The following is a 288,358-nucleotide window of genomic DNA, read 5'->3' on the forward strand; positions in this document are numbered from 1 at the left end:
CAAAAAATTATAGCTTGAGGAAAAATATATATCATATATTGCTGGGGTTTTTTAGAATTCACAATACATGATATAAATGTTAGTTATTGTTAAGAGAGCAGGTAAGTAGGTTCATGTCCTTTAATTTTCAGATGAAGGGACCTTAGAGGATGAATCAGCTTGTATTAACAAATCATTCCAAAACTTAATAACCTCTATACATAGTTTTTTCTTTAGCTCTTGATTCTGTGTGTTAGCACGTCTGGGACAGCTCTTCTGGACACATGCATAAGAACAAGGCAGTTCTAACTCTGGAGATTAGCTGGCCATCCTCTAGGGGCAGAGATAAGGTTTTAGGTATTGGTGGGGGTGGGGGGTACTTTATATCTTTTAGATGTTTATTTCTTTTAAATCCTTGCTCTGTTATGTCCTCTTACTTATTTTCTAGTTCTATTTTTCATTGCACCAAAGAGATGTGTGTGTTTGGGGTGGGGTGGGAGGACACTGAAATATATGTCTCTTTCCACCAAGCAGGTCAGCTAAGACTTGTCATAGCTCTAGGGTAAGGTTCCAAGAAAGAGAGAGAGTAGAAGCATGCAAGACCTTTTGAAGCCAAGGTGTTGAATTGGTACAGAATCACTTCCACTTTTTCTGTTGGCTAAAGCAAGATGCAAAGTCAGTATAGATTCAAGGGCTGGAGTAACAGACTTAGTGGGAGAAGATGCAAAATCACATTACAAAAGGGCATACCTAAGGGAAGGGATGGGAAAACGCAGCCATTTATTAAGACCACTGCAGAGAAATCTTGCTTATGAACATGTTCCTTCCTTAAGGTTAATAATATTTAAATAATCCTCTATTGGATTTTAAAAGAGTTAATTTGTTCAAATGTTAAAATATGACAAGTATGCCATCCGACAGCCACAATGTGGCTTCATGAGATCCCCATTTCTAGTGGGGATGTACTGCTCAGTTTCTGAAGCCTGCTGTGATGCTGACTTAAGGGTACAAAGGAAGGAGCATTTCAGTGGCTTTTCTGCAAGAAGTAATGTCCACACAGTCCTTTGAATTCTTTTTCCACACAAACCAACACAGGAAATCACAACTGTTTTCCCCCCTAGGTTTTCCATTGCTGTCTTTCAGAGATTTGCTTCCCGTCTTCCACCTCCCACTTCTATGGGTCTTTTACAGCAGGATCAGTGGAGTTAGCTGCTGGTGGGGGTGGGGAGGGTGCGGGGTTCTATTTTCTCCTGTCTTATATATGAAGCCTGGACATTTGCTCTAGGATTTTCCTTTCTTATATTGACCAAGAGGAAAAAAAAAAGAGACCATTTCTCATTCATTGTTTCATTTATCAGTTCTCCATTGATAAGGGCATCTTATCCTTTTATCTTCCCATATTCTTGTTTTCAGATTTATCCAAAATCTTCTCTGTTTTCACAGCTATTCTTATGAATCACAAGAAAATTCTGAATTATTCTAAAAGATGATCCTTTTGCCAATGTGATTATTTCCAGAGAAGATTATATAATCTCAGACTGAACTTGATTCATTAGGTCTTTGTCTTTTTCTTTCCCCCATGAGTCCTCTGCACCATTTTTCTCCCTTCTTTTCATTTCCATATAGAGCCTTTATAGTACAGCCTTAACATTACCAAGCTGAAGGCTTTCATTATTGATTCCTGCCATCTGTATGAGTTATCTTTCTGGAAGTCTTGTAATTTAGTATAAATATTTCCTCTATTTAAATCAACAGGAGTAATTTATGTAAAGCATTTTGCACATAGTAAGCTCTCAGTAAATGCTATTATTATAAATGCTGCTGCTAGTATACTTACTATTGCTAATTTATTTTAAAGCAAACCATATACCTTTTTCTCCCTATTGAATTTACACTAAAGCTATATAAGGAACTATCTAGACAATAATGGGAATGCATGTTAGAATTTGAATACAAGTTTTCTTTGTAAATTTCTGACAACCGAATATATTATTACTGTTATTTTAAGAAATGTCTCCATGCCTTTGTAAAACTAGAATCATTACCTCAGTATTTAAGTGTTACCTTTCTTTACAGGTTAGGAAAACAAATTTATACTTTCACAAGGCTAGATAGGTTATTATTACACATTTACTGTCATACTGTTAGTAAATTTCTTACAAATGTATACTTACCATATTTTCTTGCATTAGTTTCCTAGACATCAGTGCCCTTCCAAAGATCTTTCTTCACTTTGTTTGGGTATTTACAGTTTTAACAGGTAGGAATTTTCTTTAGTGAGTTGTTTATAGTTAATTGCCTATCTTGCAGTACTGTATATTGCTAAAACTTTTCCATCAGTAACTCACAACTCTTGCTCTTTCCATGGTGTCTATGTTAGTATCTGTTCTTCGGGCACTTTCTCCTACATACAACCTGGTGTTTCACCTACTCCATGGACTTCAACGTCAATCCTATCAAACTATCTCCATGGACTGTGGTCTCTCTCTTCCAACCTTTTCTTTCTAGAAATATACACAGTCACAGAAACTCACCCTCTATCTGGTGGTGAGGTCTAATATGGGTTGAACTGTGTCTCAAGCTCCCCCTCAAACCTCCCCCCAATCACCACGGCCCCCCAAAAGAGATGTGGGACTCCTAGCCTCCGGTACCTCAGAGTGTCCCTTTCTTTGTGGTTAGAGTCTTTACAGACGTAATTAAGTTAAAATGAAATCATGAAGGTGGGCCCTAATCCAGTATGATTAGTGTTCAAAGGAGAAATCTGTTCACAGAGACAGGCGTGCATAAACGGAAAATGAGGTAGAGACAAAGGACGAAGACAGCCATCTATAAACCGAGGAGAAAGGCTTGGAAGAGGTCCATGCCTCACAGCCCTCAGAAGAAACCAACCCTGACACCACCTTAATTTGGAGCTTTGAGCTTCCAGAACTGGGGGATAATAAATTTCTGCTGTTTAAAAAACCCAGTTCGTGGTACTCTATTATTGACAGCCCTAGCAAACTAATACAGGGCCCAATACAATTTTTATAAAGGGAGAAACCTGCTAATGAGATCACTGCTTTGGTATTTAGATATCTGTAGTTCGTCTTTTTAAGCTTCTGATAAACCTGACTTTTCACTTGCTAGAGCCTTATGCTCCTGGAATAAACTTTTAAAACTTGTTTTGTTTTATATAACCATGATGTGGTGACTGGAGACCTACATCTGACTGAAAAGAGCAAGCCACAGCCATGGATAAGACGCCGGAGACCGGACTCACTTGTCACCTGTAAGTAGAGCTCGCTCCCTCCGGCTGCCATTAAGAAAAACAAAACCAAACCAAAAAACCGCGCTTGGGCTCAGATTTTCGCTCTCACTTGTTGGGAGGGGTGGGGTAGCGGGAAGAGAAAGGGTGTGGAGTGGGGTGTAAACAAGGCGGACAGCCGCTCCAGAGAGGGCGGGGACAGAGGCTCCCTGAAGGAAACGAGCTGAACCTGGTTGGCACAGCCGCGCTTCCCCAGACCCACCCGCCGCCCACCCGCCGCTCTGCGCGCTCCGGGCTCGGGCGCAGAGGCCGGCGGCGAGCGGCGCGGAGGGGCGGCTCCGGCCGTGGCCGCCTGGGGGGCGGAAGGAGACCTGCGGTCCGCGCCGGCGGGAGGGCGGGCTCGCCTGCGGGCGGATGAGCCCCCCGGCCTCGGGTGGGCGGCGCGGCAGCCGCTGCCGGCAGGGTCGCGGCGCGCCGGCGGGGCCCGCCCCGCGCTCCACGGTCCGCCCAGCCCCGCGCGATGCTGCCTCTGGGCGCCGAGGTCGTCGCGGGGCGCGCCCGCCGCTCGCGGAATGAGGGCGGGCGGCGCGGCGCGCGGCCGGCGGGCGCTGTCTCCGCGAGCCCGGCCCCCGGGGCAGCGGCCCAACCACCTGCACCCGGAAGACGCCAACAAGTAGTTTCTCGCTGGCGCGGGGCGGCTGGGCTGGGCGTCGGGACTCAGTCGGGCTGCCCCGAGCCCCTCGTCCGCTCGGACGCCGGAGCAGCAGCACTTTCCTCTCGGTCTCCTTAAGGTAACTAGGGGCGGGAGGGCGAGGGGCGGGTTTGCAGGGAAGGACGGGCAGAGCCCGCGAGGCAGGCATCCCCGCTCCGTTCCGCTCCAGGACTGGAGAGCCGAAGCCCCGGGGAGAGGTGGCTGGGAGGTCGGAAACGGGGACACCGTCACCAGGACTGCCAACTCGGTGGTGCAGGGGGCGTGCCTCCAGCGGCTTTCCCTCGGGGAGCCGCCCCACTCGCCCCTCCTGGGAAGCAGCCCCCGACTCTCCTCCCGAGAGGCGTTTGTTTCTCTTGCGAAGGGGGGATGGGGTGGGATGCGTGGATCACTTCAACTCTCCAAAATGGATTCTAGTGAGTCGTTTCCTCTCCCAAGTAATAATAATTTGCACAGCAATCATGTGAAAAGAAAACTGGATCAGGAAATTAGGCAGAGGTCTCCTGGTGAAAGGCACTAGCAGGGACGTTTGTTTTTGCTCCGACTTCTGCGTTCGGTCTGTTTGCCTGGCCCGGGAGGCAGAGGAGAGGTGAACCGAGAACAGGTCGTGCGGAGGGCAGTCCCCGGGAGCCTGGGAGCGGCGGGCCGCCCAGAGTTCACCGAGGGTAGGCGTTTGAGGGGGGCTCGCCGCCCAGTCCGGGGGTTTCTCGCCCAGCACTGTCAAGTTGCCTGGGCACAGAGAACTCCTTGCCTGAGGGAACTGCCTCCCGGAGAGGGTAGGGGGAAGCGGGTCTCCATGTGAGCGAGGAAAGGGAGCGGGCTGGGGAGAGGATGGGGCGGGAGAGGAAGACGCGGGAGGATCTCGGAGGGGAAAATGAGGGGTTTGGGGAGAGAGCCGGGGAGATGTAGGGACTGCAAACGGGTTCAACTTGAGAGAAGGTGAGGGGTGAGAAGATGCAGGAGACAGAGCTGAGGGAGAAAGGTGTGAGGCTGGGGGAGAGGGGTCGTGAAAGGTCAAGGAAGATGGGGACTGCTGTCTCAGTTCTCTAGAAACCCGGGGAAGGCTCAGTGCTGCTTGAGGCGGGGACGGGGCTGGGCGGCGTACCTCTCCAGGGAGGCCCCGTGGCCCCTCGCCTCCCCGTCCACGCTGCATCTTGGGGTGCTGGGGCTGGGAGTGGGGGCGGGGGACACAGCGCGCCTCCGCCAGCCGCGCTCTTTAACTTGGCGCTGTGTTCGCCTCCCCCCAGTCATGTCTGAGGCAGAGAGATGGGCAAGATCGAGAGCAACGAGAGGGTGATCCTCAATGTCGGGGGCACCCGGCACGAAACCTACCGCAGCACCCTCAAGACCCTGCCCGGGACGCGCCTGGCCCTGCTCGCCGCCTCCGAGCCCCAGGGCGACCCGCTGCAGCCGCCGCCCCCTGCGCGCTCGCCGCCGCCGCGGCCGCCCCCGCGGTCCCCCGGGCCCGGCGGCTGCCTGGAGGGCGGCGCGCGCAACTGCAGCGCCCGCGGCGGCGACCACCCCGCCGGGGGCGGCCGCGAGTTCTTCTTCGACCGGCACCCGGGGGTCTTCGCTTACGTGCTCAACTACTACCGCACCGGCAAGCTGCACTGCCCGGCCGACGTGTGCGGGCCGCTCTTCGAGGAGGAGCTGGCCTTCTGGGGCATCGACGAGACCGACGTGGAGCCCTGCTGCTGGATGACCTACCGGCAGCACCGCGACGCCGAGGAGGCGCTCGACATCTTCGAGGCCCCCGACCTCCTCGGCGGCGACCCCGGCGACGACGAGGACCTGGCGGCCAAGAGGCTGGGCATCGAGGACGCCGCGGGCCTGGGGGGCCCTGACGGCAAGTCTGGCCGCTGGAGGAGGCTGCAGCCCCGCATGTGGGCTCTCTTCGAAGACCCCTACTCGTCCAGAGCCGCCAGGGTAAGGCCAGCGGCGCCCCCTTCCCTGCTGCTCCAGCTTCTCCTAACCCCTCTGCTCTCTCTGCAGAGGGCCTTGGGGAGCAGCCGGGGTGTCCCTAATCGGGAGGTGGGGGGCCCGTCGCTCAGGGCAAACTCAGGGCCCCCCTCCCTCGTTCCCTTTCTACCCGCCCCGATCCCCTCAGCCTCCCCCTCCTCTCCTCCTCAACTCAAAACGAGATTTACTTCCCCAGGTGGGACCAGCAGGGCAAATGTCCACTACTCTGGGCAAGTCTGTTGGAACCTCGTTCTGAAATCGCTACCACGCTTCCTGTGGAATTTCTTTTTCTCTTTTATTCCAACCTTTTCTTGAGTTCCGAGGGTCCTCCAGGCCTTCCGATCATCAGGGTTTGGTTTTTCCAGTGAGGTCTGGCACTCCTGACTCACCCAGAGCAGTGGCCCCACTTAGGAATCTAATCTGAGGACAATAGAGAGGGAAACGGAATATATGTCTGTGGCTGGGCCGGGAGATGAACAGGTTCATCTTGGAAAGAGACCTCCTGAATATCGTTTGGTCCTGCCTCCATCCAAGGGAGAGCAGTGCTGAGTCCGCTTGCCCCAGTGAGCTGACGGGATAGCCCACCTGCGCAGTGAATTTTGGAGTCTCTTGTCTTTCCCCTTGCGCTCTGTGTCTTTTACAGGTTCAATGCTGATTGGACACTTCTGTGACCCTGGTTCAGTGGGAGTCTCTTAATTTAGATTGTAGGCAACTTTATTTTATTCTATAGATTTTGATCCCATACTCAATATTGCTTTTCAGTTTCTAGTTTGAGTGACAGTTTAAATTTAGTCTTTAACACACTGGATTGATTCTTCAAAATCCCAGTGAAGAGATGATAAAAGTAACTAATAATGGTTACTCTAATTCTAAAGGAAATAAAGGAAATATAAATAACCCCAAATTATGCAGCATGTGGATGGTTTTTGATTATATGTGAGAATGGAGTACTGTATTTAGTTAAATCTTTGCAACTGCATGTGTCTAGTTTGCTTCTGACACCCAGAAAAGATCCTCCTTGTGCAAAATGGGAATTCTCCCAGCTTGAGTTTGGCTCCATCCTCATCATTGTGTTCCTCTGCGTGTCAGAAGTCTCTGCAGCTGAGACATTGTGCAGCTGTCTGGTAACATGTCAGAAGATGTGCTTCTGATACCACTTTAGAAGTCCGAGCTTGTATTTTGTTTGCAAGTTGATATAGACTATCAAAGAGACAATTTAAAGCATTTCTACTTTATGGGATCTGGTATTTAAGTGCACACATAAATTCTATTATGTCCATATTCTCATATTTGAATATAGAATTAATAACTTCAACTCTGAGATCTTCCTTTTAAGACCATTCTATGAATTCAGCAAGAGTTGGCATTCAGGGGAAAAAAAGTGCACTTATTTATTTATTTAAATTAAATCACAGACTCATGACCATTATCTCTGTTGTTTTGGATTCCAGCTGTGTGCCATAGTCCAATTGGCGACTAAAAACATAATCTGCATTTGTTTTCAGACTCATCATATAATTTTGTTATTTTATGTGGTATAAAAAACCAGGGTGTTTTATTATTTTTATTCATGATAATAAAATGCACTTTTTGTAGTCTAGGTTGCACAGGAACAGCTTCAAGGTTATTACTGCTATGGAATTTGGTTCTATGAATTAATGGTCCAAGGGTAGCACATTAACTTGAAAACAGTTTTTTAAAAATCTTACTAAGATTTTATTGTAATAATATTAAGAATTTGACCTGCATCCATTTTAGGTGAGGAAAAGAACACAGATAGATTAGAGATTAATTTAAGGTCAAAGAGCCATTAGAAACAGAATCAGCTGAGAATGAGAGACCTGGAAAATTTCGTTGAGGTCACCTCATGAGGAACCTGTAGTTTGCAGATGAGGAAAATGAAGACTGCAGATGCTAAGTGATGGCCAAGGTCGTAGAGCAAGTTATTAGCAAAGCCAAAATGATGCTGAAGGCCTCATGACACCCTCCCCACGCCCTTTCCACTGCAACCACTGATTATAACTGACTATCTGGCTTGTGAAATCTCTGCAGGTAGTGTTGCTCTTGAGATTTAATGCAGCATAGGACAGTCCTTAGTCTTCTAACTTTGAAAGGTCATCTATGACATGTCTGTGTGTGTGTGTGTGTATATATGTGTGTGTGTATATATATATGTGTGTGTGTGTATGCATACATATACATTTTTTCCCCGGTCTTTGGTTGCACTACCCAACATTAGAGTGCAAATATGGGATTCCAGTTTTCTTAAAATGAACCCTGTTCTAACTTTTGATTTTTATTGACCAGTTTATATGTAATGTTTTTCCTTTTTCCCCCCCAGATTGACTAACATTTGTGGGACTTGTCTTCAGAAAAATTCCTTTTCAAATTATTAGAGGTCACTTAAAAAAGAGTACTCAGAAGTCACCATTCTATTTACATGTGATTTAATATTTTTTATGGACACTTATAGTTCAGATGATTGACTGACAATATTATCTGACTACTTTGGTAAATAGAATTACATTGGGAGGTCACTGGATGAAATTATATTTTTCATGGACATGATTTGAGGAGACATAAAATCAATTATCAAGTGGTTTGTTTCAGCTGTGGTCTTACTGATGTCGTTCTTAATAGAAGTATTTAACTTTTATAAACCCTTCTTCATTTTACATTAGTTCATCTTTTATTGATGTACTTGAGATGAACAATTTTAACTGTGCAAATTCTGTTTTCAATTTGTTATACTTGTTTCATCATTGTCCTTATCCTTTCCCAGTATTGAGGAGTGTGACTTGATTATATAGTAGATTTGTTTTACTTCTAACTTGTGTAGTCTAAAGTGGCCCACTGAAACAACAGTGATAGGAACTAGGTAATTGAATTTTACAACATTGTATTTTTGCCTTTCGTTTTGGTTGGCATTTCCCTTCCTCTGTTGCTTTTAATTTATGATGTAAATACATATTTGAGCAGTCTAAATTGTTCAGGTTAACTTGGTAAATAAGTTTATATTTTTTATTTATGAATTGCATCCTTAAAAATATATTAGAAATTTATAAAAATTTAAATATAAGTTGTCATGGAAACCTGTTGTGGAGAAAATGAGATCTGGATAGAAGAGAGATTATCCTGTTGATGGCATTGAATGATATTTACAAACAGTAAAAAGCATTTAAATGGTTTTATTTCCACAGAATTATGAAAGTATACTCCTTAAAATTAAAATTAAAAAAGGACTATCTAGAATTGGATTCAGAATTGCATATATGTAATTTACTTTTTATGGGACATTTTTTCCTCTACCTCAAAGCATAAAACAGGAAAGGAATGATCTTCTAAATAACTATTTTCTAGGTTTAGACATAGCATTTAATTTTTACAAATTATAATATGGTAAGGACAATTTGAGTTATACAATAAGGTTAAAGAAAGAAAATATATTAATTCTTGTTTTGTGAGCCTTGCTCCAGTTAAAAGAAATAATGGCCAAATAAAGCTTGTTTGTAAAATATTGTTAATTATTAAAATTTTAGAATTTTCTTTAGTCAATTAATATTGTTTCTGCAGTCATTGTAGACCAGAAACTATATAAGATACTAGGAGTGTGTGAGCAGATATGGTACTTTTCCCTCAGTAAGCTCACCACTCTATTTATAATGCAATATTTCCTAAAACATTATCTATTCAATTAAAAGTGCAACAAAATAACAACAAGCAAAATTCCAGAGATACTAAAGATGTTTCCCTTAAAAAAAAAACCAAAACTCATGTGGAAATGTTGCTTGAGATGTGCAAGAAACTACTGCATTTAGAAATGATGATCTTGGTAATTCTCTGGTGGTCCACTGGTTAGGAGAAGCTGGGGCTCAATCCCTGATAGGGGAACTAAGATCCTGGAAGCTGTGGGGTGTGGCCAAAAAAAAAAAAGAAAAAGAAACAACGGTTTTATGCTTTTGTTAGTCTTTATTGTATTATGAAAGTGTTAGGCTTTTTCAGCCTTGATTTTTCTGTTTTCAGAATGATGTATAGGCTCTCTCTTTGCAATATTATTGAAGAGTATGAGACAAGCTGTACTTATATCAAACAACTGAATTATTTGCAGAGCAAACAACTAAATTATTTACAGTGTGTTCGAGTGTCTTCATCCCTTCTATTTTAATTAAAAGTTTGTTGTTGTTTGTTCAGTCACTTAAGTTATGTCTGACTCTTTGTGACCCCATGGACTGCAACTCGCCAGGCTTCTCTGTCCTTCACTATCTTCCAGAGTTTGCTCAGTTTCATTTCCTTTGATTCGGTGATGCTATCTGACCATCTTTTTAATCTCACAATTAAAAGTTATGGCCAATCACATGACAATGCAAATCCAAACTTCAGACCCCTGAAAAGAGTCTGCTGTTAAGAGTCTGATGTTTTGCATTTGCTATATAAGCATCTAAGTCTCCCTTGACTTTTTCCGGGCCACTAATTATACAGTTCACAAATATATTTAATTTTATTCATATGTTCTGAGCATTGGATAAGATTAGAGAGTGCCTCATTCAACACATAATTTAAAAAACCAAGTAACTTTACTAGAACTGTATTTTGGTAGTGTATTTGACCCCAAACTAGGTGACCTAATCCGTTGCTGGGGCATTATCATGCCAAAGGTGAATAGTTGGACAGTTTATGTATGGGTTTTTTTTTTTTTTTTCCTGTTCTGTTTTCCCAAGAGCTAATTTGTAGACCCGAATTGACAAAACTAAATGAGAGCCAGAGAAATGTTTCTTCTCTGTCAAGAAGCTTATTTTCAAAGCAACTGAAAACGAGGAAATGTGTAGTTTTATAAAAAATGCAGGTCAACCTTTCCCATTTAGAAATATGTATATTACTATTTATTTTAACTACTGCAAATAAAGTGAATGGAGTTTTCAGATCTCATTTTTATTTTCAAATTCTGAATCATTTACCCTTTTTTTATTATGGCGACCTTTAAAAATATATCTGAATATCACCAGCCCAGGTGGGATGCATGAGACAAGTGCTCCGGCCTGGTGCACTGGGAAGACCCAGAGGAATCGGGTGGAGAGGGAGAGGGGAGGGGGGATCGGGATGGGGAATAAGTGTAAATCTATGGCTGATTCATATCAATGTATGACAAAACCCACTGAAATGTTGTGAAGTAATTAGCCTCCAACTAATAAAAAAATTAAAAAAAAAAAATTATATAAAAAAAAAATATATCTGAATGAAATAGTAAAGAGGGCTAAAGGACTGATATAGTATAAACACAGATCGCTGTAAGGAAATATATAATGGCAAGATAATCTAAACTATAACCATCAGTAGATTATATAAACTTGCTCCAGTTCTTTTTGAAGTATGAAGGGCTTTTCTTTTGGAAAAGCAGTCAAGATTTTTTTATGACAGGATAGCACTGCCTTTTGCTTTTCTTAGAGTTTGAAGGGTGGTGATTAATTTTAATACTGTGTAGTCAATATTTTCACAGAAGGTGACTAAAGTGTGGGTGTTGGGAGGAGAAGGGAGTGGAAGTAGAGAATATATGGAAAGAGCACTGGAAAAATGCCTGAGTTGGAACCCATGAGTCCTAGGCACTAATTCTGACTTCACAGCTAGCTGTGTGACCTTTGAGAATTTACTTTGTCTTTCTAATTCTTGATTTCCTTTGGCTTTATTTTGAAAGAAAAAAATGGGGATGACACATTGGTCTAGATAAGTATTCAAACTTCTTTCCAGCTCCAAGATTTTGAAGTTTAGAGGAAAAAATAAGCATAGTGACTGCTAAAAATCCCTGGGTAGGGGAAAGAGCATGTCTGCACTCATTTTGATTGTCCTCTAGGGACCATCACACTAATAAGGTCATCTAGTATGGATTTCTTTAGTTGTTTGTTTTTTTTGGGTTTTAACTTTCTGCCCTTTTCTTTTCCTACAGCTGTTGGGTAGCTGCTGCTCTGGTTACCATAGAAACAGGTTGGCTCCTAGCTTCCTGTTTCCATTGAAAACAGCTTTCTTTCAACCACATATTGATCTCAGGAAATCATTTTGCTGTGGCTCTGTCATGAAACCCATAAAGATGATCAGCTCTGTCATTTTCTAAGTCTAAGATTCAGTGCAGGTGTATACCCATCCACCCACAAGGGTAACTGATTAGGTAATCTCAGTTTTATTTCCATTTGAAAAGTGCCTTGTCAAAGACACAAGCCTTTTCCCCTTCCCATATCTCATAGAGAAGGGAAAGCCTTATTCACTTGAGGATTTACAGATATGCCTAACACATTTAAGTGTTTACCAAATAGTGTCAAATTATTCAGTTCTAATCTTTTACATAACTCATTCAATCAGGATAAGCATAAGTATGCTGTCTAGCACACTTTGTAAGTTTCTGTTTTAATGTACTCACTAATGAAGAATATTTCAAGGGAAAAATATATATGTATTATATAGTGCACCCTATTTCTCTTTTGAGAAAAAATAGTTTTTCTATTTCAGCCTATACATATTTGCATAAAAAAGATATAGTCACTATCATAATGTAGATACACACTCTGTTTGTATATATTTATAAAATGTTTATATGGATAGTGAAGGAAGAGACTCATGGGAATATGGCTTAAAGTTTTGATTGAGAATATTTGTGTGTGAGCGTATGTGTATTGTATATTATGTGGTATATAATCTTTGAATGCGGCCTCCCTAGTGGCTCAGTGGTAAAGAATCCACCTGTCAATGCAGATGCAGGTTCCGTCCCTGGGTCAGGAAGATCCCCTGGAGGAGCAAATAGCAGCCCACTCCAGTACTCTTGCCTGGGAAATCCCTTGGACAGAGGAGCCTGGCGGGCTATAGTCCATGGTGTCATAAAGAGTCGGACACAACTGAGCATGCACACCACCACACCACACCATCTTTCAATGACATTGGTATGTGTAACAGACTTCTGTTGTTCATGAGACTTAGAATTGGAAGGAAACTGGTGATGGAAGGAAACCGGTCATTGTGTCAGGAAACCTGGAACAGTGACCTTAAATCACAAAAAAGGCAGCTGACTTGTTCATAGCCATGGCTAGTCAGTCATAGTAGCAGGGTTAGAACTTAGACCTTCTGACTCCCGGCACTCTTCCCATCCCATCTCGATTACTTAGTCTTAATTGGATTTAATATCCCAGAAAGTACACAGAAAGTGCACAGAAAGTAACAAGTACTTTAGCTTTCAGAAAGTAACAAGCCTGTTAGAAATAGTTGGGGTAGGGTCTGTCCTCTTCAATGTCCTATTGTTCAACAATAGCAGGGAAATTGTCACTATCAATTCTATTGTCACTATTAATTCTAATTCATGTTATTCTATTTCCAGATACCCTCCAGATGCATCCTTCCATTGCTGCCTTCTCTATGAGTTCTACATCTTAATGTTCTACTGCCTTTAAAACATCAAAACTAATCTGCCTGTTTTTTCACTTACCTCCTATTTTATCCCTTTATCCTTGTGTGTGTGTCTTTTGATATGTTTTTTTGGCTTTATTGCCTTTGGAATTTTTAAATGCAACACTTGTTCAACCTATTGGTGACGGTTAATGTTTTATAGAACATTCTCTTCTCACATGTAACTAACCAGATCATGGTTGGGTTTTAGTTCAGTTCAGTTCAGTCGCTCAGTTGTGTCGGACTCTTTGAGATCCCATGGACTGCAGCACGCCAGGCCTCCCTGTCCATCACCAACACCCGGAGCTTACTCAAACTCATGTCCATTGAGTCGGTGATGCCAATCCAGCCATCTCATCCTCTGTTGTCCCCTTCTCCTCCTGCTTTCAATCTTTCCCAGCATCAGGGTCTTTTCTAGTGAGTCAGTTCTTTGCATTAAGTGGCCAAAGTATTGGAGTTTCCTTCCAATGAATATTCAGGACTGATTTCCTTTAGGATGGACTGGTTGGATCTCCTTGCAGTCCAAGGGACTCTCGAGTCTTCTCCAACACCACAGTTCAAAAGCATCAATTCTTCAGCGCTCGGCTTTCTTTGAGGTCCAACTCTCACATCCATACATGACCACTGGAAAAACCATAGCCTTGACTAGACGGACCTTTGTAGGTAAAGTAATGTCTCTGCTTTTTAATATGCTGTCTAGATTGGTCATAACTTTCCTTCCAAGGAGCAAGTGTCTTAATTTTGTGGCTGCAGTCACCATCTGCAGTGATTTTGGAGCTCCAAATTTTGGTTGGGTTCACACAGGGATAGCTGGTAAATTAGAGTGAAGATGGTCGGAGCTGTTTTTAAGATCTAAAATGAGATTTATGTTTTTGTGAATCAATAAATACAAGACTGAAAAAGTTTTCCTTCAACCTTCTTTAATAGATAGTTAGCCAAAGGTGGTGCTTCCTTCCCTATTGGTGGAATGTAAAGCAGCCCTATAATTTTGTGTGTGTTTGAGAGAAGGCATTTGATAGGAGTCTCAAGTTTCCTATGATTTTGATCACCCGATTAAATTAAGGAACCAGGTGGGAAAAATGTTACAGCTCTGAGGAAGAATAATATTTAACCCAAATTGAATCAAAATCTATATTAAAGAGACTATCTATAAAGTCCATGGAATCCTCCAGGCCAGAATACCCTCCTCCAGGGGATCTTCCCCACGCAAGGATCAAACCCAGGTCTCCCACATTGTAGGTGGATTCTTTACCATCTGAGCCACCAGGGAAGGTCAAGAATATTGGAGTGGGTAGCCTATCCCACTCCAGGGGATCTTCCCAACCTAGGAATTGAACCGGGGTCTCCTGCATTACAGGCGGATTCTTTACCAGCTGAGCTACCAGGGAAGCACCATTAAAGAGACTACTGTTGCTAAAATGACTGTTTTGTTGTTGTTGTTGAGAAAGATTAAGTGTATTCTGAAGGTTAAAACAATGGAACTCAGAAGAGGAGGATATGAAAGTACCCTGAAAGTGATTGTACTGGTTAAAATTCCTTCCCAACTTTTTTTTTAACCTTGTTGCCCAGTGAAGATAAAGTATAAATCAAGTTTGGTCCATTAAGAAGGTATATATATATATCTTTTGATTTCACAAATATTTTTATTTTTTGCCCTAAATGACATTATCTTATCACTTGTAATGGAATATCATTGAATATCTTTTTATATATACATTGTGAATAATTTGTGCTATTTCATTTGTTATAATTAGTTCTACTAGTTTTTTCAGAGTGGTTGCAGTTTTATATCTATTTTGTGATAATCAATGATTCATCCATTTATTCAAAAATATTTTTGTTTGGTGCTCACTGTGCTGGGCACCATGCTAGGTGCTAGTATAGTGATTTTCTTGGGAAAGACTATCAAGGCCTCAGACAAAGGCAATCCCAGTTAGCTTTATGCTTGAAAGAGATTATTTTAATTACTATGGTTTAGTTTTGATCACATTGGTTTCTGGCCTTCAAAAATAGAGGCTACACATAGTAAGTTAATTCCCTGGTGGAGAGAAAACTTTGACCGAAAAAATGTATGTTCTTTTCATTTGGCATCTATCTCAACAGAAGATTGATGGTTTAAAACATCATTTACCTGACTTTTGCAAAGGAAAGCCTTTCTGTTAGTCTTAATATTTGCATTGTATTTGTGAGCAAATCTTTACAAATAGTCATAGCAATGGCTTAAACCAAGTAAGGGAATCTTTAAATGAAGATTGTGTGAACTACATTGCTTCCAAAAATATTGAAACAGATTTTTAATATTTATTTTGGCTGAGTTAAAGACATTTGAACAGATTCTAGCCAGTCACAGACTTATACATTATTTACAACCCATACTTATTACAAAATTATTTGGGAATAAGTTTGATGAGGGAATAAATATTTTTAAAAATATTCGATCAATTCTCCTTCTGCTGATATGGCTTTAAACAGAAAATGCTGTTGTCAAAATAAAAAATCAAATAATTATATTTATCATTTGTGAATTTCAAAATTGTTGTGCTTTGTTTTTTACTTCATTATATTTTCCTAGCAAGTTTAAATGAAATGTATTGTTTGTATGGAAACCATGTAATTTATAGTTATAGAGCATAGGACTTAGACCACATCTCTGGCTCTGCATCCTGGTACCACCACTTTCTAGCTTCTTGATGATTCTGGGAAATCAGCTTCCTTAACTTAGTTTTCTAGTTTGCAAAACAGGGCTGGTGCTCTCATTTGCTGTGTAAGGACTAAACACAATACCTTGCAAAGAGAGAAGTGCATAATAAACAGTCCAATATTGCTCCTTTTTTTAAAAGCGAATTTGTTGCACTATTGCTTCTGTCTTTTTTGTTTTTTTTAAATGTTCTGGTTTCTTAAGCCACAAGGCGCTTGGGATCTTAGCTTCCAGACCAGGGATTGAACCTCTGCTCTCTGATTGAAAGGTGAAGTCTTAATCATAGACCACCAGGGAAGTCCCTCATTATTATTTCTTATCAAATATATTTACCATGTATACCTACTAGACATACACAGAGTAAATATTCAAAATAAGAGATATAAAAATCATTAAAGAATTATTTTCCTCCACTGCTTGATTGATTAGCCCAACATCCACCATGCCTTTCAGTTTTCTCAAGTCACTCATTAAACAAAATAAAAAACTCAACATTCATTTTGTCAGTTTACAGGAGGGGAAATGATGAACAGCAAGAAGAGATTAGCATTTTGGAGACAGGTACTCCAAATCACTTGGATGTGTAGAGCTAGCTGATTTTGGTCTTTTGCAGCCTTATATTATACATTTGTAACAAAGAGTTATCATTCAGATATGGAAGATAAAATGTGGAGATTAAAGCAAAATTGGAAATGATGATTGAGAATTTAAGATAACTTTTTTATGCATTAAAGATTAAAGGCCATCAGTATGTCAGAAAATTTTGAGATACTGTCATATACATAGCCATGATTAAATCCTGCTATAAAATAGGAAGTATCTGAAAAGAAAGAGGATTTTGAAAGTGAAAATAATGAAAAATTATTCAGGAGAGTGCATGATTTAGTAACTAAATCTTTCTCAGTAATACTTTTGAGAAAACGGAAATGCCAAAAATATAGACCTGTAATCACAATGCATCAATTACAACTCAGATTGGTGGGAGAAAGACCTCTCTGCTAAAACAACTCTGGTTATCAGCTTGTGTTTGTTTTTAATTTCATGTGTCTTTACATATGTTAACCTCAAGTTATTATCTTTGTGCAGTTTCTTCACTGTGTCATTCCAGTATTTATCCATAATATTCTTTTCATACATTATGAATGATTCCTAGCTTATAATTATCATTATTTCTAAAGAAGAAAATGTGACTCATCAGAAACTTTTGTTTTCTATTTTTGAGAAAATTTTACGCTTTGTAGTATTTACTACATAAATTTTATGAATGAAAAATTAAAATAAGTGCTACATGATAGTTACTAAATAGAAACAAAAGAAGAAAGAAATACAGATAATAGAGTAAAAATTCACCTATAACCCTATGCCTGCTGATAACCACCATTACTATTTGGGCATACACTGATTTACATTTTTTATATATTCACATATACACGAGTGCATAAACCACACTTTAAAAAAAATTTTTTTTAACCGGAGGACAATTGTTTTACAATATTATGTTGGCTTCTGGCATACAGCATGAATCAGCCGTAAGTACACGTGTGCCCCGTCCCGTTTGAGCCTCCCCCCGCCCCAGCCCTCTAGGTTGTCAGAGTACTACGCTGCGCTCCTGTGTTAGGCGGCAACTCCCCACTGCTCTCTGTTTTACACATGGTAACGCATATGTTTCAGTGCGACTCTCTCAATTCGTCCCACTCTCTCCTTCCCCCACTGTGTCCAGTCTGTTCTCTGTGTCTGCACCACACAGTTTTATTTTGCAAAAATTAAATCATATAATACAGTTTTGTTCTCTTTTTTACTTAACAGTATACATATACTATCATTTCTGCCTAAATATAGATCTACGTGGTAATTTTAATGGTTACATACTATTCATAGAAAGCTGCATTGTATATTTAACAAATTCCCATTTTTGAACATTTATAATATTTTTGAAAGGTAGTAATAGATATGTAATGGTTAAGATCATGGTCCTAAATCTAGATTTCCCTTGTTCAGATGTCAGCTCTGCCACTCATGATGAATAATTTTGCGAAAGTTTTTAAATCATTCTGTTGCTGGGTTTCCTCACAGGTAAAACAGTAATTATAATAGTAATTAACTTACGGTTATGAGCATTTAATAGATTAGTGATAAAAACTATAACATTTATAAAACTAAGATTAACCTTGGACTAGGAAAGCAGAATGAAATCTTGTACACTGTCTCATTGCTGATGAAACAAAATCCTGCTAGAGGGAGAGGCCTGAAATATTCTACAAGTCTCTGCATTAGACATTTAAATCAAAGATGTAGTGAATCATACAGAAAATGCAAAATATCTCTAATCCATCTCAGATCCTTATTGGTTTAAGTATTTAGCCCTTCAAACTATCTGTCTTAACAGTGGAAAGGATGAATGTGCTCTAGGGAAGAGATTTTAAATTTCAGCTTGTAGGTATTTTTTTTTTTAATGCACAATGTTTGACATATAAATGAAAACTTATAAGTAAAATGGAAAGAATATTAAGGGAAAATTTTAGAAGCAGATACACAGATAATTTACATGGTAGGGTTGGCAAACAAAATCTTTAACTACAATGGATATATTTTAAAAAGAAAGGAAATTTGTATTTTAAAAGGATGAAATTTGAAAACTGGAGAATTTAGTATAGACTTTTGAACTATCAATTTCCAGTGAATACTCTGTTAATAATAATTCTAAACTTAAGAGTGTATTAGGTTGGATTAACAACAGACTAGAGGTAGCTGAACATAGGTTTAATGAAATCAAAAAAGCAGATCAATAAAACACATCTGGAACACAGAGGAAAAAGAGAATAGTAAGAACAGAAAAAAGTTAAGAGATATTTGGGGCATAATAAATGGTATAAACATCTGGAAATTAGAGTACTAGAAAGAGGGGAATGAATGAAAGAAGTGAAGTGAAGAAGTGAAGTGAAATGAAGTTGCCCAGTTGTGTCTGACTCTTTGCGACCCTATGGACTGTAGCCTAACAAGATCCTCCGTCCATGGGATTTCCCAGGCAAGAATACTGGAGTGGGTTGCCATTTCCTTCTCCAGGGGATCTTCCCAACCCAGGGATTGAACCTGGGTCTCCCGCATTGTAGGTAGACGCTTTACCATCTGAGCCACCAGGGAAGTCCAAATGAAAGAAATAGTATTTAAATACTTTAAATGCTTTAAATCACTTTAAAGTGATAGTGGCTGAGGCTTTTCCAAAACTGGTAAAATTCAGGTTCAAGAAGTTTAAGGAACCCTCAGTGAGAAAAATTAAACCCGCCTAGGCACACACTGCCCACTCCAGTAGTCTTGCCTGGAGAATCCCATGGACAGAGGAGCCTGGCGGCTACAGTCCATGGGGTCACAAAGAGTCGGACACAACTGAGCAACTTCAGAAGCACATATTATCCAAGTTTCTGATAATTACAGGCAAAAAGAAACTCGGTTTAAGAAATAAAGACCCAACTGTATGTCAGGCACTGTTCTGTGCACTTCTGTAGCATCTAAAAAAAACATCACTCTAGGTCACGGAGATTTATGCCTGTGTTTGAGAGTTTTATAGTTTTATGCTTAGGTCTGTTATCCATTTGGAGTTAATTTTTGTATAGAGTCCAAGTTAAAGAACTAACTTCATTTTTTGCTTGTGGATATTCTGGCACCACATGTTGAAAAGACAATTGTTTCTGCCTTTGTCTTAGCACCCTTGTCAAATATTGATTGACCATAAATTTAAGGGTTTATTTTGAAATGTCAATCCTATTCCATTGATTAATATGTCTGTCTTTATGGTAATACTATACTATCTTGGTTACCATAGTTTTGTAGTAAGTTTTATAACTGAGAAGCATGAATCCTGTAACTTTTGTTCTTTTTCAAAATTATTGTGGCTATTTTAGTTCTTTGAATTTCCAAATTAATTTTAGCATATCAGCTTATCAATGTCTGCAAAAAAAAAAGCAGCTAGCATTTTTTTGAGTCTGTAGATCAACTGGGAAGTATTACCATTTTAGCAGTATTAATTCTTCTATCCATTAACATGACTTATCTTTCCATTTTTTAGAGGTTTTAAGTTTCTTTTAAAATATTTGTAATTATCAATATACAAATCTTATACTTCTTCTATTAAATTTATTCTCAAGTATTTTTGATGCTATTTTAAATGGAATTGCCTCCTGAATTTTATTTTCAGTTTGTTCATTGGTAGTGTGTAGAGATGCAATTGATTCTTACATATTTATCTTGTATCCTGCAAGCTTGCTGAAGTTGTTTATGAGTTATAACATTTTTCAGTGGATTCCTTATCATCATGATCATGTGATCTATACTTCATTTTTCAATACAAATGCCCTTTATTTCTTTTTCTTGCATAATTTTCCTGGTTAGAGCCTCCAATGCAGTATTGGATAGAAGTGGCAAGAGGGAACATTCTTGTCTTGTTCCTGATGTTAGAGTGTTCTTGATCTTAGGTTTCTGCCATTAAGTGTAAGTGTTTTTTTGTACATTCCCTTTATCAAGATGAGCAAGTTCCTTTCTATTTCCAGGTTTTTTTGAGTACTTTTTATCAAGAAAGATTGTTGGATTTTGTCAAATGCCTTTTTCTACATTAGTCAAGATGATCATGTGGCTTTTGTCCTATATTCTATTAATAGAGTGCTATATTCTATGAATAGAATGTTGATTAATTGATTAATCAATGTTGATCACATTGATTAATTTTCAGATTTAATCTAATCTTGAATTGTGGAGATAAATCCACTTGGTCTTGATATATAATCCTTTTTATAATTTACTCAACTCAGTGAACTAGTATTTGTTGAGAATTTTCTGGTGTATATTTATAGGGAACATTGTTGTGTGTGTGTGTGAGAGAGAGAGAGAGAGATCTTTTTGGGCTGTGTGTTAGGACAGTGATGGTCTCACAGAAAGGACTGGACTGTTCCTTTCTCTTCTGTTTCTGAACAGCTTGTGAGGGATTGGCGTTAATTCTCTAAATACTTCATGGAGTTCACTAATGAAACAGTGTAGTTGGTTTTTGTTTGTCTGGTGGGGGGAGCTTTTAAAATTAATTCTTAAATCTCATTACTTGTTTTAGTTCTACTGAGATTTTCTATCTGGTCCACTGATAAAATATGGGAAAATAATCGTTAAAGGGTAGATTTTATAAATACTTTAATTAGATTCAAAGATAACACTGCAGACTTCCTTCTATCAGTTTCCCTTAGAATGTTCACAAATGGGCCCCATGGATTTGGGAGACATTGCCAGGAAAATATCTTGATCACTATCTTGACCTGTACAAATTAAAATCACTAAGAAATGAAATAGGAATTTTAGTATGTGTAGCAGTCATGGCTTGGCCTAAGGATAATGGTTTTAACTGCAGTAGGCTGGTGGATATTTGGGTGGTTAAGTTAGGAAAGCATGTAATTGAAATATTGACAGAGTTTGTTAAATGGGCTTTCAAAATATTAATGAATATCAAACAAACATTTTGATAACTCATGCAGATGAAGATAGTTTTATTTCAGTCATTTCTGGTTTATGAATATAAATAGAAAACTCTGGCACCATACCACTGGCTGTCCTCATAAATAAAAAATAGATTTGGGAGGGGAAACCAAACAACATTTGTTACAGGTGTGTGTTTAAGGGACTCCATTTGACTTATCCAGAGAACATTTATGGTCTCCTTGCAGGTGACTGGTGGGTCCATTAGCCAAGTTCTACCTGGCAACAGTTTAGTCCAGAGGAATGCACTCTAGTTAGGGATCAGTAGTTATGCCCAAATGCATTAAGTGACAGTGGCTACTGGCAAAGGATCAGAAATCTGAGTAGTTTCTAGGAACTAGAATTTTCAAGTGAGGGCACAGTGTGAAGTGTGTTAGAATATGTGTGGGGCTAAGAATATGACCTGTTATACCCCAGGGTATTCATGTAACAACATGACCAGAGTAGTCCCTACAGTGAATGCTGACTTATCATTAAAGATGAAGTGAAAGAAATTTGGATTAGATGGTAGTGCGTTGTGCTGGGCTGAGTGAACATAAGCAGGGCAACACATGCATTAAGTCCAAACTATTTCTCTTCTCATGAAAATATATTTTAAAAACACAATAGGAAATAAGCATGAGGCTAATGATGTTCAGATGCTGGGCCTGCATTCCCCTCAAATGACTGAAGAAAATAAAAGTTAAGGAACAGGAGCTTGAGTCATATATAAAAGGTAATTCTTATGGTAGTTGTGAGAATTCCTGAGTTTCGGTGTCATTCTGTTGCTTTCTTTCATATATTTCTTGCAAATTCCAACCAAGGGAAGTATAATTTTCCCCAATGTAGTTTAAGAATTTCTGAGATTTGCTTCACAGCAGTAGCAACAATCTTTGCAGGAAATCTCATGGCAGTTTTGAAATGAGGTTACAGTTTGGAGAAGTCTGGCAAAAGTATAAGTGTTATAACATCAACACTTAGCATGTCAAATTTTTAGATTTCAGGAAAATAGCTCATCTTTCCTTTTACACAATGTAACCTATATTTTTTGAGTCATTGATGTTACAGTTCTCCAAATGTAGTAGTGTGATTTTCTAAATTACATTCATGATTATGTCACTAGCTTTTTAAAAAAACAAATAGAGTGAAATGGTTGGAATAAGTAAGCAGCAATAGATATTTCTTATATAGGTTACGCATCTATTTCATATTTTTGAAGTTTAACAGTCTATAGAAGTAGGTGTGTGCTGAGTGTCATACTTAATGCTCAGAAATTTTCATCTGTAAGTGGCTGATACTAAAGCAGATTATTAATGTGTAGAAACTAAATACGTTTGTTCCAAATGAGAAGTGTTCTTTTTCACCATCTGTTTGACTTTCAGCTTAGGAATCCCACTTGAGAAAATAGGTTTCTCTCAGCAAGCCTTTGTTTATTCCCCACAGTGATTTCTCAGTAAAATCTCTTTTACCTGGAGATGACCTGTCAGTCCTTCTCCCTTCGGGTTCTTGGTCAAGAAATTATGGACAAAAAGGAAATAAAATATCAGCTTTATTAGTTAATGGAAAAGCACAGGATGACAGCACATCTCACTTGTCTTCCTTCACCTCCTCCTTGGCCCCCACTCCCTCCTTGCTGGGTTTCTCAGGAAAGCTGCAGTATCAGCCTGGCAAATGGAGTATGCCATCTTCCCCTGAACTGAAACTCAAGCTTGCCTGCACAGAGATCTGTAGATCTATAAATCTCCAGGATTTACACCAGTTAAATAGGTCTGCTCTGTGAAGACAAACTGCAAGAGAGATCTTCCTGCCTTTAATTACAGGAAATAAAGAGGAAGTAGGTCATGGCCTTAGATTCTTAAATCTTTAGTAAAATACACCTCCTGTGTGAATGTCTTGAGATGGGGACTGCTGAAGGAGCTGGAAGGGGCTTCCCTGGTGGGAAAGGTAAAGACTCTGCCTGCAATGCTGGAGACCTGGGTTCGATCCTTGGGTTGGGAATATCCTCTGAAGGAGGGCATGGCAACCCACTCTAGTACTCTTGCCTAGAGAATCCCATGGACAGAGGAGCTTGACAGGCTGCAGTCCACAGCGTCGCACAGAGTTGGATATGACTGAAGCGACTAAGCAGCAGCCAAGGAGCTGGAAACGTTGCCTTCCACTAATCTGCAAGTAAGCAGAGGGGGTGCAGTTACCTACTTTGAAAAATGGAGTGGACAGAAAGGGAGAAAGTGAGGTTTTTCTGATGGTGAGTAGGCAACACAGATGTCAGTAAATCTGTCCTTTCTCTTCAAAATCTAACCTTCTACAGGGCAAGCCTCTTTTTGTGGAGTTTTAGTAGGCAGGGTTGTCTGTAAATGTGCTTATCATTTAAGATGGGAAATGAGTGAAGGGAAAAGGACTTAATGGTGTTCAGCAGAGCAAAGTGTAGCCTCTGACAGTGTGACAACAAGAGAAGAAAGAACAAAAGTATAGATGTAATCTAATAATTTGAAAGACAGTGCTACCAGGTGTCATCTTGTGGGCTGGCAAAGAGTCCTATAAACTTGACCAACCCTGATGGCCTCAGGCTGTCTTGGGAAAGAATTATCAGTAGGTTGAGACCAACAGTGCTGATCATTTAGGAAAATTTGAAAAGCAGACCTTGGAGTCCACCTAACCTAAATCTTTCATAAGTGAAGAAACTAAGGTCAAGTATTCTGCCAAAGAAGTTATTTATTTATTTATTTCATTTATTTTTATTAGTTGGAAGCTAATTACTTTACAATATTGTAGTGGTTTTTCCCATACATTGACATGAATCAGCCATGGATTTACATGTGTTCCCCATCCTGATCCCCGCTCCCACCCATCCCTCTGGGTGCTTCCCAGCCCTGAGCACTTGTCTCATGCATCCAACCTGGGCTGGTGATCTGTTTCACCCTTGATAGTATACTTGTTTCAATGCTATTCTCTCAGAACATCCCACCCTCGCCTTCTCCCACAGAGACCCAAAGTCTATTCTGTACATCTGTGTCTCTTTTTCTGTTTTACATATTGGGTTATCATTACCATCTTTTTAAATTCCATATATATGCGTTAGTATACTGTATTGGTCAAAGAAGCTATATTTAATACATTTTATAAAGATATTCATACAGCATTAATTTTTTTTAAAGCAAGATGTTGTGTTTTGTAATGAAGTAAACTGGCTCATTGGAAAACTTGATTATGCAGAAAGACTCAGTGGGGAGGGGGATACCTTAGTCTTTCAGGCTGCTATAACAAACATACTATAGACTTCATGACTCATAAATTACAGAGATGCATTTCTCACAGTTTGGAGCCTAGGAAGTCCAAGATGAAGGTCCTGGCAGAAAGAGATGCCTGATGAGGGCTTGCTTCCTAGTTCATAAGCAGCCATCTTCTCAGTGTCCTTGCATGGGGAAGTGCGCAAGGGAAATCTCTGAGGTCTGTTTTATAAGGGCACTAATTCTATTCATGAGAGCTCCATTCTTATGGCCTAATCGCATCCCAAAGGCCCCATCTCCAGATACCATCCCCCTGGGGTTAGGTTTCAACATGAAGCCTCCAGGAGCACAGGCATTTGGTCTATAATAGAGGATGGGAACATGACGGGAATGTCCTTATTTTCTGTAATCCCTCACAGAACCTCACATAGCTCTCTGTTCATCATGGACCCTGACATTACTGGCTGATGAATGTTGGATGGTGTATGGGTTGGGATTTTAAAAGCACAGAATTCACAACTCTGAAGGGATTTAGTTACTGTAAGATGTCAGTTCTATTGGTATCACTTCCCTTCTTCAGCATGTTTTCATATCTCTCCCTGAGTATTGCTTCTCAATTGCCACTGCCTTCTCCACCCTGAGCCTTCGGGCTTCCCTTGTGTCTGCTGGTAAAGAATTCCGTGGACTGTATAGTCCATGGGGTCACAAAGAGTTGGACACGACTGAGCGACTTTCACTTTTCCACCCTACACTTTAAGTCATAGTAATCTACCATGGGTAGGGGAATAAGACTGTTTTTTCTCAGTAAAAAAATTTAGAGTTAAGATGTATTTCCCAGTTAGAAAGCATTACGTGACTACAGAGGGTTGCAATTCACATTCAAGTCTCTAGAACTGGGTAGCGGCCAACGTGCATGAGTGTATGTGACAGCTCTAGATTGTAAAATTGCCAGAACTATAAATTTGACTAAGGTATTTAGAGTAATCACTTTTCTTTCTTCACACTGCTGGAGGAGAAATGGCAATAGAGTTCTCTACTGAGCAGAAATCAGGATGCCTTAACTTCATGTTCAGATTTTGCAGAACTTTATTCTGTAAAAGACCCTGATATTAGATAAAAATGAAGTTTTCATTTAAAAGATATCACTGTGCTCCATTTGACAGATTATTTTGGTTTCTTTGAACTCTTTGTTTTTGAACTACTGCTTAAAAGTAGCTTCCCATATGGCTTTGGGTAAAATTAGTTGATATCAATTTAAATTCAATGATACTTGAGTAGATGTCATTTACACTTTAAAGGTATATTTGTAGGGTGAATCCATAGATGTTCACAACAATAACTTAGATTACAACTTTGATTTAACTTTGAAAATATAAAGTTCTGAATAATATTATTGTTGCTATCATGCTTTTTTTGAAAGAAAAGAGTCCTGAGTTTATATTTAAAGATATCGAGTGTCTCTTGAAACATGAGATCTAATTTATGAAAGTGCCTACAACCTTTAATGGTACAGGCTGGTTGATATCCAAAGATTAGTATTTGGGCTTCCCCGATTGTGCAGTGATAAAGAATCCACCTATCAATGCAGGAGACATGGATTCTATCCTGGGTTGGGAAGATCTGCTGGAGTAGAAAATGACAACCCACTCCAATATTCTTACCTGGAGAATTTCCATGGACAGAGGAGTCTGGTTGCAGAGAGTCAGACAGAACTGAGCATACACCAATTAAGTGAAAAAGTTGATTTAAAACTCAACAGTCAAAAAACTAAGATCATGGAATCTGGTCCCATCACTTCATGGCAAATAGGTGGGGAAACAATGGAAACAGTGAGAGACTTTACCTTTTCGGGCTTCAAAATCTCTGCAGATGGTGACTGCAGCCATGAAATTTAAAGACACTTGCTTCTTGGAAGAAAAGTTATGATCAACCTAGAGAGCAGAGACATTACTTTGCCAACAAAGGTCCGTCTCATCAAGGCTATGGTTTTTCCAGTGGTCATGTATGGATGTGAGAGTTGGACTATAAAGAAAGCCGAGTGCCCAAGAATTGATGCTTTTGAACTGTGGTGTTGGAGAAGACTCTTGAGAGTCCCTTGGACTGCAAGGAGATCCAACCAGTCCATCCTAAAGGAAGTCAGTCCTGAATATTTGATGCTGAAGCTGAAACACCAATACTTTGGCCACTGGATGCAAAAACTGACTCATTCAAAAAGATCTTGATGCTGGGATATATCGAAGGCAGGAGGAGAAGGGGACGACAGAGGATGAGATGGTTGGATGGCATCACTGACTTGATGGACATGAGTTTTGAGCAAGCTCTGGGAGTTGGTGATGGACAGGGAAGCCCAGTATGCTGAAGTCTGTGGGATTGCAAAGAGTCGGACATGACAGAGCGACTGAACTGAACTGAACCTTACAGAATCTATCATTTGCTTTTCATGGAAGATGCAAACTTTTCAAATCAATAATGAACTTGAAAATTTTGTTACATGTCTTAAAACTGTTTCTCTGTTTCTTGTGGTTATTATCTCCTACCATACATTTCTTCTGTGAAACTATGATAGTGCATTTAACTGAGATGTTAAATGCATGTATTTTTTAAAATCTTAATGAAACCTTGAGTATGTTTATCTGAGTAATTTAGTTGCTAAGTCGTGTCTGACTCTTTGCTACCCCATGGACTGTAGCCCACCAGGCTCCTCTCTCTATGGGATTTCCAGGCAAGAATATTGGAGTGGGTTGCATTTATCTTATGATTTAGCAAATGATGATCTAAAGAGAGAAGATATCAATGTGCATTTGACAAAGATGTTATCTGAAAAGCATGCGGCTTCTAAACAGATCACTTTAGTCTTTTTACAGATTGGATCAATCTTTCGAAGGTGGTTATGATTCTGGATTTGTTAACAGAAAGAGCATGTTCCATGCCATAGTACAGTAGGCAAAGGGTTTGAGTTATAACTGCTAGACCAGTGTTCAAATCCCAGGGTTCTCATAACAAAATACTACAGACTGGGTGACTTAAACAGCAGAACTTTATTTTCTCTCCGTTCTTCAGGATGTAAGTCCAAGATCAAGGTGTCAGCAGGTCTGGTTTCTTCTGAGGCCTGTCTTTCTTGCGGACGAGCCACTTTCTTTCTGTTCCCTCACATACGTCCTATGCTGGCACATCCGCTGTATCTTTCTGTGTGTCCAGCTTTCCTCTTCTTCTAAGGACAATGGCCTTGTTGGATTAGAGCCTACTCAGTTCCATTTTAATGTGATTACCTCTTTAAAGCCCCTGTCTGTAAGTAGTCACATTCTGAGATGCTGAAGGTTAGGGATTCAACATGTACATTTTGAGGGAGTCATAATAGTAACTAGGTGTTTTCATGATCTGTTCAGCCATTTATATATTTTCATTTAGCACTCACTTACAAAGTACCTGGGCTTCCCAGGTGGCTCAGTGGTAAAGATCTGCCTGCCAGTACAGGAGACACAGGAGATAGAGGTTCTATCCCTGAGTTGGGAAGATGCCCTGGAGCAGGAAATGACAACCTATGCCAGCACTGATGCCAGGATAATTCCATGGACAGACTGAGGAGCCTGGTTGGCTACGGTCACTGGGGTCACAGAGGGTCGGACACGGCTGAGCGACTGAGCACACCCATTGTCAAGTGCCTACTCTGGGGCAGATGCTTGTGTTAGGTGCAAGGCATCTGATTGTCACACTTGCCCCTGCCCTCAATTAACTCATAATGTAGTTACAGTGGATTGCAAACTTGACTGCCTAACAGAATGACAGAGTGACCAGAAGGACTTTAAAATATTCAGACTTCTGAATATGTCAGGATCTCCCAGAGTGGGCTGTGAATTATGTAGTTATTAAAAAATTCTCTGGGAGATAATGGGAGTTTGGCTTCCACTGATCAAATGGAAAATAATAACTGAAAATCTAAAAGGTGCTTTGTAAGTGACTGAGTCCTTTTTTGATCATTATGCCTTGTAGTCCTAATGATAAAAATTAAGCTTCAGAGAATCTCCAGTGTTTTGCCCAAGATTGCACATCTAGTTTGAGTAAGAAGTTGGGTTGAACCTTGTTTCTGTGTTTCCCTAACATAAATAGATACTTGATTATTTCATGAGATAATCTTCAGCTGTCAACTTGGGTTCATTAGAGTTTTATATACAGCTGCCAATGATAGTATTTCCAAAGCCATCAGCAAACTATTTCATAAATTTTACTGGACTTAAGGAAGTGTTATTGGGAGAAAACCAAATCAAGACCCATATATATATATGTATGTGTGTATATATGCACATATATATTTGATAATTTACTTTTCAGATACAATTTAAAGATGTTGCACAGATCTTTAGCTGCTCATTCTGCCCCTACTGAGGTCACATTTCCACCTCATACCTCTAAGCCTTTTAAATTAGGAATTTTGTCATTCCTGTTTCATTTCTTGGGTCTGATTAGGACAAGACCAAATTAAATTTTGCTCAGTATTGACTCTATGACTTGATTATATTTAAAGTCTCAGGGGACTAAAATTAAATCTGTAGAAGAAGATAGTCTTGCTGTTAATAAAAAGCTGCTTAGGTGGTCTTTGCCTTTGATGTGTGACTAGTTCCATTTTCAGATAAAGCTTCTCAGAAGGTTTTTGGGCAAAAAAAAAAAAAAAAGCCTCAAAGTAACTTTGTTGGTTGAAGCCTTGTTATGGTTTCCTCATTTCACAAGGCCCTGTTTCCAGTACTTGAAAAGCCAGATTGATTTTTTAAAATAAATGTCATGGGGAATTTCATAACCAAGAAAAAACCTTGGTTTGGATCTCAAAGCGTCAAGCCCTCTTGGTAGGGAAAATCAAGGTAATGTAAAGATGAGAGAATATAGTCTATTACTTTGTTTTTGCTTTAGCTAAAAATGTGTGGCTACTTCCTTTTTTCTCCTTGAAGTATATCTGAAAGTATAATCTTCAGTGATAAAGTGAATGATTTCCAGATATACGTATGGTTTCCTTCTTATTAAAGGTGGGCAGCGAAGTTGTGCCGGTAACCTTTGCCCCCACTTTCAATTAAGGTTAAAAGGTTCTATTAGTTGAAGATTAGAACTACAGTTTTTTGGCAACACTGTTTTGTTTCTGTTCTATTTACATCTTGAGTTTTGGTAGATGACAGACTTATTCAGACAATAAATTGATAAACTAAGAGATTGGTAAAATTTTATATATTCATTACTGAGCCCTGTGAGAAAATATAAATAAGCCTCCCACTGACTTCTGTTGACTTCAAATGTAAATCTTTTAAGTAAAGTTCATAGGATCAGATTAATGACAAAGTTTGGCCAAATACAAACGTAACTTGAATCAGTGACCTTCCTGAGTTATAACTTAAATGGATTTGACATCAATAAAGCCTCCCTGCCATTTAATCTAATCTTTCTAAGAGAGAGAAGTTTCCAGAGGAGTGGGTGAAGCAAAAGTCTTATGAAGTTTGAAGTTTCCATTGAAAATGTCTTGAAGTGATAACTTAATTATATTGCTGGTTTGCTTACAGAGTTCAAGCTCCCAAATCAGAGATCTTGTCAGTTAAGATCACCACTGTCAGTAGTCAGTGGCAGGGAATCTCATTTAAAGTTCATCATCTCAAATTCCTTTTTCCTATTTCTTTATCTTTTTCTTTCACTTTTGATGCTTGGTGCTAGTAAGTTACATAATATTACTCAGGCAAAAATGACAGGAAACTGATTAAAATGACTAAACTGTAGTCTTGATGTTTGGACACCTAGACCCAAATTAGGATACTGATCAAATAGTTCTTTAAGGGTGGATATATTAGTTAAGATTGGATTTGGCTATAAGAAACAGAGAAACCAAAAAATAAATGGAAGGCTTTATTTTTCTGATTTGCCAAGAAGTCTTGAGGTAGAATGCTTCCCAGGTGGCTTAGTGGTAAAGAATTCGCCTGCCAGTGCTGGAGACACAACAGACTTGGGTTCAGTCCCTGGGTCAGGATGATCCCCTGGAGGAGGAAATGGCAACCCAGTCCAGTATTCTTGCCTGGAGAATACCACGGACAGAGGAGCTTGGTGGCCTACTGTCCATGGGGCGGTGGGTGGGTGGGGAGAAATGCGAAGATCGTATACAACTGAGCCACTGAGCTTATCATTTTGTCTCACAATAAACCTTCAAGATGGGTATTATTTACTGATGAAGATATGAGGTTGAAAGAAATTGTGTTTAGCTAGACATTAATCAGGATTTGAATTCAAGACCCAGTGACCCAGAGCAAGGTCAGAAAACTTTCTCTGTAAAGGGCCGGATGGTGAAGATTTTAGATTGCAAGAGTTATAATGCTCACATGTGATAGAATATTAGTTTTGTTCTCATATTTTTCAACCACTTAAGAATGTATAAGCCATTCTTCGCTTGTGGACTGTACAAAAATATGGGCAGGGATGTCAACTTTGGTCCATGGGTCATAGCTTGCTGATCACTGCTCTAAATCCTGTGTATTTGACTTTGCTGCTATGCCTAGCTGCTGTAGATATATCCAACTAGCATTTCCTAGATATCTGTAGTCTCTACCCTCAAAAAGTATGAGGAAGAAATATGTAACCACTGTTCTTGATGATCTGAAATCAGACCATTAGAGCATTTTTTCTAAACTTTGAAGCCAAACTCCGCTTTCTTTAACTACATAGTGCTACATGGTAGGTGTTTATTTTTTGTTTATGCTCCCTAATGACAACATTTTCTCCTTTTTCTTCCTTTTTACTATGCTGTGCTGTCTCTTCAGTCGTGTCTGACTCTTTTGTGACCCTATGGATTAGAGCCCGCCAGGCTCCTCTGTCCATGGGATTCTCCAGGCAAGAATACTGGAGTGGGTTGCCATGCCCTCCTTCAGGGGATCTTCCCAACCCAGGGAATCGACCTGCGCCTCTTTGGTCTTCTGCATTGGCAGGCAGTTTCTTTATCAGTAGCGCCATCTGGGAAGCCCCCTTTTTACTATCAGTTCAGTTCAGTGGCAATCCATTCCAGTACTCTTGCCTGGAAAATTCCATGGATGGAGGAGCCTGGTAGGCTACAGTCCATGGGGTTGCGAAGAGTCGGACACGACTGAGCAACTTCATTTCACAGTTCCGTTCAGTCGCTCAGTCATTTCTGACTGTGACCCCATGGACTGCAGCACGCCAGGCTTCCCTGTCCATCACCAACTCCTGGAGCTTACTCAAACTCATGTCCATTGAGCTGGTGATGCCATCCAACCATCTCATCCTCTATCGTCCCCTTCAATCTTTCCCAGCATCAGGGTCTTTTCAATTGAGTCAGTTCTATGCATCAGGTGGCCAAAGTACTGAAGCTTCAGCTTCAGCATCAGTCCTTCCAATGAATATTCAGGACTGATTTCTTTTAGGATGTACTGGTTGGATTTTTGCAGTCCAAGGGACTCTCAAGAGTCTTCTCCAACACCACAGTTCAAAAGCATCAATTCTTCAGCTCTCAGCTTTCTTTATACTCTTATTTCTTTGGGATTTTACGTTGTCTTCTTCTGTAAATGTTACCTACCTTGAAGTCTTATTGCAAGAAGAACTGGTGAGCTGTGTAAAAAGCCCTTAACCCAGTACTTGAAGCTTCTTAACCTTGTCATTATATAATGGTGCTCTGCTTCTCTTCCGCTGCTTGGCAATGTTTAACTTATTAATTCTTCTCCCGTCCTCTTCCTTGCTATGTACCCTCTCAAGTTAGGATCCCCTGCAGTCTTACAAGCCCTCTCATTTTCTATCATCAGTCGGTAAATGTAGCCTATGAACTCCTATGTCAGGGTTAGATGTAAAGCCTTGCCAACATAAACACAAATTATCTTTTGAAGGAAACCTGCATTAATTGGTTGGAACTCCATCTTTGGGCAGTTGTGCCGGCACTGACTTTGTTCTCTTGAGTGATTGTGAGTTTATTTTCCTTTGTCCTTCTTACCCCTGACGTTCGGATTTGAGACCAGCTCTGCGTGGGGGAGGGAGAGAATTGTTGCCTGCTTAGTTTTTCTTTTTTTTTCGCTTTATTTCACTGCCTCTAAATCAGCCGTTGAAAGAATGCATGAGAGAACATGGCTTCATTATAGGCTCCATGGATCCCTCAGTTTATATAATCAGCCCTAATCCAATCTGTGCATTGATAGTTGTTATGGTAACATTTGAGCCAGCGGCTTGTGCAGACATGATGAAGAAGGGAAATTTTCTGGGAAGAGGGAGTTGGAAGACAGGGCTGAATCTAATGCTAATTGCCCTGAACTTTGAACTCCAAACTGTTTGGTGATAGTTCTGAAGCTCTCTTTATACTTAGCACACAGCATGGCATACCAGTGAAAAAGTGTGTTGGAACTTGAAAGGTACTTCTTGACAATAGAGACTGTAAAAACAGAAAAATTGAAAGAAGCGTATTTTAGTTTCTCAGAATGGTTAAAATGTGAAAGAAATCTCACATAGCAGTTGCTGTGTTGTAACTATTGTAGAAAACCAAAGGCTTTTCTATTATCTATTTATATACTGTATATTTAGCTTTGTAGCACCAGTACCATATGATTTATGAAATGACATCAAATGGAAATAGCTCAGAATTATAAAAGCTCTAAGTGAGTTATCCTCTCTTACTTATTTGGGTGACCAGCTCCCACATTTCATGACTCAAGACACACCGTTGCTAGTCAGATGTCTCTTTTAAAATATGATTGCATTTATCTGTGCAGCGGTAGCTCCAGATGGGATTAGGAAATTTAGTCAGTTTGATTTATTGTCACTTATCTTCCACACACCACAAATGCCGGAGAGGAAGAGTCCTAATGCCTGGCATTTGCTAAGGTGTAAAAGTTGCGTAACATGAGAGCCCCTGAATGTCCGTGAGAGCATCAGGCTGGGAGTCTGGAAATGGACAACCGCGAGGACAAGCGTGATGATACTTGGGCAGGAGATCTCAGCGAAGGCTTCCCAGATCTCAGCTGCTTGGTCCCTAACAGTCAGTTTTGTCTAAAGAAGATGGCCTGTTTAAGATGCCAGTCTTTCAGATGCTCCTGTCTAAATCTTCCACAATTATTTCTCCTGATACAACAAGTGCAGTAGTTGTATGTTTTACCAAATAATTAAATATCAGACTGGACCCCAGGGAGTCATCTACTTCAGGGTGCCCTGTTCTGCCATTTCCCTCATGAAGCTACCCAATGGAATGAAAGTCAGTGACTTTATAAAGAATCCTGACTAGAGACGCAGATGTGGAGAACGGACATGTAGACACAGCAGGGGAAGGCGGGGTGGGATGGGTTGGGAGACAAGGGTTGATGCATATACACTCTGCTGCCCTTAGTCGCTCAGTCGTGTCCAACTCTCTATGGCCCCATGGACTGCAGCCGGCCAGGCTCCTCTGTCCGTGGGATTCTCCAGACAAGAGTACTGGAGTGGGTTGCCATGTCCTCCTCCAGGGGATCTTCCCAACTCAGAGACTGAACCCAGGTCTCCCTCATTGCAGGCGGATTCTTTACCATCTGAGCCACTAGGGAAGCCCAAGAATACTGCAGTAGGTAGCCTATCTCTTTGCGAGGGGATCTTCCCGTCCCAGGAATCGAACCAGGGTCTCTGGCATTGCAGGTGGATTCTTTGCCAGCTGAGCTACCAGGGAAGCTAACATATATACACTACCACATGTGAAATAGCCAGCTAGTGGGCAGCTGCTTGGTTCAGTACAAGAGAGCCCAGCTTGGTGTTCTGTGATGACCTAGAGGGGTGAGATGGGGGTGGGGTGGAAGGGAGGTCCAAGAGTGAGGGGATATATGTATACATGTAGCTGATTCCCTTCATTGTACAGTAGAGTAACACAACATTGTAAAGCGATTATGCTCCAATAAAAAGCTACATCATTCTAATTAGGTTATGTAAAATTATTTGCATACTTCAGGAAAAATGGTAGACATCATTGTCACATCACTGAGACATATTTGTATGCTGGAAACTCTTCGTGACCCCTGTCCCATCACATGCTAGTATATCTCCCTCAAAGTGTCTGTTATTCCAAATCACAGTTCCTTTAAATGTATCTCTAAATAGTATGGTTTAGTAGTAACTTTTTGTGAATGCTAAATGAAATCATAGAGCATTTCTTTTGATTTTGCCATCTACAAAACCATCTACAGCCAACATCACATGTTGTAATTCATGTATGTTGGCTGTAGATGGTTTTCCTGCTCCCCCTTTGCCCCACCCTTGCCCCAGTTTTTCGTGATAAATTGAGTTTTCAAATTTATTTTTCTTATTATATATTTCTCCTTTAATTTTTGCAAGTTGTATGGTCTTTGTTGTTTTTCTAGTGCCTATCTTCCTATATATAACAAGCATAGTTTTCTTGAGGCCTCTAAATTATTATGCCATATCATAACTTTCTTTACAACTAATCAAATACTTTATAATTCTTTACCTTGAACACTCTAGTTTATTATTGGCTCGGTATTTTAATTCTAGCCTATTTACCCTCTACTCCACACCAACATACAATTAACAATTTTTACAGCTAATGTAGACAATCACTGTTTAAATTTACCCAAGTATTTATTATGTTATCTTACCATTCTTTTTTACATCTCAAATCCCACATCTGGGATAACTTTTACAGCTAATGTAGACAGTCACTGTTTAAATTTACCCAAATATTTATTATGTTATCTTACCATTCTTTTTTACATCTCAAATCCCACATCTGGGATAATTCTCCTTTGTCCTGAAGGATATAGATGGAAATTTCTTTCAGTGAGGGTCTTTTGGTACTGTTGTGGTTGGTTGTTGTTTAGTCACCGAGTCGTGTCTGACTCTTTGCAGCCCCATGGACTGCAGCACGCCAGGCCTCCCCGTCCCTCACCATCCCCCAGAGTTTGCCCAAGTTCATGTCCATGCATTGGTAATGCTGTCCGGCCGTCTCATCCTCTGATGCCCTATTCTACCTCAGTCCTTCCCAGAATCAGGGACTTTTCCAGTGAGTCATCTGTTCACATCAGATGACCAAAATACGGGAGCCTCAGCTTCATCATCAGTCCTTGCTAAGCTACCAGGGAAGCTAACATATATACACTACCACATGTAAAATAGCCAGCTAGTGGGCAGCTGCTTGGTTCAGTACACAGAGAGCCCAGCTTGGTGTATTCAGGGTTGATTTCCCTTAAGATTGACTGGTTTGATCTCCTGGCTGTCCAAGGGACTTTCAGGAGTCTTCTCCAGCACCACAGTTCGAAGGCATCAATTCTTTGGCACTTTGCCTTCTTTATGGTCCAGCTCTCACAACCAGACGTGACCACTGAGAAGACCATAGTCTTAACTATACGGACCTTTGTCAGCAGAGTAATGTCTCTGCTTTTCAACACACTGTCTAGGTTTGTCACAGCTTTCCTGCCAAGAAGCAGTCATCTTCTGATTTCATGGCTGCAGTCACCATCCGCAGTGATTTTGGAGCCCAAGAAGAGGAAATCTGTCACTACTTCCACCTTTTCCGCTTCTATTTGCCATGCAGTAATGGGGCGCAGATGCCGTGATCTTAGTTTTTTTTTAATATTTAACCTTAAGCCAGCTCTTTCACTGTCCTCCTTCACCCTCATTAAGGCGCTCTTTAGTTCCTCTTTGCTTTCTGCCATTAGAGTGTTATCATCTGCGTATCTGAAACTCTTGTTTATTACTTGTTTGAATGACTTGAAATCTGCAATACTGGAAATTTTAGAACTGTGTCAACCATTATTTACTCTCAGTAAACCAAGGGATCCATTCTTTTCTGACTGTTGTTCAAAAACCAGCAAATATTTTAATAGTCATTTTTTGAATATTGTTTTTTTACTCTCACTGATATTATGATCTTCCCGTGCATTGGGTAATTTTTATTTTACTGTATTTCTTTTTATTTTTCTGCTTTAGGATTCATTGAGCTTCATGGATATCAGGATTGAATCTTTAACCCTTGTCTTGAAAATGTATTCAGCTGTATCTTTTTACTCCCTTTTCTCTTTATTGGCTACTTATTTGACCTACAATTTTACATAAGACTTGCTTCCACTACCTCCATGTCACATTTTCTCTTTTTCATATTTTTCTTCTCTTTAACCTTTTGCATTATATTCTGAACACTATTTCAGATGTTTATTGTGGTTCACTAATTTTCTCTTAAACTAATGCATTTAGTTGATCTTGCCAATAAGTTTTTAATTCCATTATTATATTTTCCATTTCTCTAAATACTATTTTTTTTCAGGTCTGCTTGATTCTTGGTCATATTATCAAATATTTTTACTATGATTTTAATTGCTTTAAATATATTAAATAGGTATATGATAATTCCAGAATCCATTGTCTGTTTTTATTTGAGTATTATTTATTTTTCTGTATATCTATCTGTCTAATCTACTTTCTCTCTCCTTCTCCCCTTCCCTCTTTCCTTCCCTCATCTACCCATCTATATATTACAATCTGCTGGTTCTTGTTTTGGCACAAGTTGTGAATTTTGACTGTGAGCTATTCACTTCTTTTGGAATTTTTACCTGTAGGGACTCTTTGAGGTCTGGTTTGAAACTGAGTTCTTCCAGAGAGAGTTTATAGTCATCTGGCAGGGCCACCACCCAGGACACCTTGACCTTATCCACATGAGGATCTTGGGTTTAAACAGATAGTGTGAATTCCAACTCCAAACCTGGTTTGAAACTCATCTGTGGCTAGAGATTCTCAGGAGAAATTTTAACTTTTCTCTTCACCCACATCCAGCATCTAGACAGTCATGGGTCTTTCCCAACAGAAGGGTTTATTTCCCCTATGCTTAATCTTCTGTGCAAAGCTTTCTACTAGTTTCGCTGCATTGTGAGAACCTCAGGCTCTACCAGTTTTGTTCTTTGGTGCAGTAATCACAATGGAAGCTCAAAGTCTTTTGGTTTCAGGCAAAAAATGTCCAGGTAAAAATCACCTGTGGTATTTGCTCACTTTCCAGAGCTCTTGCTTCCTCTCTTGTATTTTTGCATGAGTTCAGTGATGTGTTCAGAATAACACGTATTACGCAGACATGCACACTGGCACAGACACTTACTTGAAATTTTAATTCCTCAGTAAGGAGCGTCAAGCAGGGTATATGGAAGTGAAAGTGTTAGTGTCTCAGTTCTGGCCGACTCACTGCAAATCCATGTAGCCTGCTAGGCTCCTTAGTCCATAGGATTCTCCAGCCAAGATTCTAGAGTGGTTGACATTCTCTTCCGCAGGAGATTTTCGTGAACCAGAGACCTGAACCCAGGTCTCTTTCATCACGGGCAGATTCTCTACCATCTGAGGCACTGAAGGTATATAATCCACTGTAAAAATGGAACTAGATATTTTGGGTGTTAAGAACTGCAAGTGCATAAAGATTGATTTTAACACCTAATTTTACTGTAGGGTTTTGAAGGGAATGTTTTACATAGCTGAGGTTTTATTATATAATGTACATTTTTTTCTTGAAACCAAATGAAGACAGATTTGGTGAATGAAGCATTGTTGATATTCAGATGGACATAATTTATTAAAAGTGAATGTATAAATTATTGATGTATTATTTATATTATACATAACTATAAAATCTTTTATTAGAATAATGTGATCATGTAATTTTTTTTGCAGTATTTCATGTGCATATACAAAAATATACTTGGCCAGTAAGCCTTTCCAGACTTTTAAAAATTTCTGTTAAAAATGAAAGAACTGTGAGAATTACACATTTTCATTTGTTTAACTTTAGGAATGATTTGTTTATGGTGTCCGTAAAAAGGCATTATTTCTTTAGTAATAAAAATAGCTAAGTTTGTTGAGCACCTCTATGTGCTAGAGACTGTTCTAAATTTTTAAAACTTCTTTACTCAGCCCTTGTCATGACCCTTTGAGGAAGGTACTTTTTAATACTTGTTTTATATATGAAAAAACTGAGGTCAGAGAGTCTGAGTAGCTCACCCATATTTACACAGTTAGTTGTAGCCATGCCCGATTTAGAACCCAGACAGTACAGCTTCAGAATCCAGTTTTCTTAAATAACAGTGTATTTACTAATTCTAATACATTTACAGTACATATACTCATTCTCTAAGTGACTTGGAATGTTGGGGATATTTATGTAACAATTTATTCCTTCATTTGAAAATTATTTCTTGAATGCTTACTATGTCCCAAGATTTCCCAAAGCACATGGGATGTTCCTGCTTTGATGAAGCTCATAGTTTAGTAAATGGATACCCATGCAATCAAGTAACTAGATACCTCAAAATGCATGTACATATTAATGATGTTTAGAGGAAGGATCCACTCAGTCTGCCTGTGAGAATCAAGGAACTTTTAAGAAGAGTCTTGATATGTAACAGACATTTACCAAGTGAATACATTGGAGACAGTGGTGACAATAGTTTATAAAGGCATAGCATTATATGCAGAGCAGTATAATATAGAACTCTAAGCTTACTATTACTAGAGGGTATATAGTGTGTTATGAGGGTGTAGTGTAAAAGGAAAAAATTGTTAAGCAGAGGTCACTAAAGTTATTTTTTTAATCATCCACATAATTGAAACTGAATGATTTTCTGATTTTTTGAAAGTAGCACAGGCAATAGAACAAAGCCTATGCAGAAATACATATATAGCAGAAGTGAGCTCTAGTAGACTCTGAATGGAGGATCAGTGTGTTGGTTTTTATTTGCGCTTGTTGCAGTCAAGTGCCTTCAGGGGTCAGGCAGGTAACAAGCAGTGGCTTATAGTAAGATATGAGGGTGCTGTGGTCAACCGAGTCTTTGCCCAACCGAACAATATTTAAATTTAGTGTTTCAATAGCACTGTATCTGCTTATTGCATAAAATAGAAATTGTTGCTGAATTATCTCAATGATCTTCAATTGTATCTCTTAGTTAAGATGTCCATGACTTCAGTAAGAAACTGTTGTTTTTTCCTGTCCAAATTTAATAAATAAATGCATGTATTTTGATTTATCTTTCTTTAAAAATATTATTAGGTAATTATTATTAGTAGTAATAATCACGATGGTGTGATCACTCACCTAGAGCCAGACATCCTGGAATATGAATTGAGGTGGGCCTTAGAAGCATCACTACGAACAAAGCTAGTGGAGGTGATGGAATTCCAGTTGAGCTATTTCAAATCCTGAAAGATGATGCTGTGAAAGTGCTGCACTCAGTATGCCAACAAATTTGGAAAACTCAGCAGTGGCCACAGGACTGGAAAAGATCAGTTTTCATTCCAATCCCAAAGAAAGGCAATCCCAAAGAATGCTCAAACTACCGCATAATTGCACTCGTCTCACACACTAGCAAAGTAATGCTCAAAATTCTCCAAGCCAGGCTTCAGCAATACGTGAACCAAGAACTTCCAGATGTTCAAGCTGGATTTAGAAAAGGCAGAGGAACCAGAGATCAAATTGCCAACATTTGCTGGATCATCGAAAAAGCAAGAGAATTCCAGAAAAACATCTATTTCTGCTTTATTGACTACACCAAAGCCTTTGACTGTGTGGATCACAACAAAGTGTGGAAAATTCTGAAAGAGATGGGAATACCAGACCACCTGACCTGACTCTTGAGAAACCTATATGCAGGTCAGGAAGCAACAGTAAGAACTGGACATGGAACAACAGCCTGGTTCCAAAGAGGAAAAGGAGTACATCAAGGTTGTATATTGTCACCCTGCTTATTTAACTTACATGCAGAGTACATCATGAGAAACGTTGGGCTGGAAGAAGCACAAGCTGGAATCAAGATTGCCAGGAGAAATATCAATAACCTCAGATATGCAGATGACACCACCCTTATGGCAGAGAGTGAAGAGGAACTGAAAAGCCTCTTGATGAAAGTGAAAGAGGAGAGTGAAAAAGTTGGCTTAAAGCTTAACATTCAGAAAACTAAGATCATGGCATCTGGTCCCATCAGTTCATGGGAAATAGATGGGGAAACAGTGGAAACTGTGGCTGACTTTATTTTTCTGGGCTCCAAAATCAGTGCAGATGGTGATTGAAGCCATGAAATTGAAAGACGCTTACTCCTTGGAAGAAAAGTTATGACCAACCTAGACAGCATATTAAAAAGCAGAGACATTACTTTGCCAACAAAGGTCCGTCTGGTCAAGGCTATGGTTTTTCCAGTGGTCATGTATGGATGTGAGAGTTGGACTGTGAAGAAAGCTGAGCACCGAAAAATTGATGCTTTTGAACTGTGGTGCTGGAGAAGACTCTTGAGAGTCCCTTGGACTGCAAGGAGATCCAACCAGTCCATCCTAAAGGAGATCAATCCTGGGTGTTAATTGTTGGAAGGACTTATGCTGAAGGTGAAACTCCACAATACTTTGGCCACCTCATGCAAAGAGTTGACTCATTGGAAAAGACCCTGATGCTGGGAGGGATTGGGGGCAGGAGGAGAAGGGGATGACAGAGGATGAGATGGCTGGATGGCATCACCGACTCGATGGGCATGAGTTTGAATAAACTCCGGGAGTTGGTGATGGACAGGGAGGCCTGGTGTGCTGCGATTCATGGGGTTGCAAAGAGTTGGACATGACTGAGTGCCTGAACTGAACTGAACTGAACTTATTATTAGTAGTAATTATACTTAACTTTTTGCTTCTTAGCAGATAATTAAAATGCCTTCCAATATTTTAAATTTTGGGACAGAGGTCAAAACATAAAACAAATATTGGCTGTTTAATTCACAAATGTGGGGCACCAATGAAGATTAAGGGCTTCCCCGATGGCTTGGCGGGTAAAGAATCTGCCTATAATGCAGGAGACACAGGAGATGCAGCTTCAATCCTTGGGTTGGGAAGATCCCCTGGAGGAGAAAATAGCAACCCACTCCAGCATTTTTGTCTTGGAAATCTCAAGGATAGAGCAGCTTGGTGGTTTACAGTCCAAAGTGTCTCAAACAGTCCAAAGGGTCACAAAGAGTCAGACACGACTGAGGGACTAAGCATATATACATAATGAAGATTAAAAGGTGACTAATAGGAGATTTGAGCTAGAATACCTGTGGAAAGACATGCCACAGATAGTGACTGCTTTTTTCATTTGTATGTGTTAGAAGAATGATAAGGAAAACTTCCACAGTGTGGATTGTGTTCACAATTACAGTGGTATAGATGTTTTGGCTTTCACCATATTACAGAATAATTTTTGGAGGGGAGGCAAATATGTGATCTTCAGATGACTAAAAGATAATGAGAAATAGTATGTAGTCTTCATCTGTGAATGAAAATATGTAGATGCAGGATATGCTCATTTTTACACATTAGTAATATAAGGAGTAGAATAAGTGGGGAAACTATAAAATAAAATGCATACTTCACACAAACACACACACACACAGTTCCTCCAGCTTTTCCACATCATTACCTTTTGTAATGACTGGATAAAGGTTTCCTTAAATTGCATCCTTGATTCATTGAGTTATCCAAAATTGGTCATTCTTCACTTGTACTTCACATTTTAATATTCTGGTAGACAGTGACAAGATGGTATCAATTTTCAATTTCCACCAAGAATCTTTTTTTTTCCCCCCAGTTAATCCGTTTTCAAAAAGCTTTTCACGTTCATTGACATCGTGAAATGCCATGAGACATAAGAAGTGGTATAAGCAATAAACCACTTTAAAACATGTTTGCGTTGGCAGATGGGAAATCCTGGAACTGTTGAGGTGAAATTGAGGCAAAAAACTGAATTGGCAATGCTGAAATACTCTTTCTTCCCTAGACAGATGTTAAGGAGAATTAAGGCAAAAAAGGATTTCATTATTCTTTGAAGAATTTGACCAAAGTTTGAGGAGAAATGTAAAAATACAGCAGGGGAAGGAGAGGGTGGGCCAATTGAGAGAGTGGCATTGAAACGTATACATTCCTGTATGTAAGACCCATGGCTGATGGGAAGTTGCCGTGTAACACGGCCATCTCAACCCCTGCTCTCTGACACCCTGGGGTGGGGGCTGGAGAGGTTAAAGGGGGAGCGGACATATGTATACTTATGGCTGACTCATGTTGTTGTGTGGCAGAAACCAACACAACATTGCAAAGCAGTTATCCTCCAATCAAAAATAAATTTTAAAAATATTAAGAAAGCTATAATACAGTTTGCCATTAAGCTTCCACTCTGTTTTTGGTAAAAACAAAGTAAAATCTTTACCTATAAAATACAGCATAAAACATTTAAGAAATCTTTTAATATGCTAAGTGGAAATACTGAAATCATAGTCACTAAGTTAATCTTTTGATTCAATTGACTATTTTTAACCTTAGAAAGATATATCCAGGAGAAAAAAATGGCCAAAACACTTGTTATAAATTACCCATACAACTGAGACCAGGAAGACCTCCTGACCTCTAAGAATGTATAGTTTAAAAGCAAGACAAGGAGGAAGAATATCTCCTGCAAGCTCATTTTAAATGAATAATTGGTACAGATTGTATGTCAGTCATGGAAGAGCTATAAGGTTTTATCCGTGTGGATAGAGGTTATCCTAATTACTTTTTTACTAGCCATGTAAAAGATTGAATTGGGACTTTGTTAAATTTAGGTGTAACAATGAGTCATAGATTTGCATCTTTTTCAGATGTTTGGGGATAACAGCCATGTCTTTCAATATCTTGTATTCCAGAATATTTAGTGCCCTGAGGATATTATGCACTGTGCTTAGTTGCTCAGTCGTGTTTAACTCTTTGTGATCCCATGGATTATAGCCCGCCAGACTTCTCTGTCCATGGGATTCTCCAGGCAAGAATACTAGAGTGGGTTGCCATGCCCTCCTCCAGGGGATCTTCCCAACTCAGGGATAAAACCCAGGTCTCCTGCATTGCAGACAGATTCTTTACCATCTGAGCCAAGCAGGGAATATTGAGATGTGCTAATTAAAAAGCAGATGATATTGAATAATTTTAAAAATAAATAATAGACTCATCAGACAATATATTTGGTGAATCTACCTTTGTACAATAAAACTAATATTGTTTTTTTGTTTCAGTGACAAGTAAAACTATAATAATTATTAATGCAACGTCAGTCATACAAAAATGGGTATTCACCATGAATTGCAATGTTTTCTTAGGCAATTTTTACTCCCACACAATAATTCTTTCTTTACCTTTTGTATCAGTTTTATTATCAGATGAAAAGTATGTCTACATGCATATTAGAAAAAATATTGCTGACACTTTAATTAGTTTTATATGTCTAATTAAATCTCCCATCAAAACATATCGTGCATAATAGGAGTTTTCAAGCTGACTTAACATGAAATTTTATCGAAGGGTTTTGCCACTATTTTTATAAAAAGAAGCAAAAATCAAGATAAAAAATGCAAGAACTCACTGAGTACTTTTGTTAGAGGTAATAACGGAAAGAGTGAGTGAAAGTTGCTCAGTCATGTCTGACTCTTTGCCACCCCGTGGACTGTACAGTCCATGGAATTCTCCAGGCCAGAATACTGGCATAGGCAGCCTTTCCCTTCTCCAGGGGATCTTCCCAACCCAGGGATCGAACCCAGGTCTCCCACACTGCAGGCGGATTCTTTACCAGCTGAGCCACGAGAGAAGCCCTTGTGGTAATGGAAAAAGAAGGGCATAAAATAAACATAAGAACCCAGGACCAAATGACTGGGGAATTCTGAGCCACAAAGTCAGAGATTTTGACTAGAACCTTCTTGGCCATGTGAAAGTCAAGGAGAGCAGGGGGTCAAGGAAAGGTGTGCTAGGTGGAGTTATGCAGACATGAGTCTAAAGATAAATCCCTGACAAGTCAATCTACATAAGGAGTAGGTTGCTAGAACCTTATCCAGATGAGTTACCAAACCTCGGGTCTATCTTTGCAATCAGGTGGGATAGCTGAGGGATAGAGCCACGTGTGATAAAAATCCTGGAAGGCAGGTTTTCCTCTGAGAGGGTGGCAGGAGTAGGTAGTAGGTGCCTGTTCACAGAGGTAGGTTTTCAGAGGCAGGCAAATTCTGTGTCTGGGTGGCCAGTAGGATATGAGGTATAAGACATAACATGTGGGAGAATAGGTAGAAAAAGAGTTACTTTCATCATAAATCTCAGAGGCTTCAGAGGTTGCTTAGACCAACAGTCATTTTATAGATGAGAGAACCAAAGCCTGTAGAGTCCTTCACCATAGGTTGGTGAGACCTCCCAACCCCCATTAGATCTCGGATGGCCTGATTTCCAGGATGAATGTTCTTTGAACAGCGTTATTATTTCTACAGGCCTCCAGGTCTGACTCCTCACAACGCTGCTGGACTGCTTCGGCCTGGCTCTGTATATACTTTGCTAGAGACAGAGCTGATATGAAAATTGAGAATGAGACTACAGTTATTAACCAGGGTTGAAGGACTGGAGCTTTGAGAGTTAAACAAGTGCAGGAGCTTAAGTACTTTATTGCTTTGACACTCTTCCCAAGAGATGGGTGGCCATGTTCCCATCCTGTGAACGTTGGCAGGCAGGCTGACTTGTGATTGCAGCAAAGTGTCCCTGTGTCCCGGGCTAACTCATAACAGAAAACACTGCTTCTACATGGTTATCTGAAGTTGCTCACTTTTGGAAACTAGCTACCATGCCATGAGAGAAGTCATGCAGTCCAGGAAGGGGCTTGATATCCCTGGCTGAGTCCAAGCTGCCAGTCTGCAGAAGCATCTTGAAATAGACTGTCAAGTCCTTGTTCAGATCTCCAACAGCTGATGCTGTGTGGAGCAGAAATGGCATGTTCATCTCAAAACTACAGACCCATGAGTAAAATAAGAAGTGACTGTTGTTGTCAGCCACTAAGTTTTGGGGGTCGTTTGTCACGTGGATACCATGTGCTTGCTTACTTGAGTGAAGGTCCCTATAATCAGGAGAATTTCAAAAACTGTTTAGCGTACAAGTTTCATTGTTTCTATCATTTTCTTTTCAAAGCTTAAAGTTGGACTTGTGTACCCAGATAGCATCACAAGAAATTTATATTTGTGGATTTGTGCTTTCTGGAACCACAGTTTTTACTATCTTTTTGTTGTTGTTTTATCTGAAGCCAAAATGCCCTGGGTTCAGATCTTTAGTCTGCCATTTATGTTGAGATCTTGGGCAAGTTATTTAACTTTTCTTTGTCTCAATGTACTTGACCTATGAAATTGAGCCAATAACTCTCTTACAAGACTTTTTGTGGCAGTTGCACAAAAAGTAAACTTTTGTGGAAGTTTATTTAAGGATTAGACATTCAGCTTCTAGAGTCTGACCTGGATTTATCAGACATTGACACTTAAAAAGTCTGCAGCATTAGCCATGTCACACAGTCCATCTAAGACTGAACTTTCTCATTTATAAATGAGAACAGTGTAAGTACCTAGTACAGCATTATAATTTTGTGAAGATAAAAGAACTAGTTCATGTAAATTGTATAGCACAGTATGTATCATAGTTAATACTCAAAACATGTTAGCTGTTATTTATTATTATTGAAATTAAATGATACGATCCTTCAAAACAAACAGCTGTTTTCTCCTCAGGTGTATAGAAATATCTTCTAAAGAGCATTGTCCTTCTCCCAACTCCTTCTCAGGACCTCATAGCTCACTCAATCCATAATAAAACATTTATATTAGTTTAACAACCTTACTCAGACATGAAAAAGTAAGAAGATTGATTCAAATTCTGAATGACTTTGCTAATTGAATAAACTTTAAACAATGGAATACTCAAATGGGAAATCATTGATTCAGTCTGAATAAAGGTGAAGAAGGGCTAGTAGTTATACTTGCTGAGAAGCTACATATTAGTCAGTAATAAAATACATATTATTAGTAAAAATTGCCAGTACATGAGAAGGTTTAAAATTAATGTGCCAAACAGCTCTTGTCACTGTGACTATTGATATAACAACTGTTTGCTAGCCATATTTATACTGGCTACTATTTAAACTCATTCTAAAATGATTTAATCCTCAAGACAATCTAATATTGGAGAGGTTAACTGCATTATGGTTGCATTTGCTTAATCACAATCTAACATGAAGGAGCCTTATTCTCTTGAGATGAGTGTTAAAATTTTTGAGAGGATTTAGAAGAGCAAAGTGAAATTGATTTAGGGGTTTGAAAATAACACATTTTGAGGAACAGTTTATAAAACTGAAATTTAGTCTATAGAAGGGAAAAAAGAGAGAGACCATTAGAACATCCCTCAGGTGAATGGAGGGTTATGAGGTTGTGTGAAGGAGGTAACCAGTTTTCATGTACATTTCATGCTCAAAGATGGGCAAAGATATTTAGTACACATTTTACCGGGAGTAGCGTAGGTTGGATGCACAAAAAAAACATCTTTCCCTCAATGAGAGGCTACTGAGTGGAGCTAATGGAAGAGTTGGATGAATTTTTTTGTTCACTTTTTAGAAAGTATAGATTTATTTTTTATTTTTGAAGTGGCATTATATAGTGTTCTAGAGGAGGTAAACAATCCGTTAATTTTTTTTCTTATCTTTCTGGGTCTATAACATAAATCACTCCATTTTTAAAACTGATGGATTATATATCTCTACTTCTAACTTTTATTTCACTTGCGTTTGTGACTAGTCATTTGCCTAAGGTTTTTATTTTTCTTTTTTGCTTGTTAAGTAGCAGATATCTCTTTCTGTTGGCCTACCTCTTGGTCTTTCCACTTATTCTTGAGCAGATATATATCTCAAATGTTTCCACTGACATGTAATCCAGACGGGATTTTAAAAAGTGATGAAATTTGAATCAATCAAATTTACTGCATTATAGGAATGATCAAGAGAGGAATGCATTGATAGACTTAGTCCAAATTTACTTTTATTATCTTTTTTTACTATTTTTGTTAATTTTTTTTTATTATTTTACTACTTTTAATGTTATAATTGTTAATGCTAGTATGATTCTTTATAGTTTCCCAAATAATTGTAATACATCTTTGTTAGATTATGATAATGACCGTCCCTGATGAATCACACCCCTGGTGTCTACATCTTTGTACAGTCCCCTCCTGTGACTTCTACGCTTGGCCATGTGACTTGCTTTAACCAACTGTATATTCATCAGTGTGATGCAAGCAGAGTCTTGATGTTTGCTCATCAAGACTTGCTCCCTTGGAACATGCTGGAGAAGTTATACAAAGAACAAAAGTACTCAGAACAGAAGTCCCAGTGAACCACCAGGCATGTGAATGAGTCCACTATGGACCGTCTACACCCACTAGATCCCCTCATGCAAGAACATGGGGGAGGTGATTAGAAGACTCTTCAGCTAAATCCATCCCAAAGAAGAATACAAAGTCAATAGATTGTTTTTGTTTGGATTACTGAATTTCAGGGTGATTTGTTATATAGCAATAGGTGACTAATACACATATTGCTATTTGAAGCATGTGGGTATATCAACCTTGGGAACCCATTAGGGAAGATTTTGTTGTCTCAGTTTTACACATGAGGAGTCTATAGGGTTGCTACTAGGTTTTCTTCTATAATATTTTATTAATTCCTTCAGCACATTTAGAAGAAAAGTCTAATATGTTACCAAAGTTGTTTAGAAATTTTTTAAAATTCTAAGACAGAATATAAGTCATATATTTCCAAAGTCAAAATTATTTTCTTTTATATTTGAAAAAGTAGCTATAATGTATTTCTGCTAAGACATCTTTTTCCTCAGTATGGAGAAGAGTTGTATTAGCCATCATCAGAACATACACTTAGAAAAAAAGAGAGAAAGCCTGAGTGAGGATAGTATTTATGGATGTGGAATAGCAGTTAGAGCTGAACTGAATTTACCCAGAAATTCTTGTTCACATAAGGAAATTTCACCCTCAATAGTGATCTCTTTTTTTAAAAAAGAATTTTGTGTTCTCTCTGTCTGCCAAATTGTATTTCACTTGTGCTGTTTTTAAAGCAGAGCATTGCCTACAATTTTATCAGCTTATTTCTAACCATAATTCACAGCTTCCTTTGAGGAAGAGGTACAATTTTGGTTCATGTTTTATTCTTTTTCATTTCCTTTTCAAGGCATGGCCTTATTATTTTATCTGGGCCAACTTGGATGCTGGAAGCGACTGATTTTGTGCAGCAGAAGGAAGAGAAGTGAATTGGTTATTTTAACTCTAAAGAGAGCAAAGGTAGTCAAGCTGATCTTAAAGAACTAGACAGTAAATAATATGATTTATTAGGTCTCGAGGTCTCTAGGACGCCATGCTAGAATGCCTTCATTGATGTTGGCTTTTTCTCAGGTGAGGAGTGCTAGCAGGAATCTCCTTGAACCTTGTGTAAATGAGATCTCTCTCTTTTTTTAAGTGAAACATTTTTGACAATGTTCTCTTTCAATCCCTCTTTCTGATTTCGTGTTCAGAGTCAACTTAGTAAAAGCAATGAGAAAGTCTTTTTTCAAATTTAGTGTGCATAAACATCACCTGGGAAGTCCACTAAACCATAGACCTTGATTCACTGCAAGTCTTCGGACTGTGTGGATTTCCTGAGAAGCTCCAGGAATATGTTTTTGTTGTGTTTTATTTTTTAAAAAGAATCCAGGTGATTTTGAAATGGCCTAAACCATAGTTTTAAATTTGTATATAATTATATTGTTATTATCTTCTAATTGGTATTGGTAAGTCACATACTTGTATAAAGTTTTTTTAGACCTATGATAAAGACAGTGAGAACATTAAGTGATAGGGTTTTTTGTAGTGGATACAAGACAGTAAAGTGAAGTGTTAGTTACTCAGCTGTGTCTAATCTTTGCGACCCCATGGACTGTAGCCTGCCAGGCTTCTCTGTCCGTGGAATTCTCCAGGCAGGAATACTGAAGTGGTTTGCCGTTCCCTTCTCCAGGGGATCTTTCTGACCCAGGGACTGAACCCAGGTCTCCTACACTGCAGGCAGATTCTTTACCAACTGAGACACTAGCAAGCAAGTGACTAAACAGTGGATTTTTTTCCCTTGACAAAGATGAAATTCAGTGACTAAATATTCAGGTGGTTGCTATGCTTTCATGTCAGGAAACAGATATGCAATCTTCCTAAAATGAGCATTGCTTTAAAAAATGGAATTAGCAGGATTCTGTTTATGTCCATATCAGTGAGTCAGTCCACGTGAGGGCACAGCATGAGTGACTGCCAATTAATGACAACCCATGGTAGCTCAGCTGGTAAAGAATCTGCCTATAATGCAGGAGACCCCTGAGTCAGGAAGATCCCCTGGAGAAGGGATGGGCTACCCGCTCCAGTATTCTTGGGCTTCCCTGATGGCTCAGATGGTAAAGAATCCGCCTGCAATGCAGGAGACCTGGGTTCCATCCCTGAATTGGGAAGATCCCCTGGAGAAGGGAATGGCTACCCAACTCTAGTATTCTGGCCTGGAGGATCCCATGGACAGAGGAGCCTGGTGGGCTGTAGTCCATGGTGCTGCAAAGAGTAGGACAGTGACTGAGTGCTTTTCACTTTCACTTTCATTCTAAACAACCATGCATTCCCACAGTGGGCTTTCAGTCAGGCTCATAATCTTGATGAATTAGATTTTCCTCTTTAGGAGGGAAATAAACTCAACACTGTACTTTCATTTTTGTAGCTATTAAAATAAATGTAAACTGCTCATGAGCATATTTTTGTGTCCCAAGGTTGAATCAGAGGTATTGGTACTCTGTTTCTGCCCAGGCTGAAGAGGTGAGAATATTTGATGGTGATAGATATTTGCTAATGGACATGTGAACTGAGGAAGGGAATTTAATATAACTTTGTCTCCTTTATATCCTTTCTTTAAAGTTCATATTGACTGTAAAGCTTTCTTCATCCAGAAATAAGAGTGATCTATGCAGAATTGTTTCAGCATGAAGATATATACAACAACAGTGTGTTGGGACAAAATATTAATGATAATCCTGCTATTTTTAATGGATTTGACCACATCATCATTTCTTTAATACATTCTCCTTTTTCATAAATGTGATTAGTCCAGTTTTTCCATGGTATTATAACGAATTTAGTTATGACAGATGAACAACAGTAATAAAATACAGAGAGACTATTTGCAACTGTACATAGGATCCTGGGACTTTGGGGAGAAACCAGGATCACAGATGCAGTTGTAAAAATTCTTTTATAGAGGTGGTAGGTAAAACCAGTAGGTTATATGATTTTCCAGGTGGTACATGTAATGTGTGAAAAGAGTTGAGGATGGGATCCTTGAGGAATTAGTATATATGTGACAAAAACGGGGAAAAGCCTACTGTTGTACACTTAAAGGGAATGACCACTAAGGTAGGAAAGATCTAGGTGAGACAGTATTCTGAGGGCCAAAGAGAGAAGAAAATCCCTAAAAGTCCATCAGATTAAGCTGCTAGGTGATCAGACCTTAGTAAAGGCATTTGCGGAAAAACTTACTGTAGTCATTTGAAAGAAAAAAATAAAGGAAGATAGCTAGAGTAAGTTATTTTTGCAAGTTTGGTTGAGAAGGGAAGAGAAAAAGTTGCAGTGGATTGTGGTGGGATCATACAGAGTAAAGTAAAGGTGCCTTTATTTTTAAAAAATAGAAGGAACTTGGGTTTCCCAGCAGGCTGAAGAGAGGGTGAGAGTAAAGAAAGTTGTTATATGTACAAAGAGAGAAAGTTGTTATATGTACAAAGAAATGAGCCCACTCTTCTGTCCATAGAATTCTCCAGGCAAGAATACTAGAGTGGGTTGCCATTCCCTTCTCTGGGGGATCTTCTCAACCCAGGGATCGAACCCACATCTCCTGCTTTTCAGGCAGATTTTTTTACCATCTGAGCCACGTGGAAAACCCCTAGATAATATGGAGATCTCTGAATGCTTAAATTGACAGATTAATCTTAACTGCACGGGCACCTTTCCTCTGAGATTAGAGAAAAGGAGTTGAAGATAAGTTTAATGTGTTTTTTCTCTATAGATCACACACTTGTCAAAGAAGAAACCACATTAAATTAGAAAATAAACATGCTCAGAGTATATGTAGGGTGCAGTTATCCCTTGTGCAGTTAATCATCAAAAACGTGGGGTTATAATGAACCAATTATTTTATTTTAAAGAGCTCAGATGAGTCATTGATTTGAGGAAGTGAGTAGACAGAGGTCATGGCCATTGTGATAGCCACAGTTCTGTGGTGTGTGGAGAAAGAAGGGAAGCTATTTGGCACAGAACAAATGTCGGCTGTCCTTACATTTTCTCCCTCTGATTTTTGGTAATAAGTTCTCATCAAAAGTTCTGCAATTATAAAAGTATTGCAGTAACATCTGTTGTACAGCTTAGTTTATAAATTCTCTCTTGGACTAAAAATAGTTATTTTCAGAATGTTGTCTGAAGTTTGAATTTAAGTATTTATTTGTTTGGACTTCCTGGTGTCTCAGACTGTAAAAAATCCTGCAATGCAGGAGGCCTGGCTTCGATCCTTGGGTTGGGAGGGTGGCTTCCCAGTGGCACAGTGGTAAAGAATCCACCTGCCAATGCAGGAGATGCACAAGATGTGGGTTTGATCCCTGAGTCGGGAAGATCCCCTGGAGTAGGAACAGGAAACCCACTCCAGTATTCTTGCCTGGAAAATTCCATGGATGCAGGAACCTGGTGGGTTACAGTCTGTGGGGTCACAGAGATATGACCGAGCGAGCACACATACACATGCACACATTTATTTGCTTAGCGAACTGTTTATCTCTCTTATTTTCTCTAGAGAGAATTTTAGGAGACTAATAATAGGAAACTGCACATTGGGTTTCCATGCAGTAAACGTCTGAATGTGTGATTGAAATAACACAATCTGCCTGGTAGTAAAGAGGACACATTAATTTGACTACCACCATTATCACATTCCCACAGAACTCTGAGTACATAGTAGTCAGGGATTCAGTGGCATTTTTTTCTTACAATTTTGCCAGAAACAAACCCTGGCATGGTGCCTAATGAACCCAGCTACTCCCCATCTGTTTTCTCCTGGACTCATTCCCATTCACTGTGTCGCTGTGGATAGGGATTCTGAGGAGAACAGATATTTGTGACCCTAGGTCATAAGAATCCATATAATCTTGACTTAGTGACTGGGGCTATGTAACATTTGAGAGAGCAAATAGGAAAATATTTTGTATTTATCTAGAGAAAAATGGCCTGATACTGGTTATGATTAAGTTTACTAGAAACAGTTTTTTTTGTGAGTGTAATTATAATTGTATGAAACCTGATTAATCAGACTAACTGGAGAGAACTCTAGTTTAAATCTGAATTTTAGAACATTGAAAGCAAAGGTGATTTTGTTACTTGCAAATGAGCATTGCATTTAATATTAGATTGAAAGCATTTTCTCAGAGTAGGCTTTAAGAAACTCGCTCTATTATAAAATGATTATAATTGTATCCATTAATTATCTGTGAATTATCAGTCTTTCTAGAAAGACTGATACTACTTTAAAAGAATTTATAATCTTAGTGCCTTGCATAATCCATCCTGAATCTAACTCAAAACATTGGATTGGTCTTTGAAAAGAGAATAACAATGCCGTTTATGGTCTGTGGATGGGTTGGGACTGGCAGTGTTACAAACATGTACAGTACATGTTTGTGTGCATCACAACAGCCTCCAACATGAGCTTAGATGGTGAATCTTTTTTTAAGTCATCACAAAGATAGCTATACCTATTTTTCTGTCATTCTAACATCAAGTTTAAAAAATAATAATTTATGCTAATAGAATTGCATATTCTTGTTTCAGAGACTATAGATGTCACACCTTCTGTGTTATTAAAAAGCATGTGTCTGCATTAATCATATTATTTCATGGTATGAGTAGAAACGTATAATTATACATTTGGAGTATCACAGTACTTTATTCAGCAAGTAATCACTTGATGTTTATTATAGGCAGTTCATTATGCTTTAATTTTAATTACACTATTTTTAGTGGATGATGGCTAGTCTGCCAGGTGACTCTGACAACTGTCCAGACACATTTTGATCACTATTGAAGATAATAATAGATTGTTTTTCATTTGTGTGACAAGTTTCATTTGTTTCAGGCTCTCATACATGTACATTACAGCAAACTTTTGAGGAAATTAGGATAAATATTAATTAATGCCTACTGTTATATGCTGTTGTAATACTCCTATCCTTACACTTCTGAAACCTTTTTCTTTTTTTGTGATTTCTGTTCATTATTGTTATTTTGGTTGTTCATCCCTACTATTCTGTTGAAGGCAAGAACCATATCTTGGTTTATTACTGTCACTGCTGTCTAGCCCAGTTTCTTGCACAGGGCATATGTTTTGTAATATTTGTTGGATGAATGAATTCCCATTTTATCAAAAAATGAATTACAGAGAAATCAAAATGTTTGCTCAGCTTTATAGAGACAGAATCAGAATCTGTTTCTTATATTTCAGAGTCTATCTGTCCCTTCCTCCATTGGGCCTTACTCAATACTGTTTGCCCAAAATGGTAACCAGTTTTACACAGAGTTCAGTGACTGATCTTCAATTGTTGAAGAAGTCTCACCAAAAATAAAAAAAGGGTACTATTAATCATCTCAGCTGAGAAAAAAATGAAGGGAAATGATTCAAATCTAGCATTGGAAGTGTGAAGGGATACATAGGAAGATTTTCCTGGTAGTATCTTAGTGTAAACTTTGAAATTGGTTTGAGTGCATTCTGGAAAGCTTTCCTTTTATGGAAATCATTAATTACAGTTAATGCTCATCTGTCCTAAATGACAGGGACATAACGTCATTGAGCTTCTGAGCTTAACTACAAACCCCTGGCCGAAATGATCCTCAGTCAATATCAATACTGGGTTTATAAACCATTCTTTAACACAAGTTTTGATTTGTGTTATGCTGGTAGCAAAATCTTGAAGATATTTTTAAGCATGAAAGATAATTACTGGACAAAATCCTTTCCTGTCTATAAACTTGTTATAAGTTGTTTTATTTGAAGTTATTGAGTCTTACACATTATTTAAACCTAAAACTATTAATTTAATACTTTTTATTTCTAAAGGTAGATCCAAATAGATATTTGTTCAGTGATGGATGAAATCAGGAGGTCATTTATAACTTTTAACAAATGTTCAAACTTCTCCAGCCAGTAGAAGTTCTAGGGGGAATAAAAGCCAGTCAAATAGAAAACTTAAAAAAAAAAGTCCCTGTTAGATGTCTGTAATACAGTGTTGCTGAAATTCTTATCATTTGTTTTAAAATATCATGATTTATAGATGTATGTCTCCAAGGCTCCAAGGCTTAGACATATTGAAAACCTCTAAAGGAGTCTTGCAGCCAGAAATGAACAGTTGATTAATCAGGGAAAGGTTTTGGCATGCCAGTCTAAATGTTGGTTGAACTCATTTTCCTTTGATAAGAGACAAAAATTTAGATCAGGGCAATTTTGATGAATTATGGTCCTCATTCAATATAGGAGCTAACTTTCAGTGCCTGTTGAATTTAGAAAAGACATTACAGTTTGGGGAATTATCCAACCATCAGCACATATGCTTTATTTTCTTATTTTTATTTTTTTGCCCAGAATATCTTTCAAAATTCTTCTCCTATTGGCAATACAGAAAAGAAGGCTTTATTTTAAAATTCTGTATCAACTTTGCTTTAAGAATCTGCTTAAGTAAGAGACATCTTTTAATTTAGTTTGTTCAAAGGTTTTAATACTCTGTTGAGGTAGCCTGACACTTCTGCCAAAACCTCATAAGTAGACTCAAGGGAGATGAAAGTTGATCCACACTGGTTTCGCAGCAGAATTCTGAAGCATCTAAAATTGAATTGTGCTGCAATTAAAACAGGATGATAAGCAATCGGGCAATTATTTTGATAAAGAAATTACTAATGAATGAAGATTTAAATAAAGCTTATAAGGAATGAAAAGTCACTGTTTACTCAAATTTCAGCCTTTGACCACTGTATAATATAGGATAACCAAATAAAATATGGTAACTACAGATGTCAAAGAGTATCATTTTTGGGTTTTAATACATGTACCTTTGTATCTCATAGAATGCCTAAAACTGTGTGTCCTGATTTTAACTAATTAGCTTCTTCCCCCATAAAAAAAAAAATAAGCACTTCCCTGGTGGCTCAGATGGTAAAGCATCTACCTACAATGTGGGAGACCCGGGTTCAATCCCTGGGTCGGGAAGATCTCCTGGAGAAGGAAATGGCAACCCACTCCAGTATTCTTGCCTAGAAAATCTTGTAGACGGAGGAGCCTGGTAGGCTACAGTCCATGGGGTCGCAAAGAGTTAGACATGATTGAGCGACTTCACTTTCACTTTCCCATAAAAAATATTCCTCCTTTTTTTCATTCATTAATGCTTTCTCTAGAATCATTATCATCAATTTTCTTAAGCTACAAAACCTAGTATGATGATGAATACTTTCATTTGTGTTATTCTCCAGATTCAGTGGTATACCCATCAGAATAAATTTCTATCTAGAGTGATTACAGTCCTTCACCATTTCATCTGTTTTCACCCTGTTTCAGGCCCTCATCATAACTTTTACCCTGTGATTCATCCTTTATACTGTTACTTGGTGATTTTCTCATCATATAATTAACTGATTATGTTCCTTTTGGGGAAAAACAACAGAAAACAATAAAAATAGTAGAGGTAAATTTCTTAGCATAGAATTTATGATTTTATGACTTTCTAAACTCATTTTCCAAGCTTTTGGTTTTTCTCCCAACTATATCCAAGCCACAGAGTAGTGATCCCTGAGACAAGGAAAACAAATAAGGTGATTTCTACCACTGCCCTAGATGATTCCCTGGAGTTTCCAGGCCACAGGCAAGGAGAAAGAGTTTGAAAAAAGCCCAAGACAACCCCTTTCAGTGGAGGATACAGAGTCTAATGTGTCAGGACTGCTGTAATTTGCAGAGCAAAATATGAAAGATGGTGGAACTACACAGATTGTCTCAAACTTTGCAAAGGAGTTTCTTTCAAATTTTGGTTGCGTATTCATCTGCATATACAAGGAAAGACCTACTGAAAAGTGGAAGGTGGAACAATCCCAAAGGTCACAGAGGACTGGCCATAGCTCATGTTCCAACAAGGACAAGTGGAAAGACCAAAAGTCACAAAGAAGAAGGATAATACAGCCCAATCATCAGGAGAAAAATCAATGAAACATAGCAAAATAAATATAGTGACCATTAAGTCATAAGAAATTAAAGAGGATAACCCACATATTGAAATAAAATATTTACAAATTATATATCAATAAGGACTGGTATCCTTGATAAAAAAAAGAAGTCTTACAACTAAATAACAGAAGGGACAAATAACTTATTTATGGGCACATAATCTGAATAGATATTTCTCCAGAGAAGTCACACAAGTGGCCAGTAACACATCAAAAGGTGCTCAGTGTCATCAGTCATTAGGGAAATGCAAATAAAACACAATGAGATAACCATCTACATCTATGAAGATGGCTGTAACAAGAAAGATGGAAAATAAGTAGTATTGTTGAGGATACTGGAGAAATTGGAACCTTCATAAATTGTTGGTGAGAATATAAAATGTAGCTACTTTTAAAAAGAGTTTGGTACTTCCTCAACTGGTTAAACACAGAGTTACCATATGACCTAGCAATTTCACTCCAAGCTATATACCCAAGAAAATTGAAAACATTTGTCTACACAAAAATGGAGACATGAGTGTTCCTAGCAGCATTATTCATAATACACAAAAAGCAGAAACAACCCAGAGGCCCATCAACTGATGGAAAGCTAAATAAAATGTGGTATGATTTGTTCATAAAAATGAATGAAGAACTGATGCATGCTACAACATGGATGAACCATGAACACTCTGTGCTAAGTGAAAGAAGCCATATACAAAAGGCTATGTGTTAACCAACACGATATTGTAAAACAGTTATCCTCCAATTAAAAATAAATTTAAAAAAGAGCAACAGTGAAAAGGGCCAAATATTGTTTGATCCATTTATACAAAGTGTCCAGAAGAAGTAAATCCATAGAGACAATAATTAGATTAGTAGCTGTCATGGACTCAGGGGAAGAATAAATGGAAAATGTTGGCTAATGGGTATAGAATTTCTTTGTGGAATGATTAAAACATCCTAAAATTAGGTAATGGTTGTGGTTGCACACTCTATACATATACTAAATACTATTGAATTGTACACTTCAAAATGGTGAATTATCTAAATAAGATTATCGTTAAAAATAAATTGATAGTATGAATAGCCTAAGATTTATTAAGGAAATTAATACCTAAAAAACATTTCTATCAAAAAAAAATTCCAGATACATTCACTAGTAGAGTCTATAAAACATTTAGGAAGAAATGATAGCAATTCTACAAAAATCCTTCGGAAAGTAAACAAAGAGGGAATGTTTCCCACTTCATTTTATGAGGCCAGTTTTATCCAAATTCAAAATAAAGCAATTACAACATAAGAAAGCTATAGATCAGTATCTCTCATGAATAGTCATTATCAACTATTGGAAAACTGAATTTAGTAATACATTATATATATATATGTTTATGTGTGTGTGTGTGTATATATATATATATATATATCTCCTAACCAACTGAGTTTTACTGCAAGAAAGCAAGGTAGTTTTAACATTTGAGAACAAAACAATGTAACTCACCTTATAAACAAACTGTAAAACAAAAATGGTATAATTTTCTCCATAGGCAAAAAAACAGCAATCATAGTTCATGATAAAAATTTTCCACAGATTAAGAATAAAAGTGAATATCCCCAGGTTTCCCTGGTGGCTCTGATGCTAAAGAGTCTGCCTGCAATGCAGGAGACCTGGGTCGGGAAGGTCCCCTGAAGAAGAGAATGGCAACCCATTCCAGTATTCTTATCTGGAACATTCCATGGACAGAGGAGTTGGGGGCACAGTTCATGGGGTCACAAAGAGGAGGACACAACTGAGCAGCCAAGCACAGTTAAAGTACATTTAAGACAGTTTTATAGCTGGTATCTCACTGGTCAAAGGCGGAGTGCCTTCTACTGGGACGGGGAAACCGTTCCCTTTTACCATTTCAGGCCCATATTTTACCATTTTCTCTGGTTTGAGAGAGGACTGTGTTAGTGGAGTTGTTTAGCCACTTAGCCTCTGGGGGAGAGCAGTGGAGATTTCTAGCGCCACATTTGGCTTCTTTCTTGATGTTTCTCCTCATCCCTTTCTTTTTACTGTTTAAAAGAGTGAGTCACATTGGATGCCAGGTAATGTGTAGGATATCTTTGCCTCTCCCAGTCCTTTTCCCCACCTCTGTCTCCTGGGGATACCTTCAGCGGGCTCCCTCCTTCCTGTCTGTATCCCAGTAGAGTCTAGCCATTTGGAAGGACTGGCAAGAGACCAGAAGAATACCGGAAGTCTCTGCTCTTATTCCTTCTTCTCCCTCCTTGCTGGAGCTTAAGTTGGTAATAGCTGTGTCACTGGCCAGAGGCCCCTCCCCTGTAGCTGCAGCTCCGCCTGATACTGTCCCATCATTTGTCTTCAAGCCTAGGGGTGGGAACAAGGTTCTGCTATTGCCTACCGCCGGTGATTCACCATCTGTCATGGATTTCCAAACCTTTCCCATACCTGTATAAATTCTCCCCCCCGCCCCCATTCTGTATTCAATGATCCTCAATTAGTCAATTTTGCATAGTTCATCTAACTGATACAGGGAGAAATTAAGATATCACGTAGTTCAAATGCAGAGGTACTAATTACAATTCAAATCATCTGACCCTGATGTTAGTCCTGTTACCGTTCGTGTGAAAGTGTGAAAATGTGATTGAAGAGACAAAAGTGTCACTGGTATGTTTATTCCCTAAGTTTTTCCCCAGCTCGCTGGCTGAAGGTGTTTCTGAGGTTAGTGCTCTGTTAGGGTTCTGCTTTGCCCTGGTCCTGCGACTGCATGCTCAGTCGCTTCAGCCCTGCCGACTCTGCGATCTCATGGGCTGTAGCCCACCAGGCTCCTCTGTCCATGGGATCCTCCAGGCAAGAATACTAGAGCGGGTTGCCATTTTCTTCACTGGGGATCTTCCCGACCCAGGGATCGAACCCACGTCTTTTAGGTCTCTTGCATTGGCAGGAGGGTTCTTTACCACTAGGACCACCTGGGCCCTCCCTACTTACTCACTGTCTGTAAAAACAGTGCTCCTGAACTAGGAATAGAGCTGATTCACTTGGCTTATATGTGCTGACTTTCTGCATATGGAATGATTCCTAACTTGATCCAAATGGTCTCTGTACCAGTGAAATGTTGTGATCAGGAGTACATGCACAAAATTGAATCACATCCGCATTCAGCTCTTAGCAGCTAGGTTATTTTTGTTCACTATGATCAAGCTGAACTTCTTAGAATCAGTGGGTTTCCCCAATACTACTTTAATTATGATGAAATATATTGTCCTTGAGTTAAATTTTTCTTTACATTTTATCTGATTGTGGGAATGCATATTTTAAAGAAAATCTAATGAATAATCATAATCACTGTAATGTAAACACGAGAAATATAATTTCCCCATTCACTTAGGAGAGCAAGTAATTTATTATTCATGAGTTAGAAAAATGTCAGTTTAGTTTTTTCCACATGTATCTGAAAGGAGTACACATAATTTTGTTCTAGGTTATACTAGAACCAGGTCTATTGAGTAGTATTCAGAGGGTAGCTGATAAGAACCGGTAAACATCAAATTCAGTGCTTAATAAATGCTTTCATCTTGACTTGGTTTTGCAGTCTGGTGTTGCACTCATTTATCAGTTCTTTTAGAATTTAGAGCATGCATTACATAGATAGAATTTTGTAATTATCACTTGATTATTAAAGCCTATGAACTTTTTCCTAACTTTCCAAGTTAGTATCCAGTTCACTTGTATATAAACCATAGACCATATTTTTGGTATTACATTTCAAATTATATAAGATTTAGTAAAATCTGGAAGGAAAAATTTGCCATATTATGTAAGAATACTCATGAAAATCCAACTGCTAAGTGGTAGAAATTTTGTATACAGTCTACACATGAGGGTAAGGGGTCATGCTAAGATATTTACAATTTCAGAACTCTCAACCAAACCATCTAGAATAGATGAAAACTAAAATCCTTGGTTACAGGCAGCTAATAATTAAAAGAAGAATTATTAAACTTTTTAGTGTCTGGATAAAAGTGAAGTATGTAATACACTTGATAAAGACTACCATTGATCTTACAGTAGCTTTATTAATTTTTCTTTAATAATTCAGAATTTACAGTGATTCAAGGCTCAAGATAACCTCACATGCTTATTAATCAACTTGAGGATGTAGTTGTCAATGTGAGAGGGAGTCAATAAGGAATGAATGAGAGCGAAGCTGAGTAGCAGTGATAATGCTGTGTCAGGGAGCACAGATTAGCAGGGGGGTTGTCATTAAATTTATGTTACATTTCTTCAGCAATGTTGCAGAATCATTTAATTTGATTTAATGAGTCTATTTTAGAACATTTAATGTATCACTTCACTATGTGAAGAATTAATTGTATAATAAAAAGATACCATATAACACTTTTATTTAGCATTGAGAATTTGCTTCCATATAATTTGATTTTCTTAACATCTCAGAGAAGACAGGTCAGAGAGAAAAAGCAAGGGCAAAAACCAAGGTTTCTTCTCAAAACTTGTAATTTTGCTAATAATAACACTATCTGTGTTTTAATATAAGGTGTTTTCTTCATAAAAGACCACTGGCTTGAATTTTTTTCCAGTTTTTTTGTAATAAAAATTGCCAAGCACACAAAAGTTGGATGGAATTTCACAGGGAGCATCCATCTACCCACTTCCCTTCTGCCATTAACAATGTATTATACTTGGATTTTCATGTGTCTATCCATTTATCCAACCCAATGTCTATCCATCAATCTGCTTATTTTTGATACATTTCAAGATTAATTAAAGGTACTTATGCTCTGGCTAAATATTTCAAGTCCATTTGACTTTAAATAGAAGTAGCTAATCTCTGATCAGTGCATTATTTTATACCAAGCACTTAACTATATATGTTCCTTGCAGTATCTTACTGATACACCCAACAAAGTATGAGAAAGGTGTTGCTTTTATTAAATAAACTTTCCAGGTGAAAATACAGAACCTTAATTATGGAGGCAAAATTTCCCCAATATTAGTTGTAGAGGTTGGTCAACTTGCAAGGTTGATTAGGACTAGTAAACTTTCTCAGATTATATCTTTGTGGTAGGGCTAGGATTTGAACGTAAAGAGTCTTAATTCCAGAACAAGAGCTTCTGTATTAGTTTTTTATTGTTGCTATAACAAATGACCACAATCTTAGCAACTTGAAACAACATCCATTTATCTCCTAGATTTGTGGGTCAGAAATCTGTGCAGAGCATAGCTCATCTGGATCCATTGTCTAAGGTCTCACAAGGCTGAAATCAAAGTGTTATCTGGGCTGGTTTATCTGGAAGCTCTGCAGAAGATTCTACCTCAATTATGTGTTGGTCAAATTAAGTTCCACGCAGTTGTAGAGCTGAGGTCCTCCGTTCTTTACTGAGTATCCGTAAGGGTGCCGTTTTGCCCCTAGGGGTTGTCTGACTTCCTTAAACTTTCTATATGGCCCCACTCTAGCAATGATGAGTTGAATTTTTCTCATTCTCGAATATCTCTAACTTTTCTTCTACTTCATCTCTCTACCTTCAGCCAGAGAAAGCTCTCTGCTTTTAAGGACCCATCTGATTAGACTAGATCCACTCCAATAAACCGGAGTAATCTCCCTATTCTGGTATCTATAATCTTAGTAACATTTGGAAAATCCCTGTTGTTATGTAAAGTGACATATTTACAAGTCTGACTATGTTAAGGAGTTCACTCTGCCTGCTGCAATCACAGTTATATGCCATTGCTTTCAGTAGTCCTATTTTAAAAAGAGAGTTCCTGATTAGCAAAAATTCTATTAAGAGTAAATTATAAAGAATTTAATTAATATTTGAGGGTAAGATCTGTGAGAAATTATTATAATATTTATATTTACCTTTTGATTTCTGGATATATATTGAAAACCAAATATTTCAAGATAACAATAAAAATTGTGGTCCTCTTCCTGTGAAATATTCACTTTCATAGGCTGTGAGTCATTCTGTTTTTATTTGAGGTATTCTAGCTGACTTGCTGCATTGCATATCTGAAAATTTATAATCATCTAGTCTTATTTATGTTTGCGGAAATATAAAAAATGCCACAACTGCTCAGAAGCTTTAGGTCTTTTCTCAACATATGTTTATTCTAGTTATATCCTGAAGGGTATCCCACACATCATTGCATTGGTGCATCCAAGCATCAAAAGTTCAGAAGACTCAACGGATGGAATTGCTTTTATTTGTGAATGGCAGATATTGGTCATTCATTCAGAATTGCCAGTGAACTAAAGTGGATTGTAGGGTAGATAGACTGAATCTGAGCTTCCCTGTATGGCTTATGTGGAAGTATCAAAGTCAAATAAAAAATTCTTGCCCTCACAAGTATGGATAACTCATAGTTTCAGTATCCACATTGATGCAAATGAATTAGTTCTTCATCCCATCCTTATAATAATTTTTGTTGGTTGTTTTATCACTTTCTATGTTACAGTAATTTCTGTAAGTTCATTCTGGTCATGATTTAAATGTGACTCATATTTATAGCACTGACATTTCCTAATACTGATTCTAGTACAAAATATGTGCTCAATTTTGATTAATCCTTTCATTCACTTATTTTTGCATGGAACTATTGTGGCCCTATGTTATATTAGTCATTGTTAAGTCCTGGGACAAGAGAGATAAATTGGAAAAAGATTCTTAAAAAGTCTTTGGACAAGCAGAAATGAACAACACGCAAATAAATTTATTATAATACAGTAATGAGTGCTATGATCAAGAGTATTAAAGGAACAAAGAAGAGATAGACCCAACTGAGGCCTAAAGACTTGAAAGATATAAATATTTGTGTGGTGTTTGCACTTCCATACAATTATATGAACTAAGGCTAAAAATATGTAATAAGCAATTATATCTATATGGCACCTCAGAACTGATTAGGACTGTTCCTATAGTTTTAAAAATCAAGCCTACTAGCATATCATGGATACTACACATAGCTTAAAGAGCATTATGTAGACTTAGTGATTTTAGGACTATACATGAAATTTATTTCTGCATATGTCTTCTGATAAGTTATTTACCTAGTGAAGCAAATATATAATCAAATTACCATTCTTCTATAATTTTTTCAGTCTTCTAAAATATGGTGAGCTCTTAGGCATCTTACATTCTATGAATATCTTGTTAGTATAATGATTATCAGGACTGTTCAGAATGTTCTGTTTCTAGCAAACACTTCCCATCCTCATTTTTTCTGCATGATTTCTATATAGTGCTACAGATAACAGAAAATCATCTTTATTTCTTCCCTCACTCTTTTTTCTATTGTCTCTATTTACTTTCCTTTGTTTCAGGGTGTATACATTGAAACACTTCTTGTACATCAAACAGTGTGGTATGCAATGAAAAGGGAACCAGAACAATAAGGGACAGTCTTACCCGTAAAGAAATGAGACCATAGACAGAGTCAAACATAAATACCAATGAAGGCACAATGCTCTCTACTATTTAACATTTGGCACTTGGTAAACTGGATGGTAGGGAGAAGTGAGCTCAGTGTAAGCCACTTTATCCATGAAAGCCATCCCTGGGTACTTGTGCTGACATGTTATCCAGACTAACTGGCTACCATGGCAGAGTTATAGTGGGAAATGGGGACTGTCTCACAGAATGTTAGTGCCACGACTCCTGGATGGCTGGACCACATGTTTGAGGAGCTGTTCATCCCGTGGTGTTAATGTACTTACTTGTGCTGATTTGCCACCATTTTCTCATTTTCCTTTGAGATATACTATAGCTTGCCTTTGTAAGACAGTAGATTTGCAAGAGGTTATATACTCTTGCAAAACTGCAAGAAGTTTATATATAAAGTGAAGTACATAACCATGAGGGAGAGAAAGTATAACTGGCTTTGAGAATTCCAAGTTGGCATATTGGTAACCTTAGTGTTGATTCATGCTTTAAATGTCCATTCATAAATGGACATGTCATTCAGACAGAAAATCTGCAAGAAAACAGTGGTCTTACACGACAAATTAGACCAGATGGAATTAATAGACATATACAGAAAGCCAAGCAGAATGCACTTTTGTTTTTAAATGCATGTAGAAATTTCTCCAGGATAGATTACATGCTAGGCAACAATATAAGCCTAAATAAATTCAAGAAGGTTGAAATCATGTCAGGCATCTTTTCTGACCACAATGCTATGAGACTAGTAGAAATCAACTACAAGAAAAAAAGAGCAAACACTGCAAACATGTGGAACATAAATCATGCTACCAAACAACCTATAGGTCACTGAAAAAAATCAAAGAAGAAAAAAAAATACCGGGAGTCAAATGAAAATGGAAACAGAACAATTCAAACTGTAAGAGATGCAGCAGAAAGTTTCAAGAGGGAAGCCTATAGTGATTCAAGCTTGCCTCAAGAAACCAGAAAAATTTCAAATAAATAATCTAAACTTACATCTTAAGGAACTACCAAAGAGAAGAACAAACAAAATCCAAAGTTAGTAGAAAGAAAGAAATAATGAAAATTAGAGCAGAAATAAATGAAATGGAGACAAATAGAGATCAATGAAATTAAGAGCTAGTTCTTTGAAAAGATAAATGAAATTGATACACTTTTAGCCAGACTCATAAAGAAAAAAGAGAGATGGCCCATATAAATAAAAATTAGAAACAAAAGAGAATATACATACCAACACCACAGAAATACCAAGGATCATAAGAGATTACTACTAACAGTTATGTGCTAATGAAATGGACATCCTAGAACAAATGGGTAAATTCCTAGAAATGTATAATCTCCCAAGACTAAATCAGGAAGAAATAGAAAATATGAATATATAGTTTACTAGTAGCAAAATTGAAACAGTAATTAAAGAAAAAGAAAACTCCCAACAAACAGAGGTCCAGGACCAGTTTCACAGGTGAATTTAAAAAAAAAGAAGAAGAATTAACACATACATTCTTAAACTATTCCAAAAAATTGAAGAAGAAGGAATGCTTCTGAACTCACTCTTTGAAGCTAGCATCATGCTAATACTAACACCAGACAAGGACACCACATTAAGAGGAAGTTACAGATCAGTATCACTAATAAGCATAGATGCAAATTTTCTCAACAAAATATTAGCAAACTAAATTCAACAGCACATTAAAAGGATAATGCACCATGATCAAGTGGGATTTATACCACAGATACAAGAATGGGTGAATATCTGCAAATCAATTAATGAGATACACCACATTAACAGATTGAAGAGTAAAAATCATGGTTAATTCAGTAGATGCAGAAAAAACTTTTGACAGAATTCTACATCCTCTTATGATAAAAACTCTGAGCAAAGTGGGTACAGAGGGAACATACCTCAATATAATGAAGACTGTTTGAAAGTAAAAGAGGAGAGTGAAAAAGTTGGCTTAAAGCTCAACATTCAGAAAACTAAGATCATGGCATCTGGTCTCATCACTTCATGGGAAATAGATGGGGAAACAATGGAAACAGTGGCTGACTTTATTTTTGGGGGCTCCAAAATCACCGTAGATGGTGATTGCAGCCATGAAGTTGAAAGATGCTTACTCCTTGGAAGGAAAGTTATGACCAACCTAGACAGCATATTAAAAAGCAGAGACATTACTTTGCCAACAAAGGTCCGTCTAGTCAAGGCTATGGTTTTTCCAGAAGTCATGTATGGATGTGAGAGTTGGACTGTGAAGAAAGCTGAGCGCCGAAAAATTGGAGCTTTTGGGCTGTGGTGTTGGAGAAGACTCTTGAGAGTCCCTTGGACTGCAAGGAGATCCAACCAGTCCATCCTAAAGGAGATCAGTCCTGGGTGTTCATTGGAAGGACTGATGCTGAAGCTGAAACTCCAATACTTTGGCCACCTCATGCGAAGAGTTGACTCATTGGAAAAGACCCTGATGCTGGGAGGGACTGGGGGCAGGAGGAGAAGGGGACGACAGAGGATGAGATGGCTGGATGGCATCACCGACTCAATGGACATGAGTTTGAGTAAACTCCGGGAGTCGGTGATGGACAGGGAGGCCTGGAGTGCTGTGATTCATGGGGTCGCAAAGAGTCGGACACGACTGACTGAACTGAACTGAACTGATGTATGATAAACAAAGCCAATATGATACTCAACTGTAGAAAGCTAAAAGCATTTCTTCTACAACTAGGAACAAGACAAGGATGCTTGCCACTTTTATTTAGCATGATATTGGAAGTCCTAGGCATAGTGATCTGACAATAAATAAATAAATAATGGAACCTACATTGGAAAGAAAGAAGTAAAACTGTTTTCAACTGACATGATATCATGTATAGAAAATCCTAAACATACTACCAAAAAGCTATTAGAACTAATAAATGAATTCAGTCAAGTTTCAGGATACAAAATTTTATACAGAAATCTTTTATCTTTCCATACACTAATAGCAAACTATCAAAAATAGAAATTAAGCAAAAATTTTATTTACACTGCATTCAAAATAATAAAATACCTAGGAGTAAATCTAACCAAAAGGTCAAAGACTTGTACTCTGAAAACTATAAGACATAGTTAAGAAAATTTAAGGTAGTACAAGTGGAAAGATATAACATGCTCATAGACTGGAAGAATTAATAATGTTAAAATGACCATACTATACAAAGCAGTCTACTGATTCAATGCAGTCTTATACCAAGGGGATTTTTTCATAGAACTTGGAACAAATATTTCTAACATTTTTATGGAAACACAGAAGACCCCAAATAGCAAAAGCAATGTTGAAAAACAAAACTGGAGGGATCATACTCCTTGATTTAAAACTAAACTACAAAGCTACACTTATCAAAATAGTATGGTATTTTGATAAACAGACACATAGATTAATGATACAGAATAGAGAGCCCAAAAATAAATTTACACTTATCTGATCAATTAATCTGTGATAAGACAAAAATATTCGGGGGGGGGGGGTAGGCAGCCTCTTCTAAAAATGGTGTTGGGAAAAGTAGATAGCTACATACAATAGAGTACCTTTTCACATTATATACAGAAATAAACTCAAAATAGGTTAAAGACTTAAATGTAAGACCTGTTACTATAAAACTCCTGGAAATAAAGATAGTCAGCAAACTCTATAAAATAGGTCCTAGCAATATTTGTTTAGATCTGCCTCCTTGGGCAAGGGAAACAAAAGCAAAAATAAACAAATGTGACTGTACCGAACTAAAAACCTTTAGCACAGTGTGGGAAACTATCAACAAAAGTAAAAGGCAGCTTGCTGATTAGAAGATTTTCGCAAACAATATATCCAATAAGGGGTTAAATTCCCAGGTGGTGCTGGTAGTACAGAACCCGCTCGCCAGTGCAGGAGACATGAGACACAGGTTTGATCCCTGGGTTGGGAAGATCCCCTGGAGAAGGAAATGGCACCCCACTCCAGTATTCTTACCTGGAGAGTCCCATGGACGGAGGAGCCTGGTGGGCTATAGTCCCAGGTTGCACAGAGTCAGACATGACTGAAACAGCTTAGCACAACAACACAACAATCCAAAATATACAGAGAACTCATTACAACTCAACATCAAAAAATCAGTTAAAACAGGGGTGAGTGGATTAGGAGGTGCAGTCCTCCAATTATAAAATAAGTAAGCCATGGGGATATAATAAACAGTGTAGGAATACTGTCAGTAATATTGTAGTAATTTTGTTGGGGACAGATGTTAGGCTTACCATAGTGATTACTTCATAATGTATGTAAGTGTCAAGCCACTATGTGGCACACCTGAAAATAGCATTATATTGTGTTTCAAACATATTTCAATAAAAAATAAACTAAAGTGTCTTTTATGACTATTAAAGTTTTCTTTTTTTAAAAAAAAGACTTTTCTGATACAAGGATAATAATTTGGCTTGTAGAAGTCCGTGGAGAGGGTTTTCAAGTTGGTAACAATCTGACCTTGGTTTCTTGAATCAATATAAATTGAAATGCTGAGAGGCATGAAACCACACATTTGATTAGCAGGTGAGAGGCTAATTGCATCTTCTCTAGAGAAAACATGAAAATAAATAAACCATGAATCAACAAATAATGGGACTCACTACTGGTGATTATCTGATTGTATGCATTTCTCTTTGCGTCCTATGTGAAATTAATGAGTTTAAAATTTAACCTTCTTTTTGAATAATATTACCAGAATCTGAAAAATCTCCTGAGGCTTTTGAATATCTATTATTTGTCTCTTGTAGGATTTGAAAGACAAAACCCTAGACAGGTTTTCTTTTCTTAACACAGGAGACTGGTACTGGGTATGCATAAATGTTAAAGTCTAAAATTTCTGAAAATGCAAATATGAACTACTCTCTTTGAACATATGAACATAGGTTTTCCTTGAGTCTGTAAATGGGGAGAGTAGGTGCTTGCACTTAAAAATGCAAGGGAGTCTCATTCTCTAAGCTTTTTAAACAACACCTATTCAATGGTAGAATTTGTTGGCTTGCCCTTTTCACTGATTTTATAAACTAGGTTTTGAGATCCTAAAATTATGAGGAACTTTGAAAAGTCCACATACCCTGGCATGTTTAAAAGTACACTGAATATGAAGCTGATTTGTAAGAATTTATTTACTTTCTCCAATATCCTCTCATTGTTTTGGTCATTGACAGTGTTCTTCAGAAATGGGCTTAAGAATTTACATGCATTTTTTATGTTGAATATATTTCTACTTATAAATGAGTATAATACAATAGACTTCTACTGTGGACTGCAAAAGATCGAACATATTTGAGTTACTATTCTTTATTGACTAGTTTTGTGGCTATTATATTGAATATTTTCCTTTATCATTCCAATGCACATTTAAAGTCTAAATTGTAAATTTTGGGGATTAAAGATAATAAGAAAGTAGATTAATTAGGAGAAAAGGTAATAGAAAATTTACTGTAGAAAGTACTTTGTAATAAGAATTTTCTTGAACATTGCATTTGAAACTGGGATATTTTATTAGATTACTAGACATGTTCATTGCTATACAACTTTAATATTGAGAAGTTATAATGAAATAATAAAGGTTTTGGCTTGATATGTTTTTTCTTAGTTTGAAGACAAGTTGTATCTATATATTTTTAGATGATGATAGTCTTTGTTCCTCTCCAGGTTAAATCGATGAAAAACTTTTAATATTTTCTTAAAGATAAGAAAGGAATAATATTAGGAATTCCATAATTGATAACTTTTTGAAAAGGTACATTGATTTGTGAAATAGGAATATTCTGTTGAGTTTTTTTAATGGGCTAAACTTTTTTCTCATTACATTTGTCTTCCAAACATGCTCACATTTTCAAATGTTAAATTCTTTTCCACTCGCTTTCTCTTTTTAGAGAGAAATATGATTTGCTTTCCCTTTTTCACTTCTCCATCATTTCTAGTCTTTATTATTTTCATTCCTAAGGACAATGTGTATATTTGCCTCATCATCCTCTTTAAAGCTTTTCACCTTGGGAATGAGAATTTATGTGTTTTGATTACTCAATAAGGGACTAGTTTTTTTCCCCCATCCTTCTTCTTTATATTTTCCAATTGGCATGCTCAATTATTATTTCCAAGCCATCACTAGACTTAAATATAACATGCCATTGAGACTGCCAGTTTTCTCAATGGCTCCCTAAAACCATAGGCAGTTTTCCTTAAATATCAAGCTCCCTTTTTCCTTCCTGTCAGCAGTAAGAGAACTGACCTTTTTCTCTGAAAGCAGGTGAGAGATCCTATAACCTTCTATATGTTTGAATTTAATTTGAGCTACATTTTCAACTAGTGCTGTCACGCAGCTACTAATTCGCACTTTATTAAAGTGTGGATTTCACCAGAACAGAGTGATTGTTACTACCTGTCTTCTGTAATTTCCATGGTGAGTTCTCATTCATAAATCTTTGAGACAAGTGGCAAACCCAAAACATTAACTGAGACAAACTAAAAAGCAAAAATTTTTAACAATATACATTATACAGTACACACAATATACAGTACAATATATAATGGTATATTGTGTTTTAATAGGCATGATGGGAAGTTTGTTGAAATGTTTGGTTATTATGCATGAGTTTTTCTTTTAACATATCCAGATCACTTTGAAGAGTTGATTCTCTTCCAAAGTGTGATTTAAGAACACTGGGAAACCCTTCCTGCCCCCAACTCCTTCTCCAAAGGCATGTTTCTAATACTGCCAGAGTGGTCTTTCTATAACAAAAGCCTTATTCTGAACACTGTTGTTTATAATCCTTTGATGACCCCATAGGATTCAAGGTGAAGTTCAGAACTTTCAGTGTAGCCTGTGGCCCTTCATTTTCGGTCTTTGCTTTCATTGAGCCTTGCACATCATTCAGAGCCGTTTTGAGTGACTTGTGTTTCCTTCCTCGTCTCAGGCTGTTTCACACCTGTGCCTTCTTCATGCAGTCCCAGGTGTCTGGAACATTCTTTCTCTACTATCACCAACTTCCTTATCCTAAAAAACTCAGATCATTTGTCACATTACACATGAAACCTTTATAGTATATTTTCTCCAAACTCCTTTTGTTTTCGTGGCATCCTTTGTAAACCTCTCGTATCTCACTCCACAGTAATCAATGATGTTTAGTTTTCTCTCTGCCCTGATATAAAATACTTAGAGATGTAAAAACAGCTTATTCAAATTGTATCCTTAATGAGCTTATAGTGACTTGCACATTGTACAGTGCTCAGTGAGAGTTTATTGAATGAATGTATGAATGAGTAAATTAATGCTTGATATTTCAACATTAGAAGTTCATTTTCCTATTTTAAAGATCTAATTTACCCAATTATTCTCTTTTAAAATGCAAAATATTATAAATGAGATGACATGTAAATTCAATTAGTTTTACCTCCTTCAATGCAACTTTTAAAACTAGTTCATGTATCCCTGGGCTAGGCTATAAAGATTATTATTATACAATGGAAAAAAGACAACCTCTTTAACAAGTGGTGCTGGGAAAACTGGTCAACCACTTATAAAAGAATGAAACTAGAACACTTTCTAACACCATACACAAAAATAAACTCAAAATGGATTAAAGATCTAAATGTAAGACCAGAAACTATAAAACTCCTAGAGGAGAACATAGGCAAAACACTCTCCGACATAAATCACAGCAAGATCCTCTATGACCCACCTCCCAGAATATTGGAAATAAAAGCAAAACTAAACAAATGGGACCTAATGAAACTTAAAAGCTTTTGCACTACAAAGGAAACTATAAGTAAGGTGAAAAGACAGCCCTCAGATTGGGAGAAAATAATAGCAAATGAAGAAACAGACAAAGGATTAATCTCAAAAATATACAAGCAACTCCTGCAGCTCAATTCCAGAAAAATAAATGACCCAATCAAAAAATGGGCCAAAGAACTAAACAGACATTTCTCCAAAGAAGACATACAGATGGCTAACAAACACATGAAAAGATGCTCAACATCACTCATTATTAGAGAAATGCAAATCAAAACCACAATGAGGTACCATTACACGCCAGTCAGGATGGCTGCTATCCAAAAGTCTACAAGCAATAAATGCTGGAGAGGGTGTGGAGAAAAGGGAACCCTCTTACACTGTTGGTGGGAATGCAAACTAGTACAGCCACTATGGAGAACAGTGTGGAGATTTCTTAAAAAACTGGAAATAGAACTGCCATATGACCCAGCAATCCCACTTCTGGGCATACACACTGAGGAAACCAGATCTGAAAGAGACACGTGCACCCCAATGTTCATCGCAGCACTGTTTATAATAGCCAGGACATGGAAGCAACCTAGATGCCCATCAGCAGATGAATGGATAAGGAAGCTGTGGTACATATACACCATGGAATATTACTCAGCCGTCAAAAGAATTCATTTGAACCAGTCCTAATGAGATGGATGAAACTGGAGCCCCTTATACAGAGTGAAGTAAGCCAGAAAGATAAAGAACATTACAGCATACTAACACATATATATGGAATTTAGAAAGATGGTAACGATAACCCTATATGCAAAACAGAAAAAGAGACACAGAAATACAGAACAGACTTTTGAACTCTGTGGGAGAAGGTGAGGGTGGGATGTTTCAAAAGAACAGCATGTATACTATCTATGGTGAAACAGATCACCAGCCCAGGTGGGATGCATGAGACAAGTGCTCGGGCCTGGTGCACTGGGAAGACCCAGAGGAATCGGGTGGAGAGGGAGGTGGGAGGGGGGATCGGGATGGGGAATAAGTGTAAATCTATGGCTGATTCATATCAATGTATGACAAAACCCACTGAAATGTTGTGAAGTAATTAGCCTCCAACTAAAAAAAAAAAAAAAAAAGATTATTATTATTTTATCTTTTTTTTTTTTTTTTTTTTTTACTATTTTGTGTAGTAAGGCCTTCAGTTTAAGAGAAGAGGGACTTGGGTATTAGTTTTGATTCCACAGTTCACTAGATAGCCATCCTTTGGCCTCATTTCCCTTATCATCTAAAAAGAAGAAAATAACATTCATGTTATGGGATTATTATAAGGAGCAAAATGAGATCTCACTCTCTCATTATTTCTACCTATCCATCTATCTATCTGTGTATCTGTCTATTCGTCTATGTATTTCCTAAGGGAAATATTCAGGTAGAAATTTGCATTGAACACTTTATTTCCCAGTGCATGACTCTATGAAAGGGAGTATTCCGATGAGGAATGAGAAAAATAAGTGCATTTAGTTTGAGGATCCTGGCCCATAGGCCGAGTGTGTAAGTTTGATAACAGTGCATGCAGAAAGGTGAAAGGAGGGCAGAAGGGTTGTTTGACACAAAATAGCAGTGACTTAAAGTTTTCTCCTACATGTTCTAGTAGTCTTGGCTAGATACTTACAAAAGGTGATCTTGAAACAGAAGCTGTGGCTGATAGTCAGAATGATTACTTTCTGAAACAGAAAGATCCAAACATGAAAGATGCCACCATTTCTTAAGGATATATGCATATACTGCTGCCAAGAAACATCTGCTCCTTCTTCACTTTGTTTGGATCGTCTGCTGAAAACACAGCTGATACCTTTTAACTGTAAACTTATTGATAAGTTTCTGTTAAGAAGAATAACAATATAATCATGGAACCTAAACTGTTTTGTGATTGACTAAAATGGATTGGTCTGATTTTGGCTCAAGTTCAAGATTTCAGATTTATTTTCTGAAACACTTACTTGAGATGCATACTTTTGCATGCTATGTTAATCTGTTTATCAGTTATACTGTGAACAACTTGTTGCAGGAGAATGGTAGCCTCATGAGTTTGTCACATGTCTTAGTTATTTTCCTGCTATGGTGGACCACACACCAATCATCTGAACCTCTTTGATGTTCTTTGCCAGCTTGATCATTACGTTTGCCCACAACTTTTGATGCACTTTGATTACGATCTCCTAAATAGGAGTAGTAATAAAGACATGAAGGATGGTAAATTTCAATGGGAATATTATGAACTTCTTTGCAGAATGTTGTAATCACCAATGAGAAAGCAAATTATTTTAATTTTTTGGTGTTTGTTTTTAAAGTATTATGAGCCTGGTAGGAGATAGAGATTTAATCACAGAATATGCAAATTCTACATCTTTAATCCTTGTTCGATTGTAGAAAACATCTTTGTCTTAAAAGACTCACCTGTGTCATGGCTCATTTCTATAGAATCATAGGTCTGTAAGGGATCCCCAGAGCTCATTTTTTGTCTCTGCTTATGATTAAATATTTAAGCCATCTCAGAGAGTTAATCCTTAATCATTTATCAAAGTATCTTAAAAGTCCCGTTTACCATCAGTTCATATTTAAATCTCATAAAAACCTTCTCATTGCAGTCTACACTCTTGTACTGGCCTGAGTGAAGGCATAAAACTTCTATATAGTAAATCCCTATAGATTGTGATCAAGTAAATGTGCAGACTTTTAACTTAAAAAAAATGTGGTGTAAAGGCAATTTAGGGTGTATAAATCCCCTGGATATGTTTTGTGAAGTGTGGATAATCATATCATTGGGTTTATTTAAAGCATGAATATTGATCAGTAGAGGACAGACTGGTTTCTTCCTCTGGAGTTATATACATGGTGAGAATTGATTTGGGGGAATAAGGATGATTTAAGTTCATATAGAACCAAATCCTGTATACAGAAGGTAATCAAATGTTATTAGAAAGATTTGAAAGGTTTGGACTCTTTTTTGGAATTTTGTACTTTCTTCCTTTAGCAATCCTAGGTGAAATTTCATTCCCTTCACTCAAATGGGGAACCTATGAGGCTTAGAAAATGTAGTGTTTATTGAAGGATAGCTCTCTTGTGTTGCAAAAGTGGTATTCAGATTTGGTTTTTGACAAATAACCTTTGCATCCTCCTCTGGTCAGCTTCCTCTAAGTACAGTGTCCCAAGTGCTGCTGATTTTGAAGTTTCTGCTGTTTTCTATGTGATTCTAGTGATGCTCACTGATTCCTGAGGTTCTAAGAACATCAGATCCCTAAGGGTTCTACCACGGTAGGGAAGAATTGAAGGAGAAGGAAATGTGGAGGGGTTTGTACCCCAGAGGAAGAAGTGTATTCAGATTGTATTGGACTGAAATGAGGGTCAGGGAACCTGTTAGCTTTTAAGCCTTGACTTAACTCATCTAGGATCAAGACCTTAAAGCGTGTCCTCAGATAAAGTCGTGTTGTTCCCACATGAAGGAGGGGACACTGTTGTATTGGTTTTCTTTGCAGAATGAATGATTAGGGAAGAGGACGTCAGGTAGAAGTAAGGATTACAAACGTACTGCCTATTCAGCCCCCAAAGAGGCATTTAGGAAAAGTAGTTGCTTGGAATGGTGGGTGGATACCAATCTGTTTGTTTTGCTCTGCTTCTTAAATGTATTTTTAAAACATTTAATTAGAAGAGAAGTACTTCATTGTGCCTATTTTTGTACTATTAAGAATAGAACTGGTTCAAGTGATACTCTAAGATTTACATGTCACTGATTCTGAGTCAATTAACACAAACTTAGTGTTTAGGCTTAATCGATGCATTAAAAATTGCCTTGAAAAAAAGACTATTTTGTTATGCATGTCTCTGCTATACCCAAATTTGAAGCAGAATTTTATGAAAGTGTTTCCATTTTTGTCCTAAGTGGTACCTTAAACTTATATAATGATGTTAAAGAGCATTTATCCTTTAAAAATGAACAAGACCTATATACCAATCTTCATTTTTTTTTCCTACAAAATTTGTACTTTTGAAGAAATATATTTAATTTAATGTAATTATCTGATCTGGTTAGGTAGAGATTTTATTTCACCTAGGATTTGCTAAACACTCAATTTAAAAGACATAATACTTCATAAAATATCTTTATAAATTATCAAGACAGATTGGCCTAAGACCTGAATTAAAATATCCTCTGATTAAAATAAATCTGAGTTTCAAAGAATAAATTTATTTTAGTAAAACTATGACCTACAGCACTCTGATATTTTTCCAGCTTTCTGATTTTAATTAGTATCTGATGTTTCATTATACAATCTTAGTGAATGTTAGAAGATAATGAATATTCCACAGATGAACAACAACAAAAAATGTTTGTGCTTTCTGGTTTGCTTTGATGCCTTGTAATTGTATTTAGTGCTTATTTGGCCTAAGACATCAAATAAGAACATTCAGTCCTTGAATTTTTCTGTTGTAGTTATTGAAAAGCATACTTAATAGATTTCCCTGTTTTAACAGTGATTTACTTTGATACTGAAGCCATGTGGAGGAAGTGAATCCTATTTTCCTTATCTTAAATATAGGGTACTGATCAACTCATAAGGATTAAATAAATATATAACATCACAAAGCCACAAATGGGAAAAACTGAGACTTGAACTTTGGTCTTTGGATTCTGAATCTGTCATCTACTTATTGCATGGCTTATGTTTTGCTTTAAGTTTTCTAGAAGGTTGAGACTTAATTAAATAAAAGGTTTAAAGGCCTTAGGACATGTACTATGGAACTGAACTTTTATTGAAAATGTGTTATGATATATGCTCATTTAACTGAACCTTTTCAAAAGTCACCTAACACAGTTTCCAAAAACAATTTCATTCATGTCAATGTAGATGATAAAAAGATAGCTAACATTTCCTGGGTGTGTGCCAGACACTGATACTTGAAAAATTATACTTGAAACATTTTGAAAAAAAAAAAAAAAACAAACTTGAAAAATTCCAAATAGAATGATACAAGTTATTGACCTGATTTTACAGGTGACAAAATGTCTAGTGAGCAGCACAGCCAGGATAAAAACCCAAGTATGTTGAGCTTCAGAGCCACCAGCTTTGAACTTCTATTTCCTGTTCTTCTGACTTTTTAAAAAGAAAATGTTCTGTTGATAAGTCAACATATAGAACAGGGTACTCCTCAAGGAGAGTTATACAACAAACTTAACTCTTAATTCATACCCTGTATTTCAGCATTGGTAGGTGTAATGGGAAGCTTGGCAGTTTGGATTCCCACTTGTGTGGGAACTGAAATGAGTGCTGTTTTTTCCCACTATATAAATGGCTCTGGGACTTAGTTTCTGCATCTGTAGAACAATATCCCATATCCTAGGGTTGTTGTAATATTTGGATGATGATTTTTGCAGGGTGATCATGACTGTATAAAATAACTCCTATTTCCTACCTTCCTTTACACTAACAAATGAACTCTACTACCTATGAGTCTAGGGAGGGCAGAGAGAACTCCATTTTTTTCTGGAAAGAGGGCTAATGTTCTTGCCTTGGTGATGGTGGAACGTGACTTTCAGTTTCTTCTTCAGTGTCCCATCCTTCTGGGCTTCTCAGGTGGTGCTATTGGTAAAGAACCCACCTGCCAATGCCGGAGACCTTAGAGATGCTGGTTCAGTCCCTGGGTCAGGAAGATCCCCTGAAGGAGGGCATGACAACCTCTTCTAGTATTCTTGCCTGTAGAATCCCATGGACAGAGGAGCCTGGTGGGTTAGAGTCCATGGGGTCACAAGGAGTCTGACATGACTAAAGCAGCTTAGCATGCAGACACATACCATCCTTCTGTGTGCTTTGGTTGGGGCTGAGACTGAAGGGTGTGATGAGACTCTTGAGCAGTGTCTGCAGCAGCGTCCGTGTGATGCCTCCAGTCACCCAGTGTAGATGCTGAGGCAGTGTACAGGCGCAGACAACCCAGAGCTCTGTGTTCTGACCTTTTCTCTGTCATAAGCTTGTGGAGTCCTTTGGATAAGATCATTAAAGCACAGAGGACCTCACTTTTCCCCTCCATACAGGGGAGGTGGCCAAGGATCTTAGTGAATACTAGATATGGGATGGAGAATTTTACTGTGACGTGGCTACAGCTGAGCCGAGTGAGTTGCACTTGTTTTAATCCATCCAGTATAGGCAAGGGAAACGGATGCTTCTGTTGCCCTGGAAATTCCAAAAGAAACAGGACCAAGCTCTTCTGGCACAGCCAAAGAGTATCTGAGTCACATGCTGAATATTAACTGAACTAATACAACATTTGGATTTCAACAGCTCATAAAGAAGTGCAATTAAGCAAAGACGAGTGCTTATGGTCCTGTGACAAAGGCAATCACTTCCTCAGGGGCCTTCTCGGACTCCCTCCCACCTCCTCTCCTTTTTTACTAGCACGTATCACAACCTTCACTTTCTAGTTATATATGTGGTTCCTTGCTTAGCATCTTCTTTCCTGAAGGATGCTAAGACTGTGGGCATTCTGGCACTCAGGTTTGGCAGACACAGTCCCAGCCTGCCTCCCACCAGGAGCCCTCGCCTCGCCCACTGGCCTCCTTTGACCCAGGATTCTAAATCAAGCAGGATTTATAGCTGGGATTATATGGAGCAGTGCTTCTTTATAATGCCATGCCTGAGTCCAGCTAGTTCCTTTCACAGCTGGAACAAATCCATGTACTACATCCTAAGGCCTTGGGAATGGTGCCCTTTTAAGATTCTGAAACTGCATGGACTGAAGCCACAAATGAGGCCAAAGCCATCAAAGGAATGTCCTGACCCCTAAACACAAAAGTGCTAAATTTGATGAAAGACTGGCAACAAGGAGAGTCTCTAACAAAACATTCCTTGGCAGTTGGTTATTAATTGCCCTCCAGGAAAGGTAGATGCTTGGTGGTCCTCAGAAAGTGTCTCTTTCAGACGAATTGTAGGAATTACCCGAGCGGGGCTCCACGTATCTCTTTTCTGAAGGTTGTGAGATTATGCTGTCATGTTGGTGTTGTTCAGTCACTAAGTCGTGTCCGACTCGTGACTCCATGGACTGCAGCACATCAGGCTTCCCTGTCCTTCTCTATCTCCTGGAGCTTTCTCAAAGTCATGTCCATTGAGTCAGTGATGCCATCCAAACATCTCATCCTCTGTCGTTCCCTTCTCCTCCCGCCCTCAGTCTTTCCCAGCATCAGGGTCTTTTCCAATGAGTCGGCTCTTCACATCAGGTGGCCAAAGTATTGGAGCTTCAGCTTCAGCGTCAGTCCTTCCAATGAATATTCAGGGTTGATTTCTTTTGGAATTGACTGGTTTGATCTCCTTGCTGTCCAAGGGACTCTCAGGAGTCTTCTCCAGCAGCACAATTCTTCAGCACTCAGCCTTCTTTATGTTGCAGCTCTCACATCTGTACATGGCTACTGCAGAAACCATAGCTCTGACTATACAGACCTCATTTTAGCTTCATACATCTTTTTATTTCCTTTTAATCTTTGTGACATTTTTTCCTTAAACACTATCTCTGATGATAAATCCACAAGAGATTTACTTTATGCATTTTTCAACAATAGGTGATGGCTATAATTTACCCCCTTCTCTGCAGCTAAGATGAGTTAATATGTGCAACTCACTCAGAGCAAACTCTTGTACAGCATTTTCCTTCTGTCTACTCTAGACCTCTGTGTATACCTCTCTCTGGGCCACATGATCTGCAATGCCAAGTTTGTCCTTGATAAATTCTATTTTTCCATCTCTAGCTTTTCTGATGTTTCCAGATCTTAATTCCTCTCACCCCTAATTCCTACATACCTCAGTTCAGTTCAGTTCAGTTCAGTTCCTTAGTTGTGTCCAACTCTTTGTGACCCCGTGGACTGCAACACGCCAGGCCTCCCTGTCCATTATCAACTCCCGGAGTTTACTCAAAGCCGTGTCCATTGAGTCAGTGATGCCATTCATCCATCTCATCCTCTGTCATCCCCTTCTCCTCCCACCTTCAGTCTTTCCCAGCATCAAGGTTTTTACTAATGAGTCAACTCTTTGCATCAGGTGGCCAAAGTATTAGAGTCTCAGCCTCAGCATCACTCCTTCCAATGAATATTCACGACTGATTTCCTTTAGGATGGACTGGTTGGATCTCCTTGCAGTCCAAGGGACTCTCAAGAGTCTTCTCCAATATCACAGTTCAAAAGCATCAATTCTTTGGCCCTCAGCTTTCTTTATAGTCCAACTCTCACATCCATAGACCACTACTGGAAAAACCATGGCTTTGATTAGATGGACATTTATTGGCAAAGTAATGTCTCTGCTTTTTAATATGCTGTCGAGGTTGGTCATAACTTTCCTTCCAAGGAGTAAGTGTCTTTTAATTTCATGGCTGCAATCACCATCTGCAGTGATTTTGGAGCCCCAACAATATGAAGTCTGACACTGTTTCCACTGTCTCCCCATCTATTTGCCATGAAATGATGGGACCAGATTCCATGATCTTAGTTTTCTGAATGTTGAGCTTTAAGCCAGCTTTTTCACTCTCCTCTTTCACTTTCATCAAGAGGTTCTTTAGTTCCTCTTCACTTTCTGCCATAAGGGTGGTGTCATCTGCATATCTGAGCATATTGATATTTCTCCTGGCAATCTTGATTCCAACTTTGTGCTTCTTCCAGCCCAGCGTTTCTCATGATGTACTCTGCATGTAAGTTAAATAAGCAGGGTGACAATATACAGCCTTGACATACTCCTTTCCTGATTTGAAACCAATCTGTTGTTCCATGTCCAGTTCTAACTGTTGCTTCTTGACCTGCATGCAGATTTCTCAGGAGGCAAGTCAGGTGGCCTGGTATTCCCATCTCTGAAGAATTTTCCACAGTTTGTGGTGATCCACACAGTCAAAGGTTTTGGCATAGTCAATAAAGTAGAAGCAGATGTTTTTCTGGAACTCTCTTGCTTTTTTGATGATCCAATGGACAGTTTGCTAACAAGACCCCTTTCTCATTTTACAACTAGTTATTTAGCTCAGGGCAGGGTATAGAGTGAGATGCTAAGGACATACTGTTGAAAAGTAGACATGATCCATGCCTTCAGAAAAGAAGGTGCTAAGTATTTTCCGTGTGTGTCTATGTGCTCAGTCACTTCAGTCGTGCCCTACTTTATGTGACCCCATGGACTGTAGTCCATAAACAGAATCCTCTGTTTATGGGATTCTCCAGGCAAGAATACTGGAGTGGGTTGCTATGTCCTCCTCTAGGGGATCTTCCAAACCTGGGGATTGAACCTGCGTCTCCTGTATCTCCTGCCTTGCAGGCGGATTCTTTACTGCGGAGACACCGGGGAAGCCCTGTGTTCCAACATGTGCTCCAACATAAATCAATCCTGAATATTGATGAGACACTGCTGCCATACTAGGGAGTCTCTGCAACTGTTAATATGATAGAATATTTGGGGTTAATTGGAAGTGAGTTATTCCAAACACCCCTTAAATGTAGATGACCAGAACTATTCAACCGATGCTCATAAGAGACTTAATTTGCTGCTGTATTCATTCTGTACATATTGCATTTAAATCCCCAGCTTTAATTATAAGTGAGATGTAGAGGATGGGCTAGAAATCATCTTTGAAAGTTTTATGCAGAGTACCATAACTGTCTGTGTCACCTTATCCCTGACCTGGTTTTGCAGTTGTATTCTAAAGACAGAATATATGCTTCATTTAGTTGGGAGGGTCATCCACTTCTGAAGCTATCATTTATTAAGCTATTGCTGTTGCTTAAGATAGTGTTTTAAACTCTTTATACATGTTGTCTTAATCCTCAAAACAAGATCTTTGAGTTGGAACTTGGTATCCCATTTCACATGTAAGAAAATTGGGAACAATTAGACACCGAGAGTGCCAATGAGGTAAGAGATTGAGAGTGTGGTGCCATGGAGCTACATCTGACCTCAAAGTCTGTTTTTATCACTGGAACTTGCTGCTTCCGGGGCAAGAGAGCCTTTACTAAATGCAAGCTGCATAGAGTGATGGAACTAGCATGATGGTGAATGACAGAAGAACTGGCTTCAAGCTCTGACCCAGTTGACCAGTTACTGCCTGAGTTTTCTTCGTTAGGTCACTAACTCTCGAAACTTATTTATTCATCTCTATATTAGAGATAGTAATAATTATTACTACCCTAAATCGCAGTGTTACTTTAAGGGTCATAATGAGGCATTGTATGGGAAAGCAGTTTACAAATAGTAAACCGATACATAATATTAGTTATTTTTAACCAAACCCTTTTCACTCTCTCCACTAGAGAGAAAGATTGTCTACCTTCCTAGCTATGATTTGGTTTGGTCAAGGCCACTTTTTAAAGAAAACCTAAATTTTGAAGTTAGTATGAAATGCCTCACTTGGCAGTCTCTGCGAGGGTTTTTTGTTGTATTCTTGCAAGTGAATGTGAGCAGCCTCAATATCCCAGTCTTGCAGATAGTAAGTTGTGCATTCAATATTAATCTATTCAAAAGAATCATTGAGTGAAGTGAAAAGACCTGAAAGGATACAATGAAAGGGGATATTCAGCAAACATATTCCATATAACATTTCAATGTAATTGATGCATTGCTTTATTCTTCATAATTTCACTGTCTTACTGCAATTTAGCTGGACTCTCATAAGGCCTGGTAACTTAGAGTGAAGTTGATAAGAAGTGCAGGTTCCACATTTGGCTTGCTAGCAAATTCCCTTTTTCTGTGCTTGTAAATTTATAAAAGCATAAGAGTTGGGATATCATATTCATTCAGCACTGCATTTTGTCCAGTTAGTTCTTTCTGTCATAGTGGTAGAAAGGAATGGACTGCAAAACATAGTCTCTTTCCTGAATTACGATACTGGGCCCTTAACTGAACTTTATGCACTTTTCTTACCTTATTTTCTACAGTTAGCTGGAGTAAGTTGTCTAAAGTTTAAATTGAATCCCACTGCTTCCTTGCTTAAAGCCATCTCGTGGATTTCCACAGTAACCAGAAAGAAGTCCACCTCCTTGACCATGATTTGTAATGCCCGGCCTTTCCTTCTGACTTCTTCCTAAAATCTCTGTACTTACAGCATTCCAGACTCTCTGGGTTTCTTACTACTCTTTGCCAGCTTCTTTCTGGTCTTGATCCGTGATTTTTTTCTGATGGGATGCTTTCTTCTGCTCCTTACAAGGCAGTCTTTTCAGAACTGGGGTTGAAACGCAAAGGTTGCCTCTTCCAAGAGGACTTCCCCAAGTACATTATGTAAGCCTGCCAACCAAACCACTCTAGACCCTACCACTCCACCGTATTCCTTTTTCTCATCAGTAGTATCTGAAGTTCTTTTATTCACGTCCGCGCTCTTCCTCTGTTTCTCCCCAGCGGAATGGTAGCTACTCTACAGGAATGGTTACGTGTTACCCTTGGCTGTGCCCTTGGAGTCCGGCACATCATAGGTGTTCAGAAATGGCCAATGATCATTTAAGTGAAAGTTCTTAATTAAGTCACTTATCCTTTCTGAGATTCAGCCTCCTGATTTGTCTACAGAGGATAATAATGATCTTCTCTATCTATTAATTCCCAGAGATTTCGTGATGCTCTCTGAAAAATGTTAGCATCCACCTTTCAAGGCCTTGTGTTGGATGGAGGTACGAGGATGAAGGATAGGGCTTGTTTTGAAGAGAGCAGCATGCAGCGAGGTTGGCAAGGATTAGACAAATAACTGACACTCGTTGATCACTATACTGGGCCGCTGAATTGTACAACTCCGGGGGTACTTTTCAATTGGTGGTATGTTAAGCCCAGCTTCATTGCCCTAAATTATGTAACACATTGTTTTAAACACTTCTAAATATTAACTCATATGATATTCATAAAAAGCTGATGAGGGGGTTTCCCTGGTGATCCAGTGCTTAAGAAGCCACCTGCCAATGCAGGGGACATGGGTTTGACCCCTGGTTTGGAAAGATCCGAAGACTATCCATGATTCTAACAATTGCACAAAAGAAAAAATAGCAGCATTACAGTTTTTTTGGGGAGGGGGGCAGTTGCTATGGGTAGCTTATATACAGTGTCTACTGTCCTCTTGGTGGCTGCAGTCAAGATAGTAAAAGTAATGCAGGGCCAGCCTGTTGATAAGGCAGCTTGTATCTTCCCCAGACTTTCTCCTTTGTATGTTTTGAAAGGAGCAGGCAAAATGAATTCAGAAGAAAACCTTCCCAGAGCATTAGAAAGAACAAAAAACATTAAGCCTTTACACCCAGAAACTTCTCAATGTATGGAGACAAATGTGTAATTAAATCTGGAAGTTATTTCTTTCTTTTTGTTTTCTCTTTCTTTTCCTTAAAAAAAGAAAGTGCAATGCAAAAAAAAAAAAAAAAGCCCAATTACCAGTGATAATGAGAGTCATGGAGTAAATGTGCCCAAAACAGAAGAAAAAATGTGTTGCTATGTGAATGGAATTTTAGGGAGGGCAATTGTAAAGGAAAACTTTCTTATGCTAGGCTGAAAATTACAGCTGAAGCAAGTGAGATGCCATTTATTCCTGTTAGATAATTTAAAGTAAAGCTGTTTATTTGGAGGTGGGTGGGCTGCAGGGAAAAAGTTCATCATCCATGAATTGGAGACATGTGTATAGGGGTCAGTGTGTGGGGTCTGCTAAGGAGTGGGTGCAGCATGGGCACTGAGGTGCCAAGATAGAGAATGTTAGGAACAGGGCCATCTTGCAGCTTAACCTTTCCTACATTCATTACTGTTTTGTTCCACTTTTAAATATTGTTTTGTTATCTAGTGATCTAAATTTTAAGATGAAATATTGTGTTTTGTCTTTGTTCCTGCTGTGCTTATTTGGCTATTTTTAAATGTTGGTTTGCTCTTGCAGTATTTTCTCCTGCTGGAATATGTATAGTCAGCCAGTTCCCTGTGAATGTTCATTTCATTTGAAACTGAATAGGAAAATGATATTATGTGAATTGGAAGACTTCCTAACAGTGATTTTTAGTAGCTGCCTTTATAGTTTGATTTTGAAACCTAATAATATTTCCCTTTGCTTTATTATTATTTTATAATGAGCAAGTCCAGCAATAGCAGGACTATTCCTCCAACCAGGAGAAACTATACGTGTGATACTCTCTTTAAGGCAGGGAATGTGAGTCCCATTTGAGCCCTCCTTCTATATGTCTAGTAATATGGATTCTTGCTTAAGAGGAATGTCTGAAGGGAAATGGAGGGATAGGTGGACATGCAGAAGGCCAAGAGGCACATGAAAAGATGCTCAACATCACTAATTATCAGAGAAATGCAAAACTACCATGAGGTATCACTTCACACCAGTCAAGAATAGCCATCATCAAAAAAATCTATAAACAAGAAATGCTGGAAAGGTTGTGGAGAAAAGGGAACCCCCCTACACCGTTTCTGGGAATGTACGTTGGTACAGCCACTGTGGAGGACAGTATGGAGGTTTCTTAAGAAACTACAAACAGAGCTACCATATGCTCCAGCAGTCCTACTCCCAGGTATACATCCAGAGAAAACCATATTGGAAAAGATATGTGTTATCCCATTGTTCACTGCAACACTATTTCCAATAGCCAGGATGAGGAAGCAACCTAAATGTCCATCAAAGGAGGAATGGATAAAGAAGAAAATGTGAGATATATATATGTGTGTGTGTGTATATATAATGGAATATTATTCATCCATACAAAAGAATGAAGTAGTGCCATTTGCAGCAAGACGGATGGACATTGACATTGTCATACTAAGTGAAGTAATTCAGACAAAGACAAATATATGATATTGCTTTTATGTGGAATCTTAAAAAAAATGGTACAAATGAATCTATTTCCGAAACAGAAGTAGAATCACAGATGTAGAAAGCAAACTTATGCTGACCAAGGGCTAAGCGGGGGTTGGGGAGATAAACTGGGTGATTGGGATCGACATATACACGCTACTATAGATGAGATAAATAACTAGTGACCTACTCTATGGCGTAGGGAACTCTACTCAATATTCTGTAATGAGCTGTATGGGACTAGAATCTAAAAGTGAGTGGATATATAGTGTACAGCAGAAACTAACATGATTGTAAATCAACTATATTCCAATAAAAATTAATTTAAAAATCAAAGGAAAAAATCCAGATTCTGTAGTCAGGTTGAGAATTCACAGCTCAACGACCTTGAAATGGTGGAGATGAACTCTATCGTGCTTCCTTTGAGAATTGCAAAATACATCCAACTTTCTTATTTTGCAAACTGGAATTAGATGAGCTTATGCTGAAAATCTATCACTTGGCATCATCTATAGCACAAGATTCTTTGACAGGTATGTCACCTCGTATATCTGCTCAGCACTGTGCCAGGCACTGCAGGGAGCTCAAGAGAAAATAAATCATAGTTGCTGTCCTCAAGGAGCATGTAATTTTCTTGCGTGGTTTAAATATATGCATTCAAAGCCGGAAGTCCAGGGGATGAGCTTCAGGAAGGCACAATAGTGTAATTGTGTTCATTATTTCTCAGAGGAGGGTATCTAGAGCTCACATTAGATTCTTCAATAATTTTGTTTAGAAAAAAACGATTAAGAACCACACAGGCAGAGAAATAAACAGGTTCCAGTCTGTGCAATTCTGATTCCAAGTGTACCAGGAATTCAGAGAAGAGATCAATTCTGCCTTAACTATTTTAAAAAGCATTGTAGCATGCTGGGCTCTGAAAATTTTGATATGCAGAGAAGAAACCTAACAGAATTCTAGGCAAAAGCACTGAAAATCATCTACCCCCTTCACCTGGAAAAAAAGACATGGGACAAACTGTTTTGATGTAGGAGCAAGAATAAATAAATTAATTAAAATAGATGAAATTGTATAAAACTGAATATGGATTTTGGCTTTGTGGTCAGAATCTCTGTGTGGTCAGAATCTCTCAGGTGAGTTCCCACATCTGTAAAACTGAACAGTAATAGCTACCTTCTAGAAGTAGCATGACTATTAAGTGAGATAATATACAAAAGGCTATGGGCAGGGATCTTGGCTCATTTTAGAGATTCTAAAGTTTCACTTCATTTCTCTTTTAGATTCTAAGTGCAGTGACATTTGGTTCAGGTCACAGTAAGTGAGAGCGCTGGCCATGAACGACAGAAGTTGAGTATAGACTGGAGTTTCCTGAGACAGGGTCCTGGAAGCATGCACGAAACTGCTTGGATTCCAAAAGGCAGCAGAAAGGGTGGTGGGCATTTTAGTTACAAGCGAAGGTACAGATAAAGGAAATACTAGATGGAACTCTTGATGCAGAGAGGGTCCCAGGTCCTTTGCACACACCTTGAGGAAGGCTCAGTTCCACGCATCACTTATGCTTTGATCAAATGTTACCCCATGGGTTGTAATCCCCTATCTGAAATATTATCCTCTAACATTTCCTTGTCCTGATTTATTTTTCCAACAGCAATACTGCATCATAGAACACATGCTGAAGAGGGCAAGGCTTAGTCTACTTTGCTCACTATTATGTCATTGCTGCTAAAACAGTATCTGATAGTTATTAAATATTCTCTATATATTTATTAAATAAATTAATAATGCCTGAAAAATATTTAGGACCATCATTTTTGCTGACAGATTGGCTGTAGGGTACAAAAGGAGGGCAAAGTCAAGACTGGCTGCCATCTACAATTTTATTTTTAAAGTTTGGATTTTTTGCTTAGTGATATCTGATGCTAAAATATATGTGTTCATAGCTGGTTTTGAATCTCTAAGTCAAACTGTTAGAAAAACTCTCATTTTGGTTTACTGCTTTACGTATTATCCATCATATTTTGTGAGTTTTTCATTGTTTCAAATTAAAAATTTAGTTGAGTCACATTCAAATATGAGTTAGATTAATGAACTTGTTTGATTTTTCTTTTTACTTACCTATGAAAGTAAACTTCCATAAACAATAAATGTGAGTGTGGGAGTTACTTTGGGTAAGGAAAAGTAGATTTAAAATAAATGAGCTACATAGTAAGTTGGATTCTGTTGATTAAAAAAAATTCTCTCTCCTAGAGGAGATATTTAAATGTCTAGATGCTCTTTCTTAGCATCAGCATGATTCTTATGACCCAGGGCAGGAGAATGTACTAATAATGTCCTATAGTAGACACGAACAGGACTAAACTTCAGAATCAAAATACAAGTAAGAGGTTTTCTTTTTTTCTCCCCTCACAATACAATACAATAGAGATATTATGTATTTTAACAGAAAATATTTCTAAAAATTAAGATAAAAATTCTAATGTGAATTGGATGGAGATTTCAATATTTTCATAATTTTCTTTATCTTGTCTGTAGAATATTTTTTAAACAATGAGAGTATTTTAAAAGTGTCTGATTTTTTTTCACACAGCACAGATGGGATAATTTTTTGAGGAACTTTAAAAATGAAATCGTTGTATCTGCTGTGTATATGTTTGCTATAATATTCCAGGGAACATTAATTTTGAGGTTTAAGGAAGAGGGTGATAGCAACTAGTCCATGGACTGAATTTAGCTGTTGATCTGTTTCACTGGGCTTCCCAGGTGGCGCTGGTGGTAAAGACCTCACTTGCCAATTCAGGAGACAGTAGAGATGCTGGTTCGATCCTTGGGTAAGGAAGATGCTGTGGGGGAGGGCATGGCCACCACTCCAGAATTCTTGCCTGGAGAATCCCCATGGACAGAGGAGCCTGGCGGGCTCTGGTCCACGGGGTCATAGGGTTGGACACGCCTGAAGGGACTGAGCAGGCACGCGCTGTTTCACTAGGCCCACCAATTTTAGTTCATACAGTATAGTTTCTCACTGTATTTTAAAACTTTTCAATTGGCTTCCCAGTAATATCTTGTAAAAGCAAAATAAAATAAAGCAAAACTAGCTTAATAGGCATCTTTTGAGAAGTTGGAAGATCTGGCTACAGTGGCCCATGCTCCCACGTGACGGTGTTTGCCTGAAGCCGGCAGCGTCCCCGTGAATCAGCCTGGGTGTTCCAGGTCACGGCAGTGACCTCTTTCACTACTGTACCCTCACCTGTCTTGATGCACTTAATTATGTCACTTACCTGAATTCTTTAGGCATTTGACTTTGTGGTCTGTTTTAATGAACTAATGTAGCAATAATGAATTATGACCACCTCTCTTGCTAAAAACTCCTGACCCCTTATTATTATGAGAGTTGTGGTATTAATGGTTAACTTTAATGGACACTGATGATAAAGGCAGCTAGAATGAAATACTAAAAGATAGTTTGGAAACGACAAGTTCCTTTTTTATTTATTTTATTTTAGTGTAGTCATCCTTCAATATATGTGAGGGCTTGGCTCTAGGATCCCGATGGATATCAAGATCTGCCCATGCTCAGGTTCCTTATAGAAATAAAATGGTGTAACAGTATTTGCATACAGCCTGTGCGCAACTTCCTGTATACTTTAAATCATCCCTAGATTACTTATGCTCTCTAACACTATGTAAATAGCTGTAAATATAATGTAAATGCTATGTAAATAGTTGCTGGTTTATGGTGAATTCAGGTTTTGCTTTCTGGAACTTTCTAGAATTTTATATTTGTGAATACTTTCAATCTGCAGTTGTTTGAATCTGCAAATGTGGAACCAGCAGATATGGAGGGCCAATTGTATTTACCTGTTTTAATTACATCTTCTTAACTTTCTTGGTTTATTTATTTATTTTTATCTTCTTTGTCTTAAAATGATGCTAAGTTACTTTTTTCAGTTCCAGTTTTTAGCAATGATGACACTCAAGTCTATCAGATTTCCTCTGTGTAGATCTTGAACTCTTTCTAACATAAATCTTTTTTTAAAAAAGTGCATTTTGTATGTTTAGTTTTGGTTTTTTATTTGACTCAGGGATTAGGAAAAAATTTAGAAAGTGCAGTTGTGGTAAGTTATGTAGTTGTCCTTTTAACATTTCTGACTTTATTGGGTGATTCCAGTTATTTGAATATCAAGGGGAGGTTAATTGTCAAGAAAAGATTGAGTGTCTTTATACCCTAGGTGTATATATCTCCAGTATTTTCAAATTTTTAGTTTCTGGTATGCTGACTTTTACCAGTATTCATTCTTTGTATGGTTACAATTAATTCATTTTTAAGTTTATTGGTTGATTGACTAAAAATAAACATTAATATATTTTCTATATTGTGGCCTTTTATTTGAAGAATATGTACTTTTTTTCTTAATCAGTTGGATGCAATTATAAGGAAAATTACTCTGTTTCTTAATTTTATTATTTCTAAGTTTACTTGTTGATTTCTTCTTTTTTAAAATATGTTAAAGATTTTTAATTCCTAAGCCTATGATGCATATTTATAAATTTCCCTTCATCATAAGACCTGAATAGCATTTCAGTGCTTATAGTATAAGACATAATTATATACAGATATGGATAGAAAATATAAATCAGTATAACCGAACATTTTAGTTGTAGTTTTCAGACCCCTTCATTCCTTAACAAAATGTTTTTGCTCTGTATTCTGTTCTATTCTGAAAGATGTATCTCACACTGTAATTGTTTGTCAAGGTTACCTTGTACTTTGAGTAAGTTTGAGTTTTTATATTTAGCTGCAAAGTTTGTAGAAGAAATTTGTAAATGTGTCTTTATTATTATATCACATGCCTTTTGTCCTATTTTGTACTTTGACTTATTGTCACGTCTGCTTTGGTTCTGCTTGCATTTGTCTAGTAGCTGGTCTCGTTTTATTTTAAGTCTTTTGTTTTATGTGTAGTGTGAAAGAAACAAATATAAGGGGTTTTATTGCCTTTCTTGAGGGGGCCCTTCTCCTGTCTTAGGGGAAATCAGCAGTCAAGTCAGTCATGTTTAATGTAAATAATGATAACTTTATGTCTGATTTTTAATTCTGCTTTCTGAATTTTTCTAGTTATTTTCATTTCTTGTTTTATAAAATGGTAAGGAATTTATCCTATCTAAACTGATAAATTTAGAGCTTTTTAATACAACTTTCATTTCTGCTGGTGCTTACATTCCCACTCTAATCATTAATTTTTAAATTCATATTTTGTAATTATTACTTAAAAAAAAACAAGTATAACATTCCTCTGTTCACAAAATGGATATTTAAATTCATGTGCTTTAAAAATTCATGTATTTCCCATCTTTTCCTAAATTGCTTCAAGTTTTTAGATTTTTGAGGAGATAGCTTAATATTCTTTACTCTAGATTTAATGTTTTCTCTTGAATCACTTTATCTTTTAAGACTCATTAGTATTGACAATGCCAAATCTTGACAACTTTCAATAAAAACATATATATTACTGGAGACAATGAAATTGGCATTACCTTGTAGAACATATATTTATTATATTAACATAAAATTAAAATATTTATCTTGGTATGTTCTCTAGAGAAACTATTGTACCAGTAAATATAAATAAAACAGTTTATATCAATATTGTTCATGATTACTAACCACCAAGTCTCTTCAACCAAAAAACAGACAAAACGTGCAATGAGTTCATTCAATGGCTATGTCTTGCACTGAAAGCAGATCATCTACAGAAAAACATTCATGAACTGAATGAGCATATTATTGCATAAAAAGCAAGGTTCAGAAAGTTGCATAGTATAACAAGAAAAGCAAAACTTGTATCATATAGAAATATGCATATGTTGTTTAAAAAATAAGTTCCAAAAGAGCAAGAAAAATATAATGGTCTCTGCTGGTGGCTCAGACAGTAAAGGATCCGCCTTCCATGCAGGAGACCTTGGTTCAGTCTCTGGGTTGGGAAGATCTCCTGGAGAAGGGAATGGCAACCCACTCCAGTATTCTTGCCTGGAGAATCCCCAGACAGAGGAGCCTGGTGGGCTACAGTCCATGGGATTACACAGCGTCAGACATGGCTGAGCGACTAACACACCACTGCTGACCCAGTAAGGCAGAGGTATTGTAGCCTCAAGTTTTTTGGAATGATCAAGCAGTTGGTTTGTGGATATTCTTTTTCTTATTGTTCTTTATAGCTTTTATATGCATATTTTATAACTAAAAGCATTGCATTAAGATGTTTTCAAGAAAGAGCATATTTACAACATATCAGTGACGAGCATCTTCCTGGAGATCATCCCCATGTGCCGTGTGCCTTGCGTGTACACACGTCCCCGTGTGCTGTGTGCTGTGTGTGTACAGTGTACACACGTCACCGTGTGCGCTACAATGTCCCTGGCCTACTGCTCTCCTCTTCTCATCTTTCTCTATCCCAGGGTCTGCAGTCTTCCTCAGGTGATGTTTGATACTTTCTCATATTCTTCTCAAATGGGAATATGTGAGCGATGTAATCTCAGAATCTCTGTATATCCAGAGATAGACTTTTCTTTTCCCAGGTGACAGGAGTATCATCTGGATATGGGTAATTGATTATTGTCCATTCTCAGCAGGCTGTGTATATGAGCTTCTTTTAACTTCTGGAATTTCAGATGATTTGAATGCTACTCCAATTCTTTTTATTGTGAAAGTGACTTTGTGTGGATGCTTAAAAGAATTTACCTCATTTTAGGAATTCAGAATAATTTACTGGAGTACATGTAAAAATACGTTTGTTTTTTTTTATTAGTCCTTTCTGGGAAGTGGCGAATCTTTTCAATCTGCAGCTCAAATGTTTCTTCAGTTCAGAAAGCATTTTGTCTATTGTTGGCTTGATTATTCTCTCTCCTCCATCTGTTCTTTTCCCTTTATCTGAAATTCTTATTATTTGCATATCCAACCTCCTGTATTTTTCCTTCAGACTCTTAACTGTTCTCCCATGACTTTTTATATTCTATGTCTCTTTTGTATGTTTTGAGATATTCCTGTTCATTGATCTTTGCCTAAACATTGCCTCTGTTTCATTTCCTCTGTTGCTGATTTTTTAAAAGTTCAGATTATTTTTTAAGACCCAAAGGATATCTTTATATGGTCTTATTGCTATTTTATTAGTTTCAAATCATCAACAGACTCTTCTCAGTGAACTGTGTAAAAGCCTTCAGTTTGGGATCATCTACCTGAAGGTCCTCCCATAGGTGTCTGGGTTCCAATGCCTGTTGGTAGCCGTCAGGTCAGATTATGCAGATCCTGTAATTGCTGGCCAACCAGCGAAGAGAGCCCAATAGGTTTTTGTTCCTTTAGACCTGTGAGTAGACAGGGGACTTGAAATCTGATGGGGTACCGTGGAGGAGCTTCTCAGATGCTCCTAGACCTTCTGGGGTACAATGCAAGTCTTAATACTGGATTAACTTTCAAGACAGTTAGCAGTGTGGCCCCAATTTTGGCTCCTCTGTAGGTTCTCAGACCTCACATAAGCATGACTTCCCTAAAATAACTCACAGATTTTGCAGGATGACATTATCTCTGGGTGGACGAAGGTCCAAATAATCACCCCGGACCAGTGGTTTCTGATTTCCATCAAAACACAGAGAGTGAACGGTTGTCTTCAGTGGCTGCTGTCTGGAACCACTGAGCAAGAAGGAGTATTGTGGGAGCATTAAGGATTAAGTTCAGGAGATGCCATCTCTCCAGAACCTCCCAGAACTTTTTATGAGACTGATCAGTTTTACATAAAAGATAATACTGTTTGTGGGGTCTCCTATGTGTCAGGTTTTATCTACTTTTAAATCATCACATCACAGTGTCCTGAGGTATATAGTAATTGCCCCACTTAAAGTGAGGAAACTGAGGTTTAGATAAATAAGTAACCTGCTCACAGATGCATAGGTAAGTGGCTAAGATTTTTGACTCCAGTTTTTCTGGACTTTATAGACTTCACGCTTTTCTAGACTTTTGCACTCTTTCCAGGAGGTAACTCTCTTGCTTTCTGAGTTACTCTGAACTTAATTGCAGAAGAATTGTGACAGTTGCTGTCATATTCCCTTCTTTCCTTCTAGCATGGGTATTCCTTTGGGATGATATTTACTGTAAAGTGCCTGTATCTGATAGTTTGAATTTCAGTTTAGAAAAAAAAAAATGCTTAAATATCCATGCCCAACAAAACCATCTCAGCCTTGAAACAACCACATTGGATTCATGAAAACACTCTTACTTGGTTTAGAGTGGAATTAAGCTAACAATCCATTTATAAGAAGCTATGAGGGCTTGGGGGAGGGAGCAAGTTGTAATTGCTGGCTTTATGAAATTTAGCAGCTGTTTTGGAATGGATAAGGGCAGTTAAAGGATTAGTCATGGTAAACTTTAGTCTCAATTCTAAATATATTTTTAAAATAATTGCTTCTAAGATGAATGGGTAAACAACAATATTAGACAAATTGTTCTTGAAGCTGTTGAGGGGTTAAAAAAATAAATGGCAGGGTCTCCTTTTCTTGCCCTTAAATAGTTTTCAGTTGACTAGTCATAGAAAACACAGGGTAAACAAAAATATGAAAATATTAGTAATTATTTTATATATCTATAATCAGAGCCAAATTTTAGTCACTGTTGTTTCCTCCTCTAATTTTTAATTAAAATTTGTTCTCAAATTCACTGTCATATGATAATATAAGGGGCTAAGTAGCTGAGGAAATGTTGTTCCTAAAGAATGGACGTGGGTATTTCTGAACCTTTTAAAATTATGAAGTAAAAGCGAGAAATATATCATCACAGTGAGATTGGGAAAGCCTTTACGAAGTAATACTCTTTTTTCTTATTTAATGAATGTGGAAATTAGAGATCAGAGAGGTTAAACAGTTTGCCCAAGGTCACATAGGCCTATTGCATCTCTGCTTTGTGAAACACTCATCATTCTGAGTCAAAAGCCAGGCTGTTAATTAATTTTTCTTGGATATATTCAGTTAGCTTCAGAGAGGTCATTTTCTAAAGAGATAGGTGGAAAATAACCCAAAATGCTGTGCCAGATATCTACTTGGCATTTATTTATTGATTTATTCAGCAAACATTCTTTCTTACTATTGACTGAAGTAATGTGTCACTTCTCAGAGGTCACAGGTCTAAGGACAGCTCTGGAAGCTTTATTTTCTACTCTGCAATTGTCTTCTTTCTCTTCCCTGCTTTGTTTTTTATTTTCTTTTTCATGTTGTGTGATGTGAGTAAAGAATTGAAAAGTAAATTAGGTTTCTATGCAGGATTCTGCCTGTTACTTTCAGAAAACAAGAATATCTGGAGTGCTCTGTGTTTTAATATGCATCATGTAAAGTAATTCTTTTCCAGGTTTTCCTGAATAGTTTAGAAAAGGTAAAAATCAATGACCTGGACCTTATTTTTCTTTGTTTGCTCTTACAGCTTATTCTAAAATTTATATTCTTTATGGTTGTCATCATCACATTCCTTTTCTTCCTCTGGTTTTTAAACTTAAAAAATTTATAGCTGTGTTACATGAAAGATATTTGCAAGAAATATATTCAAATAAAAATATGCACTTGTGTTTTCCTTCTGCTGTTCAGTTGAAAACATAAATCTAACAGAGATTTGAGAAGACTGAGTGGCCATATTATTAATTGAAGATTAATCTTAGAGAAATTTTTCTTTTCCTGACAGAAGTTAGTAAAATAGACTCAGCATTTCAGATAATACATAGATGATGGAAAATATTATTTGACTTTTTATGTGCTTTTGATTTCATAATAAACTCTATTAGAAAAGCTTTTTATAATGAGCAATTATCCCTACTCTTTCAACTCTGTTCATATCCCTGTGATATTTTTGGGGGCTTATCTTCTTAATATGAAAGAAAAAAGAATAAATTTGCTGACAGAAAATTGACTTGATTCTAAAAACTGCTATTCGTTACTATATATTGTTATTCAATTAATTTTGACTTTCCCTAAATATTAGTTTGTGTGGAATTAGAAACATATTTTTGAAATTGAATATATCAATTATTTTCTTGCTGATATAAGCTTTCTCCATAGTGATGTAAGTGAAAGTGAAAGTCACTCAGTCGTGTCCGACTCCTTGCGACCCCATGGCCTTCTCCATGGAATTCTCCAGGCCAGGATACTGGAGTGGGTAGCCGTTCCCTTCTCCAGGGGATCTTCCCAACCCAGGGATCAAACCCAGGTCTCCCACACTGCAGGAGGATTCTTTACCAGCTGAGCCACCAGGGAAGCCCGGTGATGTAAGAATAGTATCTAAACTAAAAGAGGTATTATCACATAATTAATGGACCCAGCCCTGTGGCCTGCCAACAGTTGATGCTCAGTCTGTATTAGTGGTGATTGTATTTATATTGTATTTTATTCACTTCATATATTAATGAGAAAATAGTAGCAATTTGAAGAAACCTACATGGGCTTCTAGGTACTTGTCTGCATCTTTTGGCCATATCCTCATCCTTTGCTTTCCCTCCTATTTCCATGGGTGGATCTTCCCTCTTCCCATCTGATAGCAGTCTCTCCTCTTGTTCAATAAATCCAGCTCATCTCCTCTTCTCAATGACACCACCCCAGCAATTCTCCCTTCTCTCTTATTTGTCATTGCTTTTTCTCTTAGCCAGGAATAATTTTTATCAGCATAGAGGCACACTATAGTTTCTTCCTGCCACCACCTTATTTCTCTGCTCTCTTTTACATAAAATTTTCTCAAGAGTTGTCTATTTTCTCTCTCTGCTTTCTCCATTTTACCAGTCATGCTTGAACCTGCTGCTCTCAGGCTTTCAGCCCTCAATATCAGAGAGACTGCCCTTTTCAAGGTTGCCTGTGACTTCTGGTTGCTGCAACTAAGGTGAAAGCATTAATCTTTGCAACACTAACGCTTCCCAGCAGCCCTTGACACAATTGATCATCTCAGTTCTTCTCCGTCTCTTCTGCTGTTTTCCCCTCTGCCCAATGTCCTAATGGTGGAGTCTCCGGGAACTCAGTCCTCAAAGCTGCACTTTCTCTAGTTCCCTCTGTAGGTGATTTCTTCCAGTCTAAGAAAGTCAAATTCTATACATTCATCCATATAGTCTTATTCTCCAAACTAGATTCTTGTATTCAGCTTCTCTAATTGATATCTCTTCCTTGTTGCCTTATAGCCATCATTACAGACTTAACATGACTCAGTGAAATTCTGGTAAGCCCTGAAACAGCTTCTTGAAAAGCATTCCCCATCTCAAGATACAGCAACTTTATCCTGTGACTCCAAAACACTGGAGTCAAGTTTAAGCTCTCCTTTTTTTTTATTCCCTATATCCTATTCTTGCATGTGTATGTGCTAAGTCGCTTCTGTTGTGTCCAACTGTTGGCAACCCTGTTGACTATAGCCCTCCAGGCTCCGCTGTCCATAGGATTCTCCAGGAAAGAATAGTGGAGCGGGTTGCCATGCCCTCCTTCAGGGGATCTTCCAACCCAGGGAATGAACCAGCATCTCTTATGTCTCCTGCAGTGAGAGTCAGGTTCTTCACCAGTGCTGCCGCCTGGGAAGCCCCTAAGAAATTCTAGTTGCTCTGCTTTCAAAAATATATCTGGAATTAGATATTTCTCTCCATTTCTACCACCAAATTTAAACCACTACCATCACCTCCTTCAGCTCTCTCTTTAAATGCCATCTCTATAGTAAGGAAATTTAAAACAGTATATCTTCACCTCTGATATACCTAAACGTTCTTATTTCACTTATTTATATTTTTATCCAAAGCATTGACATGCCATATATTTTACTTACTGATAATGCCTGTTTCCTGATTTCTCCACTAGAATACAGCCTCCCTGAGGTCAGGGACCTTGATAAGTTTTGATTTTAGCTCCATCTCAGGCACTTAGATCAAAGCCTGTTGAATTAGTGGGTTATAGTAAATTGCCATTAATACTCGGAACATGCTTTTATTCTGTAAAGGGCAGGGCAAGCTACTGGTAAGATTCTTGAGACTGGAACCATATTGCCCAGGTTTGAAAACCAGCTCTACAGTTTACTTTGCGTGACCTTAGACAAGTTAATTATTCTGTTAGTTTCCTTATATGCATATATATATCTTGCACAAGGAGTATTATTAAATTGATATATGAACTAGATATGTTTCAAAACTATGCTCAGAAGTAAACTGTATAGATATAATGGTGGTCATAGAACAAGTCTGACTGTACTTGATTATTAGTATTGTTTCTTTCAGAGCCTGTTTTGTGGGGACTGCACTGTACTGATCCCCATGTACTATGAATGTCACATCATACAATGAGTGTGGATTTTTGGAATCTGGTTTGTGGTTCCAGTCTTCCCACTAGCCATGTGGATTCAAGTTACTAATGTTAAATTTTATCCACCTAATTTTAGAATGGGGATACTTTTGTACCATAAAGGTCTAGTATAATATGCAAATGAGGTAACCGATATAGAAGGTCTTAAAGAATGGTTGATACTAAGTAGATCAATTACTCAGTAACCCTGGCAGTGAAGAATAAGGATCAATCCCCAGGATGCGTAAATATTGTCCTTGCTTTGATATCTTATGGAAAGTTACTAGTGGGATTTCACGAGGGGCTATATTTGCAGGTTTCAAACAAATGGATAAGGACAAGTAATAGGCCCTCCTTAACAATTTTATATAGCACAGTAAGGAGAGAAGACCCCTCACATGTTTGGAAACGATAATAGTGGTCGTAGAAGCCCCACATCTAGTCTGACTCATGGTTGGAAATGTCCAATTACATACTTTGGCTTGTTTGTTTTCCATGGAGTTAGATTTAACCCTTTTAATCATTTTCATTTAGAGAGCTTATGATTTGCTCTTAAAGATAATTTTTTCAGCAATTCGGTACCTTCTTAGGGAAAGCTGGGTGTGTCTCAGCATTCTTAATTTCCCCTCTTGGCGCCCGGGTTTGTCTTTCATGCTGTGCTTAGTGGAGGCATCTTCCATCCCAGTGTTCTCCAACTGTGAAGACCTGCACTGAAGAAGTGTTAGTTACAGATTTTTATATTACACGGGAAAAGTTCAAATCAAAACATTCCATCCATAGATTTCTATTTGAAAGAAATTATCTTGTAAAATCAAAGGCATTGTTCTCTATTAAAGCATCCATTATCAATAAACCTGTATGGGAGGGGACATGTTCCATGGGCAATGGCGCTTTCTAAAAACTCTGAAAGCTCACCGTGGTATAAGAACCTAATTTTTCCTGTAGTCCCCTAATTAGCTCCATTATGAGACAGCTCGGCGATCTTGAAAACAACATAGACATATATGTATGTATTCTACTGGAAATACATACGTATATAAACTGTGTGTTAGTCACTCTGTCCTGTCCGACTCTTTGTGACACCATGAACTGAATCTGGACTGTAGTCCACCAAGCTCCTTGTCCATGGAATTCCCCAGGCAAAAATACTGGAGTAGGTAGCCATTCCCTTCTCCATGGAATCTTCCTGACCCAGGGATTAAACCCAGGTCTGCTGCATTGTAGGAAGAATCTTTACCATCTGAGCCACCAAGAAAGCCCAAATTTAAGCTGTATGTATATATAATTATTATATAATATTATTTTATAATTAGTATATTGTACTGTTATATAATTGGGTTTCCCAGGTGGTTCTGGTGGTAAAGAACCCTGCCTGCCAATGCAGGAGACGCAGGAGATGCAGGTTTGATCCCTGGGTGGGGAAGATCCCCTGGAAGAAGGCATGGGAACCCACTCCAGTATTCTTGCCTGGAGAATCTCATGGAGAGAGGAGCCTGGTGGGCCCTCGTCCATAGCTTCGCAAAGAGTTGGACGCGACTGAAGTGACTGAGCATGTACACAAGCACATTGTTATATATCACAAATACACACACACACACACACATATAATTTAACCTGTTTGTATGTGTAATTGCAAATGTGTGTGTGTGCACGCGCATATGCATGTATACCCAGTATTCATAGGCTTCCCTGGTGGCTCAGACGGCGAAGAATCTGCCCACAATGCAGGAGACGTGAGTTCAATCCCTGGGTTGGGAAGATCCCCTGGAGGAGGGCATGGCAACCCACTCCAGTATTCTTGCCTGGAGAATCCCCATGGACAGAAGAACCTGGCAGGCTATACTCCAAGGGGTCATAAAGAGTTGGACATGACTGAGCAACTAAGCATAGCATATTTATAATTAAAAATCTTTTCTTTGGCTATTGGTAATAAATATTTTGGGGGCATGAGTTTGAGTGAACTCTGGGAGTTCGTGATGGACAGGAAGGCCTGGCGTGCTGCGATTCATGGGGTCGCAGAGTCGGACGCGACTGAGCGACTGAACTGAACTGAATTGAACTGATTTTGGGGGAGAATTCTAAAAAATATAGACCTTCAAGAAATGTCCGGATAACATTTGCATTGCTATAGCTTTTATTGAGGGTTGCTTTGGCTGCTGATGGTGTTCTGGGCTAGCTACTAGGGCTCTCCAAAATTAGAGGTATGTAACCAGTGCAGATGTCACCCTAGTTATCTAATTTGCATCTAATGATTATATTTGAAATAACTTCCAAGTGATAGAATTTTCCTCTGTAAAAGGATCAAATCTTATCCCACTACATACTTTTGTCTCTACTCGCTTTTGGAAAATAGTTCCTTTTCCTTCTCTCTTGATTCTTATGCAGAAATATGGTTTTTAGAAAAAGCCTTCATGCTAAACTCCAAGAAAAGAGCTGCTTGTTTTAAGAAGGTAACCTGATTTCTTCTTCCCAGGTAAAGAAGCTGGGTGTGAATAAAGATCTAGTCTTGTTGCCTGAGAGCTTCATATACTCTCCATTGATGAAATCACTCTGTGACAGAGCACAGCATGGGAGCAATGCATGTGAAGAAATTATTCTTGACATACCCCTTGGGCCGTTGACTTTTTATGCTGGGCAGTCTGTTAAGATGTACTATTATTATTTCCCATTTGATTATGTGTGTGCATATGCTGTCGGTTTGCATTGCTAGGATAAGCAGTTTGAACTTGATGATTTGGTGTTTTAAATGCCATCTCTTCCTCTTGAATGAAATCTAATTTTCTAGCAATTTCAAGACTTGTTAAATTTGGCTGCAGAGGAATATATATGCAATTTTTATTTTTCCTTTCTGTTCTTACTTTCATCGCTGGTGCTGAGAATAAGGAAAATCCCACATAATTACTAGCACTGCACCTAAAGCTTTGGGAAATTGGTATTAAAGCAGACAATATGGAATCCTTATTTTTGGTCCTTTTAGTTTCTTAAGGAAGAGTATGCTTACATGCAGGAAGAAACGGTGATTTTAGAAACTAGTCAGGTTTTCTCTTTTTTATAAATACTCTTTTTGTGGAAATCAAGGTCTCCTTATGCTCACACACTGAATTAATTAATTCTTTTTGCTGTTTTTGCCTTTTTAAACTCAGAGTTGCACCGTCAAAGGGTGTAACAGATCAACTGGCAAACTCTGAAACAAGGTATTTTTTTTTTTCTTTTTTACAAATCACATCTAACATTTGCTTATGTATTCCCAGAATAGTTCCACCCTATGAAATTGCCTCATAATGAATTGGCAAATCTCTGAACATTGTGTAATATTGAGCTAACCATTCTCATTAATGTTAAAAATTTAATTGTAATAGTCATTTTATCAAACAAAAGTAGGTAAAACTGCCCTCTTAGATTGTGCTCGATTGACTTTTGAGTAGACGTTAGGGATTGCAGTCCCAACCACAGAGACCTAAATGTATGTGAAAAGGTCTCATGTCAAAAGTGGCAAATGAGACTGCCACTGAAATAACAATTCTCAGTTGATACATTCATTTTAAATGAGCAGTTCAGTTCAGTTCAGTCGCTCAGTCGTGTCTGACTCTGTGACCCCATGAACCACAGCACGCCAGGCCTCCCTGTCCATCACCAACTATGGGAGTTCACCCAAACCCATGTCCATTGACTCGGTGATGCCATCCAACCATCTCATCCTCTGTTGTCCCCTTCTCCTCCTGCCTTCAATCTTTCCCAGCATCAGGGTCTTTTCAAAAGAGTCAGCTCTTCGCATCAGGTGGCCAAAGTATTGGAGTTTCAGCTTCAGCATCAGTCCTTCCAATGAACACCCAGGACTTATCTCCTCTAGGATGGACTGGTTGGATCTCCTTGTAGTCCAAGGGACTCTCAAGAGTCTTCTCCAACACCACAGTTCAAAAGCATCAATTTTTCAGCACTCAGCTTTCTTCACAGTCCAACTCTCACATCCATACATGACCACTGGAAAAACCATAGCCTTGACTAGACAGACCTTTGTTGACAAAGTAATGTCTCTGCTTTTTAATATGCTATCTAGGTTTGTCATAACTTTCCTTCCAAGGAGTAAGCGTCTTTCAATTTCATGGCTGCAATCACCATCTGCAGTGATTTTGGAGCCCCCAAAAATAAAGTCAGCCACTGTTTCACTATTTCCACATCTATTTGCCATGAAGTGATGGAACCAATGCCATGATCTTTGTTTTCTGAATGTTGAGCTTTAAGCCAACTTTTTCACTCTCCTCTTTCACTTTCATCAAGAGGCTCTTTAGTTCCTTTTCACTTTCTGCCATAAGGGTGGTGTCATCTGCATATCTGATATTTCTCCCAGCAATCTTGATTCCAGCTTGTGCTTCTTCCAGCCCAGCATTTCTCATGATGTACTCTGCATCTAAGTTAAATAAGCAGGGTGACAATATACAGCCTTGATGTACTCCTTTTCCTATTTGGAACCAGTCTGTTGTTCCATATCCAATTCTAACTATTGCTTCCTGACCCGCATACAGGTTTCTTAAGAGGCAGGTCAGGTGGTCTGGTATTCCCATCACTTTCAGAGTTTTCCACAGTTTATTGTGATCCACCCAGTCAAAGGCTTTGGCATAGTCAATAAAGCAGAAATAGATGTTTTTTTTTCTGGAACTCTCTTGCTTTTTCGATGATCCAGCAGAAGTTGGCAATTTGATCTCTGGTTGCTCTGCCTTTTCTAAAACTAGGTTGAACATCTGGAAGTTCTCGGTTCGTGTATTGCAGAAGCCTGGCTTGGAGAATTTTGAGCATTACTTTACTAGCGAGTGAGATGAGTGCAATTGTGTGGTAGTTTGAGCATTCTTTGGGATTGCCTTTCTTTGGGATTGGAATGAAAACTGACCATTTCCAGTCCTGTGGCCACTGCTGAGTTTTCCAAATTTGCTGGCATATTGAGTGCAGCACTTTCACAGAATCATCTTTCAGGATTTGAAATAGCTCAACTGGAATTCCATCACCTCCACTAGCTTTGTTCATAGTGATGCTTCCTAAGGCTCACTTGACTTTGCATTCCAGGATATCTGGCTCTAGGTGAGTGATCACACCATCTTGATTGTCTAGGTCATGAAGATCTTTTTTATACAGTTCTTCTGTGTATTCTTGCCACCTCTTCTTAATTTCTACCATTTCTGTCCTTTATTGAGCCCATCTTTGCATGAAATGTTCCCTTGATATCTCTCATTTTCTTGAAGAGATCTCTAGTCTTTCCCATTCTGTTGTTTTCCTCTATTTCTTTGCATTGATTGCTGAGGAAGGCTTTCTTATCTCTCCTTGCTATACTTTGGAACTCTGCATTCAGATGCTTATATACTTCCTTTTCTCCTTTGCTTTTCGCTTCCCTTCTTTTCACAGCTATTTGTAAGGCCTCCTCAGACAGCCATTTTACTTAATGCATTTCTTTTTCTTTGGGATGGTATTGATTCCTGTCTCCTGTACAATGTCACAAACCTCCGCCCATAGTTCATCAGTCACTCTGTCTATCACATCTAATCCCTTAAATCTATTTCTCTGTATAATCATAGGGGATTTGATTTAGGTCATACCTAAATGGTCTAGTGGTTTTTCCCGCTTTCTTTAAGTCTGAATTTGGCAGTAAGGATTTCATGATCTGAGCCACAGTCAGCTCCCGGTCTTGTTTTTGCTGACTCTATAGAGCTTCTCCATCTTTGGTTGCAAAGAATATATTCAGTCTGATTTCGGTGTTGGCCATCTGGTGATGTCCATGTGTCGAATCTTCTCTTGTGTTGTTGGAAGAGGGTGTTTGCTCTGGCCAGTGAGTTTTCTTGGGAAAACTCTATTAGCCTTTGCCCTGCTTCATTCTGTACTCCAAGGCCAAATTTCCCTGTTACTCCAGGTGTTTCTTGATTTCCTACTTTTGCATTCCAGTCCCCTATAATGAAAGGACATCTTTTTTTGGTCTTAGTTCTAGAAGGTCTTCATAGGTCTTCATAGACCTGTTCAACTTCAGCTTCTTCAGTGTTACTGGTCAGGGCATAGACTTGGATTACCGTGATTTTGAATGGCTTGCCTTGGGAACAAACAGAGAGCATCCTGTTGTTTTTGAGATTGCATTCAAGTACTGCATTTTGGACTCTTTTGTGGCTATGATGGCTACTCCATTTCTTCTACGGGATTCCTGCCCACTGTAGATGTCGATGTTAACTCTTGCCATCTCCCGTTTGACCACTTCCAGTTTGCCTTGATTCATGGACCTAACATTCCAGGTTCCTATGCAGTATTGCTCTTTACAGCATTGAACCTTGCTTCTATCACCAGTCAAATCCACAACTGGTTGTTGTCTTTGCTTTGGCTCCATCCCTTCATTCTTTCTGGAGTTATTTCTCCACTGATCTCCAGTAGCATCCTGGGCAGCTACCGACCTGGGAAGTTCATTTTCAGTGTCCTATCTTTTTGCTTTCTTATACTGTTCATGGGGTTCTTAAGGCAAGAATACTGAAGTGGTTTGCCATTCCCTTCTCCAGGGGACCACATTCTGTCAGACCTCTCCACCATGACCCGACCGTCTTGGGTGGCCCCCCACGGCATGGCTTAGTTTCATTGAGTTAGACAAGGCTGTGGTCCCGTGATCAGATTGGCTGGTTTTCTGTGACTGTGGTTTCAGTCTCTCTGCCCTCTGAGGCCCTCTCCCAGCGCCTACCGTCTTACTTGGGTTTCTCTTACCTTGGACGTGGGGTATCTCTTCACGGCTGCTCCAGCAAAGCGCAGCCGCTGCTCCCTACCTTGGACGTGGGGTAGCTCCTCTCGGCGCCACCCCTGACCTTGGACGTGGGGTAGCTCCTCTCGGCGCCACCCCTGACCTTGGACGTGGGGTAGCTCCTCTCGGCGCCACCCCTGACCTTGGACGTGGGGTAGCTCCTCTCGGCGCCACCCCTGACCTTGGACGTGGGGTAGCTCCTATGCTGCGCAGCCGCTGCTCCACACTCTTGTAATAGAGGACAGGAAACATTCTTTCTTTAAGATGTAGTTTCTCTTTCTGCATGGGGGCTCAGTCCCTTCAGTCATGTGCAGCTCAACTCTTCTAGAACTCATGGACTGTAACCCGCCAGGTTCCTCTGTCCATGGATTTCTGCAGGCAAGTATATTGGAGTGGACTGCTATGCCTTCCTCCAGGGGATCTTCCTGATCCACGGGTTGAACTCTAGTCTCCTGTGTCTCCTGCATTGCAGACGAATTTTTTACTACTGAACCACTGGGGAAGCCCTTATTTCTCTTCCTAACAGCTAGATATTATATGTAATTTAGTGTTATAATTTACTACTATGCCATTAGTAAATGTGATTGAAAGTGTCTCTCAACCAGTTCTTCTTTGGAGGACAAGGCTGATTTCCTATCCAATGCAACAGAAAATTGTTTCGTATATATGTAGGTGACTCTGATTAAATATTCTTCCAAAGCAGAGATATTAATACAATTACACTTGCTCAGAAAAATCAGGAATCATCTAGATCATACTACATTGACAACATACAGGATACACTTATTGTACTCTAACCTATTCAGTAGTAATTAATGTAACTCATTAATTACATTGATAAATATATGACCAAAGTATATTTATATGTATATACTTACATGTGATATTTAGTTCTCACTAATGTTACATTGATTAATATATATAAAACCAAAGACAAAATTTTAAACAATAATTTTGTGAGCTAAAAATGAGATATGTGAGAGTACTTTGAAAAATTAAAGACTATTAAAATTTTAGGATTTTATTAATATAATTTAAATTCAACGTCATGACATAAATGGCTCAGAAAGCCAAATTTTATTCCTTTTCATTTGTCATCCAATAGAATGATATCTTTCATCATTAAAGAACCTATTAAGAAGCTTGAGTGTCATTGAGGTTAATTGATTTGGTCAGATTGCAGAGGTAATAAGGACTTAGATCTCCTGACCTCTGTGTAGTAGTATTTCTGTATAATCTTGTGAGCAGACCCAAGGTTAGAAAACCCATATGTAGGAGAAGGATGTGGAATGAATGCAAAATGATTCACCTAAAGCTTCTGAAAAAAAAAAAAAAAAAAAAAAACAAGGCAAATAGCAAATATGCATGAACTCTAAACTTTAGGAATTACCACTTTTTTTTTTTTTGTGGTTACACACTGGTGGGATGATCTTGTAGTTTCAGAGTGATCTTGATTCATATCTTCTGGGATAAACATTCCCTTTTTTTCTGAATCATTTGGGAAGTCTGTGTTTTCATGACCAATATCAAATTGTCCGTATGATCCCTCCTTCAAAGTATGGTATCATTGTTCATACGTGAGCATATGTCAGGGGAAACTGAAAAGCTGTGTACCTTTTTCTTTTGGTATTTTTAATGGAGACATCTGTTTAGCCACTCTAGGCATTTAGGGCCATATACTGTCAGGAAAGGGCCTCCCTAGTAACTCAGATCATAAAGAATCTGCCTGCCATGAGGGAGACCTGGATTTGATCCCTGGATTGAGAAGATCTCCTCGAGAAGGGAACAGCTACCCACTCCAGAATTCTTGCCTGGAGAATTCCATGGACAGAGGACCTGGGTGGGCTACAATCCATGGGGTCACAAAGAGTCAGACACGGCTGAGCGTCTATCACAGTAAGGAAAGAATAGAAGCTTTGTAAGATTTTCATTGTGCTTTGCCCAATCCTGTCATTCCTTAGACTTCTCAAAACACCTTATCAGCAGTTATTTAATTAATGGAGCAAACTATATTATCTGTGTCCCCCAAAATCAACCAGTAGAGGAACAAGCAAATACATTAATAGAGTAGCCCTCCCAAATTTATCACCCCCTAATAAAACTAATCTGGATGGCTTACTTATACTGTGGTCTGACCAGGAGGGCCCTGTTGGCAATTCCTTAAGAACTGAGGGGAAAGGAGAGTAGTAAATCCCATAAGAAGACTCTCTTCCATTCTCAGCAGCCTCAGAAGGCCACAGGAAGGGGAGTGTGACGTGAGAGGCACTCTGGAGTGAATCAAGATAGAGGTCCTGAGAAAGTGTGCTACCTAAAGCCCCACTGCTCTTGTGATATGCATGATATGCCACAGCACTTATTGTTTTATGGTTTCTAAGTTTCTTCCTTACCAGTATTTCTATTTTTATTTCTATTTTCATTTTTATTTTTTTCGTATTTTAATTTCGCATAGGGTTTTTCAAGGAAGTTCAGATCACACGTGGTTCTCTAAAGTGATAACTGAAAAGCTCTGAGTAAACTGAAAGAGTCCATGAATTTTCTGTCTATGCATATATTTTTCTAATGACTTGAAAAAAATAGCTCTCTATTGTTGAACCACAGATACAGTAGATCTGTTTTTTGAAAAGATACGTTTATTGAATTATAATTTTCATTTTAGAAACAGCATTCTTTTCAGGTCAAAGTTTGATGAGTTCTGGTGATTGTATACATGTGGAAGCAACACCTTAATTAAAATAGGAAGATTTCCTTCACTCCACACTGTGATGCGCCTTTGTATTCAGTCTTGCTTCTTTCATTGCTCCCAGTCGTCCCACCCTTGGAAACCACTGCTTTCCCTATTCCATATGCCCAATAAACGGAATCACACAATGTGTAGTTTTCTGTCTTTCAGTCAACTTAATGCTTTTGAGATTCATCACTGTTGTTGCTTTTGTGTAGTTTTCTGTCTTTCAGTCAACTTAATGCTTTTGAGATTCATCACTGTTGTTGCTTTTTATTGCTGTAAAGTTTTCATGGTGTGAATCTGTCACAATTTGATTATCCATTCATCTGCTGATGGAAGTGTGGGTTGTTCCTAGTTTGGGGCAATTATGAGTGAAGACTATGTATATAGGCCTCTGTTTGACACAAGTTTCCATTTCTCTTGGGTAATTACTCTATGAATTATTGGGTCACATGGTAGATATGATTGTAATCTTATAAGAAACTGTCAACCTGGTTTCCAAAGTAGTACCATTTTGCACTCTCACCAGGCAATGTTTGAGAGTTTCCTAGTTAGAATTTTATATTGTCCTTTTCTTAAAAAAATTTTAGCCATTCTAGTAGTTGCATATAGTAGTATCCCACTGTGGTTTAATTTGCATTTCCCTGATGGCTAATAACATTAAGCGTCTTTTCATGTGCCTGTTCATCATCTTCATCTCTTCTCTGATGAAGTGTCTGTTCAAATCTTTTGTTCTTTTTTAGATTGTACTGTTGGTTTTCATATATTATTGAGTTATAAGAGTTCTTTACATATTGTGGGTTCAAGTCCTTTAATAATGCATTTCATAATTACTTTCTTATAGTTTATTGCCTATTGTGACATGTTTTTAGCATGAAAAGAGAAAATAGAAGATTTTTACTTCTGATAAATTTTTATTTATTTATCTATTTTTAAGACTCCTTAGTTTGTGTCCTATCTAAGGATGAGTTTAACAGAGTTTTACAAAGATTTTTAAAAAGTATTTTCTTCTAGAAATTGTGTGTGTGTCTGTATTAGTCGTGTCCGACTCTGTGACCCCATGGACCACCAAGCTCCTGTGTCCATGGGATTCCCCAGGCAAGAATGCTGGAGTGGGTTGCCATTTCCTTCTCTAAGGGATCTTCCTGACCCTGGGTCAAACCCAGGGGTTACATTGCAGGCAAATTCTTTGCTATCTGAGCTATAGGGAAGTCCCTAAAAATTGTTAGTTTTGCTTTTACCTTTAAGTCTCTCATCCAAATTGAGTTGATATTTATGTATGATGTTTGGAGATCTGCTTTATTTAAACACTTCCACTGCTTCATAATTCCTACTATTTTTTCATGTTGTATTTCTCTTGATATTTGATTATTTAAACTCTTGATTTCACCTTTATCATTAACTGCTTATACAGAACTTGTAGTTTCTGATCTAAGGAATATTAATTTGATATTTAGATTTGTCAAATTTGTCCCTAAGACAAAAATGTGTTAAAAATATGTGAAGTCAACATTTCATACTATAATTTGGGATTTGTTGTAATCATTATGAATATACATTAAGACTATCTAAATGTAGGCAGCAAGGAAAGAGGACCACTGAAATGGTAGTAGCAATATGGTTCATAATAAGAGCAATATAGAGTTCTTAATGATATCCAAAAATTTATGGTGTGCATATGTTTTATATAAATATTATTTACATGTAAAATTGTGTCTTTTATTCAGTATGCAAAATTGTATATCAGTAACTTCTTTAGGGAAATTTATTTATTAGTATAATCTTACATTGTCTTACGGTCTTTGTCAGTTGGTTTGGATTTCCAGAATGTATTTTGCTGTGTGGACATGCTGAGATTTGTACTTTAAGTACATAATACCATACTAACAACAAACAAATCAAAGGAGGAGCAACCCTTTGATGTAAACCTGTTTGAGGAACATATTGATCAGGATTTGTCTGAAATTCATCAATTTTTTCCTGGTTCGACTCTTAGATATAAAAAACACTATAGAAATAACCCAGTTGTTTAATGCATGTATAGAAAACATTTTTATTAAACCAAAGAAATATTAGTGCAGAGTGATTCTAATGAGAAGGGGAGCAAAAATCCTACCCATCTGAACGTTTCTTTCTCCGTTTTTTCTACCTTAGCCTTCCTTTCAAATACCTTCGTAGAACCCAGATGTTCTGGAATTCAATTTGAAAATCATTCATCTAGCCTATTTTCCTTAGCTGTTATGTGTAAATGGATGTCCAGATAGTTTCCCAAGGTCGTAGCATCATTTGGAGTCAGAGAAAGCTCTTCTGATCCTGGTCTGTTGTTTCACTTATCCACAACTCACAGTTGTTTTGTTCATTCTGACAAATGTTATGGGTCTTGGAAACCTGACATTTTTTTGTGATATATTTTGTTTTTTAATTTGAAGTTATTCAATGGAGACTTGAGATTGAAATGGGGATAATAGAAATCTAGTATTTGAGCACAAGCTGAGTTCTTTATCTTGAGATGATTGGTCATTCAACAGCTAAGGAAGCCATAATAACTCAATCAGGGTGAATTCTTGTAAGTGCCTTATGTTTGTATAAGAATCTCTAAATAATGTCTTCTTTATACTCTTCATGTTCATAGAGTCAGAAGCTTTTCGTATGACCTTCAAACAAAGAAAATATACGTCTACAATTTCTAGTTCCAAAGGAAATAGTAGGAGTACAGAATCACACAAATAAAGCTATGATCTGGAATGACTGATAGGCAGCTGAGCAAGCAGCTGGGCCTTTCATGGACAAAACAAAGCAAAAATGTGCAAAAACTGAACTTTATTTGAATGTGAATTAAATTCAACTCCAAAATCCCTGGATGCATTGTAGAGTTGTGTGTTTGTGGGTGAAATATTCAAGTTCTTTCTCTCATTTGAATCTTAGAAATAGAAAGTAAATTTGTCTCAGAACAAATGATGCCTTGCATTTGTGCCAGCCCTCTAGACACTACTCATAATTCTTCAAATTAATACATTCCAGTTTCTTATCACACTTTGCATAAATAATGATAATGCTTTGCATTTCTTAGCAATATTTCTGTTTCAGATTTATATCATAAGATAAGGTTATTAATTTATAATTTGTCATTAAAGAATGTAGAAGATACTGACATCTTTTGCTCATTTTCAGCAACTAGTGAGGAAGAGTCCTTGAGAGAGGTCAAACAATGAATCAGCAGGACACTGAGAACAGAATCTTTCCAAGTTCTCTGAGGGCAAAGCCCTACTCTGTGTATCAACAGCTCTACCAGCCTTTTTCAGACCACACTGGCTTATGATTTTTGCATTGCTTCAGAATTCTTCCAGCATGATTTCTGAGAAATAATATCCTGCACCAGACCAACACAATTTAAGAATTCCACAGATATGGGGGATTTAAGGTAGTTTAAGAGTGTTTGAAAAGCTTCTTTGTAGTTCTTCATGGAAATAAAACCTGAATCAACAAACCGAGGTGATGTGAAATAAATATTTTACAAATAGCAAGAGATTGCACAGTAATATAAGTGCCCAGTGAAACATGTAAGTGCTTAAAAGGCTTCTCATACTTCTTAAATGAACAATAGAAGCAAATTTCTCTTCTATTAAATGGTGGTAATGTATTTTAACATGAAATATTCAATAATATTATCATGTCTCTAAGTTGCCCTTATCTGGATGAGAACTGCATCTACATAATGAAGCTCAGTTTGGAGCCTTATTGCTATAAATTCACCGCCTCTTTAAGGCTTGAAAATGAGCAAGACTTCTTAATTATACATATTAATAATAATGTAAATAATAAGCTTTCTTACTATAGAACTTGAGTAGGCAGAAGGTAGTAATTTAAAACAATGGTTCAAACTGAACCATCTCATAACATGACACTGTTTTTATTTCCAAAAGAACAAATAAAAGAACATTATTTGGTTATTTTAATATTTCATGTTGAGATAAAACAGACAGAGGGAAATATCATCTTTTTTTGGTAAATGATGGAACTTAGTTTTTGAGTGATTAAAACTTTTTCTCCAAGGTGAAACAGGTGGTAAATAGCAAAGCTTCAGTTGAAATGCTGGTTGAGCTCTCTTCAAAATCCTTGCTGTTAGAAATCATGGTATATATAGGCTTCTAGTGCTATTTTATAAGGTAAAACTACTTCACAAGTTTACTTTTATTTTCTCCTCTCATTTTTATGGACTTTAAAAATAGACTTTATTTACTTTTGAACAGTTTTGGTTTTCAGAAAAATTGGGCAGAAAGTGCAGAGTTCCCATTTGCATCTTCCTTCCTCTCCTCCCATTTCCACTTCTTGCATTAAAGTGGTACGTTTGTTAACAATTGATGGGCCAGTACTGACACATTATCATTATTTAAGTCTTCAACTCACACTTTCTCTTTGTGTTGTACAGTCTATAGTGTTGACAAATATACAATGACATATATCTGCCATTATATTACCACACAGAGTATATTCACTGTGCTAAAAATCCCCTATGCTCCATCCATTCATCCTTTACTCCCCACCCCAAACTCCTGGGGACCATTGATCTTTTGCTGTCTCTATAGTTTGGCCTTTTACCAACATAGGCATTTAAGTTTCTTCCACGTCTTTTCCTGGTTTGATAGCTCATTTTTAAAATCACTGAATAATATTCCATTGTACAAACGTACCTGTTTATCCACTCACTTATTGAAGGATATCTTGGTCACTTCCAAGTTTTAGAAATAAAATAAAAGCTGATATAAACATTCATATACAGGTTTTTGCATGAACATATCTCATTCCTTATTTTATTTATTTACTTATTTTTACTGAGCTACACTGGATTATGTAAGTTCTATTATGTAACTCTATTATATAACTATATTATTAATTTCAGGTGTACAATATAAGGATTAACAATATTTGAAGGTTATATTCCATTTACAGTTATTATAAAATTTTGGCCAGATCCTGTATATTATACAATATATCCTAGTAACTTATTTTATACAAAACAGTTTGTACCTCTTAATCCCTTACCATTATATTGACCTTGCCCCTTTTCTCTCCCCACTGGTAACTTCTAGTTTCTTCTCTATATCTGTGAGTCTGTTTTTGTTTGTTTTTTTGTTATATTCATTAGTTTGTTGTATTTTTTAGATTCTACATATTAGTGATATCATGCAGTATTTGTCTTTCTCTGTCTAACTTATTTCACTAAGCATAATACTCTCCATGGTCATCCATGTTGTTGCAAATGGCAAAATTTCATTCTTCTTATGACTGAGTAATATTCCACATTGGAATATATATGTATATACATGGCTTTCCTGGTAGCTCAGCTGGTAAAGAATTCATATATATACATATATATGCATACATATATACCACATCTTCTTTATCTGTTCATCTGTTTATGGACATTCAGGTTATATCCATATATTAGCAATTGTAAGTAATGCTGCCATGAACACTGGGGTGTGTATATCTTTTCAAATTAGTGTTTTTGTATTTTTGAGATATATACCCAGGAGTGAAATTGCTGGGTCATAAGGTAGTTCTGTTTTTAGTTTTATATTTATGTAAATTAAATTATTCTCCATAATATCATAGTGGAAATTCCTTAAAGGCCTGAAAATAGTGAGGATACTATTTATTCACTAAGCAGTATGAGTTATACTTGATTTTAAATTCATCTCTCCATCTAAGAATTGCAGAATTTTTTTAACATTCCTAAATCTGGTTAAGCTCATTTCCTAAATGCTTAAGGGGAGTAGGGTAATGATAATAGGGATGAATATGTGCTTTTGCAACTTTTTCTCATTCTTCTGTCATTTATTACTCATTCTTTTCTTCCCCCTATAATTGTATAATTAATCACTTGCCTTTTACTCAGTTTTTCTTCTGAAAAAGTGTACCATTTCTTTCTTTTTTTTTTTTTTTAATTTTTTTATTAGTTGGAGGCTAATTACTTCACAACATTTCAGTGGGTTTTGTCATACATTGATATGAATCAGCCATAGATTTACACTTATTCCCCATCCCGATCCCCCCTCCCCCCTCCCTCTCCACCCGATTCCTCTGGGTCTTCCCAGTGTACCAGGCCCGAGCACTTGTCTCATGCATCCCACCTGGGCTGGTGATCTGTTTCACCATAGATAGTATACATGCTATTCTTTTGAAACATCCCACCCTCACCTTCTCCCACAGAGTTCAAAAGTCTGTTCTGTATTTCTGTGTCTCTTTTTCTGTTTTGCATATAGGGTTATCATTACCATCTTTCTAAATTCCATATATATGTGTTAGTATGCTGTAATGTTCTTTATCTTTCTGGCTTACTTCACTCTGTATAAGGGGCTCCAGTTTCATCCATCTCATTAGGACTGGTTCAAATGAATTCTTTTTAATGGCTGAGTAATATTCCATGGTGTATATGTACCACAGCTTCCTTATCCATTCATCTGCTGATGGGCATCTAGGTTGCTTCCATGTCCTGACTATTATAAACAGTGCTGCGATGAACATTGGGGTGCACGTGTCTCTTTCAGATCTGGTTTCCTCAGTGTGTATGCCCAGAAGTGGTATTGCTGGGTCATATGGCAGTTCTATTTCCAGTTTTTTAAGGAATCTCCACACTGTTTTCCATAGTGCCATTTCTTTCTTAACATAGATCCTTGAGTAACAAATTGTCTATATGCTTTTTTCCTATATTCAACAATAATATTTTATTTAATCATTTAGAACTATTAAGGGGACTTAGACAAGTTTTAGCAGAAGAATATCTTAAACAAATGTTATGAGAAAACTCAATGAATAATGAAAGCAAATACATATTTGCTCTGGTAAAAAGTGGAGAATCCACTGAAGTTTGTTCCTATTTTCCCCACTTCCCCAAAACTCTTGCTAAAATATTTTTGTGAAATCAACAATATTAAAAATATTAATCTAATCCATTCTTCTCAATTTGAAACTCCTATAAGCATGGGAAATTAAAGTGTATCTTTATTCCTAAAGGGAGATAAAATTGAGCTGAGCTATTTGCAGTTGACTTGGTTGGAAGTAGTGTGAAGTGAAAGTCACTCAGTCGGGTCTGACTCTTTGTGACCCCATGCAGTATACAGTCCATGGAATTCTCCAGGCCAGAATACTGGAGTGGGTATGGGTAACCTTTCCCTTCTCCAGGGGATCTTCCCAACCCAGCGATTGAATTCAGGTCTTCTGCATTGCAGGTGGATTCTTTACCAGCTGAGCCACAAGAGAAGCCCCAAAATACTGGAGTGGATAGCCTATCCTTTCTCCAGGGGATCTTCCCAGATCTTCCCGACCCAGGAATCAAACCAGGGTCTCCTGCATTGCAGGCGGATTCTTTATCAACTGAGCTATCAGTGAAGCCCTTGATCAGGGAAGTAGTGTAACAGAGTGCAAATTGTGGAATTTGTTCATTGTGGTATATGGAGAAAATTAAGGACTTTAATCAAGCTATAAATTGAAGTTGTAGGGAGAGGGTGAAAAGTCAATTCTGTAGAGTTATCCATAATTTACCATTTTACTGTAAGCCATTCTAAGTTATTTTGTAAACTAAACTGAGTCTTTGAGCATCACTGTCTTACTTAAAACAGATTCCTATACCCATCTATGTTACTATTAATGGGATAAGAAAAATATAATAATTATGGTAAGGAAGTAAAACTCAGGAAATTTTAAAAATTAAGGTTACTTGGTAGATTAGGTAAATGTAAACAAATGTTAAAGAACACATTTCACTTATTCAGTCTTTGAACAAATATTTAATTAAGAGATCGCTGTTGAGGTCTTTGAGGGACTCAAACAACATTAAACTTTTTTTGTTCTGAAAAATAAGACAAAGAAGGAATAGACAGAGATCCTAAAATATTACCTCTAGTACTAATAGAGGTGGAATGGAGATTGTAGCTCAGTTGCAAGGGCAAAATGGGTTTCCTAATACTGCATTCCACAATTAGGCAGATTTATCAGCTTTTCATGGGATTGTGTAGACCAGGCATTAAGTAGAAGTTATGTTCCCTGTGGGTTATGTGGTTTTAGATAAAATGAGAAACATTTATTTAATTTAATAGAAGGAGGTCCAACTTTATATGTATACAGATGTAGGTTGCTGAATATGGTTTCAGGAGGAGGTAGAAATTCTTTTGATTGTTTTCATTTCCTTTTTAGTAAAATAATATACCCAAATCTTCAAACTGAGAGATGAAAGGAGAAGACACCAGAAGAATAAAAGAAAGCAATAATAATTATTTGGGAAAGTAGAAGAATATAGAGATTTGACTAGCATAGGCAACACAAAATGTGAGAGTCCTATTAATAAATTGTTTAAAAAAAAACTCAAGTCTATGAAAGCTATGCATGAAACCAAGCATGAGTCCTAAGTGCAAATACACGTATGCATTTTAAGGTGAAAAAGAGATTACAGTAGAATTCCCTGCCAGCACTGAGGGACATTTTAAGGATTAAAATCATAAATTGGACAGGACAGCAGAAAGTATGGTTGTATGATTTTCTTTGTTAATGATCAGCTATAAATCATTTTCCATCCTTATAATTCTCTACCCTTACACTTCTTCTGTTATCTATATAACAGAAATGCATAAACACAAGTCTTCCTTCAGTATTTAAATGTGCTGACAATGTATTGTTCACTCTGTGAAGCATGATGCCTTTAAGACTTTGATCAATCAAGGGGACATTAGGTGTTGTTAATTCCCAGTTTTACCCATTGTTGCTTTTTAAAAAGCTAGATGTTCCTAGACTGCATTGGTCTGTTTCCAAGCACAGCAGGTCATTTATCATCCATCTCATTGTAACATCATTTTCTGTAATGTCTTTGCGGTGGGGATTTACATTTGAGAGAGGGATGCACTAAGTCTTTATCACTGCCAATTTCTGTTGACAGAGTTTTCATTTGATTATTGTTCCCACATCAGGACTGTCATGAGGACAGATGTAGCTAATTAATTTTTATCAGTTCTGATTCAATTAAAAATTCCTGGAAACTTCTCAATGGTTGTTTGAATTACCCTTTTGGAAACCTTGCTGTTAGAAAGGTGAATGTTTTTGCTAAGTAGAAACAAGAATTCTATGAGTCAGACATTTCCCTGGATAAGGGAAGGTTTATATATAGAATGGATATAAATGAGAAGGCAAAATATTACTGGATATAAATATGAGAGGGTAGGGGAGAATTTTGCTATTCTGTTTCCACTTTTAAGCTAAGAGAATAGGCGCATTTACTCATAAGCATACAAGAGCAGAATATTTTGCTGTATCACCTTTGGCAAACAGACTTCTAATTCACTCAACTTGAGAATGACAATTCATTTAACCATGTATTATCTTGGTAGCCATATGCTTTGGTAGTCCATTCATAAAGTGTTAGTTGGTGGAATATTTGTTGTTAGTATAAGAGCAGATAGCTTTTTACTTTCAATATGTACTTGTGTATGTTCAATATTTATGTAATTGAAAAATCAAAAGGTAACTTTAAAAGAGAAATCACATTTAATTTTACTTTTAACAAGCAGAAAGTTGTATCCACCCAAACTGTGAACTAGTCATTAAATGTGCAGACTGTATTCTGAGCCTCAACCCAAAAGGGTGGCAAGAGTTTGCTTGTGTGTGTGTGTACTGGAGAACAATTTTAAATTACTTTAAAATATTTTTTAAAAAGGGCCGAGTAAAGCATTATACTGAAACTATGCGTTATTATAAATTCAGAATGTACTAAGCTGCTCTCTGAAAGTGGAACCTCCTAATAAAGCAGCCTCGCGTCACCTGTTTCTCACCAGTCAGTACATACATATTAGTGTGTGCTCAGTCGATCAGTCGTGTCCGACTCTTTGCAACACCCTGGACTGTAGCCCTCCAGGCTCCTCTGTCCATGGAATTTTCCAGGCAAGAATACTGGAGCAGGTTACAGTTTCCTACTCCGGGGGATCATCCTACCCAGAGATCAAATCCGCATTTCTTATGCCCCCTGCTTTGACAGGCAGATTCTTTATTAGTGCCATCTGAAAAGTCACACATGTATGTTTTACTAATTGTAAATCATGAAGATTAGACGTTAATTTTTTTCTGAAAAGCTTGATTCTTTTGTGCATTGCCGTGTGTCTTGGCTGGTCATTTAAATTAAAGCAAAAATAGTTCAGTAGGCTCTAGTCAGTGTCAGGTTGTGCTATGTTCTCTACCTAAATACTGTCCCAGGTATAAATTGTCTTATGAAACTTCATTAGCCCTTTTACTTTAAGAATAATTTACTTGTATTATGTTGCTGTCTATACTTCTAGATGAAATAAGCCCTTCTATCCCTGAGTAAATTAAAAACGAGTTTCAAGTCTTCATGGATGACCAATCAGTGCTGAAGAGGTCTAAAGAATAGATGTTGCATCCGAAGAAACCAGGCTTGTTGGGCCATTAGCTTCTTACAGAGATTGATTTTCCATGAAATAGAGGAGAGAAGGAACATACTGTAATGCAGTTTTTTCTTTTTAATGGACATAAACTAATCCTATAACATATGTAGAGTTAACACTACTGAGACAACTGATATTGTGAAAAAAGGGAACAGATTTTAAAAGAAGACATTCTCGAATTTCATTTAATTTATGAATTGCTGCCGTTCCATCTGAATATGCATATTTTTTTATGTTTATGTCTGCCAAAGTATTTAGAGTCTATAATTCATAAAACAATAAAAAGGAACATTTGCGAATTGTTGTATTGGTTCTCTGTGCTCTCTATCCTAATTTTCTTAGAGGTTTCAAGGATAGGAGAAATAACAGATAACTATTCAACCAATTAAAAAAAAAATACTGAAGGTCAAATTACAATGATATACTAGATTCATGACCTTTTCAAGTCAGCATCATTCTTTATTTTTTTTTTAGCATCATTCTGATAGATTTGTGATGAGCTGATTGAAAAGTATGCAAGAATATTGAATATGATAAGCTTATTCACATAGTAGGTTTAATTTTGAGCAAAGTTATTAATTTGTTCCTTTTATTCAAAGAATATTGTCTTCAGGACTAAATGTAATATTTGATATGTCTTTCCCTTAGAGATTGTGGCAGAAATATGAAAGGGAGAAGGGGAGATTGACAATTATTCTTTTATTTTCCTCAACCATGAAATTTTAATTTTTTTATCATTGTTCAGAGTTTTGTACAACTGATTATCATAATTATCACTCTGCCAAGGGAGAGTCTCATTCTTTAGGAATAGATGTCTGTGTTCAATTTGCCTTGAAGATATTTGTGCAAGTTGTCATCAATGAATTTTAATGCTAGGTTGAGTAAAATATATTTGAATATGTTTGCAAGGCAATGAAAAATCAACTTTTTTTTCCCCTAGAGAAGTGCTACACTGATGAAGATATTTTTACAAGTAAATTTATGTTGGCAATATAAGTATCAGTCTGTTTTCCTATTTAAACTATCAAAACTTTGTCAAGAAGATTTAAAAACCAGATCTTTTATGCTCCAGGGTAACTGTGCATACTGACCATACTGACCACACTGACCACAGTGACCACGCTGATCATGCTGACCACACTGACCATCCTGACCACGCTGACCATGCTGGCCACAGTGACCACACTGACCACACTGACCATGCTGACCACAGTGACCACACTGACCACAGTGAACACACTGCACATGCTGACCACACTGACCACAGTGACCACACTGACCACAGTGAACACACTGAGCACAGTGACCACGCTGACCATGCTGACCACACCCTGAATGCACACTGTGCTTAGTCTCTCGTTGGCCTGGCTGTGTGCGACCCCAGGGACTGTAGCCCATCAGGCTCCTCTGTCCATGGGATTCTCCGGCAAGAATGCTGGAGTGCGTTGCCATGTCCTCCTCCAAGGGATCTTCCCGACACAGAGACTGAACCCAGGTCTCTAGCATGCGGGTGGATTCTTTACCATCTGAGCCACTAGGGAAGCCCAAGAATACAGGAGTAGGTGGCCGATCCCTTCTTCAGGGGATCTTCCCGACCCAGGAATCAAACTGGGGTCTCCTGCACTGCTCCTTGGAAGGAAAGTTATGACCAACCTAGACAGCGCATTGAAAAGCAGAGACATTACTTTGCCAACAAAGGTCCATCTAGTCAAGGCTATGGTTTTTCCAGTGGTCATGTATGGATGTGAGAGCTGGACTATAAAGAAAGCTGAGCACTGAAGAATTGATGCTTTTGAACTCTGGTGTTGGAGAAGACTCTTGAGAGTCCCTTGGACTGCAAGGAGATCCAACCAGTCCATCCTAAGGAAGATCAGTCCTGGGTGTTCATTGGAAGGACTGATGCTGAAGCTGAAACTCCAATACTTTGGCCACCTGATGAGAAGAACTGACTCATTTGAAAAGACCCTGAAGCTGGGAAAGATTGAGGGCAGGAGGAGAAGGGGACGACAGAGGATGAGATGGTTGGATGGCATCACCGACTCAATGGACATGAGTTTGGGTGGACTCCAGGAGTTGGTGATGGACAGGGAGGCCTGGCGTACTACGGTTCATGGGGTCACAAGGAGTCGGACACGACTGCGCGACTGAACTGAACTGAACTGCATTGCAGGTGAATTGTTTAACCAGCTGAGCTACCAGGGAAGCCCGGTGGTAAAGAATTTGCCTGCCAATGTAGGAGACTTGCAGGAGAAAAGGGTTCTATCCCTGGGTCAGAAAGCTCCCCTGGAGAACGGAATGGATACCCACTTCATTACTATTGCCTGGAAAATTCCAAGGACAGGGGAACTCGGTGGGTAACAGTCCATGGGGTCGCAAAGAGTCAGACATGACTGAGCAACTGAGCACACATACCCTGTGTCTAAAGTAAGGACTTCAACTGTTCCGTGTGATTTAAAGGAGAGAGGGAAATGGTCCACCTGACCTTTTATCTGCCTTTGATTCTATCACTTAATTGCTTTCATTCTAAATAACATAGTGCATTGTTTTTAAATTTTGAATACCTGGTAGTTATTTGAGGAGATTGTTAAAATGCAGATTAGGCCCTACCTTCAAAATTCAAAATTTTCCAGTAATCTATGTTTCAAACAAGTGTTTCAGATGTACCTTGATACTGTTGATCTAGGAAACACACTTTGAGACACATGGTTATCATGAAATATTGGTTATAATGAAATAATGTTGGTGTTTGAGGGAACTACTATAAAGTCAACATTGCTTTCCTCAATTAACTGTTAACCACAATTGAGTTGAACATTTACCATTAATCACAAAATTAGCTGATATCTCATAAGTTTGTGTCTTACAACCAAAGTGGATAGTATTTGCTTATGTTTTAAAGGACACAACTTTATATTTGTCTACAGCCCTTATGGGCTTCCCTGATGGCTCAGTGGTTAAAGAGTCCACCTGCAATGCAGGAGACTCAGGAGACTGAGGTTCGATCCTTGGGTCATGAAGATCCCCTGGAGAAGGGAATGGCTACCCACTCCAGTGTTCTTGCCTGGAGAATCCCAGGGATGGAGGAGCCTGGTGGGGTGCCGTCTATGGGGTCGCAGAGAGTTGGACATGACTGAAGCGACTTAGCAGCAGCAGCAGCCAGCCTTTACATACTGTGTCTTCGTCATCGGAGTGAGGGGAGCTATTTTCTAGCTCCTGAGAGCAAGGACTTCAGTTTCAGACACATTTAGGTTTGTGATTCAGCACTGTTGCTTATTGGTGGACTTAGACAAATTATTTCCTTGCAAGGTTATTTTGAGGTGCAGTGGTAATGTATGTATGTGAGTATGAATCCAGTGACAAATTTAATTTTTTCTTTCCTTCGTTCTGTATAATTTTTACTTTGAATTTCAGTGAATGAGAACAAGCACTTAAACTTGGAAAGTAAAGAGTGCTGAAGCTTCTACATTTTCAAAAAGTCTCTAGTCCCATTTTCTGATCTTTTTTTTTTCCTCTCTCATGTCCAATGCTGTAGAAGTTTTCATTAGTCTATGTAATTTTTTAATTAAATTATATTTAATTCTATAGCATTTTATAGGTAAAGATAAAGTATATATGAAACAAATATAGCATTTTCATGAGTTTTTATAAATTTTTTTGGATAATGAGTTTATAATAATAAGGAAAACTTGCAAAAACAGCTCTGTTAACTAATCCAGAGAGTTCTTGGTGAGCATACAAATTTTCTGGCAGGTGTGGCGGGCATGGGCATATTTGTATAGTAGGCATATAATTTATCATCCACACCTAGAAGCTTTTGAGAATAAAATTATGATTGTTCCAGGCAAAGTAAGGCCTACATTTACCATAGTTACAAAGTGTGTTACTAGCCATGGTGTTTGGAAGCTTTGGACATCAGTTGATATGTTTTGCACAAAGAACAGAATTTTTGGTTAATCTGGGCAGTTAGTTAATTAGAGGTTAAGCGAGCTTCCACTGTAACTTTACACTTGTGCAGTATTTTAAAAGTTCACATATACTGAGCTCATTTTATAGATCTGACACCAGGTGAAATACTTTCATGCATTACCTCATTAGATTCTCAAACTTTAAGTGATAATTTATTTTTGCTTACACAGATGTGGAAATTGAAACTTAGAACCTCATTTTTTGTACAGTTTGCTAAAAATCCCATTGATTTCACTATAAGCCAGACACTGTGCTAGAACACAGCGTTCATTGCCTCATTAAATCCTCATAATTACCCTACTGGATCAATAGCGTTTTTAACCTCCAGTTCACAGATGAGGGGTAAACATGCTGCCCAATGTTATATAGCTGATAAATGTCATAGGCTGGATATAAACCCAGATCCATCAAATAAAAAGTCTGTCACTCAAGTATTAGGCTAACTTCTGTTACCATGGAAGTTATAGTTCTGTCACTTGGGACAATCAAGAGTTTAAGGGGAAAGGAAGAGGATGACACTGGTGGCCACAAGGTTGCATTTGAAACACTTTTAGTCAGATTATTGGGGGAAGAGGCAGTTCCACTAGCCTATCTTCATGTTCTCATCCCTGGCACACTCCCAGCCTCTTCCCAGGTTTTGCATTGTTAAACCCAGCAGTAACATTCCCCTATGGATGGGGATCTGTAAGGTAAGTAGCAGTGTTGCCCTGGGTTTCCCTAAGATTTAATTTGAAAGAGTTTAATGTGGACTGCAAGGAGATCCAACCAGTCCATCCTAAAGGAGATCAGTCCTGGGTGTTCATTGGAAGGACTGATGCTGAAACTCCAATACTTTGGCCACCTCATGTGAAGAGTTGACTCATTGGAAAAGACCCTGATGCTGGGAGGGATTGGGGGCAGGAGGAGAAGGGGACAACAGAGGATGAGATGGCTGGATGGCATCACCAACTTGATGGACATGAGTTTGAGTAAACTCCGGGAGTTGGTGATGGACAGGGAGGCCTGGCATGCTGCGATTCACGGGGTCGCAAAGAGTCAGACACGACTGAACAACTGAACTGAACTGAATGTGGACAAATTGAACTAAGGTCATAAGCATCTAAAAGAAAAACCAAAAGGTAATTGCCTTGGGTGCTAAAGGTCAGGAACCTCAAAATAATGAAAGCACTAGGAAAAGATTAATTTAAAAAATGTATCATCTTTCTAAATTCCATATATATGCATTAATATACTGTATTGGTGTTTTTCTTTAGAAAGATGGTAGCAATGACCCTATATACAAGGCAGCAAAAGAGACACAGATGTAAAGAACAGACTTTTGGACTCTGTGGGAGAGGGTGAGGGTGGGATGATTTGAGAGAATAGCATTGAAACATGTATATTACCATATGTGAAACAGATCGCCAGTCCAGGTTCGATGCATGAGACAGTGTGCTCAGGGCTGGTGCACTGGGATGACCCTGAGGGATGGGATGCAGAGGGTGATGGGAGGGGGGTTCAGGATGGGGAACACATGTACACCCATGGCTGATTCGTGTCAATGTATGGCAAAAACCACTACAATATTATAAAGTAATTAGCCTCCAATTAAAACAAATAATTAAAAAAACAAGAAAAAAGTATCATGTCTTTACACAGTTATTTGAGGTTTAAAAATTATGAAGTGACCAGTTATAGGAACAATTGCTTATAAAATGATGCTGAGATCACCAACTGATATTACTCTGTATACCTAAAATAATAGCCAAAGCATTTATAAATCTAAACCTCTAGAATATTATCCTTACTAATTGGAAGAGAGGGCATGCACTAATGCTAAGGTGAATGTTAGAGATGAAAGTCTTAGGATTCTGCTTTAGCTCTCAGACCTTGGAAAAATCTGCTATACCTCCAAAGGCCAATGCTACCTTTAGTATGGGGATGCAAACATTAACTAAGTTTAACCGGAGGTTTTGGTGAAGATAAGTGGTTCAGCACTGAACATTCTTTCATATGGCCCTCCTCATGTAGACCAGTAATGATTTGTTTACGTGTTTTCCTTCTCAGACTCCAAGCTCCATAAGTGTAAAGGCTGACAAAGTTCTTTATTCTTGCATCCCTAGTATGTAGCGAAGAACTTGGTACAAAAGAATTATTTTGATGATTTCCTTTTGTTGAATAACTACATGAATAAGTGATCTAAAAGTGCTATTGAACATTAAGAAGCATTGTAAGAAAAAATTTTATAGTTACTCCACTCCAGTTTATTGGTTGAGCCAGGTACAGCTCTCCTTGGTATCTGAGAGGAGTTGGTTCAAGGACCCCGTGGATACCCAAATCTGTGAATGAGTATATGAAATGGGGTAGTATTAGGCACCCCTGTCAACCAGTTCTCAGCCTGAGTATTTCAGTCTGTCTTTGGCTGATCCTGAGGTTGAGGACTCCACACTACAGAAGGATGACTTAACTAAATAAACTCAGTTCACTTGAATAGTATTATTAGCTATTGTGGGAAATTTCAGATGTTCATTGTTTTTCACTTCTTAAACTTCCTCTTATCTTTTATGGTAAATTATATATATTTTGGTAAGTGAATCTACTTTTTAAGGGGCTGTATTCTACTTGTTTGAAGGTGAACTAAACATATGTCTTAGCCCTGAATCCTGGTGCTGACTTACTACCTCCTTGAGCTTGTCTATTATGTGACCAAATACAGGTTAAGAACACATTCGATAGATCTGACTTAGTCACATCCATTTTAGTATTTCAAGAGGAGAGCACCAAGACAGTAGAACATAACAAGCAAATGAAGGTAGAAAAACACATCTTATTTCTCGTTTTGGCTAAATTCTTTTCATTATCCTTTTATTATGCATGTTTTTCCAAGTCACTTAAACTGCTTACTTGACAGATGGTAGGGAATGCAGATGGCTCAACAGCCACCAGCCATTTGTGGCACATTTGGCACAAAATCACGCCTTCTAATGATCACACTTCTCACCCATTGTCCCCTCTACTCTTCCTCCCACTTCACCCAACACACACACCAACACAAGCCCTTCCAGGTGGTTTTAGAGCAAAATGATGGCTTCTTGAATTTTGGCATAGAGAAATTTTATAGTCACTGTTGATATTTCCTACAACCTAAATCTTTATTCTAGAATATGAATGGAACATACTACTGGTGGAAAATATTTGTTTAAAAAAGCTGAATTATATTAAAACTATAAATTTTACAACTAGCATGGGCATGAGTTATGCTCATACCTTCACCAGAAAAGAAATTTCACTAAGAAATGTGTAGAGTGGGAAAATCAGGTGTTTTGAATCCCAACATAATGTTATTCCATCACAATCACTGCATTAACGGCACAGCTTTAGATTCATCTTTAATTTTCTAATTTTCTTGTTCTTTGTATTTTGAGATGAGAATTTGGAAAGCTACTAAATAAGGGATTATAATCAATTGAAATGAATCTATCTATAGGAGACTAGTGTGAGAGATGAATAATAATGACCTTTTATTGGACCAATAAACTTCCTAGAGACACTATATGAGAAATCACTCTTAACCACAGTAAAATATATGTGACTGAAGAGAGATAATGGAATTTTCAAAAATGTCAGCCTCTCTGTAGATGGCAAGATCATAGGCTCTGAATTCAAATGACAAAAGTTTGACTCCCAGCTCAGTCACTCCCTAACTGTAGCAGCATAATTCAAAAAATACTAGAACTAAGATGATGTCCTATTTTTATGAATTCCTATAGCATTTGGAGAGGTTTAAAATTCTAACATTTTGCATTTTTAAATATATGTATATATATGTATTTTATTTATTAGATAGCCAGATAGGTAGATACAGATATAAAATCAACTAGATTATGAACCCCTGGAGAGCAAGATTTCCTTTTCATATAGTATTTGGTAAAGAAGTTGCTCCTTAGATACTTTTGGGTGAATTACTTTCTTTCTTGTCCACATTTTCCAGCTTTCTTTGTGAACACACTTGAAGTGGTTTAACTCTAGGATACTTCAAGAGAAGTATGAAGTACTCAAATCAAAAATTAAACAGAGGATTCTAATTAAAGCATACATTCCAATTTAGGAACATTAGTGCTTACATTTTCCACTTGGCCCAAGACTATGGTATAGAGGGAATAAAAATGAAGTTATTTATTCTTTGAATTTAATGAAATATTTTATTTACCTTGATGTTTCTGAATTTTTAATCATAGTACAGTGCATTTATAGTCTATAATATTAAAGAAGGGTAAGAAAAACTTAGAAAATCATGTATTTATTATAGTAAAATTTTTTAAAGTCTTAAAATGTTAAATTTAAGTATTTTATACTGATTGACAAACATGATAATTAACTGAAGTTCTCAATTTCTTGATTTATTGTTAAATAATAATAATAATTACACTGATTATAATGCTTATGTAAGTCTTCTTAGATTTTATACATACTACCAGAGTTAGTATTTACATATATCTATTAAGGTACTAGGGCAGTTATTTTTAGCCCAATTTCATAAATGAAGTAAATGAGGTATAGAAATTTTCAGGAAACATTTCAAAGCTTTGTGCATGGCAAATAGCAGAAGTAGGATTATAGCTCTTATTTTCATGACTTCTAATTTACTATTCTCTTTTGGCTTTAACATGTACCCTTATTAATTTTATCAAATTAACTACAAATAATTACGTTCTATACACATTGTCCAGTTAAATGTGTCTAGTGTGGTTGTGTCTAAGGACTTTTTATTGTAAACCTGAAAGTTTTAAAATATTTTGCCAATTAATTACAGATACAGTTAACAAACAGAAATTGTGATTGGAGACATCTAAAAGGGTCTTGATTTTTTCTTCTTTCTGTGAATTAAAACAGATAACAGAAAACAGCAGTGATACTGTTCTTGGTAAGATGATGCTGACCTTTATTCATAATTTTTTGTCTTTATAAATGACTTTTTAAACATAATATTGCATATTAATTTTTAAAAAATTTCTAAAATTAGTAAATTTTTAAGCAAAATAAGACAGATGAACAGAAAAAAAATTTCAATCCTCACTACCTTTAGATAGCCACTTCTAAATTTTAGTTGTTTAAAGATATATATATATATACATATCTATATTCATGTATTTCTGAAAGTGTAATTTTATCTCTATAGATATATTTTATTTCTCTATGTGAGTACCTCTATCTGTATTTTATTTCCACACCTATCTCAGGAGGTATATATGTCTTTGTCTTTCTCAATTTATCTCTGGTTCTATCTCAGCTATAGAGATGTCTTTCCATCTCTTTCTATATATATCTCTATCTCTGGATATAAAAAATGAAATATATGCTGTCTTTATACAAACAAAATAGAATCATCCTCAATATTAACTTGCATTCTGATTACTTTTTAGTAAATTTATGAACCTTTTTTTCATATCATGTAGTATTTTTCCAAAATGCTGTTTTAATTGTTTAGCAAGTAATTCCATATATGAATGCTGCAGGATTTATCTTAATTATCCTTCATTACATATGTATTGAGGTAGTGTCCATGTTTTTACCATGAAAAGCAGCACCACAATGAATATTCTCATAGCAAAAATTTTAACACATCAAAGCTTAATTCCTTTGATTTTCTAGAAGGGTTTCTGGATCAAATAGAATTTACATTTTTAAAATTTTGGGTTTATTTGATTATTAAATTACTCTGAAATGTTGTATGAATTTATACTCCAGGAAGAAAAATAAACATCCTCCAATTTTATAAACATTGGCTCAAATATGCATTTGATTGGCAGCAAATATCTTATGGTTTTGAATTGTGTTTTTTATTATTATGAGTGAAGCTAAACATTAAAGAACGGAAAATGGACATTTGTATTCTGTGTGAATTCACTGCTTGTGTTCTTTGACTCATATGTTTAAAAATGCATAATTATAAAAGTTTTTTACATATCAATTATGCTAATCAAGGTCACATGTGTTACAAATGCCATTTTCTTAAGTTGTTTATTGTCTCTTCATTTTATGTGATGTCAACAATCTGAATTGTCCTCTGCGCAGTGGTAGTGACCACTGAATTTTAATTATGGCATTATCTACCTACATAGCAGGTGATATCCACTCACTCCTAGGAAGGAGTCTACACTTACACAGAGTAGTCTCTCTACTTTTATGAAGTTTAAATTCTCACTAAATAGTAGAAATATCAATTATATTTTGGTCAATGACCATTAAAATAAATGCAACATGTTGAAATGCAAAGAGCAGAAGACCTGGATAGAATTCCTGGCTGTGGTAGTTAAAGGCTGTTTGATTTGGGCACATTATTGAACATGTTGAGACTGTTTCATCACCTCTGAAATAGTTAAAACTATACCGGTCTACATTCAGGATTGTTGTAAGTCTCAAATGAGATCTTTATGTAAAAACAATTGGCACAGTCTGCTATACTAGTACCATAGTGCTTATTAGATACTGTCTGTCCTTTTCTAGGGTGGGGCTTCCCAGGTGGTGGTAGCAGTAAAGAACCTGTCTGCCAATGCAGGAGAAATAGGAGATGTGGGTTTGATCCCTGGGTCAGGAAGATCCCCTGGAAGGACGGCATGGCAACCCACTTGATATTCCTGCTTGGAGAATCCCACGGACAGAGGAGCCTGGCGGGCTATAGTCCATAGGGTCAGAGGGAGGCGAACACGACTGAAGCGACTTAGCACGCACATCCTTCTTTCACATGTGTGTTAAGAGTGCTGGCAGCAGTATTTTCCTGGAGATTGGTTTCTGTGATTGACTTTTCTTTTACACAAACCTGTTCATGATAGTAAGAGGTTCAGGTAGAGGAATCTCACTTCCAATGTCATTCTATCAGTTCACTTCAGTTCAGTCGCTCAGTCGTGTCCGACTCTTTGCGACCACATGAACCGCAGCATGCCACGCCTCCCTGTCCATCACCAACTCCTGGAGTCCCCCCAAACTCATGTCCATTGAGTCAGTGATGCCATCCAACCATCTCATCCTCTGTCGTCCCCTTCTCCTCCTGCCCTCAATCATTCCCAGCATCAGGGTCTTTTCCAATGAGACAACCCTTCGCATGAGGTGGCCAAAGTATTGAAGTTTCAGCTTCAGCATCAGTCCTTCCAATGAACACCCAGGACTGATCTCCTTTAGGATGGACTGGTTGGATCTCCTTGCAGTCCAAGGGACTCTCAAGAGTCTTCTCCAACACCACAGTTCAAAAGCATCAATTCTTCAGTGCTCAGATTTCTTTATAGTCCAACTCTCACATCCATACATGACTAATGGGAAAACTATAGCTTTGACTAGATGGATCTTTGTTGGCAAAGTAATGTCTCTGCTTTTTAATATGCTGTCGCAGTTTCCTAGACAGCATAACTTTCCTTACAAGGAGTAAGCATCTTTCAATTTCATGGCTGCAATCACCATCTGCAATGATTTTGGAGCCCAGAAAAATAAAGTCTGACACTGTTTCCACTGTTGCCCCATCTATTTGACATGAAGTGATGGGACCAGATTTCATGATCATAGTTTTCTGAATGTTGAGCTTTAAGCCAACTTTTTCACTCTCCTCTTTCACTTTCATCAGGAGGCTCTTCAGTTCTTCTTCATTTTCTGCCATAAGGGTGGTGTCATCTGCATATATGAGGTTATTGATATTTCTCCTGGCAATCTTGATTCCAGCTTGTGCTTCTTCCAGCCCAGCGTTTCTCATGATGTGCTCTGCATATAAGTTAAATAAGCAGGGTGACAATATACAGCCTTGACGTACTCCTTTTCCTATTTGGAACCAGTCTGTTGTTCCATGTCCAGTTCTAACTGTTGCTTCCTGACCTGCATACAGGTTTCTCAAGAGGCAGGTCAGGTGGTCTGGTATTCCCATCTCTTTCAGAATTTTCCACAGTTTATTGTGATCCACACAGTCAAAGGCTTTGGCATAGTCAATAAAGCAGAAATAGCTGTTTTTCTGGAACTCTCTTGCTTCTTAGATGAGCCAGCAAATGTTGGCTATTTGATCTCTGGTTCCTTTTCTAAAACCAGCTTTAATATCTGGAAGTTCATGGTTCATGTATAGCTGAAGCCTGGCTTGGAGGATTTTAAGCATTACTTTACTAGTGTGTGAGATGAGTCCAATTGTGCAGTAGTTTAAACATTCTTTGGGATTGTCTTTCTTTGGGATTGTAATGAAAACTGACCTTTTCCAGTCCTGTGGCCACTGCTGAGTTTTCCAAATTTGCTGACATATTGAGTGCAGCACTTTCACAGCATCATCTTTCAGAATTTGAAATAGCTCAACTGGAATTCCATCACCTCCACTAGCTTTGTTCGTAGTGATGCTTCCAAAGGCCCACTTGACTTCACATTCCAGGATGTCTGGCTGTAGGTGAGTGATCACACCATCATGATTATCTCATCATGAAGATCTTTTTTTATACAGTTCTTCTGTGTATTCTTGCCACCTCTTCTTAATATTTTCTGATTCTTTTAGGTCCCTACCATTTCTGTCTTTTATTGAGCCCGTCTTTGCATGAAATGTTCCCTTGGTATCTCTAATTTTCTTGAAGAGATCTCTAGTCTTTCCCATTCTATTGTTTTTCTCTATTTCTTTGCACTGATCACTGAGGAAGGCTTTCTTATCTCTCCTTGCTGTCTTTGGAACTCTGCATTCAAATGGGAATATCTTTCCTTTTTTCCTTTGCTTTTCACTTCCCATCTTTTCACATCTATTTGTAAGCTCTCCTCAGAAAGCCATTTTGCTTTTTTACATTTCTTTTCCATGGGGATGGCCTTGATCCCTGTCTCCTGTACAATGTCACGGACCTCCGTCCATAGTTCATCAGGCACTCTATCAGATCTAGTCTTTTAAATCTATTTCTCACTTCCACTGTATAGTCAATCATAAGGGATTTGATTTAGGTCATACCTGAATGGTCTAGTGGTTTTCTCCACTTTCTTCAATTTAAGTCTGAATTTGGCAATACGGAATTCATGACCTTAGCCACAGTCAGCTCGTGGTCTTGTTTTTGCTGGCTGTATAGAGCTTCCCCATCTTTGGCTGCAAAGAATATAATCAATCTGATTTCGGTGTTGACCATCTGGTGATGTCCATGTGTAGAGTCTTCTCTTGTGTTGTTGGAAGAGGGTGTTTGCTATGATCGGTGTGTTCTCTTGGCAAAACTTTACTAGCCTTTGCCCTGCTTCATTCTGTACTCCAAGGCCAAATTTCCCTGTTACTCCAGGTGTTTCTTGATTTCCTACTTTTGCATTCCAGTCCCCTATAATGAAAGGACATCTTTTTTGGGTCTTAGTTCTAGAAGGTCTTCATAGGTCTTCATAGACCTGTTCAACTTAAGCTTCTTCAGCGTTACTGTTTGGCGCATAGGCTTGGATTACCGTGATATTGAATGGTTTGCCTTGGAAACGAACAGAGATCATTCTGTTGTTTTTGAGATTGCATCCAGGTACTGCATTTTGGACTCTTTTGTTGACTATGATGGCTACTCCATTTCTTCTAACGGATTCCTGCCCATAGTATTAAATATAATGGTCATCTGAGTGAAATTCACCTATTCCAGTCCATTTTAGTTCGCTGATTTCTAGAATGTCAATGTTCACTCTTGCCATCTCCTGTTTGACCACTTCCAATTTGCCTTGATTCATGGACCTAACATTCCAGGTTCCTATGCAATATTGCTCTTTACAGCATCGGACCTCGCTTCTATTACCAGTCACATTTACAACTGGGTATTGTTTTTGCTTTGGCTCCATCCCTTCATTCTTTCTGGAGTTATTTCTCCACTGATCTCCAGTAGCATGTTGGGAACCTACCAACCTGGGGAGTTCCTCTTTCAGTATCCTATCATTTTGCCTCCTCATACTGTTCACGGGGTTCTCAAGGCAAGAATACTGAAGTGGTTTGCCATTCCCTTCTCCAGGGGACCACATTCTGTCAGACCTGTCCACCATGACCCGACCGTCTTGGGTGGCCCCACAGGGCATGGCTTAGTTTCATTGAGTTAGACAAGGCTGTGGTCCCGTGATCAGATTGGCTAGTTTTCTGTGATTATGGTCTTAGTGTGTCTGCCCTCTGAGGCCCTCTCGCAACACCTACTGTCTCACTTGGGTTACTCTTACCTTGAACGTGGGGTATCTCTTCACGGCTGCTCCAGCAAAGCGCAGCCGCTGCTCCTTACCTTGGACGAGGGGTAGCTCCTCCTGGCTGCACTTGTGCCCCGTGGCATAAATTTAATTAAAATTATTATTACACTGCCTTCTGATGAATCATTGATTTCCATGATTTAAACTTCCCTAATCACTGCAGATAGTGACTGCAACCATGAAATTAAAAGACACTTACTCCTTGGAAGGAAAGTTATGACCAGCCTACATAGCATATTAAAAAGCAGAGACATTACTTTGCCAACAAAGGTCCATCTAGTCAAGGCTATGGTTTTTCCAGTGGTCATGTATGGATGTGAGAGTTGGACTGTGAAGAAAGCTGAGCGCCAAAGAATTGATGCTTTTGAACTGTGGTGTTGGAGAAGACTCTTGAGAGTCCCTTGGACTGCAAGGAGATCCAACCAGTCCATCCTAAAGGAGATCAGTCCTGGGTGTTCATTGGAAGGACTGATGCTGAAGCTGAAACTCCAGTACTTTGGCCACCTCATGCAAAGAGTTGACTCATTGGAAAAGACCCTGATGCTGGGAATGATTGGGGGCAGGAGGAGAAGGGGACGACAGAGGATGAGATGGCTCAATGGCATCACCGACTCAATGGGCATGAGTTTGAGTTAACTCCGGGAGTTGGTGATGGACAGGGAGGCCTGGCATACTGCGATTCATGGGGTCGCAAAGAGCTGGACACGACTGAGCGACCGAAGTGAACTGAACTGAACTGAAGGTAGTTTCTTATTCCTCAGAATTGTAATACCTTGTGTTTATATAGCACTTTTCAAAGTTGTCAACAAACAGTGTTTTAATTAATCTTCACACCACTGAGGTAATAATAAGATATAAGTATTAATTTTCATCTTTCACACATTCTGAAAGTACTTAGCAGAAAGGCAACTTATTCAAGCTTGAGCAGAAATTAAGTGGTTCTCAAGAGATTCTATGGAAATGCATACTTCTAGGAAGTTGGAATACTTTTTTAGTTTGGTAACATAATCATTTTGAAGATGCTTAGTATGGATAGGAACCAGTAAAAAGGTCCAGTCCATATTGTATTGGCTTTGTGTCCAGCACACGCTTATAGGTACCAAAGAATTAGATCAAAGTATGTCTGCTAATGGACTTCCTAGATGGCTCAGTGGTAGAGTCTGCCTGTAATGCAGGAGACGTGGGAGACGTGGGTTTAATTCCTGGATTGGGAAGATCCCCTGGAGGAAGAAATAGCAACCCACTCCAGGACTCTTGCCTGAAAAATATCACAGACAGAGGATCAAGGAAGACTACAGTCTAAAGGATTGCAAAAAGTAGGACACGACTGAGTGATGGAGCCCGCACACACACACACACACACGCACGTCTGCTAATATGGATTATATTTGTTTTTCTAAACTTAGAAGATATGCATCATTATTTTCAATTTGTGTATATTTCCATGAGGCATTTATGTTTCTCTCTTCTTAGGTATAAATAGTTCTCATAGTCTCAAGCTATTATATAGGCATAACTTCATTACCTACCATGGAAATTTTTATTGCTAGAGTTTTCCAGGATAGCTGAGGAAATTTATTACAAGAAGTGAATCAGGCTGTTTGAAGATAAAATGTTTAGCAAACTATCCCCAGCAACCAAATTATTACAAAAGCTGTAAATCTATAGAAAAAAAGTATTTTGAGGTTGGTCAAGTCAGTCTTAGGTCTCATTATTATACTTTATTGTCTCTATAAAGCTGGTCTTCTGCCAGAGTCTTCTAAGGTCAAAATAAATGTTTAAAAAGTAGCAATTTGGAAGAAGAGAAAAGAATAAGAAGTGTTAGATGGTGCTTCTATTTTATTCCAATAGGAACACAGGGATATAAACAAAATATAAATTGCCCCGGAATTGAATGTGGCAGAATACATTGATTATTTAAATCTGTTGACATACCAGAGTCCTGCTGTGAAAAGAAACTCTCTGGGAAGGGATTTGGTTTAGTTGGAATGCTGTACCAGGACGTTTAAAGATTATTGGGAAAAAGTTGTTAAAGATAACTCTTCTAATAGAATGGACACTGAAGACATAATGTGTAAAGTTATAGGGAGGCTATAGAATATAATTACAGACAATAGAAAGTCATTCTGAAAACCACTAATTTTACCTTATGCTAGCATATCTTCTTTCTGGGAGGAATTTGCCATAAGAATATTAAGAAGCCATAATTGATCCATCAATTTTTGTTAATTAGTGTGACTTCTGAGTAATGCTCAGCTCTGCAGTCTGTGCTGAGGGTTGTGCCATCATGGGGTGATCAAATACAAACTCAAAGCACTATCTAGGAATGAAATTCTAGTATAGGCATATTGCAGTAGTGTGTGTATGTGGCTGGGTGGGGGGGTGGGCAGAGAGAGGTGACTGGTGTGTAACCAGAGGAGAGAGGGTTAGAGAAAGGTGGTGTGTGCTAAAGGGGCCAGGGAAAGCTTCAGTGTAGAACTGTTCCTCAAGTTTGTTTACCTCGAAAAACAAAAGAGCCAGTTATTTTACCAGCAAAATAAATTTATTTGGGAAGATCAGAGAAATTTGCAATTTGGGTCATGCAAACTGTGGCAAACTATAGCAGGTCCGAGGAGACAGATGCGAGGTTGGCCTTTAGTCGGTATCAGGAGGAGACTGGGGAAGCCATGGCGGCTCTTCATTGGCTGCAGGCCGTGGGCCGCTTGTTGCCGGGTCAGGAGGGAACCTTTCCTCCTGCCGCAGTATGTGACCTGTGATGAGTAATATGTGGTGAGAGCTCCTCCTCAGAGCTTCCCAACTTTATGTTTTCTTCTAGTTTTATTGAAATATTATCAACATACAGCACTGTTCAAGTTTAAGGTGTACAGCCCAGTGATTTGACTTAACATACACATGAAATGGTCACCACGATAATAAAGTGAACATCCATCATTTAAATAGACAACAGCATTCAATAAATAGAAAAATATTTCAATGAAAATTCTTGAGATTTACTGTCTTAACAACCTTCATCTATAACATACAGCTATGTTAATTATCATGTTGTACATCATTTATCATGTTGTACATCACATTCTGAGTACTTATTTATAACTGGAAGCTTGCACCTTTTGACCACCTTCATCCAATTCCTCTTTTACCCCTCTCTCTACCTGCCTATGGTAACCACGTATTTGACCTCTGTTTCTATGAGTTTGTTTGTTTTTGAAGTATTAATTAATCCTACAGCATTATGTTAGTTTCTGGTACATAGTGATTTCATATACTATACATTTCAAAATGATCACTGGGATAAATCTAGTTATCATCTGTCACCATACAAAGATACATAATTGTTGACTATATTCCCCACAATATACATTTCACATATGTGACTCATTTATTTTGTAACTGAAAATTTGTACTGTTAATCTCCCTCACCTGTTTCTCTCCTCCCCCACCCCCTCTCCTTTAGTAACTATCTGTTTTTTCTCTGTATCAATGTCTCTGGTTTTGTTTAGTTATGTTTGTTTGTTTTTAAATGAGGTTTCCTGTATTTATTTTTACAAAGTAATTCTTCAAGGATAATCATATCTTAAAATTTGATCTGTTATGTGTCATTTAGTACAATTCTAGCCCAGTACAACATTTCCATTTATAGAGATGTTTATATGTGTTGAAAAATGCCTTTTTTGTTCATTGTAAAGCTGAAGCTCAGATTCAACATCTGTGTTGAATTGAACTGTGTTCTCTTTATGCATGGCTAGTTGGTTTATATCAAGAGACAACTTGAGTAGTTTCTCAGCGTTTTGCATTTTCTTCTGTTTTATCACTGTGAGTGAAGCTTGTGCATGATAGTGAATACAAGCATTTCCTTGCTCACATGTTCAAAACAAGATGTTCTGATCCTCAACCTTGGTGCACAAATGCCACAGATAAAAGATTGTTTGCATAGTTCATCTACTTGTCTTAGCGTGTTCTCTAATTATTTTTGCTACACTCTTGAGTTATAAAAATTATCTTCAGTTAAATTCTCAAGTTATTTTGGAGGGGTAATTCATTGCCAACAGAACTGATGACAAGGTTGAGCAAGAAAATAAGAACAAAAGCAATATATGTTGAAATTAAGAAAGGGATTTTTTGTGTGTAAAATTAAACTGGTTGTGTAAAATTAAGCTCATTTATTCCTCTTTATTCTCACTGCTGATAAAATGTGAAAAGTCTTCAGAGACGAAAATAAGAAAACTCATTGTTCCCCACCAAAAGAAATGTACCCACAAAAAAAATGCTTTATTTCAAAAAGGGGTGCTATACTTCCCCCCTCTCTCCATATCTAAAATGTTAAAAATATGATAGACAGTTATCTTAACTTTTGGTTATTTGGTTATTTTATATTGAGAAACTCTGAGTAAGAGCTGTTAAATTCAGTAGACTTTCATATGCTTGTATTTATTCCAGATTTTGATGTTCAGTAGCTGAGTTTTTGTTTTATTTTTGTTTAGAATTCTGGCCTTGTATAGAGACTGCTTATTTTTATGATTCATGATAAAATTTACCTTGCAGTTAGTTATGGTGATCAAACAGCTTATAAGCATATATACCATCATACAAACATACCTATTTTAAACACAGAGATACATTAGCAAAGGGGCTGAGTGTGTATTTATTCATTCACTCATTCATTTAGTCAACAAAGTATTCCAAAATATGTATTACATGCCTATTATACTAAATATACTGTTCTAAAGATCTAGAGACCTTAGGTTGTTTTTCACAGTTGAACTTTTTTTTTTTATATTGAAAGTTTACATATAGTCTTTCTACTCAAGAATGAAGAAAATTGCATTCCTTAAGATAGGTCACTGGAGAACTTCTGGGGAATCATGGATAAATTATAGTTCTAAAGCATTTGGTAATTTATCCATCGGAAAGATCAAGCCTTTGATTGTTATTCATGGTTAACAGTGGAAGAGGCACAGACCATAAATATGGCTTAACATATTCCTATATACTGTTAGCACAACACCAAAAACATTTTGTAAGTTGCATATACCATCTGGCGGTATGTGAAACACATAATTTCTCTGACCTCCTAGTCAAATTTCAGCTTCTTATGGTAAAACATGAAGCTTTTGTGTTTAGTACATATTTATCTTGGTGATGTAAGAATATACACATAAAATTCCCTATGCTCTTATATTAAACTTGGGTCTAAATGTGTGCTCAGACATTTCAGTCGTGTCCGAGTCTTTGCAACCCCATGGCCCATAGCCCAGCAGGCTCTTCTGTCCGTGGGGTTTTCCCAACAAGAATACTGGAGTGGGTCGCCATGCCCTCCTCCAGGGGATCTTCCCAACCCGGGGATTGAACCCCTGTCTCCTGCATCTCATGCGTGGCAGGCAGATTCTTCACCTGCTGAGCCACTGGGGAAGCCCTTGGGTATAGATGGAATCTAGAGGGATTTATGCTATCATTGCTTAAATATTCTCTAGTCATACCCAACTTGATTGACTTGTAGTATTAAAAAAGGCTGTTGAAACTCCAGTATCTCAGGGATATAAATTATGTTAAAAAATATCCTCACTAATACCTTCAAGTCATTCCTTTTGCTTACAGATTTATGCTCCTAGTTAAAACAGAAGCTGAAACTAGATGGGAATCCCAGCCTTGCCTATGTGAACTTGCACAAGTTAATGTCTGTGTGTTTCACTTCATTTATAGACGAGGATTTCCCTGAGGATTACAGGATTTGGCACATATATCGGACATTTATGAAAACACTGGTTTTGTAGTAAGAACTCTCAATATGTGTTGACTGTGATGATGATGAAGACTGATTGTACTGAAGGAAATTGCAATCACCATTCAACAACTCTTTCTGTATTCTTTACTTAGTATCACACTTTCTTGAAAATCATTACAATGACAGAATATAGATTTATGTGGAAATGTCAAATTGAATGTTCAAACACAGAAGTTTGAGTTAAACTCCTTTATACTTATATATCCTAAAAACCGAAGTTATTGTAAACTGCACTCCAACCAGTTTGATCTCCCACTACCACTCTGGCTTTGTGAGCCTGTGAAGGAACATACCCAGCATTCTGGAATTGATGCAGGAAGGAGGATCCTTTCCAGGGCCCGAAACTGGGCTCTTGTCTAACACTCGGAAATGAATTGTCTGAGGAGACACATGTGCTGACAAAGCAAGAGATTTCATTGGGAAGGGCACCCGGGTGGAGAGCAGGAGGGTAAGGGAACCCAGGAGAACTGCTCTGCCGCGTGGCTCACAGTCTTGGGTTTTATGGTGACGGGATTAGTTTCCGGGTGGTCTTTGGCCAGTCATTCTAATTCAAAGTCTTTCCTGGTGGCGCACGCATCGCTCAGCCAAGATGGATGCTGGCGAGAGGGATTCTGGGAAGTGGACGGACAGGTAGTGTCTCCTCTTGACCTTTCCCGAACTCTTCCGGCTGGTGGTGGCTTATTAGTTCCGTATTCCTTATCAGGATCTCCTGTCATAAAACAACTCATGCAAATGGTTACTATGGTGCCTGGCCAGGGTGGGCGGTTTCAATCAGTGTGCTTCCCCTAACAGAATCTTCATTCAGACTACTTCTTCCTATCACTTATTCACAGTTTATGGTTTCTTATTCTTGACCATTCTGCCTCATGAATATTATATATGAGTTGCCTGGGATGGGCTGAATGTGTTATGTTTTATTAAACATAGTCACACAAAAATGGAAGAAAGAACCAGAGCATGAAGACCCGTGACAAGAACAGTGCAGCCGCAGAGCTTGAGTTCTGAAGCAGAGAAAGGAATGCAGTAATAAGAATAGACTCTGCTTATGACTCAGAGCATATGATATCTTTCTGCAGCACCAGCCTCCTAGCCTGGATACTATGTATTCTGCCCTTCAGTATCCTGCTTTCCATCCTCCTTTCCTGTCAGAAGTACCCTATGAAGTGGAGGTTCACCTCATTTGCCCCTTTCCTTGTAAATTTTTGTAGTATGTTTGGGAGGTCTTATCCCATCATTACCTAGATAGTCTAACGAAGGGTATTGCCTAAATAAACCTAGGCTTCCCCTCCAGGGGTCTAATGGTTGCTATATTTATTTTAAGATAGTGGACAGGTCCATGGTTACAAATTAAGGTGTATCTTGGAATCCTTTAGAAGAGAGGAAGTTTTGTCCTTCAAATTTAAAACGGACTAACAATAAAAGAACAAATGAACTGCCAAGAAGTTGATTTGCATCAGAAACCTTACCTTGTTTTCTCAAAGTTTCTAGGAGCCGTGGAATATTCAATTAGGAAACAAATTTGGCCAGACAGCATGTGATGAGATATTACCAAAATGACCCTGTGTGGAAAGTAATTTTTGTATGAGTCATTCAGGTCCATGAAAACAGGAATTTATTATAAAGTCTTAGGAAATTGATTTTAATGAGGTTTATAGATATGGTTGCATTTTTGTTTAAATAATAAGGACAAAAATGATTTTTTTCTCAGCAAATACTAATGAAACTAGCACTGGCATTAACAAGGTGTACTACTGATATAATAGATCTACTATTAAAAGTTGGTGAAACTATGAATTGACATGTTTTTTCATTGATTAGGTTAAATTTGCAACTACTTCAAACCAGAAGATATCTTACTCTTAAGCTTTATTGAAACTCAATAATGCTTTAATATATTTAATTTGGTAGAGTGAAATAGATAGATTTAGCTGCAGAATAAGATATTAAAATACACAACAAGTCAACAGTTTTCATGCTGAAACTACAGTAATGTGCTTTGGGATTATTGAAATGAATGTTTCAAGAGTCTCACATTCTGGAGGTTAATCATAACATAAATTTAGAAATTTATACCTAACAATAATCCTACCATTTATTATGGTTTCCCCAGTGGTTCAGTGGTCAAGAATCCCCCTGCAATGCAAGAGACACAGGAGCTGTGGGTTTGATCCCTGGATTGGGAAGACTTCCTGGAGCATGAAGTGGCAACCCACTCCAGTATTCTTATGGGGAAAATCCCATGGACAGAGAAGCCTGGAGAACTGTAGTCCATAGGATCACAGAGTCAGACATGAAGTTGATTGAAAACTCTAGGCGTATAGCAAGGCTCTGTCAGTGTTCTAGAATTCTGTGTCCAGAGAAAGTTCTGGCACTGCTTATGCATTTTGATATTTTTACGTCTGGTCTAAGTTGGTGGGAACTAAAATGTTTCAGTGTGTATCGGGCCTTCATTTAGCATCTCTATCTGAGAGCACTTTACCAGTAGTTTGATTGTTAGGAAACATTGCCATTGTTTTTATAATAAGCATGTTATTTGCAAATGTTAAGTAGAAAAGTAATCTTTAAGGTAAATTTAGATAGGAGTTAATTTATTTAGGTCCATTCTAATAGATGCTTGTAAAATGATATGGGGAAAGATCCTATATTTTACCTCTTCCTAGGTATACTTCCTAAGTTATGAATATGAGTGAAGATGTGAAGTGAAGTCACTCAGTCGTGTCTGACTCTTTGCGACCCCATGGACTCTATCCTACCAGGATCCTCAGTCCATGGAATATTCCAGGCAAGAATACTGGAGTGGGTTTCCATTTCCTTCTCCATGTGATCTTCCCGACCCAGGGATTGAACCCGGGTCTCCCGCACTGTAGGCAGACACTTTGCCGTCTGAGCTACCAGGGAAGCCCTGAATATGAGTAATGGTATACAATTTATTTTATTTAGAGCATGAATGCAACCATAATTTCATTATTTTTTAAAATTATAAAGTCTGAGGTTTCAACATTAAGGTCAAAACTCTTAACGTTTTAGAAACTAATAATACAATCATAGCTGTCATCTGCCTTCCACCCAACCCCAATAGATTCAAGACTAGCTATGTGTTTTCCTTCTAAAGAGGTTTCTGTTAATTCCCTTTCAGTCTTCAGATTAGAAAGTATATGTAATGAGGAATTTTGTGTTTTGTTCTCCTGAGACTTAGATTTAATGTTTAGAGACATTCATTTTTCCTACAAAGAGGTTAAGAAGATTATCCAGATCCTGAAAGGGTGTTTTCTTCTGAAGGAATAAGAGGAGGAACCATAACACGTCTTGACTGGAATAGTTTAACTACCAACATTGCCTGGTGGGATGGGGCTTAGGATAAATAGATAAAACAAAATTAAATAACCAAAAACAACAAAAAAAAAACATGTGGTTCGTTCACACTTTAGTAGAGTTATAAATCATAGATCTTATTCTATCATTATTTTGCATAGACTTTCAATATTGTTTTGGGCTTAAAGTTTAGTGTCTGTAGATTAAATTCAGACCCCTAAATTATTTCCTTTTTGTCTGACCTTTCTAGACTCACATTCATCTCCTCCTCCACATAAAACTGTCACTCAACAATATGCACATCTTGTTTTCTAGCATTTCTGCTCCTTCTCTTTCTTGATCTGGGAACACCTTTCTCTCCTTCAGTGAGCTGAACGTTGGTTGACGTGAGTTCTCCTGTGCTCCTGAGTTAGGCCTCTTTTCTTCTTCTGTAGGCGAACTGTCTCTCAAACACAGTACTTACTAAACCTTTACAGTAAGCATTACTTTACTAAGCTCACTTGTTTAGCACCTCAGTCTCTTTGAGGTCAGGGAATATATCCTATATATCTCTGTGGTGTCAGTATCTCAAGTCTAACGTTTGCAACATTGTAAGTGATGACTGCAGCCATGAAATTAAAACACGCTTGCTCTTTGGGAGAAAAGTTATAACAAATCTAGACGGCATGTAAGAAACCAGAGACATTACTTGGCTGACAAAGGTTCATATAGTCAAAGCTATGGGTTTTCCAGTTGTCATGTACAGATATGAGAGCTGAACTATAAAGAAGGCTGAGTGCTCGAGAATTGATGTTTTTGAACAGTAGTGCTGGAGAAGACTCTTGAGAGTCCCTTGGATAACAAGGAGATCAAACCTCAATCCTAAAGGAAATCGGCCCTGAATATTCATTGGAAGGACTGATGCTAAAAAGCTCCAGTACTTTGGCCACCTGATGAAAAGAGTGGACTCATTGGAAAAGACCTTGGTTAAAGGCAAAAGGAGAATAGAGCGGCAGAGGAAAGATGGTTAGATAGCATCACTGACTCAATAGATGTGAATTTTAGCAAACTCCTGGAGATATTGAAGGGAGCTGGCATGCTGCAGTTTGTGGGGTTGGAAAGAGGTGGACATGACTTAGGGTCTGAACAACAGCAATTAATGTGAAATTGACAAGTGGAAAAGTCACTTGCCCAGAATATTTAGGAGGAACTCCAATGTAAAATATCAACTTTGATTAGGTTAAGTGTATCTATTTTTACTTGGATTCATTGAATTAAGAATTGTCAATTTAGGAACAGAGCCATATATTAGGACAATTAACTAGTGAGATCTAGTAGCCCATACATTTCTATGCTCTCTAGAATTTTAAACGATTCCCATGGTTTATTTAATAGAGGCATTTGAAATCATCTATTTTTGTATTTTATATTCTTCTTTCTTTAAAGAGATACCTTAGTTGCACATAGCTTATATGCGTAATTCACAATCTCCTCAATTTAGGTGCAGGCTTTCTAATTGTGAAAAATATTTTAAGCAAAGAAATAAGCAAAATACTCAAAATGCGACCATCTGTATCTATCTGAAGCTAATGTAAGATTACAACTAAAGAGGGAAAATTTCTACTAAACATACTAACAGCACTCAGTTAAGGTGTCATGGTGAAACAAGTTTAATTGTGCGTTGGCAGGCAGATTCTTTAGCACTGAGCCACCAGGAAAGCCCCAAACAAGTTTAATTTTGTGACAATCTTGCCTATCTAAGGAAGTGATACAGAATTTGAGAGTGGGTTTCAGAAATTTATATAGAAATATTCCTTTGACTTTGCAAGCTTTTTAAAAATGTATTTCCTACCTTCAGTCAGAAGTTTTTTTAGGCAGAATCCAACCAGCCAAGAACTTATTTTAAAAGTATGCTTACTTTAAAAATAGCAATATTGTTATTACCAAATGGTAGCATTTGTTTCAGAGAAGTTAAAAAGTTGTACAGATACTGTGTGCTTAGATCAAATAATCAATGATATGGCAGTAACTCTTTTATTTGATGATAGAATGTCAGGTCAAAACAGATAAACAACCTGTGCAGAGTTATGAAATCAGGGAATGAGCTTTAGAATTCTCAGCTCAGTTTGCTGCAATTTAGATCATATTTGTTTTCCTTTAATATAAATAGGCATTTTTGTAATGAGGGGTATATTTCTATTCCTTTGAATGGGCACCATTCTGCCCACTGCAGTGGAAACTGTCTTATCAGGAGATCCTAAATCCCTGAATAGTCTACAAGTTATATTTATTTGGCAATTTTGACAGATTTGTGTCTTAAAATCATGTCAGATCAAAGCCATTTCAAGATCTTTGGTTCAAAAAGCTTTACTGAAATAGCATTAAAGGTCTGATTGAAACTGACAAGCGAAAGAAGATTCCAAGTTAAGGTTGTCATTCCCAGGCATTCAGCAAGTTCCAGAGAAATTTTTGAGCTCTATAAGAGAGTTCCTGAAAAGCTAATAATAAAATGACCTATCATATATAGGACTTAATTGACTTTTCTGTTGGTTTTCTCTTTTAAATATCCTGACATTTCATATCTTTGGGTTTCCCAGATGTTATCTTTCTAAGACTTCAGCTATGTAGTGAGATTAAGCCTCTGTAACACACACATTTAAATAATAGGACTTCCTGAAAGATCTCAGGAAGGATCTTCTTGAAGAATATATTTATGAAGTATTTTTTTTATAATTACAGAAGAATAAATTTCCTTTTTACCATTATTAGGCTTTTTTCCATAAATATAATTTTAAATCATCTATGTTGAATTTATTTATGAGTAATTAGCATAATTTTAAGCCTTAACTGAATCAAATTAGATATCACATTGTCTTGCCACAGTGCTCACAAATGTCAAAGTCACTTTAATTCTTCTCTCTTTTGATGACATGATGTTTAATAACAGCTGTGAAAAGTCAAGTAACAGAGGCATTAACAGAAAGATAGAAGTCTATGTAATTTTGCAGCTAGCTCCATGACATTAATTCTACCTCAGCAATGCTGCACATATCAAATTGACAGTATTTTAAGAAATACCCCTACTGAGCTTTCATTTGAAAGATATTTATAAAAATATAATTTCTGTATCTGGCATTCTATTAACCAGCACTTTAGCTGACTCTCACTTGGATGGAGGGTTATTTGTTTCTATGGTGCTAGCTCTGGGGAATTAGTGTATTCTGAAGTGTTTAGTGAAGGACAAAAGAAATTTATTTGGTGGGGTATGCTTTTAGTAAGAAGCATAGTTCATTATTTTCTAATTATTTGAAAACATATAATATGCATAAAGTACAGAGGATAACTCCCAAAAAGTCATGAAGCTAACCATTTAAGGTAAGAAAGACTGCGTTGGGTTTCCTTTTGAAGTGTTTATGTAAAAACATAAATTTTAAAAAGTGTACATATATTTTTAGGATACTCCCTTATTCATAAACCTGGTGTGTCTAAGTAGAAGTGGGGAGATAAAACTTAATATTTTGAGAAATCGCCACACTGTTCTCCATAGCGGCTGTACTAGTTTGCATTCCCACCAACAGTGTAAGAGGGAAAACTGGAATTAGAACTGCCATATAACCCAGCAATCCCACTCCTGGGCATACACACCAAGGAAACCAGATCTGAGAGACACGTGCACCCCAATGTTCATCGCAGCACTGTTTATAATAGCCAGGACATGGAAGCAACCTAGATGCCCATCAGCAGACGAATGGATAAGGAAGCTGTGGTACATATACACCATGGAATATTACTCAGCCATTAAAAAGAATTCATTTGAATCAGTTCTAATGAGATGGATGAAACTGGAGCCCATTATACAGAGTGAAGTAAGCCAGAAAGATAAAGACCAATACAGTATACTAATGCATATATATGTAATTTAGAAAGATAGTAGCAATAACCCTATATGCAAAACAGAAAAAGAGACACAGATGTACAGAACAGACTTTTGCACTCTATGGGAGAAGGCAAGGGTGGCATGTTTCGAGAGAACAGCATTGAAACATGTATATTATCTAGGGTGAAACAGATCACCAGCCCAGGTGGGATGCATGAGACAAGTGCTCGGGCCTGGTGCACTGGGAAGACCCAGAGGGTTCAGGTAGAGAGGGAGGTGGGAGGGGGGATCGGGATGGGGAATACATGTAAGTCCATGGCTGATTCATGTCAATGTATGACAAAAACCACTACAATATTGTAAAGTAATTAGCCTCCAACTAATAAAAATAAATGAAGAAAAAAAAAACTAAAAAAAAAAACAACTTAATATTTATTAAGTGCCGCCTCAATAAATGCTCAGGACTATGATTTAGGTTTCTTAGCTCATGCTGCTTGTGCTGGCTTCTGTCATGGGGTGTATGCTGGGATCCGACATCCCTTCTTTCAGTTCCTTAAATCCTGGGACCTGGTGAAGCATGGTAGTATTTTTGGAAATTAGTCTGTCCAGAGCGATTGTTGATTTAAATTACTTTCAAGACATCTTTTATGCCAGAAGAGACCCTGGCATTATGCAATGCCTTTTGCATAGATCAGGTAATTCTGGAGATCAAATAGTAACTAGGTAGAGTTTTATTATCTCTCTCCTTAAAGTGGGAATCTAATGGCCAGAGTTGCACAGATAGTGAATGGTGAAGATACGATTCAACTTCATTCCAGTAAGATTTGCTTTCTGTTAAACCATGAAAATGTGATTAGGTATAGGAGAACCATGAGAAAGATGAAAATAGAGAATTTAGGAAAATAAATATAAGAATGTGAAAAATACATTTGTTGCTAATAAAATAGGCTATTAATTTTAAAGCTTATAATTTTAATATGTAATTTTCTCCCTCTGCATTTATATGTTCTCTGAGTATACTTCAGCCACTTAGTCTGAAATTTGCACTCTCCATTTATTTCCCACAAATGCTGTTTTAATCAACATTTATAATTTATAAAGTCATTTTCTCAAATGAAACTAATACATAGACATCTTATAAAGGTATATATACATTAAATGTATTATAAATGCATTTATACATTGGTATATTATCACTTTATAGTTCTATATTTAAGAATATGTCAGGCATTTTTTTTTGAAGTTCTATTTGTATCACCTTGAGGATTGAGATGAAATGGCAATGTAGGTGTAAGACTATAGGAATTTTTCTCTGAAAATATTTCATTCTCCTCGAAAGAATTTACTTTTGCAGTTTTTAATATTATACAAGTTAAAGAGTGACTATGCTTTGTCTAAAAATGTATCATAAAACATTTATTTTACTGTCAACAAGCATATTCTTATTCTTTTATTAATTAAGTGCATTTTCTTAAGTTTGCTCAGAGAGTTTAGCTAATGATTGGTAAGAGCCACATTTCTATGCATGAGTAAAAAGCCAGAGAGAGAAATCTCCTACTCATGAAATTTTTGCAGAAGAGTCACTTAGATCCTGTTTATTGTTTTCTTGATGTATAATTTGGGCTATTGAAATTGACTTTACAGCGGTAAAAATGACCCTCTGAGGCCCAACCTTACTCCTCTGGGTCTTCCTGAAATAGGAAAGATGCACACCGTATAGCTGAGGCATAGAGAAGATAACTCCTCGTCTTGAAGCTTCATTTATCCCCTAGAGCTGCAAGAAGGTTCTATCCAGAGGGTGAAGGTGGAGGAGGGAATGCTTTCCTTTTCTTGATTTACACAGTAAAGAGATTTCCTTTCATCCTTTTAAGTGTTTGATAATAAAGAATGGTTAATTAAGCCCAGTTATGCTTAGATAGGAAGAACCGAAATAAAGATCTCTGTAAGCCATTGAAATTTGTCTGCAGTGGTCATTGTGCAGCAGTAATATTGCACAGTGAAGTTTCAGTCCGCCGTAATCATTCAGTGGAAACAGTACACTAAGCCTAAGGTGACAGTTGTTTTGATTTTTAGATTATATGAAAGCAAAGCTACGTTTTAGTTCGACTAGTTTCAGTGGTCCTTTAATTTAATTCTTAAAGACATTTTCACGTAGATGTGTGCTTACTCCGGTGTATTCAATGCTCTTCCTTTCCACTGATTTCTTTCTTTCTGCTATGTTGAGTATTGTACTCAAAATATCTTCTAAAAGAAGACAAAAGCCAGGCAGACAAACAGACCTTCTTGAAATGTTCCTGCCCTTTAAGACTTTGTTTTCCTGTCAGGGTGGGTTTTGTGAAGAACAGTTAGCCCTTCTTTCCTATATGCCAGTCATTTCTAAACTCAGTTTGCTTCTGGGCTGAATACTCTCTTGAAAAGATTCTCATTCTTGTTATTGATTAGTTCCCATTACCCAAGTCCAAAGACCCATCTAAAGTTTTTCTTTGATTTCCCCCTGATATTTGCAACTAGTTAATAATACTCTTCTCCTCAAATTTTGTTCCTCCTTTGGCTTTTTGCAACTTAACTTTATCAGCACAAATATAATCTTTTTGTTGGCAGACAATTCCCACAGATGTAAGGCACACTTAATTTGTCTATATGGGCTTCTGTGGTGGCTCAGATGGTGAAGAATCCGCCTGCAATGGGGGAGACCTGGGTTTGATCCCTGGATTGGGAAGATGCCCTGGAGGAAGGCAAGGCAACCCACTTCAGTGTTCTTGCCTGGAGCATCCCCATGGGCAGAGGAGCCTGGCGGGCTGCAGTCTGTGGGGTCCCAAGGAGTCGGACGCCACTGAGCGACTAAGCAGAGCACAGTTTGTCTGCATAGCTTCTCCTCTTACTGTTTCTGACTCCTGCTTTCTACAAATTCACCTCGTCAAATAATTCCTAAGAAAGTGTGTTTGTCCCTTTTATCTGTCTCACCTCAGAAACCTATGTTGAACCTGTTTCCTTTTTCCATCCTCACACTGCTGCCTTTCACTCATGCCTTCATCTTCTCTTGCTTAGTTGATTGGAATATACTCTATTTAGTTTTTTTCTCCCCAAATTCCTCCTTCTCATTAACTAAAATTCATAAAACAGTGTTTATTATGTCCCTACCATGTTTACAACTTTTCTTGGATACCTACGGTGAACACAAAATACACACTGTTTATTATGGCATCTAAAGTGAAGGTGCTCAGTCGTGTCCGACTCTTTGCGACCCCATGGATTGTAGCCCACCAGGCTCCTCCGTCCATGGGATTTTCCAGGCATGGATACTGGAGTGGGTTGCCATTCCTTTCTCCAATATGGCATCTAAGACCATTCCCTATTTGGATCCAACTCATTACCCGTCATTTACTTCACAAGTGACATGCCTGGGTCTCCTGCATTGCAGGCAGACCCTTTACTGTCTGAGCTACTGGGAAGCAGAAGCCCAGTAACAGGCCACCACTTTCTATACCATGGTTTAACCCTCCAAGTACGGGTAATTGGCTCTACTCTGTCTCAGACTAGTAGAGTCTATTAACACTGTACATTTTCCATTTTTTTTTCCTTCCCTGGAAAATCAGTTTCATTGCTTCAGAGATAAACCTTATGATCATTCCATTAGACACAGTTTACTTTAACAGAAGTTTTGTAGGCGCTCTCTATGTGCACAAGGGGCTTCACTGATAGCTCAGTTGGTAAAGAATCCGCCTGCAATGCAGGAGACCCCAGTTCAATTCCTGGGTTGGGAAGATCCGCTGGAGAAGGGATGGACTACCCACTCCAGCATTCTTGGGCTTCCCTGTGGCTCAGCTGGTAAGGAATTCTATTGATATTTGCCATGTTAGCTGATTTTTCCTGGGTCTTACCTACTGTATGTGTTCAGTAAGTGCTGGTTAAACGCATACTGTGCGCTCAGTCTCGTCCAACTCCTTTGTGACCCCGTGGACTGTAGCCCGCCAGATTGTTCTGTCCATTGGATTTTTCAGGCAAAAACACTGGAGTGGGTTGCGACTTCCTCCTCCAGGAGATCTTCCTGACCCAGGGATCAAACCCGTGTCTTCTGCATCACCTGCATTAGCAGATGGATTCTTTACCACTGAGCCCACTGAATTTCTCAAACAGGACATAATATACTACATTGTTTTATAATTTATGTGTTTACTTGTGTTTAAATGTTTTTAAATAACTATGTAAATACTATGATGTTTACTTAGAGACTTTGTCACAAACTAGGTGACTCTGGACATGAGACTTCTTAGGCTTTTTTCATCCATGAATTGAAGAGATTAGACAAAATGCTTTTAAATTTCTTTATAGCTCTAAAATTTCATTTTCTATTAACTTGTAATAAACAAAAACCAATTGGAATACATTTACTTGATACATTTAAGGTAACAATATCACTTTTAAACCACGTCCTGTTAAATTTGAAAAATCTTTATTTATTTTCAATTAACTAGTATGGATAAGAATACATAGATCAATTCCAGTTCTTAAATTTGTTAGATTTATTGAAATTAACAGTTTAAGTTTATTTATTAAATGATGAATAATTATTTAAAGAGAAAGAACACATGGCTTAAAATCAGATCTCTGTAATGTAACTGTATCTTTCAAATAGTAATAGTATGCTATTTATTTCATTAACATTAATTGAAGTTAAGTGAATTATTGGATTTTGCTCAGTATCCAGATTTTTCATTTTTATGTGCAAATGAATTGTTCCAACTGCGATTATAGCCCCAAAGCTTAAATTATTTAGGAAACTTTAGACATAGGTTATGACATTTATGTAATCCAACTTATAAGTGATCTTGCTCTCTTGAAAAAAAAACTTACTATTTCTTATGTGGTGTAAGGAGTGCATTATAGTTTGAACTTTGTCTTTGTAGGAAAATATTAATTTTTACTATACCAGACATCATATAAAATCAAAATTTGTAGCATCACTTAAGGCAAAGTAAAAATTTTATTATGACACTTTAAACATTGGCTAACTATAGAAAATAGTGCCAAATGGTAAAGATAAAAAAAGTCATAAAGAAGGCTGAGAAGAAAATATTACTATTGTAAAGTTAGGTCTTCTTGAATTATTCTTATATTTCTATAAAAAAAGAATAATGTCTTATTTTTAAGAGATAGACATTTGATATTAAGTGTTGCAAGGTAAGATTTTGATAATTATATTTCTCATTTTGAATAATTGGTGCAAATGGGACTTGTAGCAAATTGAAAACAAGGATGTAATTTTAGTTGTTAGTCATGAAAAGCCTGATCATATGGAATGCTATCTTGAGCATTTATACAATTAAAAATTCAGAGCAAACAAATAACTGGCAACATCATGCTTATTTATAATATTATAATGTAGAATTTATAAACACCAAGTAATCAAATTTAAGTGAACTCACTTGCTTATCAGTTTCTAAAACGTTAAATCAAATGGGGCTTCCCCTGAGGCACACTGATACTCTGAAAGACTGCATTCACACTGTTGTTGAATCTCTCGTTTTTGGAGTCTTTTGAAGAAACTGAGCCAAAAAATATTGTTCCTATTTCCATCCCCACTAGGGAATCATTGAATCCAGCGATTCAGTCTTACATTACCAATGAAATCTATTTTTCAAATACTGATAATTATATTTAATTTTGTATTTTGTTTTCATAATGTAAACTCTAGCTAATAAAATAAAATTAGTGAGTAAAGGTTATTATATGCTCAAATGGTAAAGAAATTCACTGATATTAGTTTCTCTTTTCCACCTATCTAGTTGCCTGTGTTATTTGGGAAAATATACACACAATTTCATGAATTTTATATAACTTTTATAGCATATTGGTGTTATGCTGCGCACACATGTATATAGTGGAGTGTATACACTCAGAATCTAAATAACACTCCAAAAACTTTTGCCTGGAGTAAAAGTTGCAAATGGTGTACTTTAATTTAGGGTTAAGTCCTCAAAATTCAAACATGGAACTTCAAAATTTAAAAGAAGAGAACATTTCTGATCAGTTAAATTCAAAATTAAAAGGCTATACACCCTGTCACAGGAAATAAGCTTGCAAATGACATTTTTGAGCATAATTTCTATTGCCATTTCAAAGGCCACGTTTGAAAGCATCTATCTTGTTGAAAATAATTGCTACTGCTGACAACAGCAAGCAAAAATTCAATGGAAAGAAATCATAATCTAACAACAGTAACAAAAAGTTAAACATTTCTGTATCTTCTTTTTAACATAATTTAGAGAAATATTTGTTGTCTTCCTAATACAATTAGCTGAAACACTTACTATACTTCTTGATCAGAAGAATCTAGTATACTCAAGCTTTTTTCCAGGAAATAAAAAGTTATAATTATTTCAAGAAAAATTGGGATGCTTTATTCCAATGTCACAGCCAGAACATGGAGCCGAGTCACAAAAACTAAAAGGTGCTGTGGGGAGGTGATGCTGCTTATCCAATGTGGCATGGTTAGCTGAACAGTCTCTTAGAATCTACAAAGAGAGATTGGATCTTATAGCACTTTAGATTAGTGAAGTAATGGAATAAAAGAACAAAGGAGCTTTTATTTCTACCAGTTGGAGGCTAATCACTCCACAATATTGAAGTGGGTTTTGTCATACATTGACATGAATCAGCCATGGAGTTACATGTATTCCCCATCCTGAAAAAAAAAAAAAAGATGCTATTACTTATCAATTTGATATGGTGTTTAAATATCATTAGATACACTTAAAGGAATGATATGACCTTTATTTTAAAATATTGATTTTTCAATATCAGAATTAATGACATATCAGCTGTTACATGCTTTGCCACTGTTTAAATTTATGATTAAATATTTACATGTCAAAAAAAAAGAACAAAGGAGCTAATGAAAGCTCATTTCAAAATAGAATCTAAGAAAGATAAGTGACATACATATCAATTTTTGCTTCTCAGTATTTATTTACCTTGGACTCAGTCTCGTTGTTCAGTCACTAAGTTGTGTCTGACTCTTTGCGACCGCATGGACTGTTGCCCATGAACTGTCCATGGGATTTTTGGTGCAAGGATACTGAAGTGGGTTGTAATGTACTTTTCCAGGGGATCTTCCTGACCCAGGGATCAAACCCATGTCTCCTGTGTTTCCTGCATTACAGGCAGATGCTTTACCTAGCGAGCCATCAGGGAAGCCCTGGAATCAGTCTGGTTTTAACAATTTAATAATAGTTTCAAATGTGATGGGTAGTTTTTGTTTTTTTAACTGTATCCTACTGTTAGGGACTTATAGTTAGGAAATCACTTTTTTAACACCAAGAAAGTGAAAATTATGTAATTTTAGTTGAAATATTTCAAAATTCATCCAAATTATTGTGAATCATTTGTTGGGCAAAAATAATAATTGATTGTGAAAATTAATACATTGGCATGCTAAGGAAGTGTAGGCGTTCTTGACCAATCCTGCCTCTGCATCTAATTTTCCTCATTCAACTTCTAACCTGCCTGAACATGTTAGTCATACATTGTGACAGAATTTGTCCTGTCTCTGGTGTATAGGCCTGTTCTGCCAGAATGTTTAAAAAGAAGCTTAAGGATCTCAAACATTTTCTTGAATTTACCACCAGCATTGTCAATGATTGCTTATTGAATGAAGCATTTGAGGTGATTCAGTTCATGAAATGACAAGCTACTGCTTATTCAGATCTGTTTCTCCTTCCAGCCTAAACCTATTGCTAACACACTCCTATCACTGTCCTTCTTTCAATCTGGATGTTGAAGATAACTTCTGTGTGCAGAATAATTTCCCTTCCAGGCTCAGACAAGGCAGCTGGATGCTCTGAGGAGGCTAATAATTTTGCCCCAATTCAAACCAAGTTTCTAATATATAAATTGAACATTGAATAACCTCTAATTTCCAACTTCTTATACTCTCTCAGTATGGAATGTTCTCCATCTCATTGCAAGTGCATTTTTTTCTTGCTTGAAGATCAACACCCCATTATATGTCAGTTACCTTCCACACTTGAATCTGACTCTGTGTCCTTGCTTTCTGATCTCATTCTATATTATATGTTCCCACTTTCTTAACATCTCTTCTAACTCCTTCCTACAACAACCTGGACTGTGATGCTCTTCTCTTTTATCATTTGGTCCCATGAAACCCACAATGCACTTTGACTGTGAATTAACCAGTTCTGTATTAAGGACTGAATTGTGTCTCCTGATCGACCCTGCAAGTTCCTATATTGAAGCTCTAACTGTTAATATGACTGTATTTGGAGACAGAGCCTTTAAGCAAGTAATTAAGGTTAAATGAGGCCACATTGGTGAAACTCTAGTCCAACAACTGTCATCTTTTTATGAGAAGAGGAAGAGCTACCAGGAATGAGCAGACACCAAAGAAAGACCACGTAAGGACACAGGGAGAAGGTAGCCATCTGGCAGCCAGGAAGAGAGCTCTTATCAGAAACAACCCGCCTTCCTCTTGTACTTCTGGCCTCCAGAATTGCAAGAAATAAATTTCTGATGTTTTGCTTAAGTGACCTAGCCTGTGGACCAGACTAATATAGTTTATAGCTCACTTTCCTGTCATTCTTCCTTGTCCTTGCCTAAGTGAAACCTAACTTTTCCTGAGATTGCTTTTAATTATCAGGGCCTCCTTTTGCCATTCCTTGAAAACAGGTGCTTTTCACTTTCCTCTTTGCTGCCAAGTTTAATACATGTTCTGAAGCTTTCCTCATTTGAAGGAAGGTTTGTCCCTGTAGGTTATACATTTAGACCATCCCTTTTCATTGAAATTACCCAGAGAATTTTTGAATCTCTTCTGGTCTTGCTTGTTAACATTAGGTTTTTCCACCTAAATTTCTTTTAGTAAAGATTATTCTCTGCATTGGTATCTGCACAAACTCTCAATTCTTGAATCGATCATTTTCAGAACCCTTTAATTCCACTCTCCATATGTTATAATTGTCTTGGAGTTGTTTTGTATAAAGGCCCTGCACTTGGGGCAAAGAAAGGCTGTGGTGGTTTTAAAATGTTCCCCGAAATGTTGATATTTCTCTCTTCAAAAGTGGTGTTTGATTTTTCCCTTTGGAAAGTGGGCTGGATTTAGTGATTTGTTTCTAACAGACTGAATGTGGAGAAAGTGATGGTGCATAAAGCAGCTTCTGAGACTAGGTCATAAAAAACATTGCATCTTCTTCCTTGTTTTTTCTCTCTCTTGGATTCCTCATGGATCCCTGGTGTGGGCAGCTGCCATGCTGGGATGTTTTGAAGGCCCTCAAGGCCATGTGGAAAGGGGCCCACATGGTAAGAAGCTAAGGCCTTCTCTCAGTAGACAGTAAGAATTGAGGTCTCCTGGAAACAGACTGTGACTGCACTACCTTAGAAGTATATATGCAGCCCCAGGTAAGCCTCCAGTGACCACAGCTCCTAGCTGAAATCTTTACTACAATTTCATGAGAAGCCCTCTGCCTAAACCACCCTTACCTACCCTAACTGATATGGAAGCGGGATAATAAATACCTGGTAATTTGCTAAGTTTGAGGCAATATTCACATAGCAATAGATAATTATAATAACTTTCGTGTCTGGAAGCATGGGAGTAAGGAGATTAATTAAAGACTGGTGATTTCTCAAAGGGATGATTGCCTCCTGACTCCAGTGAGTTGGTGAATTAGACCCTGAAGTGAGAAGTAAAAGGAAGGACTAAGATGAACTCTCAGTTTTGACTTGAGTACTTGAGTACCAGTGTTCCAGGGCTTTCCAGGTGATGCTGTGGTAAAGAATCTGCCTGCAGTGCAGAAGACGCAAGAGATGTGGCTTTAATCCCTGGGTCAGGAAAAATCCCCTGGAGAAGGAAATGGCAACCCACTCCAGTATTCTTGACTGGAAAATGCTATGGACAGAGGAGCCTGGCGGGCTGCAGTCCATGGGTCACAGAGTCGGACACAACTGAGCGCACACACACACACCAGTTTTCTCAGTTCAGTTCATTTGCTCAGTTGTGTCCAACTCTTTGCGACCCCATGGACTGCAACACGCCATGCTTCCCTGCCCATCACCAACTCCCAGAGCTTACTCGAACTCATGTCCATCGAGTCGGTGATGCCATCAGACCATCTCATCCTCTGTCGTCCCCTTCTCCTCTCTCCTTCAATCTTTCCCAGCATCAGGGTCTTTTCCAATGAGTCAGTTTTTTGTGTCAGGTGGCCAAAGTATTGGAGTTTCAGCTTCAGCATCAGTCCTTCCAATGAATATTCAGGACTTTAGGATGGACTGGTTAATCTATCTACTGAGATATCTACCAGTGGTGGATCTATCCACTGAGATATCTACCAGTGTTCTTTCCACTGAGATAAAGAGGAAGAGAGAAAGAACAGATCAGAGGGAAATTAAAATATTTGGTGAACCTACTTGACATCACGTCCAGTGACAATGACAGGAAAGCCGTTGAGCAAGAATGCAGTCTAGAGTTCAGCAACGCCAGAGCTGCGGATACAAGTTTGGAATCAGAAGCAAATGGATGAATTTTTAATCATTGGACCATATGAGGCCACCTAGATATAAAAATGGGTCTGCAGCCAAGTCGTATGTTGCTCCATCATTTGGTGATCAAGTGGAAGAGAGGACCTAGCAAAGAAAACTGGAAAGTATTGTCCAGAGGAGTAGGGAGATCAGAAGAACATGGTAGCCTGAAACTCATTTACTATGAATATCGCAAAGAGAGAGGACCTTTAGTGTTTACTGCTTTTAAGAATGAGAACATGAAAATATCCATTCGAATTGGCTTGCAACTGATGACCTCTGTGAGAGTTGGGTGCTCTAACTGGAGAAACATGAGGTGGGTGGATGGCTGACTTTTAAACATTTTGTCTCTTTCTTATTGAATGAACTCTTTTTATCTCTATTTGAGGCATTTATTTTTTTTATATTCCCCCCCAAATACATGCTCTTTGTATATAAGAACTTGTCTTGGTTTCTCCAGAATCTCAGGCAGAGAGGCTTCAACTTAATAGTCAAACAAGAAACATTTACTGAATTGAATTAGACTCTTGCACAATTAATAAAACTGCAGAACAGAGAAGAACTAAAACAGTAGGTCATTAAATATATTCAGTGAAGGACTACTGTAACCACTTGAGAAGGACTTTTTTGTATGGGGGTTCCTTCTCCAGTCCTAGTTCTTTCAAAACTTACTGTTTTAAAGAAATTTTCACATTTATAAAATCAAAATCAACAAAGCATGTTGGATGTGCAAAAACTGTTAAAATGGCATTAGATGGCTGATTTGCTTAGCACCTAAAATGTGTCCCTGATTCAAACAAAGCAAAAGTGACAAAGCAGAACAAAACAAAACCTAGATAAAACTTGAGCTGTTGCCAAATTGCTGAAGTTCTAAAAACAAGAAATAAAGTGATAAAAAATGAGACATTAGCAAAAACATAAAGCACAGGTCAAAGTTACCTTTTCCTGATTAACTAAGGACTTTTAGCCCATAGTTTAAAAGAAATGTTTTATCTTTAAGAATGAAACCGTGGAGAGGGAGGTGGGAGGGGGGATCGGGATGGGGAATAAGTGTAAATCTATGGCTGATTCATATCAATGTATGACAAAACCCACTGAAATGTTGTGAAGTAATTAGCCTCCAACTAATAAAAAAATTAAAAAAAAAAAAAAAAAAAGAATGAAACCAGTTCAAGTTGTGAGTATCATTTTAAAGCATACAGCATTTTTAAGATTCTTCAATGTGGAAAAGAGACACTTTAGGTTTCTTTCTGAGTCAGCACTGTGCAAGCTCAAGAGAATATTAACTGTAGGATTTTCTAGCTCTATTAAATATTCAGAAGCTTCCCTTCATTGTCTCTCTATCAAGGGCAAGTCCTACGAACCTTGCTCTGGAAACTCTAAATGAGCTAAATAACCTGTGAAAACAACCATTTCTTTCTCTAGCTAGAAAATAGATTGTTAAAAAATATGTAAAGGAAAAGAACCTAGCTCATACGTGTCCACTCATGCAAGCTTCAGACTTTTTAAAGATACTTTAGGAGCAAAATGTATGGTTTGTCCAAATAATGAACACACAGTTGCTTTCTAGCCTGATACTTCTTTGCTTAGTTATTTTTGCTTATGTAGAATCAGCATTTGGTTATTATTCTATTTATTTTATTAGGACCTTGAAAAAGTACTATATATAAAGACCCATAAGACAAGTCAGGAATAAAGCTTAGGAATTTCATTTTCGTGGCTTAGCTACTTTTGCACTATTGATGACCAAAGTTTAGCATGTGTCTGTGCATGAGTGTACATATATATATGTGTATAAAATGCTATTTGTTGGAATATTGTAATACTTATTTTCTAAATATTTGTGTTCAGTTTAGTTGAAGATTCTTGTTTTAATAAGAGATAAATTCAGAGAATCAATTCACGTTAGAAAACAGAGAACTTTGACCTTAGTCTCTGCAACTTTTCTTTAAAATGGGATAATGGAATCTACTTGCAATATGGTTGCAGGATTAAAACAGATGCGAATTATTTTTTAGGACAGATAGCCTCATTGAATTTTACCTATTAGTGTTATTATTGCTTTTTGTTTTAGATTTTTGTTTTTATTATTTTTAGTTGCTACCTTTTAAATGACAAAGACGATATTGCTCTTGACATCTTAAAACTAATCCTAGTTTTTTTTTTTTAATCACTCATTAGTCCTACAAACTGTCATTGGTGGTATTGCCCTCAATTTCCTACTTTCCTGATGCCTCTGAGGACAGTGGACACTGAATTAGATTTGGGAGGTGGAATTAGTTAAAAACTGTATAAAACCATGGATGTGAACTTGGGCAAACTCTGAGAAATGGTGAGGAACAGGAAGGCCTGGCGTGCTGCAGTCCATGGGGTCCCAAAGAGTCGGACACGACTGAGTGACTGAACAACAAGTTACCATATTTTGCTGATTGGTTGTGGATAGAAAATGTCTATGGTTTAGACAGTTTCAGTGATCATATTTGGGATATTTGGTATTAGCTTTCATTACTAAGCTCTTAACTTCACAGTTTCAAAAATGTGGTCTGCTGCTGTATTAGCTGAATAACTTTTTTACATTTTCCAGAGCTAGCCCATTTTGTTTATTCTTATAGCAAGTAGAGAAAAAATTAAAAATCTAAATCTATAATAGCAAAACTGACTTACCCTTGTGAAAGCAGTAATTTGTGTGTGTGTGTGTTTATTTACAACTCATTCTTCTCAGTACCCACAGCTTGTTAATCTCTTGAAATCTAGGTTCTCTCCAATTTCTTCACTAAAAGTACTCAATCAAGGGAAACTAGTGATGGCCTAATTATCTCATCTAGAAGACCTTTCTCCATTTTTATCGTCTTTGAACTCTGTGGAAATTGACATTTTAATCTCTCTTCCTTGAATCTTCCTCTTTCTTTTTTCATCTCTGACATTGCCCTGCTCTTGTCACTCAGACTGACAATCTGTTCCTTTATTAGTCTTAGTTTGTACTTTTCTTTCCAATCTATTGTGTGTGTTGTTTCCATAAGCCTTTTTAAACATCCATTTGAAGGAAGTAGCTGGGTGTAAATAAGTGAATCAAAGTGGTGTGTTAAACTTTATGTTTACTGTGACCATATTCTATTGCCAATATTTATTAAGCACCAACTCAATGACACTGACAGAAAATAGGAATAAATATTCCTGCTGTCACAAGATTATATTCAACCAAAGGAACAGCAATAAAATATTATAGAAATGAGGGAGGTGCTATGGTAGAGATATGAACAGGAACCTATCAAGAAAGTGCTCAATTTTGCCTCACATTTTAGGGATTTATTTCAAAGACCAAGTGATCTCTGAGTTGAGTCTAGAATATTAAGTAGTTCTTTGCCAGTCATACAAAGCAAAGAGGTGCATGTACAAATGCATGAGGATTGGAACATCCATGCAGCATGGAAGATAGGGACATTCACAGTAGAAAAGTGTGTAAGGTCTACATAAAGAAATTTTTTAAATGACATACTAAGAACATAGTGTGTTATCCTGTAATTGAGAGTTATTAAACCTTTAAGCTGATGAGTGACATAATCACATTTGTTCCCTTAAAGGGGTGCTTATTCTTAATAATCCAGGACAAGCTCATTAAAGGCAAATTAAAAGCTAAACCACTGGCACTGGGGATAGAGACAAAGGAGAAAAATACTAGAGAAATGTTAAGTCTGAGAAACTATAAGACTCAGTGATTCAACAGCTGAAGGTGTTGGGAAAATAAATAAGGAATCTAGGTACCAAGTTGGTTGATGGTCAAATGATGGTTCAAAATAACAGAAAATATTAGTTAGTTCAGTCTCTCAGTCTTGTCTGACTCTTTGCGACCCCATGGACTGCAGCAGGCCAGGCTTCCTTGTCCATCACCAACTCCTGGAGCTTACTCAAACTCAGGTGCATGGCATCAGTGGTGCCATCCCACCATCTCATCCTCTGTTGTCCCCTTCTACTTCTGCCTTCAATCTTTCCCAGCATCAGAGTATTTCCCAATGAGTCATTTCGTCAATCAGGTGGCCAAAGTATTGGAGTTCCAGCTTCAGCATCAATCCTTCTAATGAATATTCAGGACTGATTTCCTTTAGGATGGACTGGTTGGATCTTTGCTGGCAAAGGGACTCTCCAGAGTCTTCTCCAACATCACAGTTCAAAAGCATCAATTCTTTGGCGCTCAGCTTTCTTTATAGTCCAACTCTCAACATCCATCCATGACTACTGGAAAAACCATAGCTTTGACTAGACCATGGACTTTTGTTGGTAAAGTAATGTCTCTGCTTTTTAATATGCTGTCTAGGTTGGTCATAGCTTTTCTTCCAAGAAGCAGGTGTCTTTTAATTTCATGGCTGCAGTCACCATCTGCAGTGATTTTGGAGCCCTCAAAATAAAGTCTCTGGCTGTTACGTTTTTTTTCCCCATCTATTTGCCATAAAATAATGGGACCAGTTGCCATGATCTTAGTTTTCTGAATGTTGAGCTTTAAGCCAACTTTTTCACTCTCCTCTTTCACTTTCATCAAGAGGCTCTTAAGTTCTTCGCTTTCTGCCATAAGGGTGGTGTCATCTGTATATCTGAGGTTATTGATATTTCTTCAGGCAATCTCGATTCCACCTTGTGCTTCATCCAGCCCGGCATTTCTCCACATGATGTACCCCACATAGAAGTTAAATAAGCAGGGTGACAATATACAGCCTTGATGTACTCCTTTTCCTATTTGGAACCAGTCTGCTGTTCCATGTCTAGTTCTAACTGTTGCTTCTTGACCTGCATACAGATTTCTCAGCAGGCAGGTCAGGTGATCTGGTATTCCCATCTCTTTAAGAATTTCCCACAGTTTGTTGGCAAATGATGGTTCAAAATAACAGAAAATACAGTGTAAGAGAAATATCAGATTTGAATATATATTAGGCAAGTACAGTTTGAAGTTCCTTTGAAACCTTCAATAATAAATGTATAACATCTCCTCTGATAGTTAATTTTGTGTGTCAGTTAGGATAAGGAATGCCTCATCACTGGTAAAACATTATTTCTGAATGTGTTTCTGGAATAAGTTAATAACATTTTAGTCTATCCACTGATTAAAGAAGATCAGTAGACCAGTGTGGGTGGACTGTTGAGGGTCAGAAAACTAGAAGGGTAAATTAGCTGTCTCTGCTTGTTTGGGGACATTCATCTTCTCCTGCCCTGGACATTTGGACTCATGATTCCTGGACCACCAGACTCAAACTGGGACTTACATCATTGGCTACTCTAATTCTGATGCTGTCAAGCTTGGACTGGGACTCTTCTGGGTTTTTTAAGCCTTCATCTGGAAGACAGCAGATCATAGGACTTCTCAGCCTTGGGAATATTGTGAGCCAGTCCCTCATAATAAATCTCTTTGTATATACCTAGATATATCGTATTGATTCTATTTCTCTAGAGAACCTGGACCAAGAGAGTTATTGTTTTGATTACCTCCATATTACTTGTTACTTAATTGAGATGGAAGAATTGTATGGATTTGGAGAACTATGATTATAAGTCATAAAGGAAAAGTATAAGCTGAAGATTAACATTTCATGCATTGGTGGTAGTTGGAATTGTGGAAATTAAGAAGCTTACCAGATTTCCAGTGATTTCAATACTTAATCAGTGGATGCAAGTATTTCTGATTATTCCAGATTTCTGTGAATACCAAGAATTCTTTAGGTTATAGCTCAGTTCATGCATGATAGTTTTAAAATTATTAACATAATAAATGAATGATTTATTTATTTTATAATCTAATAAAGCATATAATTCTATTAAAGATCACCATGGAGAATTTGTGGTCTTGTGTAGAGTCACAAAGAAAGAAGAGAGTGAAAAAGCTGGCTTAAAACTCAACATTCACAAAACAAAGATCATGGCATCTGGTCCCGTTACTTCATGGTAAATAGATGCAGAAACAATGGAGACAGTGACAGACTTTATTTTCTTGGACTCCAAAATCACTGTGGACGGTGACTGCAGCCATGAAATTGAAAGACATTTGCTCCTTAAGAGAAAGCAATGACAAAACTTGACATTGTATTAAAAAGCAGAGACATTACTTTGCCGACAAAAGTCCATGTAGTCAAAACTATGGTTTTTCCAGTAGTCTTGTACGGATGTGAGAGCTGGACAATAAAGAAGGCTGAGCATCGAAGAATGCCTTCAAATGGTGGTGCTGGATAAGACTCTTGAGAGTCCCTTGATCAGCAAGGAGATCCAACCATTCCATCCTAAAGGAAATCAGTCCTGAATATTTGTCAGAAGGACTGATACTGAAGCTGAAGTTCCAGTACTTTGGCTACCTGATGTGAAGAGCCGACTCCTTGGAAAAGACTGATGCTGGGAAAGATTGAAGGCAGGAGGAGAAGGGGACGTCAGAGGATGAGATTGTTGGATGGCATCACTGACTCAATGGACATGAGAAACTCCAGGAGGTGGTGAAGGACAGGGAAGCCTGACATGCTGAAGTTCATGAGCTCACAAAGGGTCGGACACAATTGAGCAACTGAACACCAAAAATAGAGTCATTGGTGAGTCCTATTAATTATTATAGAAGGATCAGGAGATACCTGTTTTCCTGGATTAGAATATGACTCAGTGATAGAAGCAAACCTTTTTAATAAAAATAATTTTTTAAAGGAATAGCAGCTCTGAAAGAGAAAAAGTGAGAAGAGTGGCATCGTTTTACATTTTTGCAAATCTCATGCCTGGCTTACCTGGAGACGGCTGGAGTCTCACATCTCCTTGAGCATTCCGTCTGTTGTAACACATCATGTCATGTAACCTCTAGAAAACTTCTCTGTAAACTGGTGAGACAATGACAATGAAAAAGGCCAAAATTATTTTAATATTATTACAAAGTCAATTTTGATTTTATAGACCCACGCAAAGTTCTGAGGACCACTATAAGTCCCCAGGTTATACCGTGATAGCTGTTGATGTCATTAAATTGCTAAGGCAAGCAATATTAAGGTCAACCCTACTGGGTTTCCAATTACACAGCCAATGAATCCCCTTTCATTTTTAAATATGTCATTTCTCTGTCTTATAAGGAAATTGCAAGTTACACATGGGCTTTGTTTTGTGACATATAGAAAATTTGCCTCTGCCTTCTGGGAAGAATTTGCAACTATTTGCAAGAGTGCTCAAGATCTTCAGGCAAAGGAGGAACTGAGAATCTAGTGTCCTCTATCCACACAGAGGTAGAGTAGGATGGACTGAAGGGGCCTGACCCAGGTTGAGTAACATGGAAGAGCAAGGTATTTACTAAACGAAATGATCTTGAGGAGAGGGGGATACTAAAACCCCAACAAATATGTTAGTATGTATGGGGAACGGACAGATTCATTGGAGCAATGGCTAGAGTTGGAAGACTCAGGATTCAGTTACCTGGGCATAGGTCGTATTTTTAGAAAGGATTACTGAGCAAGCACATATGGAAAAAAGGGAACAGTAATATTTGAGAGTGAAGCTGGGGAACACTGGTGTATAGCAGAGGTGATACTGCAGGGTAGACAGGCATGCATGTCATTGGGTAGAGTGTGTTTTAACCACAGTGCCATAGTGTTGAAACATTTTTATCAGAGTCAGTGAATCTCTGGCAGGTGTTTTCACACTAGTCACCTTCTTTCACTTTCATCTAATCCTCCCTTCACCTCCCTCACTTTCAACTAAGTAAAATCAAGGATTCTTAAATAATTCATTTTGGAAAGTAGTTGTTAGTCTACAGAAAGATGTACTGGGGTTCCTGTGATATAGGACTTAAAATGTGCTCCCTCCAGGAATTCTAGGTCATGGTTGCATACATCATATCATTTCAAGACAAACTGAATCATTTAAAAAATAAATTTAAGGCAAATCAATATATGCTAAAGATGGAATATTTGGTTTGAGGAGAGTTTTCAATATTTGGCATCTAAGGTATATAATTCGTGTTTATGTTGTGAAATGGCTATATGTGATCTGTTATTCTTATGATTGAAAAAGTATAGAATTTTTCTTTAGTCTAATGAAGCAGTTGCAAAAATTATTTTCATGAAGAATATTAATAACACAGTTTAGATTGTATTGTGAGACTTAGAGACATAAAATGACATTGCATATTCATATCTGATGACTTTTAATTCTAGTTCTCTAAGTTTGTATAACACAGTCCATTATGATGATACTAATATTATACACAGGCCTCTTTTGCCTGTATCCTGGAAAATTATACTTGGGTGTGAGTGAATAGGCCTTGATTACAAACAACTAAAATTTCAGTGAAATCAGTGTATTTCAAAAAAAGTGCAGATAGAATCATGTATATGTTGGATGAAGATACCAAAAAACATGATGGAAGATATTTATTAGGGATCATGTAAGTCTCAGTAGCCAAAAGTAATATTTTGGTATATTTTCTTGATTTAAGAAATCTAAATCTTCTATTGTTCTATGTCTTTGGGGTTTTTGTCTATTTCTATATATACCTATTTCTATATCTATTTATATAATATGTTGTGTCTATATTTAATCTATAGCTACTATATATAATACCCATCTACCATACATAAACACATTTTATATGTATATGTGAAACACATGACATGTTATAAACACATACATGATTACATACAGTTCAGTTGCTCAGTCGTGTCCGACTCTCTGCGACCCCAAGAATCGCAGCACACCAGGCCTCCCTGTCCACCACCAACTCCCGGAATTTACTCAAACTCATGTCCATTGAGTCGGTGATGCCATCCAGCCATCTCATCCTCTGTCGTCCCCTTCTCCTCCTGCCACCAATCCCTCCCAGCATCAGGGTCTTTTCCAATGAGTCAACTCTTTGCATGAGGTGGCCAAAGTACTGGAGTTTCAGCTTCAACATCAGTCCTTCCAATGAACACCCAGGACTGATCTCCTTTAGGATGGACTGGTTGGATCTCCTTGCAGTCCAAGGGACTCTCAAGAGTCTTCTCCAACACCATAGTTCAAAGGCATCAATTTTTTGGCGCTCAGCTTTCTTCACAGTCCAGCTCTCACATCCGTACAGGACCACTAGAAAAACCATAGCCTTGACTAGACAGACCTTTGTTGGCAAAGTAATGTCTCTGCTTTCTAATATGCTGTCTAGGTTGGTCATAACTTTCCTTCCAAAGAGTAAGTGTCTTTTCATTTCATGGTTGCAACTACCATCTGCAGTGATTTTGGAGCCCAAGAAAATAAAGTCTGACACTGTTTCCACTGTTGTCCTGTCTATTTCCCATGAAGTGATGGGACCAGATGCCATGATACTGGTTTTCTGGATGTTGAGCTTTAAGCCAGCTTTTTCACTCTCCTCTGTTACCTCTAGCTTAATCTTCTTCACTGATTTCTGAGTCTAATAATCACATTAGGTGATCAGCTTTCTTCAACCTAATTCTGTACCATAAATGCAATAATGTATGTGAAACTTCTTCTTAATGATAAACTTGGATGAAGAGAAACTGATTTTACTGGTGTAAGAAGCCAAAGTGATTGTCAACTCTGCATGGAGCCAGCCGACACTGGGCTCTCGCTGTCCCTGTTTGATTGGCCCTTGAGGATAGACTAACTAATGAGAGAAACTTCTCTCTCTAGAGACCACAGTTCTGTGAACAACACAGCAAAGCTGGTGTATGGGATCTGAATACAGACATGATTAAGAACATCTGCTGAGTTTCAGATGCTGTAGAAAAGAAGAAAAATTACAAACTGCCAATGTATAATTTCTGTGGACAAATTAAATAAACTTAATGGTCATCAGGAATGAAGATCCAGGTTTTGGTCATTATTTTCTGTGAGTTTTGTTTTAAAATTAAAACTTAAAACACACAATTAAAATTTTTGTGAAAAATGTAAACTTAACATGCATTTATAAAATCAGTTATGATTCTCCATTAGCAACACACTCACTCAAGGCCACATTCTTACACCCAAACATAACCACTGTTAAGAATATAGCATTTGTACGTACTAGTTATACATAAAGAAAGGAATGGGATTGAACTCTGCACTGTTGTGCCACAGCTGTTTAGATAGAGTCTGGTACAGAGTAATTACTAGGAACCAGGTGGCTTTTGTTCAGTATGTTTCATTAGTGATCATTCTGTGTCAGTACATATTGTTATATCATTCTTTTTTTTTTTTTAATTTATTTTTTATTTTTATTTTTTTTTTCCAGTGGGTTTTGTCATACATTGATATGTAAATCCATGGCTGATTCATATCATTCTTTTGTGATGCAATTTTATGACCATACCATGACCATACCATTGACTCATGGATGTTTATATTTTTTCTGTTTCTTCTTTGTACAAATAATGCTTAAATGAATGCCCTACATATAACCTTGTATTTCTATATATATATTTTACCAGAGTAAATTTCTGAAAGTGGAAACTTTGGATCAAAGACAGATTCTGTGTTGTGGCCAACATAATTTTTATGTAACATATTTTTAAAAAGTGCTGCTTTACTAATTTCATAAGAACTGAGCACCTACTTCTTGCCATGGGTTAGGTCTGATCCTTAGCTTTAAGGATAGATATCAAGTCCTTCTCTTTGAAGAACTTGTGAAAGTGTTCTTCAAAATGCTAATGAGGAACTTAGCGTCAGTAACAAAACTGTTAGAAAAGTGCTACTGTATTATCAGTGATCCTGGGCTAGGGGAGGATGGAGGAGGGTCATTTAATCAGTCTGGTTCTCATTATAGTTTTAAGTTCTAGGACTTTTGAATTAGTTATTGAGTTTAATTTTATTTATTTAGCTTTCTTTTTACTATTTATTTATTTATTGTTAATTAATTAATTTTTTTATTGAAGGATAATTGCTTTACAGAATTTTGTTGTTTTCTGTCAAACCTCAACATGAATCAGCCACAGGTATACATATGTCTCTCCCTTCTGAACCTCCCTCCCGTCTCCCTCCCCACCCCACCCCTCTGGGTTGGTACAGAGCCCCTGTTTGAGTTTCCTGAGCCGCACAGCGAATGCCCGTTGGCTCTCTATTTACACATGGTGATGTAAGTTTCCATGTTACTGTTTCCATACATCTCACCCTCTCCTCCCCTCTCCCCATGTCCATAAGTCTGTTCTCTGTGTCTGCTTCTCCATTGCTGCCCTGTAAATAAGTTCTTCAGGGCCATTCTTCTAGATTCCGTTTATATGCATTAGAATATGGTATTTACCTTTCTCTCTCTGACCTACTTCACTCTGTATAATAGGTTGTCGGTTCATCCACCTCATTAGAACTGACTCAAATGTGTTGCTTTTTATGGCTGAGTAATATTCCATTGTGTATATGTACCATGACTTCTTTATCCGTTCATCTATTGATGAACATCTAGGTTGCTTCCAAGTTCTAGCTATTGTAAATAGTACTGCAGTGAACAATATGTACATATTGTCTTTTTCAATTTTAGTTTCCTCAGGGTTTATGCCTAGGAGTGGGATTTCTGGGTCACATGGTGGTTTTATTCCTAGTTTGTTAAGGAATTTCTATATCATCTTCCATAGTAAATGTATCAATTTACATTCCTACCAATAGTCCAAGAGAGTTCCCTTTTCTCTACACCCTCTCCAGCATTTATTGTTTGTAGACTTTATGATGATAGCCATTCTGACCAGTGTGAGGTGATATCTCATTGTAGTTTTTATTTGCATTTCTCTAATAATGAGCGATGTTAAGCATCTCTTTATGTGTTTGTTAGCCATCTGTATGTCTTCTTTGGAGAAATGTCTGTTTAGGTATTTTCCCCACTTTTTGATTGGGTTGTTTGTTTTTCTGGTATTGAGTTGTATGAGCAGCTCGTACATTTTGGAAATTAATCCTTTGTCAGTTGTTTCATTTGCTATTATTTTCTCCCATTCTTAGGGTTGTCTTTTCACCTTGCTTATAGTTTCCTTTGCTGTGCAAAAGATTTTAACTTTAATCAGGTCCCACTTGTTTACTTTTCTTTTCATTTCCATTACCCTAGGAGGTTGGTCATAGAAGATCTTGCTTTGATTAATGTCATCGAGTGTTTTGCCTATGTTTTCCTCTAACAGTTTTTATAGTTTCTGGTCTTACATTTATGTCTTTCATACATTTTGAGTTTATCTTTGTGTGTGGCATTAGGAAGTATTCTAATTTCCTTCTTTTACATGCAGCTGTCCAGTTTTCCCAGCACCATTTATTGAAGAGGCTGTCTTTGTCCTATTGTATATTCTTGCCTCCTTTGTCAAAAATAAGGTATGCACCGGTGCATAGGTTTATGTCTGGGCTTTCTATCTTGTTCCATTGGTCTGTATTTCTGTTTTTGTGCCAGTACCATACTGTCTTGATAACTGTAACTTTGTAGTATAATCTGAAGTCAGGAAAGTTGATGCCTCCAGCTCCATTCTTCTTTCTTAAGACTGCTTTGGCTATTCAGGGTCTTTTGTGTTTCCATATGAATTGTGAAATTTTTTGTTGTAGTTCTGTGAAAAATGCCTTTGGTAATTTGATAAGGATCACATTAAATCTGTAGATTGTGTTTGGTAGTATAGTCATTTTCACAATATTGATTCTTCCTACCAGGAACTTGGGATATCTCTCCATCTGTTTATGTCATCTTTGACTTCTTTCATTAGTGTCATAATTTTCTGTGTACAGTTCTTTTGTCTCCTTAGGTAAGTTGATCCCTAGATATTTAATTCTTTTTGTTGCAATGGTGAATGTGATTGATTCCTTAATTTTTCTTCCTGATTTTTCATTGTTAGTATATAAAAAAGTGATTTCTGTGTATTGATTTTATATCCTGCAACTTTGCTAAATTCACTCATTAGCTTTAGTCATTTTCTGATACTATCCTTAGGGTTTTCTATGTACAGTATCATGTCATCTGCAAACAGTGAGAGCTTTACTTCTTTTTTTCTGATCTAGATTACTTTTATTACTTTTTCTTCTCTGATTGCTGTAGCTAGAACTTCCAGAACTATGTTGAATAATAGTGGTGAAAGTGGACACCCTTGTCTTGCTCCTTATCTTAGGGGGAATGCTTTCAGTTTTTCACCATTGAGAATAATGCTTGCTGCAGGCTTATCATATATGGCCTTTACCATGTTGAGGTAGGTTCCTTCTGTGTGCATTTTTTGAAGAATTTTAATCATAAATGGGTGCTGGATTTTGTCAAAGGCTTTTTCTGCATCTATTGAGATGATCATATGGTTTTTATCTTTCAATTTGTTAATATGGTGTATCACATTGATTGATTTGCGTATACTGAAGAATCCTTGCATTCCTGGAATAAACCCAACTTGATCATGGTGTATGAGCTTTTAGATGTGTTGCTGAATTCTGTTTGCTAAAATTTGTTGAGGATTTTTGCATCTATGTTCATCAGTGATATTGGCCTGTAGTTTTCCTTTTTTGTGTTGTCTTTGTCTGGTTTTGGTATCAGGGTGATGGTGGCCTTGTAGAATGAATTTGGAAGTGTTCCTTCTGCAATTTTTTGAAGCAGTTTTAGAAGAATAGGCATTCAGTTCAGTTCAGTTCAGTCGCTCAGTCATGTCCAACTGTTTGCGACCCCATGAATCACAGCACGCCAGGCCTCCCTGTCCATCACCAGCTCCCGGAGTTTACTCAGACTCATGCCCATCAAGTCGGTGATGCCATCCAGCCATCTCATCCCCTGTCATCCCCTTCTCTTCCTGCCCCCAATCCCTCCCAGCATCAGGATCTTTTCCAGTAAGTCAACTCTTTGCATGAGTGGCCAAAGTACTGGAGTTTCAGCTGCAGCATCAGTCCTTCCAATGAACACCCAGGACTGATCTCCTTTAGGATGGACTGGTTGGATCTCCTTGCAGTCCAAGGGACTCTCAAGACTCTTCTCCAACACCACAGTTCAAAAGCAGCAATATTTTGGCACTCAGCTTTCTTCACAGTCCAGCTCTCACATCCATACATGACCACTGGAAAAACCATAGCCTTGACTAGACGGACCTTTGTTGGCAAAGTAATGTCTCTGCTTTTTAATATGTTGTCTAGGTTGCTCATAACTTTCCTTCCAAGGAGTAAGCGTCTTTTAATTTCATGGCTGCAGTCACCATCTGCAGTGATTTTGGATCCCAGAAAAATAAAGTCTGACATTGTTTCCACTGTCTCCCCATCTATTTCCCATGAGGTGATGGGACCAGATGCCATGATCTTAGTTTTCTGAATGTTAATAGGCATTAGCTCATCTCTAAATGTTTGATGGAATTTATCTGGTCCTGGGCTTTTGTTTTCTGGGAGATTTTTTTAAAATCACAGCTTCAGTTTCAGTGCTTGTAATTGGGTTGTTCATAATTTCTATTTCTTCATGGTTCAGTCTGGGAAGATTGAATTTTTCTAAGAATCTGTCCATTTCTTCCAGGTTATCCATTTTATTGCCATATAGTTATTCATAATAGTCTCTTATAATCCCTTGTATTTCTACATTGTCTGTTGTAACCTCTCCTTTTTCATTTCTAATTTTGTTAATTTGGTTCTTGTCTCTTTTTTTCTTGATGAGTCTGGCTAAAGGTTTGTCAATTTTGTGTATCTTCTCAAAGAACCAGCTTTTAGTTTTCTTAATCTTTACTATTGTTTCTTTCATTTCTTGTTTATTTGTTTCTGCCTGGATCTTTATGATTTCTTTCCTTCCACTAATTTTGGGGGTTTTTTGTTCTTTTTTCCAGTTGTTTTAGGTGTAAAGTTAGGTTTTCTATTCAATGTTTTTCCTGTTTCTTGAGGTAGCATTGTATTGCTATAAACTTCCCTCTTAGAAAACTGCTTTTGCTGCATCCCATAGATTTTTAGTTGTCATGTTTTCATTGTCATTTGTTTCTAGAAATTTTTTTATTTCCCTTTTGATTTCTTCAGTAACCTGTTGGTTATTTAGAAACATAATGTTTGGTCTCCATGTATTTGTGTTTCTTACACTTCTTTTCTTGTAATTAATATCTAGTCTCATAGTGCTGTGGTCAGAGAAGATGCTTGATATGATTTCAATTTTCTTAAATTTACTGGGGTTTGATTTGTGACCCAAGATGTGGTCTATCCTGGAGAATGTTCCATGTGTGCTTGAGAAGAAGGTGTATTCTTCTGCATTTGGATGGAATGTCCTGAAGATATCTGTGAGATCCATCTTATCTATGTATCATTTAAGACTTGTGTTTCCTTATTAACTTTCTCTTTTTATGATCTGTCCCTTGGTGTGAGTGGGGTGGTAAAGTCTCCCACTATTATTGTGTTACTATCAATTTCTCCTTTTATGTCTGTTAGTGTTTGTCTTATGTATTGAGGTGCTCCTGTGTTGGGTGCCTCAGTTCATTTCACTTCAGTCGCTCAGTCATGTCCGACTCTTGGCGACTCCATGAATCGTAGCATGCGAGGCCTCCCTGTCCATCACCAGCTCCCGGAGTTTACTCAAACTCATGTCCATCGAGTTGGTGATGCCATCGAGCCATCTCATCCCCTGTCGTCCCCTTCTCCTCCTGCCCCCAATCCCTCCCAGCATCAGGGTCTTTTCCAGTGAGTCAACTCTTCATATGAGGTGGCCAAAGTATTGGAGTTTCAGCTTCAGCATCAGTCCTTCCAGTGAACACCCAGGACTGAACTCCTTTAGGATGGACTGGTTGGATCTCCTTGCAGTCCAAGGGACTCTCAAGAGTCTTCTCCAACACCACAGTTTAAAAGCATCAATTTTTTGACGCTCAGATTTCTTCACAGTCCAACTCTCACATCCATACAGGACCACTGGAAAAACCATAGCCTTGACTAGACGGAGTTTTGTTGGCAAAGTAATGTCTCTGCTTTTTAATATGCTATCTAGGTTGGTCATAAGTTTCCTTCCAAAGAGTAAGCGTCTTTTCATTTCATGGCTGCAACTACCATCTGCAGTGATTTTGGATCCCCCCAAAAATAAAGTCAGCCACTGTTTCCCCATCTATTTCCCATAAAGTGATGGGACCAGATGCCATGACCTTAGTTTTCTGAATGTTGAGCTTTAAGCCAACTTTTTCACTCTCCTCTTTCACTTTCGTCAAGAGGCTTTTTAGTTCCTCTTCACTCTGCCATAAGGGTGGTGTCATCTGCATATCTGAGGTTATTGATATTTCTTCCGGCAATCTTGATTCCGGTTTGTGCTTCTTCCAGCCCAGCGTTTCTCATGATGTCCTCTGCATATAAGTTAAATAAGCAGGGTGACAATATACAGCCTTGACGCCTAGATATATACAATTGTCATGTCTTCCTCTTGGGCTGATTCCTTGATCATTATGTAGTGTCCTTCCTTATCTCTTACAATCTTCTTTATTTTACAGTCTATTTTGTCGGATATGAGGATTGGTACTCCAGCTTTCTTTTGCTTCTCATTTGCATGGAATATATTTTTCCATCCTCTCACTTTCAATCTATATGTGTTTGGTGGTACACAATTCTCTTAATTTTTGCTTGTCTGAAAAGCTTTCTATTTCTCCATCGATTCTGAATGAGATCCTTGCCAGGTTCAGTAATCTTGGTTGTACATTTTTCCCTTTCAATACTTAAATTTATCTGCCATTCCCTTCTGGCCTGCAAAGTTTCTGCTGAAAGATCAGCTGTTAAATGTAGGGGGTTTCCCCTGTATATTACTTGTTGCTTCTCCCTTGCTGCTTTTAATATTCTTTCTTTGTGTTTAGTCTTTGTTAATTTGATTAGTATGTGTCTTGGGTGTTTCTCCTTGGGTTTATTCTGTACAGGACTCTTTGTGCCTCTTGGACTTGATGGACTATTTTCCTTTTTCCATCCTTTATACTTTATCAGAATAAAGAAGTTACTTTACTTTATCAGAAGTTATTTCCACCATTTTCTCTTCCGGCTCACTGATTCGTTCTTCTGCTTCAGATATTCTGCTATTGATTCCTTCTAGAGTATTTTTGATTTCAGTAATTTTGTTGTTTGTCTCTGTATGTTTTTTCTTTAATTCTTCTAGGTCTATGTTAATTGATTCTTGCAAATTCTCCACTTTGTTTTCAAGGTTTTTGATCCCCTTTACTCTCATTATTCTGAATTCTTTCTCAGGTAGTTTGCCTATTTCCTCTTCATTTATTTGGACTTCTGTGTTTCTAGTTGCTTCCCTCATTTGTGCAGCATTTCTCTGCCTTTTCATAATTTTTTTTTAAGTTATTGTGTTTGAGGTCTCCTCTTCCCAGGTTTCAAGGAAAGTTGAATTCTTTCCTTGAAGAAGGTTGAATTCTTTCTTCCTTTTGGTTTCTGCGCTCCTGAGATTGGTCCCAGAGAAGGCAATGGCACCCCACTCCAGTACTCTTGCCTGGAAAATCCCATAGATGGAGGAGCCTGGTGGGCTGCAGTCCATGGGGTCGCTAAAAGTCGGACACGACTGAGCGACTTCACTTTCACTTTTCTCTTTCATGCATTGGAGAAGGAAATGGCAACCCACTCCAGTGTTCTTGCCTGGAGAATCCCAGGGAGAGGGGAGCCTGGTGGGCTGCCGTCTATGGGGTCGCACAGAGTCGGATATGACTGAAGCAACTTAGCAGCAGCAGCAAGATTGGTCCGGTGGTTTGTGTGAGCTTCGAATAGGGTGAGATTTGTGCTGAGTTTTTGTTTGTTTGCTTGTTTTGGGCTTCCCTGGTGGCTCAGATGGTAAAGAGTCTACCTGCAATGTGAAAGACCTGTGTTCAATCCCTAGGTCAGGAACATTGCGTGGAGAAGGAAACGGCAACCTCCTCCAGTATCCTTACCTGGAAAATTCCATGGACGGAAGAGTCCATGGGTTCACAAACAGTTGGACATGACTGAGCGACTTCGATTTTCTTTTGCTTGTTTGTTTGTTTCTCCTCTGATGGGCAAGGCTGAGTGAGGTGGTAATCCTGTTTGCTGATGATTCATTTGTATTTTGTTTTGTTTGCTGTTTAGATGAGGCGTTCTGCACAGGTTGCTACTGGTGGTTGGGTGCTGCTGGGTCTTGTATTCAAGTGGCTTCCTTTGTGTGAGTTCTCACTATGTGATACTACCTAACATTGGCTCTCTGGTTGTCCAGGGTCTTGGAGTGAGTGCTGTCTCTCCAGAGGCTCAGGGCCTGGTCTCTGTGTGACTCAGGCTCAGGGTCTCTCATGAGACTGCTGAGAAACTGACTGGAGCTACAGTCATCCAAAGGCTTGGCCTGGGCTGCAGAGCAGAACTGTAGACAAGCCGCAGACCCACGTACTATGAAGAGGCAGAGCGTGCAGGGCTCCCGCCATTCCACTTAACCACGGTGTTCCTTGGCAACATCTGGCCAAAGCGTTAGGCTGAGAGAAGTGCCAAAGATGTGCGTCCAGGTGCCCGAAGGTGTTAGAATCCCTCTGGAGCAGTCACTGGGTCGCAGGGAGTAGAATCAGAGAAAACTTTATTACTGAAGTATAGTTGCTACACAATATTACATAGGTCACAGGTATACAATATAGTGATTCACAATTTTAAAGTTACACCCATTTATAGTTATTATAAAATATTGGCTATATTTCCCATGTTGTACAACATCCTTGTAGGTTATTTTATACCTAATCGTTTGTACCTGTTAATTCCTACCCCTGTGTATTTCCCCTCCCTGCTTCCCTTCCCACTGGTAACCACTAGCTTGTTCTCTATATCTGTGAGCTTGCTTCTTTTTTGTTCTATTCACTAGTTGGTTGTATTTTTTAGGTTGCACATATAAGTGATATCACACAGTATTTGTCTTTCTCTGTTTTACTGATTTCACTTAGCATAGTGCCATGTAAGTCCATCCATGGTGTTGCAAATGGCAGTATTTCATTCTTTTCTATAGCTGAGTATATTCCATTGTATGTATGTATTTATATATGTACATGTATATATACGTACACCCATCTTCTTTATCCATTCATCTGCTGATGGACATTTTATCTTGACAACAGTAAATAATATTGCAATGAACATTGAAGTACAATTATCTTTTTGAATTAATGTTTTGGTTTTTTGGAGGTGGTATATACTCAGGAGTGGAATTGCTGAGTCATATGGTAGTTATATTTTTATTTTTTTGAGAAACTTCTGTGCTGTTTTCCACTGTTAGCTATGTCAGTTTGCATTCCCACCAACAATGCACGTGTGTTCCCTTTTCTCCACATCCTTGCCAATACTTGTTACTTGTGTTCTTCTTGATAGTAGCCATTCTAACAAGTGCAAGGTGCTATTTCATCATGGTTTTGATTTGCATTTCCCTGATGAGTAGTGATGCTGAGTATTTTTTATGTGCCTGTTACCCATCTGCATTTCCTCTTTGGCAAATGTCTTCTCAGTTTTTCTTGCCTATCTTTAGGTGAATTTTTTTTTTTTTTTTTTGATGTTGAGTTGTAGGAACTGCTTATATATGTTGGGTATTAGTCATTTATCAGTCATATCTTTTGCAAATATTTTCTCCCATTCATTAGCTGTCTTTTTCTTTTGTCATTGGTTTCCTGTGCTGTGCAAAAGCTTTTAAGTTTAATTGGGTCACAATTGTTTATTTATTTTTGCTTTTATTTCCTTTACTTTAGGATATGGATCCAAAAAAAAATTACTGTGATTTATGTCAAAGGGTGTTCTGCCTATGTTCTCATCTAGAAGTTTTCCAGCCTTACATTTAGGTCTTTAATCATTTTGAGGTTTTTGTGTGTGTGTATGATGGTAGATAATGTTAGTTAGCTATTGAGTTCAGCTGTATGTATTTTAATACTTACACGAAAGAGAAAATGATGAAACATAGAACTATACCACATTTTTCTTCACCTTTCTTTCAGCCTATTATGTGTACCTGGAGAATCTACTGGAATGTTTGCTTTGAGGCTTTTAGACATAATACATTCCATGTACAACCTGGGCTCTGAGGACTCCTCCATAATTGCTAATCAAAAAAAAAAAAAAATTAGAGAGTGTTGGGCACTCTATGTTGCTAAGCATGGACACGGAGCTTATGGAGAAAAAGTAACTACTTCTTGGAACCACAAGCCAATATTTTATCAGGATATTCCCATCCTGAAACTGCCTTAGGTGATGTAGCAGTCCTATGAATTCAGGCAACATGCAGCATCTTGTCTGGAAATCTTTTAAAATTTTTAATTAGTATTTAACATGCCTCTTTTTATTTTCATTTAATGCTTGTAGGAGTTTGTAGTCTTATCACAGGTGAAAAGGAAGGGAAAGATGGCAGTATAGTTTTCTTCCTCAAATCCCTGGTAAGACACAAGCTTTATCAGCTGAATGAATGGAAGCTATCATTGGCAACATTTGGACCTAGAAACCAATTTAATTTGTTTCTGCTATAAATTTGAATTTTTACTTCAATATGCATGTTTTATTTTTTCATTTCTCCTTTTCACATCATTTTTTATACCCATCAAAATGTATTCTACCTTATTATTATTTTCATTTTATACATTTTTAATTAATTCTTCCACCCTTCTATTCATCCATCCAGTCATACTAAATACTAACTATTGTGACAGAATCAGGGGCTCTAGAAATGAATATGACAACATTCCAGTCCTTAAACAGTTACCAGTTCAGTGAAGAGAAAAATAAATAAATAAATAACATCTTTCCCCCTATTTATTTCCCTTTGAATTTCTTTTTCTTAATATTATTCAGTCTAACCTCACATTTACTCATTTGGATACAACTTGTGAATTAGAAACAAAGGAAGACATTTTCTGTCTCTGAGACTGTTAGATTTAAGTTCAAATAAAGTATTTAAATTCTTTGTTAAAACAATCCAAGTGTAGCCTCTAGATAATCCTAGATCTTCAAGGTTTCTGGAGCTACGCTTTCATTTGATGCTCAGACTAAATTCCTGGTAAACTGAGATCCTGTTCTTCACTCCATGGGAAGCTTTGTCTCCCAATATCTCCAAGGACTTTACTAGGGGCTCAAGTTCTCCTGACTCCCTTTTACTATTACTTGTTGCTATCTTGTGTTTTTGAATCTGACTATGTATGTTGCCTCCTTGGTTGCCTGCTCACCTCCTGTGATCCTCCCATGGTTCAATAGCTTCATTACTCAGAGCGCGTTCAACACCAGGCTGTTTGTAAACCCACCTTTTATTGAGGCATCAGAAAGCAAGCGGCATCTTAGGATTTAATATTCTCCGTTAGCCTCCCTAGATTCTTTTCCTATATCTGTGGTGGTGGTGGTGGTTTAGTCGCTAAACCGTCCAACTCTTGCGACCCCATAGGCTGCAGCCCACCAGGTTCCGCTGTCCATGGGATTCTCCAGGCAAGAATACTGGAGTGGGTTGCCATTTCCTTCTTCAGGGGATCTTCCCAACCCAGGGATCGAACCTGGGTCTCCTGCATTGCAGGCAGATTCTTTACTGATTGATATCTGTGGGGGCATTTCTAATTGTTTGTCCTTGCATTATGGACATTCCCTCCTTGTCTTTAGAGACCTTTTCCATTTCCTTCTTGTTAGAATTCAACTTCCTTCTAACATCCTCACTTGCAGACTGACAGAGGCCAACTTCCAATTCCCTGCCATGTAATAGTGAAGTAAACTTTGGCTTTCAGTTACAGCTTTCTTATTCTTGACCCTATCAAGTGTCCTTAGCCTTTATTAATGGCCTATCTAGCTGTTTTTTAAACAAAATAACCATCTATTATTTTATACAGATGAATCTTGTATATGTCTAAGGATATCGAAGTTTATTTCTATTTGTCATACTCTTTGTATTTTCCTGTTATAATATTACCACACCAGCAGATTTACAAAGTCCTTAAAAGCTAAAGACATATTGAGTTATAAAGACTACAATGTAGAATAATACAAATGCAAAAATCATCATGTAGTTCTTTAAATACTTCTAATAAAATGTTTGATTGAAAGATCCAAATGACATAAAACCAGACAACTTTTGGTTTCTAAAGTTTTGTGTCTTAGAATTGTGTATATTTAGAAACTGTTCGGTTGCTTTGCTTACTCAGTTATTTGTGTAGAAGCCAGAATTATGTCTTAACACAAACACACATAAACACACTTGGGCCATAAACATCCTGTTACATAGGAGGTAGTTAGCTATTCTTGTTAAGGTTTTGGAAGACTACAAATGCTTAGAATTTAAAAACTACTCCAAGTCATTTAATAATCAATTATCAATCTTGTATTATCAGTCTGTTGAAAAAACACAGAAACAGAGGTTTCAAACTATACTACGCAGAGCAATCACCTAGAAAGCCTATAGAATGCAAATTTCATCTCCCCAAACAGTGGAATCTGACATCTGATGTAGGGCTAAGAAATTCACGTTTATGTAAGCTGCCCAGGTGTGTTATAATGAATGTGAGCACATTTTTGGAAATATGAGTGGGGTATTTAAATAATGTCCTAGTACAAAATGGTTCATGTTACTTAAATCCTAGCCACCTAGGTATACCACAGTATCTTAAGGCTTTTTTGACCTTTTCCTGGTAACATAACTCATTTAATGAACATAAATAGTAAGTTCCAGTAATTCTTATTGAGGTAATGATGATTTCAAATATTTTCATAGTGCTTTAAATTAGAAGCCATCTTAATATATATATCTTTTATTTTCACTTTATCCCAGTCAATGGGCTGGTGCAATAATTTAAGACAAGTGAATTCTATAGGTCTTCCAATATAGAAAGTCCAAAGGGACTCTACCAGCACTCAAACCTCAAAAGTCACCCTACAGTCTCATTTTAAATTCAGATACAGGTAGTATTTTTGGTTGATTTAAAACCTTTGGAAAGTGAGGATCTCTGTGCTAATTTGGAATGTATTCATCACACTTTGTGTAAAAGAGGCAAACCTGGAAAATCCACTCTTCCTTTGGTGTTCCCTTCAAGGCATCACTTAAGAAATTCCAGACTTTTTTGTTAAAACTTCTCTCTTGTGTGATACACATCTCTCCTTTCTATCAGGATGACCTCCGCTTATCCTTCAAAGTCCAGTCTATTGATATTTTCTCAGAGGTTTCTATAACCTCTCAGTTTAAATAAGCTTTAGGTTATTTTTCCTTTCATTGAATTTATTATAATTGCAATTGTGTAATTTTGTGTAGTTAAATATCTAATGTCTATATACCTATTGGATTGTGAGTTCCTCCAAGGATGGGATTGTGTTTTGTTTACTACTGTCAGAGTAAGACCCTACCCCTGTGGCCTGGCATACAGAGGCACTCAGCATACTTCTTGAATTAATGAATGAAGTGTAGGAAAATATCTGACTGGAAAAGATTTTAGCACTTTACATTGATGAGCATAAAAGTATACTTGAAAACTGTCTTTGCTGTATGAGAGGTGGTAAGTCAGGACTAATTTTGAATGAGCAACGTTGGAGGTCCCACTCTATCCACTGCAGAGTATAGGTGGACAGCATTGAGACCGAAAACTAGCCAGAAAAAATGCTGACTCAGAAACACTGGAATCAAAGATAAAATTGCAGCTTGCTTTAATTGCTTTGTACTCTCTGTCTCATAGATAGAATTTGCCCACTGAAACTTTAGATGCTTAGCCGAAAATTCTGGATACCGTGGTGGAATGTGTGGGGAGTGGCTATGGAGGAGTCAGCATGTCACACTGCAAAGGCTCTAATGACAAAAGAAGAGTGTGGGGGGAGTCAGAAATAAGCATGACTCTCAAATCCATAGATAAAATTGTGATCAGATAAAGAGGTAATGCACAAATCAAAGGTAGTTGATTCTTTCTCTAAAAGATGTAATATTTTAAAGAATCTGTTATGTCCTCGTGATGTTAAGTGTTAGAACAAGTACTTGACTTAAAAAGAAAAGTGTATTTATTTATATGAAGGAAAAGCTGAGTGAAAAAAAATGCCATCATCTCACAATATATCTGGAAAAGATCATAGTCAATTTGTAATGTCAAAACCAAGGGAAGTTGGAAGATAGGAGTGGAAAAATAAGTCAAAGCCTTGATTTGCATGACTTATAACATTAATATGAATGATGTACTTTACTAGCACACTGCAGAGAAACTAGTCCATAATTTGGGGTGGTTCTTTCATTTTTTGGAGAAGGAAATGGCAACCTGCTCCAGTATTCTTGCCTGGAAAATCGCATGGACGGAGGAGCCTGGTGGGCTACAGTCCATGGGATTGCAAAGAGTGGGACATGACTGAGCAACTTCACTTTCACTTTCTTTTCCTTTTTAGTTGAGGTATAGTTGATGTACAATATTATATGTTTCAGATCTACAGCATAGTGATTTACAACTTTTAAAAAGTTGTATTCAATTTTTAGTTATTAAAGCTATTGGATAGTATTCCCTAAGTTATACTATATATCCTTTATAACTTACTTATTTTATCCACAATAGTTTGTACCTCTTAATCCTTTACCCCTATCTTCCCCCCCACCTTGAGAAGTTTCTTTATGGCAGATAATCTCAGTCCTTTTCTTTTTTTTTTTCCAGTCTTTTTGTGTATCTCATGTACTTGGCAAGATCTGTGTATCTCTTGCATTGAAACTCAACCAGGGAAAAAGGGAGATGATTTCAATCTCTTCTTGAAACTTGAAGGTGAAGGTGAAGTCGTTCAGTCGTGTCTGACTCTTTGCGACCCCATAGACTTTAGCCCACCAGGCTCCTCTGTCCATGGGATTTTCCAGGCAAGAATACTGGAGTGGGTTGCCATTTCCTTCTTGAAACTTAGATCTTTTCAGTGTTTAGTTGAGGAGCAGGTATTAGGGAAGAGCTTTGGGTTTGGGATATGTCATACTATTTCTAAAAAGGATCTCCCTCTATTTGACTGATGACCTCTTCCTCCTGAATAATTCATTTGTTTAGATATTCAAGGACTCTTGGTAATCTATTGATGTTCAGTGAGCAGGCTCAATCTGAGCTCACTCAGAGAGCATGGGGAATCTGCCAGCTTGTCGTTATGAGTATTGATATGAGCTAATAATGTAAATTGCTTTGAAGAGTGTTTGGTATTAGTAAGAACTATGTAAGTGAGAGCTTTTATTATTATTTTGTATTAGTAGGTGTGTGCATATTCATATATTATTGGCCAAAGAAATGTTGAATTTTAAAAAAACCTTTATAACATATATTTTATAGTTTTATAACATATTTTTCTAACATTTGAAGTTCTTTTTTAGGAGAGGAAGAATGCCTTTTAATTTGTTCCTTAATTCTTTCTCTCTCTTCAGTCTTAATGCCATCTCTTCTTCCCTAGGTTTGCTCTTTTTGGACTTCACCTTTAGTTGATATAATTTAAATGGTAGCACAGCTCAAACACTTTTTTCATGTTCATACGTCATGATAATCTGAACATTTGAGAAGAAGCCTGCAGTTAAATACGGGTGGCTTCCAAATTTCTATCAGTGTAGACTACACCTTATATTTATGGTTGTAAATCTGGACCTAATACGTGAAGATTTCTAGGATCATAACCAATATCTGGAGCCATTTTCTACATTTATTTTTTTTCAGCCTGCTGCCCTTTAACATTCTTTTGCAAGGTTTTTATTTTTTTGCTCTTTCTTACACAGAAGAGTCAAATTGTTTTCCAACATAAATCAGAACTTTTAATCTATATAAGCTGAAAGAAGAACTTGAAACATCCTTCCCGTGCAACTCTAATGGATGTTACCTACATGTCTAAGTTCTTACAGTTGAGTAACATCCTGAGTTAAATCTCCAAATATGTGTTTATACGTCTTCATCTACAGGGATCAGTGCTTTTAAACTTGGATTGAAGTATATTATGGTTCAGATCATTCTATATTTCTTCTTTTCTTTTTTTTTCCTCTACAGTTTATTGCTTTTGCTTCTTTATTCTTCATCCTGGTTTCAATCACAACCTTTTGCCTGGAGACACATGAAGCTTTCAATATTGTTAAAAACAAGACAGAATCAGTTACCAATGGCACCAGTGTGGTCCCACAGTATGAAATTGAAACAGATCCTGCCTTGACGTATGTAGAAGGAGTATGTGTGGTATGGTTTACTTTTGAATTTTTAGTCCGTATTGTTTTTTCCCCCAATAAACTTGAATTCGTCAAAAACCTCTTGAATATCATTGACTTTGTGGCCATCCTACCCTTCTATTTAGAGGTGGGACTCAGCGGGCTCTCATCTAAAGCTGCTAAAGATGTACTTGGCTTCCTCAGAGTGGTCAGATTTGTGAGGATCCTGAGGATCTTCAAGCTCACCCGCCACTTTGTAGGTTTGAGGGTGCTTGGACACACTCTTCGAGCGAGCACAAATGAATTTCTGCTGCTGATAATCTTCCTGGCTCTAGGAGTTTTGATATTTGCTACTATGATCTACTATGCGGAGAGAGTGGGAGCCCAGCCCAACGATCCTTCAGCTAGCGAGCACACACAGTTCAAAAACATCCCTATTGGGTTCTGGTGGGCTGTAGTGACCATGACTACCTTGGGCTATGGAGATATGTACCCCCAGACGTGGTCCGGGATGCTGGTGGGCGCCCTGTGCGCTCTGGCTGGAGTACTGACCATAGCCATGCCGGTGCCTGTCATTGTCAACAACTTTGGAATGTACTACTCCTTGGCCATGGCAAAGCAGAAGCTTCCAAGGAAAAGAAAGAAGCACATCCCTCCTGCTCCTCAGGCAAACTCGCCTACTTTTTGCAAGACGGAATTAAACGTGGCCTGCAATAGCAAGCAGGGTGACACGTGTCTGGGCAAAGACAGTCGGCTTCTGGAACATAACAGATCAGGTAAGGCATGGGTTCAAATGCATGCTGTTAAATACTTTATAGACCAGTATGTCCCTTAGGTAGACGGCACCTTCTCATTTTCTGCAGATGTTCGGAGTTTTCGGTTCCACCCCTTTGCAAATGTGTCTGTGCCAGGCTTGTAGATAGCTAGACTGTAGCTTTTCTAAATGAATCCTAAGCAGAAGTCCGCATAGCTGGTCTATAGAGTTCTCCTGCTTTGACGGGGATGCCCTGTGCTGACGGCGCCAATATCTTCTTTTGCCTGTTTGTTGCTTTCGTGCCGATGTTCCTTTGTTTCCCTGCACGATGTGGCGGTATGATATTGGACATTTTCCATCCTTCATTCTCAAAATGTTGATCTCCATGTCATTTGGCTTGGTGTGTTTTTCTCAGTTTTATCTCTGCCACATGGGGCCATGCATTTTGACCTAATTCACAAGAAGAAGTTATGTGAAAAAAATGGATGTTTACATTTCAAAGGCCTCAACACTGAAGAGGTGATATGTAAGAATGCCCTTTGGAAAGTAAAGGTGTTCTTCAGTAGTATTAGGGAGTGTTGGTTAAGTTTTCATTATTCTTAAATTAGGGTATTTCAATGTAATTCCTTTGCTTTGGGTAAAGTGCTGTGTAGTACAATCAGCCCAGCATTATGCAGGGTCTAGATGAGCTGCTTTGGCTAATCAATAGGAAGGCTGAATTTCTCTGTGGATTGCCTTTTTTTATGCATTCTGCACTGGGCTCTTTTCCCTCCCAGCATGGAATTTTGGATAGCTTCCTGCTTGAAATTAGCTGAATTCCTGCTTCTCTCTGTTGCCATGGATAATCTAGAGATAATCTAGAGTTAATTGACTGTAAATTCAGTTTGCCAAAGTGGTAGTCAATAGTGTCTTCTCTAGTCTGTTATGTCTAGTAAAGATGAAATATTTTGTAGATCTCACAATTTAACTAATTTTTTGTCACCTATGAAATGTTAAGATATATGCATTCCCTATAACTTAGATAGGTTTAATCTTTTTCTTGTAGAAAAATGATTTATGACAATCCCATGTGAATAATTTAGCATTATTTAGAAATAACACTAATTAAACAAATCAAGCAAACTAGCAAACAAACGGGAAAAGCAAGTGACATTTTCACAGGTTGTCTCCTTAGCTCCCAGAAGCTATTATGGGTTAAATTGCGGGGGGGGGCGGGAATAAAACCTGACTGGAACTGAACTGCTTTTTAAAAGATTTTATTCAAAGTCCTTGTGTTTATTTAGCAGATTGTTTTGCAAATTCTGTCAGTATGTATCTGAGAATTGCTATGCCAGGAATGTCCTTACGAAAGATGGAATGTAGTTTGTGTTGCTGCCCTTGTTAGACTGTTCTCTGCTTGATCAGAGCTTTTCTGAAGGGCATGGAAAGGTGGACACACTCAGCTTGGGCAAGCACTGTTATGAGCTAGCATCTAGGCGATAGGATGTGAAAGTCTTTGGCAAGTATTTAGACATAAACGTTTCAAGGGCGTTTGGAGAAGTTGATCTTGTTCCATTGTTATGCTCAAAACAGAGAACCTGGACACAAAGTTTGTAAACTTTGGGGTTGTTTTCATTATGAATTTTGGGAAACATTACTTCCAGCAAGCAATGAAAGCATATGTCTTTTAGCACTGCAAAGACAAATATTTACTTAGGACTTTTTCCATCAGGAGGCTCCATTTTTAAAGATGTCTATTTGCAGTATCTAGATAACCTGTCAAAAGTGGAAAGATACTAATTCGTGTGCTACTTCATTATCACACTTACTTTGAATCATATTAGTTTTGTAAAAGTTGTTGTCATATTAGATAAAATCCAACATGAAGTTAAAATTTCCCTGAGAACATCTCTCCTTTTCAATACATTTCCATTTTGCTCCATGTAAGTTTTTGTGACGAGTGATGAAAATTCTTTTCTTATCATGTTGTGATTATTGTGTTTTGTATTATCAAGTGACTGTACTTTGGACACTGGGCGTAAACTCTTTGTATTGTCTCGTTCCCTCATCATCACTGTCTGTCAATGGGCGTGGTGCTGTGACCAGTGTTAGCAGGTGACAGTGCGGGAAGTGAGCCGCCGTTATCGCCCCCAGAAAGGCTCCCCATCAGGCGCTCTAGCACCAGAGACAAAACCAGAAGAGGGGAGACGTGTTTCCTGCTGACGGCAGGTGATTACACGTGTGCTTCTGATGGAGGGATCAGGAAAGGTAGGCATGCATTTCATCAGATCCTAACAGGTGACATAGCAATTACATGCTGCAAATGTATGGAGTGATGTAAAATGCTCGTTCATCATTTTCTGGGAACAACTATGACATCATAGTGCTTTTTGCCTCATTACATCTTATCTCATTATAAACATTTAAAAATGTGTATCATAACAGCCAACTTGATTGTCATATCTGAAAGACTTTTCACCCTTCTTTCTTTTTTTTATTATTTGGTTTTTCATTTGTCTATAGGCAGAATTGTAATGAAGTATTAAATAATTAAGTCAACCATCGAATTATTTTAATATAATACATTCAGCAGTCTTGAAACGTTATCATTTTTCCTACAATGAATTAAAGTCACTAATTGACTCTATGCATCTGTTTGATAAGTGGTTGATAATTATAAAACAATAATAAAACTTTTTTTCCAAAGTAAAACATTAAACATACTCTAATGGTCTCTTATCCAGTGTTTGGGCAGATTTTCCCCAGTAATTAATCTGAATGTCAGGAGTTCGCTAAGGTACATGATCCTCCAGCCATACAGAACAGTATACCCAATCAGTGGAAAGGTTACTTACTGTACTTACAAAATGTACTTACAAAATTTCTCTTCCGGGCAATAATCATTTTAAGTTTATTATTATTTTTTAATTGACACTGAACAATTCCTGGCTCATAGAAGATCCTTAATATCTGTTGAATGGATGCATTGTGTTAGATAGGCCTCTTGGTTAAGGAATATAGCAGGCTACTGAAGCTCCCCTCCAGCATGTGGTTTTATTTCCCTAGATTGTGTCAACCATCTATGACTATTCCTTAGTTGCTAGTTTTCATTTTCATTTTAGTAAACTTTACCAACCAAACAATTGGACCCTTTTTATCCTCAAGAACTTAGTTTCGTGACACTTATAACCCACCCTTGTCAAAGTTCTGGTATGCTCTTAGAATACTTTCTACTTTGAGAATTCCAGTTGCTTTAGTGCCAAGGTTATTTTATTCTATTTACCGACAGAATAGAGAAAGAACTACAAATTTCTTATGAAGAAATAATAATTTCTTAGGCAATTGACTGAATTTGAATGAAAAGCCACTCTAAAACTTTCATGTTAGTGCAACTGCATTTTAAAAATATTGTGCTTATTTGCTATTCATTGCAGTTTCTCCCTACAGAATACCTTACCATTTTAAGCCTAAGATATTTATAATGCCTACTTCCTTTGAAATAACTCATTACCCGTGTTGTGCTTCTTTTTTGTTTCTTCTGAGGACTTTATATTTTTCTTTCTGTCTCCATACTTGTGAGTAACAAAAGAGAAGACAGAGGACTCTTCTTTTGTTTCTTTAATGTGTAATATTTTAAATTATACTTCATTCCAAGAACTGTCACTCTTTGCATCTCTTGTACCAAAATGTGTTTCAATTATCTGATTTTTCACTATTTTATATTGTTACAATAGTTTTTAAATATTTTTATAATTAATACTCTATCATAGTACTTAAGCAAAATATATGTATATAGCTAATAATATAGAATATAGTACTTAAAGTGCCTTGTAATCTTAAATCACTATATATGTATATACATATATCCATATGTATATATATGTATTTTTATGTATTATGTGATTATATTTGGATATATTTTAAGCATCATTTAATAAAATATCACATGCAACATTTATACTAGGGTTACATGTTAAGACTCTAGCTAGAATGTTTTTCTTCCATGTTAGATAATATTTTGAATTTTAAACTGTCAAAAGGGGTCACATATTTTAAAAGACTTTGCAAACTATAAAGCACCTATATGAATACAGTTTTCCCATAAAATGGCAAATTTCCATAGCAAAGCAATTAATAAGATATTGTGTTTATATGAGAAAATTATACACGTGATCTTATTTCACAAATTCTATCAATGAGAGCATCTTTGAAAACCCAACTATGAGCTTTTTATTTTTAATTATTTCTCACTGTAAACAAATTCTTTTTCATTCTTGCTTAGTTATTTTGTAGGTCTGTGTTTTTTTTTTCCTAGATCTGGTAACATTTCTGGCTATTTTCACTTAATTTTCTCAGTGTTTATTTTGTTACGTCTATTAGAAATCCATTCATTTCTTCTCCTGTTTCCTTTATATAGATTAGAGATATCTCCTATTATTCCCACTCACATGTTTATCTTCTGTATGTTTCTAATCATTTTCTACACTGACCTGACTTTTCGGTTATATAAATTCTCCCCTATATAGATGAGAAAAATGACTGGATTCCCTTTGTATTCTTTTTCTATCAACAAGTGTAAATGCAGTTGGGCATACATTAAGAAAACATGTGGATTACCTAAAAGAATGAACTCCCAAAACTTAGAACCTATGATTTTCTTTATACAGTATTTTTATTTATATATCATTTTACATGAACACAAACATACTCATTGATAGTGCACAAATAGGCAGTTTCAATGTTGCCCTAAACAAATATGTGCTCTTAAAACCTGTATAAAATGTATATCATGTATTTAGATGTTAGTTCAAATTGAGTTCAATATTGTTTATTCTCATAAATTATATTTTCAGTCATTCCATTCAATAAAAGCTTGATGAGGCAAAATTTTGTCAAATTTTCTAATCATAAATGAACCTGCAGAATAAAGGAAGAATAAATTTATATGAAAAACATAATTTTACTAATTAAATACTTGTTACTAAATTATAAGGGAACCCTTCTCATACACTGAAATCATAGTTATTAAAAATAAAAGGACTTGTAAACAGAATAAATAATATTTATCTTAATGACTATAATTCAGAAAAGTAACTAAACATTTACAAGGGCAACCAAGATTTACATGTAAATAACATGATTAATATAAATTGTTAAACAGATTTTTACCTTTTTTGGAAGTCTCATAGGCAACACAGTTATTGTGGGGAACAAGATGTATATTTTCACAAGAATGGTTTATAGTTATTAACAACTTCTTTGATTCATGTATATTCATGAGGTTGCTTTTAATCAAAACCAATCAATGTTTATAGTCTAGTTTACATTTTTAGGTTACACTAAAAATCCAAGTCAACTTGGATAAATTATTCTTTCTACAAGTCCCAGTTTTATTTCCAATCACATTACAGAAGAATAATGATAATTAGCCCTCTAGGAATGTGAGGGTCCCTATGTAAGAATGAATGACTTGCAATTCCTTTTTAATTATTTAAGACATTCTTTCATTAACTATTCCATCACCCACCAGAGCAGAATGAAATATATGCCACCTCACATGCTTTATAGCTCAAAATACTAATAAAACATATAGGTAGATAATTTTCTCATTAGCAGAAATTATGTCCTAGAGAACTGTACTGTAATCAGTGGATGACATAAATTTTCATCTACAAAATATCAAAGAAAACATCTAATCTGCTGAAAGTTTGTGGGTGTATATGTAGAGAGGGGGTTCCTACTAGTCAAACCTTACCCTGCAGTAGAGCTGTTTCATTTTCCAGATCTATACCACTTTTTCACTGGAGCTGTCAGAACATTTATTTGATGAATTGTATAATATGACTATTTTTTCAGTTAATGATTGCCTGACTTTTAATACAATTTTACTTCTACCTTTACAGTAGGTACTCACTACCTCATTTACCTGCCACTAGTCTTTTCTAATAAAAAATACCACAATATATACTTCCAATAGTGTCCTTGATGGGGTGTGGCTTGAGCAGCTAAGGCAAATCAGTGGGTTAAAGTTTGTGGGAAAGACATGTAAGTGGGAAGGATTCTGTAAGTCAATGATTATCATGAACAGAAGATTAGAACGCAAGATAATAGGAAGAAAAGGTGGATTAATATCAAATTATTCTTCATTCCTGGCAGGGAAGAATCAGCTGAAAATACGTAATCAAAATCAGATTTAAATTTACTGAAATGATGACTCAGTTTATATTATTTATTTTCTTTTTCTTTAAATACAAGGGATTAGGAATGGGCATTCATTCTACATTACCTAGATAATGACATTAAAAGTCATTATTGAGGAATCATCCTTTTAACCCCATAAAGCTGGAAGATTAAATATGCTGGGAAAGAGTGGTGCACTTAAACTTAAGCATGCTTTATTAACTTAGTAACACTAAAATAAGAATAAAAAGAGAAAAAAATAGCTCATTTTTTTTCAGGAACATATTCTGAAATTTAAAAATATTAGCCAAATTTATATCTTATTTAAGTTGCTTTGCATAATTCTTATAAGTTTTCTGATATTGAATATGCCAAAATTTCATCAATACAAACTATAATTTGGAAAAGAATAGATTTTTGAAGTATTACAATAGTAATTTGTGATATCTGGCTTAATCTTTTGGAAATGACAGCTACAGCAAGCTTCTTCTTTTTTTTTTTTAGAGTTGTAAATTGTCTCAATGTTGAATTCTTTGTAAACAAATTCCTTGCGCTCAAAAATAGCACTTTGATTACCCTGCATGATACTGTTTGTCTGTGTCTATTTTCTGGTTGAATTCAACTGATGTCTGTGCATTTTTCCATAAAAGGATATGAAAAATCCCGAAGCTTAAACAACATAGCGGGCTTGGCAGGCAATGCTCTGAGGCTCTCTCCAGTAACTTCACCTTACAACTCTCCTTGTCCTCTGAGGCGCTCTCGATCTCCCATCCCATCTATCTTGTAAACCAAACTGCATCAGTTGGCTAAACTGTCTTAATTCAAGTACTGTTTACCCCATAATGGAAATAATTAAATGTAGAGTTACTCCAGATGCCATTAATACAGTATAAATCCTGCATGATACTACTATCTGAAGTCAAAAATGCCATTTGGGTAGCTGACGAATCTTACCCTGGCTTTAAATGAACCTTATCCTAGTAGTGCTACTACTTCTCCATATGAATTGCCCTGATCTCCTTTCGCAATAAAATGACAGATAGCATCAGATATTGGCGAGTACCCTAATACATAAACACATCTTCAGGGAGATAATTTAAATCATTGTGCTTCCAAATGCCAGCTACTTCATGGGAACTTCATTTCTTGTGACTCTGAACCATTCTGAAGATGTCTGGGATTCTGTTTTGAATGCACACAACATGACTTTGGTCAGCTCATTTGCATGGACCATCTTGTCTCTATCACCTGAAAGCAATGTCGCAGTGTTCGGGGACCACAGATGGCTCGGGATATGTGTACTTGCATCGAACCATTCTGCTGATGTGAAAGCACTGGTTGACTGTTCTGCATGTTGAATTGTGGGGCAGGGAGGGTGAATTTCTCCTTGACAATTTTTTTTTTTTATTCTTTGAAAAGAAATATTTGTTTTAAATAGTTTAATTTCTTGATTGTTTTACTTTTCTTCCAAAATGCTGTATTGGAGTTCTGAATGTCTCTGGTTGTTTGCACACAGATAACTGCAAAGAGATTGTCATTACTGGTTACACGCAAGCTGAGGCCAGATCTCTTACTTAATGGCTTGGGGAAGGCACAAAACATGAGAGAAAGGTAACTGCCAGCCAGGCTTGCATCGTTTAGATAGGAATTGCTATTTGGAACTGGAATCATGTTTTCTTTCTTTTAATCCCAGAATTTGTCATCGTTTTCAGAGTCAGGGTGCCAAAGTATCACTCAAAATTCTTGTCTTTTTTACCCCCTTCCTTTATTTAATTTATTATTATTATTTTTTTTTTTTTGCAAACAACAAAGAGCATTGTTGTTCACAGGAAGCTTTCTTGACAAGCCTTAAATCTCTGACTGACAGCATTAATCAGATTTTCAGGCAGTGTTTAATCAGGTGCTTTGTCCTGTATGTCGTTCTGTCCGTATGTCTTAGCTCCCTGTCGTATTTGTATATGCCATCTGTCTCCATGAAGCACAGAAATGCCTTGATGAGGTGTTCATGATTTTAGGACTGGGTCCTCTTCCCTGCCCCTTGCCTTCCTCACTACTCGGAACAGCCTCTGTGCTTGGTGTGTGAATTAGTGATGCCCGTAGACTACCTAAGTTAAGCGGTGCTGTGAACCTGTCTCATAGGCAGGATTTAAGCAGCAGTTTTACCCTTGCATTTGATTGCCTGCTGCAGTGTCAGTTTCTACTCCCTAGCAACCAGAATTCATCAGGACACGCCAGTGAAACCCTCAGGGTGTCTCATTCAGTGCAAGTGGGAGACATTCTGTTTGCACATCCCTACAAATGCAATAGCAGTAGTGTGTCTGATGTATTGGACATGCGAGGGAAGAAAATACCATACTATAAACTGAGAGATAAACAATATTTCTAAGGCATTTAGGATCCTTGAGACTGCTAATTCCTAATGCTGATGTTTATTTCTGGTTAGGGAGACAATTGTCACTTTTAGAATTGGCCACAGAACATGTATTACTTTATATCCCCAAGTCCTAGAGCATGACCTGCATGTCAGAGACCTTGTACAGCAATGTATTTACCCAGACATAAACAACTGATATTTAGAGATTCAGTGATGCTTTTGATAACACTACACATAGAAAGTTATAATTAAACACAGCTTTATGGTGAAGGAATTAATATACTGTCTGGTGCTGCTGTTATTGACTGCAGTGTTGTACAGAATTTATCATGGATTTTTGACTGCTGAAAAAGGGACAGTGGAATTTAGCCATACCAAGGACTATTCTGGAAACAGACTCCTGCTGCTGAATGTGCCCTGACGTCACCAGGTTGCACTTGGAAGAGATCCTGGCGTCTTCATGAAGCATGAAAAAAGCCTATGCAAGAACTGTGGCTGGAACTCATTTGGTGCTCCCCATATGAGTGGTCTGCTGAGGACTGGCCGGTGTCCGTGAAACAGCTGTAAATACCAACATGTATGCATGGGTCAACAGCTTTGGCCATCTCACATCGAAGGAAGCCAGAGTCACGATCAGCATCTCTGGAGCGTCAAGTAAGGCCCGCACCTCTGTGAATTACCCCTTGTGGACCTGCAGTAGATTGTGCTGTGATCATAAAAGCAGTGATATTGGTGTACTATAAGTCTGTCTTAATTTCCTTTATTTCTCCTTTGTTGGTTAGACCCACGAACACTAACTGTATCATTTATTTTTAATAAGCCACTTATACCAGCTTGTCATATTATGTTGCAAAATTTTCAGTGCCTATTTGTCAAAACTGACCCATTTGGAGTCCCACATTTGTTTTAAGTTCTTAAAAGTTATTTGACTTAAACTCATTAATATTATTCATGATTCAAGTATTTTGTCATTGTTACCTCAATTATAAATAATAAAAAAATAAAATTCTGGCAATGAGAATATTTTTTTATTAAATTATCAAGAATAATGTCAGTATATAGTAGAATATTAATTGAATTATACCCTAGAATGTATATTTTGCATAAAAAAGATATTCTTCAATCTATTACTTTTTTTGTGAATTTTGTGGCAAAGAAGCTTGCACTTGTCTTTAAAACTGTTGTAGTTGAAACTGTATAAAAATTCATCTTGCTTAATCCGTATTTCTGGAATCTATTAGTTCCCCTGGGACTCTGAATATAACATAAAACCTAATTATGAATCCCTGTATCATGGACCTTTTGTGACCATCTCAAGGTGCATGCATGACCTTGATGATAATCAATGAAAATGTAACTAACTAAAATGAAGAATAAAAGGCAAATAAGTTGGGGATAAACTTGAATCCTATCTGAATAAATTATTCATGTTTTTTCCTTGGCTCGTCTCTTTGTTTTGCAGTTTTCAACAGGCTTTACCATTTTTATGCATCGTGATAACAAGACACTCATGCATAATAAAGAATTTGAGATGAAAGGATTTGTAAACATACATAGGTCACATTTTCATTCAAGCCTTAGACATGTAGCCAGTGTTTTCCTCTTCTAAGTGATTTTTTTTCTCTTATAATTCTGAAGTGGCAAAATTATTATTATGATATTTGATTGTTATATGGTATTTTATGACTAAATACTGAATTTTCACTTACACTTTCCAATTTAATCATCACAGTGATTCCGGAGGTAAATATTTTTTGTTTCATTTTATTGGTGGTGAAGTGAAAGATCACAGAGGCAAGACTGTTCACTTATGTATTTGTCACAGTTTTCCTGTCATAGTTTCTTCTTGTTTAACTATCTACTGAGCTTCTTGTGCTAAGCCCTTTCAGTGCTATCCACTCTGCGTGACCCCATGGACTGTAGCCTGCCCATCTCCTCTGACCACGGATTCTCCAGGCGAGCGTACTGGAGTGGGCTGCCATTTCCTCCTCCAGGGGAGCTTCCCTGAACCCCTGTCCCCTGCTTTGGCAGGAGGTTTCTCCCTACCACTGCCACCTGGGAAGCCCTCTTGTAAAGGCCTTATGTTCTAAATATGACTTCTCTCTCGCTTTTGGGTAACAGATGAGTGTCTCGGCAGTACACCACACGTGGCTGGCATTCCATTCACATGGCGGGGTTATGTTTTTATTTACATGTGAGTTCTATGTCACCAACAAGAACAGAGTAAAGTGAAAATGGAAAAGAGAAATAAGGTTGACAAATCCAACACTTCACTGAATCTTTTCTAGCTCTAAAAAAGCTAGATTATTAAGAGACTATTGCTTATGAAGTTTATTAAGAGATTGTTGATTATTAAGAGACTATTAAGAAACCAATATTCAGAAAAGGAAATCTGTCTAAAAATAATTACTGACAAGAAGTTGTTAACTATGGTGTCAGGATATAGGATTTACTGTAAAAAAGAGAAATATATAGGATGGGGAAAGAATGCATTTTAATAGATAATTGCCATCAAATTTTGATTAAAAAAATCAAGATTAAATAGTTATAGAAAAAAGGGGAAGAAATTCAGTTTATCTTTGAAATAAATCACAAGACAGATGAATGGGATAGCAAGAGTGAACTTAACTTGGAAAGAGACAGTGAATATATTAAAATGCTATAATACAAAGCAAGGACTTTGGAGGATTTATAACATGTTTGAAGACAGAGCTAAAGGAATACTATAGATTTATATACATTTTCTCTGACATAGTTGCAGTATCATTATTATTGATCTTAACTTTTATTTCCTGTTCTCCCCTGAAACAGCTTTTTCTGAGAATATGATAGTTTTCATTATTATCTAAAGATTAAATAATTTAATTGCATTAGTATTGCATGGTTTCTTTATTCATCAAACTGTCATGGCAAAGTGACAGACCAGTGAATACGCACTTTGAACATTAAAATGTTCAAAGACTATGTCCTCTCCATTGAGAACCCCAGTGCCTAGCACTCAATTTTTTAAAAAATGAACTATGTTTTAGAACAGCTTTAGAGTCATAGAAATATTAAGCAAAAAATACAGCCTTCCCGTTTACCCCTGCTCCCACACGTGCACAACATCCCCCACTCTCTATATCCTACACCAGTGGTGTTTGTTACAATTGATGAATCTGCACTGATATATGCGTATCCAAAGTCCATAGTTTCCATCAGAGCAGCCCAGGGCAGCACAGATGCATAAGACATCATTCCAAGCATTGAAAACTTCACCTAGAATATTGATCTCTAATCCTGGCTGTGCATCAGAAAAATTGTTGATGTCATTTAAAAAAACAAATGCCAGTGCTCAACTCTAACCCTTTGAAATTATATCTGGAGATGAGGCCTAGGCATATATATTATTTTACAGAAGACTTACATGTATATTATTAACAAATGAAACATAAAAAAGAAAAAAAATGAGCATGAATTTAACTTGGAGATTTGATAAATATCATGCCCCTATTTACCATATACGTTAGCCAGTCTTTTACTAGCAGATCAGCCAAGTACCTTTATTAGGAAATTCTTTTTTTTTCATAGTCATCAAATGTGATTCCAAATTGAGATGCCACTAAAAAAAATTTGTAGGTGTATTATAAATCCATAGAGTTTAAATCTTCATTTCTCAGTGTATTTCTTATGATCAAGAAGTTATATAAGGACATTCCATCTAACTCAAATAAATTATTTTTGAGGAAAAATTTTTTTTTTAAATTTTTGTGATAAATTTGGTAAACAGTTTTTTCTGAGTTAAGAAGAGTTGTCATCACACCAAAATGATTAAAATGACTTTGGCATTAGTGACAATTTCACATTTGTCTTAGGAGTAGTGAATAGTGAGGATATAACAGCTAGGATATAAAAGGATTCTTAATGTAATTTGAAGATCGTAGTTCCTAAAACCTTTGATTAAACTTTAATCAATGGTCTCTGTGTTTTTAATCTCCTTTTGAGATCTGTTAGCAATGAACTGAACTGTTAATTTAAAACCAGTTATTTCTTAATGGCCAAGAGAAAGTATATTGCTTAAATATATACTTAATTTTCTGATAAAAAATAAAACAAAGCAAAACCTGTAATTTTATTGCAAAGACTTAAGCATGAAGTCAGTACCTAAGGACTGACTGTGTATTTCTTCCTTTCTTTTCTCTTTTTCCCTGAGACGCCACATTTTACCAGTAATTTGGTCTCTATCTGGAAACAAAGACACTAGTTTAACACTGTACAGTGATATTTCCTCCTGTTGCTCTAGATGTTCCTTCTCACACTGGGTGGCAGGAAGCGTAACAAAAAGTTGTAGGAATTCTAGATGGGTGACAGGTAGAGAGCCCCCCAGAGTCTAAGATAATAATGATCAAAACACACACACACACACACACACACTGCTGCAAACACAAAGAAAAAGATAATAATGATCAAAACACACACACACACACACTGCTGCAAACACAAAGAAAAGCCAGAGATAAAGTAGCAAACACTGAATATCGCCTGAAGCAAGGTCAGCTAGTGTGAAATAAACAAAAGGACAAGTCAAAGGTAAAGAAATAATTATATAACTCGGCTTCATAAGTCACGTTAGAATAAATTCTGCACAAAAAGACCAGATATTCTTTTCACTGGAGACCTCACATTCCGTCACACGGATGCTAGAGAAGAGACTATGAATTTTCGTATTCTCTAGTGAATTTATACAGTTTCCTCTTAGATGCTCTGTTTTTAATTTGCTTCTTTCAGTTTTGACAAAGTAATATCCTTTCTTTACTTTTACATTAATGTTAAATATTTTCAGAACTAGTTGACTGTCAAAATATAAAATACTACTGGCTTTAATACTACTGACTTTATATTTGTTTTGATTTGTATAAAATGAATTTACATAAGTTTTTAAAAAATTTGTTATAAGAGCACAAAATGACAGTACTACTGAGAACACTTTGCCTTTTAATGTGAAATTCCCTAATGACACAAATGAGATTCCTAGGAAAAATATCAGTAGAAGCTTTATTTTCCAAAATTAAATTTCTTCAGGCTCAGATCCACCTACTTGGTTTTTAGAACTGATAACACATAGCAACCATAACATTGAGTGTCAAAATGTTAAGGTAAAATAGCGTTTTTGCCTTTAATATCATTTTTTCTTGGCACCAAATGTTCTGGTATGGACACACAGTATGTTGGACCTGTGGAAAAAGGACACAGAATTACTTCTTAGAAAGCATCTTCTGATGTAAGTGGTTCACTCGAGATCCATGGGCAGAAACTTCTGCAGCCTCACACCATCAAATAATCCTTCATCTAACTAAACCAGGTTAACTGTGAGACTGTTTCATGATCACAAATGTTATCTTTTGAATTACCAACTGATGGTTATGACCAAGATGCCTTAACGTTCCCCTCAATTCCACAAAACGCTATTTTTTAAGTTATTTTAAACTGGAAAATGATTTCTGTACAGTATGTGTTGGGTTTTGCCCTACAACAATATGAATCAGCCATAAGTATACACATAGCCCCTCTTTCTTGAGCCTCCTTCTCACGAGCCCCTATCCCACTCCTCTAGGTCACCACATGTTTCTGGCATTGGCCCCTGACAGCCCTTTTTCTTAGAGTATTTACTTTTGAAAACTTGCTAGTGTAAATTCTTTCTCTGCCTCTTGGAAGGGTAGTAAGCCTTCTAGCTCTCACCATTTCTACAACCCAGGAATACCTTTCTCAAGTTCCTGGGATCCATTTCTTTGAAATATAATAATCACAAAAGATAGCACCTCTAACTCCTAGTCTCTCTGGGAAGGTAGGAGCCTAACTTTCTTAACTGCCAACTAGCAAACACCTATGATCCAGTCACGTTAACCAACCTCCTCTCTAATGTCCTCTGATATTTTTTACTGGCTCACCCCAGGGCTTAAAAACTCTACCACTTATGTTTCAGTGTAGTTGAGTTTAATCTCTCTCCCTTATTGCAATAATCTTAAATAAAATCTTCCTTGCCTGGTCCAGTGAAATGCAGTTTGTCTAGTTCCTTAGCTGATATTGTAAGTTGCGGTGAATCACAAAAAACAGAATGAAGAAAGCATTTTGAGGATTTACACAGAGGTGAGGAGGAATTCCACCCTCTCTGTTAGTTAGTCTTGAAACAGACATTTAGAAGATTTTTTATACTATAATAAATATAATTTGAGAAATAAAAAAACAGCTTTCATTTTTTGAAAGAGTTAAATTTCCTTTTTTGAAATGATTAAATTGAAAGGGAGCTGTAATTAAACTAAGTTGCTGCCATTCATCTCTTTTCATTTTACTGCCCAAAATATGATAAAATGATTTCGTTAGATACACTCTTTTTCTGGACACTGTCCCTTAGAGTCCCCCAACAGGTGTATTCATCACTGTATCCCTACTGCATGGCAAACTTCCAAGTTCACTGAAGAATCTCAATACATGTTTGTTAAATTGAACTGTTACTTAGGCTGAATCTTTGGAATTTGCATCTCACCATGTTCTTTCCTAGTTGTCAATCTATCAATGGAATAAAACAGATGTTTAAGTTTACCATTCAACATATCTTACCATTTGGCTCTTTCTTGTTTGTCTATAGTCAGTAATTCATTATTTTCTTTCGTTCCTTTGTTCACTATCTCCAGGGCTTCATAAAGTCTCTGGGATATGGTAGACACAGTGTCATCACTGACCCTGGACCTCTTGCTGTCCTGCCTCACCTATTGGTTTGGACCTTCTTGGACACTAAATAACTGTCTAAGTTAAACTTCAATTTGCCACAGATTTTCTGCTTACTATTATTTTAAACTTCTTATATATTTATCTAAACTTTTCAACAGCAATGCCAGAATTAACTTCTAGGATCAGAAATTCACTTTAAAGATATCCCCTGATTTACCCTCCCCCCCCACCCCCACCAATTAGCACAAATAAGTATTCTATTGTAATTTGTAGATAAACCTACATAACCTGTGGTGTGTGTTGTGTCAAGTCACTTCAGTCCTGTCTGACTCTTTGTGACCCTAAGGACTGTAACCTGCCAGAGTTCTCTGTCCATGGGATTCTCCAGGCAAAAGCATTGGAGTGGGTTACCATGTCCTTCTCCAGGGGATCTTCCCGACCCAGAGATCAAACCCGCATTTCTTAATGTTTCCCGCATTGCCAGTCAGGTTCTTTACCTCTAGAGCTACCTAGGAAGCCCTTCAATTCAGTTCAGTTCAGTTCAGTCACTCAGTCATGTCCGACTCTGCAACCCCATGAACCGCAGCACACCAGGCCTCCCTGTCCATCACCAACTCCTGGAGTCCACCCAAACTCATGTCCATTGAATCCGTGATGCCATCCAACCATCTCACCCTCTGTCATCCCCTTCTCCTCCTGCCTTCAATCTTTCCCAGCATCAGGGTCTTTTCAAATGAGTCAGCCCTTCACATCAGGTGGCCAAAGTATTGAAGTTTCAGCTTCAGCATCAGTCCTTCCAGTGAACACCCAGAACTGATCTCCTTTAGGATGGACTGGTTGGATCTCCTTGCAGTCCAAGGGACTCTCAAGAGTCTTCTCCGACACCACAGTTCAAAAGCATCAATGCTTTGGTGCTGAGCTTTTTTTATAGTCCACCTCTCACATCCATACATGACCACTGAAAAAACCATAGCCTTGACTAAACGGACCTTTGTTGCCCTATGGTAAAGCAAATGGCATTTAGAGTCAAAGTATATTTGAGTTGGAATCTTGTTCTCCTTTACTAGCGATATGGATTTTGGGCAAGTAATTTAAATTTTACAGAAACTTGTAAACTGCTGAGAATAGTAATATCTAATCATGATTTTGTCATGAGTTCTAAATGAGAAAATGCACGAAGCATACTTAGCACAGGGGCTTTTCCAGGTGGCACTAGTGGTCAACGATCCGCCTGCCAGTGCAGGAGACTTGAGGGGCTCAGGTTCGATCCCCGGGCCGGGAAGGTCCCCCGGAGGAGGGCATGGCAGCCCACTCCAGTATTCTTGCCTGGAGAATCCCACGGACAGGGGAGCCCGGGGGCTACAGTCCAGAGAGTGACACAGAGTCAGACACCACTGAGTGACTAGCATGCACGCACGCATCCTTAGCAGAGCATTGAAACAGAGATTCTGCTCAGTAAATCAACTGCAATTATGATTATAATTATTATCTTATCGTTTTTTTTTCCAAGGAATTTTCATAGTGTAGTAACATAGTTTTTATTTCTAGTATTGTTTTTTGTGTGTGTGCAGGTAATAATTATGGAACAAAATTTTGGCAGTCGTTTCTAAATCCATTTCCAGGTTGCCTTTAAAGATAATGATACCTTCCTTTCAAATTCATCCAAGCATAAAAATGAATGTATTTTCAAAGGTTTTTTTTTCTACTGTTTACAAACTAAATCTCCAAAGATTGAGTTGTTTACATTTTATAACAATAAATAGAAATCAGCCAACTCTCTGGTAATTTAAAGGTTCAATATGATTTAGAAAGTCTTAGCATATTTTCTGAAGAACATAAAAATATTATATATAACTTCTATTTAATTCTGCAAAGTAGGCTTAAGAGATTGCAAGATTATCCTCAGGGTCACAGTAGGACCACCCAAATTTGACATAATCTTTGATGTGGTATTGGTACTTCCCTAGTTTATTGAGAATTCTGTAAAAAATTACCAAGTCCACAAAAGTGGTTTGTCTTTTTTTTCACATTAAGAGGGAGTTTAATTCTGAGCTGGTTAAAGCAATGGTTGTAGTAACATAGTTATTTGCTTTAGTTATTTCTCACAATCCTGTGAAAATGGAAAACACGCCCTCATCTAGCTTGAGAAGGGTGGAAGCAGTGGCCAGCATTGTTAACAATGTCAGTAAGAGACTTTGGTTTTGTTTTCTTCTGAGATAAAAATAAGCAAAGATAAGCTAACTCTTTCTTGAGGCATATAACTTGGCATATTTTTCTTTGAATGAAGGAAGATAGAGCACACTTGGGAAAAGAAAACTTAACTTTTTCTAAAGCACATTTACTAATGTAAAAATACTTTCTAGAATATATATAGCACTGTCTCTAAAACTTCATATTAATATGTGAAAGATTCAGTTACTGAAGAAACTGACTAGGCACAAAAAGTGTATTTATATTTTTTACTTGTAAATTTCTTTCTAAGAAAATAAGTTGATTGTGTATTTTGGCTTCTTAGGAAAATTGATTTTTAATTTCTTTACGTATGTGTGTGTGTGTGTGTGTGTGTGTGTGTGTGTGTGTATCGGGAAGATACCCTGGAGAAGGAAATGGCAACCCACTCCAGTATTCTTGCCTGGAGAATTCCATGGACAGCAAGGCTACAGTCGACGGGGTCACGAGTCAGACGCAGCTGAGTGACCACACACACACACACACACACACACACACACACACACGTATGTATAAATATAAGATTTCCAATGAACAGCAAGTGGATCGTGTAAAGATGTAGATGGGTAAATCAGCTTGGTTGCTAGATATGACAGATTGAGTAAGAGGTCTGAGATGAAAACATACCTTTGAGAGTTGTTGACATAAAGATGGCATTTAAAGCTATCCTAATGGGTGAGATCACCAAGGGAGTTATGTGTAGATGGGAGAGTGAAGAGATCTAGTGACGGATTCCTGGGACACTTGCAGGTAGGGAGAGATTGTTACAACCAACAAATGAGCTTGAGAATGACCAAAGAGTGAGGAGGGATGGAAACAAAAGCATTGCAGGGAACTGAAAGCTTAGAAATAAAATGAATGAAGGAGGAGGGAACAATCAATTGTGAGAACTGATCATTGGATTTAGCACTGAGGAGACATTGGCAACCTTGACAAGATCAGCTTTGGTGACACTTAGAGGTAAAAATCTGATTAAGATAGGTTTAAGAGAATGAAGACCTGGAGATAACACATGGAGAAATTCTCTTTAGAAAAAGGAGCAGAGAAATAGGGCAACTGTAGATGTGGAAAGTGGAGTTGAGTGATTATTTTTAATAAATGGAAGAAATGACATCATTTCTCTTTAGCCAGAAAAAAATGAGACAATATTCTTAAATATTTTGCAAATAAGTTCTGCTTATTTCTAGATAAAGGTAGATGTTTTAAAATTGTGCCTGACATGAGCATAGGACATAGGCTCTGGATTAAACATGATTTCAAGTGGCTAACATAAAGTTGATATCATACTTTTTTCTTTTATCCCTGGTGATAAAATCTGTTTTCAAATTAACTTTGGTTGTGTCTGTGATTATTTTTGTATAGGAAAGCTTAAGGTTTGAAACACAGCAATTTGTTATTTGGTATTTTAACCAACAACATACTAGGTGTGTCTATCATTCAGGTGATTGCTCACTAACTGAGGCAGACTCTGGAGTTTAAAATTGTTCTTTTGAATGACTAAATTAAATATCAACACTTATGCCAAAGCAGGATAGGCTATAACAGTGTAACTGAGCAATTAATATGAAAAAAAGTATTTAACATCATTCTCTACTTTTCCTGTTTCACTTCTTTCTCTGTCTCACCCTTTGAAAGAGATCTCAGTTTAGGGTCTAAGGCTCATTTGCAGTGAATATGCTTCCTATTTCCATGGGGGAGGAGAATACGTGCTTGGAGGGCAAAAGCTGGAACTGCTCACTCTGTGGAATGGTGAAGTTCACCAAGGCCACGAAGGAGGCAGGCTTTGGAGGTTACCAGCAATTAACAGATAACTGTACTCACTTTATCAGCAGAGCCCAGAGAAGCAGCGCTCACTGCAGAAAATGACAGCATGTGTACCTGCAGAGCTGGGACTGTAGGTAGCAGGGCTACCACGCTAGACAAAGACCCCCTTACCCAGGACCGGCATTTCAATTAGCAATTGTTCAGCTGCAAGAAAGAGAACCTTAAAATATTTTAAATAAATAGGTGTCTGGTTTGGGGACATGACATTTAACACATACATAGCTGGTTCTTGCATCTCCCCGGCTGTTCAGCAGGGCTGTCAAGGCCACAGGCTCTTCCTGGCTGTCTCTCCTGTCACAGTGAGCATGTTGACTTTTATTCTTTTGCTTTTCATATGGCATCTATACCTCCAGCTTCACATGGCTGTTGCAGGAAGAAGAATGTGGAAATAGCTGTGTACCACTGTTGCTGGGAATGCAAACTAGTACAGCCGCTATGGAGAACAGTGTGGAGATTCCTTAAAAAACTGGAAATAGAACTGCCATATGACCCAGCAATCCCACTCCTGGGCATACACACCGAGGAAACCAGATCTGAAAGAGACACGTGCACCCCAATGTTCATCGCAGCACTGTTTATAATAGCCAGGACATGGAAGCAACCTAGATGCCCATCAGCAGATGAATGGATAAGGAAGCTGTGGTACATATACACCATGGAATATTACTCAGCCATTAAAAAGAATTCATTTGAATCAGTTCTAATGAGATGGATGAAACTGGAGCCCATTATACAGAGTGAAGTAAGCCAGAAAGATAAAGACCAATACAGTATACTAACACATATATATGGAATTTAGAAAGATGGTAACGATAACCCTATATGCAAGACAGAAAAAGAGACACAGATGTATAGAACAGACTTTTGGACTCTGTGGGAGAAGGCGAGGGTGGGATGTTTCGAGAGAACAGCATCGAAACATGTATATTATCTAAGGTGAAACAGATCACCAGCCCAGGTTGGATGCATGAGACAAGTGCTCGGGGCTGGTGCACTGGGAAGACCCAGAGGGATCGGGTGGAGAGGGAGGTGGGAGGGGGGATCGGGATGGGAAATATGTGTAACTCTATGGCTGATTCATGTCAATGTATGACAAAAACCACTACAATATAAAAAAATAATAAATAAATAAATAAAGTAATCCAAATAAAAAAAAAAAAAGAAAGAAGTAGCTGTGTACCAGTGAATCATATACCATGCAGCAGGAGGGAATACCAAGGCCAGTGAGCTTCTGTGTTCAACTCATTGCTACGACTCTGCCACATGGCTACCCCAAGCTGCCAGAGAGCCTGCTAAATTGAGTCGTATTTATAGTTTCTTGCGTTCAAGGAAGGCAAAGGAGAATAAGATGGAAGTGAAGAAAGAGTCGGGCAGTGTATAGCTTCTGTTGTCCTTGGCATGTTACCTCCTCCAAAGGAAAATGCTGACTTAAAATTGAAGCATGCCTTTAGCGTTTAGTGAGTACAAAAGACCTTCATTTTCTGGACTGCATAAAATTCTGGCCTCTTCATAGAATCTTAGAGACAAAGAGAGAGAAGTTCACCCATTAATGACTAATGTTGAATTACTATCCACAAGAAAGAGGCATAAAGATAGATTTAATCTGGTCACCAAAATATAGCCATGTTAGGCTTCTTGTACCTGATTTATGTGGTGGAATTAAAACCATCTGCCACCCAGTTTTATGATATGTTCCAGCAATGACTGTGAGAGCCTGAAATCTCAATCACTAAACAAAATCGATTACTGATCTTTCAGTTGATAGAACTGTAAAAAAAATCTGAACATTTGCACAGAGGTACTTAGATATTTGTTGATTTTATTAGCATGGTTTTATCTCAAATATTTTCAATCAAACATGATTTAGATAATTAAAAACTCAATCCTCCACAAATGTTGACTGGTAAAAGCAACAATTAGGAATTTGTCATGAGCCAAAACATTTGAATAATGTCTTTTATTTATATAAAACAGTATGCCATTTAAGACACTGCAGAAAAATTATACTATTTTCATTGATATGTCATTAATTTAGAGTTATATCATAATTTGCATAGAACTTAAATTCTCTTTTGGTTTATCCATTAACAAAAAGCTATTGAATCCTCATCTTTTTTCCTAGGAGGGGTGTTTTTTCTAACTTATTATTTCATTTATTTTTGATTGCGCTGGGTCTGCGCCGCTGTGCATGAGCCTTCTCTAGATGCAGTGGGCGGGGCTCCTCTTCATTTGGTGTGGCGGCTTCTCTTCTTAAACACGGACTAGAGCGCAGACTCGAGGTGGGCGGGTTTCAGGCGTTGCAGCACAGTGGGCTCAGTAGGTGTGGCACAAGGTCTGAGTTGCTCCATGATATGTGAAATCTTCCCAGACTAGGGATTGAACCTGGGTCCCCTGCATTGGCAACCTGGTTCTTATCCACTTCACCGCCCGGGAAGTCCTAGGCATAGTGTTTTTGACACACCAAAGTCTTTGCTTTCGTAGAATTTATAGAAAAAAAATGACATCCATTATATGCTAGATGGTGATAAGGGTCGAATAGATAGGCATGTGAAGAAGGTGATTGGATGGTATAGGTGCCATGTGCATTGGATAATCAACGTAGTTCTAGTCCTAGGAGAAACCTGGGACAACACTGTTTCCAGCCAAGAGGACATAAATGCAGAAATGTATGATTGGTATGGAGGCTTCCCTGGTGGCTCGGTGGTAAAGGTTTTGCCTGCAAGGCAGGAGATGCAGCAGAGAGGGGTTAGGTCCCTGGGTCGTGGAAGATGCCTTGGAGGAAGGCATGGCAATCCACTCCAGTATTCTTGCCTGGAGAATCCCATGGACAGGGGAGCCTGGCGGGCTACAGTCCATAGGGTCACAAAGAGCCGGACACAGCTAAAGCGGCTTAGCACACATGCATGATTGGTGTGATTAGGGAGCAGCAAGGAACCTGTGTGGCTGCAGCGACATGAGCAAGAGGAAGAAAGGTAGAGGATGCGCTGGGGTATAGAACACCTAGGGGCATTTAGGCCATAGTAAAATCTTCATTGACAAATCAAACAAAAACTCAAAATTATGACTTTAGTTGATCCATTAGTTGACTTAACTGTTTCCATATGATGTGAGTGCACCCTATAGAGTAAAAATGTTAACATGCTTTCGTGATGCTTTTTTGGATAAAATTAAATTTCTTATCAATGCTTCATAAGTAACATATATACATATATAATGAATATGTAAATTTAATGGTTTTAAGTGGTTGTGAAAGTGTTGAAATTGTTCATCTTTTGAAGTTGGGTCTTCTCTACACACCTGTAACTTTAGGTTGACTACTCAGAGTGCTAAGCTGTCGTGTGGGTAGTGTGGGCCAAGCTGCCTACACAAGGTGATTCAGCTCATGACAAGCCCGAAACTTGCTACTCCCACACCCCGTGATTCAAAAACATTTCTCCCACTAGACCTGCCAAGGGCTGGAAATTACCACATTATTCATTCCCTTGAGTTGAGGCACTGGAGGTTGCTGGTAATTATTTAAACACCCCTTGAGAAGGAGGCAAATTAATCATTACCTATTTAAAAATTTCCTCAAATCCTATGAGCTGGGAAGTCTCCTGGTGAGACTCTGTGGGAATGAGAGAGAAGTGAGGTTTGAGAGTGTGAATGTCGAAGGTTCTGAATATGGCATTTCCATGGAAGGGAATCAGAATGAGGACATTGGAAGTAAGAGGAAAGTGGCTAACTTGCTATCAGGGCAAACTGCTCTCTCTGCTGTGGTCTAGGGGAAAGCACTGAGGTTCTGAAAGCCTGAGAACTGGGTAGGTCATTTCACTTTCTGTGAAGCAAAGTATCAAACAGAACAGTGTCTATGAAAACACTTTCCTAAGTGATAATCAGAAGCACTTTGCAGTACTTACACTCAACTAAAACAAAAGAACAACAGAAGTTCGAATATAATGATACAGAGTAAAAGATATTTCAGGCAAATATTAACCAAAAGCAAGTTGGATTAACAGTTTGAATAACAGACTAATGAATTTAAGATTATTTTTTTAAGTTTATAAGGAGCAAATAGATACGTTAAAGAACAATGGATCTAGAACAGAAGAGCTGGAATGAATATATAACTTCATACATTCCTTTCAAACCCACTCAGAGAAATCAACTTTTGCTTTAACCCTAAAAGGAAGCTTCATAAATTCAAAGACTCAACATCTCAAAAAATCATATTCTTTGATCATAATGCAATAAAATGAAATTGATAACAAGAGAATAGCTTAAAATGCAATAAATGCTATTAAATATTCTTGCCTGAAAGATGGTCTCATAAGACCAGTTAGAAAATACATGAAATTTTGTAACAGTGAAAGCACAACATACCGACACATGTGTAACATAGCAATGTTCTGCTTAGAGAAGCATATTTGGATTTAAGTTCATTTTTCATAGAGTGAGGAAGAATAAAGGAACAAGATTGCCGGAGGAAATACCAATAACCTCAGATATGCAGATGACACCACCCTTATGACAGAAAGTGAAGAAGAACTAAAGAGCCTGTTGATGAAAGTGAAAGAGGAGAGTGAAAAAGTTGGCTTAAAGCTCAACATTCAGAAAACTAAGGTCATCTGGTCCCATCACTTCATGGCAAATAGATGGAGAAATAGTGGAAACAGTGACAGACTTTATTTTTGGGGGGCTCCAAAATCACTGCAGATGGTGACTGCAGCCATGAAATTAAAAGGTGCATACTCCTTGGAAGGAAAATTATGACCAACCTAGGCAGCATATTAAAAGGCAGAGACATAACTTTGTCAACAAAGGTCTGTCTAGTCAAGGCTATGATTTTTCCAGTAGTCATGTATGGATGTGAGAGTTAGACTATAAAGAAAGGTGAGTGCTGAAGAACTGATGCCTTTGAACTGTGGTGTTGGAAAAGACTCTTGAGAGTCTCTTGGACTGCAAGGCGATCCAATCAGTTCATCCTAAAGGATATCAGTTCTGAGTGTTCATTGGAAGGACTGATGCTGAAGCTGAAACCCCAATATTTCCACCGCTTGATGCAAAGAGTTGACTCATTTGAAAAGACCCTGATGCTGGGAAACACTGAAGGCGAGAAGAGAAGGGGACGGCAGAGGATGAGATGGTTGGATGGCATTACTGACTCAATGGACATGAGTTTGGGAGTTGGTGATGGACAGGGAGGCCTGGCGTGCTGCATTCCATGGGGTCGCAAAGAGTCAAACATGACTGAGCAACTGAACTGAACTGAACTGAGGAAGAATAAAAAGGAAAAAATGAGATAAGTGTTCACTGCAAGATGTTAGTAAACCACTGACAAAATGATAGAGAAACAAATCCAGGCAAAGAAGAGGAAGGAAATGATCACTGGAACAGAAACCAAACAAAAATGTAACCAAGGAAAACCTCTTTCTTGAAGAAATGGATGAATAGACAGTCATCAGGTCAAGGAAAATGGAAGCAATTTAGATATAAAACACATAATGAAAAGGAGATATCTAATTACAGACACAATCGTAACTGCAAGATAGCAAAGGGATATTATGAAAAATTATATGATAAATTTTGAGTATTAAACAGAAGTGTTTAAATTTGGGGGAAAGATGTAAAATGTCAAAGTGGTACAAGACAAAATAGAAAAAAAAATTCCAGTGATGATTAAAGCCTATGTGACCTTCTCAACAAGAAGTCATAACTCAGTTGGTTTTATTGATGAGTTCTTCCAAAAATTCAAAGAACAACTTATCCTCATATTATATGTTTATAGCAGAGTATGGAGATAGAGGAAAAATTTTCAACCTACTTTTTTGAATTTAATGTAAACTTGATTCAAAACTGGAAAATGAAAGAACAAGGAAACAATGAGTAATAGACTTATTTAAGTTATAACCATGCAGAAGTCAAAAAAAGTACTCAAAATATTTCATAATGATCAATTAGACTTTCGTCTAAGAATGCAGTGGTTATTCTGCATCAGAAAATGTATCAGCTTACCACATTAATTGAAGGAAAACAATGATCATAATAGACTCAGGAAAATAAGTTGATAAAATTAATACCAATTATGATTTTTAAAAACGTTCAGGAAGCTACAGACAAGGGAATTATTCTCTAGCTAATGTCAAACACCTGCCAGAAACTCAGAAAATTATTTACTTTCTGTTTAAGATCAGCATTACCAGAGATATACCTTAATGCTTCTACTCTGTAACAATTTACAAAGGGCCGTAATTTTAGAAGAAGGAATAAAGGAACACAATCCTTACAGGATTAGAAGACAGAAAAATGTCATTTTTTTCACGCTATTTGATCAACCCTACAGAATCACCCAAAACTCTATGGAACTAATAAAACAGTTTATAAAGCTTCTGAATGAAATTAATTTGTCATAATAGACTTATAAAAATCAATAATGCTTTTTAATTCTACAAATAATCTACTAGATATTATATTAGAAAACTATATCATTCTCAAACAACAAAATTAAAAACAAATAAACCAAGAAAAGATATAGAAAAGCCTTTTGGAAAAAATTGAAACTGTTGAAAGACATAAAACAACACCTGCATAAATAAAAATCTCTTCATGTGCACAGACAGAATCTCACCACAGATGAAATAACTTACTAAAATGTATTAATTCTTAACAAATGTTTATAAATCAAGTCATATCTGAATAGAATTTTTGAAGCATTTAATGAGTGTATGCTAAAATTCATGTAGAAACATAAAAATGTCCATAACAATTATGCCAGTTTTGAAAAAGAGCAAAGAAGGGGACTCAATCAACAAAAATTAGAATATAGTCCAAAGGTACAGTGTGGTGCTTATGAAAAGTTAATAAACATAAAAACAATGGAAGAGGGTAAAGAACTTGGACCCATATCCAAGGAAAGGTGGACTGCTTCATAGGACACAACATTGACAAAACTGACTCCTAACATATAGAGATTAATTGCATCATTCTTGGATTCCAATGAATTAAAAACTGCTGGAAAGGAATACTTCTGCTAATAAAAAATACAGTTGGCAACCACAATGAAAATGTATGATGCATTTTACTACATTAAAATTAAAAGTTGCAGTTTATGAAATGACACATCCAAAATCTAACAAATGACTTATTTCTTGAAATGTCACTTTTAAATTCTAAAAATTGGTTTTCATTTAAAAATTGGTTTTCAAGGAAATATGCAAATGTGGGCACACATGCACACCAGGGACTTCTGTTGAAAAATGAGCAAAGAAGTAATTCATAGAAAGAGAAACATGAATGACTAAAAAGTGTATGAAGAGATGCTCACAACCTAATGGAAAAATACCAATTAAAGTGACAAGACACTGCTATCCTAGTCTGGTCAGCTGGTAAATTTAACAAGCCTGATTATTTCCAAGCATTGGTGAATTGTGGAAAGGCTGCATTTCTGTACGAATGTAAATGACATTGTTGTTTTACAGAATAGTCTTGCCCCCTTCAGTGAAAGTAAGTGGGCATGTACTCTGCAATCACATCCAGTTACAGATCCCAAGGAATATCTCAACACGTATGTCAGAGGACAGCTATGGAGAATTTCATTGTAATACTAATTTTGATATCAGAAAACTAAGTAACCTAAGTGTGTACTTCTATGGCAGTGGAAAAGCCCTATGGACCACAAGAAACAGTTGAAGCAGTACTAGACAGTAATACTAGATCTCAAAAGCATTTGAGGATGATTTTCTATGAGGGAGGCAGTTATGGGAGTGTTGGTTCTGATAAATATATAAAAAGAAATAAGAGATCTGAGAATTCACTGGTGGTCCAGTGGTTAGGACTCTGCACGTTCACTGCTGAGGGCCTGAGTTAAACCCCTGGTCAGGAAACTAAGGTCCTGCAAGTTGTGAGCGTGGCTAAAAAAGAGAGAGCTGTGAATTGTTGAGAGTGACTAATTCAACTCTTTTCATCCAAGAACTAAAGGGGATAGGAATTCAGATAATGCTTACCCCAATTGCTTTATTCAGGAACAATAAAATGACATTTATGGTACTGGAATAGCAGGCCAGTATATATTTATTTGAAGATCTATAAGTATACACACTAAAATCAGTTGCTGTTTCCCAGGGATATTATCTGAGAATTTCTTATCTGGGTTTATTACACGGAAATTTGTAAGTGATCTATCCATTTGTAGTAGCCACAGAGATTGGTGGCAATAATGAAGTGAGAATTAAAGGTGACATTAAAAATCAGTGATCAGAGAGTGTTCCCCCCTCAATAGACTCAAAATAAAGTCATCAAAAACCTTAATAAAATGTATCCTTTGAAATTGTCCCAGCATTGAATAACTTCATTAAGAGAGCAGAGTAAAACACACAGACACACACACACAACCAAATAATTGAATTTAAGTATCATATAGCTTATGAAATACCATATAGCTGAGGTATATACATTTTGTTTTTGAACAATATAATATCCAACTTACAAAGAAATCACATACTAGATAAGTGAACTCAGAATATTTGTGACAGAATACACCTACATGGAATACATTACTTTAGCATTTTCCCAGCACATTTGTACATATAAACTGTATTAAAAAAAATCCCTCAACACTATAAAAGTAAAATTTGTTGCTAGTGGAAGAAAGAAATATTCTGAAGAATAGAATAATTTTATTAATAATAAAATATGCATTCACTCTCTTTTACCTAGGATTATCTTATATATACTCATACAAATAAACTTTGGACTTACATAGCATTATAAAGAGTTTTTGTATTAAGTATCTATGATTAAAAAGGGTATAGTTTTGAGAAAGAAGAATGGAACTGGAGGAATCAACCTGCCTGACTTCAGACTCTACTACAAAGTAACAGTCATCAAGACAGTATGGTACTGGCATAAAGACAGAATTATAGATCAATGGAACAAAATAGAAAGCCCAGAGATAAGTCCATGCACCTATGGACACCGTATCTTTGACAACATGTTAGTTGCTCAGTCATGTCTGGCTCTTTGCCACCCCATGGACTGTAGCCCACCAGGCTTCTCTGTTCGTGGGATTCTTCAGGCAAAAATACTGGAGTGGGTTGCCATTTCCTCCATATCTTTGACAAAGGAGGCAAGAATAGACAATGGAGAAAAGACAATCTCTTGCTGGGAAAACTGGTCAACCACTTATAAAAGAATGAAACTAGAACACTTTCTAACACCATACACAAAAATAAACTCAAAATGGATTAAAGATCTAAATGTAAGACCAGAAACTATAAAACTCCTAGAGGAAAACATAGGCAAACACTCTCCAACATAAACCACAGCAGGATCCTCTATGACCCACGTCCCAGAATAATGGAAATAAAAGCAAAAATAAACAAATGGGACCTAATTAAACTTAAAAGCTTTTGCACAACGAAGGAAACTATAAGCAAGGTGAAAAGACAGCCTTCAGAATGGGAGAAAATAATAGCAAACGAAGCAACTGACAGTGAATCTCAAAAATATACAAGCAGCTCATGCAGATCAATTCCAGAAAAATAAACAACCCAATCAAAAAATGGGCCAAAGAGCTCAACAGACATTTCTCCAAAGACATACAGATGGCTAACATGAAAAGATGTTCAATGTCACTCATTATCAGATAAATGCAAATCAAAACCACAATAAAGTACCATCTCACACTGGTCAGAATGGCTGCTATCAAAAAGTCTAGAAACAATAAATGCTGGAGAGGGTGTGGAGAAAAGGGAACCCTCTTACACTGTTGGTGGGAATGCAAACTAGTACAGTCACTATGGAGAACAGTGTGGAGATTTCTTAAAGAACTGGAAATAGAACTGCCATATGACCCAGCAATCCCACTGCTGGGCATACACACTGAGGAAACCAGATCTGAAAGAGACACGTGCACCCCAATGTTCATCGCAGCACTGTTTATAATAGCCAGGACATGGAAGCAACCTAGATGCCCATCAGCAGATGAATGGATAAGAAAGCTGTGGTACATACACACAATGGAACATTACTCAGCTATTAAAAAGATTGCATTTGAATCAGTTCTAATGAGGTGGATGGAACTGGAGCCTATTATACAGACTGAAGTAAGTCAGAAAGAAAAAAAAAAAAACACCAATACAGTATACTAACACATATATATGGAATTTAGGAAGATGGTAATGATGACCCTGTATGCGAGACAACAAAGAGACACAGATGTAAAGAACAGTCTTTTGCACTCTGTGGGAGAAGACGAGGGTGGGATGATTTGAGAGAATAGCGTTGAAACGTGTGTATTATTGTACGTGAAACAGCTCGCCAGCCCAGGTTCGATGCATGAGACAGGGCGCTCAAGGCCGGTGCTCTGGGATGACTCAAGGGATTGGATGGGGAGGGAGGTGGGAAGGGGTTCAGGATTGGGGCAAGTGTACACCCGTGGCTGATTCCTGTCGATATATGGCGAAAGCCCCTACAATATTGTAAAGTAATTAGCCTCCAATTAAAATAAATAAATACATTTTTTAAAAAAGATATTGTTTTTAGGCATGCAGTTTTCAAAGGGCCATTTTAGTTTTTTTTAATGTGCAATTTTTTCTCAAGTCCTCTTGAGAGTCCCTTGGACAGCAAGGAGATCAAACCAGTCAGTCCTAAAGGAAATAAATCCTGAATATTCATTGTAAGGACTGAGATGGAAGCTGAAGCGCCAATACTCTGGCCACCTGATGCGAAGAGCTGACTCATTGGGAAAGACTGTAATGCTGAGAAAGAATGAGGGCAGGAGGGTAAGGGGATGACAGAGGATGAGATGCTTGGATGGCGTCACAGATTCAATGGACATGAGTTTAAGCAAACTCAGGGAGATACTGAAGGACAGGGAAGCCTGTGTGCTGCAGTCCCTGGGGGTCACAAAGAGTCGGACACAGCTGAGTGAACAGCAACTCAAGTCCTAATATCTTTATTCTGAAACAGAACAAAAGACAGGATGGAACCAGGTGTCCTACACTGTCACTTTCTTTGAGAAAGCAATATTCACTAAAGAATCAGAGCTTTCATTTTCTTGACATTGGGGTAAGGGAATTGGTAGGTGTACGCCCTAAGCTGGAAGCAAAATCCCTCCTATATCCAACCTATGCTAAATAAAAAGCCCAAATATATTGTTTTTATAAATGCAAGCACCCTCAAAGGCAAAATTTCAAGACTTTAATTTTTGAAATTTCAACTTTAGAAAACTCTTCCTCTCGATGTGGATTACTGAGGTAGTTATATGATTGCTTACTATTTTACAAGCACTTTTCTAAGTGCTTTGGTGTCAGTGAATAAAACAGGTTAAAGACCGTTTCTTTCATGAAACGGATACTCTAGAGCACTTAAATATTAAAAAAAAGCAACCCTAATAACTTTAATAAAGTTTAAATAAAACCTTAATATTTAAAAAACTTAGGACCTGTCAAATTATCTCTGTTAAAAAAAGGCCAGAAATCAACAGCTCCTTGATCTTCTCCCACAGTACTGATTTTTGTATTACAATTATTAATAATTGACAAAACAATCAAAATAACTGCTAGTGTTCTCACCTGTTTAGGCAAAGAATACATTAATAACTACTAAGGCTAACAGGAAACATTTAAAGATCATATTCTAGGCCTGTTTTCTTTTTTTGCTTTAAGTAGATTTATGCTTTTGGAGCATAATTGAATAAAAGTAGGATTTTTTTTTTTTTATTCCATGATTTAATGATACAATTTTTAGATGCAAATTAATCTTATTTTTCCTAATTTTCCTTAAATCCTTCTCAGTTTGACGGCTACAGAAGTGTATGATAATTGCCAAAAAGGAAATTTCCCCAAATTTGTAGTGGACTATGTAACCCAGATGCAAATTTGTTTTATAATCTTATTGGCAATATACCATATTTGAGACTAGTAGTCTTTTTCTTTAAGAGTATGAGTTCTTAAAAATGAAATTAATATCCTAGTTATTGAAGTTATTTAAATTTCAAAGGATTTAGAGCCATTCCATTCTGTATGTGAAAATGTAAGAAGCTATATTTACATCTAAGGTGAACACACATAATTTTATTTCCAAACTGTGGTAGAAGATTTAAATAATAGTGAAGTATTGTTTATGTTGTATGGCATACATGAAGCTTCACAAAAATATTAAGGAATCAACTACCAAAATAATGTTATAAAGATAGATAATATGTTTGTTTTCTAAAAACTCTTTATGTCAAGTGTTTTAGACTGTTTAATGGCTCAGAATGGCAAAATTGTGAGCCTTACATGAGCATCATTTTTACAAACCGAGTATAAAGCATATTATTTTATGTGGCAATTTTCTCAAAAAGTTTAATTAGGCACGATGGGTATCCATATATAGGTAAAAAGACCTGACTTTTGGACATTTTTATTTAAAATGTCAAACTCTGCCACCAACCAGTTCCATTCAGGCAGAGTGTTCACCCGTGTCTCTCCTTCTCTCTCTCTCATGATTCCCCACAGTGGAAAACAGTACTATGTCTACTTAGAATAATGAAAAATAAGTCATTTTATTTTTCAATATTTTTGAATGTCTAACTGTTGTAAGTGGATAGCTATTTTCCACAAATAGAATAAAACTAATGTTATTTGCTTGAACTTTCCAGAAGAAAGGGTAATGAGAGAAGGTTCAGAATAATTTTGCTGGGCTTTGTTGTTTTTCCATTTGATCTAGTTTATTTCATCCTGACTTGACAAATGATGGAATCTTTCAAGGCTACCGCCCAGAAGAAAATATCCCTTAAAATATTGTGATACTGGGTTTCTCTGAAAGACCTCTTCCCTTTTTAACCTCTCTTGATTCATCATCAAACTAAGGACTATAACCACACTCGGTGGCAGGGATTGCTCATTTATTTATTTTGTTTCTGTGTTGGTTTTGTGATTCCTCGTGTTTCCTGTAAACTGTGGCGTGGCATTTCTTTTTCACCAAAAGGACACTGCATTATACATGTGTTTTCTAACTGGATAATCAATACATTAACTCTTCCAAATAAATGTTGAAAATATTCTCTGAGCTACACAATTAGGGTAATGGTATTCATGATAGTTCTTCAAGACAATACATTTATTTTATCCTTGTTATCTAGTTAAAACATTATGCCTGAGAGCTTAGGGCTTATGAGTTGAAAGATGAAGAAAATGATACTAGGCTTATTTTTCTTGCTAATTTGAAAAGAATGCATTTCTCAAACCCTTATCCATGTTCCGTAATGCAGGGTCTCAGCCTATAGATGCTACAGCATAATATAAAAATTATAGATGTGTTCAAGTATATGAAATATGTACCACATACATCAGCTTCATAAATAATAATCCAATCAATTGGCAATTTAGAAATCACCATCTCTAGGTACACAAACTTAATTTTCTACTTTTTCAGAAAGAAAAAAAAAATAACAAAATTGAGTAACATTCCAGAGAGATATTTAACTTTTTGTAGGAGGACAAGCTATTTTTTCACACTGTGGAAGCATCTCTAAGCAGGCAAACATTGATAGGTTGCTCATAAACTTGACATCATTTTAAGACAAATAGCTTAATACTTGACAGCTGCACCTTAATTATGTCAATAATATAAGTTTAAAACTTCATCCTTTATAAGTATCATATAATTCAAATTTTCTCTTCTTTAGACTTCTCCATTTTTTTTAAACTTAGGACTAACCAGGACCAGTAATTCAAATGGCTATTAGAAATCATTAGAAGCTATATACCTTTGGGAAATTGTTATTTACTTAGACAAATTATTAACTGGAGTTGGTAGTCGTTTCCTTCTCCAGGGCATCTTTCCAACCCAGGGATCAAACCCAGGTCTCCCCATTGCCACATGGCATCACTGCAGGCCGCCTACAATGTGGAGACCTGGCTTCGATCCCTGGGTTGGGAAGATCCCCTGGACAAGGGCATGGCAGCCCACTCCAGTATTCTAGGGATTCCCTGGTGGTTCAGATGGTAAAGAAATTGCCTGTAATACAGGAGACCCGGGTTTGATCCTTGGGTTGGAAAGATCCCCTGGAGAAGGAAATGGCAACCCACTCTAGCATTCTTGCCTGGAGAACTCCATGGACAGAGGAGCCTGGTGGGCTACAGTCCATGGGGTCGCAAAGAGTCAGACATGACTTAATGACTAACACTTTCACTTTCACTAGGCAAATTAGATGATCAATGTACCTCCTCCAATTAGTTGTGAACTACTTAGGAGTAAGAGATACTTCACACGCTGTTTTAATTAACAATATAAGGGATATTACAGCCCTAGAGTGAATCCTAAACATAGACTTTGGGGAACACAGATAGGTAAATGGATAAATGGATTTGACTCTGGATCTGGTAAGCAATAGGAGAAGAAAATCTGGGAAATGGGAAAAATCAGCCCTGTGAGTGAGACAGCCTGGTGAGCAATAGGAGCAGAGGTTAAACAAACCAATCCTTCTCCGCAGCTTTACTGGAAGACTTGTCGTCTCTGATGCTTGGTTTTCCAATGTTTCCTTTATGGGAGCACTTTTTTTTTCATGATGTTGCCACTGAATAATAGAAAACCCTAACTACTGTGCAGTAAACTAGCTACAGCGGATTTGGCTACGATGCCAGTCAGCGATGGGGGTAAAGAATCTGCAAATTGTCAATGAAGATGAGAATTCAGAAGCTGAAAATTGCTGATAGACCCATAAGTAAAAACTTGTGTGTTATTTACCATTAGATGGTAACAAATTTTCACAAATGTAGTAGCTTAAAAGAATACAAACTTATACTACAGTTCTGAAAGTCAGAAGGTCGAAGTGGGTCTTCTGGGGTTGCAATCAAAGTGCTGACAGGTCTGTGTTCCTTCTAGAGTACCTAGAAAAAAACTTGTTTCTTTTTCTTTTATAACTTCTAGAGGCCACTTGCATTCCTTGGCTCAAAGCCCCTTCCTCCGTCTTCGAAGGAAACAGTGTAGCACCACCAAATATCTCTAACTCTGCCCTCTTTTACCTCCTTTCTCTACTTTTAAGGACTTTTACAATGACATCAGGATAATGTATAATCCCTAGGGCTTGCCTGGTGGTTCAATGGTAAAGAATCTGCCTGCCAATGCAGGAGATGGGGGTTTGAATCCTGGATCAGGAAGATCCCCTGGAGAAGGAAATGGCAACCCACTCTAGTATTCTTGCCTGGAGAATCCCATGGACAGAGGAACCTGGTAGGCTGAAGTCCACAGGGTTGCAAAGAGTCAGACATGATTTAACGACTAGATAACAAAAATGTAGAGTAATTTCTCTGTTTTAAAGTCAGCTGATTACTAATGTAATCCATTCACAACCTTAATTCCCTTTGTCATGCAACATATTCATAGGTTCCTGGAACTATCACAAGATGTATCTATGGGATAGGGGGACATTATTCTGCTAAAGTTTGAAAAACAATGGTGGAATAAGATCAATCACTGTAACTTCACCTTGGGAAAGGAAAGCATTTGCGAAATTAAGGAGGCATTTTGAGAAATATCACAAACTAAAGACTGCATTGAAACAGTAATATAGTCAGAAGACTGATAGAGACAAATTTAAGGGTGCAAATTGGGACTGAATGAGAATTGTGTTTTAAAGTCAGGGGCAAAGGAAAAAGTGTTAGGTAAAAATGATAGAACTTGGTAAGTAAATTCATTAAAGCAACACTAAAAGCAATGTGAAAATTATTAGAATTGTTCAAATTAGATTTTTGAGTGTGGAAATTTTTTTGTAGTTACTTTGTAGTTATATTGTTTTCTTTGCTTACTTTGTAGTTACATTGTTTTAGTTGCTGCCAGTTGTTCATTTTATGATGGCAGGGTCTTTATTAGGGATCCTTACCTAGATCAGACTGTGTGTTTATCCAGCATCTTAATCTGGGATCTGAAAATTGAGCTTTGAAGTTTTCATAGGGAAAGTCTTGATAACCATTGCCTTAGAAAAATTTAAAAAAAAAGAACAACGATTGCATTATTCTTAAGCCTTTTCCTTGGCCTGCCCTCCATAATTCTTGAAAGCAGTTGACACAGCAGCTATCCTTCTTTCAAGTGAGTTTCAGGTGGAGGGAAAAGCCCTAGTTTCCATTTAAAGCTGGATCTCTGAGAATGATTAAGGTTTCAAGTGAATATCACAACTCATGAAAAAAAAATCGCTGGCTGGAAAATAGGATCTGGAAATAGCAACTGCAGTAAAAGATAAGCTCTAGAGATTGGACGTCATTAAATTATTCAACATCTTAATTACATTTCCTTTCTCTATCCAAGAGCCTCCTAGGAAATCTCTTATGACTGTCATCTTTGCTTCCTAATGATCAAAGCTGTCAAAATATATACTTTTCCATGCTGTATTTTCTGGACAGTGTGTGTGTGTGTGTGTGTGTGTGTGTGTGTGATGAGAGACACCAGTGTAGCTAAAAATGTGAAATATCCAAAAGCACTAGGATCTTATGTACAAGTATTTGGCACTGAAATCCAAAATGGAGAGATCCCAAAGGGTTTATTGTAACAAAGTCTTTAAAGTTCCTGGAATAGCATATGCTCTAGTTTTTTATATTCTTGAGCAAGGAAATAGTACACAAGTCCTTGTGTTTTTATTTGAATAACCCCTTATTCCTTCTCTTCATCATTGCTTAGGAGCATGGAATGTGCAACATGTGGTTTCCCCAACTCTTTGGTCCCACTGCCAAAGAGTGTCTTTTACACTCCGCCATCTCATTCATTCTTATGAGACATCTTTCTGCCTCTGGAACTATTTCATCTTCAATCAGAATTATAGCACATCCCATACTGGTCTCAAACTTCCCCCATTCTAGCTGCTTTTAAAAAAATATTAATTTATTTATTTTAGTTGGAGGCTAATTACTTTACAATATTGTAGTGGTTTTGCCATACATTGACATGAATCAGCCATGGGTATATATGTGTTCCCCATCCTGAACCCCCCTCCCACCTCCCTCCCCATCCCATCCCTCTGGGTCATCCCAGTGCACCAGCCCCGAGCACTTGTATTATATTGCGATTCGTTTCACGTATGATAATATACATGTTTCAATGCTGTTCTCTCAAATCATCCCACTCTTACCTTCTCCCACAGAGTCCAAAAGTCTGTTCTTTACATCTGTGTCTCTTTTGCTGTCTCACATATAGTGTCATCATTACCATCTTTCTAAATTTCATATATATGCACTAATATACTGTATTGGTGTTTTTCTTTCTGGCTTACTTCAGTCTGTATAATAGGCTCCAGTTTCATCCAGCTCATTAGAACTGATTCAAATGCATTCTTTTTAATGGCTGAGTAATATTCCATTGTGTATATATACCACAGCTTCCTTATCCATTCATCTGCTGATGGGCATCTAGGTTGCTTCCATGTCCTGGCTATTATAAACAGTGCTGCGATGAACACTGGGGTGCACGTGTCTCTTTCAATTCTGATTTCCTTGGTGTGTATGCCCAGAAGTGGTATTGCTGGGTCATATGGCCACTCTATTTCCAGTTTTTTAAGAAATCTCCACACTGTTCTCCGTAGCGGCTGTACTAGTTTGCATTCCCACCAACAGTGTAAGAGGGTTCCCTTTTCTCCACACCCTCTCCAGCATTTATTGCTTGTAGACTTTTGGCTAGCAGCCATCCTCATTGTGTACCTCATTGTGGTTTTGATTTGCATTTCTCTGATAATGAGTGATGTTGAGCATCTTTTCATGTGTTTGCTAGCCATCTGTATGTCTTCTTTGGAGAAATGTCTGTTGAGCTCTTTGGCCCATTTTTTGATTGGGTCATTTATTTTTCTGGAATTGAGCTGCAGAAGTTGTTTGTATATTTTTGAGATTAATTCTTTGTCAGTTGCTTCGTTTGCTATTATTTTCTCCCATTCTGAAGGCTGTCTTTTCACCTTGCTTATAGTTTCCTTCGTTGTGCAAAAGCTTTTAAGTTTAATTAGGTCCCATTTGTTTATTTTTGCTTTTATTTCCATTGTTCTGGGAGATGGGTCATAGAGGATCCTGTTGTGATTTATGTCAGAGAGTGTTTTGCCTATATTTTCCTCTAGGAGTTTTATAGTTTCTCATCTTATATTTAGGTCTTTAATTCATTTTGGGTCTAGCTGCTTTTATCCATGACTTCATTGGCTTCTCAAGTCCAATTGATCATCTGTACTTCTTCCCTGCATGCAAGTATCTCCAATTTTACTATAGTCTACTATTCATATTTCAACACACTCTTGATGATACTATCAATTCCTTGGACTCTTTCACTGTTTTGTAAGCCATCAAACAAAGCCCTGACTGTGAATAAATTCAACCACTTGCTTTCTCAGTAAATGCAGTTCACCAGCCACATACTGTCGGGACTAGCTGCATGGTATCACAACACAGCAAGAGGATCATCAAATTAAAATAGGTCTGAATGCAATTCAACAGTCTGAACATATGCAAATGACTGAGAAATTTCTGGACTCCAAAGGTATATTTCCAACTAGGGTTCCAATATCCCTATTTTGATGCCTCAAAGGTACCTGTAAGTCAACATCTGTGAATTCACTATTGTCCCCCCAAATTGGATCCCTTCTGCTGCTTCCAACATTAGCACCATGACCCTTTCCTCCAAAGAAGAGCTCAGCACTGTGAATATATTTTACATCCTAAATGTTTCTCAAATCAGTCTTCTCTGCACCTCCCCTGCCATTGCCATAGTCAATACAGTACTGTTTCCTTCCTACTGCAGCTGTCCCCAGCTGTTCTTTCCATATCCAGTATTGCACCATTAAATTTCCTCTTCACACTAATTCATATGTTCTAGGTATGTAATTTAGACATGTGATCTCTTGCTTCAAACCCTTCAAAGGTTCCACTTCTTTTAGGGTCACATATTTGACAGGACCCACAAACAAAGCCCTCAGCACCTAACCTCACTGACCTTCCCAGGTCCACTGTTCCCCATCTCTCCCTGGGCTATCAGAACTCTCACCTTAATTACCATATTCTTATTGTCTGTTTTTATTGAAGTATAATTGACTCATGTTACTTTCAGTTGTATACAATGTGATATAACATAGTGATTTGATATTTTTGTAGGTTATACACCAAAGTTGTTATAAATTATCATACTAAGTGAAGTGAGACAAAGTATCATATGATATTGTTTACATGTGAAATTTAAAAAAATACAAATTAACTTATATGCAAAATGGAAACAGACACACAGAAAACAAATTTTGATTAACAAAGGGAAAAAGGGGAGGTTATAAATTAGAAGTTTAGGATTAATATATATACATTTCTATATGTAAAATACATAACCAACAAGAACCTACAGTATAGCACAGGGAACTACATTCAATATTTTGTTATAAGGGAACTTAGAAAGAATGTGAAAAGTATATATATATATATATACTTTCATATATATATATATACAGCTATATACTATAGCTGGCTTAAAACTCAACATTCAAAAATATAAGATCATGGTATCTGGCCCCATCACTTCAGGGCAAATAGATGGGGAAACAATGGAAATAGTAACAGATTTTATTTTCTTAGACTCTAAATTCACTGCAGACGGTGATTGCAACCTTGAAATCAAAAGACACTTACTCCTTGGAGGAAAAGCCATGACCAATCTAGATAGCATATTAAAAAGCAGAGACATTACTTTGCTGACAAAGGTCCGTCTAGTCAAGGCTATGGTTTTTCCAGTGGTCATGTATGGATGTGAGAGTTGGACCATAAAGAAAGCTGAGCACTGAAGAATTGATACTTTTTAACTGTGGTGTTGGAGAAGACTCTTGAGAGTCCCTTGGGCTACAAGGAGATCCAGCCAGTCCATCCTAAAGGAGATCAGTCCTGAATATTCATTGGAAGGACTGATGCTGAAGCTGAAGCTCCAATACTTTGGCCCCCTGCTGTGAAGAACTGACTCATTGAAAAAGACCCTGGTGCTGGGAAAGATTGAAGGCAGGAGGAGAAGGGGATGACAGAGGATGAGATGGATGGGTGGCATCACTAACTTGATGGACACGAGTTTGAGCAATCTCTGAGAGTTGGTGATGGACAGGGAGGCCTGGAGTGCTGCATTCCCTGGGTTTGTAAACAGTCTGACATGACTGAGAGACTGAACTGAACTGATATATATACATATATATGTATACATGCATGTATATAAAACTGAACCTTTTTGCCATATACCTGAATTTAAGACAACATTATAAGTCAACTATACTTCAATAGAATAAATAAAATAAATAAGCTCTCAGGATACAGTATACAAAAATCTTCAGTTATTATAATATTGTTGACTATACTTCCTATGCTGTACCTTGCATATCTGTGACTTATCACTGGTTTGTACTTTTTAATCCTCTTAACCTGTTTTGCTCATCCTTCCCCTCTAGCAACTGCTAATTTATTGTCTGTATCTGTGAGTTTGTTTCTGTTGCTTTATATTTCTTCATTGAAATATGAAATTTTTTAGATTTCACATAAAAGTGAAAACATGAAGTAGTTATCTCTCTTGGTCTAACTTATTTCACTTATATATATATATATAGAACATATATATATCTTCTTAATCCATTAATCCATCATTGAACACTTAGATTGCTTCTGTATCTTGACTATTGTAAATAATGTGGCAATGAACATAGTAGTGTATATACCATTTCATATTAGTGTTTTCATTTTCTTAGAATAAATACCCAGGAATGGAACAGCATAAACATATGATAGCTCTGGGATTCCCCGGTAGCTCAGCTGGTAAGGAACGCCTGCAATGCAGGAGACCCCAGTTCGATTCCTGGGTTGGGAAGATCTGCTGGAAAAGGGATAGGCTACCCACTCCAGTATTCTTGGGCTTCCCTGGTGGCTCAGCTGGTAAAGAATCTGCCCTCAATGCAGGAGATCTGGGTTCAATCCCTGGATTGGGAAGATCTTGTGGAGAAGGGAATGGCTACCCACTCCAGTATTCTGGCCTGGAGAATTCCATGGACTGTATAGTCCATGGGGTCACAAAGAGTCAGACACGACTGAGTGACTTTCACTTAAACTTTGTGCCACTTGGAAGAACCTGTTTTGTAGCCTATTAAACATGTATTTTATATCTGCCTTAACCATTAAAGAAAAGAATGTATTTAAAAATCAAAATGGAGTAACTGTTGTTCAGGCATTCAGAATGGATCTGGGAGACCTTTGTGGATATGGTTTCAGGTATGTTCCTCCATCACTTGAAAAACTTGAATTTTCTGAACTGTATCAGATTTAAGGACATAACAAGGCATTCTCAAGACAATGTCTAGTAGCACCTGCAAGTTGCAAACTTATGCTCTCAAGTTCACCCCTTATAAATATGCAACCATTTCAGACCCCAACCAATCCTTGTTTTATAAGCACCCTTGCATCTTTCCAGCTCCAATTCTAATTCTTCACAGTTTATGCAATTTTGCAGGTTTTGCCTTTTATAAGCCTCCCAGATTTTGTAGTCCAGCAGAATACAATTCAAGAGTTCCCCAAATCTGTGTCTCCCTTATATATATATGTGTCTTATTGTCCACAGTTTGGTTCAAATAAAGCTCTTCTTTTCCTATTACATAGTATTTACTAATTGTTTCCATCAACAGTGGCTTGTCCTATGGCTATGCAAGAATAAAGGGTACCAAATATAAGACTTTAACCATCATTATTTATGTTTAGCAGTTATACAAGCCATTTGTGTAATGTTTCAGTTTGCAAAGCTCTTCACTGGAAATTTTTGATCCTCCTAATTACTCTTAATAGGTGGTAGAATTATTATTATCATATACACAGATAGGAAAATTAAATTTAGAAAAGTTACTATTTAGTCAGCCAAGGCTTTATTTTTATTAACTGACAAAAATGAAAACTAAATTCTGGTGTTCTGATTTGAAATTCAATGCCTCTTCAGTAATAATCTTTACTTTCTGCTAATCCTTTGCAATTTATATGTAAAAATATCATTCCATTTGGGGGACATTTATAAAAGGTAAAAAAGATCGATATTTTTTTCTGATTGGAAATCATTTTGAGACTATCTGACCAGCATTCAGTGACCCATTAAAGAAAATGAAAGAAAAATGAATGTGCACATAAAGAGGTCAGCTTTATACAGTATAAAGCCACAAAGGATAATTGACCTGCCTAGGCATGGTTAAATGTAGTCTTAAAATCTTGCACATCAAAGTAATGTCTGGCCTCCTAGGAATTACATGGAGAATCAGGGAGCCACAAACTACATAGCTGTGTATTAGGTGAAACTATTAAGATAATAGCCTCTAGGTTTCCATATAGTTTCTCACAACAAGCTTTTATTTCCAGAAGCATTAAAGTGTGATTTTATAAAGACACTTAGCATCAGAAAAGTAAGTCTATACATAAAATCAAGAGGCTACCAAGTGCAACAGAAGATAAAGCTAGCCCGCCAAGAAAACTGATGTTTGATATAGCACCACAGATAATATTATTATAATAGCTTTTGTCAGTCACTATGGAAAGCTATGACCAACCTAGATAGCATATTGAAAAGCAGAGACATTACTTTGCCAACAAAGGTCTGTCTGGTCAAGGCTATAGTTTTTCCAGTGGTCATGTATGGATGTGAGAGTTGGACTGCGAAGAAAGCCGAGAGCCAAAAAATTGATGCTTTTGAACTGTGGTGTTGGAGAAGACTCTTGAGAGTCCCTTGGACTGCAAGGAGATCCAACCAGTCCATCCTAAAGGAGATCAGTCCTGGGTGTTCATTGGAAGGACTGATGTTGAAGCTGAAACTCCTATACTTTGGCCACCTGATGCGAAGAGCTGACTCATTGGAAAAGACCCTGATGCTGGGAGGGATTGGGGGCAGGAGAAGAAGGGGATGACAGAGGATGAGATGGCTGGATGGCATTACTGACTCGATGGGCATGAGTTTGAGTAAACTCCGGAAGTTAGTGATGGACAGGGAGGCCTGGTGTGCTGCGATTCATGGGGTCGCAAAGAGTCGGACACGACTGAGCGACTGAACTGAACTGACTGATGGAAAGACAGTTTGGAGCTTCTTTTTCTCAGTTGTTGTTTGTGTTCCAGGATAAATAAAGTAGACAGACAAGTTGTGCTTAACTTGATTCTAATAACTGAAAGTAGTTTTTATAATATATATTACATAATTTTATATTTCATATAACTGTACTGTGTATATTATTAGACTAATGTATTTGAGGTCACATTTTTAGTTGTATTATCTTACAGTGCTTATTTGTCAACTTACTTCACCAAGATTTCGCTAGAAGAAGGTCTGGAAGGAAGAGAATGTAAGACCCAGTTGCTATTCCCAAAAAATAAACAATGCAGTTTTAGAAGGATACAAAGTAGATAAAGAAGTGTTTCCATATGTGTGTGAATCCATTCCCCAGTGAGTGGTATAGGCATTAATAATGCTACAGGAATTCAGGAAAGGGAGAAAATACTAAGGAGTAAAATAGTCTAGTAGTGAAGATGTAACCTTGTTGAGTTTGAGGAAAATACAGGTCTCAGAAGGATGTAACAGAGTGTATCCTGTATGGCAGGGCTATGTTTCAGCAAAACTATAATGAAATACAACAAATCTAAGAAATATTTATATACATGCATAGTCCAGAAGGAAAATGAAAAGAAAAGGCTTTAGGGACACACATATAAGAATGGCTGATCTAAATGTTATTCCAACAGCTTGCATGGGAACATGCGTTCTTGAAAGGGGCCTGAGAATCAAGCAAAGACGTTATAAGGCATCTATACGAGGGTGTTCATTTGGCCAAGGGAACACAATCATGCTTCTATCATGGCTGTATCACATGAACTTTGGAAGGCAAGTACGCATATTACATTTGACTACATAATGTAGACAATGTAATGAATGTAAGACTAAAGGAAGGTTAATGTAAGACCGTGGGGTTGCGAAGAGTCGGACAGGACTGGGCGACTTTCACTTTCACTTTCAGCGTAAGAAAAAAGGAAGATGTTGAGCATGTGGCCAACTGGAGAGTATATTAAAAGGTCTTAGAATTCAATCTTTAAATAAACTGTGCTAACAAAAAATTAATTTATCTGTGAGCCACCATAAGCTGAGCCTACAACCCTTTCTGGACTATGCCTCTCTTGAAATTAGAGCATGTGCTTTATGAATCTAAATATCATCTACCTTCATCTACTATTTGAAATATATCAATGTGGCTTGAATGAATGAACAAATCTCACTTAAAAATCAGCCCTTCCTTATTCATGTCGATGTATGGCAAAAACCATATTATCCCAAAAACCAAATTACCACAATATTGTAAAGTAATTAGCCTCCAATTAAAATAAATAAATTAATTTAAATAACTCAGCCCCTCCTCTGAGCATAGCAGTAAAGCAATTCACTTCTTGTGAAAGACTCTTGGCTTCTACTCATACATATGAGTTATCCCTAGGTGATATAACAGCTGATATTTTTACATTGTTTCATTTACTTTTTAATAACCCATTATATTATCATAGTTGAAATTATTCTTTCCACTTTATAGAAGGAAAAAAATTAGACTCAGAGGAATTATGTGAGATAGCTAAGGTTATTTAAATAAGATGAAAATTTTAAATTAGCAAAGATGAAATTCAAAATTTTGTATATTTATATGTGTGCTTGCCAATTTCATCTGATAATAAACCAAATATGAATTTTAGTGAAGCCTAACATACATGTTTATGCCTTGTCGTATAACAACATAATGTAATTCACAACACTAGAATTTTCAGGAATTATTAGATGTTTTACTGGAATATTTTCCACTAGGCCCTGAAATAGAGCTCTCTGAAGAAAATGGAATGGTTTTTTATATGAGGTTGCATTGAACTGTTATATGTCATGGGATTTTTGAGATCTGTGAATATTCTTTTCAACAGAATCTATTTTACAGATGGCACAGTTAATACTCAGAGTAATTTGCTTGCTTAGAGTGATTTGCTTAAGGCCTCTGATTCTACATCTAGTCAATACTCCATTGGCTACTCATTAAAGATGCACTGATTAAGAGGATAATCAAGAAGTCTCAAGAATTCTGTAAACTTCCAAGACTGGAGCTGAGATCATTTTAGGGTAAAGCAACCTTGTTTGTGCCCCATTTATTTCAGGGAGAATTTTAGAGGCTTAAGCACTATCCATTTGCAGAAATGCATTGCCTTTCTCCTTCAAATTTATGATCTATGTCCTCCAAGAATTCAGATCAATATGATGACCAAGTGATTCATCTCCTTAAGTCTTACTCACTTATAACTGTCACTTTGAGAAACACTTACCTCATCCCACCATCCTAATATATCCTGGATCCCCTGTGGTACAAATACTGCAAAAAATTCTTTTAAATGTCTTTAAATAGACTAGTAGAAACCTAAAAGCCAGTCTTTTAGACTTTTCAAATACCAGGTTGCTTTAATCTACCTAAAAAATAACAATTTATAGAAAAAGAGCAAGGTGAACAGAGCTCTAGAAACTAGAGGAATTTTTTTTTAAATCACTTGTATGTTTTCTATTATGATTTCTGTGGAAAAGTTCTTTTAAAAGTAACCCCAATAAAAAAGTCACCCCATTTTCAGAATTCATCAACTACAACTAAAAAATCTAGGTAGTTTTGATTTAATTGTCTCAGAAGCTGGGGAGGGAGTAACAGTCACAGCAGAGCCAAATTCATTGGAGAAAGGCAAAAACCTTGGCTTCGTTGTATGTACGTGATCAGTGGATACTAACTAAATGATAAAAATGACAACAGCAATCACACAGAAAAAAGTTAAGGGAAATATTTCAATGAAGATAGATTGCACATTTTATTATAAGTAAAATTGTTTAAAAACATGCTTTGAGAAGTTTATAAAGACTTTGGATATAAATGGCATTTATTGTACTAAGTTTATTTGGAGCAATTTGTATTAAGCATAAAATAATTCACACACTATAAAACATTCTTCTCTATGTCAAGAAATAATTTTTCTTGTATATCATTGAAAACCATATGTAAGTACTGCCAAAAAAATTACTACTTTTTTCATATTGTTGTTCAGTTGCTAAGTCATGTCCAACTCTTTGCTACCTCATGGCCTACGGCTCCCCAATTCTCCACTATGTCCCAAAGTTTGCTCAAACTCATGTCCATTGAGTCGATGATGCCATCTAACCATCTCATCCTCTGTTAGCCCCTTCTCCTCCTGCCCCTAACCTTTCCCAGAATCAGGGTCTTTTCCACAGTCAACTGTTGGGATCAGGTGGCCAAAGGATTGGAGCTTCAGCTTCAGCATCAGTTCTTCCGATGAATATTCAGGGTTAATTTCTTTTAGGATTGACTGGTTTAGTCTTACTGCAGTCCAGGGGGCTCTCAAGAGTCTTCTTTTCATATCAAGAGAACTTAAAAAAAAACAAAACTGACTAGGAAAACAACAATAATCACAGTAAATAACTTTATCAACTAACAGGTATTATCTAACTGCTTGTGTTCAATGTATCTACAGTTTTCTCCAGCATATTCATTTTAATATTCATAGTGCAATAGGATATCTGGAATCTATATTGCACTATCATGATTTTAATCTCCTTTTCTTTAGGACCACTTCTCAGCTTATAACAACAGAGAGTCTATTTTTAAAGATCAATGTGAAACAACTAAGATAGTGAGAACTGGAAACAAATTAAGTAGCATCCTGAGATGTGCCATCAGAAACCTAAAACTGTCTTCCTGACTGTAGACAGGAAGATGTTTCTGAAGCCAATCAAGGAGCTGCAGCATTATGTACACTGATTGCAGCTGGGGAAGATGCCAGATTGAACATCTGCTTCTGATAGAAATTGAAAACGGCAGTTGGTAAATGAAATGATACCAATAAATCTCAATGATAAGATGATAAGAGATGTCTGGAAGGGAGTCCAGGAAAGGCAGAAATGGACTCCTAAGTAGAAATTTAAGGTGTTAAATTATAAAATTAGATATCAACATTATTTATTGAATCTCAGTGCCTCCTGTGCAGGAATTTTTAGCATTGGGAAGAAAAGCTGGAGCAATAGGATTGATTAATAGGACTAGAAGGAAGCCAGGAACCAGTGGCAAGAGGTTGAATGTGTTGTTAGTGGCCTTGGACTGGAGTCCTGATTCAGCCAGTTACTGAGGGCACTGTGGCCTTGGTGACCAGCACTGTTCCTTTTCTCTGCCGTTCTAACCCCTCACTGCACCTTACCTCCAATTCAGGCTTGAGAGTCACATTTTGACTTACAGAGAGAAACTACTCATAGCTGTAACAAGCAGGCATTACATGTCTCAAAATACAAAGAACTTCATTTTCTTAAATGTTAAATGTTTATTAAAATTAAGAAATGTTTACTGACCATTCATTCATTGGACAACATGTATCTTTATATAAGGATAATTAAAAAATAAACCCAAAGCTCTGTTCTTAAGTGTCAAAAAGTCCAAGGGGGGAAAGACATAATCAGGCAATGACCAAATACTAAAGAGCTGTTAGAGAAATGTCCTCCATGTTCAAACGCACAGAGATGAAAGCCAGTTAAAGAGAGACTGAGCAGATGATAGGTTACCTGAGTTGAATCTTAGAGGATAGACAGGCACTGGTCGGATGGAGAAGATGGAAAGATTATTCCAGATAAAGGGAACGATATTTACAAACAAAGCAGATAAAGTGCTACATCTCAGAAACTTTAAACAGTTTAGCAAGACTGGAATGGGCCATTTGATACTATGCTAAAAAAGTAAGTACCAGACACTAACAGATTGCACCAAAAGAGGAAAACAAATATCCTATATTAACTATATATATGGAATCTAGAAAAATAGTACTGATGAACCGATTTGCAGGGAAGGAATGGAGAGGCAGATGTAGAGAACAGACTGTGGATACAGCCAGGCAAGAGGAGAATAAGAAGAATTGAGAAAGGAGCATTGACGTATATGCACTATCATGTATAAAATAGCCAGCTAGTGGGAAGGCGATGTATAACACAGGGAGCCCAGCCTGGCTAGTGCTCTGTGATGACCTAGAGGATGGGATGGGAGGGGAAGGGAGTCTCAAGAGGGAGGGACATATATATATGAAAATGAAAAAGTGAAAGTGTTAGTCACTCAGTCGTGTCCCACTCTTTGCAACCCCATGGACTGTAGCCCACAAGGGTCCTCCATCCATGGAAATGTTCAGGCAAGAATACTGGAGTGGGTTGCTATATAGTGTAAATACTAAGTCTCTTCAACCATATCCAACTCTTTCCAACCCTATGTATCGTAGCCCACCAGCCTCCTCTGTGGATTTTCCTCATGGGATTTTCTAGGCAAACATACCAGAGTGGGTTACCATGCTCTCTCTCTCTCTCTCTCTCTCTCTCTCTCTCTCCCTCTCCCTCTCCCTCTCTCTCTCTCTCTCTCTATATATATATATATATATATATATATTCTGATTTGCATCCTTGTACGTCAGAAACCAACAAAACATTGTAAAGCAATTATCCTCCAATTAAAAAATAAACTAAAAAAATAAGTACAGAGGTAGACCATGGTAGGTCAGTATATTTTTATTGTGGATTGTGATTTTTTTTTCTATAAAGCAGGTGATTTATGTTAACTGAAGTGACTTTGTGAGTTGCAGCTGCTCTTCATTTCACCTCAGTCCATTGGGACACTGATGAATGCTTAACAACTAGTCTCCAAGGTTGGGTAAAGAACTGTTCAAGCAACCAGCGAAGTGCTGTTGAACTTGAGATTCAGAAGCGATGTGCATACTTTTCCGTTTGCGCAGAATCAGCCAGCTCCAGGACACCACTGCCTTAGTCTTACCTTTGTATTCCTGAAGGGAGACCTGACCTGACAGTCATTTGATGATTTAGGAGTGATGAGGACTGTGGTAGACTGGAGAATATTTTGGGGCTTCCCTGGTGGCTCAGATGGTAAAAATCGGCCTGCAATGCAGGGGATCCAGGTTTGATCCCTGGGTTGGGAAGATCCACTGGAGGAGGCCATGGCTACCCACTCCAGTATTCTTGCTTGGAGAATTCACTGGAAGTGAAGCCTCTTGAGGCCAGTCCCTGGGGGAATATTTTACTGTCTAAAGTGGCTACTACAAAGCTCCAACTATAATCACCCAGTGTTGCCACAACTTTCAATTGTTCAAGAATTGTAAATTGCACTTTTGTGAAGTATCCCAAATTGTAATTGCTGATAAATCACAGTTTTAAAATATTATGAAGGCTCATAGTGAATAGACCTAAAAAAACATATCTGTCAAATATACTCAGTCTGAAGGCTTTGAGCTGGTATAAGCAATGCAAGCTTCTCCAGGTTTTAAGCTGAGAAGTGAGAGACACACTTAGGTTCATTGGGTGAAATTAATTGCCAAAATCATCAAGAGTGGCCATTTTTGCTCCATGTGGCTTTGTCACAGAACTTGACCTGCTTTCAGACAAGCAATTTTTTGGCTCCATATTTTCCACATGGCTTTATTTTCATCTATTCCTTTAGAAGACTGACTCAGCTTTACATCTTCAGCATTCAGTATAACAGAGAGGGATGCAAGGACTTGATTGAATAAGGCAAATAGGGAATATTGCTTGCTCTATGCTCCTAGGAGGCAAGGCCTATAGTCTATTACTAGTCATAATCCATATCATGAAATTGAATTAAATAATCAAGAATTAACCGTACCCGAGCTAGAAAATAAAGTCCATGCTACAGTGGTTCAGGATCCTTTCTTCAGGTCTGTCTCTGAGACCTTTTTTTATTAGTGGTAAGCAGTTGCTAGGCAACGATTCCAAGTCTATACCTCTACAGCTTCCTACATGGGAACTAGAGAATCAAATTACCTTCCACTTTAAAAGCAATGATTTTATCTTCTTTACCACAGTATTTATGCATGTTAGCTAAAACTAATGTGACTGTTGTTTTATCTACTTTTTCTGCCATGAAAATAGCATTCATTCATTCAAATATGCATGCATCGATGCAACCAACATGCATTTACTAAATACCTATTCTAAGTCAGGCTCAAGAACATAAAGATATTAAAAATATACTCCTACCCCAAGAAAGCTTACCATATAGTGGAAGAAATGCATGTATACACACATACATGCACACAGTATAACAAGCAAATAGAAAAGAGAAGAGCAGGTGCACCTTTATTATGTCTGCCCTCAATCCCTATGGTTATTTTAAGGTCTTTTCTAACTGCGCCAATGATAATAAATAAGATAAAGGTATTCAAAAATCTTTTATCTAAAAATGATCCATATCCTCTGCCCATCATTATTCTGATCTCTTTGATATTTCAAAGTTTGCATCCTTTTTTTTTTTTAAAGAAGCTAAAAGTTGGTGTGGGACTTAGAAACTCTAAGAAAATTCCTTTTTCCCTTTCCTGCCCTGTCCTGAGTTAAGGTAGGGATTTTTTTTAATGTCCAGTGATATCAGGTTCAAGGGAACATTATTTCCTGACTCCAAATCTAGGGCACATACATCAAAAACAGAAAATTTTAATTTGGCACTGACTCAGAAAATCCAAGATTGTGTGACTGCTCTAACTATATCTCAAAGCTGAAACTGTATGTATTAAATAACTCAAAGGATGGAGCAACATTTTCTTTATGCAAAGACTGACATCTCCCAAAGAATCTGAATCATCCTTGGAACCTTTGGCAACAAGATGTGTTTCCTGTAACTTGAGATGTTGACTATTTACTATTCTCTAGCTAGATCCACTGGAGAAGGAAATGGCAACCAACTCCAGTGTTCTTGCCTGGAGAATCCCAGGAATGGGGGAGCCTGGTGGGCTGCCATCTCTGGGGTCGCACAGAGTCGGACACGACTGAAGTGACTTAGCAGCAGCAGCAGCTAGATCTACAGAGAAGGAAACGGCAGCCCACTCCAGTGTTCTTGCCTAGAGAATCCGGTGGACAGGGGAGCCTGGTGGGCTACAGTCCAGAGGGTCCCACAGAGTCAGACAGGACTGAAGCAATTTAGCATGCATGCATGCATTGGAGAAGGAAATGGCAACCCACTCCAGTATTCTTGCCTGGAGAATCCCAGGGACAGAAGAGCCTGGTGGGCTGCTGTCTATGGGGTCTCACAGAGTCAGACATGACTGAAGCAGCAGCAGCAGCTAGATCTAGGAACCTGGATTGTTCCCTACTTGGTTGCTTCTTTAATCACCTTTACTTTTCATTAATTTGAAGAAAGCTGTTCTTTATCAGTTCAGTTCAGTTCAGTCGCTCAGTCGTGTCCAACTCTTTGCGACCCCATGAACCGTGGCGTGCCAGGCCTCCCTGTCCATCACTGACTCCCTGAGTTTACCCAAACTCATGTCCATTGAGTCGGTGATGCCATCCAACCATCTCATCCTTTTTTGTCCCCTTCTCCTCCCACCCTCAATCTTTCCCAGCATCAGGGTCTTTTCCAATGAGTCAGCTCTTCACATGAGGTGGCCAAAGTATTGGAGTTTCAGCTTCAGCATCAGTCCTTCCAATGAACACCCAGGACTGATCTCCTTTAGGATGGACTGGTTGGATCTCCTTGAAGTCCAAGGGACTCTCAAGAATCTTCTCCAACACCACAGTTCAAAAGCATCAGTTCTTCGGTGCTCAGCTTTCTTCACAGTCCATCTCTCACATCCATACATGACCACTGGAAAAACTACAGCCTTGACTAGACGGACCTTTGTGGACAAAGTAATGTCTCTGCTTTTTAATATGCTCTCTAGGTTGGTCATAACTTTCCTTCCAAGCAGTACGCATCTTTTAATTTCATGGCTGCAATCATCATCTGCAGTAAAGTCAGCCACTGTTTCCACTGTTTCTCCATCTATTTGCCATGAAGTGATGGGACCCGATGCCATGATCTTAGTTTTCTAAATGTTGAGCTTTAAGCCAACTTTTTCACTCTCTTCTTTCACTTTCATCAAGAGGCTCTTTAGTTCCTCTTCACTTTCTGCCATAAGGGTGGTGTCATCTGCATATCTGAGGTTATTGATATTTCTCCCGGCAATCTTGCTGTTCTTTATACTATGCTCTTAATTGTAGGGAGAAGCAGACAAGACAACACATACCTCAGCCTTGACATTTCCAATCCAGGAATAGAAAACCAGAATGCCAACTGGAGTCTATACCAGTAATTTTATTTCACATGACCTGGAATATTGATTTCAAAAAAGAGAAGTCACAGGAAGTTTTATATGTGTCCTGGATAATATGTTTAACACTACTTTCTTCATTCACTCCTGACGCTTACAGTACCATTTGTTGCCCTTCACATGTAACCGAATTATTAAAAAATACTGAAGAATTTTGAAGTTCCAGGCCCAAGTTCCATAGACCACTACATTTATCCTGGGCTTTCCCAGGTTGTTTTCACACATATGTCTTAGAGCTATGTAGTTACAAGATGCAGAATCAAAAAAGTTCCCTTTGCATTTTTATTTCACTCCAGCTTCTCCTCCTTCATCAGCAGTCATCATGTTTCTTGACTTGTGCCTTAACGTCTCATCCTCAGTGGTGAGTCTCTTAACTCACTTATCTTTTTTTCTTTCAATTAAAGAAATGTGTTTATTTATCTGCCTGCATCGGGTCTCAGTTGCAGCACACGGGATCTTTGTTGTATGGTGCAGGATTTTTGTCACTGTGCATTAGACTCTCCAGTCGTGTCTCCTGGGCTTAGCTGCTCCACAGCATGTGGGATCTTATCTCCCTGACCAAGTATCAAACCCGGGTCCCCTGCATTGCAAGGTGAATTCTTAGCCACTACTACCAGAGAAGTCCCTGCCTGCTTAATGTAAGTCTGTTAATTATTTTTTTCTTTGTAGGACAGAATCCTTCTAAGAACTTTTTATATTCTTTATAGAAAAAAAGCTTAATCTCATAATCATTGACAGTATTCATTTCTTGCCTGTTGATCATATTCAAGGAGCTGGTAGGTTGGAGAACTCATTTTTCATGAAATCTTGAGCATACCTATTAGGCTGGGGCTAGGGACAGTTTTGAACAGGTCAGGGAATTAACCTGGTTTAACATCAGACCTTCGTGGGCTCTAGTGGCAAGGGATTCATGATACCAGACAGCATTTGTCAGTTCTTAAGGGCCTGTATGAATGAACTTGAAGAGATTCCTGCCCTTCTGCCCTCTGCAACACAAACATTTTTGATGGGTTGAACAGATTTGCTTTTGGATTGCTCTGTTGCTTCAGCAATTAAATTTTGTAATAAGAATTCCCAAGATGGCTATGCCATAAATGAGAACAAAAATTAAGGTTGTAGAGATAGTTAGACCAGAGTCTGAATTACTGTTTTCATTTGTTTTCTTGGAACCTATAAAACTTTACTGTGCAGTGCCCCAGTAAAACATCAGAAGGAACATTTTAACCCATATGTTAACTTTCCAGTTCCTTCTGGGCTACATGTTGTTCAATGAAATGAAGCAAAAAGAAAAAAAAAAAAAGTAATCTGCTAGGCACCTCATTAGCAATTTAGTGGTATTTTCGCCTTTTATGTTGGAAAATGTCCTTGTAACACATGGATTCAGAAAACTAAGAGGTTAGAGAAAAGACTAAGAGTGAATGCGTATCATCAACAGAAAAGGAGTAAATGTGGTTCTTCCTATTGCAAAAGATATTTTCAGAAGAGATTTTTTTATCTTCTGATTGATTCACTTACCCAACAAATAATTTAACACCTACAATGGGCACTTGCAAAATCCATGAATGTAGTGGTAAACAAAGTCACTGATCTCCTGGAGTTTAAACATTAGGTAACATTTGTGACATGATGCAAACTACAGCAGTTAACGCTCTGATTCGTAATTCACCACTGCATCTAAATCACTTATCTACTTACCTGATTAAGATATATTTCCACAAAAATCTTTCAACTGAGTCTTTTGTGTTGCTTAGGAATGTTTTTCTCAATTGTTTTGAAAAGTGTTCTTATTTATTTTAGCTAATATACTTGTTTATTTTTGATTTGATTTGCAACTGACAATATTAATTAACCAGGCTGCCATGAAATGAGCATTTTTACTAGAGAAATTGTTCATTTGATTACTACCATTATTCAGTCTGTATAATTTTGCCTTTGCTGTTAAGCTTCTTGAAGTTATCTTCCACAGATTATCACTGCAATAATTGCTTCCTATTATTGAAGACAATCATTATTTTAAATTTTAATTACTATTATTATGGACCTCTTTGGAATGTATGTTGATTAGAAAGTCTTAGTAAATACATTTAAAAAATGGCTCAACATCCTAAAATTGCATATTGGAAAAACTCTGTTAATGTCTTTCAAGGAGAAATTTACATGTGCATTTTAAGATGTATACATCTTCTAGATATTAGCATCATATGTTTCAGCACTTAATACATCATTTTCAGAGCATCACAAAGAATGGCTGTGACTTAATGTGAGCAAAATGGAGGTTAGTAACACCTGCCTGTTATACGTTTTGAAATATGCTAGCCAGGGATGGGGTAGCCTGGTGGGCTGCCATCTATGGGGTTGCACAGAGTCGGACACGACTGAAGCGACTTAGCAGCAGCAGCAGCCAATTATAGAATTATTTTTATTGGCAATGATATATATTCATCAATGTAGGTATAATCTCCAGCATTTTTATATTGTTCTGTACCAAGATTCAGAGATATTTGTAAATGGATTTATTCTACATTTGTGTATATATGTAGATATGCACACATAAACAGACATAGATTATATACACAAATAATACAAATGAATATTTTAACTTATGCAACACTTCCTTCAAACCATATGTTTAAAAAAACATGTGGAGACCATGGCCTTATCTATCTAAAAAATTACTGTCATTGAGCAAGAAATGACAATATTCTTTGAGGCTTCACAGCACAAAAGTGTTCCTGACACTTGTAATAAATGAGGCATTAACTAATGTGTTTGTTTTATTAACAAAAGTCCTTTCATCATCATATGATGTTACTAATAATTCTTAGAATATAGACCTAACTATATGCATATGCAACATCTGTTGAAGAAAGTTGATCTACTTGAAAGAATATATTTCCTTGTTCAGGTATTCATAAGATGGCTTTTGGAGTTACCAACAGTAATTCAATGTATTGTTTATTCATGGTACTTCCTCTAACTCTAAGAAATCTAAATCAATAGAGATTTTCTGTCTTTATAATAGTCATTTTTAGTAGTACCTTGGCTTTTTTGTTGTTGTTTTGATGGCTGTCTTGAGGTGAAAGTTACTTTGATTTATCCTTCTGTACTCCCTTGGGTGTTCTATATGAAATGTTCTAATCAAAAATGCTTGGAATTTCTTCTTCAAATACTCGCTAGCATCTCCACTTCTGCTATTTTCCTCCCTCCCTTCTTTTCTTATTTCCTTTTTACTCTCTCCCTTACCTCTTCCCTTCCTATTCCCCTTCCCCTTCCTTCCTTTCTTCATGTCTTTGAAATACTTAATACTTCAATAGCTTATCTGAACCAAAACTCTTCAGTATATATTTATTTTGAAAATTAATTATATAGAATATTTAGTGAAATGTATGCTTTATAGTCACAGAATCACAAGATATCCTTATGGCTTTGCCTTAGTATTTATGTGATCTTGAACAAGATGCCAGCGAGCATCCATGCTAAGTCACTTCAGCTCTGTCTGACTCTTTGTGACCCCATGGACTGCAGTCCCTCAGGCTCCTCTGTTCAAGGGATTCTCCATGAAGGAATACAAAAATGAGTATAGTACCTCCTCCAGGGTATCTTCCTGACCCGGCGATCGAACCTGCATCTCCTGTATTGCAGGTGGATTCTTTACTGCTGAGCCACCGGGGCTGCTCCTTGAACAAGAGACACAGGTTTTATTTCATCATGTGTAAAACAGGAACATTAGTTCCCATTTCTTTGGGTTGTAGTAGAGATAAGTATTTTTAAAATGATTAGTTCCATAAAGATACATATTAGGTGTTCAGTAAATGTTAATTCACTTTTTATCTTGCATGTGAAAGATGATATCACAGTTAGCAAGATGCATTTTTGACTTGTGCCTGACCAATGAAGACAACGTGATTACAAAAGTAATATAAACACAGATCATGTGTATAAAGAGTTTCTTGCAGTGTATCCTGAGGTTCAGAGAAAGAGGCTATTATTTTTGTCAAGGAGAATTGAGAAAGGCTCCATGAAAGAAGTCAGTTTTGAAACAGACCTCAAACTATGGATGAAAGTGAAAGTGAAGTTGCTCAGTCATGTCCGACTCTTTGCAACCCCATGGACTGTAACCTACCATGCTCCTCCATCCGTGGAATTTTCCAGGCAAGAATACTGGAGTGGGTTGCCATTTCCTCCTCCAGGAGAGCTTCCTGACCCAGGGATTGAACCCAGGTCTCCCGCATTGTATGCAGACGCTTTACCATCTGAGTCACCAGGAAAGTCCTCTCTAAAAGGAAAAAGCTAAAGTATGTAAACTAGTGAAATTTTCATTCTAGGTAGTGAGAATATCAAGAAGTGCTCAATAAAAACAATGGGGAAGGCAGTCCAGCTCTCTTGAACTCTCTATAACATGTTGGAAACTAGTGAGGAATAACTCTAAACATTAGTTTAGGGCCATGTTGTGGTGGCTCAGATGGTAAAAGCATCTGCCTACAATGTGGGAGACTCGAGTTCAATCCTTGAGTTGGGAAGATCCCCTGGAGAAGGAAATGGCAACCCTCTCCAATATTCTTGCCTGGAGGCGCCTGGTAGGCTACAGTCCATGGGGTTGCAAAGAGTGGGACATGACTGAGAGACTTCACTTTGTTAAAAGTCTTAAGCTATGGTTTTCAAAATTTACAAATTAATCCCTGTCTTCATTTTTCTTTTTGCTTTTCCTCTGCTTAAGAGCCCTGACCAAGTCCATGAAGTCAGATTTTGCTCGGGTGTCTCTGATATTGAAGCTTACACACTTTAAACACTCTCTTACCAGTTTTCACTTAATGATAAAGATTTGTGCTGAATGTGCAAAATTGCAGAGGTTTTCTTATCTTTTAAATAAAATATAAAACAAGCAACCAAAGTCTTAATTTTAATTCACCATTTCTGGAATTTTTAACTTTTTGGTGTAGATACGATTTTCTTTGTGGCATTGTCTTCCCTCAGCCAGAAGACTTCCTTTAGTAAACTTCATAGCGCCAGGGCTTTCCTGGTGGCTCAGATGGTAAAGAGTCTACCTGCAATGCAAGAGACCTGGCTTCACCCCCTGGGTCAGGAAGATCCTCTGGAAAAGGGAATGGCAATCCACTTCAGTATTCTTGCCTGGAGAAGTCCGTGAACAAGGGAGCCTGGTGGGCTACAAGTCCCTGGAGTGGTAAAGAGATGACTGAGCGACTAACACTAACTAGTGCAAGGCCGCTAGCGATTAATCCTCTCTTTAGTTTTTTCTGAAAATGTTTCTATATCACATTTATTTCTGAAAAATATTTTTTGCTGGATAATAAATTTTAATTTTTTCAGCATTATAAATCTATTCCATTTTCTTCGGGTTTGCATTAATTCTGAAAAGAAGTTGATAGAAATATCAACTGAATGTAAACTTTTCATTATTTCTTCAAATATTTTCACCATTGTCTCTCCCTCCTCTCTTTCAGTGATTCCAACTGTTCAGTTCAGTTCAGTCGCTCAGTTGTGTCCGAGTCTTTGCGACCCCATGGACCACAGCACGTCAGGCCTCCCTGTCCATCATCAGCTCCTGAAGTCTACTCAAACTCATTTCCATTGAGTCCGTGATGCCATGCAACCATCTCATCCTCTGTCGTCCCCTTCTTCTCTTGCCTTCAATCTTTCCCAGCATCAGGGTCTTCTCAAAAGAGTCAGCTCTTCACATCAAGTGGCCAAAGTATTGGAGTTTCAGGTTCAGCACCAGTCCTTCCAATGAATATTCAGGACTGATTTCCTTTAGGATGGACTGGTTGGATCTCCTTTGCAGTCCAAGGGACTCTCAAGAGTCTTCTCCAACACCACAGTTCAAAGCATCAGTTCTTTGGCACTCAGCTTTCTTTATAGTCCAACTCTCACATCCACTGGAAAAACCATAGCCTTGACTAGACAGAACTTTGTTGGCAAAGTAATGTCTCTGCTTTTTAACATGCTGTCTAGGTTGATCATAACTTTACTGCCAAGGAGCAAGTGTCTTTTAATTTCATGGCTGCAGTCACCATCTGCATTGACTTTGGAGCCCCCCAAAATAAAATCTGTCACTGTTTCCACTGTTTCCCCATCTATTTGCCATGAAGTGATGGGACCAGATGCCATGATCTTAGTTTTCTGAATGTTGAGCTTTAAGCCAACTTTTTCAATCTCCTCTTTCACTTTCATCAAGAGGCCCCTTAGTTCTTCATTTTCTGCCATAAGGGTGGTGTTATCTGAATATCTGAGGTTACTGATATTTCTCCCAGCAATCTTGATTCCAGCTTGTGCTTCTTCCAGCCCAGCGTTTCTCATGATGTACTCTGCATATAAGTTAAATAAACAGGGTGACAATATACAGCCTTGATATACTCCTTTTCCTATTTGGAACCAGTCTGTTGTTCCATGTCCAGTTCTAACTGTTGTTTCCTGACCTGCATACAGATTTCTCAGGAGGCAGGTCAGGTGGTCTGGTATTCCCATCTCTTTCAGAATTTTCCACAGTTTTTTTGTGATCCACACAGTCAAAGGCTTTGGGATAGTCAATAAAGAAGAAATAGATGTTTTTCTCGAACTCTCTTGCTTTTTTGATGATCTAGTGGATGTTGGCAACTTAATCTCTGGTTCCTCTGCCTTTTCTAAAACCAGCCTGAACATCTGGAAGTTCATGGTTCACTTATTGCTGAAGCCTGGCTTGGAGAATTTTGAGCATTATTTTACTAGCATGTGAGATCAGTGCAATTGTGCGGTAGTTTGAGCATTCTTTGGCATTGCCTTTCTTTGGGATTGAAATGAAAACTGACCTTTTCCAGTCCTGTGGCCACTGTTGACTTTTCTAAATTTGCTGGCATATTGAGTGCAGCACTTTCACAGCATCGTCTTTTAAGATTTGAAATAGCTCATCTGGAATTCCATCACCTCCCTAGCTTTGTTCGTAGTGATGCTTCCTTTCATTCCAATTGTTAAATATGAATTTTAGACTGCTGGAGATTGTTCTATGTGCCAATTAGGCTCTTTTTATTTTTTTCAACCTTTTTTCCTTTCTGTTTAACTTTGGATACCCTTTTATTCATATTTTTTATAAAGTATCTAATCTGATATCAAACCCATCCAGGAATTTTTTCAGATATTTTTCATCTCCAGAGGTTCCATTTGGTTTTATAAACAAAAATTTTGCTTCTCATTATATTCTTATTTTCTTTAAGTCCTAACTGTGATATAATAGTGTTTTTAAAGTCCTGTTCGGTTAATTCTACCAAATTTGTACCTTCTGAGTCCATTTGTAATGATAGTTCTCCTGCTTATTAATGACATTTTCCTGCTTTCTGACTTGTCTGGTGTGGTTCTACTGGATCCTGGATATTATAAATATTAAATTGTCTAACATCTGGGCATGGTTGTTTTTCTTTAAAAGTTTTGGGCATTTTGTTTAGTTTTGTTTTAAAATACTAAGTTACTATTGGATCAAATTGGTTTTTTTTTTTTTGAAATTTTTAACCTTTGTTAGAATGCATATGGCTTCCCTGTTGGCTCAGATGGTGAAGAATCTGCCTCCAATGAAGGAGGCCCAGATTTGATCCCTGTGTCAGAAAGATCTCCTGGAGAAGGGAATGGCAACCCACTCCAGTATTATTGCCTGGAGAATTCCATGGACAGAAGAGCCTGGAGGGCTACTAGTGGTCCATGGGGTTGCAAAGAGTCAGACACAACTGAATGTCTAACACTATCATGATCAGAATGCATATAGAATCGCTGTAACTCCTAAAACCACCTTAGCCCATTTACAAAAGCATAGCCTCCTGGGTCGCTAATGAATCCTTGGTTACTTGTAATTTCCTCTGTTCTTCTTGTTTGGAATTTGAATATCTTTCTGTCCTGAGAGAACTTCAGAAATTGTTCAGTTTACAGCTCCATGGTATTTCTTTGCTGAGCATGAATAGGCTGAACCCTGAGCGTACAAAGCTGTGTTCATCCAAAGACTCAGGCGCCTGGACCAGAAGCGAGGGTTCCAAGCGGCACAGAGGAGAGCGGGGAGAAGCTGGCAGCTCTCACAGAGAAGGGGCTCACAAGCTTGCTTCTTTGAAACAAAATGACTGCTTGTATTAATGTCTCCCCAGGTCATGTGAGGTAAAATTCTAGCAGTGAAAGTGTTATTTGTGGGCTTTCTGAATAAAGCTAAGAAAATCTATGGGTATCAGATTTCCAACTTGGATAAATCTGGGTGGTTTTTTTTTTTTTTTGGTACAGAGGTAGATTTTTTTTTTTTCTTTTTTGAGCAGTCATATTTACTAATTCTGTGAAGCCACTGACATGAAATATCACCTTTATTACACATTTTTCTTTGTATGGACATCTGTTGTGAATATGTATGTGAATGCTGAAAAATGTATAGTGCTTCCAGTCTTGAATAGTTATTAGGACTCTGTTAGGTACAAAGAATCTGTAGACTAATTTGGGGCCTATAAACATCTATATAATACTGAGTCTTGCCCTACAGAATGATAAAATATTTGTTCTTTTCATCTTCAAAACAACAACAAAGACTCAAGGCAAACCTTATTCAAATTTCTGAAGCTCTATTCTTTCTTCTCCATTATTTCCAGTGTAATAGTTTCCTCAGCCTTCCCAAACTATTAATAGATTTTCTGTCTCCTAAATTCAGAGATACAGTTATGTTCTGCTTGGATCCCCTTTGCCTTCATTGTGGTCTGGAATGTGACTCTATACAGAAAGATGAGGCGACCACCACAATCATCTTATTTGTTTTTCTTATCTCAAGGGCTAGAATTCTGAGTTTCATTTTGTCCAGTGTCTGAAAAACAGTTTTTTCATATATTTTGTCCAGTTTCTAGCTCCTATTATTGGATACTTGGCACTTAGTTCCTTGGAGGAATTAGCTTTTTGCATTTGTGCATTGGATAACTGTATCATTTTTATTTTTGCAAGAATATTTGGAAGGTGGGGTTGAATGAAAAGGCATTCAATTCAATAATTGCAATAGGCTTCAACACAGCTTTAAGGGCACAGTTTTCCCACCATGATGAAAATTGCAAGATCCTAGTTTCATTATTTTAAAAAATCTCCCCATATCAGTTTCTATCTATCTATATATGCATTTATCTATCTTCACCAAAATGTAAAGCTCTATATTTCTCCTGGGAAGGTTTTTCATTTTGAAGTAAATCAGACTTCAGTTCATGCTATTCTTTTGGCAAAAAAAAACCATTTCAGAATCAAGACATAATATGCACTCTTCAACACTATTATGAGAAAACTGTTATATCTGAATACTGGGCTCATAGGACTGGACAGAACTATTTCCATTATTTCCTATTTGTCCATACAATTGCACATTAAATGGCTCTACCTTAAGCACCATGTTTTAAAGATTGTTTTCATTGACTGAAACATGCATTTTTACTAAGGGATTTTGGAATTGAATAATTACAAAAGCTTCGAGTTTGCCCATAGAAACCATTGATGGTGGTGGTTGGTTGCTCAGGCATGTCTGACTCTTCGCAACCCCAAGGACTGTAGCCCACCAGTTTCCTCTCTCCAGGCAAAATACTGGAGTCAGATGTCATTCCCTTCTCCAGGGGAATACCTTGACGCACGGTTCGAACCCAGTCTCCTGCACTTCAAGCAAATTCTTTACCATCTGAGCCACCTTAGGAAATTTTTATATATTTCACAAACAAATGATAAAGGACTAGATAACACTGTAAGAATTTGAACCGACTGCAGTGCTTAGTCGCTCAGTCGTGGCTGACTCTTTGCAACCCCATGAACTGTAGCCCTCCAGACTCCTCTGTCCATGGGGATTTTCTGGGCAAGAATACTGGAGTGAGTTGCCATGCCCTCCTCCAGGGGATCGAATCCAGGTCTCTCACCTTGCAGGTGGATTCTTTACTGTCTGAGACACCAGGGAAGCCCAAGAATACTGTAGTGGGTAGCCTATCCCTTCTCCAGGGAATCTTACCAACCCAGGAATTGAATCGGGGTCTCCTGCTGTTTAATCTACTGTTGAAACACACAGGCTCAGGTATCAGACTATCAGAGCTGAAGAACTCTTTCATTGATTTATTATAGATTTTTTTCTATCTTAAATATTAAATTTATACTGGGACCTTTATTGCCGTTATAATCAAACATCTAAGTGTCTCTTAATAATATCGAACAATTACTCTAAATTAGTGAGTGACAAGATACATTGCTTCTAAGTAATGATAGCCTTTTCCTTCCTGCCCTCTTAGAAAGTAGGATACAGATAATGCAGAACATTTCCACTTAAAATCTGAAGATTACCAAATTAATATCCAAAATGAAGCAAAGAGTGACATTAGTCACATCTCTTTAGGGTGAGATTTTTGTCACCTGTGCCAGGACTTTAGAATTAGGGCTGGTTAGACTTTAAAGAAAAGCGTTACATAATATTGCATGGTTTTCTATTAATAGTGACAATGTTAGTTTTGTTGGAAAAAGAAATAAAACAGATTAATAAAAAAAAGTCTAAGACTCATATTGAATGCTTGGCATATAGTTTTCTGGAGGAATTGCTTCTTCCTTTCCTGTGTTAGGTAATTCTGTCATATTTATTTTTGCAAGACTATTTAGAAGGTGGGATATGTCATACATTGATATGAATCAGCCATAGATTTAAACCCACTGAAATGTTGTGAAGTAATTAGCCTCCAACTAATAAAAAAAAAAAAAAAAGAAGGTGGGATAAAGTTAAGAATCACTGCTATAAGCTTCAGCACAGCTATAATTTATAAGGCACTTGCCAAGCTTCATGTCTTTGGCCTAGTTCTGTCATAAAATAACTGCATGACGGAATTTGACTGCTTCTGACACGTCCAGTGTACATTTTAAGCAAACAGCCTTCCTCAGTTTGCTCTGAATTGGGACCAGACCATCCTTAAGTAACATAATGGGATGTTTGCATTGTAAGGACTGGGCAGAAGGACCCGGACCCTGATCCAGGTATTCTTGAGATTTCTCTTAGAAGATTCTCACTATACAAAGGTCGCTTGCTTAAGATCTTTCATAAATACATACTTCATTGGCCTCTATATGCCCTACCCAGTGTGAAATTCTGCCTAGAAACTCTGCACTACTTAGCAAAAGTTATTGTAGTATGAAGTTCCTGAAATATTAAACATAAGAAATTTTGATTTTAGGGCAAACAAAGGTGATGAATATTTTATGAAATTATACACACTTTGTTGTACTTTATATGCACCTTTAGAAAATGTATTCAGCCTCTTTCTACTAGACAGTAAGCCTCTTGAGGAAAGGGTTCAATTCTTAATTTGTTTTATAATTCTAGCACCTAACCTGTCTGGAACATGCTTCAGTGGTTAGCCTGAATCCTTTTGGGACTGAGAACTGTGGCTGTTTTCACCATGAGATGAGAGCCCTGAGATAATTTTACTTTTATGCTTTATGTAAAGGTTTTAATAATAACTTCTGTTTGGAACTCTGATCAGAGACGATTATATCCCATTCTCACAGGCTCATTCTTTTATACAAATTGAACCTCCTCCTACACTTCTCATTCTTCCCAACCTCTCTCAAAGTGCCTCAGGCACCTCTGTTCCTAGGGAGCTGTGTTCCCTTCATTTTTCAGTCTCATCACGGTACTCACCACTGCTTCCTGCTATAAATAAAATGTGCTGGTTCCCAAAATACATGACCCCTTCAGCCATATTAAGCTGAAGCTCCTTGCTCTACTAACAGCCGCGTAGTGTAGAAATGCCAGGAAAGGCGACATTCTCCCAGTTCACAATGTATATTCCAGCTGATCACTGATCTATCTTCACCACGGCTTAATGAATGCTTCTGCTAATTACCTATGGCACATTCTATTGGTTACCATTTTTATTATCATCTATTGTTATCATATCACTTTACCTTTCTCTCATCCTTTCTCCCTTCTGAGGCCTGGTGCCGTCTCTCACTTCAGTCACTTAGTATGTCCCATCAAATTTCTCTGACCTTCTCGAATGCAGTGAATTCTACCACAACTTCACTTCAAGTAACCACACCATGTAAATATGTAGATGCGCACACTGTAAATATAAGACCTCTAACAGCATTGAGAGCAATCTCATCTCTAACTTTATGTATTTATTTTGTCCACCAGATCTGCTACTTCCTCAAGGCTTCGAATCATTTTACTCCATTTTCTAATAATCTATCAATCCCTTTCTTATTACTACTCTCTTCAGAATTGTCCAATAGGTTCCTATTATATTTAAAATACAGATCCAACTTCTCACATTGGCCTACCTGATCCAGCATGATCTGGTCACTTCCTAACTCTGATTTTATTTCCCTCTGTTCACTACCTTGTTTTCATACTCTAGATTCACTGGTTGTGTTTCTAACCCACCAGGACAAAAAATTCACTCCTATCTCAGAATCTTTTGTAATATTTTTCATCAAGCTGGGTAATCCTCTAGTTAGATTTTTAACAGGACTCCTTTTATGATTCAAGTCTCAACTTAAAAGCTGCCTCATCAGAATCCTCTAAATAAAGCAAGCTTCCCCTTCCAAAGCTCACTGTCTCTGTTTATCCTCTACCATATTACTCTAATTTCTTTGTAGAGTTAATATGTGAAATATGTATTAACTTGCTGTGTTTAATGTCTTTCTCTTCCCAGCTCATAACAAAGACCTTTCTGTCTTATACATTGCTGTGTACTCAGTGCTTTAAAGACTCTCAGTAAAGATTTGTTGATCAATTGAGACTCAAACACCAAAAGTTAGATTCTTAGAGGAGTAGCAATCTTGTATTGTCCAGGACCCTCTGTGTTTTTGGCACAAGTGGACAATGACAAATATTGGTTGGAAGAATAAGTATTCAAACAAAGGAATGCAAATGGAAAATAAACATATACAATTTAGACTCTTAATTCAATATGGATTTAAAAAACATTGAATTACCATCATTGTATATCAAAATGGCAAGATTAAAACAAAAAATATCCTGTAGTGATCCAAGGTCTGATGTATTCTCCTTCTAGGAATTATCTTTGGCATTCAAGATTTGTGTAAAAATATTCATCATAATATTATCTGGTTTAGTAGGTAATTGGAAATGACCTTTATGTCAACAACAGGAAATTGGTTAAAATATTTCTAAGGTGAAATGAGAGTCATTTCAAATGACAGATGGATATGCATCAAGATGTTTTCTCTTGCCAAGAGGTGAGAAAAAGTTTCTCCTTTATCCTGTTAAATGTATTCTATTCAACAATATCTTATTTTTAGTTCAAATAAAAATTCTACCTCTTTACACTGTGAAAGCTTTTCCTGAACCTGTGGTTCTGTATTAGGAGGAATTGGAAAAGATACTATAGATTCTCATAACACAGTTATCTAGGATAGGGGAGTTTTTAAAGATTTTTTTTTCTGACATCATGAAACATTTAAATTGTAACAACCTCAAAAAATAAAATATACGTGTCATGGAATTTTGATAAAGCAGCAATGTTGTACTCAATATATGCCATTAGAGGATAAAGATGAGTATGTAGCATAAAGTTAGGAGACGAGAGCAGAACTAAATTAAGATCTATTGTCCTCATAGAAAATAACCAGCAATTCCACTGATTACTGATCCACAGTATCCTATGCAGCTGTGTTTTGCTTCCTCCATGTTTTTCAATTGTGAGAGTCAAATTTCTAAAGAGGTTTCTGGAGACTTAGTCAAGCGTTTTCTTCTAAAAAAAGGAGTCTTAGCTTATGCCAGAGATCCCCTTGAGCCTTGGAGTGCAAGTATCTGAAGAAAACACCTTTCCTCCCAGCTAAGCCCTCAGGGATTTGGCAGGAGCTACTACTTTAACTAAACATCTGAGGATCCATTATTTTGTATAAGAAATATGTTTAACTGCTTATCCAGACCAGGTGAACTAAGGTAAATTAAGGCCTGTGGGCCAAATGCATCTGGTTCACCACTTGCTTTTGTAAATAAGATTGTATTATAACAATGTTACACCCATTCATCTATGTATTTTCTACAGTTAGCAGTGGCTGAATTCAGTAGCTACAGCAGAGACCATATGGCCCACAGAGCCTAAAATATTTACCATCTGGGCCCCGTAAAGAAAAAAGTTCATAGACCTCTAACCTAGAGCATTCTTTTCTTCTATATTCCAAATTAACTTAACCAAAGTATTGCTTAAGATTTTTTTACATGGTGTATTATTGTCATTAATCCCTTGACACTATAATAAAACATAATAAATTCTTATTAGAAAATTCCTCTCTCTTTTAAGTAAAAAAGAGAACAGTGAATTGAGTCTTCCTAACTCCTACACCATTTCTTCTATTTGTACTAATATTGTAATATTCTATTGAATATGGTAATCTGTATTAAACACATTCTTAATGAATCTTACTGACATGGAATTCTGGAATTATATTTAAAATCTTGTCCTGTTTAGAGACTGGTTATAACTATTTTATATGGGTGTCACAAACAACTAGAAACCTATAGGCTGTGTTCATTAAGATAAATACAGTATTTGATGCCCCAGGTTTTACAAAAAGGATCCATGTAAGTGTATCTATTAATTCAAAGAGCTTCTGTCACTTCTAGTAACAAAAAACTCAGCTACCTAACAGAAAACATATTTTTTCATACGTGACAACTGTGGCACTAGTTTTTCACAGGCACTAGTTTTTTCATAGGTGGCACTAGTGGTAAAGAACCTGCCTGCCAATGCAGGAGACGTAAGAGATGCGGGTTCAGTCCCTCGGTTGGGGAAATCCCCTGGCAGAGGGCATGGCAACCCACTCCAGTGTTCTTGCTTGGAGAATCTGATGGACAGGGAAGCCTGGTGGGTACAGTCCACAGTGTCTCAAAGAGTTGGACATGATTGAAGTGACTTAGCATAACATAGCATAGTTTATATTAGGTGTTCAGTTGTGTCCGACTCTTTGCAACCCCATGGACTGTAGCCCGCCAGGCTCCTCTGTCCATGGGATTATCCAGGCAAGAATACTGGAGTGGGTAGCCTTTCCCTTCTCCAGTGGATCTTCCCAATTCAGGGGTCAAACCCAGGTCTCCTGCATTGCAGGCAGATTCCTTACCATCTGAGCCACCAGGGAAGCTTGTATTAAGCTGGTTATTAATTGAAGAACTCCTGTTAAGCCACTCATCTTATTAAGTTCTTAAACTTAAATGTCTCAATCATAATACAGCTACTTTGCACATATTGTCACCTAAAATTTTCACAACTTTATACAATTATTTTTTATAAGAAAATTATTTTTGATAAGAAAATCAAGGCATTATATATATGAAGAAATAAGTTACCTTCTTCCTTTATTCTCCCATAAACTCTTTTCTGTGCAGAAGATATATAAAAACGTCTTTGACTGTTTTCCTTTCCAAACTCTAGTCATCCTTTAAGGCTCAGAATTCAAGCCTCTGCAGTCTTGGAAAATCATGTTGTGCTGTGTTAATTATTCCTTTTTTGAACGCCTAAAGATTTATAGTTTGTATAAATCTTGATAGTTTGTATAAATAAATATATTTTGTGTAAATAGTTCAGCACTGAATCATAATCTATCATAGATTTTCTGCTTCATGTATATCAATCTAGCTTCTCCAAGAACATAACAGAATTTTTACCTATGTAAATCTTACTTCATTCTACCATTGTCTTCAAAGCATTTTGCCATTTAAAGGAGCAATTTGCTGAATCTGAAGAGCACATATTTCAGATAGTTGAACTACAAACTGGAGAGCTGGCCACAGTTCAATCTCTTTGTTACAATACATCTTTATTTTTCCTTTTTGTTTTTAATCAGATATTTGGACTCTTGCTTTTCGGAGATCAGTTACAGGGGCACACCACATTTTTTCTCAGTGCCAATGAGACAGTACAACCATTGATTTTTGTTTTATATTCAAACATAACTGTGTGCAATATGAAAAAAAGGCATTTCCCTTGTACTAGTTAAGGGAGCTGACATTTAAAAATAAATCATAGTATATTTGTGATGTCTTGTGATCATGGAAGGTACTTCATATGTTTCTCCTGGAGTTACAATTTGTTGTTGCTTAACATCACTAAAATTCATAGAGAAACAAATTAAAACCACAATGAGATATCACTTCACACTTATTATAAAAAAAAGAAGATAAGTTAATTTGTATCATATTTTAGATTCCACATCTGGTATTATATGGTATCTGTCTTTCTTACTTTGCTTTGTGTGATAACCCTCTAGGTTCATCCATGTTACTGCAAATGACATCATTTCATCCTTTTTTAATGTCTGAGGAGTACTCTACTGTGTGTGTATTTTGTGTGTGTGTGTGTGTGTGTGCATTTTGTGTGTGTGTGCATTGTGTGTGTGTGCATTTTGTGTGTGTGTATTGTGTGTGTGTGCATTTTGTGTGTGTGTGCATTTTGTGTGTGTGTATATTGTGTGTGTGTGCATTTTGTGTGTGTATTGTGTGTGTGTGCATTTTGTGTGTGTGTGCATTGTGTGTGTGCATTTTGTGTGTGTGTGTATTGTGTGTGTGTGCATTTTGTGTGTGCATTTTGTGTGTGTGTGTATTGTGTGTGTGTGCATTTTGTGTGTGTATATTTTGTGTGTGTGCATTTTGTGTGTGTGTTGTGTGTGTGGGCATTGTGTGTGTGTATTTTGTGTGTGTGTGCATTTTGTGTGCATGTGTGTGTGTGTGTGTGTGTGTGTGTGTGTGTGTGTGTGTGCATCACATCTTCTTTACCCTTTCATCTGCCAATGGACACTTAGGTTGCTTCCATACCTTAACTGCTGTAAATAATGCTACTGCAAACATTGGCATGCATGTATCTTTTTGAATTATTCTCCAGATATATGCCCAGGAATGAGATTGTTGGTTCATGTGGTCATTCTATTTTTAGCTTTTTAAGGAACCTCCATGCCGTTTTCCATAGTAGCTACATAAAACAGACTCACAGACATAAAACACAAATTTATGGTTACCAAAAGGGAAAGAGGGTGGGAAAGGATAAATTTGGAGTTTGGGATTAACAGAGACAAGCTACTATATATAAAACAGATAAACAATAAGGTCCTACTGGGTAGCACAGGGAATGATATTCAATATCCTGTAATAAATGATAATGAAAAAGAATATATTTGCTGTACACCAGAACCTAACACAACGTTGTAAATCGACTATACCTCGAAAGTATTGTTTTTTAAAAAGCTTAGAAAACAAAAGATAATGAATGTTGGTAAAGATGCTGGAGAAATTGGAAACCTGGTACGCTATAGGTAGGGATGTAAAATGGAACAGCCACTATGGAATACAGAATACTGATTCCTCAAAATGAATAAATAAATAAAATGATCACATAATCTAGCCATCACACTCCTGGGTATTTATCCAAGAAAACTGGTGTTGGGATTTCAAAGAGGTATCTGTACTCATATTTATTGCAGTATCATTCATGATAGTAAAGATAGAGAAATAACCTACATGTCCATTGACAGATGATGGGTAAAGAAAATGTGGTATATACATACAATGGAGTATTATTCAGCTTTAAAAAAAGCAGGAACTTCCATCATTTGAACAACATGGATGGACCTGGAAGACATTATGCTAAATGAAGTATCAGTCATAAAAGGACAATACTGGATGATTTCACCTGTACAAACTACATAAAATAATCAAAATAATAGAAATAAAAAGTAGAATGGTGGTTGCCAGGGGTTGGATGGAGGGGCAGTAGAGAGTTTTTGTTTTGTGGGTATTTTAAAATCAATTATACAAGATGAATAAGTTCCAAAGATCAACTGTAAAACAGCGCCTATTAACCACACAGTGTTGTTCATTCTAAGACTCAAGAAGGTAGGCCGCATTTTAGGAATTTTAATCTTTTGGAAGTAATGAATCAATATTTTACCTTGATGTTGATGATGGTTTACCAGGTGTATGCACATTTCCAACTCATCTAAATGGATACTTTAAATATGTGAAGTTTTTGTATGTTTGTTATACCTCAGTAAAGCTGGGGGAGGGGGAAAGGTATAGATGAATTCATTGTTTAGAATTACAGGCATTTCTGGTTTTGAATTCTTAATTTTAGTAGCTCTGGCAGTATCCAAATAGTTCATCTAAGAGTGAGTGAGCAACAGGAATGAGGGGCATTGTAAAGGCATATTTTTCACTTATGAAAAACAGACAGACTCAGCTGAAACAAGACTCATCGGGCTCAATAGGAAACTACCAGGTACAGTTGACCTGGTTTCTAAAAGTTTGGATTCAAATAGAAAACACTTGGATTATGTGCAATGCTATGTGTACTTTAGACTCATGATCATATTTCTATAATTGTGACACAGCCATCTCAAGCCTCTTAGCAATTCCTTCTACATTAATCATCTTGTTTTTGGCATACCAACTGGTTTTTAGTTAAATAAGAGGATAGTTTTTCATATAAATTATCTTAGATAATTTACTAGACAGGAACTATGTTCAAATTTCATATAGTGTTTGCCAGCCAGTGCAATGTGAATATTTCATAGAATTAGAGGGAACACATGTCTAGTATTGGAAAGGATTCTTGTATACTGTTTCTAACATCTGACCTTGGCTTGACAATTTCCATGTTTAGTCTCTTTTTACTATCAAATAAATAATTTTATTATGTAACTTAAGTTTTAAAATATCAATTAAGGGAATTATATTGATATTATTAGCTATCAATATGAGCATGCATTCGAACTGATGAAAGGAAACCCCTCCAAATTCTTAGTCCATTTTCATTACTTACCTTTCATTTGTTAAATAGTAGACTCCTCTGTTTCAATATCTCAGTGACAGCTAAATTTCCTATATACCCCATACAGAATTGGACTGATTTAAAAAAACAAAAACCCCACAGAAAGATAGCAAATCAGTCTAGGTTTTAACAGTATAAATTTTCTTTTCATAGTCTTTTAAATTTACTTAATATTTTCTATTTTCTGCTGCATCCTGATGCATTTTTTTTGTGGTTGTGGAAGACTAAGAACACATACTAAAAATATTCTTGAAATATAAAAATTAGATTGCTTAATGGCTCTTTCATGGATTGGAAATATAATACATATATTCCTAAGGTCTACATCTTATAAATAAAATTTCAATAATAAATAAGAAATTGTCAAGTGAGTTCCATTACAGTGCAGTAGGTATATATTAAATTTATAAGATAACTGGAATTCCATTGGAAAGTTACTTTATTTTATATTCTACAGGACACTCTATGGTATTTCACACAAAGCAAGAACTCAATAACTAATTGGTCAAACTCCAAAGGCTTTCACTTTTGGCAATAAGGCATGAATAACAATCTAGATACCATATGACTTTTCATAAACATATACATCTCTCGATGACAAGCTGCATAATTTTGTAAGTATAAGTTAAAGCTTTATTGAAAAATTTTAATATACTTCCTCCAGCATATATTCAATTTTATAGACAAACAATTTGATCATGTGTAAACAAGTCTGAATTGCCTCCTTGCTTTTTACCTTCTGATGCAATAGTGTGGATTCCAATTGGTTTGCATACTTTGTAACTAAAAGCTTCATTTATATCTAAGATATTTATAATATAGGAAGATTGTCATAAAAGAGAAAAGAACTGTGCATAAGCCAACCCACTGTATTAAGCCCAAATTATTGTTAGTAGTCAAGTATTTTCAATAATTTCTTCTTTTTGGCTTCTGGTAGACTTGATAGGTTTTCAGTATCCTCAAATAAACCCATCCATAACTACTCCATACTCCCTAGAAATGCAGCATGAAGAATTCTATTTCTGTTATGATACAGGCATTGATAGAGTAAAATTTTGTTCTTTCCCTTTTTTTCCATCCTCAAATCACACTTATAATAACCAAACTACACACATTAACCACAATTAAGTCTAATTCAGGGTAGGGAAAATTGACTATTCACAACTGAATGTATTCCAGGTACTGTGTTAGGTAATTTACCTATTTTATCTCATTTAATTGTCAAAACATCCCAGTCTCAAATATGTATTACAGATGACAAAAATGAACCGGAGAAGGACAAATGAATTGCTTAATAGATTTGTTACAAAGATACTAAGGTACTAATGGGTAGAACCATAAATTATGTATACTACTTTATTTCCTTGTCATATTAATAAAGTAAGTGGTACACAGTAGTTTCTTAATTAAAAAGAAGATTACAAAATATCCATTAAATCAGTAAGCCATACTAATAGTGAAACAAGAAGAATGGAGAGGAAAGTTGCAGGAGATAAACTACACTAGTTTGAAGGCAGACACAATATTTTAAGACTGCTCCATTGAAAAGGGTAGTCTACATCCCCTTTTGAATATGAGTAATTATTTCACCTACAAACTACAGGAAAGGTTAAGTTTCACTAGTTTCTAGACTCTGGCCTTAAGATCTGCTGTTTTACTTCTTGTCTCTTGACAAGAAACTGGACACCACGTTAGAAGTCCAACTAACTCAGATCTCAGTGAGGAATTCAAAGATGGTCATGGGAAGAGGATATACAGAAAGAAAGCTATACTTGTTAACTGCCAGTTGTTCTGCCATCCAAGTCTAGTAAGAAGCGTGAAGAAGTCATCCTGGATTTCCCAGACCCAGAATATGCCACATGGAAAAGAACTGAAGTCCAAACACGTGACTGTCTCTGCCATATCCTGACGTTTCGCTGCCCCCACATGAGGCCTAGCCACTGTGGCCCACAGGCCATCTTCACTGTTGTTGTTGTTTAGTCATTAAGTGGCGTCTAACTCTTTGTGACCCCATGGACTGCAGCACACTGGAATTCCTTGTCCTCCACTATCTCTCAGAATTTCCTAAAGCTCATGCCCATTGAGTTGATGATGCCATCCAATCATCTCATCCTCTGTCACCCCCCTCTCCTCCTGCCCTCAGTCTTTCCAAGAATCAGGGTCTTTTCCAATCAGTCAGCTCTTCACATCAGGTGGCCAAAGTATTGGAGTTTCAGCTTAAGCATCAGTCCTTCCAATGAATATTCAAGGTTGATTTCCTTTAGAATTGACTGGTTTGATCTCCTTGCTGTCCAAGGGACTCTTAAGAATCTTCTCCAGCACCACAGTTCAAAGCATCAATTCTTTGGCCCTCAGCCAATTTGGCACCCTGCCCAAATTTTTGATCCCTAGAATTGGGGGCCAAAGTATAAAGTTCAAGGGATATACTTGGCAAGATTGTGTGTCCCCACTCCCACCATCATTAGGATATTGTCATGTCAGTGTAAAGCTTGAAAAGTGGAAGAGCAAGACTATCTTATCCCTTTTCTTCTCTCCTTAGGGAAGGGCAACAAAGGCTGAAAGTTGAGGGAGTAATGTAAGAACTCTTTAATGTGATGGCCATTATTCCAGTGTGTTTGGCTTGTGTTGGATTATGTGGTTTTTCTTCTTAGGTGAGGGTTTCTGTAGATTAATAGATAATCACCCCATCAGAGTCTATCTAGAAAAGCTAACCACTCTCTAGTCTCAAACATCTGCTTCTTTAGGACCATGGTTGTGTTAGTGTAAGCCATACTAGCAACTGCAATTCCTGGTGCCCTTTGTCTCCAGAGTTTCAGGGTAAAAAGTCAGTTGTGGGGGGCTAAACGAAGCCTGAAAATGGGAGGCATCATGACCTAGGTGATTTGGAGTTAGGCAGATTGAGCTCCAATTCCAATAGTGTGACCTTTGGACAACTTTCTGATGTCAATGTCCTAATCTGCAGAGAAAAGATAACCTCAATCATAGAGATACTGTTAGCATTCGGTAAAATGGCCAATGAGAAGGACCTGGAAGATGATAAAGTAATTTTTTTTTTTTGAAGTCACTCAGTTGTGTCCAACTCTTTGCTACCCTATGGACTATACAGTCCATGGAATTCTCCAGACCAGAACACTGGAGTGGATAGCCTTTTCCTTCTTTGGGGATCTTCACAATCCAGGGATCAAATCCAGGTCTGCCAGATTGCTTGCAGATTCTTTACCAATGGAGCCACAAGGGAAGCCCAAAGTGTTAATTTTGACCCCCAAGGGAAGCTCAATGTTAATTCTTTTCCCTTCTCTTATCCTTTCAGGCTCTAAATAAGCAAACATCCAGAGAGAGGCTGACCCTGCCTGCTTAAGTGAGAAATACAAGGATGACTTCAGAGCATCAGCAGAAAAGATGAGCTCTGTGGTCACTGGACCATGATAATTGATATTGTTATGCAGATTGGCCAGATGAACTGCAGAGCCATTTTCCCGAGGTGATGCAGAGCAGTTTCAAGGAGTGAGCAGGAACTCAGTGCAGACATTTGGCTTTTCCCTATCCATTTAAACGTCACTGTGTGCAGCCAACGAACTAGCAAGACATACGTTCTTCTTCCCTTTTATAAATAAGATTGAAACATATAATTTCACTTAGTCCACGTTATGCGATCTCTTCCACTTCTTTATTATTTTAAGCTTTCTTTCCCTTTCCCCTTTTCTTAAGAAGTATTCTCACTAAGGTAATTGAAATGATTTGGGGATCTGAAAATATATTTATGTAGATTATAATGAAGGCTGATGACTTTTGTTAGACCAATTTGGTTGCAAGGGACTGACACTCATATTACTTTAAATACAGAAAGTTCTTTCAATGGTCACTGAGAAGGCAGAGAAGTTAGGAAACATAAGGGAGATTAAAGTAAGAGGGCCATAGGGGGACTGAAACTTGACCGAAAGCTGAGACCCTCTTTCTTCCACTTCTCCTTCAACTGCTGGCTGCCCCACCCTCAACCTAGTATCTACACAGATTCCTCCAATTGCCCTTGCCTGTTTCCCGTCAATCTTAAGATTATTTACGGCTTCTATTCTCTCTCTTGGTCTTTTTCTCAACAAATTTTCAAGCTGTCAACTGTTCTACTCTTACTTTTATAAAAAAAATAATTAACTTATTTTAATTGGAGGATAATTACAATAGTGGAGTGATTTTTTTTGCCATCCATAGACTTACTTCTTTTTTTTTTTTTTTTTTTTTTTTTTTTTTTTTTTTATTAGTTGGAGGCTAATTACTTCACAACATTTCAGTGGGTTTTTGTCATACATTGATATGAATCAGCCATAGATTTACACGTATTCCCCATCCCGATCCCCCCTCCCACCTCCCTCTCCACCCGATTCCTCTGGGTCTTCCCAGTGCACCAGGCCCAAGCACTTGTCTCATGAATCCCACCTGGGCTGGTGATCTGTTTCACCATAGATAGTATACATGCTGTTCTTTCGAAACATCCCACCCTCACCTTCTCCCACAGAGTTCAAAAGTCTGTTCTGTATTTCTGTGTCTCTTTTTCTGTTTTGCATATAGGGTTATCGTTACCATCTTTCTAAATTCCATATATATGTGTTAGTATGCTGTAATGTTCTTTATCTTTCTGGCTTACTTCACTCTGTATAATGGGCTCCAGTTTCATCCATCTCATTAGGACTGGTTCAAATGAATTCTTTTTAACGGCTGAGTAATATTCCATGGTGTATATGTACCACAGCTTCCTTATCCATTCATCTGCTGATGGGCATCTAGGTTGCTTCCATGTCCTGGCTATTATAAACAGTGCTGCGATGAACATTGGGGTGCATGTGTCTCTTTCAGATCTGGTTTCCTCAGTGTGTATGCCCAGAAGTGGGATTGCTGGGTCATATGGCAGTTCTATTTCCAGTTTTTTAAGAATCTCCACACTGTTCTCCATAGCGGCTGTACTAGTTTGCATTCCCACCAACAGTGTAAGAGGGTTCCCTTTTCTCCACACCCTCTCCAGCATTTATTGCTTGTAGACTTTTGGATAGCAGCCATCCTGACTGGCGTGTAATGGTACCTCATTGTGGTTTTGATTTGCATTTCTCTGATAATGAGTGATGTTGAGCATCTTTTCATGTGTTTGTTAGCCATCTGTATGTCTTCTTTGGAGAAATGTCTGTTTAGTTCTTTGGCCCATTTTTTGATTGGGTCATTTATTTTTCTGGAATTGAGCTTCAGGAGTTGCTTGTATATTTTTGAGATTAATCCTTTGTCTGTTTCTTCATTTGCTATTATTTTCTCCCAATCTGAGGGCTGTCTTTTCACCTTGCTTATAGTTTCCTTTGTTGTGCAAAAGCTTTTAAGTTTCATTAGGTCCCATTTGTTTAGTTTTTGCTTTTATTTCCAATATTCTGGGAGGTGGGTCATAGAGGATCTTGCTGTGATTTATGTCGGAGAGTGTTTTGCCTATGTTCTCCTCTAGGAGTTTTATAGTTTCTGGTCTTACATTTAGATCTTTAATCCATTTTGAGTTTATTTTTGTGTATGGTGTTAGAAAGTGTTCTAGTTTCATTCTTTTACAAGTGGTTGACCAGTTTTCCCAGCACCACTTGTTAAAGAGGTTGTCTTTTTCCATTGTATATCCTTGCCTCCTTTGTCAAAGATAAGGTGTCCATAGGTTTGTGGATTTATCTCTGGGCTTTCTATTCTGTTCCATTGATCTATATTTCTGTCTTTGTGCCAGTACCATACTGTCTTGATGACTGTGGCTTTGTAGTAGGGTCTGAAGTCAGAGCAGAAAAAGAAGTAAAAATCCAGATAGGAAAAGAAGAAGTGAAACTCTCACTGTTTGCAGATGACATGATCCTCTACATAGAAAACCCTAAAGACTCTACCAGAAAATTACTAGAGCTAATCAATGAATATAGTAAAGTTGCAGGATATAAAATTAACACACAGAAATCCCTTGCATTCCTATATACTAACAATGAAAAAACAGAAAGAGAAATTAAGGAAACAATACCATTCACCATTGCAACAAAAAGAATAAAATACTTAGGAGTATATCTACCTAAAGAAACAAAAGACCTATACATAGAAAACTATAAAACACTGATGAAAGAAATCAAAGAGGACACAAACAGATGGAGAAACATACCGTGTTCATGGATTGGAAGAATCAATATTGTCAAAATGGCTATTCTACCCAAAGCAATCTATAGATTCAATGCAATCCCTATCAAGCTACCAACGGTATTTTTCACAGAACTAGACCAAATAATTTCACAATTTGTATGGAAATACGAAAAACCTCGAATAGCCAAAGTAATCCTGAGAAAGAAGAATGGAACTGGAGGAATCAACCTGCCTGACTTCAGACTCTACTACATAGACTTACTTCTTAAAGAGCTGTGACAAGACTGACTTCTCTCAGATGGAAGCCACCCTGCCAGGCCAGGGCAGAAGCCACAGTGGAATCCAGAAAACAGCTGCACGCAGGCCAGAGCTGCAGCTTAGACAAGTGGATTGGAGCAATTTCTCTCAAAAGATCTCATTGTAACAGCCACCATGATTGGCATATTTAATACAGATTGAGATTTTTAGGAATATTCTTATCTACTTGATAATCAGAATTTTAATTAGTTTCTCATTTTTTATGATTCATCTAGCTATCACATACTCCAAGAAAACTTTCTTCACCCTCTCATTCCAAGATTATTTTTCCTAGGTGCTATCACAGCACAAATCAGGTGGCCTTGTCATTGCCTGGATGTCTCCTCCTTTGGAACATAAATTGATTTAGAACAGAGATTATGTTATATTTATTACTGAACCCCCATTATACACCTACCACATGGAAAGTAATATATACATAGATTATATGAATAATGCTATATATAATATTATATATAATAATATAACATTATTATAATAACATATTATAATAATGTTATATATATGTATATAATTATCTTAAATGAGTATAGAGGATAAAACATGTTTGATTTGTCCATATCCATGAAGTAACTATTTAGAAAACACATCTTTCAACTCATTATCTACCACAAAGAGTAAGAAACAGTATTAATTAAATATTATCACTAGGACACACATCCTTTACAATCTGTATGGAGTGACTTTAATATAAATGGCTGTTTTAAATGACTATTTAAAAATAATTGATTTTATGCAAACCTCTCCTGTGTACTTTCAAATGTTCAGAACACTTGATTTTTAAAAATGCGGAACTTTTTTACTATTGACTGGTTTCTGTCATTTCTCCTAGCCAAATATTTGACAGAAAAAATTCCCTCAAATTGGCGTATTCTTCCCAGTTCAAAAATGTTCCAGTGACATTTTAGGCTAATTTTATTTTTACCAGTCAAAAAGTTGTCCTTTTCACTGAGCAAGTTTTATTGCCATGGAAGATTAACAGGGGGTGTCAAGAATAAGAAAACATGTCAGACATTTTGTACTTTTTCTGTCAATGGGTCATTCATTTACTCAGTCATTCACAAGGTTAGTTCATTCTTTTAGAAGCAGTAGAGTCATAGTGCACATTTTTCATATATTTAAATGAACTAATTACTGAGAGAACAGCCAGAGAATATAAAGCTCAGCCTGGTGTAATGGCAAATGTGGAAGCAGAACATGACAGGTCTTTCTTTAAAACTGTCTAGGATTCTTGATGTGAATTCCCAAAATGCACTGGAGCCATTTGTGGAAAAAAACCCGGAAGTTTCTCCTGCTGCCACAGGCAGGTATTTGTTGCCTCACTCTATACTCCGGTATTGCCATTTGTGGGAACTCTCAGCTTCGACTATAAGACTATAATCTTCAACCTGATTAGAATATTCATGAAAGGAACTCTGCTATTCACAGTGCAGAAAATAAAGAAATAAGAGCTGCCAGAAAACATAAATAACACTTTATTTCTGTCTAAATTCTTAAGAATAATGGATTTCCCTGTAGAAGCTGTTGGAAAATAATATCTTATTGACATTATGCTAAATGCTCTTGTCACGCCGATAATCATGTCACACAGGCTGTTTTCCCCACAGGGCAGGGCTTGAATTCTAATTCTTCCACCGAAGTTTGGAAGTTTAGCCGGGCTCTGACATCCCTGGGCCTCCACGGCTTAGGGGCAGGAGGAGGGCGCTAAGCCCACAGAAGCAGCCTAGATTTTAACCATCTTGTTCTGGTGGGTATTTCCTTGCTCTCACACTCCTTTCCCATGGTCTCTCTCCATCATGGTAAAATGATGGAAATCACTGCACCAGCATGCACTTCATGTTTGGTTTTGGTTGCACTGGGTCTTTGTTGCTGTGCCGGCTTCCTCCAGTTAGAGCGAGTTGGGGCTGCTCTGCTGGGGCGCCCTGGGTCAGGGGAGGAACTTTACTCAAAAGGCGCCCCCTCCAGTCCTCTCTCCTGGAGAATCCCGTGGACGGAGGAGCCTGGTGGGCTGCAGTCCACGGGGTTGCCAAGAGTCGGACACGACTGAGCGACTTCACTTTCACTTTTCACTTTCCTGCGTTGGAGAAGGCAATGGCAACCCACTCCAGTGTTCTTGCCTGGAGAATCCCAGGGATGGGGGAGCCTGGTGGGCTGCCGTCTATGGGGTCGCACAGAGTCAGACACGACTGAAGCGACGTAGCAATAACCCAATAATCAGGGTTGATAATGTTTAAAGCCACGAATTAAAAATAAAAATCAAATAAATCCATGAAAAACCAAATATCCAAATTTTAAATAAAGACGGGTTTGTCTTATGACCCACTGTTACAGTGCAGGAGAGCAGCTGTGTCCAGTCAGTCCCCTGATCCTGAGCGTGTGAGGCTGTCGTCTCCTCTTGCAGCACACATTTATGATGTTTGACAGTGGTGTGCAAATTCAGAGCTGTAACTCTTTCTATCATCTATCTGTACACACACACACACAAGCTCATATATACAATATATCTATAACATCTATGTGTGAATAAACATATAAAAGTTTGTACTAACTTTCTCTACTTATTCAAAATACAGAAAAATATTTAGGTAAGTGTACACAGAGACACATTTTTTTCTGTCTTCAGTTTGGCTTGGCAGAGCCCTGTGTCTAAGTAATTGGCAGAGCCTCAATTTAACTCAGGTGGTCTGGCATCAGATGGTTCATTTTAATCTAGCGACTCTCTACTAATGAGAAATATGCAGTTTGCATAAAAACACAGATTTTAATCCAATGCCTCTTAATCTTCAAGTCAAGAAACTTGGGAACTGTCTAATATTTACAGACTACTGAGAATCCAATATTTTTTTGCTGATGTTTGTTGCTTGGATATTCTATATTGAAATGAGGCAGGCTGTGTAGTATTCCTTCTCTATTTGGACTAGTATTATCTCTCCAAATTCAACTTCACTAATGAAAAGTTTGTTTGAAGAAAAAAAAACACATAATTTAAAATATTTAAAATATTAATTTTATATTAAAGAATTTAACATACTGTGGGCAAGAAATCCTTAGAAGAAATGGAGTAGTCATCACGGTAAACAAAAGAGTCCAAACTACAGTATTTGGATGCAATCTCAAAAACGATAGAATGATCTCTGTTTGTTTCCAAGGAAAACCATTCAATATCACAGTAATCCAAGTCTATGCCCTGACCAGTAATGCTGAAGAAGCTGAAGTTGAACAGTTCTATGAACACCTAGGAGAACTTCTAGAACTAACACTCCAAAAAGATGTCCTTTTCAATATAGGGGATTAGAATGCAAAAGTAGGAATCAAGAAACACCTGGAGTAACAGGCAAATTTGGCCTTGGAGTACAGAATGAAGCAGGGCAAAAGCTAACAGAGGTTTGCCAAGAAAACGCACTGCTCATAGCAAACACCCTCTTCCAATAACACAAGAGAAGATTCTACACATGAACCTCACCAGAGGGTCAACAACAAATCAGATTGATTCTATTCTTTGCAGCCAAAGGTGGAGAAGCTCTAGAGTTCACTTCAGTTCAGTTCAGTCGCTTAGTCGTGTCTGACTCTTTGGGACCCATGAATCTCAGCATGCCAGGCCTCCCTGTCCATGACCAACTCCCGGAGTTTACTCAAACTCATGTCCATAGAGTCTGTGATGCCATCCAGTCATCTCATCCTCTGTCTTCCCCTTCTCCTCCTGCCCCCAATCCCTCCCAGCATCAGGGTCTTTTCAGGTGAGTCAACTCTTTGCATGAGGTAGCCAAAGTATTGGAGTTTCAGCTTTAGCATCAGTCCTTCAGTGAACACACAGAACTGATCTCCTTTAGGATGGACTGGTTGGATCTCCTTGCAGTCCAAGGGACTCTCAAGAGTCTTCTCCAACACCACAGTTCAAAAGCATCAATTTTTCGGTGCTCAGCTTTCTTCACAGTCCAGCTCTCACATCCATACATGGCCACTGGAAAAACCATAGCCTTGACTAGACGGAACTTTGTTGGCAAAATAACATCTCTGCTTTTTAATATGCTGTCTAGGTTGGTCATAATTTTCCTTCCAAGGAGTAAGCGTCTTTTAATTTCATGGCTGCAATCACCATCTGCAGTGATTTTGGAGCCCAAAAGAATAAAGTCTGACACTGTTTCCACTGTCTCCCCATCTATTTCCCATGAAGTGATGGGACCAGATGCCATGATCTTAGTTTTCTGAACGTTGAGCTTTAAGACAACATTTTCACTCTCCCCTTTCACTTTCATCAAGAGGCTCTTTAGTTCCTCCATACTCTCTGCCATAAGGGCGGTGTCATCTGCATATCTGACATTATTGATATTTCTCCCGGCAATCTTGCTTCCAGCTTGTGCTTCTTCCAGCCCAGTGTTTCTCATGATGTACTCTGCATACAAGTTAAATAAGCAGAGTGACAATATACAGCCTTGATGTACTCCTTTTCCTGATGGGAACCAGTCTGTTGTTCCATGTCCAGTTCTAACTGTTGCTTCCTGACCTGCACATAGGTTTCTCAAGAGGCAGGTCAGGTGGTCTGGTATTCCCATCTCCTTCAGAATTTTCCAGTTTATTGTGATCCACACAGTCAAAGGCTTTGGCATAGTCAATAAAGCAGAAATAGTTGCTTTTCTGGAACTCTCTTGCTTCTTAGATGATCCAGCAGATGTTGGCAATTTGATTTCTGGTTCCTCTGCCTTTTCTAAATCCAGCTTTAACATCTGAAAGTTCACGGTTCACGTATTGCTGAAGCCTGGCATGGAGAATTTTGAGCTTTACTTTACTAGCATGTGAGATGAGTGCAATTGTGCGATAGTTTGAACATTCTTTGGGATTGGAATGAAAATTGACCTTTTCCAGTCCTGTGGCCACTGCTGAGTTTTCCAAATTTGCTGGCATATTGAGTGCAGCACTTTCACAGCATCATCTTTCAGAATTTGAAATAGCTCAACGGGAATTCCATCACCTCCACTAGCTTTGTATGAACAAACATCACTATGAAGTGATGCTTTCTAAGGCCCACTTGACTTCACATTCCAGGATCTCTGGCTCTAGGTGAGTGATCACACCATCCTGATTATCTGGGTCGTGAAGATCTTTTGTGTACAGTTCTTCTGTGTATTCTTGCCACTTCTTAATATCTTCTTGCTTCTGTTAGGTCCATATCATTTCTGTACTTTATCAAACTCATCTTTGCATGAAATGTTCCCTTGGTATCTCTAATTTGCTTGAAGAGATCTCTAGTCTTTCCTACATGTAGTTTTCCTCTATTTCTTTGCATTGATTACTGAGGAAGGCTTTCTTATCTCTCCTGCTATTCTTTGGAACTCTGTATTCAAATGGGTATATCTTTCCCTTTCTCCTTTTCTTTTCACTTCTCTTCTTTTCACAGCTATTTGTAAGGCCTCCTCAGACAATCATTTTCCCTTTTTGCATTTCTTTTCCATGGGGATGGTCTTGATCCCTGTCTCCTGTACAATGTCATGAACCTCCGTCCATAGTTCATCAGGCACTCTGTCTACCAGATCTAGTCCCTTAAATCTATTTCTCACTTCCACTGTATAGTCATAATAGATTTGATTTAGGTTCATACCTGAATGGTCTAGTGGTTTTCCCTACTTTCTTCAACTTAAGTCTAAATTTGGCAATAAGGAGTTCAAGATCTGAGCCACAGTCAGCTCCTGGTCTTGTTTTTGCTGACTGTATAGAGCTTCTCCATCTTTGGCTGCAAAGAATATAATCAGTCTGATTTTGGTGTTGGCTATCTGTTGATGTCCATGTGTACAATCTTCTCTTGTGTTGTTGGAAGAGGGTGTTTGCTATGAGCAGTTTGTTCTCTTAGCAAAACTCTATTAGTGTTTGCCCTGCTTCATTCCGTACTCCAAGGCCAAATTTCCCTGTTACTCCAGGTTTTCTTGACTGCCTACTGTTGCATTCCAGTCCCCTATAATGAAAAGGACATCTTTTTTGGGTGTTAGTTCTAAAAGGTTTTGTAGGTCTTCATAGAACTGTTCAACTTCAGCTTCTTCAGTGTTACTGGTTTGGGGCATAGGCTTGGATTACCATGATATTGAATGGTTTCCCTTGGAAATGAAGAGAGATCATTCTGTCGTTTTTGAGATTGCATCCAAGTACTGCATTTTGGACTCTTTTGTTGACCATGATGGCTACAACAGAGACAGCAAAAACAAGACCAGGAGCTGACTGTGCCTCAGATCATGAACTCCTTATTGCCAAATTCAGACTTAAATTGAAGAAAGTGAGGAAAACCTCTAGACCATTCAGGTATGACCAAAATCAAATACGTTAAGATTATACAGTGGAAGGGAGAAATAGATTTAAGGAATGAGATCTGATAGACAGAGTGCCTGATGAACTATGGATGGAGTACAGGAGACAGGGATCAAGACCATTCCCAAGAAAAAGAAATGCAAAAAAGCAAAGTGGCAGTCTGAGGAGGCCTTACAAATGGCTGTGAAAAGAAGTAAAAAACAAGGAGAAAAGGAAAGATATACCCATTTGAATGTAGAGTTCCAAAGAATAGCAAGGAGAGATAAGAAAGCCTTCCTCAGTGATCAATGCAAAAATAGAGGAAAACAACAGGTAGGAAAGACTAGAGATCTCTTCAAGACAATTAGAGATACCAAGGGAACATTTCATACAGGGATGGGCTCAATAAAGGACAGAAATGGTATGGACCTAACAGAAGCAGAAGATATCAAGAAGAGGTGGCAAGAATACACAGAAGAACTACACAAGAAAGATCGTCATGACTCAGATAATCACGAAGGTGTGACCGCTCACTTAGAGCCAGGCATCCTGGAATGTGAAGTCAAGTGGGCCTTAGAAACCATCACTTCAAACAAAACTTGTGTGGGTGATGGAATTCCCATTGAGCTATTTCAAATCCTGAAAGATGATGCTATGAAAGTGCCACACTCAATATGCCAGCAAATTTGGAAAACTCAGCAGTGGCCACAGGACTGGAAAAGGTCAGTTTTCATTCCAATCCCAAAGAAAGGCAATCCCAAAGAATGCTCAAACTACCATACAATTGCACTTATCTTACACCCTAGTAAAATAATGCACAAAATTCTCCAAGCCAGGCTTCAACAATAAGTGATCTGTGATCTTCCAGATGTCCAAGCTGGATTTAGAAAAGGCAGAGGAACCAGAGATCAAATTGCCAATCTCCTCTGGATCATCGAAAAAGCAAGAGCATTCCAGAAAAACATCTATTTCTGCTTTATTGACTATGCCAAAGTCTTTAACTATGTGGATCACAAGAAACTGTGGACAATTTTAAAGACAAGGGAATACTAGACCACCTGACCTGCCTCTTGAGAAACCTGTATGCAGGTCAGGAAGCATCAGTTAGAACTGGACATGGAACAACAAACTGGTTCCAAATAGGAAAAGGAGTATGTCAAGGCTGTATATTGTCACTCTGCTTATTTAACTTATATGCAGAGTACATCATGAGAAACACTGGGTTGGATGAACCACAAGCTGGAATCAAGTTTGCTGGAAGAAATATCAGTAACCGCAGATATGCAGATGACACCATCCTTATGGCAGAAAGTGATGAAGAGCCTCCATGAAAGTGAAAGAGGAGAGTGAAAAAATTGGCTCAAAGCTCAACATTCGGGAAACTAAGATCATGGCATCCGGGCCCATCACTTCATGGCAAACAGTTGGGGAAACAGTGGAAACAGTGACTGAGTTTATTATTGGGGGCTCCAAAATCACCGCAGATGGTGACTGCAGCCATGAAATTAAAAGACTCTTTTTCCTGCTCTTTAGCAGGAAAGTTATGACCAACCTGGAGAGCATATTACAAAGCAAAGACATTAGTTTGCCAACAAAGGTTCGTGTAGTCAAAGCTATTGTTTTTCCAGTAGTCATGTATGGATGTGAGAGTTGGACTATAAAGAAAGCTGAGCATGCAAGAACTGATGTTTCTGAACTGTGGTGTTGGAGAAGACTCTTGAGAGTCCCTTGGACTGCAAGGAGTTCCAACCAGTCCATGCTAAAGGAAATTAGTCCTGGATATTCATTGGAAGGACTGATGTTGAAGCTGAAACTACAGTACTTTGGCCACTTGATGCGAAGAGCTGACTCATTTGAAAAGACCCTCAATGCTGGGAAACATTGAAGGGGAGAGAAGGGGACAGCAGAGGATGAGGTGGTTGGATGGCATCACCGACTCAATGGACATGAGTTTGAGTAGATTTCGGGAGTTGGTGATGAAGTGTGAAGCCTGGCATGCTGTAGTCCTTGTGGTGGCAAAGAGTCAGACACAACTGAGTGACTGAACTGAACTGGAGTTTTGAGTTCTAATATTAAAGCTATCTTCTGAATTTTTAAATGCTTAACTCTTGAAGCCAGTAATATTCAACCTGAAATAATGTAGTGATCATACCACTGTATCAATAGCAGTTTCTCAAAGAAACACAGCTCTATGTAATATATGAAATGTACTCATTATTGCTCATTTTAAGAAATGTCTTAAAATAGATGTTAGAAAAGAATACATATTAGCAATATGTGGATGTCACATGAACTTATTAATATACTTTGCTTGGACTCCTTATAGCCTCATCTCTATAATGAGGAGTGGTTGGAAAATCTGCTTACTCGAAAATTGTTATACAATTTGGAGTTTTTTTTTTTTCATGACAGTGTTTCCCTCTTTCTTACTTTACATTAATTAGTGAAGGTTTACTATATTTTCAGTGAATCATATATCTGTTCTATGGTTAGCTTAACTCGAAAAGTAAATACTGATTTTGTTTTTCTTTACTAATTTTAATTGTATTTTTTAATAAGTCCTTTCCAGGAACTTTGTATCTGCATGAAACTGACCACATATTTACATATGTGAAATATTTAATTTTCATTTTCTATTGATTGGATTGAACATTTGATAGTACATGGACTCCAAATTTTATTCTGAACTGTGGGATTCTGAGACTTTCTCTTTCTTTTGGCAGATTATTTTAGGCTGAGAACATTTTTATGTTAATTTAAAGGTGATGGGGGTGGGGATAGATTTCTTTAACTCTTATGCAATCCTCTACTGATTTGGAAAGTAGTGTGAAAGTCAGGCATCATTACTATGAAAACATTACTGATGTGAATTTAGGTTGGGCTTTAACTTAATTTCACTCTCCTCTGCAAAATACTTTAGGGATGCTGTATCTCCTTCCATTTAATTAGTTGGGAGCTACACTTGCATTTTTGTCAATAACAACTGTATACACTAAAAAAAAAAAAAAAGCAAGAATATTCCAGCTCTTTCAGGATGGTGGGAATTTCCCCCTATTCCTTTACCTAGGTTGTTTTTAGGTTCATTTAAATAATTTGTGAGAGGAACCAGTGTTTGGGATTAACAAACCTTATTTACGCAAGGGGCATACAGGCCACTTTTTCAAATTGTCATTTGCAAATGACTTTTCCTGATAAATCTCTCTCTAGTTCTGGTTGTAGGAGACGGTTGCGTTTGTGCGGAATTGATGCAATGAACCTAAAATATGCAGTCTTTCCCTTTCTTCTCATTTTTCCACATTTACATGCACTGCTTCACTCTCTGGCAAAATACCAGGCTATTTTCAGACATTTCAGTCTCCTTTGTTGCATCCTTTTTTCTCCTTTGCTTTGGACAGAAAGAAAAGTTTCCAAAATAAGCTTGCGAACCAAGGTTTTTCCAGGTACTGTGCAATCAGCTGACCTATTTTGGATGTAGCCTTTTTTCTCTCTCCACATTTCTTGCACTCGCACGTGGACACATTTTCATACAGAGATATCTGTATGCAATGCCCAAGTAGTTATTTTCACTTTCCGATTTACAGAAGGCACATGTTTGTGGATTTTTTAAAGCTACTTCCTTTTTCAACTTCTCTTGTGCTATGTCACCCTTAGATTAGCTACTTGCATTTTTCTGAATGTGGTCCGTGATCCTTTCCCACTTCTGTGATTTTATTTGTACCAGTTTCTTCTTGTAAATATGAGATTCTTCAGGCATGCTTACCACGATATCCATTAATCATTTTCCCAATCCATTCTTCATCACTAGATTCAGATGACTCTGAGACGTTTACCAGGAGACATGTCCTTTTCTTTCTCTGGACTCGCTGGCAAGTTGCTGGCATTCTCTATATTCAGTACAACATACATTCTTTCTGCACAGCCTGTCTCTTTACAGGGTATCACCTAAGGGCAGCTACCCATGCCATTTCTGTACCCATCACAGTAGGAAATTCTGGTGCCATTTCATGATGCAACTTTGTCCATACTTGAAATAAAAGATAAAGATTAACCAAATGTCATTGACATTAACCAGATGTCAAAGAAGACTGACTCTTCAGGCATTCTAGTTCAGATGGTCAGTGAAGACAATTTCTTCCTAAATCTAGGACTTGAAATCGGGTTACCTTTGTGTAGCACACATATAGGAGTTTCTGAAAATTTGAGAAAGGACTCTTCCATTTTCTAGGTGTTGTGCTCAGTCGTGTCTGATCTTTTGTGATCCCGTGGGCTGTAGCCCTCCAGGCTTCTCTGTCCATGGGATTTTACAGGCAAGAACACTGGAGTGGGTTGCCATTTTCTCCTCCAGAGAATCTTCCCGACCCAGGGATCAAACCCACGTCTCCAGCATCTCCTGTATTAGCAAAGGGATTCTTTACCTATGTTTCAAATAGCTCTTTTTGAGAGGCACATATTTTCTATTTTTAGAGAATATATAGGGCATTGTATTTGCCAAATTTATACAAATTCTGTTATGTAAAATATCATTGAATAAACACAAAGATTTCTAAAGGCTAAAGAACAGACTATATATATATTACCTGTTCTTACTGTATATACTAAATTTAGGTTCTATTTTAAAAATATTCACTTTATATCTGGACCTTCTTTTGCAAATGGAATACTAATATTGTGAATAAGCCCTCATCTCAAATGCTTAACAGTAAGAAAATTTTCTGACTTACTTACTTGCATTCCATTGAGTGTAAAATTTCACCAAAATTGCTTAGAAAGATGATTTTTGAACAAAGTATTCAAGGAGGATTTTTAGATAGTTATAATAAGTCAAGCTTCAGAATTGAACTGCATGGTTTCAAAAGAATCTGTTCAAATCATGTAAAACTTTATGAAAAATAGGATGAAATCATAAAGCCAATATTACTTGTGGAATGACCAATGCATATAGCTGAGTAGGCACCACCTAAAAGAAAATTAAAATAATTACAATATAAAGTGTGAGCATCTGTTGATGAAAAACTGAGCATATGGGATATTTTTAAGCTGAGTTCACCCATAGAGAAAATACATTTATTGAATTTAAACAGTGTATAGCATCCTTGGAGCCTAAGAAGCAAATAGACTGTGGTGAGTTCATTTACTAAACTAAGTTCCAGGCACTGTTCTAGGCACAGAGAATATAGATGTGAAAGTTCATCTCTTTTACTTCATGGATTTCTAGTGATCATTGCACATGTGGTCTGTTGATCTACTGAGAGTCATGCATTCCAACATGAAGAGAGGTAAATGTTTAGCACTGCCAGAAAACGAAATATAAGATATATATGAAAAAGGGCCTTAATTTTCAAAAAATAATGTGGCATTCAAGAAGCTTTCTATAAACAATACAGTATTTCTGGACAAGTATAATTAGGCTGTGATTAAAAGTGTTCATTTGTGCTTCTCTTTATTCCCTTGAGTCATGGAGGCTCTTTATGCTCAGATACCCAAGTAATAGACCATTAACTGTAACTACCCGTGTTCGCTCCTTTTCAGTGCTATTCTATTTTAAGCATGACAGAGAATCAAATGGCACATTACCAAAGGGTGAAAATTAGTGCAGATGAAGGATTTTAGGACAGTGTGAAGAACTACGTTGCATCATAAAGATATCTGCTAAATATTTAGACATAGAGATGGATGGGGAAATATTTCACCATTTTTCTCTAAAGAAATAAAACATTTATCACTTCTACATCATGTTAGGAATGTGCTTTTAATCAGAAATAGTTCTTTACAAGGTGGAACGAATATTTACTTAGGGCAGTGAGTAGATTTGAGTTTGTATTAATAAAATAAATAAATAAATAAACATGGCAACCCAGCTCTCAACCTTTGTCAGTTGGTTGGAATCTGATAAAAATAGTTGTTTCCTGGCTGGCTTAAACGATAAACAATCTGCAATGCAATGTGCCTGCAATGGGGGAGACCTGGTTTCAATCCCTGGGCCAGAAATATCTCTGGTGAAGGGCATGGGAACCCACTCCGGTATTCTTGCCTGGAGAATTCCATGGACAGAGGAGCCTGGCAGACTACAGTCCATGGCGTCTCAAAGAATTGGACATGACTGAGTGACTAACAGTTCACTTTACTGATAAAATACTCCTGTAAAGTGTCTCTACTGGACAAGGCTTACAGACCACACACACAGCATCTTAGGAGTTTCGGCGTCTTCAAATGTCTCCATTTGGCATAGCTCCCTTCTTCATAAAGAATTCAGATTTAGTACCAAACCAGCAGGTTTAGAACCTAAATTAGACCTAACACAGCCAGGATCTCTCTCTCTCTATATATATATAGAGAGAGAGTGTGTATATATATATACACACACACATATATACATATATACACACTGCACAGAAAGGTGAACAATGGGATAGAAGATTCTCTTTAAAATTTTATAAAGCATTGAATCAATATCACTAAACTACCAGGAAAAAGAAAATCTTTATAATGTTTGCTCCTTAACTAAATGGGGAAATCTGACTGTTTTATAGATCTGTGAATTGTTATTTTGTTCCTTTTTATCTTCATGTTTAGTGAAGTACTCTAGTTCTTGTGCATACAAATACATGTTGTTGACTGATTAATAATTAGGGAAAGGCATAAAGTTAGAAAACACAAACTTTTTGCTATAGATCTAGAATATTGAAAACTGAAATAGATATGAGGTTGAGAGAGACACAATGGGTGTAACAAGTAAAATCAGCCTGAATTAAAAAAATTTTGCCATTCAATTGTCTGAAAATCAGATTCTCAAAACATTTCTCTTAAATATTTACAAAACCAAAACTTCATTGCATAATATACTTGTGTTCACTTGGAATTAAGCACATGTACATTGGGACAAATAGCACAACATTCCTAGTTTGTACCCATAGTTGTGGTAACATGGTTGTGGAAAATGTTATTGCTATCTTTCAAGACAACAGTTTCAAAGAAATATGGGAATATATTTCAAATTTATAAGCATTTTTCTTGCTAATCTGATAAACAAGAAAAATGTCTAAATTAATCTGACTCATTTTTGCTTTTAAAACTGTATAGCCTGTGAGATAATTACTCATTCATATATTCAAAATAAAAATATATAACACTAGGAAAAATACTTTTTGAGAATTAGAGATAAAATTTGGAGAATTATTAGATTAGAAAGTAGAATTAGGATTTTTTTTAAAAAAGGAATGCATGGAAACCTTGTTGGAAACATTATTCTCCACTAATGATTTAACTGAAGATTTTTTATATAAAGCTTTGTGTATTTTAAAATAACTTTTGAATTTTTTCTTTCACATATACAAACCAGTCAGCAGTAAGCATAAATCTTAATCTAAGAAAATTGAATCCACAAATAGAAATTATTTCAAAACAATGTTGGGTATTTAAAAAACAGTTGAACTTTCAAAGTATCTTTGAATGTGTAATCTCATTTCATATTCCCAGAAACCATATAAGACATTGGAATTTCCATCATGCAAATGAGAAATCTAAGCGCCCTAGAAAATCTAAGGCTCACACTTTTTTTTACATAGTGAGAAATAGAACCAAAATTTGGATTAAACTCACCTGATTGGTTATCCAATGCACTTTGAGTGACCTCATATTGCTTTGACATTAGCCATGCATATATTCAGAAACTAATATTAATAAGTTTATAGTTTGATTAGTTGAATAATTTTCATTATTTCATATAAAACTATATATGATTTATAGACTTTGAAAAATAGAGAAGCAAAATGAAGTTAGTAAAATTCTCTAGTTACATCACACCACTTAGCAAGAAATAGCGTGTTAACACCTAGGTGAATTTTTTCACAGACTTGATAACACACTTATATATATATATACATTTAAATAAACAGAATAAAAATTCATATATTGCTTTATAATCTGCTTATTTTTCCACTTAGTAACATATCACACCTCTTTTCCATAATATCACATATCCCACAGAGTATTTATTAATGCTTTCCCCTATTATTTTTTCCTCATTGTGTTTAACAATATCATACAAAAAAATCATTTCTATTCTGTGGTAAGAAATAATATATATAAATAACCCTCTCCATTGCCTAAATAAAAACTAGAACCACAAAAATCCTTTCATTTTCACTTCTTGCTGAGTTTTCCAGGAGCTTCAAAATGAACATACAATTTAGTTGTTTATCACAGGAGGTAGGAAGATGTGATCAAGAACGGACGTTTCAGAAGGCAAAGTCAGTAACATTTAATGAAGCTCATTCCTCAATCAGATGTGATAAATGACCGATTCATTTGTCTGAATACTAAGTTATTCCTCTGATAATTTGTATGGATACTTTCAGGACAGTGTACAAGTACAGAGATTTTGTGAAGAAAAATTTAAATTTCATAGCTACTAAGTTAGGGATTCACTAAATGTTTGACTGTCTGTATATAATTGTTGTTGTTCAGTTGCTAAGTCATGTCTGACTCTTTGTGAGCCCATGCAATGCAGCATGCCAGGATTCCCTGTCCTTCACTATCTCCTGGAGCTTCCTTAAACTCATGTCCCTTGAATCAATGATGCCATCCAACCACCTCATCCTCTGTCATCTGCTCCTCCTCCTGCCTTCAGTCTTTCCCAGCCTCAGGGTCTTTGCCAATGAGTTGACTCTTCATATTAGGTGGCCAAAGTATTGGAGCTTCAGCATCAGTCCTTCCATAGAATATTCAGGGTTGATTTCCTTTGGGATTGACCTCTTTCCTGTCCAAGGGACTCTCAAGAGTCTTCTCCAAAAGCATCAATTCTTCGGCGCTCAGCTTTCTTTATGGTCCAACTCTCACATGCATATATGACCAATGGAAAAACCATAGCTTTGAATAGATGGACCTTTGTCAGCAAAGTAATGTTTCTGCTTTTTAATATGCTGTCTAGATATGTCATAGCTTTTCTTCCAAGGAACAAGAGTCTTTTAATTTCATGGCTTCAGTCACCATCCACAGTGATTTTGGAGCCCAAGAAAATAAAATCTGTTACTGTTTCCATTTTCTCCCCATCTATTTGCCATGGAGAGATGAGACTGGATACCCTGATCTTAATTTTTTGAATGTTGAGTTTTAAGCCAGTTTTTTCACTCTCCTGTTTTACCTGCATCAAGAGGCTCTTTAGTTCCTCTTCACTTTTTGCCATTTAAAGTAGTATCATTTGCATATATGAATTGTTGATATTTCTCCCAGCAATTTTGATTCCAGCTTGAACTTAATCCAATCCAGCATTTCTCCTGATGTACTCTGCATATAAGTTAAATAAGCAGGGTGACAATATACAGCCTTGACATACTCCTTTCCCAATTTTGAACCAGTCCCTTGTTCCATGTCCACTTCTCACTGTTGTCCTGCATACAGGTTTCTCAGGAGACAGGTAAGGTGGTCTGGTATTCCCATCTCTTTAAAAATTTTCCAGTTTGTTGTGATCCACACAGTCAAAGGCTTTAGCATAGTCAGTGAAGCAGAAGTAGATGTTTTTACTGGAATTCCCTTGCTTTTTCTGTGATATTGGCAATTTGATTTCTGGTTCCTCTGCCTTTCCTACACACTCTCAATTGTACCTTAAATTAATCTACACCCATTTGCTTGATTTTAATCTTATGATCTGGCTGACTTTTTGAGTCTTATCTACCACAACTTTGTTTAATTGAATTCTTCACTATTACTCCTTCTTTGCTCCGTTTGTCACTCTTGATTCTACCTGTAGTGTTCTTTAACATTAAGAAGTGAAGTAATCTTATAGCCTTCAGTCCCCAGTTCACATAGTGTCAAATGTTCATAAATTTGCTTAGCCTCTTCAATCAAAAACTCAGTTTCCCTTCTTCTCAACTTCTTGGCACTACATTTGCCAAGTTTCAAGGCACAGCACAGTTTTAAATTGCCTTTATTTCAGTACATATATTTTGACTCTCCTAGAGAATACATATGAGTTTAAATGAAAACTTTTTTTTTTATCATTGGATTTTCTATCATGCTTGGCCAATTGCTTTGTCTGTAATAGGTGCTGTAGAAATGCAGAAGATTGATTGAATAAATGAATGAAAGAACCAGTTGGCATAAGATAAGGCCACATTGTCCTTGGCTGATTGAAACTTGGCATCCATTCAGTGAGACTCTCTAAACTGTTTCCACAACCAAGTTGCATGCTTCACGTAGTATAGAGTCAGTGATTGATCCTGTTAAACTGGAACAGCACCTGTTTCTCTTTTAATGTATTTTCAGTGCATAGCAAGCATGCTTGATAATGCAGGCTTTAATTGTTCTAAATTGGTTTGAGTCTCCTGAAATAATAAATGAGGCAATTTTGTCTTCAAAGACAACGGACTTTAATGAGAATATTTCTGTATCTGGCAATTTGCAGTCATAATTTATTTATAGCAGAGCTTATGATTCATCATCACAATTTCTTTCAAATTTTGTAAGAAAAATCATCTCTATGAGTACAAGTGTCTTATTCTGGCAGCTGTTCTTCACTAGCTGATATTTTCTGCAAGCTCTAAACTTAACATTAGCAGCTTTCAGTTTAATTTTTCTTTGTTTACATTTGGAATATGTTCACCACATAAAAACATTCTTGTCTAAGAATGCAAGGAAGATATAAATGTAGTTGTAACAGAGCCTGCTAGCAAACTCTAGTCTTCTTTGACCCCAGGTGAGCATAATGGTAGCAGAAATCATCCCTTCCCCATGGTGAAGATATATAAAACCAAACTGGATCAAATTGTTTTTTTTTTTTTTTGCCCAAAAGTCTCATTGTACTCAAAGGGTATATCTAGAAACATTTGCTTTGTTAAGATTCAGCTACTTCCCAAAGGTTCTAAAGAATGACATTTGTTTTTTATTGTTTTTTCAAGTAACTGTAATCTCTGGTTGCTGGGGAAGGAATGGGTTGACATTATTGCAGTATTATAGTAGTATTTTTAACCAATTTCAATCTCTATTTATTACTCTCATTCTCTCTGTGTTCATTTTTTGACAGATCTATCAAGAATCTGTAAAGCAGTTCAGAAGCTGGGGAATACGAAGGTAATGGCTGACTACCTGAAACTTTATAGCTGCTTTCAAAATCACCAGGAGGTTAATAAAAAGGCTCTGGAATCAAATAAGGAAATGGAAGAAGAAGATGGTTTCTCAATTTGCTTCCTCTCCTTGCACAAATACTTGACCAAGCTGATGTCTAATATATGCAGATCATATTAATTTCCATATCAATTGTTTTAGCATTACTGTAATTATTTAGACACACACACACTTGTCTCATTTGTATTGAAATTAATTCCTTTAAGTGTTAAATGGAAAAGTCAGGAACTGATGCTGAGAGGAGACATTCCAAACCAAAGATAAGAGGTTGGAGTTTTAGCCTCAATTTAAAGCAGTCAAATAGACACATAAACATGCAAACATGACATATTAAACAATGATGTTTTGTGTGGACGTATGTCTGTCTGACCATAAACATAAAATAAATATATCTTATTCCTTGGGATAGCCTCCCTCATAGATAGACAACCTAGAGTAGTGGGAATAAATTGTAATTTGGAGTTGGACAAAATTACGCTTGCAGATACATCACTTACTCGTGTTTACAAATCACTTCACCTCTCTGAACTTCAGTTTCTTCTTTTGTTAAATGTAGCTAATATCACCTATATCATAAAATAATGAGAGTTAATGGAAATGACATGTAGAAAGTGCTTGGCATAGAGAAGACATTCAGGTAATAAAAAAGGTAATATTAGGGATTGAATATTACTGAGGTGAAAATGAAATGAGAATGACTAGGAAAAGAAAAAGAAAATAATCCTTCCTTCTACCCAGAGAACCAAGAATTTCTTTGGAAACTTTGAAAGCTTGAATGAGAACTGGCTAAACTTTCCTTAATTCATTTGTTGCATATTTAGTGAATTCCTATATGCTGGACTGCAGTATGATAAAGGCTGAGGTTAAAAATGAAATGAGAATGACTAGGAAAAGAAAAAGAAAATAATCCTTCCTTCTACCCAGAGACCCAAGAATTTCTTTGGAAATTTTGAAAGCTTGAATGAGAACTGGCTAAACTTTCATTAATTCATTTGTTGCATATTTAGCAAATTCCTATATGCTGGACTGCAGTATGATAAAGGCTGAGGTTATAGCGAGACAGGCATACAAGTATGGACCTTCATGGAGCCTTATAGTTTGAGAATAGATAATATTTCCTGTGTCCACATTAGATATCTGAAACAAATTCCCTCATCATTCAGTTTATAATAAGAGTATTTGCACTATACTTCAGGCCATAATAGAGATAGCAAAACAGGACAATATGGTCTATAATTAATGACGTAGAGTTCCTTGGGAAGAACTGAACTTATCTAGGTGTCACATCTGTAATATTTTGAAGGGGCTTTTGAAATTCGCTTATAATTATTTATTCATTTTATGAAAGAGGTTTATTTTAAAAGAATATAAAGGAAGATTTAGGAAAAGTCCATAAAATATTTCATTTTATTTTTGTATAAGCTATCACATTTGTGACCTGGTATAATTACATTTAGTTAAATTAATTCATCAACCCTATTTTAGCACAACAAAAATGGTAAACGCTGGTAGAGGAATTAATGTGGATAATTTCCCACTTCAACTACTATTGCTCACAGATAAATCTCTAGTAAAGAAATGATTGCAGTCCAGAGCTTCATCACCACACCCCAGGGACCTCCAAATTCTTAATCAGAATAGTTTTTCTTAAGCCATTTTTAACTATTACCTTTCTATTTGAACATAGTGATCATGACCTATTGAAGAGATATGCTATTTTATTTTTAATCTTTCAAACTTATTACACCATCTTGTGACAGCTGATCTTTCATTCTTTTTCAAATGTTAGCACCTTGATTCACACAAAATTTCCTATGATGGTTGCTATTATTTTCTCCATTTTGCAGAAGAGCAACCAGTGTGCTTAAGCAATCTGTCCAAAATAATGCAGGTAAATTGCAGATCTGGATTTGCACTAGAGCATTCTGACTCTAGTTTTTATATCCTCAAATGCTCTCTGCCCCTACCCCGTTAAATTGCATTTTTCATCTGTTTGTATATATCTTTGTTGTTATTGTGTTTTAAGAAAATCATTTATTTTGGACATTTTAATGGCACAATTTTTGATAATTGGAGGGGCCATGCAATTAGTCTTCTTTAGTATTAGGACTTCCCTGGTGGCTCAGGAATCTGCTTGTCAATGCAGGAGATGCAAGTTCAATCCCTAGGTTGAGAAGATCCCCTGGAGAAGGAAATGGCAACCCACTCTAGTATTCTTGCATGGAAATTCCATGGATGGAGGAGCCTGGTGGGCTAAAGTCCATGGGGTCACAAAGAGTCAGACACGGCTTAGCGACTAAACAGCAACGAGTATTTGTGCAGATGAAATCACCAGCTACAAGTTTTGACCGGCTCAATGATAAAGTGTGTTCCTCCATATTATGTTCTACTTTCTAAGTCTAAGCTATAATAAATTTTAGTATGCTTATAGGAAATTTTTCTTCTATTAAAAAGAATGGCTTTCTGTGGGTTAAGTCCCCAATGCAGGGGTGCAGATTTGATCCCTGGTCAGGGAGCCAAGACCCCTCAATGCCTCATGGCCAAATAACCAAAACATAAGACTGAAGCAATATTGTAACAAATGCAGGAATGACTTTAAAAATGATTGACATAAATAAATAAATAAAAGTACATTAAACAAGAAACCAGTTTTCATCTAGAAAACAAATGAGTGTGTGTGTGTGTGTGTGTGTGTGTGTGTGTATATACATATATATATATACACACACATATCTCACAAGTTGACAGCTTCATATTTTGTGATGATAAAGGCCACTGTTTCCTGATAGTTTTTTGCATTTCTGTTCTTGCCCATAACCCCAGAAGCCCTGAAGCTAAGTCATGGAGAGATGGGGAAATAATTGATAGCATGGAATTCTAGAACCATGTGAAGTTGGAGCTAGCAGATATAAAAACTTAAAACTTTCCAGAGCAAGCAGATCTGCAGAAAAGAAATAGTTACACTTACAAGGAAAACCCTTTATCACCAATAAAGGAAGACTCCTCTCTTCACTGAGTCAAATGCAATCTAAATTTATTTCCTAAATTCTAAGATTAGGTAAATGTGTGATATTTGGCTCCATTACAAGGCACTAACATCTACTGATTTACAAGTGACCTGGAAATGTTTATACATAAATGACATAAATGAAGGACATTTATACATATGTCCTTCACTCAGAGGTGAAGGACATAAATCTGCAAAGGGTTGTATCCCAAGAAAGAGAATGTTTCAAGAAGGGATAGTCAATAGCACACAAACATTCTCAGAGATAAAAATTAAAATTGTCCATTGGATTTTATACAAGTTTGTTATGACTTTTTTTATTTCTAATACTTTTCTTTCATTAAAAAAACTTTTTCTGCAACATTAACAGGTTTTTCTAATTGTTGTAAATGAAAAAGTTCCCACTTATAGGGAAATTGTCTAACAAGATTATACCTCAATTTGGATGTTTGCTTATGGGAATAAGCTGGGATATCAGGACAGCTAATGTCATTTCGTCTCTACAAAGACTTTGGAGTTTGTGTGGGGAAGTAGCTTGTGATTATTGCCAACTCCACTAGGAGCCTGAGTTTGGATATTGCCAGTTTTGAGCAATAGGTTCTAGAGTAACCGTCTAGGAAAGCCTCCCAAGGAGCAAGAGAGCTCACGGTGAGCCCAGGGAGAGTGAGCAGGAAAGAGCTAATAATATCTAATAGAGTAGAGCACTTTGTGCCCATGCTGGAAGGAATGATGCTGAGGCATCTTCTGAAGGGCTCAGCATGGACACTATATGAGCATGCACCAGAATGTAATGTTCTGTGTTGTGCCCTATTATATTTGCATAGCTGTTTTTCTCTGTTTGGTATGCTGCATCTTCTCTGCCTTGATGTGTCAAAAATGAACTAGGTTGCCTCCACTGGGAAAATTTTTCTGATCTCATAGACTGGATTAGGAATCTATTTTCCCATAAGAGCCTGTGCATGATAAATTCAGACCCATTAGTTTCCAAAATATATTATGAACTTTTCTAAAGTCAACATTATATTATTCATCCTTTTATCTAGTCTGCTTCCTGAAACATGTTTAACAGTTGGTTAGCTGAACTAACCTCTTAGAGTCGTTACTGTTGTAGGCATATTCTGAAAATCTTCCCACTGACTCCACCTTCTCAGATCCATACACATGTGTGGGGTGGACCAAGGAGAACATGGCAGTATGAATGGGATGCCACTTCTGATATTAGTTTTAAAAGGACTGTGAATTCTATATTGCTCTTACTTTCTCTCTTGACCTCTTGTTTGCAAGTTCTGATGAAATAAACTTCGATCTTGTGAGCTGCTCTATGGAAAGGGCCACATGGAGAGGTATTAAGGGTGGTTTCTAGTTACCAGCCAGTGAAGAAATGAGACCCACAGTCTACTAGCCCATGAAGTTATGAATCCTCTCAACAACATATAAACAATCTTGGAACAGTATCCACTCCCATTCAGACCTTAAGATCACTACAGCACAGGCTGACACCTTCATTACAGACTTGTGAAAAACCCAAAACCTGAGGACTGATAGATAATAAATACTGTTGTTTTAAGCCACTAAGTTTTGAAGTATCTGTTATTTAGAAATAGGTATATTATGCAATTATGAAGCCAAAAGGCTAAGGTAGATCCCAAGATTACTTATTTGATCATATAGGAAATATCAACCTCCTTAATATGTTATATGCAAGACCTGGAAAGAAAAACTTTCCAGAGAGAAAGAGACACCACAAGCATCTAGGTACAATAGTAGACTACTGCGTAAGAGGGTCCATGACCCTGTAGAAACAAAATATATCCTAGCATTTGCCTTTTATGTTCTTGAAAATTGGTCTGAGAATGTGCCACAAGTGTAAAAACCAATAATTTCTTACTAGATATGATCAAAATTTGGAAAGTTTTCTCAATAAAATGCTCAGTGAGGTACAGAGAGTATGAGCAGTTTTTCTGAGATTATATGATGAAAGAGGTGAAATGAAACATACCTCTGTATGATTCTCAAATTTAAATCATTTTCACTGTACTATGCTGTCCAGCCCCACATCAGTTACCAGTCCTCCAAGAGAGGAAAAAAGTGATACAGGCTTATAGACTGATTTATCTAAAAATGATTCAACTAGAATTCCCCAGATTGAACATTAATATTGGACATTCTACTTATTCTAGAACTGAGCAAGAAAAAAGACTGAATTTTAAGACTTGATTATAGAGATGGAGACAAGATTACATGCAGAGGAAATTGCACTGTTAATTATGATATAGCTGGAGAGCAACTTTGAGTTTCAGCTGATAGCCTTCTGAATCATACTTTCTTGGTACAGTGCAGAGAAAGAAGAGGAACAAAGAACAAATATACCCCTGATAGATATGGAACACAAAATTGGACATGGAAGATGATGGCAGTGAAAGTGAAAGTTGCTCAGTCGTGTCCAATTCTTTGTGACCCCATGGAATAGTCCATGAAATTCTCCAGGCCAGAATACTGGAGTGGGTAGCTGCTCTCTTCACCAGGGGATCTTCCCAACCCAGGGATCGAACTCAGGTCTCCCGCATTGCAGGCAGATTCTTTACCAGCTGAGCCACCAAGGAAGTGAGGGTGTTGTATTATTGAACACTTTCCATAAAAAGTATACTGAAAACACAGCAAATATTCAATGGTCTACATAATATTTGATAAAGTAGGACATATACTCAAAAGCATAAACAATGATACAAGGGTAATCAGTGACAAAAATAACATTGACATAAAACTTAACTATATTTATATATTTCTAAAAGCTTTCTCACAAGTTTTTTTCACAAGAACTCACTAAAGTATGTCTTATTTTCCTTTTACAGATGAGAAAACTAAAGTTTAATGAGTCCTCATAAGTTTAAAGAATTATCTACACAAAATCCAATTAAATGATATAACTAAAAGAAGTATAGAATGTTAGGGTGGAGTGATAGATAAAATTTATTAGAGGACTTGGGGAATGGGTTGGAATAAGAAATTTAGGATTTAAAGGATTAAGGATGTGCTTGGTCTAGAGAGATAGCACATCATGATTTCTCAGTAGCAAGAACATACACGGATCATTTAAGACGCATTGGAGAGCCCATGTCAAGTGAGAAAATCATGTGTCTGGAACGGCAGAAGTGGACATTGATTTTGTTCATTTTGAATGACTAGAATAGATAAAAATTGGGGGATGTAATTAGCCTCCAACTAATAAAAATAAATGGAAAAAAAATTGGGGGATGAAATGATTACATGAAATACTGCTTCCTTATCGAATCCATCCCCTTTTGATTATTATTACTTATAATGGTATGTTGGACCTTTAATGGACTGGAACCTGGCGGTCCAGAGTCGACGATAAGAAAGTAAGAGAAAGAGGATGATAGCGCTTGTTGGTCCTTTAATGGACCAGAACCTGGTGGTTCCGAGAGTAAGAGAGAGAAAGAGGCTGATACCCCTTAGCGGAAAGCCAATAGAGCCCTGTTCTTAGGGCTGGCGCTGCTGCACGTGGGCGCCGGACGCCCTCTCTAGTGGGTGAAGGCGCAGTGCGCCTTCTCGAGAGGGTCTTAGAAGCCCAGGCAAGAAAGTGAGCTCAGCGGGCCTCTGCGCTCCAAGGAATTAGCCAGAAATAGAGAGCGAGAGAGAAAGAAGGAAAGAATAGAAAGAGAGAGAGAGAGAGAGAGAGGGAGGGAGGGAGGAAGGAAGGAAGGAAGAAAGGAAGAAAGAAGGAGAGGAAAGGAAGGAAGGGAGGAAGACACGGGGACCAAAGCTCTGATGGAGCAAAGGTGTTTTAATCAACAGGGCGTGGGCATATATACTGTCTTACAAGGTTCTTATTCTCAGCAAAGACAAAGATTAAAATTCCAGACTTTCAAAACATAAGATGATCCCTATCAAAGAGAGAGAGTTGCAAACAATCACCTTTTACCATCTGGCTCATAAAAAGGAAGAGGGTACTTACCACTGTAATGAGAAATGCCTGGATTCCTCAGCTCCTGGAAAGGCATGCCTCTCTTCTTTATTCCTGAATATTCAGGAATCAATAAGGGCCAGAGGGTTCCTGACAGATCCAAAACAGCATACAGGAAGCCTCTTGTTAAATGCTTCCTGACAATGGTATGTATTCTATTTTGTTCTTATCATTTTTTCAAAATTATTGTCTATATTTTTCATCTCTTTTTTTCAAAACAAGTTTTTATTGAAGTATAGTTGATTTAAAATGCTGTGATAGTTTCAGGTAGATCACAAAGTGATTCAATTATATATATATAAAAATATATATATGTAAAGTGTGTAATAATATTTATAAATAATATAAATATATATAACTATATATATGTATATATAAATAAATAAATATATAATATATAATGCTGCTGCTGCTGCTAAGTCGCTTCAGTCATGTCCGACTCTGTGCGACCCCATAGACGGCAGCCCACCAGGCTCCCCCGTCCCTGGGATTCTCCAGGCAAGAACACTGGAGTGGGTTGCCATTTCCTTCTCCAAAGCATGAAAGTGAAAAGTGAGAGTGAAGTCGCTCAGTCGTGTCCAACTCTTAGAGACCCCGTGGACTGCAGTCTACCAGGCTCCTCTGTCCATGGGATTTTCCAGGCAAGAGTACTGGAGTGGGCTGCCATTGCCTTCTCCGATAATATATATAATAAGTATATATAAGTAATAATATATATGTAATATATTATATATCATTATAAATAATACATAATAAGTATATATAAATAATATAACATATATTATATAATTATATACATATTATATTTTATAATATATTATATATATCATATATATAATTAACGTATAATACATGTTAACATATATAACATATATATTATATATAAATAATATAAATAAGTATTATACATGTATAAATAAATATGTAATATATAATAAGTATATATAAATATACATATATTACATTACATAATATATATTAATTATATATAAATAATACAAACAATATAGATTATATAATTATATGATTATATACATATTATAATAATATATTATATTATAATATATTGTATATTATAGATTATATTATACATATCATATATATAATTAACATTTAGCATATGTTATATGTTGACATATATGATATATATTATGTATGTCATATTTATATAATATATAATATATATTTATAATATATTTTATTAATATAATGTATATTATAAATATATATAACTTATATATCATTTAGATATAATATATATGATTATATTATATATATCTATATATTATATTATATTTATAAATTATGTATTTAGTAATAAATATAATGAATACAATATAAATATAATATATAATTATAAATCATAAATATAACAATATAAATATAATAGTATAATAAATATATTAGGTAAACATTTAAATATATTTCAAATATATAAAAATATATAATTTATACAAATAATATTAATAATATAAAATATATATTATAGTATAATTACATTATACTATAATATATAATATATATAATATATTTTATATAATAATAATAATATCAGATAGTAAAGTGTCTGCCTACAATGCAGGAGACGTGGGTTTGATCCCTGGGTCATGAAGATCCTCTGGAGAAGCGAATGGCTACCCATTCCCGTATTCTTGTCTGGAGAATTCCATGGACAGAGGAACCTGATGGGCTACAGTCCATGGGATCGCAGAATCACAGAGGACTGAGACTTTCACTTTTCATGTTCCCAGGTGGCACTAGTGGTAAAGAACCCGCCTGCCAATGCAGGAGACTTAAAAGTCTCAGGTTCAATCCCTGGGTCAGGAAGATTCTCTGGAGGAGGGCATGGCAAGCCACTCCAGTATTCTTGCCTAGAGAATTCCGTGAGCAGAGGAGCCTGGAGGGCTACAGTCACGGGGTTGCAAAGAGTCAGACAGTCTGAGCGACTAACACTTTCACTTTTCGTGTGTGTGTGTGTGTGTGTGTGTGTGTGTGTGTGTGTATTCTTTTTCAGATTCTTTTCCATTTTAATTATTACCAGGTATCGATTATATTAATAGTTCCCTATTCTATACAGTAGGTCCTTGTTTTTTATCTATTTCATATATAGTAGTGTGTATCGCAAAGAGTCAGACACGACTGAGCGACTTCACTTTCACTTTTCACTTTCATGCACTGGAGAAGGAAATGGCAACCCACTCCAGTGTTCTTGCCTGGAGAATCCCAGGGATGGGAGAGCCTGGTGGGCTGCCATCTATAGGGTCTCATAGAGTCAGACACGACTGAAGTGACTTAGCAGCAGCAGCAGCAGTGTGTATCTATTAATTTCAAACTCCAACTTTATCCCTCCCCTGGACATTTTGCCTTTGGCAACCGGTAAGTTTGATTTCTATGTCTGTGAATTTGTTTTGTGAATTTTGTAAGTTCATGTGTGTCATTTTCTAGTTCCATATACAAGGGGATATTATGTGGTATTTTTTCTTCTCTAACTTACTTCACTTAGTATGATAATCTCTAGGTCCATCCATTTTACTATAGCTGGCATTATTTCATTCATTTTTTTTTTAATTATTATTTTTTTTCCAGTGGGTTTTGTCATACATTGATATGAATCAGCCATGGATTTACATGTATTCCCAATCCCGATCCCCCCTCCCACCTCCCTCTCCACCCGATTCCTCTGGGTCTTCCCAGTGCACCAGGCCCGAGCACTTGTCTCATGCATCCCTCCTGGGCTGGTGATCTGTTTCACCATAGATAGTATACATGCTGTTCTTTTGAATATCCCACCCTCACATTCTCCCACAAAGTTCAAAAGTCTGTTCTGTATTTCTGTGTCTCTTTTTTCTTTTGCATATAGGGTTATCGTTATCACCTTTCTAAATTCCATATATATGTGTTAGTATGCTATAATGTTCTTATCTTTCTGGCTTACTTCACTCTGTATAATGGGCTCCAGTTTCATCCATCTCATTAGAACTGATTCAAATGAATTCTTTTTAATGGCTGAGTAATATTCCATGGTGTATATGTACCACAGCTTCCTTATCCATTCATCTGCTGATGGGCATCTAGGTTGCTTCCATGTCCTGGCTATTATAAACAGTGCTGCGATGAACATTGGGGTGCACGTGTCTCTTTCAGATCTGGTTTCCTCAGTGTGTATGCCCAGAAGTGGGATTGCTGGGTCATATGGCAGTTCTATTTCCAGTTTTTTAAGAAATCTCCACACTGTTTACCATAGCGGCTGTACTAGTTTGCATTCCCACCAACAGTGTAAGAGGGTGTTATGGGCGGGATCTCGTGTGCTGGCTCCCAGCACTTAGCCATCAAAAATGAATGAAACAATTATAAATATTTCATTCATTTTTGATGGCTAAGTGCTGGGAGCCAGCACACGAGATCCCGCCCATAACAAGGTTGTGGGGAGGAGACCTGACAAGCAAGGCGGATCAGGACTTCAGGGATTTCGAAAAGCTGCCCTGGCGCTCACCTTAAAGATGATCTCTGTCTTTCTGATGCTTGCTATATTAGACTACTCCCTAATTTCTGTGACACGGGTAGAAGGCCTTCCCCGATCTCTTTCCAAAAAGAATCAACTTAGAACTTTAATTAATATGTCTGCTGGACGGTGGTATCCTGTAAGATTATCCAGGATGAAAGGAGTGTTTCAATTTAGAAACACTAGCCTGCTTGGCAAATGCATACTAATGCACATGACTGCTCACAGCACCTTAATCATAAACAGCATAAAGAACCTGATCACATAAAGGCCCTAATAGGCACAGAGCCCTTTGGGGGTGAGGAAGCCCTATTAGAGAACATAAAATATTATTCTAAAAGCGGTTATAGTTAAAGATTTAGAAAAATAAGAGTTTAGAATTGTTAATTTTAACCAGGAATGCTAAACAGGGACTGCCTCAGTGGAGCTGCAGAGTCTTTGTGTGGTAAACCTTTTAGATAAATTTAACTGATAACTTCTGCAAAAGGGCTGACCTTTGTGTTCATTAAAGAATAGATTACGGAAAACAGCTTTGCATTCACCTAGGTCAAAAAATGTCAATAGGCCCCAAGGCCAGAAGACAATGTACAAGACTCTCACAAAGAAGTATGCAGAAAACACCCTGGTTTCATGAAGAATGAGCCGATGTAATATTAAACTATCTTCCCCTTAAAATGTACTAACTTAGAATATAAAAGCTACGGTAAAAAATAAAGATTTGCCAGACTCTGCTGCACATCCCCAGTCTGGTCTCTCTCTCTCTCTCTCTCTCTCCCTCGCAGACTTGGCCCCATCAAGGCTGGTCTCACGTGTCTTCCCTCGCCGACGCCGTTCATCCTGAGGGTACCCCCTGGATCCTGCTGAGGCTGGACCCCGGCAGCTAAGTAATATTCTAGTGTGTGTGTGTGTGTGTGTGTGTGTATAGGGTGTGTGTATTATATATAGTATATATAACATGGTGTGTTATATATATACCACATTTTCTTTCTTCATTCATCAATGAACATTTAGGTTGAGTCCATATCTTGGCTGCTGTAAATAGTGCTGCTATGAATGTTGGGGTGCATGTATCTTTTTGAATTAGAGTTTTCATCTTTCATAGATATAGACCCAGATGTAACTTCTGGGTCATATGATTGGTCTCTTTCTAGTTTCATAAGAAACCTCAATACTGTTCTCCATAATGCCTGCACCAATGCAAATTCTCACCAGCAGTATAGGAGGGCTGTCTTTTCTCCACACCCTCTCCAGCATTTGTTATTTACGTTTTGGTGATGACCATTCTGACCAGTGTGAGGTGACACTTCATTGTAGTTTTGATTGGCATTTCTCC

The 288,358-nt window shown here is 37.5% G+C and overlaps 1 protein-coding gene across 5 annotated transcripts; it reads left to right on the top strand.

Annotated features, from left to right (window-relative positions):
- The first annotated feature begins 3,793 nt into the window (after window positions 1-3,793).
- KCNC2 (potassium voltage-gated channel subfamily C member 2) lies at window positions 3,794-192,399 on the top strand. 5 transcript variants are annotated; one of them, XM_043447101.1, is made up of 6 exons: window positions 3,794-4,014; window positions 5,180-5,858; window positions 181,520-182,447; window positions 184,511-184,672; window positions 190,101-190,195; window positions 191,270-192,399. In XM_043447101.1, the coding sequence occupies exons 2-5, from the start codon at window positions 5,199-5,201 to the stop codon at window positions 190,160-190,162; spliced, it is 1,812 nt and encodes a 603-aa protein (XP_043303036.1). In that variant the 5' UTR covers window positions 3,794-4,014; window positions 5,180-5,198; the 3' UTR covers window positions 190,163-190,195; window positions 191,270-192,399. The 5 variants fall into 5 exon arrangements, with proteins under 5 accessions (XP_043303036.1, XP_043303033.1, XP_043303035.1 ...); XM_043447098.1 differs by having other exon boundaries at window positions 189,235-192,399; XM_043447100.1 differs by having other exon boundaries at window positions 190,101-192,399.
- Window positions 192,400-288,358: the final 95,959 nt, after the last annotated feature.

This window comes from Cervus canadensis, chromosome 25, assembly GCF_019320065.1.
Source record: "Cervus canadensis isolate Bull #8, Minnesota chromosome 25, ASM1932006v1, whole genome shotgun sequence".
Lineage (NCBI taxonomy): Eukaryota > Metazoa > Chordata > Mammalia > Artiodactyla > Cervidae > Cervus > Cervus canadensis.

Excerpts from the sequence above, each read along its gene's own strand:
- KCNC2 (XM_043447098.1), top strand. The coding sequence starts at position 5,199 with ATGGGCAAGATCGAGAGCAACGAGAGGGTGATCCTCAATGTCGGGGGC. Across the intron at positions 5,859-181,519 it reads ACTCGTCCAGAGCCGCCAGG|TTTATTGCTTTTGCTTCTTT; the intron begins GTAAGGCCAGCG and ends TTTCCTCTACAG. Across the intron at positions 182,448-184,510 it reads TCTGGAACATAACAGATCAG|TGTTAGCAGGTGACAGTGCG; the intron begins GTAAGGCATGGG and ends TGCTGTGACCAG.